Here is a 279,835-nt window from a genome sequence, read left to right on the forward strand (position 1 = left end):
CGGTGCATTGTCCATAGTAGACAGGGAGTCTGCTCTCCTTGGTATAGGTGAGGGGGGAAGGATCTGTGACTCAGCCCTTCCCACCCACAGATAGAGGAAGTAACAGTTTAGTATATAGTTGTAGCTTGCAGTTAGTATGTGTTAGCCGGCCTGTGCACAGCTCTGCAGAGAGCCAGGACTTAGTTACAGGACCAAGGAACCAAAGTTATCATTGGATTGTGACTTCTGTGGACTTATTGTTATTACGGTTGATGTGACCGCCGCCGGCTACTAACTTTGTGGATTACAATAAATTGCTGTTGTCTCCCGACCTCTTGCGTCCGTGTTGATTCAAAAGACCATCCGGAGGAAGACGTATACCTTTGCTCCGTGACAAAAACATTCCGAAAGTTGCCGTGTTCTTAAGGGGTTAATGGCTTATGGGGAGAATAGCCATGTTTCTAACTTTACCCCATGTTTCTACAACATGGTGTTGGTAAGTACCATAGTGAAAACAATGTAGCTCGCTGTGCTATGCTGTATCCATAACTCCTGTTTAATTCTATGGGGTCACATTAAAGGGGTTTTCCATAGGATAGGAAAATACTTGCAGATTACTTGGACCCCAACTGACCAGTAGAATGGACGACTTTCTGGGTAGAGAGGTGCACTGCACCATTTATTTCAATGGGAGCACCAGAGATAGTCAAAGATGAAAACTCCCATTCTCGTGATCAATGGGAGTCTAAGTGGTCAGAAGGATTTTGAACTAAGAGTTATCTCCTACCTTATTGATAGGAGGTCATTTGTTTTGTGGGGAAAACACCTTTAACGAAGTGGAATCGTTGTATTAGGCTGTCTTTGAAGATCCTGACTTGGTGGTGAGGAAAATGAGCCCCATCTTCCCATTAAAGGGTTTTCGAGGAGGTAAATATTGATCTCCTACCCACAGGATAAGTTATTAATATGGAACTTCCGTAAAACCCATTTAAGGTTTCCCCAGCTTTTACTATTTGGAGCTCAAATTTCAAATTTTTGGACAATCGTCCACATTCCAGTTGTCGGGTCCCTGCTTGAGTGAGTACCCCAAGAAAGAGATCATCAACCCCCGAAGATCTTATCTAGTACTTCCATAACAAGTCGGTAATATTCTCTTCTGATATACATGTGCAGAATTTGCATTCCATATATGGGCTCCCATATACCACCCTATACATCCAGACCTGTATATTACACAGGTGGACTGAAAAAGAAAACCAAAACCAATCCATGATTCAAGACAGAAAAAAATTCACCCAGAATAAGAACACGCTTGAATTAATTTATTGAGGCCGTCATTAAACCGAATCGTTAAATTGAGTGGCAGTATTGTGGTTTAATGAATAAGGAGCGAAGTATAAAAAGCTGGAATTTACAACATGCTTGGGTTATAATAGAATTATGCAATAACTCGTTTTTATCCAGAATTTACAACTTTGAGGAGTTAGAGCAATTTCCTATACTTATAATGTAATCCAAGTTGAAAATTCGATGCCAACAGTCGTGGAAATTTCCACTCGAGCCAGAACACACTTCCAAACTTGGGTTTGAAATGTGTGTTCTCAATTCTATCGGTACTTAAATATTTATGTGTGGGCTAAGGAAGCCAAAAGTATCCGGTTTCCCTAATTGATTTAATTTAGAATTAAAAAAAAAAAAGTTTCACAATATTGTTCTTGAACACAGTATATAAAGTATGAATGGACGGTGGAATATTTGAGAGTGGAATTGTCTCATGGGGTCTTCTATGAATCTTTACAGGGTGGGGTCCTTGCTTTGGTATCCGTGGGAAACTTGTAACGTATGTTCTCCTTCTACAGACCGTACATAGATTTCCTTGAAGGACTCCATATTCCAAAAACATCTTTAGGTTAATTGGCTTTCCAGTTTTCAGATTTTCTCATGAATCATACTTAAATTTCAACGCAATTAAAAGCTAAACATTTTTAGAATAGCGAGAATTAAAAAATTGGGCAAAATTTGAAAAATTTTCTCTAATCCTCTTAATTGGTTGCCAATAGGGTTGAGCGATCGTGTTCAGAAAAGATCGGATTCTGATCGGCGATCGAGAAAATTTCACGATTGCGATTGGAATTCCAAACACGATCTTTTTAGGTGTGATCGAGATCGGTAGTATTTCCCACAATGCTTTGCTTAGCCTTCACACAGAGTATACGCTTCACTCATTCTGAGTGGAGTGTATACTCAGTGTGAAGGCTCCGCTGCGGTTCCATAGGAATGAATGGAAGCAGCCGGCACACAGCCTTAACCCCGAGTGCCGGCTGCCTCCATTCATTCTAATGGGAGACTAAACTAACATCTCTAGTAGATACTTACCTGCAGAGATGGCTGGTCCAATGCCCGGTGTTCTCGTTCTTCTTCGCCTCACTGCCCCCACCTCCCAGGTTAGTGTTTAAAGAGCTAGGAAGGCGGGGCTTGTGGCTTAAGAGAGTGTGGGCGGGTACAGGGCGGGGAGACGAATCCAGGACGACTTCCAATGAAATGGCAGATTGATTACTGATAGGTAAATTGTTCTCCCCATACAAACAACTGACGCTTGCTTTTGCTGTGCGCCACTATAAGCGCCAATATGGCAGCTAGAAATGAGTGAGTAGTGTTCGATCGAATACTACGGTATTCGAAATACTCGTACTCGATGGAACACTACTAGTTGTTCGAAGTTTAAGGTTTGATGCAGAACCAGCGTTGATTGGCAGAATGCTATACATCAACGCTGGTTCTTCTCTTACCTTTCCGAAGTCTTTTCCGCGCTACGTCCCTGCGTCTTCTTCCGGGTGGAATTCACTCTGCCTAGGCATCCGGCCTAGGCAGAGCCGACTGCGCATGCGCCGGGCATGCACACGCATGCACGCGCAGTCGGCTCTGCCTAGGCAGAGTGAATTCCACCCGGAAGAGGACGCAGGGACCCTGCGCCGGGAGAAGACTTCAAACAGAATCCAGCCCGACCGTCACTCGTGGACTTGGTAAGTATGATTTTATTGAATGTTGCCTACCCCTGAAACGAGCATTTCCCCCCATAGACTATAATGGGGTTCGAAATCCATTCGAACAGTCGAACAGTGCTCATCTCTAATGGCAGCCACTAACTCTCCTAATCCACAATGCTCGTTGCACTTTGAGTCTATGTGAAAAAAGAACATTACAAATGTCTGTCAATGTTATTCTTGTTTGGCACTGTAAGCTGCTGTGACATCACAACTCTGCTTCTCTGAGGTAAGCCGCTGTGACATCACAACTCTGCTTCTCTGAGGTAAGTCACTGTGACATCATAACTCTGCTTTTCTGAGGTAAGCTGCTGTGACATCACAACTCTGCTTCTCTGAGGTAAGCTTATGTGACATCACAACTCTGCTTCTCTGAGGTAAGCTTATGTGACATCACAACTCTGCTTCTCTGAGGTAAGCTTATGTGACATCACAACTCTGCTTCTCTGAGGTAAGCCGCTGTGACATCACAACTCTGCTTCTCTGAGGTAAGTCACTATGACATCATAACTCTGCTTTTCTGAGGTAAGCTGCTGTGACATCACAACTCTGCTTCTCTGAGGTAAGCTTATGTGACATCACAACTCTGCTTCTCTGAGGTAAGCTTATGTGACATCACAACTCTGCTTCTCTGAGGTAAGTCACTGTGACATCACAACTCTGCTTTTCTGAGGTAAGCTGCTGTGACATCACAACTCTGCTTCTCTGAGGTAAGCCGCTGTGACATCACAACTCTGCTTCTCTGAGGTTAGCCGCTGTGACATCACAACTCTGCTTCTCTGAGGTAAGCCGCTGTGACATCACAACTCTGCTTCTCTGAGGTTAGCCGCTGTGACATCACAACTCTGCTTCTCTGAGGTAAGCCGCTGTGACATCACAACTCTGCTTCTCTGAGGTAAGCTTATGTGACATCACAACTCTGCTTCTCTGAGGTAAGCCGCTGTGACATCACAACTCTGCTTCTCTGAGGTAAGCCGCTGTGACATCACAACTCTGCTTCTCTGAGGTTAGCCGCTGTGACATCACAACTCTGCTTCTCTGAGGTAAGCCGCTGTGACATCACAACTCTGCTTCTCTGAGGTTAGCCGCTGTGACATCACAACTCTGCTTCTCTGAGGTAAGCCGCTGTGACATCACAACTCTGCTTCTCTGAGGTAAGCTTATGTGACATCACAACTCTGCTTCTCTGAGGTAAGCTTATGTGACATCACAACTCTGCTTCTCTGAGGTAAGCTTATGTGACATCACAACTCTGCTTCTCTGAGGTAAGCCGCTGTGACATCACAACTCTGCTTCTCTGAGGTAAGCTTATGTGACATCACAACTCTGCTTCTCTGAGGTAAGCCGCTGTGACATCACAACTCTGCTTCTCTGAGGTAAGCTTATGTGACATCACAACTCTGCTTCTCTGAGGTAAGCTTATGTGACATCACAACTCTGCTTGTCTGAGGTAAGCTGCTGTGACATCACAACTCTGCTTGTCTGAGGTAAGCTTATGTGACATCACAACTCTGCTTCTCTGAGGTAAGCTCATGTGACATCACAACTCTGCTTCTCTGAGGTAAGCCGCTGTGACATCACAACTCTGCTTCTCTGAGGTAAGCTTATGTGACATCACAACTCTGCTTCTCTGAGGTAAGCTCATGTGACATCACAACTCTGCTTCTCTGAGGTAAGCTCATGTGACATCACAACTCTGCTTCTCTGAGGTAAGCCGCTGTGACATCACAACTCTGCTTCTCTGAGGTAAGCTTATGTGACATCACAACTCTGCTTCTCTGAGGTAAGCTCATGTGACATCACAACTCTGCTTCTCTGAGGTAAGCTCATGTGACATCACAACTCTGCTTCTCTGAGGTAAGCTGCTGTGACATCACAACTCTGGTGATACTGAGACAAACACCACTGATCGACAATATAACATGACAAATGCCAATCGTCCTTTACATGGCTGCACGGGATGGGGGAGACGATTGATAACGTGATAGCTTGAACGGGATGATACGTTGCCGACATATTGTGATTTTTTTTCGCGCCACATAAAAGGGTATTGTTGGCACATTTACACAAGCCAGTTATCGAAAATGGAAAATTCCTCCATTTGTTTCCAATTGGCCCATGCAATAGGGTCATATGGTTCCATAAACTAATGCCCACCTATGGCAGAGCAACCTATAGTACTAAGCACCGGCACAGAACCAGGCCAATGCTAAATCCTCTCGTTCTTTTGGCTTATCTTCCACCATCACTCATTGGAGACCAATGTAGAAAACAAGTCATCACAAATCCAGTACCGTGCAAGGCTGGAGTATTGGAATAGGTCATTAGGCTGATTTCCTTTTCAACAATCTGCCTGATACATTGTAGTAGATGAGGGAATTTCACGAGCATTGAACAATACGCTATTCTTTGGCCAAACCATCGCTCTGACCCTAGCGAATAAACTGTAATAAAATACACACATATCAATATGTCTCAACAAAATGCCATAGAGGAGCATTTAGTAAACACGACACTGAAAGAATTTGGCTTTTTCTCTCCCTACAAAACATGTGCGCTCAAGATCTTCAATAAATCAGTTTTATTTCCAGTTATGTGTAATAACATAATTAAACAAAAAGCATGTCCATGAAATGAGAGTCAGATGTCTATAGCGAGGATTATATCCACACTATAGCCCCGAAGAGTCATGTGTAAGCATTTTATGTGTACAGTGCTGCCAGGGGGCGCCCTTTGGTCTAGGTAATTTTTTCAGTCCATCCAGCCAGGGGCCCCATTCTACTAGGACCACCTTATAGAGGACCAATACCCATATAACCACTCCAGTTCTTAGTATCTGTTAATAGGAGCCACTCCACTGATTCCAGCACAGTTTTTTCTCTAGCCCACACCATTCCTGAGCAATAAGTACTGTTAGTTTTGGAGCCTCATATGCTATTAAGCTCTACACTGTCAGGTGTCAGGCAGGAGCCAAGGGGTATGATTCAGAGCTCCAATCGGAGGTGGACAGTCTCAGAGGTCACAATCACACCCCTTGCCTGCTCCTTCCTGACCGTACAGAGTCTAAATGGCATATCGGGCACCAAAACTGCATTTATTGCTCAGGAATGATGGGGGCTAGAGAGAAAATTCCAACTGTCCACATCCCCTTTCATTATCCATAGTTATCACTAATTGCATCCTACTGTAACCTTAAAGGGATTGTCTCAAATGAACTGGGAAATCTAACGCTGTAGCGTCCACTGCAGGTGAAATGTAGTATTACATTCCAACCCACAAATGAATAACTAACCAGGTATTACACCGAGAACCTGGAACTACCAGAGATTCCCTTTGATAGCAGGTTTACAATTTGGATAAGTGGGGAGACCTTACCAAAGATTAGCCATATATTAGGTGGTACATGGCCCAACCCTACTCTCGACAAGCTGCTTTGTTGGATCCTAATCTCTACGAATGCTCCTGCAGGTCCAGTCTTCACCAATGTCACGAGGTACACATTTTCCATAAACGTAAAAAGAAACTTTACAATTTACCCAATGCCCTCAGTCTACAATCCATTGGAAGCAATTACATGCGGCAATTACATGACAAAAATGGCGGAACCTTGAGTTTACAACAAACCAATGGAGACATCCCAACTAATGTAACAATCTAACCAGTGCTCTGTTATCTAGTACGAAGTAAAACCATCTGAATCATTGGACAGGTGACTGTTCCCCACATATGTATATTCCAGGAGGCATTGGTGTCATCTCCTTCCTCCAGGGCCTATGCTCAAGTATAATGTTGGGGGGGGGGGGGAATGGAGGCTTTGCTATTGTCTGTTCTGGAATCTTCTCAATACACTGCATGTACTGGTGATGACTTAAAGACACATTTCAGCTGGAGAGGACAGAGAGGTGGCAGAAAAGATCCAAAACTACCAAACCCTAGCGAAAAATAGAGGACAGATGGGAGGGAAAATATCTGCAACATCAGACTACAGAGGGCTTGTTTGTAGTCTGGAGACACAAAGGTATGCAAGTACATAAAGGGAAGGAGACAAGACTATTGACAACGTTGATTTTTTTTTTTTTTTTTTATTATCCGAGATATGATGGAACAATACAAAAAAAATGGGGGCCCAAAAAGGAAAAAAATAAAAAAATTCAGTAGCATGACCATCAGTCCCATGGCAAGTCCAGCTCTACCACATGTATATACAGTATGAGTATTGTATTAAAACCACTATAAAAGACAACGTGCATACCAATCGAATGGATCAACAATGAACTCAACCTTGAACGGGTCCTCTGGCAGCAGAATGAACATCTTCAGGCTGATGGCTTACAAGGAATGTTGTAATCGTATTTCAGAAATCTTTGGAACGACTGTGTTATTCTAAGTGTCAATTAAGAAAACCGTGTTATTCCGATTTGATCCAACACATTATGAAACAGGCTTACAACAATGATTACAGAAATGGTCTTCAGAATGTTGTCTAGTGAATGTGCAGACGACCGCTTGCAAGATATTTTGGGTAAAACGATTACATTTTTTGGCTAATTTTCCTCTGGGGACACAAGGAGGTCAACCACAGTCGTATAAGGTAGGTACTTTGTGATATGTACCTGGTTTTATGTCATAGGGGGGTTTGTATAACAGGCATATTTCATAAATGTATATTCTGTATCCATTGACCATCAGCAGCTCTATAGGTTACAAAACTGATAAGGTTACACATATCTGCCCTGCTGAGGGCAAAAAGAAATGGGCAAAGAGGGGGTTGGGTAGCATATAGTCACCTTAAAGGGGTTTATCCAGTAATATAACTTGATTTGTACTCGTAGACAATAAAAAGTTAACTTTTAAAAAAAAAATAAAAAAATTATAATTTGCTAAATTTGAAAGAATTTTTTCTAACCACGTTAGTGGTGACATCTCTTGTCTTGATCAGTTGACAATGGATAAGACCATGAATGCAGGAACTTTCTATGGTCTGGGACTTGTCAAAAACCCAGTCATGATGTACTTATAGTGGACAGGTTATCAGACAGGGACACTACATAGATGAGAAAATAACCACAATAAGGACATCATGGCTGGTTATCAGGAGGACACTACATGTATGAGAAAATAACCTGGCCACAATAAGGACATCATGACTGGTTATCAGGAGGACACTACAGGTATGAGAAGATAACCTGACCACAATAAGGACATCATGGATGGTTATCAGGAGGACACTACAGGTATGAGAAGATAACCTGACCACAATAAGGACATCATGGATGGTTATCAGGGGGACACTACATGTATGAGAAGATAACCCAACCACAATAAGGACATCATGGCTGGTTATCAGGAGGACACTATGACACTACATTTATGAGAAGATAACCTGACCACAATAAAGACATCATGGCTGGTTATCAGGAGGACATTACATGTATGAGAAGATAGCCTGACCACAATAAGGACATTGTGGCTGTTTATCAGGAGGACACTACATGTATGAGAAGATAACCTGGACATAATAATATTGTGGCTGACAGACTGGAATATTCCTGCATTTATGGTCGTATCCACTAGAAACCTATTAAGATAAAAGCCTGTCACCACGAGTTAATCAATAGAAAACCTATTAGATGATGCAAAATTTGTAATTATATTTGCAAAAATGTTTAATTTTCAATTGGCTACAAATTTAAATACGGATATGTTCATGGGAAAATTCCTTTAAGAGGCCAAACATTCTCACCTGGGAATTCTGGGGGAAGAAATGCAAATTAGTTCTCCTCTAGCGCCACCTTTTGGAAGAAATTTCCCTATAAGTAGATGTCTGACTTACAAAGACGTCTTGGAAGAAGACATGCTACTAAGGAGAAGGAATAGAAGATTTATTTTTCTAATGATGTCAGTCTCACTGGGCATTATTCTGATAAATAGAATATGTAGTCGCTTTGTTCTCTGCATTATCTGAGGAAGTAAATTGTATCCATGAGATTCTAAGTATTACTGCCCAATATCACTGCTCCTACTCTGTACACTGATTTTTGGTATGAACTAAGCCAACTTATATCGGTGGTATAAGGTTAGACTACTAAGTCTAACAATGTGCCAGACTCCGTCACTGTGATAAAACTGTATAGTCTGAGTGTGCACTGTCTAAAACTTAGATGGCATTAGTAAATCTGTCTGACTGCATCAATGAAGCAGCATGGACAAGTTTGGTGTACAGGTCAGGCACCTTTTTCAGCACATATGTAAGACCTCCGACTTATTTACACATGCCTGTGGGTGGGGCAACAATTGGGAATAGAAAATGTACAGCCCATTTGTTAAGACAAAGCAATAATCAATGTTATATTGAGATGACTATATCGTTTATTCGCCCATGGTTTGCATAGGATAAGGCCCCACGGTGCGGAAACGCAGCTTATTTTATTGCAGATTTTGTTGCGGTTTTATGAGCCAAAGCCAGGAGTGTATTGAGCAGAGGGTAGAAGTATAAGAACTTCTTATATATTTCGCTTTCCTTTTGTAGTCATTCTTGGCTCCAAAAAATGCAGCAAAATCTGCAAAAAAAAAAAGCTGCATTTCCGCAACGTGTGGCCTTAGCCTTAAGCTGCATTTGCTTATTTGTTGGCTGACTGTTAGCACCTTTACATGTAGAGATTATTAGGAATGGATGCACCTAGGAGCCGCCTATTCTACACCATCATCCCATGTAAAAGCACCTTTACTCATAGAACAAAAGCTTAACGTCTAACTTAGGACTTTTTGGTAGCAGTTGCAACATTAATAAAACTTGCAATATACTTTATTATTCGCTTTATAAGACGCACCTAGATTTTAGAGGAGGAAAATAATATTTTGAACTATTTCCTGAATTTCCTCTTTAAAGAGGACCTTTCATGGTTTGGGGCACAGGCAGTTCTATATACTGCTGGAAAGCCGACAGTGCGCTGAATTCAGGCTTTCCTGATCTGTGCCCCAGGTAAAAAGCTATCGGTGCCGGTACTGTAGCTCTTCACAGTCAGAAGGACGTTTCTGACACGCTGTCAGGAACGTCCTTCTCCACAGCAGCGCCTATCACGCTGTACAGTGTGAGCGGGAAGGAACGCCCCCTCCCTCTGCATTCCCAGGACTAGGTAAGTGAAAAAATACTCTGAACAACCCCTCTAAGAATTATGGCTTTTAAGAGTGCATGACAATCATGAAAATCAAGTAGTATAAAACCACGAAAAAAGTTGTAAAGTAGTATAATAATAATTATGCCCAAGTTAAGAGGTGTATTTGTACATGTGTATCATTACCTTGAGAGATGGCTTCCATTGACTTATCATAAAGGATGACATGTTACACGTCTTGAATGACATCAGAGATGACTTACCGTGCTTACGTGTTTTACAAAGTTCATTACCTTTGATTTCATTGGACACCATGTAATACTTACTTTCCCCTGTGGGGGTGCTGCAGGAAAACTAAGAAACTTGTGTCACTAGGGGAACTGCAGGAGGAGATCCTGTGCTCAGATTATTTTTGGGAACAATTTTAATGTCAAAACCCTTTTAATGTAATAGCCCATGTTGATTATCAGCGCTCATCAAGTCCTCCAGTGTTGGACCCCAGAGTACAAGGGGGGCCCGGCTCTAACCCATTAATGGACCAGCAGAAGACAACCAAACTTCTAAAGTATTTCCTAGGGGTTAATGGAGGGCAACCTCAGATTAATTTTACCTGGTGGGTCCGAGTCCTCAGGGTTATACTGAAGTATAGTCTAACAGTATTCTATATATACAGGGTGTGCCATAAGTATGGATACTTACTAAACTCTCCCCTCTACAATCTATTCTGAATGCAGCGGCCAGGCTCATCTATCAGGCGCGACGCTACAGCGATTCCTCTGGTCTGTGCCAGTCACTACATTGGCTGCCTATTCATTATAGAATAAAATATAAAGTTATCACCCTCATCCACAAGGCTCTCCATAATGCCGCACCTCCCTACATTTCCTCCCTCATCTCTGTCTACCGCCCAACCCGTGTTCTCCGCTCACTCAATGACCTAACACTTACATCCTCTATTATCAGAACCTCCCACGCTCGTATACAAGACTTCTCCCGAGCTGCACCACTTCTCTGGAATGCTCTACCCCGGACAATCAGATTAACTCCCAATTTCTACAGTTTCAAACGCAAACTAAAGACGCATCTGTTCAGACAGGCCTATCACAATTTCTAATGTAAACCCTTCCGTACTATAATTAGAATCCCCAAAATGTAACCCTCCTCTGTCCCCGCTCCCACATTTCCCCACATGATATGATGCCATTTCAGGCTAACTCTATATGTCCAAGCTCCATCCACATGTTAAAGGACACGACTGGTGACGGCTCAAAGTTTTATGTTTGTGTAATGACAGTCACCTCTATTACAAAGTGTCTGACCTCTGTATAAGCAATGCCGCCCCTGCTACCTCTTGTGTCACCCCCTCTACCTCATAGATTGTAAGCTCTTGCGAGCAGGGCCTTCAGTCCCATTGTGTGAAATGACTTTTCTTGTAATGTATCTTTCTGTCTGTATTTGAACCCTACAAATTGTACAGCGCGGCGGAATATGTTGGTGCTATATAAATACAATTTATTATTATTATACACCCAGATAAAATGGTAGTGGTTGCTGATATCACCTTACCTTACCGTTTGTGGCATATTAGTACATGGGCGGGGGGAAACATTTGACTTCTTCTCATTGAAAAAAGTCAAGTTGAATCCAAAATGGCGGCTTTGCAGACGGTCACCATGGGCGTCACCCGGCCTCAAATGTTTCTCCCCTCCCGTGTACTAATATTCCACAAATGGTAAGGTGATATCAGCAACCACTTCCATTTTATATGGGTGTATATGGTCCACCTGACATAACCTTCCCTGCGCCCCCATCCAAAGGACAAGAAAACCTCTCAATATTACATTCTTGTTTATTTTCATACATTGTGGAAATCACCTTGAAAGATATATGACACGTTTCCTTGTTCGTGGCACGCTCCACAGATTGTGTGTTTTCAGGCATAGTAAATTTAGTATAAAGTTTGGATAATATGTTAGATATGGAACAAACATTATTACACTCAACTATAGCAAAGGTACAAACAGTCGTATTATAAACGAATGGTCATTTACAAAAAGAGGAACCCCCCTCCCCCATCTATCGGGCTAGAAAAATCGGTCACTTCTATAAATACAACATAATACACTGTGCTAAAACAATGACATTACAGGATGGGACCACCGACATCATAAACATGGCACAAAGTATACAGCACATCAACAATGGCCACATGTCTCCGAATCTAGATATGTAAAGAGAGCCGTGACAGAACGCTTAGATCTGGAAGACGTAGACAGAAGCTTGTCAGGAGCAGCTGCTGTCGAGAACTGATGGATAGTGTTTTTATTGTGACTACTAAAATACAATATTGCAAGCAGTCACAGGTCCCGAAACGCGTAGGGGAAGAAATATATACAAACATATAAAAAGACACAACCAGAAAGCTATTTCACAGGTGGCTAAGCATTATCAAATCACAATTTTTGTAAAAAAAAAACAAAACCAAAAAACAAAAATAAAAAATAAAATAAATTAAAAAATACACATAATGATCTATAAAAGGATTTCCTTTTCATCAAAACTGTTTCTAGCAGCGTAACGAATGAAAAGAAAAATATATCAAAAACTATCTGTGGCCCGTGAATAAAAAAACATTGTGCTGCTCAATTTTTTGTTTTTTTAATTTGGCTATTTTTTTTCTCAAAAGGGGAAAAAAAAAAAAAAAAAAAAGACAACCCTCACAAAAAAAACATCTAAAAAATTTTTATATTACAAGGTTAATATTACAATCATAACACAGACATTCCTGTTTTAGATGGAACTAATTTACTGGGTCCCTTTTCATCGCCGCATCTTCATTGCAATTTTTATTTTATTTTTTTTTAGTATAAACGTTCCCCTCCGCCGACTATTAAGAGTAGTGTTTAATGGCAATTGACCATAATACTGTTCTCAATTTTTTTTTTTTTTTTTTACTGCCAATTCTAGTTAAAAAAAAATAAAATAAAATAAAAATTAGCTAACAATCAAAAAATTTAAGACAAAAACTTCCTATCCCAAAAGGGGCAACCTATTTATTTACACCTAAATATCCTAAAAGGAAAAACTTGGCTGTGTTTAAATTAAAAACATAATTTCTCTCTATATTACAACGCAACGACGGAACTTCGGAGAAGCTAAAATAATAGGTTGCAAAAATTGGACTAAAGTCAACTACCCTAGTGGAGTATAAATTGAGCACTAAATCAGTAGTATTTCGTTCCGATATAATATTTGTTTCCTATAGCAGGTATTTACCACTTTTATCGACTTTTATAGAAAACCGAGCCATGCCCGTAGCTTGGATCCTTAAAAAACAGCACCGGATATTACCCCACAGGTCGCCCGCTTTAATGGCTAGAATGGATGGACACACCCAATGTAGGCTGTGTGAGAATTGGTTACACAATACTATGTGTAGAGGATGAGCTTTGGGTAGTGAAACCGGCAAAACTTTTTGATTTTGGGTCATCGGTATTATGGGTTCAGGAGATATGGATACGTTACGTACTGTATGTTGCCTCTGCGATGGTAAGTATGGTCAACCATAACCAAACCATGAGTGAAATGTAAAAAAGGTGCAGAAAAACACAACAAAAACAACCTGAGTTTAATACTATTGTACAAGTATGAAACCGACTATTTTTGTAGCGAGGGCGCCTCCCCTTTTCTTTCGTCTAACATACAATTTGTCCTCCCAATACTTTGATCATTACAAGAAAACACAGATTAACATGGATGTAAGGCAGCAAAACAACGCCGGATCGGTTTTGACCCGTGCTTGACAACGTCGTTCTTCTCCTGCAACTCCGGAATAAAGCAGCTGTTGGTAAAGGGGCGATTTTTCCAAGGTCTTTCATATCTGAACTGGCTCAAGTTCTCGCTCATCTAGTAAATTTATTAGCATTGAAAAGCTGTCTTTTACGGCTTCTATGTTGTCCAATGATGTTGGCTGAAGGATCCACCGTTTTCCTCGTGCGAGTGGTTCAAGTTCAAAATACTTTTTGATCTGAAAAAAAAAGGGAACAAAAATGATTAATCAAAAGTAAGAAAAATTCTCGAAGTAAAACAATCATCTGAGCCAGAATAACTCAGTGCGGATTGATGGATCACAGATCACCTAGTAGGACTCTTAGAGGACCTTTCACCATTTCCAAGTCCAACTCTTTGCATCACTGATTCCAGCACAATGGAATTTTTTTCTCAAGCCCGACCGTTCCTAAGCAAAAACTGCTGTTAGTACAGAGCTCGGATAGCATATCCGGCGCTAAAATGGTCAAGTGGTGTCAGGAAGGAGAAGACGAGGTGCGATTCTGAGCTCCGACATTGTTCACATCTGACTGGAGATTTGCTCCTGCCCGACACTGCCCACCTAACATTACATAACCCAAGTAGAATATCAGGCACCAAAGCTAAGTGCACTGATTGCTCAGGAATGGTGGGGGCTAGAGTAAAAATTCTAGATTAACAGATAGTAAGAACTGGAATTGGTAGAGGTGGTGAAAGGTCCTCTTTTAGTGCAACATGAGGGAACTCTTTAAATTTTTATTTTTTTTTTGCAGATTCTGAGCCCCATATAAGGCTCACAATGTACATTTTTCCTTATCAGTATGTCTATGGAGTGTGGGAGGAAATTCACGCAAAAACGGGGAGAACATACAAGCTCCTTGCAGGATTCGAATCCAGGACTCCAGCGCTGCAAGGCTGCAGTGCTAACCACTGATCCACTGTGTAGGCCCGCCTCTTCTATAAATCTTTAAAAACTGCTCAGTGATAACAAAACGAATATTTCCTTATCAAATGCCCACCACTCCAATCCTTCAGTCGCCCAAGCTCCCCACCAGTCTTTGTACTGCCTGTACACGTGTAATACTGAAGTATTACTTATTATTTTACACCATTTTGAGCTGTTTTTAACATTTTTAACTCATTATCTGCCAATTTTTTTTTCAATAATATGGGAACTGAAACCGTGAAAATGACCTCGTGTGCACAAGGCGATGGATGCACATGATCAGTTTAGGTTTCCTATCATGGAGCACGTGAATATCCTGTTTCTATTCCTCAATGACAGATGATGTTCGTAGGCGGGTTAAAGTACCCGATCCCCAATTGGGGATCATGGCAGTTAATGGGTTAAGAAGATTGCCCACGCTAAATAGGACGGCCAAAGCTATTACCAAATGGCTCAGTGGTTATTGGTCCTTCACAACCCCAATCCTTCATGAAGAAGTAGCACCCATATCTTTCTTTGGTCTCTTCTCAATAAATTAACACACATGTAGATTTGGGTAAAAAAAAAAAAAAAATCCTAAATAAAAATATATGAAAGCAAAAGGGGAATGGGAAAGATAAAGCGAAGCTGAAGTATAAAGTAAAGAATGAGGAAAAACAAGAGAAAGAAAAAGCGTGAGAGGAAAGAGAGAAGGACAGAGGAAAAATATACAGAAAATAAGTAAAAAGTAAATACAAATATAATCGCTCGAAGGATTGAAGTCATTTCCCGCAATGACTTGTAACAAGAGAATGCACCCAAGGCAACGCGGATGAACAACAGTGGACAACATGACAACTGACATCAATGTAACAGACAGAACACCGAGACCTGCGGAGGCCGAAGACTTTCGTGTGAATTTCAATTATTGTACATTTTTCCGCAGGAAAATGTCTCGCTTACATTCTTCCGTGTATACAACATGCCCTCGTGACATATAGAAGAAAATCTATTCTATGTTTTGAGGTCTACAGCCAATAATATGTCAAGCAGTTCGAAATTCTAAGTGTCAAAACACCTGAAATATCAAAAATCTGATTCCATGTGTTACAGGATATAATATCATTATATATATATATATATATATATATATATATATATATATATATATATATATATGAAATTTCCAAGGATACTTGGCATGTGGTAATGCTAAGCACCATTGTACAATGGCATGGTGGCTCAGTGGATAGCACTGCAGCCTTGAAGCGCTGGAGTCCTGGGTTCGAATCCTGCTATGGACAACATTTGCAAGGAGTTTGTATGTTTGCCCCCTGTTTGTGTGGGTATCCTATTAAATGAGTTAATGGAAGGCGTGCTGGATGCTTCGGCATTCCACCATAGGATGAATGGAACTGGAAAGTGGACAGTAATCTGAGAGGACCGCCTGAAATACCTCGTTGCTTTTCAGCATGTGAATGAACCCTAAGTGTGTAAGATATGTTATACCCTGCCTACCAATAAGTATTAGGACACCTGCGGTAGAAGAGAAAACACCATTTCTTCATACACAATAGTTGGTATTCCCCAGCAGACTCTTCCTTACAGATGGTATTGATCCACACAATACTCCCGGATGCCTGGTGACACTCCTGGTGTATGTGAGCCATCGGTTGGGTGCGGTTTCTCTGGCCAGCACTCGTCGCTCTCTATCTCCCAGTTTCGGGGGTCTGCCGACTCGGGGCACATTCAGACTATCACTGTTCACCTTCCACTTTGTAATCACATAGGCCACTGTCCATTTTGGGTAATTCAGTTCGCTTGCTATGTCCCTTAAGGATCGACCATTTCTGTGGTACCCCACAATGACCCCTTTCTCGAAATCGGACACCTCTGCACTTCGTGGCATCTTGCATGCGGCTAATGCCAACGCTGTTTCCTATTTAACAGCAGAAGGCGTGACGTACATCACGACCGCAGATATCTTCATTTGGATGGATGTCCACATACTTACTGGTAGACAGTGTATATTGCATGTGCATCTTTGTACATTTCTGCATGTGTCTCCCCTGATCTCCCTATCTGACACTCATATGGCTATATGAGCTGTGACTTGCGGGAAATCTAACTCATGCTATATGTGAATAACAAACGTATAGGAATACAGGAAAAAGAATGTGGGTAATACAACCCCTAAAACTACAGAAAAAAAAAAGCATAACAGAATGGACGCTGTGTAAAATGTCAAGAAAACAAGAATGCAATGATTGGGAAATATTTTTTTTCCCACCCCATAGCATCAGAAATGAACGTTTTTGAGTTGTGCAGTCCCTCTCCTATTAAATCCACAGGACATGGCGTTCGCAGTTTCCGTACATAATTTCACATTTTGATTTCTTAGTATGATACAGCTTTAAGATGCATTTGTGGATTGCACGGTGAACTGTGATTTCTGGAAATATTATTACGCCTTTGATATTATGTACTGTTGATCGTGGGACATTCAAAGTTTTTGCAATGCTATGTTGAAGAACATTTTCCTGCAAATTGGAATATGGGATAGAAATCCATGCAAACACGGGGAGAACATACAAACTCCTTGCAGATGGTTTTATGCCCTTGGCGGGATTTGAACACCAGGACTCCAGCGCTGCAAGGCTGCAGTGCTAACCACTGAGCCACTGTGTGGCCCTTCTATTGTGTAACTTTCACCAACTGACGAGTGTTCTATTCTCTGTTGTGTAACTTTCACCTCTAATATGTGTTCTAACATGTAACTTTCACCTTCTGATTAGAGTTGATTCGGATAGTATTCAAAACATAGTTTTGATTACATTGCTCCCATAGGAATGAATGGAAGCGGCCAGACATTCATTCCTATGGCGTGAGGTATTCGAAACTATAGCTTGGAATACTATTCGTTCATCTCTACTTCTGATATGTGTTCTTTATTCTACTGTGTAACTTTCACCTTCTGATATGTTTTCTATGTTCTATTGTGTAACTTTCACCTCTGATTTGTGTTCTATTGTGTAACTTTCACCTTCTGATATTTTTTCTATGTTCTATTGTGTAACTTTCACCTCTGATTTGTGTTCTATTGTGTAACTTTCACCTTCTGATGTGTTCTATTGTGAATAAAAGATAGTTATATGAAACTTCCAAGTCATTACTTTCTTGTTTTATTTACATTTTACACAGCGTCCTAATTTTTGGGCTCTAACTGCAGGCGCACACAGGTTTGATTGTAGGTGTAGACATGGAGCAGCAGCTTCATCAACCAGTACACACAGGTCTGCACAGAGGCTGTATATATTAGATGGTATATTTTGAATCCATACTGTACTATTGGTAAAGTCTAATGTCTGTGCATGGTCTGTTACAGCAAACAATGCTGCAAAGGAACCTTCTTGAGGACGTCCAATGTATCATTTTCTAGGATTTTAGCAAAATACGGCAACTTCTTCCTTGAGCCACGGCGGCGATTACCGCGCTCCTATCAGGCAGGAATGGGATGTCAGTAAATATAAACATTGCTAACATACCAACAAAGAACTGTTGCCTGAACAGAGTTTAGTTTGCACATTCTTTTGTGTAAGGGTATTTTCTTAAGGAATATTAGTTTTCCACACTCCTACCAAAATAGCCACAAGTATGTAAAAAAATATTCCCTTTCTTTCATGTGTAATCGAGATTTTATTGGCTGGGGTGTGTTGAAAAAGCAAAACAAGGCATTTATGTAGTTATCAACTTAAAGGAAAATCGGAATATAAAATAGGACTGTACGCAAGGCCTATGTAAGGCTACACTAGAAAAAATACACAAGACATTACTAATGGGCAGTATGCAGCAGCACGAACATGCAACCGAAATAATGACCTGTCAAGTAAACCTCGTGGGAAAAAAATCTCAGTTTCTAATATAGCAGCAACATACTCTGTACTCAGATTGTAAGCCCCTGTGTGTCTTGGGGGGGGGGGGGGAAACCACTTAAAAAATGGGGACACATTTTTTTTAATTTTTTCAGTTTTTTTCTAATCTGTTTTTATTTTCTGAAGTGCCAGTCTATTATTAGGCTAAGTGGTCAGAGTATATATATATATATATATATATATATATATATATATATATATATATATATATATTATTACATGGAAAATTAAATATAAAATCTACAATTAAAAAAAATAAACATTTCCACATAAAAACTTGGTTTAAAAAAATAGGTAAATAAATAAAATTCTGGCCATCAGCAGACAATTCTAGGAGGAGCTTAGTCAATACAGTCTAATACAGTTAGTATACTGCAAGCTCCCTCTAGTCATGGCTGTAGGTTCCCTGAATTGTATAATTTAAAGAGGTTGGCCAAGATTTAATGTTGCCCCCTATCTACAAGATAGGGGATAACATGCTGAACGGCAATGAGTACTGCAGATCATGATCATTCCCCTGTCTATGGTAGTGCTTGGCTATCATTCACATTGCCATAGAGAATGAATGATGCATGGGGTTGGCTTTAAAGGGGTTGTCCCACAAAGTAAAGGGATAAGGATCTTTGACCGCAGCCAGGCTGAATTTGGGCAGGACTGGTGACTAGGATTGAGCGATCGTGTTTGGAAAAGATCGGATTCTGATCAGCGATCGAGAAAATTTCGAACACAATCTTTTAAGGTGGGATTGAGATCGGTAATTATTTCCCACAATGCTTTGCTACTGGCCAAACATTGTGGGAAAAGCTAACAATGTTAGCCTTCACAGTGAGTATACGCTCCGCTCATTCTGAGTGTATACTCAGTGTGAAGGCTCCGCTGCGGTTCCATAGGAATGAATGGAAGCAGCAGACACACAGCCTTAACCCTCTGCGCGTCAGCTGCATCCATTCATTCTAATGGGAGACTAGCTAATATCTCTGGTAGCTACTTACCTGCAGAGTTGGCTGGACTGGTGCCCGGTGTTCTCGGTCTTATTCGCCTCTTTTCCCCTGCCTCCCAGTTAAGTGTTAAAGAGCTAGGAAGAAGGCGGGGCTTGCGGCTTAGGAGAGTGTGGGTGGGTACAGGGCGGGGAGACGTGACATCTCCCCTCCCAGTTCTCCCCGCCCACACTCTCCTAACCTGGGAGGCAGGGGGCAACGAGGCAAAGAAGAACAAGAATACCGGGCACCGGACCAGCCATCTCTGCAGGTAAGTGGACACCAAGGGGGACTAAGTAGCCAGAGGATTAAAAAAAAAAAAAATCACTACACGGTGTGGATTCTAACAATTAAAGCATTAGATTCCATGCTGTATAGTGAATAGGATTGTTTTTAAAATCCGATCTCCGATTAGTAAAAAAAATCCCATTGACTTGAATTTTGATCGGAATTGGGATCGAGATCGGGTTCAAATGAAAAATGATCGGAAATCGAATTTCAAAATTGATCCTGAAAAGTCAAGATCGGCTCAACCCTACTGGTGACGGTCGGCATTCCCATTTACTTCAATGGGAGCGCCAGAAATATACAAAGTACAGCACACGGCCATCTTTGGCACTCCCACTGAAGTGAATGAGAGCGCCAACCGTTACCAGTCCCACCCACATTCACCCAGGCTGGGGTCAGGATGAATGTGGAGCAGGTGAAAGGTTCTTCTCAGTTTACTTCATGGGATAACCCCTTTAAGGCTACGCGTTCTGAAAACTCAGCGTTTTTTTTGGCAGTATGGAAAAAATATTGTATTTTACAATCCTAGCAAAATAAATAAATAAGATTTTAGAAAAAAAATCAGTTTTTGAAAAACACAGAAGTTTAAATTTACCTTTAAAAATGTTACGTTTCTCCCATAGACTTGGAAAAGGCAGCGAAAAGTAATTGTCAGAATTTGGAAGGGATCGGTTGTCACCTTCCAGCTCTCCCGTACCGAACTTCCATGGTGAATTCTCAGTAACAAATCAGCAGAACTATGAATGCAGCTCTGCAGTACGAACAGGCTATAACTCTGGATCGGTATAGGATGAGTAATATAATGTATTGACCTAAACTTACTGATCCTATAGGAGGTATCATTCCGCCTGTCAGGACTCTAGAAGAGTTACGCACATGTGTCGACTTGACAGAATTGATGTTCAGAAGGAACAAGCAAAACTGGATGATGATCCCTATAGGAGCTGTAACGTCACCCAGTTCTCCCAGAAATAACTATTACTATAGATCAAATAAGAGAATTTCTAACCAACCAAGTCATAGGTTGAAATTTTACTAAAAATAAAAAAGTATTGATAATTATAAGAAAGACATCTGTATGGTCATAGAAAAAATCCCAGATGTGGCCGGGCAGATTTTCTCAATGTAGAATTTTTTTTCCATTTTGATATATATTTCTCAATAATTGTGAATCTTTAGGGCAGCAATAGTTTGGAATTATTGCACAATTAAAAATTCTAAATGAAACAATTGCTGTATGTACATCTATATAAAAGGGGGTCAGCGGTGGTCTCTCCGTTATCCTCCAGTCACTCCAGTGATGGATTCCTCCAGTGTTGGCACCAGTCATTGGCAAAATGGCACCATGGTTAGTGCTCATTCACATGACGGGATTGAACGACAAGGGGCTACTCACTGTATTAAAGGCCCCATAGATAGTTAATAGATCAAGTCACACGAAGAAAAAAAAATAAAACATGGCCAATTTCACTAATCCTTCAACAGACTCAAGTCTATGAGGGATCCAAGAAAATGGGTGTATGGTCACATTATCGTTATGACATTCTGTTGCTGTCATTCGATGATGGATGACAGCAACGGACATTAACGAACACAGATGGAGACCTTTGGGATGAATGCAAACAGACACCCAATGGTATTGGCTCTGCTCGATATGTTAAAAGGGTTTTCCCACCTTCCTGTTTCAGCAGTTTGCCTGCTGTCTCTTCTTCTCGCTTCCTGTATTCACCCCCTCTCCCCCCTCGCTGAATAGGACACTGAGGTCTGACAATACTTATGCAGATTAGATAATATGCACATGATTGTAAAGAACTTCAGTGTTATCTGTGCGTTTATATATAGAGAGAACAGACTGGGATTTATCAGCAATTAGCTGAACGATTGTCCTGTCGCCACTAAGTGATGTCACTTGTCCTATCTCACATGTCCGTGGTTATAGCAACAATATGTAAACAATGGGAGGAATAAGTTCGCATAACAGGCAAACAAAGCAACATTTCTAAAGCAATATATTTAGGAAAAGTCTTCAATTTACATAAGCTACCAGTATAGATAGGATCCTTGAGATGGGACAACTCCTTTAATGTCCATGCAATGGACATTAAATAATAGAAGCGTGAATCCACCCTAAGGACATATTAATAGTATTATAAGGTAGAATGTTGCCTACATATGCAGAGTATACTATCACATCCCACATGAACATATATCACCAGTGACCTATTGAAGACCAGCAGCTTCAGTATTTGTAGACTATCGAGTAATTTACATTATAACCTAGTATCGGACTATTTTGTCCCATGTTGTATTATTGAGTTCTATGGACCATCAGGTGCTGGACTAAAGGAATTGCACAATTGCTCAATTTCTGGTAATGTGAATAAACAGAAAAATTGAAAAATACAAAAAAAAAAAATTAAAATGCATAATAATATACAATCTTACTATATATGTAGGTATATCAACACGTTACATACAGTGCATTCATTCACCCACCCATACAGTAACCACAAGATAAATGACTAATAAACTATGGAGCATCCAGTATTATATATTGTCAGTTTGGCACGGAGGGTAATCTCTCGCACGTCTACATATCACGCCTTCAGTGGTTAGGATGACAGAGCGATTACTGCCGAGTTCATTGTAATATTTTTAGCATGAATAAGACGTGGACTTTTATTTCATTTCATTGCTCAATAAATCTAGGAAAATGACAGCTACACAATCATGTTAGCAAAACAAATGTAAGAGCAGGCACTTCACAAATAATTCTGTGGTGTTAAGCTGACAAATATGGCAGGATAAAGCTCTCTGAGCACTTGTGCAACGCTCCCCTCCTGTGAGTAACCAGAGCTTAGATACAGGAGTCTCTGTCCTTGTGAAGAGTTCAGATGCTGATGGCCAGCAAATTGCAAAAATATCGAAGAATTTGATGTAAAACACCAACATCATGACCCGTCCTGTACTAGTAAAGCTCTGGCCCATATCACAGTGCTGTATAAATAATAACTATCCATTGACATCACGTCCTGTCCCATACAGTAAAGTTCTGGCCCATATCACACTGCCGTATAGATAATAACTATCCATTGACATCACGACCTGTTCCATACAGTAAAGTTCTGGCCCTTATCACACTGCCTTATAGATAATAACTATTCATTGACATCACGACCTGTCCCATACAGTAAAGTTCTGGCTATATCACACTTCCGTATAGATAATAACTATCCATTGACATCATGACCTGTCCCATACAGTAAAGTTCTGGCCCATATCACAGCGCCGTATACATAATAACTATACATTGACATCACGGCCTGTCCCATACAGTAAAGTTTGGGCCCATATCACAGTGCCGTATACATAATAACTATACAATGACATCAGGCCTGAAGCCGCTGCAGAGGACAGGGAACACATTCAGTCCTCTCTTACCAACTGTTACTGTTCAGTCATGTCAACTGCATATGCCAATCTAAGGGTCCATTCACAAGGTGGAAAATGAAGAGGAACTCAATGCCGGCACCGACCTTGGACTACTCGTCATTTTCCAGCTGCCGGATCTCCGTGGCCGATGGGAGGCAGAATCTAGGTTGAATCTGTTGCTGATAAGGGAGTGGAATCTGCATCAAATCAGTATAAAATTCCTACATGTGACCACCCCCTAACTTTTTAAAAACTTATATCTTGACTCTTCAGCAACAGAAATTTTGGCGGGGAGCACCTTAGAAAAGGTCATTACTTGATGGGGCCAGTTTAGGGTGGAAAAACCACTTGACGGGTTCTCTTTAAAGGCAACACATGTTAAGCCTCTCCCTTTTGGCGATTTCTAGCCCCTTCAGATATTTTTTATTAAACTACGGAAGCTATAGAAAATCTTGTACTGATAAAGGCAAGTGTGAAATTTTTTCTTCAATCAAACTTGAATTTTTTTTTGCCAATTTTGGTTAAATTTGCCGTTTTGATTGTGATTTTTAAGTTAAAATCCATTACTTTATTCTTATATACAGTTGGATTATCTAACTATACACACACACAATATATATATATATATATATATATATATATATATATATATATATATATATAATGTGTATATATATATATATATATATATATATATATATATATATATATATATTTATTATAAACACAAACAGAACGTGGATAAGTAAAGTGTGTAATGAGAAGGCAAACAACGTAAAGAGCCACAAGGAAGGCAGATCAAAACAACCCAGAAGCTCTTGTTTTTTAGCTAGTCTGAATGCCACTTCAATCTTGGGAAAGGTTTCCGGCCAGGCAAAAGCTGAGGAGGGGGGCGAAAATAAAGAAAAAGCCAAAGAAAGACTTGAAACATAAGAATGTTCCTTAGGGAAGAATTAAACAGTCTACTATGACAGTTTGGGTGGTATTCAAGAAAAGCATTTGAAATAAGAGAACATGTCGTGTGTTTGTGAACAGTCTCCTAATTCAATATTTCAATGATAATAGCTATACACACATGTTTAATAGGAAAGACAAATTCTAGCCATAAACGGGTTAGCAATATCCTTACCACGCCACCATTTACCGCAACTGTTGCAAAAAAAAAAATTAAAGTTCTAAATTCCAAAAAATTGTCGTGTGATCATTACGTGATTGTGATGGATTACATAGGGAATTTTTGAACTAAAGCCAACCACAGATGTTAGAAATTCCCACTCTTCATTGCAAAAGAGCAATCGTAGAGGTCGATATAGAAGAAATATTTTCCGCAATATATATTGAAAATAAAGGAAATAATATTTTGACAGTAAAAAATTTCCAGATATAACAGTACGAGTAAAGACAAGCACGGAAATTTTAGAAATAAGTCTGCTAATTGTTTAGGCACAAAAAAAATAAAAAAAATTGATTCAGGTTTTCTCAAATTTTTAAAAACGTTTAAAAAAAATGAAAAACAAATTAAAAATGATTTTACCTGTTTCAGGGAAAAATGTTAATAAAAAATGTAAAACTAAAAATATTTGGGAAAAAAAAGCAAATTTTTGAATAATAAACCCGTTATGGTACAAAATTCTACAAATGTATCTAGAAACGAGAAGGAATGATAAAGGTAAAAGGAGTCCCGAAATCTCAGACAGAGCCTATTGTTCTGTCTGAAACATTGGCTTGTAAAAATATCAGTTACTTGGTCTGCTACCCAGGAGAAAAATGTTTAAGTGGTTTGTTTACAGACTGGATGCGATCACCATGAAATTGATTCTTTGAAAGCAGATTCTTGAGCAAGATGTGAACAAAAACGTGTTTCTTGAAAGTGTAAAGCGAGCAAAAAAAAAAAAAAAAATTAAATAGAAAATAGAAATGTAAATTTTTGCTTTGTTCTTGAAAAAGTTAGAAAAGCAGGACGATGTGAAAAATCCAATGTAATACAAAATTATCAAAAAAATTCCTAACTGTAACTTTAGTTAATAAAATGTGACCATTGAGTATAGACAGTCACAGAATGAGATCGTGAGAGATCCCAAGCTCTTCGCTTCATTGTTCAGCACAGAATACTGGTATTTTAGTTTACAGGGAATTTAAAAATACATTTTGATATTTTTTAAATTAAAATGTTTTAAAGAGATTTATATCTACATTAAGTTTTTTTTTAAAAATTACAAAAATTTTCTCCAAGAATTTATACATTGTTTTTTTAGCTTAACATAAAAGGATAAATTTACACATTTATTTCAATTCACCCCTTAAGGACGATAAATTAATTATTCTTCATTTTTTATTGTTTTTTTTTAAAATCTTTGTCACTTTAGCTATATGTGGGTTTATTCTTTTTTTCAATTTTTTTCTCATAGGATTTTTTTTTAAACAATGATATTTTTAGAACACAAATAATTTAATGATTAACTCATTAACCATATTACCTGTACATGAAACTTAGGGGAAGGTTAATGTATAAGTTAGTATTGTTTAAGTACTAAATTACAGAAAGTCATAAAGAATGCAAAATATACAACATCCAAAAATTACAGACAATTTACCTAGAAAATTTATCTATCTATCTATCTATCTATATATAAATATATATATATATATATATATATATATATAGCGCTTGTTTAATTGATATAATAAATGTTCATGGTTTTCAAACGCAATATTTAATTACAAATATATATATATATATATATATATTTAAATTATATATATATATATATATATATATATATATATATATATTCACTGTAAAATGAACTTTAAAAAAATTAATTAAAAGAAAATTGAAAAAAAAAATTCTATTTCTGTAGGCTTTTCCTTTTCCAGTAAATAGCGCATGTATTTACATGTGGTTTTTGCAGTGCAGTATAGAAGCAGCTTAATACTGGAACATGCGAATGTACCCTAAAGGCGGCAATTAAAATGGTTTTGCTACAAGAACATGACAAATTCATGACACCATGTCTATAGACCCATCAAAATTATTATACAGAGGTATGAACAGAGGCCAATTCCTAAGTGGCCTATAACGTATAATATACTGCTTCGTAAGTCTGCTGAATTACCAAATAAAACTAAGAAAACAATACGCACATTTTTGAAAAACTGAGGCATTGTTTAGTTTCCATAGGCTTAGAGGCAGATTTGTGTGAATTTTTTTTCATTGTTGAGATTTAAATTTTTTTATTGCTTTATTTGAATTCACATCTAGTGTAGGACAGAGGAATCGTAGGCCCAGCCAGAGAAAAAAAGTTTGTGTCTTTTAATTCAATTTATCATTTTACAGATGGGGCAGATCACCCATAAGGTGATAGTAAAAGTCCTTAGAAACAAGTGATGGGGGATTCCTATGCTAGGTGCACTCCTACATTCAGGTTTCCATTGAAAAAACACAATCCGCTTAAAAAGTGGCTATCTGTGGAAAACTGCAGACCCTATCGAGTATAATGGGTTCTTCTGGGTTTCTGCCTGAAAAATGTGGAGAGAAAAGTCCTGCTTGGACATTTCTCTCCACATTTTTCAAGCGGAATCAGGGATGGAATCCCCAAATGGAGACCGGTCACAGCCTTACAACAGTCATAATTCTAGGAGGTGCGTCTTATCACAAATACATAACAGTCAGGAACTAGCGTAGATTTGTGATCTATCTCACAGTTTTCTGTAAATTGGGCAAATTTAGTCTTCTCAGTCCCAGTCTACTTAGATTCCTACTCTACTCAGTGTCTAAAAAAGTGGGCAGAGGGATGAAAGTGGCCGAGATGCAAGACAGTGCGTCAAAATGTGCCAAGTCGTGTCACATTTTTGGCCACTTTCAAAGCCTTAGTCTATAAAGTTAGCTCCAAATGGGGTTGTCTTCAGGTCCTCTGTGCTGCTTGTACAATATTCAATCCTACCTTTTTACTTTTATATAATTTTGTAAGGGCGGGTTCACACCTGCGCCCGGTCTCTGCTTTGTGGGTTTCCGTCTTCTGCCCAAGAAACTGGACAGGAGATGGAAACCTGGCTGTCAGTGTCTTCTGGTCTCTGCGGCGAAATATCATTATTTTTTTTTATCCGGACACAAAGTCCTGAATGTCTGACTTTGTGTCTGGTTAAAAAAAAACAGTTTCTTGCGGAGAGGCAGAAGACACTCACAGGCGGACACTTTGCAAACCCGTTCAAGTGAAAATTGGCTGCCAGTTTCCATCCAATGTCCAGTTTCTCGGGCAGAAGACGTAAACTTGCAAAGTAGAGACCGGGCGCAGGTGTGAACCCACCCTATTATGTTTTTTACTTTTTCAGTTGGCTCTGTAATCGAGCGACAATCGACAACGCGTTTTCAGCCCTGATACCACTCACCGTTCCTCTAGGCTGGAAATTTACATTTGGTTTCTGATGTAGTTTGAGCATTTTGAACCAGAATTGGATCTATCAGAAGCCGTAGATCACTAAAAGAATATTTTTTTTTACTGCAGCCCCCCCAAAAATTGTAAATTTTTTTATGCGAAATTGTCATAACAGTTCGACCACGTGCAAATGACCAACTATTTTTTTTCCGCCGTCACGTTTGCCTTTTCAGGATTAGAGTCTCAAGATAAAAAAAAAAGCCTACAGTATTTAAGTAGTCCGAAAAGAGCAGACTCTCAGTTCTTTTAAAGTAGAAGATCAGCGCTGTTTTGTATGTGTATGTGTCCAGAGATTACACTAAGCTCCCTTAAGAAAATGAGCTGGCAATGAACAAACGTCTGAGCCTGACAATCGCCGGAGCTGTGTGTTCTTTCCTCGGGAAAACACAGGGAACTCTCTTTAAAGATCTTGCCCTTAATGTTTGTGTAGTAAATAATTACGGCTATCGATACTGTATTACCAGGAGGAGATACCCAGGACTCCGCTCAGCTGGAATCTAAGAACACATGAACTCCCTTCAGGAGCTCCATTATAAGTAAATGCCATTGTAAATCTGGTCATAGGATTATTCAGGAAATGCCTTTCATGATTAAAACCAAGGCTAAGCATGACATTATAATGACATTTAACCAAGTTTTCTCACCATTCCACCTTGGATCTACATTATCACCGTCTGGTAGTGAAAGCTGACTTTCACATCATTTCATTATCCCAGAGACACTCGAGACACATACTGCCGTCAATCAAACCCCGGAAAAAAAATTCAGATGGGGATGTGTTGGCGATCGCAACTTTTTTCTATTTATTATAGGAAACAATAGTGTTATCTGCAGTGGATGGGTTTTATAGGTCACAATGAGTGCGGAAAACCAATACAACTATAGGTGAACGCGAGGTGGTAAGTATGACGGAGGTAAATGGCTTCCACCGCCGTGTTATAGAGTGCTTTACAGTGATACACGATACCTTTATTATATATGTCCCTTCTGTAAAATTGGAGAAAAGCAACTTTGAAGTTTTATGCAAATGAGGCAGTTGGTGCACTGTGGGTGGGACTTCCGCTCCCAAAAGCACGCACCAAGTCCCCTACCATCTCCTGCCTGTCCACACCATGCACGTGAAAGTTGTTATGACATCAGCCGTCCTACTTGACTAGCAAGAGTAGTGCTCCCAGGAGTGAAGGTCCGCCCCCAGTGCACCAACTCCCTTAGTTGCATAAGACTTTAGAGTTGTTTTATTTCCAAAATATACCAAAGTGACAAAACAGAGGTATGAAGTTTATCAACACAAGGTGTTCTGTATTGAAGTGGTAGAGGTTGAATAAGCTTGGGGGTGGTGGTAGATCTGAAGCCACTTTCGGGTGCAGTGTGACATCATCAGACACACACCGGGCTGAGCTGAGCAGAAGTTACCAGCAGCAGATAGTGAAGCTCATGGATGGAAAACAACGACCCTAAACCCATTTTCTGCTCATTTGTATAGGGATAACAGGAGCAGTCCTGAATAAGAAATACATTATTGTAAACGGTGCTGACTGTAATTAGTTTATATCTTAATTTTGCACTGACAGACTCCCTTTCATAATATATCAACATACCCCCCTATTGCACTTTTGCCCACATTCTCACAGCACTGTGGGGATCAGCAGTCTTCTTTATGCTCCTCTGGGCATGCTCTAACCGAGTCAAATGACTAGATCCTGCTTACAGAGTCGATCATCTGACTCAGTGTCCTCAGAGAGAGAAAAGTCTTCGATTCCTGCGGTGCGTCGACTCTTACAAGAATGTAAGCGTTGACGCACTAACTTTCCTAACCTGAACGGTACATTGCCCAAAGTTTTTATTCACCACATAACCCCTTTCATAGGGTATCAGCAGTAGACCTTAGGTGAGGCAATGAAATTAAAAGCAACCCTAATGTGATTCTTTGGCTGCCAATGAGTATGCTTGCCCAGTCAGGAGTACAGGAACTGTAGTGTACCAGGACAACGATGAACCGGGATTTCATGGACCACCAATAAAAATGAGTCAGAGGGCGGACACTCCATCTAGTTAGAACGTGTACCCGGCCACCTACTAGCAAACGCGGGACAATAAAGTCAAAAAGGTCATTTGTGAACCAACTGTAAAGAAACAGACCTTGATGTCAAGTGACTGGTTCCTATTTGAGCAGTCTTCTTCTGGAGCATTCATGTGGGCCTATTCTTTCCTTGCTACAAATTTCCTCTCTTTATACACAATTATTCTTCTTAAGTATGCTGGTAGAGTTAATCCTTGGGGAAACAGAGGCAGTCAGCCATAAATGTGTTCGCTGGGCCAAACACAACAACAATACCAGCTCCTAATATATTCCAGGAATGTATGTTGCATAACCTAATACAATGCTAAGAATGAAATGTCTTCATTTAAATAAGGCATTGCAACGACTTGGTTAGGAAACTCGAGGTTTCAGTGATTATGTGACTACCGATGTAAGAAGGCAGCCAAAAAAATATCCGGGAAGACAAAAATGTTGACTCCTGGGACTTATTCTTGGTGGTTGTTGTCCCCGTCTAGGAGAATCAGGTCTTCTTTTTAGACTTTCTTCCGAGTTAAAAGTCCAGAAAAAACAACGCTCAACCTTGCGAAATCAACTAGGAATGGTATATTATAGTGGTGAGGGCTGCACGGAAACCTTCGACTGAAAGGTGAATTGCAATGATGGAACCAATATAAAATCCAGCATGCCCAAAAACCAGTTGAATAAGATAAAATATAACTTTTACTTCATATTAGTTAAAAAAGACAAAAAATTTTCATCTTACAACATGGATCCAGAGAAGACAAAAACAGATGGCCTACGCGTTTCGAGACCTAGTTCATGGTCTCTTAGTCATGGCATAAACTGCTGAATATATTTCAATGTGTTTAGAACCCTCCATTCACACAGAATATATTTGTAGAGGTGGTGAGACCTGGGCTACATGATGACTTCTGGTAAGATGGGTCACCACCGCAAGTAGATGCAACTACAGGTCACAGCACGGTCAAGATCTCAAGTCCAAACCATAGAGGTTCAACTAGATTGTCCAGTAACTAAGCCAGTACCATTATAGCTGATGCCGAGAGAAGCCACTCCGAAAACAATAAGCCAGCCCCTTAAGACTTGTTACCTGTTATGAGATGATAAAGAAGTGGAGGGGAAGCTCTTTTTTTGTGTTTGAAATAATACATATATTTTTTACATTACTTAAACCCCCATGGGGGACTTGAACTATAGGGGGTATGATCACCAGTACAATATACTGCCGTACTAATGTATGGTAGTATATTGAAAAAAACCTAAATGCTCTAGAGCCAAGGTGCAAAAGTTCAGTCTTTACCCCCGTGCCACTTCTCATGATCATCAACTGCGTTCCCTAAATACCTTTTAGCAGCATTTTTATTTTCCTTCCCTTCTCTATCTGGCCCAGACCACCATTAGGACTTTCACAGAAATATCTAAATACACAAGCTTCCCATCATTCCTATACCCGGTCAGTGCTACAGTCTCCCCCATAAAATCCTTCCATGACTATATCTTGTTGTAATACTGTTTCTTTTGACCTTAACAGGTAAATGTTAGGATTTCTGACCGTGGAAGGCTGTGTATTATAAATATTCTTCCCTGTCTCACTTCAGTGCACCAGAGGGCAGAGGAAATAAATTTACAATGCATACACGGCCAGTCATCATATGAAATCCGAAAAGGGATTAAATAAGTTTTATAACCTCCTGTGGGTCCCCCTTGCTCGTGGGCCCAATTGTTGTTGCAACCACTGAGACTCCTATAGTCAAGCCAGTGCTTAAGGGCCTCAAAGGCTCCTCGGCCTAGATGCTATTACACTTTCTGGCTTCCAGGCCTGTAACAGAAACAGATCTTGGCCCCCTGAATCTCCAGTGTGCACCGAACTCTGCAGGTACCTTCATCCCATTTGACAGAGGCATCTCAAAGGCTAATGCCCACAATCGAAGAGACCCCTGATAGTAGGCACTACCGTCAGGAGACTCGATGGCCATGGCACCAGCTTAATTCCTAAACAAGAGCCACGTTCAAAGTCCTGACATCTGCTGCATTATTACTCAGGATGTCTGGAAGGGGTTAAAAATAACTATACATTAATAACTAAATACTATTCATGTTCATCGGTCAAGGTGCCCCTAAATACAGTCATAAGAAAAAATTGGGGAATGAAAGATTGCACATGCAGAACAGGGGGTGTTTGACTGTTACCTACTCCCCTCTCCCTACAGAAATCACATGCATGCTTGGTTGAACCAACTAAACATTTCCATATTCGAAGAGGAATAGTAGTGGGCAGGTAGTGATGATGTATGGTTATCTTAAAGGGGTTGCCCATGAAAATGAGGGGGAACTAAGGTTCTGCTCATCTATCCCCAAGTGCTATGTCAAAGTTCTGATCCCTTTTTTCCTTCCATGCCAGACTCGAGTCTTACATGACCATGAGTGGCCTCGGAGGTCACTAGAATGGAACCAACCTCGAATCTAAGTGATGTCAATGGTCCTATTGCTGAAACCAATCGTGTGAGCCTTTCTGCTTCAGGCCTATTGAGTCCTGGGACAGGAGGATGAGAGACTGGGGCTGTACAAAAGAGTGTCGTGGAATAATCAAGTAGGACTTTTTGTTGATTGCCCCAGAGTTTCCTATAATTCCTATACAACCTCATTAAGCCTTGTGTTTATTTTTTCTCCTTTACTTTGATTACTTTGGAAGGTGTACACTTGTATGGCTTGACGTAACTAGAGATGAGTAAGTAGTATTCGATCGAGTAGGTAGTCGAGTGAATACTACGGTATTTGATCGAATACTACGATATTCAAAATACTCGTACTTGGTCGAATACCACGCGGTAAACTTAAAGGCGAATACCTACTCGATCGAATACTACTCGCTCATCTCTAGTCGTAACATATCTGAATCATTTTAATCATACAAAGTCTCAAAAGTTTAGAATTTTGGCTATTTATTTAGAATGAAAGAATTTGGAATGGTGCTAGACGGCACAAAACATTAAGATCCCGGTACGTCGTCCATCTAACCACCGCTTACAAGTCCTATCCTACACTTGATAATGTTGATACTTGGTTGACAGGACAGAGAGGCGACAAAGTGATCCTTAAAAGCCATTTTCAGTTTGTCATCAGAATGGCTTCTTATACTTTAGCCTTTCAGCACAATGCTGTGTTCTGCAAACTGCCTGTTGATGTTCCAGATGGCGTCCCACACCCAACAACTCAATGTAAACAAGTCTATTAAAAGGAAGTGAATGAGAGAAAATGTCAATCACTAGTGCAGATCATTTGTTCACTTGGGCTCTTAAAGACTCTGCTGTCGACATGTTGACTAATACAGATGTTAATGAGGTTGGGAAAGAAGCCTGATGACCAACTGTCTCCAACAATGGACATTCCACGATGTCCGCCATCACAGTGACAGTCGACCATAGAACTCATAGGTAATGAAGTAGCACCCCAGAAGAAAGGATTCAGTTTGGTGCCCTGCTCCAACCCCGTAATACGTAGAAATGTTCCCTTAATGTAAATTTTTTATTTTGGTCTAACCAGGACATGACAATACATTACATTCTTTTCTATTAAACCCCTTTAACAGAAAATATGTTGCAATATTGGAACTGTCTCACTTTGTCTCTTTGTTTAGATCAGGTCACACTAGCATTGGAGGCCTTCTTCTTAGGATCAGTAAGCTGGTGCAAAATACTCAAATCCTGATGGATTGGCCCATTGAAGTCAAGAGGGTCCATCAATGGTAGTATTAACGGTACAATGTAGCCAGACTCAAGTTTCTACAGCAATAATGGCTGACCACTGGAGGTTAGAGAAGCTGGGCCCATGGTGATTTCTTGGCTGGTTTCCATGTAACAAGGGGTTGTCTTAACGAGACAATCCTTTCAATTGGTAAAAGCTGTAAAATATTGGGTACCATGGATGGCTACTTAGATGTAGTAAAGTTCATACACTTGATACTTCATGTGTTCACAATATTGTGTTTGCTATATCGAGAGCGTTATAACTTTATGCAGCATTTTAGACATCAGTCCCAAGCTGGAATTGGAGGTTGTTAAAATGTTGAAAGCTGGATGCTAGCCGCCATTTTTGTCACACATAATTGGCTTAAAGGGGTTCAGCCTGGGATCCCTACAGATCATCTATTGTGAGTGATTCTTCTGCTTCACGATCCACATGACATCATGTTCATTGGTCGAATAAATAGGGATGAGCTGCGATACCAAGCACGGTCACAGTACAATATATGGCACTGTGTTCAGTTATGTCTCATCAAATATCTGTAAACAGATCATCACATGGAAATCGGCAGGTGTCCCGGTGTCAGATCTCGGCCGATCTTCACGTCAAGGATAGGGCATCAATTAATAAGCCTGGAGAACCCCCTTTCATAGAAAATAATATTTCAATATTGGAATTGTTCAACTATGTCTCTTTGTTTAGATTTATTCACACTAGCATTAGGAGTTTCCTTCTTGGGTTCTGTAAGGCGATCCAAAATTCTTGCCTCAAACTGCAAGAACCCTGATGGACCCCTGCTAAACTCAATAGTTCATCAGTGCCAGTGAAGAGCCATCAGAAAAGGTATCAGTCACATTGCCATGATTTTCTTAATAATCTGCCACCGTAGTAGTAGGAAAATGTATGTTTTTGTACCGTAGTACCGTATAGTACCTGAGGAAGAGGCAGAGAGCCTCGAAAGCTTGTAATCTGTCATTATTATTAGTTAGCCATTAAAAAAAGACCATAGTAGTAGTGTACACAGAGTGAAGGCTGGCAGGAGTGTGGACTCGATAGGACAAACCACCGACTCCGATTCCTTAATTTTCCCACAGTCCGACTCCATCTCCAACTGAAAATTGTCAGTCATACTCTCAGCTCGGAAAATTGGGAAGCGATCGCATACATTAGACAGTTGACCAGTCCCAATAAAATGGGGCCAGTGGGAAATATGGCCTGTTTTATCGAAAAAGTAATGTGTCTGAGGGTGTTTCTAGTGGAATGATCTTTAGAAATTCCTGTGTAATATGGGGTGTAGTCCACTGTAAAAATATCTTTCTATCCCCTCGGGACACATGTGAGGGGTTAAATAAATAAAATGACTGCGAGCTTTGTGTGCGGGGCCACACCTGTTTCAGGGGTGTATTGCTCCAGCGCTCAGATCCAGCATGTCATTGTGAACCGTGTGATCTCATCATGATAGAGCTTGAACTCCATGATTCACAGCGAAAAAAAAAAAAAAAAATCAATGATAAAAAAAGCGTGTATTCACTGCCGGAATTTTATTCTTCATAGTACATAAAATATTTTACTATTGAATCAGTAACAGAGGCTTAGTCATAAAACATGAATGGGGCTGGCAAGGATTAAATTCCACCCATCAACTACAAAACCACTTCAGCACTTTACACATAGTACTTTCCTTAAAACTCAACAGTTGCTCGTCCACATCTAATATCAAAGTGAAGAAGACGCAGCCGGCGGTAACCCCAGCAGGTACTCCGAATCTTCTACGTGCCGGAACCAAGACGGAAAATGCCAGGACCTCATCTACACTAGAGGCAAAGGCGCAGATTTATTAAGTCTAGCATTTCGTATAAAAGTGACCAATGGTGCAGGCCTCTTCATAAACCAGTTGCGTTGCCCACTCTATGGCGGTTACTAGTTGGTGTTGATTTCCATTATAACTCACAGCAGAAAATTGGAGTGAATTACAAGGAATAAATTGGGCTGAGGTGTCACTGCCCTGCTCACATTCACACAGTGTAGCGCACAATCGCGGTTGTAGGTCACGTTTGGCATAAGAAAGGGTCTTGCTCCAGATATGCACCAGAAAGCTGGCGTAGAGCGATTGGTAAATGTGTAATGTAACACAATGCAACACGATATAACACAATGCAACACTATATAACACTATGTAACACAATGTAACATTATATAAAAAAAATGTAACAACAGTATGTAACACAATATAATACAATCTAACGCTATGTAACACAATGTAACACTATGCAACACTATTGATAAATTCCCCCCATTGTATACAATCGTATAGAGTATATAATATTGCTTATAAATAATATAGTGTACATGGAAGGGTAACTTGATAGCTTTACCAGTGTCCTGAATGGGACATCTGGCTGTCACTCTAGGTTTGCAAGCAATACAGGAGCCAGGTATATGCACTGGATAAAGCCGTCATTCAAAAGTCTGTTTAATCTCCAGAGGTGACAAAGCTTCTTCACTGTAAGGACTGTGGAATAGCCTACCCAAGAGCACTGAATTTATGGAATAGCCTACCCCAGGAGATGGTTCTTTACTATAAGAACAGTGAATCTGTGGAATAGCCTACCAAGGAGCTGGTCACAGAGTCATCTTCAAATAAGGCTGCACGCCCACACTTTGCCACCGCTAACGAAAATTTGCCGGTCGAGCTACACTCAAGGACCTGAGATGACATCATCCCAGATCTTTGAGCCGTTCCCAGATTGGCTGGGCCGACTGTGTGGGCGAAGCTATCAGCTGGACTGCAAGCCGAACACGATGGCGTCTCGGCACACGTTCGGCTGTGCAGCGCACAGGCTGGCTTCGCTAATAGCCGTCCGACACACATGCATGACTGGATTGCACATGCTGACTTAGCTTGCGGCCACGCAAGCGTATGCTTGGCCATCGACTGCACATGCTGGCATACTGGATCGCCTATACTTTAGTGAGTTCACCAGGACCGGGTGCTGCTCAGCCTTGGCTGTGTTTGGTTGTGCAGTGAGGCATAGGCTGTGATGTAGCAGTGCCGACACATGATATAGGGGTAGGTTTGTTAAGGGGTTTAGTGGTGGTGTGGGAGGAGTTTGGGGGGGTGGTTGTTTGGGGGGCCTCCAAGGGAGGGGTAACCAGCGGGGGCCAGTGCCGCGGGGAGGTGCGGGAGCCTGCAAGTGGGCGGCTGCAGTTGCACCACAAGGGAAGGACGGGCATGGGCGCGGGCAGGCGTGCGGGAGAAAATGGGGCATGGGCGCGGGAGCACATCCCGGGGGAAAGGGGCATGATGCGCCCACGGAAGGGGGGGTAGAGCCCAGGTAGTGGGGGAAAGTAGTAAATAGGGAGGGGACCCCATGGCGTAAGGAGTGCGGCGGATCATAGCCACCATGAGTTCGCTACACAAACGCGGCTCAGCGCCGCAACCCACCCGCAGACGAAGTTGCGGGCGCGTGCTAATATATATATAATATATATATATATATATATATATATATATATATATATATATATATATATATATCGAACCCTCAGTCTCTAACCTCCATACAATCTTTGTTTGTACGTATTAATAACGATAAGTAATATATCTGAGAAGGATCAGCATTTATCGTCAACCTGGAATTTCCATCCCTCGGGGAATATTTCAACATTGAAAAACGTTGAGGACTGTGGGGCGGACTGCGCCTAAATAAGATGAGCAACAGATGCACACACAAGATGTAAGAAACCAGGGAAAGTTCTGCAGCGGATGAGAGAATAAGCACTTGCAGAATATGAATCAAACCTCATGGGAGTTCCATTTTGACAATAATATATGACAGCTGGGTGCAGCAAGTAAACTCTTCCACGTGTGAAAATAATTGTCATATCTAAGCTCAATTAAGCCATTGTGTTTCTAATCTACAGATAAATACAGACACATAAATGTATCACTCGGCACAACGCATTCCAAAAAAGCCAGCTGCTAAAAGTGCTGTTCAACAAGTTAAAGAGTGTCCAGACTACACGTAAAAGACCCCGAAAACCTGGCAAGTCTTCGATACAATTATATTAGATGATGGCATTCAATACTCCGGGTAGAAACGTTTAATCAATTCCACTGGTCATAGTAATAAAAGATAAAAGACGTAACAATTGTAGGATAGAAAACGACCCAGCAAAGCCCAAGAAGGCCTGATGGGTTCAAAAATAACATTCATATAAAAAAAAAACAACCAAGAAGATGGAACAGAGTCAAGGGGCTCTTCCAAATCTGAAGTGCACTGTGAGAAAGACAGGGAGGTGAGGCCCTATAGCAGGGACAGCTGCAGTCCATCACTCATTTTACCCTCGGAGGCCTGGAGAACTTTAACAGGCCTGCATATTAAATAAGGGTTTTGATAGCACATGGGGATCAGATACAACCCCATGAAGGTTCCAGCATCGGAAAATTACCTTTCAAAAGCCTTGTAATGAAACAATGAATTTTAGAGCTGCCAAAAAGAGGACAACGATAAAATATTGGTTTAGACACAATATTATTAATTTATGTTGAATAAGTAGTTTCCTACTACTAGATAGCACCTTGGGACCAGACTAGTAATATAGCTCAACTGTGCAACAATAGGAGATGTTGTTCACAGGTTTTTGGGTTGTCCTAATGGTAAATTACACTTTACTAACTTTCTTATGGTTAGTGCGAGAAGGCGACAGGTAGAGTGCTGGAGTGACGGTATATCTCCCCTAGGTGTCTGACATATGTGTAGGCCTCAGCTGAGGCGTGGGTCCTAGGCTGCATAAGAGGCTGCAGAACCTACACTTCAGGGCAGATCCTGAGAGCAAGAGGAGGCGCCTGGGTCTGTCCTGAAATACTGAGCATTTGGTGAGACCATACTGTGCTATTTGGTTTGCTTGTGTGGTTGACAGTAAGCCACACATATAGATAGCATCATACTGTTTAGTTAGTGCTCGGACGAGCAGGTTTTTGTTTGCCGTTTTTGCCTGAAATTAAGGCTGTATTTTATTTTGCTTATTTTGCACCTGAAGTTAATGTTTATTTATTTTGCATTTTTTTCTAAATAAACCCGTTTGCACCACATTTTGTGCCCCTGTCTCTGACTGGTTGGGTCCGCACCATTGCTGCTTCCCCACAGTAGGCATAATTTCACATGGCAATAAAGGCAAAAATGTTATCTATAGTCATATATAGCATATACAAGTAGATCTCTGGAAAAAGTAGAGCAAAACTGTGTTTTTCCAAAGCTGGTCAACGCACGCCATTCATCATGGGATAGATTGAGTCAAGAATGAAGGTCAGCCACATCTGTAGGGATGTGATAGAGATGGGTCCCAGCCTTTAGAGAAGGTGTTGTCGAGTCGATGAGGACTCTGTTAAGGAGGACCTTCCGATTATTTAATAGATGCCGCTCCATGCATGAACCCACTGGGGAATGAAATGTATGCACTTGAGAAAGGGCTGTGTGGCCCGAAACGCGTTGTGTATCAATAAAGGAGTACCTATTATCTTTATCGGGCGAGCGCTGTTTTCCTTCTTGGCCGAAACCTACCAGGGGGCTAGTCCATATTTTCTCCGCTCCACTGATTCTGGCACTGTTGGAATTTTTTCTCAAGCCCCCACCATTCCTGAACAATCATCCAGTTTGTTTCCCCACCCAATAGGCTAATTAGCTGTCAGGTGGGCGGTCCCAGTCTATTTGCACCAGCCCAGGACCTACCTATCTGACGGAAGAGAACCTGATTAGCATATTGGATGCTGAAAGTAATAGCAATGATTGTTCGGGAATGGTAAGGACTAGAGAAAAAATTCCAATTGGGCCAGAATCGGTGGTGCGCCATCTATTAAAGGATGCCAAGAGTTGGAATTGGTGGAGGTGGTCAACTTTAACAACAAACGTTTAGATGTAGCAGATAACGAAATCTGAAAGATAATCTTATCCGCTATTACAACAGACAAATATAGTACCATAGTCTAGAAGTATTCAAAGGAAAAATGCCATGCTACGCTACCTAGATTCCAATCTAAATGATGTCTTTTGAGTAGAGACCCTGGAACGGAGATTAACCTGCAGATTATTCTAACATCGATCACTAGTAGAAGGTATAATCCTTGCAGTCATGCAAAGGAAAACAAACACGACAAGGAAGAAAAGGTGCAAGTGTTTTCGTTCTTCATACTTAGCATGGAATCCGCATATTAAACACATGACATTTCGGGATGGGCGCAGGAGGCAAATGTCTTTGTGTAGCAGTCATCCCATTTACTGCTTGCTGGGGGCCAGCGCTGGTAGCTGAATTCCTCAGATTACATGACCACCTATGTAAAAGCTTGGTTCATACAATCCGTAGGATGGACCTCCTTGCATATCCATGGATCGTATGAAAGAATATTATGTCTAGCTCGGCACCTCCAGACATATTATGGTTAAACAGACCATTAAGCGCTGAACCCTTCACAGCCTTACAGCAGAACTGGAAAACATTTTCAGGTCAGGATTAAACTTGCCAAGATTATGATTTCCCTAATTACAAATGTCACTTTTTTTCTCAATGGACTGGGTCTAAAATAACAAACACTGAATACATTACCATCACATTGAGAAGAGTGGAAAAAAACTCGCTCAAGTTCAGAAAGATATTAAATCCTACGCAGAAGTGCGGGATTCTGGGAAGACTCTTTGGTTGTCGCCAGGACGAGTTAGGATAGATGGGGAGGGTTATGGAGGTGCCAAGTCATGGTACGATTTTAGGACCATAAATGGACTTGCATCTACCTGAAGTTTGAGGTATACATCGACTTAGGTAATTTGTTTTAATAGTCTCAGCCCAGGTTATTTTAGTTCTTCAGGACCATTTTTAGTTGGTATAACTTTTTGCGGTTGTTGGGTTATTATCATGGTATTTGCTGGTATTTCTTTTGAACTATTTTTAGTAGTCTTAAAGGGATCCTATCATTTAAACAAATTTTTTTTTTCTGGTTGACACGTAGGAATAGCCTTAAGAAAGGCTACTCTTCTCCTACCTTTAGATGTCTTCTCCGGGCCACCGTTCGGTTAAAATCCCGTTTTTCACCGGTATGCAAATGAGCTTTCTAGCAGCACTGGAGGCGGGCCCCAGCACTCAAATAGCACTGGGGGCGTCCCCAATGCTGCGAGAGAACTCTCCAGCGCCGCCTCCATCTTCATTAGGAACGGGGTCTTGACCCGTCTTCTTCCAGGGGTTGGCTTCAAACTTCTAGGCCTCGGGCAAAGCCAACAGTACATGCTGGCCGGCCACAAGAAAATGGTTGCTTACAATATTGTGTGCCCTCAGTGCTGCGAGAGAACTCATTTGCATACTGGCAAAAAACGGTGGCCCGGAGAAGATATCTAAAGGTAGGAGAAGAATAGCCTTTCTTAAGGCTATTCCTACATGTCAACCAGAAAAAAATGTGTTTAAATGATAGGATCCCTTTAATGGGTATATTTTTTTGCTGTTTTTGTGCTACTGTCATGATTTCTGCTGTTTTTGCTTGTAAATTATTTTTAGTAATCTTAGTTGGTATAACTTTTTTTTGCTGTTGTTGGACTACGGTCATGGTATTAGTTGATATTTCTATTTAACAAATTTTAAAAATCTTAATGACTAAGTTTTTTTCTGTTTTTGGGCTACTGTCATGATTTTTGCAGTTTTTTTCTTTTTAACCATTTTTACCAGTTTTATCTTTTTTTATTATTTTACCTTTAGGCCGTTGTTGAGCTTCTGTCATGATTGTCATCGTTATTGTTTGACCAATTTAATAGTCTTAATGGTTCAGTAGTCTTTTTGGTTCACCGCCATGATTTTTGTGATCAGATTTCTTGTTAAATAATTTTTATGAGCAATAATATTCACTTTTTTACTTTTCTTTTAACACATTTTTGGGCTTACACTAATTCTCAATTTTTTTTATTGTCATTATATACCAATAAAAAAAGTACCGTAGTTGTCCAGCGCAGTACCGGTGCTCAAAAACATTGCTTATTTGCATCCATTAAACATAATCTGAACATGTCTAAAGGTTACATCCTTTATACATTCCTTAGATGTTTCGAACTCAAATTCTTGTCACAGAATGACCCCATCACTTAAAACACATAAGAGATGTAACCTTTAGATATGTCCATTTTATGTTTTTAATGGACGCAAATGGATTAAATTTTAAAAATATTTCCTATTTTAGGGCAAATTGGTCAAATCCAAAGATGCTCTAAACCACAAAAAAAAATAAAAAATCTAGTAACTCAATACCTATTAAAGTACCGCATATACTCAAGTATAAGCCAACTCGAATATAAGCCGAGGCCCCAAATTTTACCACAAAAAAAACTGGGAAAACTTATTGACTCGAGTATAAGCCGAGGGGGGGAAATGCAGCAGCTACTGGAAAATTTCAAAAATTAAAATGGTTGGAATTTTTGGGTGCAGTAGGTGCTGGGGAAGGGGAGGCTGTGTTTTGGTTGTCTGTCTGCCCCTTCCCTGAGCTTGAGGACCGAGGTTTTTTTCCCCACTTGGAATTCAGTCTGGCTGACTATAGGGTATCTGCAGTGCTCCTATTAACCCCTTCTTGACGGAACAGGAGCACTGCAGAGCCCCTATATTCAGTAGACCAGGCACTGTCAGACACAGGGATACCTAATGTGTATGTGTGTCACAGTCATTTTCTACTTTTATATGTATTCTAGGGAAAGGAGGGATTTACAACTTTTATTTACTTTATTTTTTTATTATATTTTTTTAAAGCTTCTTTTTTCCCCCCAGTATTTTATGGGAGATTCTATACATTACTATTGCGGCTGGTCATAGACAACCTTGTATCAAAACTGTGCTGAAAAATTTGACTTATACTCGAGTATATACGGTAAATATGCAAAAAATATACATCTAATTATTCAATATCTGTGTAATATAATTATAAAATATTTATTTATCAGAGTCAGTAACTTTTTCCACGACTCTAACTCCACCTAAAACTGGCCCCTACACCGGCCCCACAAACCTGGCACAAACAGTATGGTGCTAGTTAGTTAAAAGCAGAAAACACAGCAAAGTTAGAATGCGGCACTGAGCCCACTGTATTCATAAGGGGAGCACTCCGACCCCCATCCAGTGGCCCCTTATCATTGCACAAAGAATAGTTCCATGTAGCGACTGCAGAGATCTCAGAAGCCATAAGGAAAAGTTATAGGAAGCCTATTGGAAAACCGCAGACCTTATGCAATGGTTAAACTGTATTTGTGGAAGCCAGAATACCCCTTTAAAAAAATTTTTAAAAAATAAATAAAAAAAATTGGCAAATATTATGAAAGGCAAAAAGAACTGCACAATGTTCTAAAGGAAAAAAAAAATCAGTAAAATGTGATTTGGGCAGCAAGAAAAAGAAATCCAATCATTTTTGTGGTCTGTTTTGGCTCCTAATATTAATATATTGCATTAAATAATAAAAAAAGAATATTAGGCTCCCAGATTATTATTTAATCCATACAAATTGGAAGACAATGGTGTAATTCATCTTAAAACCATGTAACTAAAATGAACATGAACCAATAAAGATGATCTGCTCAGCATCATGTCTCTGGAGCTGGAACCTTAATCCATGATTGATTTACCATCTTTACGCAGCATCCAACTGCTCACTGGAACACACAGCATGAAGACAACAATTAAAAACACAGTACAAACATATAAATCTCTCCACACAATCCCCATTCCCTAAGAATCCACGGAGGGAAAACTTTTACCTGCTGCTAAATGATATTTTTCGCTTTCTTACTGGACTGTCTGGTTACAAAACCCACTTTTAAGTCTGTTATTAGGAAATTCTAAATTATTAGAATGGAATGTTCTACAAAAGTATAGGTCTCACTCTGGAGGACCCGCCATAGCCATGCATTACATGGACAGGTCATTCATTTCAATGAAAACAGTGTAATACCTAAATTCTCCTGTGGAGGAGCTGTAGGGAATCTAAATACTTACTGCAAAATGACTCTTGGGGGTCCTAGCACCCCGTAATTGCTAGTGGATTCTGATTCCTTTATGAATGGCTGTGTACTAGAACTCAAAAACATACCTGGCTCAATTAATCCAACTTTCTTACACTGGTTATCTATCGATTTACAGTCCTATGAAAAAGTTTGGGCACCCCTATTAATCTTAATCATTTTTAGTTCTAAATATTTTGGTGTTTGCAGCAGCCATTTCAGTTTGATATATCTAATAACTGATGGACACAGTAATATTTCAGGATTGAAATGAGGTTTATTGTACTAACAGAAAATGCGCAATATGCATTAAACCAAAATTTGACTGAAGCAAAAATATGGGCACCTCAACAGAAAAGTGACATTAATATTTAGTACATCCTCCTTTTGCAAAGATAACAGCCTCTAGTCGCTTCCTGTAGCTTTTAATCAGTTCCTGGATCCTGGATGAAGGTATTTTGGACCATTTCTTTCTACAAAACAATTCAAGTTCAGTTAAGTTTGATGGTCGCCGAACATGGACAGCCCGCTCTCAAATGATCTGAAAACAAAGATTGTTCAACATAGTTGTTCAGGGGAAGGATACAAAACGTTGTCTCAGAGATTTAACCTGTCAGTTTCCACTGTGAGGAACATAGTAAGGAAATGGAAGACCACAGGGACAGTTCTTGTTAAGCCCAGAAGTGGCAGGCCAAGAAAAATATCAGAAAGGCAGAGAAGAAGAATGGTGAGAACAGTCAAGGACAATCCACAGACCACCTCCAAAGAGCTGCAGCATCATCTTGCTGCAGATGGTGTCACTGTGCATCGGTCAACTATACAGCGCACTTTGCACAAGGAGAAGCTGTATGGGAGAGTGATGAGAAAGAAGCCGCTTCTGCAAGCACGCCACAAATAGAGTTGCCTGAGGTATGCAAAAGCACATTTGGAGAAGCCAACTTCATTGTGGAAACAAAGATTGAGTTGTTTGGTTATAAAAAAAGGCGTTATGCATGGCGTCCAAAAAGAAACAGCATTCCAAGAAAAACACTTGCTACCCACTGTAAAATTTGGTGGAGGTTCCATCATGCTTTGGGGCTGTGTGGCCAATGCCGGCATCGGGAATCTTGTTAAAGTTGAGGGTCGCATGGATTCCACTCAGTATCAGCAGATTCTTGAGAATAATGTTCAAGAATCAGTGACGAAGTTGAAGTTACGCCGAGGATGGAGATTTCAGCAAGACAATGATCCAAAACACCGCTCCAAATCCTCAGGCATTCATGCAGAGGAACAATTACAATGTTCTGGAATGGCCATCCCAGTCCCCAGACCTGAATATCATTGAACATCTGTGGGACAATTTGAGAGCAGGCTGTCTATGCTCGGCGACCATCTAACTTAACTGAACTTGAATTGTTTGTCCAAAATACCTTTATCCAGGATCCAGGAACTGATTAAAAGCTACAGGAAGCGACTAGAGGCTGTTATCTTTGCAAAAGGAGGATCTACTAAATATTAATGTCACTTTTCTGTTGAGGTGCCCATACTTTTGCACCGGTCAAATTTTGGTTTAATGCATATTGCACATTTTCTGTTAGTACAATAAACCTCATTTCAATCCTGAAATATTACTGTGTCCATCAGTTATTAGATATATCAAACTGAAATGGCTGCTGCAAACACCAAAATATTTAGAACTAAAAATGATTAAGATTAATAGGGGTGCCCAAACTTTTTCATAGGACTGTATATATTTGACTCCAGCCAAAATTGGTTCTGACTCCAAGGTCCTGGGAATAACTCACTATAATAACACATTCTATTCTAAACTCTTTAAGGAGAGAGCCTTTGCAGGTGTATGGAGACTTACAAGGCATTTTCGCTCCACTAGGGAATATGCAAATCTGTTTTCCAGGATCTAATTAGGAAAACAATGCCTCTTTTTGCTGCCTCAAGGACACCCCCTTAAACATCAGGCATGGCTTTTTCAGATAGCCTAATACCATGATGTGGGATTATTGCCAAACTAGTATATCTATTCCAAAAGGAACAGACTCCCAGCTGTGGACAGCGCTGTTTCGATCTGGTTGGATCTCATCAGCACAGTGTAGGGAAACTAGTTTGGCTAGGTGAGAGACAGACTTACAATGTGATATAGTGTTCCACATATGACCTTGTATGATTGCTTTATAATTCAGATGCTGGTGAACACTCAAAAGAATGGGAGAACATGATAAAAGTCATACACCTTCTGACAACTACTCCCCCAAACATTCCTTCCCCTGCCCTGCCTATATGAATACTGGGGTGAGCCTAAATGTGTTTAAAATGGGGAAAGGGGAATGAGCTACTGCCAGGCCATCTCCAATAATGACACCAAAAACCAACAAGCCCAATCATTTTTTTCCCATTCCTACATCATCTATCTGGGTAGGGTTGAGACACATTGAAGGGTTAAATACACATCAGTCTACTAATCCCAACAAAATTAACTGGTTGACCTAAAGCAATATGAAAGGTATGGGCAAATATATTACCACAATTCCATTTGGCAAGGGATCCCTTATGGGCATCACCACTGACAACTATGACTATGTTCCCATCTAACCAGATCCATCAAAAATTGCCAGACAAAAAGTTACAGAAAGCCTGACATTTTTTACCTGGCATATTCCGTTAAAGAAAAATGGACACCCTACTGAACCCATAATAGTCAATGGGGTTCCTGGGTTCTGTTCATATCCATCATTGTTGGGATCAGTTTTTGTAATTTTTTCCTGGTCCTTCAACGGACCAGAACAACAGAAATGAAAATGAAGATGTGAGTATAGCGTAATATAGCATAACGGGAGCAACGTATCCCCCTAACACAGATCCATCCAAGTAACCTGAAATTATTTTTGACCATTAAAGTCATTTCACAGATTTCACAAATATTTTTGGCTGAAGACTGTAACGTGTTTTCTGGTGAGACTTGTAGTAAATACCGAGACACTCATGGCCATCTAGATTACCACCAAACTCATCCCATTGTGGCAAAACGGGTGCAAGAAATGCGCCATTGTGTGCCTGCAATGGGCCAAGTTGAGGCACGTTCCGGACATATTCCTGGTGCAACCACTGAATTAGTAAATCTGGGCCAAAGATTACTAGTAGAATTAAAAATTATCCTAGGACTTCCTTGGGTACGAAGGTTAGACCCTTGGTTAGTTAAGATGCCAATACATGACACTTCAAAAGTTTTATATTTTGACTGGGTTTAGGTCAAAAAGTTGCATGTTCACAAATTAAAGCCTTCAAGCGAAATCTTCTGCCGACCACGTAATTTATAAGAAATATTTTTTATATGTCAGCTGGAACGTTTTACCAGACAAGGAGCCATATTTCTTATTTATTTGTCTTGCAGAAAGCAGCAGCTTCCTTCGCTTTATATTTAGAGACTTTTACCTAGAAGGGAAATCTGTATGTACATTTCATGCAAGTTTCGAGTCCCCTTAGGGATCATGCTGAAGTCATTAGAAGTGTCTTCTTTGTGGCGGACATACAGGGCCTGCTCAAGTATTTAACTTAAAATGACCCGTGACATAACGTCAGCCATCGTTCTACATAAATCGAGCGCTAAGTGAACCCCCAGCATCGAGGTATCCACCAGCTACATCCACGTCGAAACTTCACGGACGCGAGCGCAGAAAATATCTATCTGGTTAATGGTCCTAAAAACGCTTTTTGGATGATTTAGAAGAAGGTTTTGTTGACAACAGAATGAAGCGATGCAGAATCGTACAGGTCGGATTTTTTTTGCTTTTTCCCACATGATAACAGTTCAGACCTTGCACAAAAACAACACAACAACAAACATACACACAACATTCAGAATCTGGCACGGGATGTTAAATCCAGCAATGAAGCAATCAAAGTGAAGTGACTGAAGCCCAGAACAGGGCTGGGAGAAGATAACTGGACAGGCTTTACAATCCAACAGCTGGAAAACTTGTTGATTCTCCTAGGGAAATTCATAATGTATTTGACTTATGTTTGTGTGAAGCTGCGGAGTTTCCTAAGGGGGTTGAGAAGTTAAAAGACTGCCAGGAACTTTATCTGTAAAATGATGCAGGTTTACCAGTTGTCCAATATATAACCAATCTAAAACACAAAATAATGGTCACGAGATAGAAAAATAAAATTTGTTTATTGGTAAAAATGTATCTGAAATAAAATGTTCTATCAAAAAAAAAAAAAAAAACCCCATTGAGAGAAACCAATGACCTGCCAACAGTTTAGGACCTGCCGAAAGTCAGACTAATGCATTAGACTGGTCATCGGGAATGAACTGAAAAACATCCAAACCACAAGATTTTTGGTTCTGACCAACTTTAGTGGATGATTGTCTGTATGGTATAGATTGCCGCAGGTTTATGTATAACCAACAGTAGACAGTCCAAAAACCGAACCAACAGTAGACAGTCCAAAAAAAAACAACCAACAGTAGACAGTCTGATAAACAAACCAACAGTAGACAGTCCGAAAACCCAGCCAACAGCAGACAATCCTAAAAAAAACCCAGCCAACAGCAGACAATCCTAAAAAAAACCCAACCAACAATAGACAGTCCTAAAACCCCCCCAAAACAACCAACAGTAGACAGTCCGATAAACAAACCAACAGTAGACAGTCCTAAAAAAACCAACCAACAGTAGACAGTCTGATAAACAAACCAACAGTAGACAGTCCTAAAAAAAACCAACCAACAGTAGACAGTCTGATAAACAAACCAACAGTAGACAGTCCTAAAAAAAAACAACCAACAGTAGACAGTCCTAAAAAAAACCCAACCAACAGTAGACAGTCCTAAAAAAAAAACAACCAACAGTAGACAGTCTGAAAAACCAACCAACAGTAGACAGTCCTAAAAAACCAACCAACAGTAGACAGTCCTAAAAAAAACCCAACCAACAGTAGACAGTCCGAAAAACCAGCCAACAGTAGACAGTCCTAAAAACCAACCAACAGTAGACAGTCTGATAAACAAACCAACAGTAGACAGTCCTAAAAAAAAAACAACCAACAGTAGACAGTCCTAAAAAAAACCCAACCAACAGTAGACAGTCCTAAAAAACCAACCAACAGTAGACAGTCCTAAAAAAAACCCAACCAACAGTAGACAGTCCGAAAAACCAGCCAACAGTAGACAGTCCAAAAAAACAACAGTAGACAGTCCGATAAACAAACCAACAGTAGACAGTCCTAAAAAAACCCAACCAACAGTAGACAGTCCGATAAACCAACCAAAAGTAGACAGTCCAAAATCTAATGTTTCAAATGGTTTCCCATGTACATAATCATATTTAAATTTGTAGAAAAAATGCAAAACTTGACAAAGAATCCAAAATTTGTCAATCCAAAAATTTATCAAATGACAAAAAAAATATAAAATTTGTTCGAAAGTTTAATTACACTTTAATTCCTGGCCACGTGATGCATAAGGTTACGGTTGTACTAAGCTGTTCTGTGTCAATTCGTCGCATTACATTGGATTTGTCACCACCAGAGCCAGTTAAGAGCTTACGAAGGAACACTCATCTTCACTAAAGTAAATCCATGTGGTTGCCGCAGGTGACTAATGCAAATAATATGGGTGAAATATCATCTCTTGAACTTCCCAAAAAATTGGAGTACTTTGCCAAACTATGTAATATTCTTAGAATCGGTGACTAATAAAGAAACTGTAGCAAGTGCATCATATCCGATAGTCCTCCAGGTCAACAGAATGGACCACCCAGAAAGTAGAAGGATTCAATAAAGATGCACATAAAAAGAAATAGTAAAAACGCAAAAACAAACAGAAGCAGAAGTAATAGAGATAGAACACTCTTATGGAAGCGGAGTGACCCCTTCATGCAACATCCAATACAAGTATGTGATAAGGCGTGAGGGTTTTATGGAAAGGGCTCAGCTGACCCCGATTGTAGCTGTTAATGAATAAACACAAATGGGCACAGGCACCATGGCCGCCAAAAGGTACCAAATTTACATTGTATTTGTAAAGTTTTAATATCGCTGTGATGATATGGATCCACAGAATATAGGTAACAAGTCATCTTCACCATATAGTGAATGCCGTAAGAAATTGTCGCATTTGCATTTTTTTCCCAATTCCACCACATTCTGATTTTTTTCCAGCTTGCCAGTACATTATACAGGATATTGAATGGCACCATCACCCATTACAAATTGTTTTTCAAACAATAAGCCATCATGTGAGCCTGTGAACTGAAATATGAAAAAATTATGGCTCTTGGAATATGGGGAGAAAAAAATGGAAATGAAAAAAAAAAAAATTTGCTCAGTCCTGAAGTTGAAGAGAACCTTACACCACCTCGACCAACTCCAACTTATTGTGTCCCTTCGATGGCACCATCCCACTGTTACTGGCACAGTTGGATTTTTTTTCTCTAGCCCCGACCGAATGGGCAATCATTGCTATTAGTTTTAGACTAATTATGCTCTCTACTTCCAGGTGGGCGGTCCTGGGCTGTAGCAGAAAGACAGGGACTGCCCACTTGACAGCAGAGGCCATAACTTTGCTGAAACTAACAGCAATGATTGCTCAGGAACGATGGGGTCTAGAGAAAAAATTCTAACTGTGTCAGACTCAATAGAGATGGCTTAGGCCAGACCCAATACCAATGTACAAACATATGATTCGACTGTACAGAGATCTTGTGATATATCTGCCATATATGGTTACATATAATCAGGTCAAATGCTGTTCCATCAGTATGACGGAATAGGCTTCATGCTGCTAAATGCGACTCAACTGACGAGATATGACACAATAATGTGACTAAGGCCTACGGCTGTATTCCCATGTGGTTATATCCCAAAATGACTGCCATGTTTCAACACAGCCTAAGGGCCCATTCACACGGAGTAAGCATGCTTGTATTTTGGCAAAATACACGTGTAAAAAATACACGTGTAAAAATAAGACTCCCATTGACTTCAATGACATTTTACACGTGTATTTTGCCAAAATACGCGCACATTTACTCCGTGTGGACTGGCCCTTAAGGTCTATGTAGTCAGTAAGCCAAACCACCGACTCATACCGATTTAATTCTTAGGAAAGTCGATATAACAAACTATGTATCTAATTCTTTATACAATATTAATAATTGTATAATTTAATCATCTTAATTTGAAGTTGGTAAAAAAGAATTTATCTAAAAAATAGATAATAAAATGGAATTTAAAAAAAAAAAAAAGGTAATAAATTCTTCAAATTGGATTAATAAAATAGGTCCCTTTCTGGTGACACACTCCCTTTAAGCCCCGTCCCTGCTAAATTCATCAGTGCTCCCAAATATCTTTTTTTTTTCCCCCTTTTCTTTGGCCAAAGAGTGATTCCCTGGGGGGGCATGCATACCTAAAGTAAAACCTATAGAGTACTCTGCGAATGTCTGTAAAGCTGTAATGTAGATTCAGGTAGGACAAAGACTTAAAGATGCTTTAATGGAACATCAATCACACGGACAGATCTGCTGTTTCATTTTGCACAGTAAGACCAGAGCACTTAAAAACACCTTCCAAAACCAAGAAAGACAAATCATACGGAGTCGTCTTGAATTAACGTTCCAGTATAAGAGCGTCGAGAGTCCATACATCAAACGCTAGTGGTCTCGAAGTGGAGAACATTTTGTTCCAAAAAACTACTTGGCGTCGGCGATCCCATATAAGACATAGAATATGAGATGCTTGTGTAACAGCCACTGAAGTCTTTAGTGGATTCGATATTGGAAAAAAAAGCTCCCGTTTGTAGGTGCTACTTACTGACAGCCTGACCACAGTAATAGGCAGGGCTCAGCAAAGGGGATGATTTATAAGGCTGGGTCGCCAAAAACTGGGGCGGCTCTAGGAAAGCAAGTAAATATTCCCACAAGTAAATCTTCAGGTTAGGGTTATCAGTTTTCCCATGACAAGATCCCACTCATAAGAAGCTACTGTATACCCATATAAATAAAGCTCTAGGATGACGCAGGGTCTTGAAAATTATTTTTTATTACCGTATATACTCGAGTATAAGCTGATTTTTTCAACAAGCCCCCCTCGGCTTATACTCGAGTCAAGCAAAAAGAAAAATTAGTTGTTTTTTTTTTTTTTTTTTTGGGGGGGGGTCTATGACCAGCTGCAATAGTAATGTATAGGAATCTCCCATAAAATAGTAAAAAAAAGGAAGCTTTGAGAAAATAAAATAAAAGTTGTAAATCCCTCCTTTCCCTAGAATACATATAAAAGTACAGAATTACTGTGACACACAAACACATTAGGTATCCCGGTGTCTGACAGTGCCCGGTCTACTGAATACAGGGGATCTGCAGTGCTCCTGTTCCGTCGGGAAGGGGTTAATAGGAGAACTGCAGATCCCCTATATACAGCCAGGCTGAATTCTAAGTGGGGGAAAAAACCCTCATTCCTCAAGCTCAGGGAAGGGGCAGACAGACAACCAAAACACCCCCTCCCCTTCCCCAGCACCTACTGCACCCAAAAACTCCGACCATTGTAATTTTTGAAATTTTCCAGTAGCTGCTGCTTTACCCCCCCCCCCACCCCTAGGCTTATACTCGAGTCAATAAGTTTTCCCAGTTTTTTGTGGTAAAATTAGGGGCCTCGGATTATATTCGGGTCGGCTTATACTCAAGTCTATAAAGTGGTTGTCCTGGTTGATACAAAGTTTCAAAATGGACTCGCAAAATAAAGTGATGCCTTACGGAATCTGCTTAGATGTTTACCCGTTTATGGGGGAGTACGCAATAGATTTGCGTGTATTTCCTGTGTTCACCATTACATATAACACAGGAAAGAAAACACAAAAAACTGGAGCCCAGAAAACCACTTAGGCCAAGTTCACATCTGGGTTGCAGACTCCACCATGGTGGAAATAAAAGTTCTCTCCGGCAGACAGCAGACCGCATTATAGTTCATGTGGTCTGCCGGTATCTCTGGGTAACTGCTGTTCTGGTAGTCGGGCTCTCCATTGTTCGAGTCCACCTGCAGTCCCGAACAACTGAGAGTCCACAGCAGATGTGAACCTAGCCTTAAAAATAAATAAATAAAATCAGTGTAACACCCCTTTTAAAGGGAATGTGTCGCCCAAAAATGGTTTATATTTGTTTATCAAAGTTTTATTTCAAACACATTTTTAAAGAATTTTTGGAGAGATTTCACATTTTTCCTATTTTATTATGTAGAAATAATAATAATAATAATAATAGTAATAATAAATAATCCTAAAAAATTAAGCAGTTCTGATTATCCACTAAGCAAAGAGAACAGTGACTATTTTAGGCTTAGTGGCAAGACCTGGAACTGCAACATTTTTATTATTTTTTTTTTTTATTTTATTTAGATAATAACATGTAAAATTAAAAATATCTGCACAAATTATTAATGACGACCTTTCATGTCCTCGGCACATGCGGTTTTGTATACCGCTAGAAAGCCAACAGTGCGCTGAATTCAGCGTACTGCTGGCTTTCCCGTTATGTGCCCCCCTCCTGACTGTATTGTCCATAGTTCTGTACTGTCAGAGGGGCATTCTTTACCACCCAGCCACGACACTGAGCTGGAAGAACGCCCTCCCAGTACTAGTCTATGTAGGTATGTACGAGTACTGTCAGGAGGGGATAGGGCACGTTCCTCACAGCTTAGTGTCATGGCTGGGTGGTAAGGAACCCAACGTCTGACAGTACAGAGCTATGGACAGTACTATCAGGAGGGGCATTCCTCACAGCTTAGTGTCATGGCCGGGTGGTAAGGAACCCAACGTCTGACAGTACAGAGCTATGGACAGTACTATCAGGAGGGGCGTTCCTCACAGCCCGGCTAGACTGTCATAAATGCCCTTCTGACAGTGAAGGGATATCGGTAACTGCACTGATATTTGCAGCCCTGGGGCACATAACGGGAAAGCCGCTGTCTGCTTTCTTTAGCAGTATATAAAATTGCATGTGCCGGAGGACATGAAAGGTAACATATTTAACATACAACCAAGATTTAAACAATACAACATGGTACGCAACGTTATATCCACCACTGTTGGTCACGGTCCTTCCTCTTAGATCTCAGTGGAGACTGTTATTTGCACGTATGGCAGAGTCACGGAGGAATGCTGATCATCGAGAAACACGCTGATCAGCACTCATTTGCATTGGCCTTATTACACAGGAGGAGGAACTCTCTCTGTTGCGATCGTTTCTATCCCATTCAGCTGCAATAATCATTATTAAGACTTCCCTACTACACAGATCAATGTGCTGCCAATAATCCAGATCTTTTACCCTACATAAAAGATGCAGTAAGCTGAGCCGCAAGCTTTAGCTTCTTAGTCAGCTGAACAATTGACTATGAGTGCTGCTAGTAGGGCTCATTGCCAATAATTCCCCTGAATAAAGGGTGTCTAATAACGTTATTTTCTCAACTCAATCGGCGATATTCTCCCAATCATTTGGGATTTCAGTGGAAGCATCTTCTCGGATTACAGAGTAATATGATGACAAAGATCTAAAGGCCATTTTATACGGTCCTGCCGATAATCCAGGAATTCCCTTTACATCGGCCTGTGTAATCAGGCCGGTCCAAACGAGTATTAGTCAACGTGTTTTCTTGTTGATCGGCACTTGAGGGCACGAGATCTTACAATGCAAGACAAACTTTAGGGACCTTCGCACAACCAGTTAAAGGGGCTCTATTAGAGATGAGCGAGTAGTATTCGATCGAGTAGGTATTCGATAGAATACTATGGTATTCGAAATATTCATACTCGATTGAATACTACTAGCTATTCGCAGTAAATATTTGATTCAAAACCAGCGTTGATTGGCCGAATGCTATACACTGGCCAATCAACACTGGTCAATGCATTCCTTTGACATAAAAAGTAAGCTCCCTTGTAACAGCAAGCTGCCAGCTCTCCCGACTAGCAAGGACGAGCCTGCTGCAGAACCAGCGCTGATTTGCCACAGGCTCGTCTTTGCTAGTCAGGAGAGCTGGCAGCTTGTGGTTACGAGGGACTTACTTTTTATCATCGCAACTGCAAGTGCTATGCAGTTAAAGCGCACAGACCCCATAGACCATAATGGGGTCCGTGCGGTTTAACTGCACAGCGCTCCTCCTAAACACTCTTCTTCTGCTATTTGTGGACTTGGTGACTCTCCTTTAGTCGAATAGTCGTTTCCCCTGAAACGAGCATTTTTTTTCCCATAGACTATAATGGGATTCGATATTCGATTGAGTAGTCGAATATTGAGGCTCTACTCGAAACGAATATCGAATCTCGAATATTTCACTGTTCGCTCATCTCTAGGCTCGATCATTGGGAAAAGTCATTTTTAACTAATCACATGCTTGCATAGGCTTTAGAAAGTCTATTCCACACCTACCTTTTGTATGTAGATTGCCTCAGTGTTTTCCGAATAAGTCTGTTTTTATTCATATGCTAATGAGCTTTCAGCCAGCACAGGAAGTTCCCAGCAGCCTCCTCTCTGCTATTATCTCCTATGTGTGTGTGCAAACAGGAAGCTGAGACATCAGCAGCAGCAGCCTGTGCTGTATACACCTATAGGAAACAATAGCAAAGAGGGTGCACGGTGCATTGTGCACACCAGTCTAACGCTGGGTTTACACCAGCGTTTGGGTCTCCGTTATCAGGTTTCCGTCTTCTGCAGGCAGAAGATGGAAACCTGTCAGACCGTGACCGGCAGTGATCGCCGGTGAGCATTTTATGCTCTCCGTGGCGAATCCGTTTTTTTTTTTTTAAACTGGACACAAAGTCCTGCACGTCCGACTCTGTGTCCGGTAAAAAAAAAAACAAACAAACAAAAAAAAACGGTTTCGCCGCGGAGAGCATAAAACACTCACCGGTGCTCACTGCCGGACACTTTTCAACCCCATTCAAATGAATGGGTTTGAAAAATGCCTGCAGGTTTCCGTCTCCTATCCAGTTTGATGCAGGAAACGGAAAACCGCAGATCGGAGACTAAGGCGCAGACGTGAATGAGCCCTAATTAGCATATGAATAAAAACGGACTTATTCAAAAACCGCTGAGGCAATTTACATACTAAAGCTACATGTGGAATAGCCTTTCTAAAGCCTATGCAAGGATGTGATTAGTTAAAAATGACTTTTCCCAATGATAGAGCCCCTTTAAAAGCAATAGAGTGGCGGACACAAATGGTGCCCCTTCCGTCCCCCCTGACTGTTCCATCAAGTTTGTTTACTTTTGTAATGGAAGAAAAGTAAAAACATGAGGAATAAAGGTTTCGTTATAGCTTTTAACATGACTGAAAGAATGCAGGACGACACCAGTTGGATCTCCATCTGCATTCTACGGTTAATGTCCTAGGACTGAGCCTATGAACCTACCCTTAAAGAGGAACTTTCTCCACCTCCAAGTCTCAAACTCCTTTAAGCTTCACTGATTCCAACTCAGTGGGAGATTTTCTCTAGTCTAGAATAATGGTTTCAGTTGTCAAGTAGGCGGTCCCGGGTTGAAACAGAAACACAAAGACCACCCATCTGACGGTAAGCAGTGTAATTGTGCAAAAAGTAGGAGAAGCGATTGCTCAGGAATGGTGGGGGCTAGAGAAAAAACATTCAACTGCCCTGGAATCAGTGGAGCAGATCCTATTGAAGGATGTAAAGAGTTGGAGATGGTGGAGATATGTGAAATGTCCTCGATAGTTCTTTAAATATGATCTAATGTTCCTATGTTACTATAGTGTGGGTCATAACTAACTCCACCATTCTTTATTGGGTTTACAGAGAAGTGAAAAAAAAAATAATCTGACCTTATTTTATATATTTACTAAACCTTCACTGCTTAGTGGACTTTCATATTCAGCCGTTTCCAAAAAGTTTTATGTATTGTAACTGAATGTTGAAAACGATACGATATAAAAAACAAAAAAAACTTTGCAAGTCTTCAGTAGGTGATACCTTTTTTAATGGCTAACTCATAATGATGACAGAATATGACGTTTCGAAGCTTTCCTCTGAGCTTCTTCTTCAGATATAACTAAAAAACACTTTCTAGAGGCTGCATATTTATGTACAACAGGACACATAGGGATAGGATTACAGGAGGGAGGGGGGAAGAGGCTTATTACTATATACTTATAACAACAAACAATCAATTGCCAGATCCCCCAGTTCTTATCTTAATGGCTGTCTTAATGATGTGTATAAAAAGACATAAACCCACGTGAGATGTTCATCCCATTGTCCAACGTCTGGAATAGGGTCATGGCCTTGTACTCATAAATCAGTCGCTGTTTCCTTGATTTAAAGTTCCCTTTTAAGATCAAGATTTTCATGTCATTGGTGATATTATGATCTTCCTGGCAAAAATGACTTGGCACGGGAAGATCAGTTCTCTGTTTGATTGTATGGCGATGTGAATTAATTCTCATTCGGAGTTTCTGACCAGTCTCTCCAACATACAGATTTTCAGTGGAACATTTGGTGCAAATGATCAAATACACCACATTAGGTGTGTTACAGGTGAACGTACCTGGGATTTGATATTCCCTGTTAGAGTTTGGTATCTCTATCTTGTCAGTGGTCAGTATGTGCGGGCAGGTTTTGCAATTGATTGTTTGTTGTTATAAGTATATAGTAATGAGCCTCTTCCCCCCTCCCTCCTGTAATTCTAGCCCTGTGTCCTGTTGTACATAAATATGCAGCCTCTAGAAAGTGTTTTTTAGTTATATCTGAAGAAGAAGCTCAGAGGAAAGCTTCGAAACGTCATATTCTGTCATCATTATGAGTTAGCCATTAAAAAAGGTATCACCTACTGAAGACTTGCAAAGTTTTTTTTGTTTTTTATATTTTATAACCACTGGCTAACACGGTACCAAAACAAACATTTTCCTTTTACGAAAACGATACGGGAATAATACTGAGTTCTAAAGGCTAGGGCTAGAAAAGAAGGCTACGGATGCTGCCAATATCATGATCCAACTTATACCCAGTAACCAAATCCACACTATGAGGGTATGTTCACACAAGAGTTTTTTGGAGTGGATTTTGACGCAGAATCCGCCTCAAAATCTGGCTCCAAAAACAGCTCCCACTAACTTCAATGGCTAGTAGTGGAAAAAAGAAGCGAACTGCCCTATCTTGCCGTGGATTCCGAAGCGGACTCATCTGCGGGGCGAGGCTCCCTCCCGATTAGGCCCATTCTTCGGGCCTAATGTGGAGCAGAATGCCACAACTGGATATCGGTACACTGCACCGCCATCTTGTCACGGCTAACCGCATGGAAGTGTTCGTGGAATGCAAATTACATAAAGTGTCTTAGGCCATCTTCAAAAACAGTCTGTATCAATATACTTGTTTTTAGGTGGATTGTTTTGGAAGGTATCATTACTGGTGCACAGACTGTAGCTGGAAGTATAATACATTGTCAAGTACAAAAAATATTTCCCCACCTTAAAATGTACAATTACCATCAGCTGTGTCATAAAACAATGTGAAATATCATCAATCTAGGAGCTGAGAATTTTTTTTTTTTTTTTTTTATTTACAAAATCCTCCTCCTGACTATGGAGTCTTGTAGCCCAAGGGAGAGGGAGTAAAGAATTGTCAGCTCATGTTACTAATGAGCAAAAATAGTAATAAGGGGTTTCCTGTATGTGTGGCCAAACTAAAATACAGAAACATATTTGCAATTTCATTGACAAGAAGTAATGTAAAAGATATAAAAATAAATACTATAACTGAGGATGACCAGTCAAAGGTTATCCGATCCTGTTATGGAAGGGTTTCCGACAAAATACAAAAAGTGCCCCAGAAAAATATAGAAAATGTTGTTCCAGAAAAAAAAGGGGGAATAAGGTAGGATATGTATTTATATGGCCCTCTGAAGTCAAATCGATCTAATAACCCTAAAAAGGCTCATTTTAAAGAGGACCTTTCATGGTTTGGGGCACAGGCAGTTCTATATACTGCTGGAAAGCCGACAGTGCGCTGAATTCAGGCTTTCCCGATCTGTGCCCCGGGTAAAAAGCTATTGGTCCCGATACCGTAGCTCTTCACAGTCAGAAGGACGTTCCTGACAGTCAGTCAGGTATGTCCTTCTTCAAAGCAGTGCCTACCAGGCTGTACTGTGTGAGCGGGGAGGAACGCCCCCTCCTTCTGCTCACAGTGCTCGTCCATAGACGACTGCTAATTTGCAGTTCACTCCCTCTTGCTAGGGAAGATTCGTCTATAAATACATTAGATAAGCAACACGTCTTCACAGTGAGAGGAAGGGGAAGAGTCCGGTTTCTTCACCATGAATGAAGAGGGGAGGGGTTGATTCTACTCACAACCTCCACACGTCTGCAAACTGCTCAAACTGAATGTTCTGTACATTTTACAGCTTAAAATGTAAAAAAAATCTACTTATGAGCATCTTCATACTTCGGGCTGTGTGTATGGTTATAGATGGAATATTATTCACTGACTACGCTCAGAGTGCTCTTTTCCCCTGTTAGGCCTGCAAGTATTTGCAGTCCAGTGTTCCTGAATCTCCTATATTATGCTCACTTAGACTTTTCTCAACTATTGTACAGTTAATCCTGGGAGAATTACATATGAATAAACTAGTATTAGTAGTAATGGATAGGGAAGGGGCACTGCTCCTTATTGTACATGCCTCATGCCACAGAGACAAATGTGAAATGTACTGAAGCAATAATGTGATTAAGAACAGCAGAAAAGCGGATAGGGCACTGTCTATGAAGGCTTATACAGTCATAGAACAGACTGCCTAGCAAAACCCTGCGTATATTTCAACTTTTCATGAAAACCCAAGTACCTTTTAAAGACTGGTAGACCAGTCTTACCCAGAGTGGGGTCTGGGAACACTGAGTTCTGGGAAAGAGGGTAGAGAAGTAACAATACATGTATATAGGCTACTTGCTATGGGTATATTTTTTTAAGAGATTTAATGCCAAAGTGGAAATGTCAATTCAGCACAAATTTTAAAATTCAGACTAAATGGGAAACAATTCTGAAACGAGATGTTTCAGAGAAGCCTCAGAAGCCGTTTAGCAAAATCTGTAATTTCTGTTTTAGCTTTTAGATACTGATATTAAGCAGATGCACTTTTTTTTTACAGGCTTGTCCAAGCAAAGTTCTGAACACAAAAAAGTTGGAGAACAAAAAATGTTTTACTATGAGTTTTTCCCAGAGTGTCTTGGGAATTGTAGTTCAAGAAGAAGGCAAGCATAAACAATAAAACAGAACACACTGAGGACACTGCAGACCAGCTACGTAGAGAGAGCCAAAGAGCCGAGCCAAGTCCGGGTGTAGCATCATCTCATTTGTCAATTACAGAAAACTTAATGAGTAAGGAATATTAGAAAACTGGAATTTCTAAAAGTGGCAGAATGAACAAAACCACAAATATCTAGTTTTTACCACTTTTTTTAAAAAAAAAAACAATAAAAACATTGCATCCATATAATTTTGCATTTCTTAACCATAAGAGTGACCACTATATTAGACATAATATGGAATATTAAGATGAAAACACAATCATATGTATAAATCATATAAAATAATGCTAAATTAATTTTGTAGTATTTTTTTTAAATTATTCGTAGAATATTTTCACCTTTTTTTTTTTTTTTTTTTTTTAAATTAACCTCTTTCCACACAGTCATGTACACTATACTCACTCTAGGTTCATACGCTTGGGGCCCAAAAAAATGGAAACCCAATCTGCTTAAAAAACAATTACACATGGAAATTCGCAGACCAAATAGACTTTAATGGTGTCCACTGGGTTTCTGCCCGGAAACCAAGCGCTGGTGTGAACCCAACCTTACAGTATTTTCAAGCTGATCATTAAACGACAATTAAAGGGGCTCTCTAGGGAGTCTGTGTAGACATACCTCCTCTGTTGTCCCCGGTATGGCACCCACCCAGGTCCCATGAGTCGTTCAGCCCTCTCCAATGTTCACAGGTAGTGTTGAGTGAATAGTATTCGTCGAATACCTCGCTCCCATAGGAATGCGTGTAAGCGGCCAAACACCAAGGGGTTAAGCGCAGTGAATATTTGCCGGCCGCTTACACGCATTCCTATGGGAGCGAGGTACTTGATGAATGCTATTCGCTCAACACTATTCACAAGTAGTTACTGTGCCAGTAAAGATTGTGAACTCCTGATGGGTTCCTACGGCCATTATGGGCCTCTACGTAAGGCCCCTAGGTTTGCCAAGTGTGATTGCATACATGCCCAGGAACTCAAAGGTAGTCTGTCAACAGTGCAGTCTATAATACAAGTAATAGTCAAGTAAAGCCCCATAGTTGGACTAAAAAAATTACCGTATTTTTCGGACTATAAGACGCACCTAGGTTTTAGAGGAGGAAAATAGGGGAAAAAAAATTTTGAAGCAAAAAATGGTAAAATATTTAATATATGGGAGTTGTAGTTTTGCAACAGCTACAAGGCCACATTGACAGGTGACCCTGCAGCTGTACGGGGATACATAGAGTATTTTTTTTTGCGGGGCCAGATGTACTTTTTAGTTATACCATTTTGGGGAATATCTATTGCTTAGATCACCTTGTATTGTAGAATATATATATTCTAGGGACAGGAGGTGATTTAGAACTTTTATTTAATTCATATTTTTATAGCTTTTTTTTTTTTTTTACTATTTTATTCCCCCCCGGGGGCTTGAACCTGCGGTCACTTGATTGCAAGTCCCATAGAAGGGGCCGCCAATACAGACTATAGACCCGGCATCCGCTGTACTAGAGAGGCGGATGCCGGCGAGGGATAGACGCCAGCACATGTGCCGGGGCCTGAGACATCGCTACGCTCCTCTGCCCTGCATGAAGCCAGTGGCGGGGGGACGGAGGAGTGGAATAGCATCGCCGCTGCTGGCTTCATGCAGGGCAGAGGAGCGCAGCGATGTCTCAGGCCCCGGCACCTGCATCTATCCCTTGCCGGCTTCCGCCTCTCTAGTACAGCGGATGCCAGGCGCCACATTCGGACTATAAGACGCACCCTTCTTTTCCCTCCAAATTTGGGGGAAAAAAAGTGCGTCTTATAGTCTGAAAAATACGGTATATAATTTTTATTTTTTTTTTAAATAAAACCATGTTTCACACAAAATTTTCTGAAAAAAATACATAAAATTGCTATAACCACATCCATACTGATCTGTATTATAACATTCACATGATGTTTTTATCCTGTATAGTAAAAGGATTAAAAAAAAAACAACCTAAACAGCATTTTTGATGAGGCCGACGCAATTTCTCCCGACATTTTATTTATACCTCATGTTGAACCCTGAAAAGCCTTTATTGAGAAAACAATAGCAAAATTGCTGTTTTTATTCATTATATTAGATGTCCCCAAAGGGTTACTATTAAAAAAAAAATAAAAATAAAAATCATCCTGCAAAAAAAAAAACAAAAAACAAACATTGATAGATAATTTGAATTTTTTTTTATGGGTTTATGAAACTATAAAAAACTAAAAGCAGAAATGGCTGAATTGATTTTTTTATTCCTCAAAAACAAGATATTACAGTATATGGCTATGTGTATCAGAACATTACAAAAAAAATTAAGGGTTTTGGTACGCCAAGATGGAAACATAGCCCAATTTAAGTCCAAAATAGTTGGGGTTCATATGGGGTTAACTATGAAATTAATATTTTTAGATTAAAATAAAGAATATAAAAAAACCACTGATATATTACAGTATGCTCACATGTTAACTACAAGGTTATGCCGCCAACAGCTTTAGAAAAATTTAAGGACCTTTATATATTGCAAGAGATGTACTGGGAAAAAAATGCAAAGACAGTTTTAGTTGCAAGAAAAAAAAAAAGTTCCAAAAATATTATAAAATTGGCAGACGGAAAGGTAAACCATAAATTTAAAGGGGATTGTCATGTTCTGATACGGACTACAAACCACACCTCTTTTTATCTCATGGGGACAACATGTGCAATACAACGACAGGCCATTGATCTCGATGCTGAGCATGCAATACTTCATTTCTCCTGCGGAGGAGCTGCAGGAAATCTAATCACTTGCGGTTACTAATCTGATTGCATCAAATCACTGGGGACAACTCGTGATAGGAGATAGACAACTGACGGCAGAAAGAGACCACATAGTCTGCCCTTATACCGTCCGCTACACGTGGATGTTTTTGTGTGGTGCGGCTGCTTGACGTTTTGTTGATAATGCTCTCCGGCGTCTATTATTCGCAGTAACTGATTCCTAAGCTCCAAATGTTTTTCACTCTTTTTGGTGCCATAAAATTGTAGCTGAATGATAATCTATTCTCTAAATGTAGAATACCCTCGCCTCCAATATGTGTCCCGCAAAAGTCCAAGTTTAATACATTTAATACCCAACTGTTCCTCAAATCAATATGGATGATTAACAGCTTTTGCTCGGTGAGGCTATTTTGCTGACTTGCATGGCAAGCTCCACACATTCTTCACCTTTAATATGTGTTATATTTCTTAGGCGTTCCCTTGCAGAGCTTTCAGGAAGCACTGGTCTATTGAGAGCTATCAAAGTTACAAGATCTGAAGAAAGTTATTTTTTAAACATTGATGGAACGGCACCAAACTTGCTTTTGGCCACAACATTTTTGGAGGCGGCTGCTATAGAAGAGAGAGATTTTACTTCCTAATTTGGTAGTTAACTCTTTTTAATGAGCTCCACTCCACAAACATGTCTGTATTGTTCCAATGCAGCTGGAGATAGTGGAACTAATTTGTTGCTAGATACCTGCTTTTTGATGTGAAACCATAAACCATGAGCGGCGTAGAGCGGACCCGACGCCAGGGGGAGTGTTATAATCAAGAACATGTTGCACATCTCATAATTCAGAATTTCATAACATTTACTTGGATGACATGGGGTCAGGATGGTCTATACCACTTGTTGCTCAACTTCAATGATGCTCAAAGACCCCCCCCCCCCCAAGAGATTCGGGAAGTCCAAAAACATTGGCAAGCCATGACCTGCTGGGGGAGCTGAGACATTCTGTTCTATGCTACACCAACCACATGGGTTGAATACCTATTTTATAGAGGGGTAGTCTATGACGAATGGAGAGTTTATTATAGAATGTGAGCAAGTCCAATTTTTGAAATATTGTTGAGTTTTGACAATACTGGGATACACAACAGGTGGAATATATTAACCCATCGACACCACTTTTCTGATATAAATGGTTGTAATTGCAGCACATTTTTTGGGCACGGCAGCAAAGATGGAAGGCTGACCAGGTCAGGGACACCTCACCCCCGATTCATTTATTATAATTTAATACGGTCGTGAATTATACCTATAATGGTATAGAATTCAATTCTGGCCTAGGCGACTTAATAAAGGGGTTGTGCTGTTACGTTCCCTCATCAAAAAGGGGACCAAAAGTCCTCACCTAAAACCTCTATGTGAATGGGGCACCGGTGTATTTGCATGACAGGTTCTCCATTCACTGGGTTGCCCCATAGCAGTGAAAACAGAACCAGTCACACAAGTGTACTGGTTCTCCATTCCCCCATTCTCCTGATCACTAGGGAACCCGATCGATCAATATTGATATATCTGTATTGCTTTTTTACCCAATAAACCAAGTTATTAGTATTGGTTGGACCAGCTTCTTTCTTTGTTGGGAGGATCTATCTGGTTATAGTGAAGAGCGCTCATCCTGGTAAATATTGTGTCTAAGAGCCTCGTGTTCTAGAAGTTTCCTTGCTATTGTCTACACTTGGAGTTCCAAGGATTCACTAGTGAATACAGCCTTCAGAGATGATTGATACATGCTGATTCGGTAGTTGTGACTTATCCTACTACCTACCTAAAGGAACAAAGGATCTTTGGGTCTCATCATGGATATTTAACAGGTTCCACATAGGATGCCCTCCATCGGTCTTCTTTTTCCCAAAAGCAGCTTATTGATCTGACACTTATACCCCATCTGTAGATAGGGGGTAAGTGTCCTTAATGGCACAACCCCTTTGGAGCTTCATATTAATTCAGGTGTGCCTCATGCCAGTTGGGTACTTTATTAAAACTGGCATAGTAAATTCCCCTATTAGGACAGTAAATCTATTAAAACTGAACTTAAGGTTCTTGAACTTATTGTCAAGTTCAGTGAGTCAAATAGGGGATGTTCTTACGGTTCAAGATCCTTCAGTGTCATGGATTTGATAAAAATTTGCTCTACCCAACACATAAAGACAGAAACCTATAAGTGATCAAACCTTTCCACCATCAAGAACACAAGTGATGGTATTTACTTATCTAAACAAACCTCAGGACAGTTGCCATGTCCATCAGCGTTGGTTGCAGAAGGCCCTTAATCTATCGGTGATGACAGCTGGAGGAAATCTCTCCTGTAGCTGTCAAGTCATCCATACAGGTCAACAAGGATTTCCCAGTGTCAACACGGTGACATTACCTAATGTTCAGTTCTCAATGGAAAGGTCAGATGATCCCACAGAGAAAAAGATTATAACTACGCTATAGCCAGGGATGTGAGGCTTCCAGAATGTGGTCATCTGTGTTACAAGCCCACGAGACTCCTCCGAAAATCCAGTATATAACAGACGCCAAGGCACCAACAAGAAGGTTTTAGGGCTTTATTTGGGATTAAACAATCACAAAAACAGCAATGTTTTTGTTGCCTTCCTAAACATTACTAGTTGGTCCTTACAATGTACATTAAAGTGGGTTTTCTAGTCCCCAAACTGACAACCAGACCCACAAAGATCATCTGTTGAAGTCGTCTCTGGGTGTTGGAAGCGGTTATTGGATGGGGACACGTACAGCAGTGCTCCTATACAAGTAAAAGCAGAAGAACTGCAGTTCCTTGTAACCACCACTAGGCAGTAGATTGGGCTACTTGGTCACTCGGCTAGTAGGCCCTTATTTAAATCAACACTAAAGAGGCCTATATCTTTGGAATGGCTGAACAGGTTTGAATAAATCAAACACTAAAATGCTGAGGGTGCCAGAATCTGTGAGATGAGATCTCTCTTTGGGTATTTCAGATCTGGTGACAGCTTCGCTAAGTTGCTTTGCAAGTGAAGGCTAGATATTTGATCTTAACAGGCAATACGTATAGTAATCTGTCAGCTTTACCATGGACCTTTCACCACCTCCACGTCTCAGCACCTGTAAGTAGGTTAAACTCTACTGATTCTGGCACAGTTGGAATTTTTTCTCTAATCCCCACCTTACCTGAGCAATCAATGCTGTTAGTTTTGGTGCCCAATAGGCTAGTTAGACTCTGTACTGACAGGTTGACTGTGTTTCAGAAACACACCCTTTACCTGCTCCTGCCTGACTTCCCTTCTGAAAATAGAGAGGTCAAGTAGAATATCAGAAACCAAAACTAACAGCAATGATTGCTCAGGAACGGGGGGTTAGAGAAAAAAGTCTAACTGTGCTGGAATTAGAGAAGCAGAACCTGTAAGAGGGAGTCAAAGAGCTGGACTTGGTGAATTGCTGAAAGATCCTCTAACTCATGGTAGTATTTTGTCGTAAGTTATACTAAATCTGATGGACATCTCCGCCCCATCATGATCTCTGCTCGATAACTTTAGTCCAAATTTTGGCAGTATACCAAAGATGTTTCCGCTTCTACGCCAGTTTTGCGGCATACATATAGATAATTGTGGGAAATTGTTGGTATAACCTAACAAAGATTTTGGTAAGACCAAAGAATTGGTCACGCTCCAAGTGTGCACCATCTTCAACACCTACAACATACAGTTTCCCGATGTTACGACCAGACAGCTATACATTATACAATATAATAGACAAAATACGACGCCCCCGAACCTGCATGATGGAGACGCCTTATTATTTCTAAAGCTGGTAAGTAGGTGGCTTCAAAATCATCATTTATCTGGAAATCCTTTAAGTAGACAATTTCTGTCATTACTATAAAGAGTCTTTTTGATGTTTGTGTCTTTTTTTTTTAACGAAGTTTATAACTCAGAACGTTAAGACAATCCTTGTACTTTGATGTTACAGTAAGGTGCGAATGCCGATAACATGGTCAGGTAACCAGTAGGATAAAGACCTAATATGGCATGGTAAGGATTCCTCTCTCACATTTACCAAGGTCCAACACCCAGACCCCACATAGACCAGCTGTTCTAGATACCCCCAGGAGAACATGTGTACACGTCATAGGATTGGCACAACAGCCCCATCCACTGCATAGTGGTGGTTCCGAGGAATTGCAGTGCTGCTCCTATTATATTGAATGGAAGCCATGCTACATGTGATCCCCATCCATTACCAGTTTCTGGTACCCAGAACAGCTGATCTGTGCGGGGTCTGGGTGTTGAACCCCAAATGATCACATTGATCAACTTTATTACATCACAGGGTATCTTCATTAATCAGAAATGTGGAATCGGGAGACCCCGACTCCTCTATTTTTCCACAGCCGGGCTCTAACTCCTTCATAATGGCCGACAGTCATGGTCAGATACAAGCAGTAAAGATCTGAACTATGAAAGTAAATATGTAACAACCTATACAGTGTTGGCAAAAAGTATTGGCACCCCTGCAATTCTGTCAGATGTGGTACACAGAAGGACACAGGACAGAGGTTGAGTCGACTTTAATCCATTTCAACTGGCTGCAAGTGTGATTTCGTTATTGCCACCACCTGTTAGGTGCCTCAGGTAAGTAACAGGTGCTGTTAATTACACAAATTAGAGAAGCATCACATGATTTTTCAAACAGTGCCAATACTTTTGTCCACCCCCTTTTTTATTTTTGGTGTGGAATTATATCCAATTTGGCTTTTTGACAATTCTTTTTGTGGTTTTCCATTGAAGACAAATTAAATGAAGATATTAATACCATAGAATTTGTGATTGCAATCATTTTCTGGAAGACAATGAGTATTATCTGACATAATTGCCAATACTTTTGGCCAACACTGTACATGGAATTAAATAACGCTATATAATAATATTAATAAATAATACATAATGATCCTATCACTACATAATGAATACCATAAATAACATAATGAACATATCAATTACTATAATTATTATTTCATAATTATTCATTTCGAAACGTCGGTATGCAAAAGAGGAAGCTATGGAATTTCCGTACAGGAATCCTGCCGCAAATTCACACTGCATGTCGCTGATCTGAGGTTGGTTTTGATGCGTTTTTTTTTTTTTTTTTTTTTTTTAAAAAGCTAAAGCAAGGTGCGGATAGTAAAAATAAGACAATGATATTGTGCATCAATTAACAGATTTTAAAAATCTGCCTGGAAACTCCATGTGTGAACCCAGCCTTACATTGAAATTCACCTACGTAGGCAGAAATAACCTACATTTCTGCATACAGTTGTGCCTACTGTGACGAAGTGGAAAAAAAATAAACAAAAGCTATTTTCTTTAGCTGTATGCTCCAAATGTGGTGTGAATAGAGCCTTATAGAAAACCTGTCAAGGCCGGACAGCTTCATTATGGCCTTCTAATGAGTGAGGACCTCCTACCACAGACATGGGTCACTCATGTCTCCAGACCTTTCGGGGTCACTAGTTTACATCTCTCCTGTAGTCTGTCAGCCCTTTGCCATGACAGATAAGAGTGTGTGAAATTATTTTATACCGGCTTTTATCAGGTCTCACTGATATGGGATTGAAGGAATCAAACATTGGCAAAGTTAGACACGAATACGTGTTACTATACAGATAAACGTCTTGAGCCAGGAGGCTTGCCCACCCCATCCTTGGTGCCTTCATATATCTAAGGTCCACATCGACGTTCGGGCCATTCCGTTCCCCTATCCGCATGAAATTTGTGAATCCTGCAAGCAACATTTTTCTCTCCACATTTTTCGTGCGGAAACCAAACGGACTCCTTTATAGTCTAGGTGACTGCTTTTTTATGCAGATAGGTTTCCATTTGGGGTGGACTCCCCAAACGGAAACCCGAACGTAGATGTAAACCGGGCCTAAGATGTCCTCAAGATGTTGAGAGATAAAGGCGACCACAGAGGCAAACAGAGAGCGGTACATTGAAGAATGGAGAAACTAAATAAATAACTCCAAGAAACTCACCGTGTACCAATCCCTGCAAAGGGACTACACCATGGCCACCTACCTGGAGAGAATACACCACCCCAAACACAGGCAGACCCTGAGCCGGTATAGACTGAGCACCCACAACCTAGAGATAGAGACGGGGCGATACAGGCAGACGTACAAGCCACGGGAGAAGAGACTGTGCCAGCACTGTGACCAGGGGGCCCTAGAAGACGAGACCCACTTCCTGCTACACTGCACCAAATACTCAGCAATGAGGGCCGTCTACTACCAAAGACTCTCTGCTCACATCCCAGACTTCATATCTGCAGACGAGAAGAGGAAACTCTACATCCTACTGGGAGAAGAAGAGGCCACTGTGGAGATCGCTGCCCAATACGTGTCCAGCTGTCACCAAATAAGAGGAAGATGAGACTCCACGGACTGTTATACCCCAAATAACCCACCCCCCCATATAGCGGTCACCAACTCAGAGGAAGATGAGACTCCACGGACTGTTATACCCCAAATCAACCCCACCCCACCCTCCATACCCACCACTCACCCCCCCAACCTCGACTCCCTCCCACACACTTTACTATCTACTATCTATTCGGACGTGCCAGTAAAGCTTGTTTGATTTGAGATCCAGTTATAGAGTAAGAGGTGGAAAGGCGTCCAACCGAGAACTCACAAGACATTAGTCTGTCTGATTTAAGGCCCACCATACTTTTGTTGAGTTCCCTCATACTGTGAGACATATTGAGCAGATACGTCCACTTTATAGAATGTATTCAGCTCTGCTACATTTGTATAGCAGGATGTCACAAAGTAGCGGGGAGACTATATAAATCCAGTCCTTTCGTATTACTAGGAACATATGATGTCTTGACCAACCAAGGAGAAGCTCAGTGGAAGCCAAGTGCTAGACAAGCTGGTCACTTGAGGTCCATCACACGTCTCCCCAAAGGACTTATTTTTAGGGCTGTCTGTCATTTAGTTTTTAATCTGGTGTTTCCTGCTGTCTGCACAGGGACTTATTCTTGTCTTAAACTCCGAGGGCTTGGAGACTGTGATGGTGGGTAAAAACCTGTGAACCAGAAGTAAATTCTTATAGGGGACATACAAAAAAGATTACGCTTCAGTCAGACTTAAGCCATTACTTTCTTCAAAAGAAGAAAAGGCAAAAGTTAAGAATAAGGCACCGCCAAAGACCTTCTGCCCATATGTGCATCTCCATGAAGTTTCCCGCTGAGTGCATATGAATGCTCTGCGATCTGGGAAAAAGATCCAAATAGGATTTCAAACATCCAAAAATTTTTCCTCAAACATTTAGGTATGTCACCATGCTGCTATTCATTCATTCAGTGACTTTTTTGTCTTAGTTTAAAGAGATACTAAACAATGGCTAGACTAGCTCTACGTGTATTTACATTCCAAAAGTAAGCTTCCCTCTCAACCCTCTTCTCCTCCCCTACCCCCCACAGTCTGTCATCTCTTCACTGCTAAATAAACCATACAGTCTAGGCCGGCATTCTTGGTGTAAACTTAAGCAAAATGGCTCCGTCGACGGCTCGCAGCAGAAAAGTAGCTTATTCTGCGCCTTCCCTGTTTGGATTTGGCCACGCTCGGCTTTGGTTTCTGTACACAAACAGCGTATGGGATCAATTTCTCTTATTGTTGTGGCCCAGAAGGAAAAAAATAAATAAAAAGTTTGGCCCTTGATGACATCTTAACTATTTCTTAGTGACCAAATCGGAAAGTCAGAGACGAGGGGACAGGACAGAGTTCTGATCGTGAGGGCTTTAAGCTATTTGTGAGCAATGAAAGCTACTAATGAAGTATCACGTTGCTCTATGACAGTGGGAAACGGCAAAGCTGCTGCTTACGGCTTCGACCCCGGGGGCAAAGCATTCAGACTGCGGAGGCTTCAGAGGAATGGCATGTGCGAGACGGGTGGAAGGCTGGATCTTCATACGCCAACATGCAGACGGGGGATTTTGACAGAAAATGTCAAACTATCATTTCCCTTTTGTCAGAGTAGGAATTTCTGTCAGAATCGGTGGTGCAAAACTTAACTATGTAGGGTTGGGAGCTCAGAAGCTGTAGGGTCGAGGTACAAGGACAGGGAGTCCTAAAGAACCTACATTGAGTCAAGTTACTTCAGTTTTGTCCATCGGCCACCGTTTTCCATCAACTTTCCAGAAGCAAGTATCTTTGTCGTGTTGTAGACAGGGTTTTCCACATGTGAAAATGTTGCAACGGAGGTTTGGGGTGGGTCCCAAGGGTCAGAGACCCAAGAACATGAAGAATTAACACCATTATTGATCTTGGGTTCTGACAATTGGGTTGGATGGATATCGGAATCTGACATGACCCTCCAGCGGTTCAGAAAAATCTAATGGAAAAAATAGAGATATTGTACATAGTTTTATCGTTCAATGTGTTGTTATCCTAAATTTTTCAGACTGAATGATTCACACACCAGTCCTGGGACCTTCATAACCTACAAGTCCAGAGGTCTAGACGAAGTCTGTGCCAACATGGGATAACTTTATTCACCCAAGTCCATTGGAATGTTATATAAACAGTACTGTGCAAAAGTTAAAGGCCGGTGTGGAAAAAAAAAAGTATGAATGCTTTCAGAAATAGAAATCTATATTCCATCCATATTTGGTGTGACCTTTGCCCTTTGGAGGAGGTGCCCTGAAAGTGATGATATGGCCCCAACAGAGTCCTGATCTCAATATCATCCAGTCTGTCTGGGATGACATAAAGAGAGAGAAGGATTGGAGCAAGTCTACATCCAGAGAGGGTCTTAATTCTTAAAGATGGCGGGCACAACCTGATCGATACTTTAGCCCCAGATACAGGAGGAATGCAACCTCTTATCCCTTATAGTAGAGCTGATCTGGGTCCTCTAGGACTCAGCAGTTTACGTAGTCCCTAGACTCTGGTAGTCATGTGACTACAGGGCTGGAAGGAGAGCTACATCATGGCGGCTCCCATAGCTGTGTGCACAGTGATCGGGAAGGCCGGGATAATTGGTTATAAACTGTCCCCACCTTTCATATTGGGGTTCAGTATTTTCTTTTTTTTTTAAGTTTCTCCTAGCAGTGCTTAGTTCTGTCCCGTATTCACCCTCTATTGCCAATATACACAGATATAGCACTTGCCAAAGGGGACAGGCAGGTCCCTTCAAATTGCTCTATCTCTGGTTTTATACCACCTAGAACAGTGCTCATGGTGTTGTTTGAAAGCTGAGTCTTGCAGCTCTAGCCATACCAGAGAGTCACATATAAAACCACATTCCTAACAACTTTTAACTAGTGATTTTTCAGCTTTCCAACACCTCCAGAAGCTCTTTCCAAGAAACCAGAGATACAGCCATTTCCTATATCTGTATATACCGGCAGTACAGAGTGAACAGGGGACAGCTCTCCCAAGGGCAAAGCTTAGTTATTGTGTTGCTAGGGATAACTTTAGAGCTTTAACACTTTAAGTTGTTAAATTCCACCTCTACCACTAGTTGGAGCTTAGTGCATACTAGGTATTCAATGGAATCAATAGTACGTCAGTATACAGTATGCTCCCTCTAGTGGTGACAACATTTTATAATATATCTATGTAGAAAACGGGGGAAAAAACAGAGCTACAGATTCATACAACATAGTGGACATTTAGAATGTAAAATGTTGTAAGAGGATTCTAAAGATAATCCAACCCCAGAAACTGTGACTAGCAGCCTTTCCCCCTGCATGTTACATACATTTAGAGACGTACATTACCCAGAACACTGAGCTTTAGGGGTGCGCGCATTCTTCCTTCATGACATCACGTAGATAATGAAGTAATGGTGCAGATATTATTGCCAAAAACACGAGTCATAATTCATCCGCATCTCAGTCCAGTTAATGATGGATTCTCGTTTACTAATAATTCTACCTCCCACACAATAAGGTTATATACATATATAAATGACTTGTCATGTTCCGACCAGTCGGCGAGGGTTGTGAATGGAAGATTTCTGTAGGTAAAGCTGAGTTTCTTAATGAATCTCAGGTGTAATCCCTTGGGCAGTTTCAGTGAGCACATTGTTACTGTGCTACATAACTTACATGGTCTCCCTCTGGAAAGAACTAACAGAGAATTCTGTGAATTCTAGTCTCCGCTGCTTGGCAATGAGGTGGTGGGAAAATAACACGAAGATACGAGGAATCAAGGACTAAGGACGCAACGTTTGGAATATAAAAGGAAAAGGTGTGCAGTAGGGACACTCCGACAGAAAACATATACATTACACTCGGGTGCTGCTTCACTCATATATATTAAAGGGATTAAGATTATTTTCTAGGTTTTTTTTTATTTTTTTTTTATATAGAACAGCGCCACTCTTACCCATGGCTATGTACGGTATTGCAGCTGAGAACTATTTTTAAAAAAACAAAACAAAAAAAAAAAACACATGGAGATCACTGCCCCAGAATGGGATGATGGTGGATTCATTGAGCAAGTTCAAAGAGGGCCTGAATACCGTTCTTGAACAGAAAAACATTAGCGGTTATGAGTTTTAGATTTTAGTTGATTTAGATTGATTGCCGGAGCTGGAAGGAAATTTTTCCCACGACACAGGGCAACTGGCAAAAAGTATGACATTTTTATTTTATTTTTTTGCCTCTCTCTGGATCAACTCTGTAGGGTTATAGCTTGGACCGGCTGAACGGATTTGGATGAACTAATTGATCCAGGGTTTTATTTGGATGGCTGAAGCAGGAATCGGGAAGGAAATTTTCCCCCTGACATGGGGCAACTGGCAAAAAGTATCTTTTTTTTTTTTTTCCTTTCACTGTAGGGTTGGAACGGCTGAATGGATTTGGATAAATAAAACACCAAACTGTAAGAGCTGCTGGGTCCTACAGGAAGCAACATTCCTCTGAACTTTAAGGATGTTATGATGCCCTAAAGGTTTATTATGACCTTATGGGGAAGGAAGGGAGGGTTATGTATGTAAAAAAAAAAAAACAACCAAAAAAAACCAACAAAATAATGGCAAAAAATTAAGCTAAAAAAGTTTTGGTTAGATCCTGTATAAAAAAAAAAAAAAAAAAAAAAAAAAAAAAAAATAAAATGCAAAAATAAAAATAGCAAAAATAAATCAGTGTCACTGAAAAAATATTTAAAAAATTATTTGCATAACCTGAACGAAAAAATTGTTATAACTCTCAAAACCAAATATATGGAAAAAAAAGAAAAAAAAAAAAAGAAAAGTGTGTCCTAAACAGAAGTGGGACAGAAGTGGTTAAAGGGGATGCCTGTTGTCTTACACATCATATACTGACGAGTAATTGCATAGGATATGATAAAACGCTTCATGACTTACCATACCCCACAATATTGGGCCTAGAACCACAGCATGCATAGCTTCCATCCTCTACAGTGCCGATGCAGTAACTTAACACTTTCAGCACCTGCACAGTATGGAGGGCAACCACTGCCATCTAGGGAGGCTATGGAGGCCTTGGGTTGTTTATCCATGGGCAGCTTCAGGGTGAGGACAAAAGGAAGCACTCAAGTGTTTCAGCATTTCTTAAGTCTTTGTATGGCAATTCTGAAATTTAAACTCCTGAACTGCTTCGGTTCCAGCCTGACAATTATTATTATTTATTTTTTTTATAGTAGTGAAAATTACAGGTGGCTATATATCCATTCTGGTCCTCAGCGGTGTCATGTGACCAACACTCTGATACTTCAACTGATACAGTGTATTATGTTACGGAATAAGTTTCTCTAGTCGTTACTTTGACAAACTTGATGCAAGCCTTAAAGGAATGAACAGAGAAACATACCTGCGTGTCCACACATAACATGATGAATCAACCAGAGAGTCTGATTACTGGTCACATGACCGAGCTAAGGACCAAAATATAGTGAAAACTATACCATCACTACTGCTTATATCACAAACCTTATAACGAGCCAGTATAGAACATCACTACTTTAAACTCAGTATCTGTCTTATCTTATCTTATGACATGAACCCAGGAGGCGTTATGTAGTGAGGACCCCACACTGTGTGTGCGCCAAAGAGGCGAAGTTGTGGTTAGCACTGACTCTTTCACTTAGGGAACAACTTTTCCGGAGAACAATCTGTACTTGTTGATCATCTTCAATCCTGGGAGCACTGCTCTTGACTTCACCCAGACCCCTACCATCTCCTGACTGCACCACCCCATGCAATGGGTGTTGACCATCCGTATTACACAAAAGCAGCAGAGCAGTGCTCTCAGGGCTGAAGGCCCGCCCCCAGTGCACCGACTGTATAATTGGAATTAGACTTTAAAATAGTTTTTATTTATTTTATTTTTTTTATTTTTTTAACTGTGTTCACAGACAAAAACATAATTTTTTGCTGTGGCCCGCTATGTGGGGCCTTAGTCTTAGTTGGATTCCCAGGACTTTTTCATCCGGTGATTTCTGACAGACACTACAACAGGTGCAGATGTGAACCCAACTTAAACAGTAAATGATTTTATTAAATAGTATAGTGGATTTTGGATATTTAAATAGGAAGGCTGCTCAGGACCTGCACAGCCGCAATGTCTCTGCTGTATTATACTTTGGTGTCCCAGCTCCAAAATCCGCAAGGATTTTGGGCGTTAAAGCCTCTGACACCTCGGCCAAAGCAGACCGAGGCCCCATTTTTTGAGGAGGATTGCTGGCTCCCAGAACGAGATCCAGGGCCGCAAATCTGTCGCTATGACAGCCAAGAGACTATTGAAGGCTTGTCAGGCATTCATTTGTATTACAGGCTACTCTGTGTCACATGGCCACCCACTTTCTATAATACCGCCCCCTCGGATCAAGAATGTGGTGCTGAACATGTAAGCGAATTTTCATGCCCTCCTTGGATTCCTCTTCATATTCTATCATGCAAATAGCCTTAATAGTAATGAAGAAAAGAGAAATGGAAATCCCATCAGTATTCGGTGTAACCTTTGCACTTTGCCTTCCACCAGTTCTACTCAGTACTTGTAGCCAGTTTCTTAAAGGGATTCTACCATTAAAAACCTTTTTTTTTGTGGATAAGACGTCGGAATAGCCTTTAGAAAGGCTATTCGTCTCTTACCTTTAGATGTGATCTCCGCTGTGCCGTTCCTTAGAAATACCGGTTTTTACCGGTATGTAAATTAGTTCTCTCGCAGTGATGGGGGTGGGCCCCAGCGCTGAAAATGTGATGAGGACGTACCCACTGCTGCTTGAGAACACGATCCTGCGATGCCTCTATCTTCGGCTGGATCCTCCCCTTCTTTCCTCGTCTTTCTTTGGCGGCGTCAACTCCGACGCCTGAGCAGTTGGCTCTGCCAGTGAGACACTAGTAGAGCCGACTGCGCCATAGTTCTGAGGCCGCAATTGCGCGCATGCGCAGTCGGCTTTACTAGTGTCTCACAGGTGTTGGAGGTGACGCCGCCGAAGAAAGACGAGGAAAGAAGGGGAGGATCCAGCAGAAGATAGAGGCGTCGCAGGATCCTGTTCTCGAGCAGCAGTGGGGATGACCTCATTGCATTTTCAGCGCTGGGGCCCGCCCCCATCGCTGCGAGAGAACTAATTTACATACCGGTAAAAAACAGAATTTCTAAGGAACGGTGCAGCGGCGATCACATCTAAAGGATAAGAGACGAATAGCCTTTCTCAAGGCTATTCCGACGTCTTATTCACAGAAAAAAGGTTTTTAATGGTAGAATCCCTTTAAGGAACCAAGCACAGATCTTCTGTGGATGTAGGCTTGCTCCAATCCGTCTGTCTCTTCATGTCATCCCAGACAGACTGGATGATGTCGAGTAGATGGAGGAGAACCATAATCCATAGAGCGATGTATTAATTGTAGTGGATATAGATGAACCAGCGCTTTGGATGATGTCGAGATCTGTGGGGGCCATATCATTACCTCAAGGACTCCTCCTCCACCAAATACTGATGTGCCTAAAACTTTTGTGATTCTTCACCTTTTAGAGACACCATGGGGGTGTACCTGTGTAATGTGTTACCGTATATCACTCTACTTCCTGAGCATTTATTTGTTACTTTTAAAGGTACATGCATTACCTATTCAGTTATCGTCTGCAATGTAGATTGCCACCTAGATAGTTCTTATTAAATCGCTGTTGAAACTTGCCGTGGTGCTCCAGGGACTTTTGACTTGAAGCCTACAGTAGTTTTGTCTGGTATGCTGCGTACATTTCAAGAGGTCAGAGCTGTGCGCCTTACTTGGGAAGAAGAAAAAAAAAAAAAGGAGCTCGCTGCATGTTCCAATTACAAACAGGAGCGAACTCGTCCTACCTTAACATGAAGTCTCACACTTACAAATAACTCCAAAGTATTCTCTTACACTGAGAGTGTCTGCTGATATTGTGTCTGCCGGTAAGGTAATAGCGCAGGCTGCCGTGTCCCGACAAGTCGTCTGTGCTTTTAATTAATACAAATCGTCAAGAAGTTCAAACGTCTGAGCGTTTCGCCAAGTACATCCAAAATCAAGTTATAACACAAGAAGACAAAGCCAACCAATTACCTCTAATTTTTGTCGCCAGTGTCCTCATTTACCTCCTTTTTTTTTTTCCAGAAAATATAATTTATACCGGAATCTTCCATTTTATAGAAGAGAACAAAAACTTACTAAAGGACTATTGTAATAGATTAAAAAAGGTGATCCATTAGGAGGGGTTTCCTAAAAACTTACAGGATCTGAACTAGTTGCCAGAGTTGGGAAATACTGAGACTTCAGAGGCTTAATCCCTCAGATGCCGTGGTCAATAGTGATTGTGGCATCTGTGTGATTAGGGAGTGAGATCGCCCCCCCCCCCACCCATTTCAATCTGTAATATTCCACGGGATATGATTGTGGGGTTCAGGGGATGGGCATGGCAGCCATGAGGCCAAGCAAGTGGGGATTAAGAGGTCCCAGGGTCAAAAACTCGAAGGGTCCATTCACACGGAGGAAATTGGTGCGTCAAATTCTAACTCGCGTCAGAATCCGCGTGAATTTAAAGCCTCTCATTGACTTCAATGGGTTCTGTTTTCTGCAAGGAACCCATTGAACTCAATGGGAAAAAAAGCCTCCCATTGAGTTCAATGGGTTCTGTGCGGAAAACGAAACCCATTGAAGTCAATGAGAGGCGCGGATTCTGATTAGAGTTATCGCGTCCGAATCAGTGTCAAATTACTCTGTGTGAATGCCCCCTTATGGAAGAGTAAAATATATTACATATAGTATATATTATAGTAAAATATATTTTATATTATAGTATATATATATATATATATATATATATATATATATATATATATATATATATTAGTAATATACTATAGTTATATTTATATAAAAATATGAAATTGATATATGGAATTGTACTAGCCTACTGGTCAAAGTTACCATGTTAATTTTAATGCAGAGTGAATACCATAAAAACAAAATATATTGTATAATGACAGAATTGTAGGTTTTTTCACAGAGACACCCAAAAATGTTAATAAAGGCTAACCAAAATCCCAAAATGGCGCCAACTGAAAGTACAACCCAACAACATCTGCAAGGAGTTTGTATGTTCTCCTCCCACACTGCAAAGACATACTGATAGGGGAGGTAGACTGTGAGTCCTATATGGGACTGTGACTGTCAATGTCTATAAAGCGCCACAGAATATATTAGCGCTATACAAGCATAATAATAATAATACAACACCTGTGCAACGAATAAGCCTTCACATGGCGCAACGGGGAAAAAAAATTTTTTTTTATCAATTTTGGAAGGTGGAAAATATGAAAAAAGTTGCCCCGAATTAATGCCCAAACTAATCTGTGTCCTTAAAGGGAGCCTGTTGGGCGATTTAGGACACTAAACCACCCCACAGACCTTACAGACCTGGGGTTGAGAGTCCCAAATTGTCCTGTTATAAAGCAATCTGTGGCCAAATGAAAACTAAAAAAAATACCAAGATTTACCTAGAGATGAGTCTAATCGGACTCCTCTCTGGTGCTCCCGGCGGCGTCTGTGTGATTCTTCTGTGAATCCGGAGATATACACTCAGGAATGACTGCCCATTTTTAACACGGCTGCGGATTGCTTTATAACAAGGTGATTTGGGGCACTAAAACCCCTGGTCTATAAGGCCCTGTGGGTGGTTTAGTGTCCAAAATTGCCCTGATTCTGTTTAAGAAGTTAAAGGGATTGGCCACTTTATATAACTTTTTCACAAATGGCCTTAGCCATACAGTAGCAAACACATTTAATACCACAAGGGCCTTGGGAATGGTGAGGATTGGAAAAATGGGGTGTTCTCTTACCCCCATAAAGAGCACAACTCTTGTCCATAGAATAGTCTGGTATATTCGGTTTATTCACCAATGGAGGTGTGATACCAGACATAGGCTATAACCATGATGGCGAACCTATGGCACGGGTGCCAGAGGTGGCACTCAGAGCTCTCTCTTTGGGCACCCATCTATGGAACAGATTATACTGTGTGGGGGCCACCGTGGAGCAAATTGTACTGCGTGGGGACCACTGTGCAGCAGATTATACTGTGTGGGGGCCACTGTGGAGCTGATTGTACTGTGTGGGGGCTACTGTGGAGCAGATTGTACTGTGTGTGGGGCCACTGTGAAGCAGATTATACTGTGTGGGGGCCACTGTGGAGCTGATTGTACTGTGTAGGGGCCACTGTGGAGCAGATTATACTGTGTGGGGACCACTGTGGAGCAGATTGGACTGTGTGGGGACGGACCACTGTGCAGCAGATTATACTGTGTGGGGGCCACTGTGCAGCAGATTATACTGTGTGGGGGCCACTGTGAAGCAGATTGGACTGTGTGGCGGCCACTGTGGAGCTGATTGTACTGTGTTGGGGCCACTGTGCAGCAGATTATACTGTGTGGGGACCACTGTGAAGCAGATTGGACTGTGTGAGGGTCACAGTGGAGCAGAAAGCTCTATAAAGCCCCATTCGTATCACCATATTTTGCAGTTCTGTAATTGTGTGCAATTGTGGATCCGCACAATATTAAGGATAAATTTCCATGTTGGCACTTGGTGCTAAATTAGTGGGTTTTTGGGTTGCAATTTGGGCACTTGGTCTCTAAAAGGTTCGCCATCACTGGGCTATAATGATAAGGGACGAGGTTTCTCAGGGAAAAAAATTGGAAATCCCCTATAAGTAAACCTATTGATATCAATCAAACAGGACCAGCATCATAAACCAATATTCGGTTATTTAGTCGTAGCTCAGTTCCACTCTCTTGTGTTCGTGCTCAGTGTAAGTTTGGGAGAGTCCACCATGAATAAGCCAAATGGATTTCTTGATAAAAATAAGTTATCAATAAATTACATTGAGGACACTGGGCCCAACCCAAAAGTGATATCATGGAAAGAGGCCACAATTTTAATTTCATGAAGGCAATGGCCAAACTAGCAGCAGTGACTGGGGCCCCTTCCTGGCTAAGCCCGATACAGATGTCCTGACTGTTACACCCTGTTGGCAGGTGTGAGATAGAGCTATATTTACACTTAGCAGCAATGTGATCACATATTAACCTCTGGGAGGCTGATGATGCAAGGAGGAAAGGCTGTAAGGGATTTCTTGTGGTGGCTAGGGTTTTGGAAGATACAATAAAATACCGATATAACTACAGTGTGTATGCTGTAAAAAAGAAAAAAAAAACAGAAAAATAATAATTGTAATTAAAAATAATCTAAAATACTGTCCAGATCTTGCTGGGAAAGCTGTGGCAAAACTTAAATATCCACCTCCTGCAGGAACAATGCAATAACACTATATATAAGGGGGTGTTCCAGTCCCAAACTGGTTTTTCATACTGAAGACCCATTCAAGGACTTACTTAAACGCTGGTAGGAAACAAAGTATCTGACTCCATCCAAGTTCTTTTCAGCAGAGCTCTGTGTGGTCCAGGTGTTCATCTTCGAAAGTGATGGCATATTGCTAGGCCATACCATTAAAGAGGTCATCTTGAAGCTTAGAAGTACATTCCCTGCACTGGTTAAGCTGTACTGCTAATATACACCCCTGCGACAAAGAACTTTTATTTTTAACCTTTGTGGAGGGCAGTTGGGGAGGCCAGAACTCTTGTAACTCTGCCTCCCTGTCTAACGCTCCAACTCTCAACCACATGACAGTCTCCACTATACTTTATGAATCTATGAAGGGTGTCAGAGATGTCAGCGAGAGTCAAAGAGACTGGTGGAGACAGAGGAACAAGCGGTCCGGCCTCCCCAGATGCCCTCCACAATGGTAATGAATGGCAGGGTGTGCAAGGCATTCATGGTTAAGCTTTATTACTCCTAGGAAAACCCCCTTAAGTTATTATCATGGGGGTCTGAACTCTAACACCACCATGCTCCTCCTTCTGGAACTGAAGTTAATATAGTGCTGACATAGCGCCGCAGCCCTTTCACTGCTCGTCCATACAGAGTAGTACTCCCCAGATGCCTGAATGGGACTGCAACAGATCCTTTCACTTGTATGACTTATTTTCAGTGTCAGTGAGGATCCCACAGACCAAACCAATATAAGGGACTGCATATCAGAGCTATATAGCATCACTTTATGCCATTAACATAACACTGATTTATAATAAAGCCCAACTTGGAATATTAGGAAACTGGTTGTCTCATCCTAAATCTCTCTGCTCATATTCTCTACAAGTACACAGTACATGTGGCTCGAAACAGAAAATCATCACAGCAGCACTGCGCATGCGCGGAGAATAGGATTAACCGAGACAACTCAGGGCAAGGTGAGATTAGGTATACTGCGCTTGGCCCCGAGAATCAGTGGAAGGCTGGTCACTGGAGCAACGGCAACGCCTAGGCGAATAAAATTATGAGATGCATCAAATGAGGCCTAGACGCTCAAGAAAAGAACAGATATACAAAATCTATAAAAATCACTGGTACAGCCACAAAAACTATTGTGGGCAATTTTGGGCCCCAGAGTACAAGAAGGACATAACTGCAGACAGAGTGCAGCAGGGGTAACCAAGATTATTAGGGGATTCGGGAGAATCGAAGGACAGTGACAGATTAACATATTTGGGGTTATTTGTTTAGAGAAAAGACGTTTACGAGGAGACCATATAACAATGTACAAATACATGAAGGGACAATACAAAGAACTTTCTAAGGATATTTTTACTCGTAGGCCAGTGACAGTGACATGAGGACATCCTCTACGTATGGAGGAGAGAAGGTTTCACCAGAAACATAGAAGGGGATTCTTCACAGTAAGAACAGCGAGGCTCTGGAAGTCTCTGCCCCAGGAAGTGGTGATGGTGGATTCATTGTGCAAGGGCCTACCGTGTTTCCCCGAAAATAAGGGATATAAGGCACCCCCCGAAAATAAGAAATGCCTAAAAAATTTTGCAGCCGACTGAACACTGTGCGATGTGCACGGTGTGCAAAGGAAATCCGGCTGCTGCCTCTGCTGTTGTGTCCACTGTCCCTGCTGCTGTAGGATGAGCTCTCCCAGCTCATCCCAGAGACAGAGGCAGCAGCCGCCATACAGAGGAGGCAGCAGCCAGCTTTCCTGTGCACACCGAGCACAGAGCATGGCATCCAGCTGGCTGCTGTCAGTGAATTGAGGATCGCTAAGCCCCGCCCACAAAAAGGCCCACTAAAACCCGCCCCCAAAGGCTCGCGAAGCCCCGCCCACCACTACCGGGTCGAACAGCAGCACCAGCGCTGCTATGAAGATGGGAAAGGTAAGTATGATACCTTTCCCCCCTCCCCTACACTACCTACAACTGGCAGTCATGCTGACGCTCCGCTAAGGAAGTGCCGGCATGACTGCTGGTTGTCATAAGACATCCCCCGAAAATAAGACAGGTCCTATATTTAGGACGACAATTTAATATAAGACATGGTCTTATTTTCGGGGAAAGACGGTAGATGTAAGTAACTTCTGGAACAGAAAAACATTACGGGTTATGGGTTTTAGATCTTGGTAAAGACAAGTTGATCCAGGGTTTCATACTGATTTTCCAGATTGGAGTCAGGAAGGAATTTTTGCCCCCGACATGGGACAATAAGAATAAGTCTTAAGTTTTTGTTTTTTTTTGTCTTCCTTTGGATCAACACTGTAGGGTTATAGGTTGGACCTGATGAACCTGCATCTTCATCCAACCTCATCCACTATGTAACTCCCTTGTTGCTCTAAAGAAAACATTTCCATAATGATAAAAATCAAGAGATCTCGGCAGCGGATATACAAGGGGAAAACACTGTTTAACTCAGGTGCCCCTAAGCTATCTCTCTGCAGTGCAGACAGACATCCTTTAAGGTACATTTCATTAGGAATAGGTAATCTATGTCCTAAATAAATAAGAGTCATCACAATTCTTGAGCACACCGAATCCCTATATTATAGCACTATGTTGCTGTAGTGTGCTGCCATATGGCTTATGCGAAATATAAAAGTATTCTTGTCTAAAAAGGCGCTTGGGTTAAAAATATCCATTTGTTACATTCAGTGGAAATTCCGCAGTTCCGTACAACAATGGTAAATGACCAATTCCGCCCTGCTTTACCTGTACGCTACTATTTATTTTCAGGCCATTACGGTTTTTTGGCACTGTAACCTAAAATAAAGCTCTGTAGAAGATGGTATACTTGAATGTGTTTGCACGTCACGATATCGCGATATCCAAGAATTCTGTCAAACAACAGACCGAGCTCTGCTACTTTTGTCAGTCAGTAAAGAGAGTACATTGAACTTAATGAACTTTTTAAGGAGCCTTGTGAAAAGCGTCAAAGCCCCTTTGATGCGGTTGTAGTGCTGCATTGTGTTTCGGCATTCATCGGGCCCATTTTATTATCTCTGCTGATGAGTCAGAGGTAGAAGTGAAAAATAATGCCGCTCTCGCAGTCTCACGCACCGCCGTACACTCTGTATTCACTTTAAAGGCAGAGTGCTTCTATGGGAAATGGCCCACTACAGATCAAACACAACCTTCACAGTGATGTTTATCCAGACAGAGAACAGGAACTGCAAGGGTGAGCGAAAGGGCAAAGTCCCGTTCTGCTTCAACACCATTATTCAAGGAAGAAGCACCTGCTAATGGTGCATTAAGATTAATTAGTCAGGTGACCTCCGAGGAAGACTGCCTTTATGGAGGCTTCTATTCGTCTGGTTAACCTGTTAACGATAGAGGCCCCAAATATTCTGTAATAACTCTTCGTAGGATGCTGAACAAAACAACGCGCAAGGTGGTCCTCAACATATGGAGCTTCAAATGACCCTGGATGCCCCCGGGCAATGAGGCAGGCTCTGGACTTCGGTTTGCCGATCTCCGAATACCCCAAGATAGTGACATCTTCATGGTACGAAACTACTGGGTCACCAATTTGTTGGAAGGTGTTCGTGAAGAGTGTTATTCAGAAACTGGAGACGACAAGATCATTGACCCTTCTCATGGCGAAGACCATCTGAAATAGTTACAGGACACAATTGATGACGTGCAAAGTCTGGTGGAGTCGTCTACGAAACCTCTGAGCACAGAAGACTGGGAGATCTTTGTCAACATATTAAAGAGCAGCAAAAAGGCAAAATTGTAGGCGTATCGCGTCACCGGTGTCCAGGAGCTCAAAACTAGAGATGAGTGAGTACTGTTCGGATCAGCCGATCCAAACAGCACGCTCGCATAGAAATGAATGGACGTAGCCGGCACGCGGGGGGTTAAGCGGCCGGCCGCCGCCAAAGCGGAAGTACCAGGTGCATCCATTCATTTCCATGGAGCGTGCTGTTCGGATCGGCTAGAAACTCCTTCTATTTTATACGTAAAAACTAAAAAAAAAAAAACGAACAAAACCCAAAAACTAAAAGAAAATTCCGTGTATATGATAAAATAAATAATTCTAAGGAATGGATCCAACTTTCCAAAAAGTCAACTCGCAACTCAGGAGGGGAAATTTCTCAGCTTTCAGAATATTAAAAAATAAAAAATAAATTTACTAACATGAAGTCGCTTAATTCTCTGCTACTTCAGTGACCAAAAAAGAATTTGGATAGATGGGACCCAATTTGGTAGAATAAATAAAATGGCATCTCTATCTGTATAAGGGTTCTCAAGTGGTGGACGGAAGAGGGCAGGAGAAGAACTAAGATACAGGATTGAAACACAAGGTCCTTATGTTGGTCACAGGTTGAGTTCTTTTTTTGCAGTGGCTGGAAGGGAAGACGTCTTCGGAGCAGTGAGTATATATAAAAGGTGAGGCTACTACGTGAGGTTACTTTTTTTTAGAGTTGCAGAATTAGAAGGTTAAAGGTAAGTGCACACAGGGTTTTTTGGTCCGGGACCAGACATCGCCTCAGGTTCCGGACCAAAATAAGGGTAGCTGTGACTGGTTGCCGATGCAGTGCACCAGTTGTGCACTCTGCTCCGGATTAGGCCCAAATGAATGGGCCTAGTCAGGAGGAGGGAGTGTCTTCAGGCGGATGTCACAAGGTGATTCTGCCTCAAAGAATGAGCATGTCCGTTCTTTTTTCCGGGAGCCGTTTGTTCCTGACCGGCTCCCATTGATTTTAATGAGAGCTTTCTTTTTGGTCAAGATTTTGAAGCAAATACGGCCTCAAAATCCTGACCAAAAAACCCTGTGTGAACTTACTCTTAAAGGCCATGATCAGAGAGGACTTTGATAAAGGTAAAGGAATTGCACCTGTAAGTGGAAACCCCCCCAATGATCGCCCACAACCATGCAGAGTGTGCCCTACATAACGTGCTTCTCATTGCACACAAGTTTTCAATTGTGTTTGTGATGAATGTAAAAACACATAGGGAGGAGGAATAGATCGAAACGTTATAAGATTCTAACACTTTTATTTACAACAGTAACATAGTAAAGCGCGCCAGATCTTGTATTGTGTTGCGCGGTAAAAGAAAATCTGGTGCACTTAAAGAATAAGATGTTTAGAATTAGTTTAGAATTGCCAAATTTTTCATTTTGATTTTGTGACTAAAATTTACATTCCCCAATACTTTGGCGTATTCTTAGTTTTAACTTCGACCCTTTTTTCGGATGCATTTTATGAACTAGAGTGTCACATTTCCGCATTAATATAGAATCTGTAGGTGATTTCGAGTCCCGAATAACCCCGACAGGTTGCCTTTAAGTAACAGATCCAATGAAAGTATAAACAATGTACTGTATATGTAAGTGCCAAACCAGGATTCCAGGATCTTAGATATTTCCTCCTAATCACCCCTATGGCTATACGAAGATAGTAAGCGTGCTGCACCCGCGTAGAAGAACATTCGGGTAGGATCTGCTCCTTAAATGTCAATTCTGTAATTGTTTAATGGGATCAAAAGTGTTATTGTAATGATTAACCCTAATCGTATCTGCCCACATACACAGATGTGTGTACCACAAAAACCACAGATATTATTATACGGGCTGTGACCTTTAGGGTTACCCACTAGAACAAACAATTAGGTAAAACCGCATTCAGACACCACATACAGGGGATCAAAATGACAGCTCCCTGCTACCACCGTGAAAGCTGATGCCTTTACATGAGCCATGGTAGATTACAGGATGACAGTCATCTGAAAGGGAACCTGTCAGGTCGATTTGGAACACTCAACAACCCACAGGTCCTTATGGACTGGGGGTTTAGTATCCCAAATAGCCCCGTTGTAAAGCCATAAACCTAAATCTTTATAGTTCCCTAGATATGAATCCGACGAGTGTCATCGGACCCATCTCTGGTGCTTCAGGCGCCTGCGCGATTCTTTAGTGAAGTGCGGGACATACACCCTGGCTTCACTGCGCATGCGCCCGAGGACTGTACTAGAGATGTACTGTTCTGGCTTTGAAGAAGTGCGCCAAGAGTAAAGCTACAAGGTGAATACAAAATTTTTTTACATTTAATGCAGACATAGGTGACTTTATAACAGGGTGATTAGGGACCTAAAAACCCCAATCAAAAGGAACTGTGGGTGGTTTAGAGGACAAAGTACAAAATGCTAAATCAGGTAAAGGTTATGGCCCTGGAGGTTATAGACAATCTAGTTGTTGTTCACCAAGGGGGCAATTACTTTTCAGGGTCTCTGAGCTACCATGCTACTAAAATGACCCCACTTCAAGAGAAGCTCACCATGTTAGACACAAATATACAAATGTATTGCAAATGTAATCCTTAAATACATCAACTAGCCCAGCCAACCCCCAAAACCCAAGCAGCTGATTGACAGCTTTCTCTACTCTCATGAGAGGCAAAAACCTTGAAACAGCATCTTGCAGATGGAGAAAACTTCCTTCTGGGGGAGTTAAACGGGCTTGGCTATTATTCCCATATTATACCCTGAAGTTTCTTTAAAAACCAGGTATGGATCTATAGGAAGCTACTTTCCAAAAGCTGGCGCTAGGGGCAAATTCCTCTTTTTCACCAAGGAGGACATATTTGCATATTCCTTACCCAGAATTCTTAGCAGGGCATGCATGGTCTAATAAGTCCCTGTATTAGTCTCTCCCTAATGAGAGATATTATCCCTTTTGATTCCTATTACCAAGCACAGGGAGAAATCTGTCAATCAGCAGTTGGGTTACCAATTACAATTTTGAAATGAAAAAAAATCAAAAAAAAAAAAAAAAAAAAAAAAAAAAAATCAATCAATATGTTTATATTTGTGAATAATTTTTATCACTATGGAAACCATGATTGACAGCCAAGAACAGCTGCATCCGGTCACTGTTGTATTACAATCCTGCAAGCTTCAGAGCTGAAATCCAACAGTTTCTCTTCTGGTCTAATAACTGCACAGAGCTTGCCCTGGCGATTGGTATTCTATAAAGGGCCAGCGGACATTGTATATAAATGGGAGGTAAAGAAAAGGTTTCCCACCACTTCATTTTCAGCCCAGCTCTTTGTGTCTGTTTCCAATAACAATCTATAGGATTAGAAGCGCAGCTCTGGAGTATATTACCTGCCACTATAAGGGATCAGCTGAGGTCATATAATGTTCAGCATTTACTAAGGTCACCCCTTTTTGTAGATTATACTTAGGTATAAATATTAAAGGGACACTCCACCCAAAACTAAAGTTTCCAGAGTATTCTATTCCGGTTTTCCATGTGCGAGTTTCCTTTTTTGTTCTTTAGGGTTTTCCAGCCCCAAATCGAGCTTATACCGATGACCTATCTACAGTATACAATCTGTCGGGGTCCGACAACAGGAACTTGCACAAGTCACAAATATGCATAGGTTATCGGTACGAAAACTCGGTTTGGGGCTGAACTGCTCAAGTCTAAAGGGAGCCTTGTGTAACCAGCAGGTCCTGTATCTTGAAATGCCATATACTGTACCATACAAGATTCCCGCACAAAGTGTTGGAGCTGTGCACAAATGCCTAACACAGTTACTGCTGATGGACAGACAGACTCCTGTCACATAGATAGGATGTAATACATGACCGCTCACCCCCCTGGCAGTGTAGGTGTGGTCTATGTAGGCATTTTGATATTTTTATTCTATTCTCTTTACATGATTATGGGGCAGCCATCTTGCCAGAGCTTCTCCTCTGCTCTGTTAACAGCATTTAGTGATACGCTTTACAGCATAGTCACAACCATAGGCTGCAATAGTCTGGAGCCGACACGATGAGGTCCATGGGAGTAGATAAGAGGTGACGTCATCTATTGTCAATAATAGTTTATGTAATAAGGGGTCATCATGGGTATTATCTATAGTGGTGTTATTTTCTAGAATAATCCTTTTTATTTTCTTCTAAATATAGAGTTCATTTTTTTCTTTAATTTTTGATGACACATTCCCTAAAAAATTAAAATAAAAAAAAATATATATTTTATTTTTCTTCTAAATATAGGAGTTAATTTTTTCTTTAATTTCTGATGACACATTTCCTAAAAAAATTTAAATAAAAAAAATTATTTTATTTTATTTTCCTTCTAAATAGAGTCAATTTTTTCTTTATTTTTTGATGACACATTCCCTAAAAAAAATAAAATATTTTTTATTTTTTTATTTTTAAAAAAAGGACAACGTCCCAAACACGACTGGCTGCAGTTGTCCCAAGACATTGCTAAAGAGACTGATGGGGAATCACAAACCTGATTATTATTATTTTTTTAATAGCTTTATGTTTTATTAATATATATATATATATATATATATATATATAGATATATATATATATATATATATATATATATATATATGGCTCAGTTCACACCTGAATCTATTTGGAGCCTCAGTAGCAGATTCTATTATATTTGCCAGCAAAGAAAAATGAGGCCGCATGTATTTCACGTGACGGATACAGGATTCCATTTCTGACTATAGGCTCCTATGATAGAGAAAAAAAACTGGAAATGACGACACAGTGTGAACACAGCACAAGCAGTTTTCAGATTCACATGTCTCAAACAGGAACAATGTTTTGTTTTGTTTTTTGTACCCTTCAGCAATGGATCCGAAGGCAGCAAACGTGCGCCCAGAAGTCCAGGGGGTCCACATTCAGGGTTTGCAATGATAGGTAAGAATGATACATGGATTCCCTCCAAGCAGCTGTTGCTCTTTTTTTCGCTCCATGTCTGACATTGTAAAATATTTCACAGTAACAAGTTCTGCGTTTTTCGTTTCCAGCTCCTTCAGTAACAGAAAACATTGCACAAACGTGCACGTCCCGGTTCAGACAACAATTTCAAATGCAATACATTTACATTTTTTTAAAGATAATTGATCTAACATGAGATAACATGTAAATCTTCTATGTCAAATCCAAAAACCTGACTCTACAAATATGCGGCGAGAAGAATCGCTGCAAAAATATATTTGGATGGATTGGACTCCCCCTTCTGGGGAAAAGGAGTAACGCAGGAGCAGTCCTGGGACAGGCAGAAGGTGCAGGAATTGGAATCAGGAAATGGGCACAGGATACAGTGTCAGGAAAGAGAGATAGAAGGAGATATAGCACCATACGCTGCAGACTGAGCAATGGATCGAAATTTGGGGCCCTGTAAATTTCTGGCCCCCTGAATAAGGCCCTCATGACGTAACTTGTTCCTGTTTGGGACACACTAAATCCAAATCCATTTGGGCTGTGTTCATACTCTATCATTTCCAGTTTTCTGTTTTGTCATAGGAACATATAATCAAAACTGGAGCGTTGGATCAGTCACATGACTGACTTCATATATCACCTGACTAGGCCTCATGCACACGACCAAGGGTGCAGGCAGAGTCTCTCCCGGTGTCCCATCCCGTTCCTGATAGAGCAGGTAATATTCTGCTCTGTGGTATCAGAATGGAGCGGAACCGAACCCCCCCATTGAAAACAATGGGGTATGAAGGGCACTTTCCGCTATGACATTAGTCCCCCTCTAACCGGTGGTTATCTTACTGATATAGCACCAAAATATTCTGCAGCGCTTTACAGACATTGGCGACACTATCCTAAGTAGGCCTGACATGTAGGCCTGGAATGTCTATATACTGTGGGAGAAAACCGGAGTACCCGGAGGAAACCCACACAGACACGGGAGAACATACAAACTCCTTGCAGATGTAGTCCTTGGTGTACGTCGGAGCACCTAAAGAAAACCAACACCTACACGGGAAGAACATACCAAGATACATGGGGAGAACATACAGACTCCACACACATGTTGTCCTTGGTCGCATTCACACCCAGGAGAAGAGGACGGTGTAATATTACAAGGATTCGGGGAGGCCGGAGTCTTGGGCAGGGAAACGGAACAATCATTTCCATGTGGATAAATGTAAAGTTATGTACTTGGGGCAGTGGACAGTAAAGTTCATTTCAGCAACCAGTGCCAGACGGCTTCTGCCAAAGCAAATAAAATCATAGGATGCATCAACGAGGGGCACAGTGGCTTGTGCATCAAAGAGGGGCACAGTGGCTTGTGCATCAAAGAGGGGCACAGTGGCTTGTGCATCAAAGAGGGGCACAGTGGCTCGCGCATCAAAGAGGGGCATAGTGGCCCGTGCATCAAAGAGTAGCATAGTGGCTTGTGCATCAAAGTGGAGCACAGTGGCTTGTGCATCAAAGTGGAGCACAGTGGCTTGTGCATCAAAGAGGGGCATAGTGACCCGTGCATCAAAGAGGAGCACAGTGACTTATGCATCAAAGAGGGGCATAGTGGTCTGTGCATCAGAGAAGGGCACAGTGGCTCGCGCATCAAAGAGGGGCATAGTGGCCCGTGCATCAAAGAGGAGCACAGTGACTTGTGCATCAAAGAGGGGCATAGTGGCCTGTGCATCAGAGAAGGGCACAGTGGCTCGCGCATCAAAGAGGGGCATAGTGGCTCGTGCATCAAAGAGTAGCATAGTGGCTCGTGCATCAAAGAGGGACGCAGTGGCTCGTGAATAGGAGCATCTATACAAATCTCTGATAAGGCCACATGTACAATACTGTGAACAACTTTGGGTACCTGTATATAGGAAGAATAGCGCTAAACTAGTGCGGGTGCAGAGGAGGGTGACCAAGGGGATTGATGTATTAGAGAGAGAAAAAAAAAAAAGGACAGGTTATCACACTTAGGGTTGACAGTTTGGAAAAACGGCTTAGGGACGACCCAATAATAATGTACAATATATGAGATCTCTTTATATCAAGACATGTCCTCTACACGTAAGAGGAATAAGGTTTTACCATAGACATAAGAAGGGATTCTTTACAGTAAGAGCGGCGAGTCTATGGAACTTACTGCCACAAGAGGTGGTGAAGGCTGAAAACACGTCCTTCTTGGAAGTAAAAATATCACAAGTTATGAGAAGCCGTCCTTTGGGATAGGATCCAGGACCTTTGTTCCAGGGATTTATTAGGATTGCCATATCTGAATTCAGAATGGATTTTTTCCCTCTAATTTGGGGCAATTGGAGTCCACCCTATAGACTTTTTTTGTCTTCTAAACCAACATGAAAGGTTTATAGGTTTCCCTTTATGATTTAGTATGTTTATTCAACATTATCTACTGTGTTACTAAGACCACCATGCTATAAGGCAGGGATAGGGAACATTTGGCTCTCCAGCTGCTGTGAAACTACAACTCCCATCATGCTCCATTCACTTCCATGGGAGTTTCAAGAACAGTAGAGCAAGTATGCATGCTGGGAGTTGTAGTTTTGCAACAGCTGGAGAGCCATACGTTCCCTACCCCTGCTATAAGGTAATCACTGAGCCATTGTACTGTCCATTATATTACATCAGGAGGAACCCGCTGAACAAAAGAGTTGAAGGACCGCCCAGGGAGGCACCGGGGAACAGAGAGTAGGATTTTTTTTCCACCACTCTAATCCTATATAAAAAACAACTTAGGTGTCCATTTTTGCCTGAACAATCCCTTTAACTAGTTCTAGGGCCCACTTTGGCCCATAGGTCCATGAGGGAATTCAATTGCTCCCCTGTGATTCAGTCCAAACCTGATTTTATAATTATATGATCCTACCATCCGAAATTAAAGTGAGTTTACCACTTTCCCCAACCATATTCAATTGCCACCACCCTGTCAATTTTGTAGAGTTGGGGGGGGGAAAAAAAACTTTTATGCAAATTAGCTAGTTCATGATGTAGTGCACTGGGGGCGGGCCTTCAGCTCTCTGGAGCACTGCTCTTGACACTCAGACTCTTATCACCTGCTATCAGCACTACGCCATGTAGTTAGACTTAATCCTTGCACTGTTATGATGTCACTTATCGCATTGGAGCCACAAACGAAGTGTTCCCAGGGCTGAAGCCCCGCCCCAGTGTACAAACTACCTCATTTGCATAAGAATCCAATGTTATCTTTCTCCAAATCTTAAAAAAAGGGGACATCCATAACAAAGACATGTTATTTATCACTGTAATGTGCTCTGTAACATGGCGGTGGCAGCTGAATATAGTTGGGGAGGTGGTAGACTCCATTTAAGGATGGGCAGCCCTCATGAAGCATACAACCAGGCTCGTAGTATTCGATATGAGGAACTGTATGTAAATCATCCCAAATATGACAAACTCATTGGATGAATAGCAAGAAAGAATCTCCATACATGCCAAAATGTTCAGAATCTGATTTCAAATCTAAGCCGCGACGGATCCCAAGTATAGGACGATGATAGGATGATGAACTGATAAAGACGAGGAAATTCAAATAAAATACAATTTTCAGAAACCGTACAAAACAATACAATGCAGGCGAGGTTCACATCTGTCTCTGAGGTTTTGTTAAGAGACTCTGGAGCAGATTCAGTCAAAACTCACGGACAAAATAACACAGCGTGCTGTACAAATTTATCTGGCAACATGGCGACCACCGTAACAGAATCCCGATCAACTCCATTATAGCCAACTGGGGCTCTCATGTGCCATTGTTTTTACGCATTTGGCACTGCCTTCAATTTTTCTGTTCCAATAATGATGGAGACATGAATTTAGCCTTTAGAGGGTTTTTTAATGAATCATATTAGTAAACACAAATTTAGAGTTTTATAGATTTTCTCTACCCAGGATAGTGGTGATGTCTTTGTCTTGATCGGTAGCCAATGGATACGACCATGAATGTAGGAACTTTCTATGGGACTTGTCAGAAACCAAACCGTGATGCCCTTATCGTAGACAGGTTATCAGACGGGGACACTATGACGCTAGGTTCACACCTGCGTTCATGTCTCCGTTCTATGGTTTCCGTCTTCACGGGTCCGGCCGTGAGCGGCGGTGAGCGTTTTAGGCTCTCCGCCGCGAAACCGGATTTTTTAATCCGGACACAGAGTACTGCATGTCCGACTCTGTGTCCGGATTATAAAACCCGGTTTCGCAGCGGAGAGCGCAAAACGCTCACCGCCGCGCACGGCCGGACAGCTTTCTCACCCATTCAAATGAATGGGTGAGAAAGTCCCCTGCAGGCTTCCGTCTCCTGCATCGTTTTATGCAGGAAACGGAAACCTGCAATAAGGACAGATGAACGCAGATGTGAACGAGCCCTAAGTATGAGAAGAACCCAGCCATGATGTCCTTATTGTGGACAGGTTATCAGACACTACATGTAAGAGAAGATAACCCGGACATGTCAACTCCAGGATTCGCCCATCACGTCAGTGCAGTCAACCTTTAAGAGAACCTTTCATGTCCTCATGGATGTGCGGTATTATATACCATTAGAAAGCAGACAGTGTGATGAATTCAGCGCACAGTTGGCTTTCCCATATGTGCCCCGGACAGTGCAAGTCTATGGAACTCAGTGCACTGTTGGCTTTCTAGCGGTATATAATACCGCACATCCATGAGGACATGAAACGTCCTCCTTAATGAGGAAGATATTTACTATTAATTTAAGGTATAATTTTTTTTTTAATTAGGCTACGGGGATTTGAATCCAGGAAATAAAGTATGGGCATGAGTGGTGGAAATGGTAGAATAGAGGGTTCAATATGGTTAATTCATTTGCCATTGCGTAATACCATGATTGTCCAGCAGTGGCCACTGTAGGAAAATCATGCAGTCACCTACCCCTTCTCTAGGTAATGGCAGCTGATCATTGAGATTTCAGCTCTTGTAAGAAAAAAAAGTGTTGCTTTGTTTTTATATAATTAAGACTGAACTAGTTGGAAGACTTTATATACTCCATATACAGGAACGTGAGCTTTCCTTTTATCCAAGTAACCTGGAACTAAACTAATAATAATGTATAGTAATTGTTTCTGCGTTAGGTCCGTGGAGTTGATTGGTCAATTATTTCAAAATATTTTTTAAAAAGTGTGTAATATAGAAATGTAGTACAGTTACCTCTCCTTTAAAAAAATAAAATAAAAATTGTATAATATAATAACAATAATAATAATTAAAAATAATTTTTATTTTGAAGCCAAAGTCTGTAAATGTTTTCTGACTCCACCCATAATTCATCCCAACTACGACTTTGCAGCCCTACTAGTCAGCTCTATAGAGGTAGGAATTTCATACATGGTGTACAGTATGTATGTTGTAAAGTACTCTATACACATTAAACTGATCCAATTATTTGGATCAATCGACAACTTAATTTTCATGGTATAATTTTATGTCAATTGGGGCGGAGAGGAAAAATAATCATGTTCAATATTATGGCCTACTATATAGGTTAAGGGCCCGTTCACACAGGCACAGAGGGGGCAGATTATGGCGCATAATCCACGTCATAATCCACCCCCTCACAATGGTGGTCTATGGAGACCGCTAGCGTACTTCTTTCCGCTAGCGGCAACATGCGAAAAAAGAAGCGAGCTGCCCTTTATTCAGACGGATTCCGCGGCTCGTTGAGCCAAAGTGTCCGCCTGGCGGCAGAAACCTCTGGAGTCGGCCCGTTCATTTGAGCTGATCCCGAAGGGAGAAGCCGCGACCGAGACAGTTGTGGCAGGCAGGTTTTGACCTGAGAGTGACACGGCTCCCCGCGTCACTCTACGTGCCAAAATCCATCGCCCCCTGTGTGTACTTAGCCTAATGGTCTGGTTGGGAATATCTACCAAGAAGGTGCAAAACTTTCTTTATGTTTTATATAACTCACAATCCCAGTGTCCCTTTCTAGTATCAAAAAATTCCCAAAATTTCTAAGAACAACATCCTCAAATGGTATCGGACGCTGAAGACGTTGCTGGCCTTTCTTCCACCTTCCTTCCAGCCTACCACCTTTGAGATCCCTATTTATTACTTGATCTTAATCTGGATCGGCTTCAACTATGTGACAGTAAAGAAATCAAAACTCAAAAATAGCAGCGCGAGCGTATTCATTGCATGACAGTGTAATTCCTTGTGCCCCGAGGCAATGTCTAGCACTCGGCTCACACGCTGTTTACTTATACCTGCGCCTACATTATACTAAACGCCTAAGTACCGCTCCGACGTCTGCAGAAAAAGACAAATCTATTCACACCCAATGATTCCATTTAGACTTGCTATCAAACCCTGGTTTTCTTCCCTTTTGTTACACAGCGGGATTGAACAAGACCTCATCCTTCACCCTTTATAATAACTGCCCCACATTTCACATTGACAGAAAAAGGAGCTGGTCAGGAAGTACATTCACAGCCGCCTTTTCACTGAATTACCAATTTGCACTACAAAATCATTTTTTTCCCCCCTTCACGGAAGGTCCGCTTTAGGTTCAAGGGAATTTTAATAACAAAAAAACCAGTGGAGAATGCTTGTGTGTTAAAACGAAAAACCAGCGGCACCATTAGTAAGGTAGGGTGACCTGAACAAGAGACCACTTGTCCTGCTAGAGACCCTAATAAATGAGTCTTTCCTGGAGAAGGAAAGACCTAGAATGAAAGCCATTCATGTATTTAGAAGACTTCGCCTTGGATTTATTAGTGAGCAAATTGGGATTCACAGTCGTTCAGATTTTTTTTTTTTTTTTGCACAAAAAGGGCAAAAAAGAAAAAATTCACAGATGTATCTACAGATTTCACTGATGGACGGCTTGTAAAATAAAAATAAAAAGCCATATATTATATACAAAAATATTCTACTTTTTTGTGGAGATTTAATCTCTATACGATACGTAGTGTTTTAAAAGGGGGGTCCGAAACATAATTAAAAAAAAAAAAAAAAAAAAGTCACGATGAATTTAATGAAGGCAAAGAAAGAGACCACAACATTGACCCAAGTTTCACATTGGTGGAATGTCAGGAGTCGGATTTCCCCAATGATGGGATACCTATGGCCAATTTTAAAGTTGGGTCATGAATGGAGATGAGCGAACAGTGAAATATTCGAGATTCGATATTCGTTTTGAGTAGAGCCTCAATATTCGACTACTCGATCGAATATCGAATCCCATTATAGTCTTGCTCGTTTCAGGGGAAACCACTATTCGACCTAAGGAGAGTCACCAAGTCCACGAATAGCAGGAGGAGAGTGCTTAGGAGGAGCGCTGTGCAGTTAAAGCGCACAGACCCCATTATAGTCTATGGGGTCCGTGCACTTTAACTGCACAGCGCTTGCAGTTGCATTGATAAAAAGTAAGCTCCCTCGTAACAGCAAGCTGCCAGCTCACCCGACTAGCAAAGACGAGCCTGCGGCAAATCAACACTGGTTCTGCAGCAGGCTCGTGCTTGCTAGTCAGGAGAGCTGGCAGCTTGCTGTTACGAGGGAACTTACTTTTTCTCATAGGAATGAATTGACCAGTGTTGATTGGTCAGTGTACAGCATTCGGCCAATCAACGCTGGTTCTGCCGGAGGCTCGTCTGTGAGGAGGTGGAGTCAAAAATCAGACCACAATGGAGACTGCTGTGGTCAACGCTGGTCAATTCATTCCTATGAGAAAAAGTCAGCTCCCTCGTAACAGCAAGCTGCCTGCTCCTAGCAAGGACAAGCCTGCTGCAGAACCAGCGTTGATTAGCCAATTGATTGATTCAGCCAATCAACGCTGGTTCTGAATCGAATATTTACTGTGAATAGCTAGTAGTATTCGATCAAGTATGAATATTTTGAATACCGTAGTCATGAATACTAAAATTTCAAGAAAAAAAAAAATTCCCTTTAGTGGTGGCAGACAGGAGAAACTCTATGGTTCAGCTCTTACGTCACCTGTTTGGAGTCCAGCATCAGAGAAAAAACAAAGTTCCAAAAATTTACCATGTTCCATATCGATTGGTTCCGGGACGTATTGTAACCGAAAAATGTCACAAAAAATATAAAAAATTAAGGATAAAGGAAAAATCACCAAATTACTAATATAGATATAGCAAATCTTTACACATAAAAGTCGGTAATAGCTTATCAAAGCCAGAAATCATTTTATGGTGGTCACGAGCCCTCTCGGGGGTCCTGAAAACATATACAGTGCACCCAAAAAATAGCACAGCTCTGCTCTCGCCTGGTGTCCAAGCAGCAGCTGGTCTTGGGACAGGTAAAGAGAAGTAGAGAACGTAGTATTGCAGTATACAGTAGAGAGGCGCTAGCAGGCAGCCAGCCGGCGCATATACCATAGTCCTTTTAGGATGTCGAGCCGAGACATCCCCCTGCCCTGGCCCACTCCATCCACATTCTTCCAATGTGACAAAAAGGTTGCAGAACGGAGGTTGTGGCGCACTTTTGGAGCAAATGTGCACCCCAATATCATCCTGGCATAGAGGGATGGATTGTGTCATCTGTAACAACTCACAATACTACACATAATAAGCAAATGAACCTATTGTGTAATGTCTCTACTTTCCTGAAAATGTCCCCATGGTGTGAACTCAACCCAGATGTGTAAATTTAATTGTATTATCAACCAGAAAATAATAAATTATTGGCTTACGCAGGAATTCTGGTTAATGTAAAAGAAAAAAAATAAATAAATCAGTGATTCCTAGGAAATATGGCCATACGTTACGATAAAATTCTGACTCACTGGGTCTCATGTATAGGTTAAGTGAATAGTGAAGAACACCGATGACAAATTGGTAATGGCTAATGTGATTCACAGACAAGATGTTCTGAAAAGCCATTATGGACAAGGGGGGGTGGGGGGAACCTTAAAGCCGATCACATCGCCAGTAGACATTCCATGCTCTTGGGTCATAGGACTCAATTAACATCAAGGCCCTGACACTGAGTAAAGCTTCGGCTTTCATCTATTTCAGATGAGCCCTTCAAAGCATCATTAAAAGATTTACTTTGCAGCAATTAACAACGATCAGAGTCAATTAGCCTTACGTATACTGCCCATCATGTCACATGACACAGGCTTTATAGGGACGCTGTGCGGCAGGGAACATTGTGCAATGTGCTTTCTATAGCAACTTACTGACACTAAACGGAAACTCTTAAAATCTGGGATTAAAGACTTTTCTTTATCTCAGTAGTGTACGTATATAAACCGCCAGCTCGAAGAGTGGCAGACACGCGCAAAAATATCTCCATCAACCCCTCAATCCATCCATTCGTGTCTCTCTCTCCCCATCCATCTCTCTACTTCTCTCCATCCATCCACCTCTCTCCCCATCCATTCATCTTTCTACATCTCTCCCCATCCATTCATCTTCTCTACTTCTCTCTCCATCAATCCAGACATCTCTCTACCTCTCTCCATCCATCTACCTATCACTACATCCATCCATCTCTCTAACTCTCCATCCATCTCTCTCTTTCCATCCATCTACCTTTCTCACCATCCATTCATCTCTCTACCTCTCTCCCCATCCATTCATCTTCTCTACTTCTCTCTCCATCAATCCAGCCATCTCTCTACCTCTCTCCATCCATCTATCTCTACATCCATCCATCCATCTCTCTAACTCTCCCCATCTCTCTCTTTCCATCCATCTACCATTCTCCCCATCCATTCATCTCTACCTCTCTCTCCATCAGTCCATCCATCTCTCTACCTCTATCCATCCACCTCTCTCTCCATCTATCTCTCTACCTCTATCTATCCATCCATCTCTCTCCATCCATCTCTCTATCTCTATCTATCCATCCCTCTACCTATCTTCCCATCCATCCCTCTACCTACCTCTCCATCCATCCTCTACCTATCTCCTCATCCATCTACCTCTCTCCCCATCCATCGCTCTACCGCTCTCCTTCCCTCCCTCTCTCTCCCCATCTCTACCTCTCTCCATTCATCAGTCTTTACCTCTCTCTCCATTCATCCTTCTCTCCATCCATCTCTCAACCTCTCTCCATCTCTCTCCCCACCCATCCATCCATCCATCCATCTCTCTACCTCTCTCTCCATCCATCCATCTCTCTACCACTCGCTCCATCCATCTTTCTACAGTGAATTAATTGCACTGTGGCTTTCTAGCGATATATCAAACCGAATGTGCAGGAGTACATGAGAGGTCCTCCTCAAAGGGAGTCTGTCACCAGAACCCAGCATATTTAAATATGATTATATTCATGGAAAAAATCTTTTAAGTTAGACAGGTTTGGCTACTTGTTCCTGACCCCTACATGGCCTTCTGACTTCAACCAGTGGAGAATAGGTCAGGAGTCCTTCTCACTTTAGAGACGGCTTATGACAGAATGCCCTATTACTGTGGCCCTTTTTCATACTTAATTATTGTCCGCAGATTTCAAAAAGAACAAAACAAAATCTATTCATAAACTAAGTTAGTTAGACAAGATCAAGACGGGCCTTTTCTCTAGATGTAAAAATAAAATAAAAACAAAAATAAAAAAGCAACAGAAAGTAAGAGCAAATCATAAAACATCTTATTATATAACAAATAAACCAATCCATGTAAGAACAGGAAAACCCTTTAACTGCACCATGAATAAAAATGGAAAGCCCCAAAGGCCCTCAAGCAGAAAGCTTTGGTTTATACACAACCATGGAGGGTACTCCGTCATTGCTCTATAATTTACCAACTTGACTTCAGAAAGAACAGGGTTTTTGTTGTTTTGGGTTTTTTTTTCACATCCTAGAAAACAGTTTTTTGCCTCTTTTTATGGTTTTATGAAATGTTAATTTATCATTATTTCATCACTTAAGTAATTAATGTCAGAGACCGAACAGAATCCTGACAAGTCACCCCAAGGAGATGTCCGATGTGATGTATAATTTACAAAGCATGCTACTTAACTGAACAAGAGTAGTGGAAATTAAACACCACTGCACGTATATACAATCTTTGCCTCAAAGACCTTGTACATGTACTCAGTAGTAAGGAGACACACCGTATCTACACCTGGATGGAATAGAACAGTATTCACACACAACCATAATAATATTTACAGAAGTCCCACGCTCAGAATTCAAAAATTTGCATAAAAAATTAATAAATTCCAAACCATATTGTCATGCGACAAAGACGATTAGGAAAGCGAGATATGCTGAAATGAATTGTGGCCGCTGTTGATCTGGAAATGAGCTGCAAGCTGGCGCATGTGCAGGACTAAAATGGTTACTTGGCCAACAAAAGGGCAAACATACCGTGCATGGTTTTTGTGTGATATTTGGTGTGGCCCATGTTAATCAAAAGGGCTTAACAGAGACTGAACAGGACACTTTGTTCATCCAGATACTCCCAATGGACACAAGGGTAACTCCTAGAAACTGTTTCCCTTTAGGCCTTTTTCACAGTAACCTGTAATATTTTTCCCTGTTTTCACAGATCCCTCAATACATTCCCATATATTTCCCCATCCAGCAGGAATATGGCTGTTTTGAGTTCATATGGTGAATTTTACAGCAAAAACCTCAGTGGAGATCTTCCTATCATCAGCAGACAGAACATTCTTCTCCCATTCTCTTCGCTGGGAGGTTCAGATAGAATCTGCTCAAAGATTGGACTGCAAAAATCTATTCAGAAAAAAATAAAATAAAAAAATCAGCTAATGGTAATATAAGCATCTGTCCCCCATTAAAATGAACCGGAGGCGGGTTATTTGCCATGGATTTCCTACTCAAAAATTCCCTTGTGTGAATTTACCCTGACTGTGCTCTCTGCTACCTAAAGGGTATAGTTGGGAGGTATTTTTTTCAGGCAGATTCTGTTTCAAAAATACTCCTGAAAAAAAAACCCACTTTAAAACCCTATATGGCCCATGGTGTGGTTCAGTGTGCTAACTGGGCTTTTCCCATTCATTTCTATCAGCCCACGCACATGACCGTGTATCACACGGATCAGCTTCCGGGCTGCAAAACTCAGGACAGGTCCGATTCCTGTTTGTTTTGTGGCTCCTATTCTTTGAATAAATGGGGTCGCTAGCACACAGTTGCGTGCAACTGGCCTTAGGTTAGTTCCACATTTGCACCGGGCTCAATGACGGACCAGGTCTGCTAAAACATTGGTTACCTGCGATCCCCATAGAATATAATAGGATCCACTTGGTGCCTGTTTGCTTTCCATTTTATTACTGAAATAGGCAGTTGCCAATTTTCGTCGGAATCTGAGACACAGACACAGCCTATGTAGGTGCCAACAAGTCAGTGCAGCAAACACAGGTAGTCTTCTGTATAGGACATAGGCAGGTCTTATGGTTGCTACCTGAACCTGAAGGGCCAAAGTTAATAGAACACTCTAAGGCTTAGTTTAGGAAGGGGGGGGGGGGGGGGGGGGGGGGAGAAGGGCGGATTTTGGCACCGAGAGTGTCGCCGGGTGCAGCGTCACTCTTGGGCCAAAACCCGCCTGCCACGACTGTCGCTGCTTCCGACAGACACGGCTTTTCCCTCCGGCGTAGGCTCAAATGAATGGGCCCACTCCAGAGGTTGCTGCCACCAGGCGGACACTTTGGCTCAACGAGCGGCGGAATACGCCTGAAGAAAGGGCAGCTCGCTTCTTTTTTCCGCTAGTGGCAACATGAAAAAAAGAACGCTAGCGGTCTCCATAGACCACCATTGTGAGGGGGCAGATTATGGCGTGGATTTCGTGCCATAATCCGCCCCCTCTGTTCCCGTGTGAAAAGGCCCTAAAGAGCAAAAGCGAGGCCTAAGACAAAGAATCAACACGTTACGTAACAGCAATCCGTATGGGTTACTGCAGAGGAGCGGGGTTTGGGACAATTTCATACTTTTGACAATAGCAAATTAAAATGGAGTTAATAAATTCCGTCAAAACACAGGTTTCAGTTTCATTTGACCTACCAGAAGCCGCCGCCTGTCATCATCCCCAGGCCAAGAAAAGATAACATTTATTCAGTAACACATATGTGCTCAAATACATCTCGAACCTAAACTGAGAATGACCTCTGTAATACCTCCGGCATGAATCACTTTCTGGGAACTCATAGTATTTGGATGTGGAAGTGTTGGACTAAACCATGACACAGATTTATTTTCTACGGAGCCTGCACCAATTTCTAGTAAAGGGTCTAATTGCCAGAAAATAAGGCTGTAAAAAAATGAGTTACGCAAAAAAAAAAAAAAACTATATATATCTAAATCTATCTATCTATCGTTTTATAGTTCTCACAATACACGGCTCACCTTGAAGGCAACAGCATCAATATCAGTATCACTATGGTTGTTATCTGTAAAGGTGTTATTTTCTATTGTAATCCCGTCTATGACGTGAATAAGGTGACCTCTGTATAAAGTGTACAGACATCCGGACTGAGTTACTACACGGTTATAGTCCTGAAAATGGGCGGAAAACTTAGAGTACGGTCTCATGGAAATTCATGCCGTATATACTTGAGTATAAGCCGAATTTTTCAGCACAGTTTTTGTGCTGCAGTGCTCCTGTTCCGTTGGGAAGGGGTTAATAGGAGCACTGCAGATCCCCCTATATTCAGCCAGACTGAATTCCAAGTGGGGGGAAAAAAACACAGTCTTCAAGCTCAGGGAAGGGGCAGACAAGACAACCAAAACACCCCCTCCTCTTCCCCAGCAACTACTGCATCCAAAAACTCCGTCCATTTTAATTTTTGAAATTTTCCAGTAGCTGCTGCATTATACTCGGCTTATACTCGAGTCAATAAGTTTTCCCAGTTTTTGTGGTAAAATTAGGGACCTCGGCTTATATTCGGGTCGGCTTATACTCGAGTATATACGGTATATTACAACTGGCAAGTGGCTTATTGCCCACAGTAAAAATTACAGGATTAAGAACTTAAAAAAAAAAAAAAAAAAAAAAAAGATATGGACTTGAAAAATGATTTAAAAACATCAAAATTTCTTAAAAAACATGTTTAACTGGTTTAGAAAAAGGTAATTTTCTGGTGAAACATTCCCTTTAAAAAGAGTTTTTCAGGACTATAACTCTAAATTCTATTTCCTTCTCATAAGGAAGTGACATTATATACATTGGTCACATGACCACGTTGCAACCCAATTCCGTTCAAATGAATGGGGATGTGTTGAAATACCAAGGACAACCACTATACTATGAACGGGGCTGTGCTTGGTAAGTAGTGAAGAGGTCACGGCAATCATAGTCCTGGATAATCTCTTTAAGGGATTAGAAAACGTGGCTTACTACTTCCACAAACAGCACCACGGCACAAAACCAATGCCCTGCTTCAGCATTCCATCTGCAAAGGAATCCGTTTCTATCCAAAGATGTCTTTCTTATTTTGCATTGCACCTCCATTTTCATGGAATCAGGAATCTGTCTGAAAATCAATTCCTCTTCATTTTCCGCCATGTAAACATACCTTAAGATCACCAGGCTGGCTATGTACACAGGACTTGCACTATCCAGCACACATGACTACAGGTTCTGATGTCATTTGGTATACAATTCCATGCACTAACTCAGCTCCACTATACAGTACAAGCAGCAGTTATGTAACTATATATTATATAGCCTATATATTATACTCTCACGAAAGGCCCAAAGGGACCGCAGTGCAATAAATACAACCACATACGTGAGAGGTTATATGTATGTATTACCACCTACATTCTCAATTACCATTTCCAGCATGACACACTGGTAGGACTGGGATTGATGTTGCCCTCTGTCACTTGGAAATACGTCCGGGCTTAGCTCGGCGATTTATTGTTCTTCTCGGAAGACAAGAAACAGGTTTTGGCCCCGGCTCGGCACACTTGTTTCTAATTTGTACACGTTGGTCCAGGAATCTTTTAAGGAACGTACCTTTTGGATAGTCACATGTTCTATACACGAGTTGTCAGCGGGCACAAATTTACTTTTCTATCCCTGAGTGCACTATTATGAAAAATGTAACCCAGAGAGAAGAGCTACGCGTGTCTTTTTCAATCTGATATTACGGAGGATGCCTTGTCTGGATGGAAAAAGCAATCGGAAAGCTGTTCCAGTCACCGGACGCAAAGGAAAAATATCTGGCATTTCGTATGGTAAATTTGTCATTTTGGTAAGAATCTGAAAATCTCTTCTGAAGGCAACAAAGTCGTCATAATAGGCCCAATTGTGCTACAACTGGAAGAAAATCTGTATTTAATGGGGAAAAATATGTGCAGGTTCAGGAAGGCTTAGGGTAATAGTCTTCCTCCTTTACATAGGTCAATCCACCTTCAGTTCACTTTAACATGCTATCTAATGTCGTAGGAAGGTGTCTTATGCTGGGTATAGATAAATGATTACAAAAATGTCCCATATTGTTGACACCAATGTGTATCGCAATTGGATCCTTCTGGCCTGGATCTGTAAATGGTGATCCAAAGGTGAACACTGCAATGGGGCACAGAACGTACAATGGGGGAGACAGGAGAACATGCAATGGGGAGACAAGAGAACATGCAATGGGGAGACAAGAGAACATGCAATGGGGAGACAAGAGAACATGCAATGGGGAGACAAGAGAACATGCAATGGGGAGACAAGAGAACATGCAATGGGGAGACAAGAGAACATGCAATGGGGAGACAAGAGAACATGCAATGGGGAGACAAGAGAACATGCAATGGGGAGACAAGAGAACATGCAATGGGGAGACAAGAGAACATGCAATGGGGAGACAAGAGAACATGTAATGGGGAGACAAGAGAACATGCAATGGGGAGACAAGTGAACATGTAATGGGGAGACAAGAGAACATGTAATGGGGAGACAGGAGAACATGCAATGGGGAGACAAGAGAACATGCAATGGGGAGACAAGAGAACATGCAATGGGGAGACAAGAGAACATGCAATGGGGAGACAAGAGAACATGCAATGGGGAGACAAGAGAACATGCAATGGGGAGACAAGAGAACATGCAATGGGGAGACAAGAGAACATGCAATGGGGAGACAAGAGAACATGCAATGGGGAGACAAGTGAACATGTAATGGGGAGACAAGAGAACATGTAATGGGGAGACAGGAGAACATGCAATGGGGAGAGACATGAGAACGTGCAATGGGGGATCGGAGAATTGAGCTCTACAGCCTTCGATGCATACCGTATGTATGAAGACGCCAAATAATTTTGCACTTGGTACACAAGCCAGATTTACCCATCAGTACATTTTTGGTATCCTCGACACCCACATGGGTCGATTGTTTGTACGGGAAACTAATTTACCTATCAGGAGTAACCCTCACCCTTGACTGGATATGAACCTGGGACAACAATAACCATGCTGCCCCTTCCTGTAACTTCCATCAGTCTCCGTATGAAATTGGAAATATACAGAAAGCCGCCCGTACAGTTTGTCTAGCAATGACTCCATACAGAACAGCCTACCTGTGCATATAAATTATGAGCTAGAGTTGAAGCATGTGAACAAGGATCAGATGGCTGTAACATGATTCAATATGAGAGCTGTACCTTTTAGGGTAAAAACTGGATGAATTTGTAATGGCATTGGGAGAGGTGTTTCTTTTGGTCATCTAAATGTACCCTTGGATATTGCATAGTGGGCCGCTGGAAAAGTAACAGATCGGTAAAGCCCTTTTAGTGCAGATGTAAATTAGGATCTATTAGTCAAGGGGGTGGGAAGATTGCAGTTTCTCTATGTGCTGTAGGTCATGCAACATTACCGCCAACACTGGTCAAAGTGCACAACCACGTGATGGTGGAAGACAGTTGGGTTATTAAATGGACAGCCTATTTTTTTTTTTTTTCAACAACGTGGACTATGTAAGGCTTCAAGTATCCTGTGATGGCGCTGCAGAGCAACCAGGCTGGACAACCGGCATCCACAGTAAAAGGAATGCCCCTGACGAGCTAGTCATAGGTGGACAACCCCTTTAATTGTCGATACTGTAGACGCAGAAGAAAACATTTTTTTACTTTAAAGTAAAGCTAAGCGATCCGAGTCAATTGTCACCTCTGATTTTCATCCGGCAAAGTCAAGTCAACGTGAAATAGATTCATCCACGGAGAAAAGGCTCTGCCCATGTTTACACTGTGAATTAAATTAGTAGAAAAGCTAAAGAACCAATTAACAATACAGATCAGACAGTCGACTGCAGCAGAACATGTCAGCACACATATGGCAGACAGATAAATTATGGACGTCAAGATTATTTTTGGCAAAGACCGAGCCAAGTGTTTAAGCCAATTTAGCAATCTGTCATTAATAATATAAACATTAAAATATGAAGAATGAAACTTTAATCATCCATTAGATTCTACTCCATTGATATGTCTAGACCTGGTAAGTGAGCAGGCATGGAAGGGCGGCTGCAAGTGGTCCTCGTGTGCCCCAATTGTCTAGCATCTATTTACCCCTGTTATGGATATGTCTCTCGCATGTATTGCCTTAGGCACTAGGAAGCAGCTGCTGATTCAAAAGAGACAAGACGGATATGTACATATAAAAAAAAACCATCATTGACACAAACAGTTAACGCGATGTGGAAAAACCCTTTAATGTTCCACCGGACCAGACACTGTTAATGAATTGTGACAGGTTCACTTATCAGTGCAAGACTGAAATATAAATGAGGTTGGCCGAGACTTCAAATGAAGTCTAGAAATCCTACCTGTGGCACTTGGCCGCTACGCTGGTTTCAGCACTTGCCATAGGGGAAGGAGAGGTATTATTAAACACTTCCTATCTTCGCATTTGGGTCTAGCGCAACAACACCCAAGACTGGGGCTGTAGGTTTTGTTTAAGCTGGTTGGAACTGGGGTTTCGAGAGACTGTAGACTGAGACAAGATTAAAAAAAGACAGTAAAAGTTGCTAAGCTCCATCGTTGAGACAAATGGGAACGTCTTTGAACAGTGACGTAGTAGAAGATACGCTTCAAAAATTTTCAAGGTGTCCAAGTAATGGAAAGAAATGACAATGGAATAAATATTCGATCCATGATACGTGCTAATTTTTGAAGATGTGTCTGTCCCACTAGACCGATTCTTCTTGTCCTTTTCATTGTATGTTAACCAACCCTTAAAAGATCTTTCACTGGTTATCGAATAGCAAACCTACAACTACGAGCTTAATGCCCTAGGGAACACTCCAACTGTTTTGTGTTATCAAGTAGAGTACCCAAGCTCCAGATGACCAGCTGGCAGAGAAATTTCCTTCATGTGAGGGAATATGGACAATAGTAGCTATCTGACATACTCTGGAGAACAAATAGTTGACTTACAACAAAAAGTTGGCCGTCTGCTACAGTCTACAGTGAATATGTGCAGGAGAAATTACCCATATTACTCACTTATTTTGCGTTATATACAGTGGGGAAAAAAGTATTTAGTCAGCCAGCAATTGTGCAAGTTCTTCCACTTAAAAAGATGAGGTCGGTCTGTAAGTGACATCGTAGGTGACCTCAACCATAAGAGACAAAATGAGAAAACAAATCCAGAAAAATCACATTGTCTGGTTTGGAAAGAATTTATTTGCAAATTATGGTGGGAAATAAGTATTTGGTCACCTACAAACAAGCAAGATTTCTGGTTCTCACAGACCTGTAACTTCTTCTTTAAAGAGGACCTTTCATGGTTTGGGGCACAGGCAGTTCTATATACTGCTGGAAAGCCGACAGTGCGCTGAATTCAGCGCACTGTCGGCTTTCAAGAGGTATATAACACCACGTGCCCAAATCCATGAAAGGTCTTCTTTAAGAGGCTCCTCTGTCCTCCACTCATTACCTGTAGTAATGGCTCCTGTGTATAAAAGACCCCTGTCCACAACCTCAGTCACACTCCAAACTCAACTATGGTGAAGACCAAAGAGCTGTCGAAGAAATCTGAATCTGCAATAGGTAAGCAGCATGGTATAAAGAAATTAACTGTGGGAGCAATAATTAGAAAATGGAAGACATACAAGACCACCGATAATTTCCCTCAATCTGGGGCTCCACGCAAGATCTCACCCCGTGGGGTCAAAACGATCACTTACAGAAGACTTACTTGATCACTTACTTGAAGACTTACAGAAAACGTTTGACCTCTGTCACTGCCAACAAAGGAGATAGAACAAAGTATTGAGATGAAATTTGGTTATTGACCAAATACTTATTTTCCACCATAATTTGCAAATCAATTCTTTCCAAATCAGACAATGTGATTTTCTGGATTTTTCTCATTTTGTCTCTCATAGTTGAGGTCTACCTATGATGTCAATTACAGGACGACCTCATCTTTGTAAGTGGGAGAACTTGCCGACTAAATACTTTTCTTTCCCCCTCTGTACATCCTTGACCAGTCACTTGATATAATTCCACTTAGTGAACAAGAGAATAGGTTTGGTGACAATTTTTTATCAGAGAAGACAACCTTAGAGAGGTGGAGATGTAGAGTTTAGCAGAAACTTGGGTGCATCTTTGGATCTACAGGTTTATATTGGGGAGGGGGGTTATATTTAAGTATCAAACAAGACGTGTGGAGCAAGGGTATCAGGCAGAGCATGGGGGAAAGAAATTGAAGCATACATAACTCTAATTTATATGTAATACAGTCTGTTTAATATATAGGTCAAATATACAAAAATAATGAAAAACAGCCACGGGCACACTCATAAATAGTAATTGACATGAGTTCTATTGACGAAGCATAAACATTCACAGACATTGGCTGGACGTGCCAATATCTGCCTCCATGTATGAGCGCTAAGACACATATCAAAGCTGAGCTCCACCTAATAATTTGGCAACCATCTTCGTTACGGCTGGCAGAACATTAGTCCAACGCGGTAAATTGTTCTAGTATAAGAACAGCATTATAGGTGATAGAAAACACGTGTCTTAATGAATGCCGCCATCATTTGCTCTATTAAATGTGATATGTCTCAGTACTAATACGGGTTTAAAGCATCAGAATAATTGCTTTCGTGCTCGATATCCCATATGGGCCATAAGTCAGTGCATTTTTTTGATGTGTTTTCAAAGTTAAAAGACGTATTCAGGTCATTTCCAATACAATAATAAAAAAAAAGTCTCAACATCAGGTGGAAGGGACACACTTCTGAGAATGGCTGATGCATACACCCCCAAATATTCTCAGTTCTAGGTGGCCTCATCAATGTTGACCTATTGTACTAGTCAGGACAGCGGCTGGACCTTGCCAGGAGGCCCCGATTTGCTCATGTCCTGAGAGGCTCCAAAAACTTTGGTCATTCTTACAATTTTTTATTTACAGCAAAATTAGTGGGAATGGGGTGAGTGTTGTGGTTGTGAGTGGTCGCTTCCCTACTAAAGGCACTGTTAGGTGTCCCATTTGGGTTTGCTAGTGGACAGTGGATGAGGGTTGTGGTTGCTAGTACGTGGGCCACTACAGAAGTCACTCTTAGGCCAGGAACAGTTGGGGCATCACCCGGGGGTGAACCTGGCCTATTCGCCGCCCGAGGCGGACGACAGAAAGCCGAGCGGAGTGAAGGGTGTGTGGCGAAGCGAAGGTGGCGTGGCTTAGCGGTGTTCACAGGCAGGGAGAGGACCTGCTCTCTGCCTGAGCGTGAGGGGAGGCCGCTGGAGCAGCGCTGCTCCAGTGGCCTCCCCAATCCCCCGCTCGGTGCTAAGCCAGTCCACGACAGGACGGCTTAGGTAAGCAAAAATGCCGCCATCCCTGGGGCCCTGGCATAGCGCCGCCTGAAGCGGTCGCTTCAGGTCGCCTCATGGGAGGTGCGGCGCTGGCATCACCTCAACGGAGCTTCATGGCAGATACAACGGAGCACCGTGCCGTTGGCTACCAAGTTCTGCTGCGGCATTCACCGTCATTTACGTCCTGTAGTGTTGAAACGGATTTTCGACCCATTAGCAATCGACCTATCAATCACAATAGATGGATTGTTGGCCATATCATAAAAGGAAAAAATATATATATCAACAGGCTATAATTCTTTCTCTCAAGATGTATGGGAATTGGGGTGAATTCTCCGCAGACAGTTCTTAGGATTCCATGTCCCATTTTAAATTTTTACTTAAACCATTTGATTCTTTCTTTTCAAAAACCAATATGACTTAAGATGAACATTGACAGGCATATAAATAATTCCCAATCATTATATGTAATCCATCATGTTCCGGCACCCTGGGTTCCTGGCTTCTAGGAATCGGTCCAATTCCGGGCTGAATACCATTTATTCTTCCAGATCATATTGTACCCGTCATTCAGGAGCAAAAACTGGTTAAGATGATGGAACTGGACTCGGGAAAGGCAGAAAAAGCCAAGGATGATATCTGCACAACCCATATTTATTTCATTATACAAATGAAAAAGTTACAGATTCCATGGCTTTATAAATCATCAGGCGGAATACGATAAAACGTTACGGACTGCTTTTCTTTACACAGCTGCTTACAAGTTGAATACCTGGTTTCAGAAATTTGTAAATAAATTAATTAATTAAAAATTAAATAAAATAAAAAAATCTGCCTGTTGTGATTCAATCTACTCTCTATACTCGAACACAGTCTGATTTCTGATTTATGCCCTTTACGCCTGGTTCACATCTGCGCCCCAGTCTCCGCTTTCAGATTTCCGTCTTCTGTCGACAGGAGACGGAAACTCGGCAGACAGTGTCCGCCCGTGAGCGTTTTGTGGTCTCTGGGTCCAGTTAAAAAAATGGTTTAGCCACGGAGACCACAAAACGCTCACAGGCGGACACTTTGCAAACCCATTCAAATGAATGGGTTTGAAAAGTGACTGCCGGTTTCCGCTTCCTGTCCAGTTTCTTGGGCAGAAGACGGAGACCTGGGCGCAGATGTGAACCCGCTCTTCAATGGCCTGTGTCTGTGCTTTTGTCCTTATCTACAGCCAGAGTGATCTGCTCTTCCAGAAGTTTTGGATGCTGCCCCCCCTCTTTATACTCTATTCAGCTAAGTACAACCCCTCCCTCCCCCGACTGCTTTTTATAGGGCAAAGAAGGGATAGAGGGGACAACACAGAGGTGTGATACAGCCAGGGATCAAATCTATATTAGAAGTAGTAGAACAGCCAGTGAGTGGAAGAATTTACACACGCTCTGTAGCAAAATCACAATGGGAATTTTTTTAATGAAGACCATTAACTAAGTTGCTTAACTTTGCATTTAGGAACCAAATGAGCAATAAAAAAAAAATAACATGTTTAAAAGGGTTCCCCGGGGAGCCCACCACCACTTACAGTCAGTATTTAGTCAGTCACCAATAGTGCAAGTTCCACCACTTAAAAAGATGAGAGGCGTCTGTAATTTACATCATAGGTAGACCTCAACTATGAGAGACAAAATGAGAAAACAAATCCAGAAAATCACATTGTCTGATTTTGTAAGAATTTATTTGCAAATTATGGTGGAAAATAAGTATTTGGTCACCTACAAACAATCAAGATTTCTGGCTCTCACAGACCTGTAACTTCTTCTTTAAGAGTCTCCTCTTTCCTCCACTCATTACCTGTAGTAATGGCACCTGTTTAAACTTGTTATCACTATAAAAAGACACCTGTGCACACCCTCAAACAGTGGTGAAGACCAAAGAGCTGTCAAAGGACACCAGAAACAAAATTGTAGCCCTGCACCAGGCTGGGAAGACTGAATCTGCAATAGGTAAGCAGCTTGGATTGAAGAAATGAACTGTGTGAGCAATAATTAGAAAACGGAAGACATACAAGACCACTGATAATCTCCCTCGCTCTGGGGCTCCACGCAAAATCTCACCCCGTGGGGTCAAAATGATCACAAGAACAGTGAGCAAAAATCCCAGAACAACGCGGGGGGACCTAGTGAATGAACTGCAGAGAGCTGGGACCAATGTAACAAAGCCTACCATCAGTAACACACTACGCCGCCAGGGACTCAGATCCTGCAGTGCCAGACGTGTCCCACTGCTTAAGCCAGTACATGTCAGGGCCCGTCTGAAGTTTGCTAGAGAGCATTTGGATGATCCAGAAGAGTATTGGGAGAATGTCCTATGGTCTGATGAAACCAAACTGGAACTGTTTGGTAGAAACACAACTTTACGTGTTTGGAGGAAAAAGAATACTGAGTTGCATCCATCAAACACCATACCTACTGTAAAGCATGGGGGTGGAAACATCATGCTTTGGGGCTGTTTCTCTGCAAAGGGGCCAGGACGACTGATCCGGGTACATGAAAGAATGAATGGGGCCATGTATCGTGAGATTTGGAGTGCAAACCTCCTTCCATCAGCAAGGGCATTGAAGAGGAAACGTGGCTGGGTCTTTCAACATGACAATGATCCAAAGCACACTGCCAGGGCAACGAAGGAGTGGCTTTGTAAGAAGCATTTCAAGGTCCTGGAGTGGCCTAGCCAGTCTCCAGATCTCAACCCTATAGAAAACCTTTGGAGGGAGTTGAAAGTCCGTGTTGCCAAGCGACAGCCCCAAAACATCACTGCTCTAGAGGAGATCTGCATGGAGGAATGGGCCAACATACCAACAACAATGTGTGCCAACCTTGTGAAGACTTACAGAAAACGTTTGACCTCTGTCATTGCCAACAAAGGATACATAAAGTATTGAGATTAAATTTTGTTACTGACCAAATACTTATTTTCCACCATAATTTGCAAATAAATTCTTACAAAATCAGACAATGTGATTTTCTGGATTTGTTGACAGCTCTTTGGTCTTCACCATAGTGGAGTTTGGAGTCTGACTGTTTGAGGGTGTGCACAGGTGTCTTTTTATAGTGATAACAAGTTTAAACAGGTGCCATTACTACAGGTAATGAGTGGAGGAAAGAGGAGACTCTTAAAGAAGAAGTTACAGGTCTGTGAGAGCCAGAAATCTTGATTGCTTGTAGGTGACCAAATACTTATTTTCCACCATAATTTGCAAATAAATTCTTACAAAATCAGACAATGTGATTTTCTGGATTTGTTTTCTCATTTTGTCTCTCATAGTTGAGGTCTACCTATGATGTAAATTACAGATGCCTCATCTTTTTAAGTGGTGGAACTTGCACTATTGGTGACTGACTAAATACTTTTTTGCCCCACTGTATTTCCTCTGGGATCTTGATGAACCCAGGGGTACCAGGCTGGTTCAATCTCCATGTTTCACGATTGGCACTGGTATCTGGCCCCTGAATGAGTCCACCTCCTCAAACGTCTGCTATGTTCACGGTTAGTTACCTGTATAATGTTGACTAGCTTAATATATCATTATAGTAAAGCCAAGACCCACAGTACAAGCAAGCAGCAATGAACAGGGGAAAGGAGGGAGGAGATGGATCAACTTGGGAGCCATTTGTTGGGTCCATTTGTGTGAGCCAAGGGCAGAAACAGTCTGGAACCTTTGGATTAGCCACATACAAAACCCAGAAGAAGTGATGATAGACCTTTTAGAGAAGTGTTGGACTGAGGTTACTTGGGCCCACCAGATAAACAGATTTTGGCAGCCCGCCCTCGAAAACCCCATGACAAAACAAGCAAACAAAAAAAAAAAAAGTGTACCCTTCAAATCTAGTAGTCTAGAACCTGGGCCAACTGGAGCATCCCTTGGTACCCCAAAGGGTCACTCCGACATTGCCCTAGAAAACCACCAAGGAGTCAAAACTGCCTTAATTGATCTGACAAATTCTTGATGGACCCCCAAGTTTGCTCTGCCACCTACATCTGTTTTGGGGGGGCAGCTGACAGCACATAGCTGGAAGCCCCCATAGCACAGGTAAATTACCTATATAATCAGAAGAGGAGTGGATTCCAATTACCTGATCTTGACGTCGGAACCCCTTGGGGCCATCATCAAGACCATCACCAGATCAATTAAGATAATCTTAACTCCTTGGATAACTCCTCTAAAACATGTCCATATCCTTGAAGTTCTTCCCCTTTTGACTTCCTTACATTGAATTAAAGTAATTCATTCCTTTAATCGCAACATTATTCCCATCATTCCAACCCGATATCATCTGTCACCATCAAAGTGAGTGGTTTGTGGTTAGAAGCAAGGTGTGTTAAATTCCTTTTAAGATCACACAATGTATTTGAAAGCTGAATGAATGCAAAGCACGAAATAAATGTGAATTTGTTTTGGTGGCCGCATTCACATACCTTAGTTATACGTCAAAGGAGTAGCGTAGGCAGCAGCGAGTCTTTCTCTAAGCAGCCGGGGTGTTATTTTAACATTTAGTAGAGTATGGATGAAATAAAGCAGGAGCGTTGGGTTTATTCTCCCTTTATTATTACATAACTGCGGTTACCGGCACAAAAAAACCCGTAAAATCAACAAGGACAGCCTACCTCCAACAATCGAGACCTGTCTAACCTATTGTCCGATGGAAACCCCTTTCACTCGCAAGTCAACACGTTTTCAGATGGAATCAGACAGCTTAGGGAACAGGTCGGGTTCTATCAGTCATCTACGAGACTAGTTTAAACAACCGGCTAAATCTCTGAATAGTTAAATCGAGGGAAAAAATAAATCTTTTATTGTAATCCAATTCAAACAGTCTGGATGCTATGATCGGCGAGTACAAAGGATATCACATGAAGAATTCCCAATATTGTTTCAAAAATGATCTTTACCATGTACAAACACATGATAAATGACTAATCGGTACAGAATTTCCTTCATAATTGGAATTTAAAAAAATAAAAAAATTCACTTTGACACCCACCACTGAAAATTTAGTGTGCCATGTGTATGTATTGGACGTCTGGGACATTTCCTTCTTGAACAACATATGAGTAAACAAGGGCTTCGTTGCTACAAGGACATGACACCAAGCTGGTAAAGGGGTTGGAATACAAGGGTCTATTCATATTGGGCTTCTTACATCTGCAGATCAAGTAAGGCTGGGCTCACATGTGCCCTCGGTGAACACTCGGGGATTCCATTCCCAATTGCGCTTGAAAGATTTTTAGGGCAAAAATCGGGGAGAAACCTGGTGGGCCCCATTATAGTCTATGAGGTCCACGGGTTTCCGCAGGTTACTGGTTATCAAGTGGATTGGGTTTCAGTTTTTCATGTCCCCTAAGAAGAGAAACCCAAGCACAGGTATGATTCCTGATTCCACTTGAAAGATTTTTAGGGCGAAAACCGAGGAGAAACCCGGTGGACCCCAATATAGTCTAAGGGGTCGACGTGTTTCCGCAGGTAACTGATTATTAAGTGGATTGGGTTTCATTATTTTTCATGTCCCCAAGCGGACCTGAAGAACACAAACCCAAGCACAGGTATGATTCCTGATTCCACTTGAAAGATTTTTAGGGCGAAAACCGAGGAGAAACCCGGTGGACCCCAATATAGTCTAAGGGGTCGACGTGTTTCCGCAGGTAACTGATTATTAAGTGGATTGGGTTTCATTATTTTTCATGTCCCCAAGCGGACCTGAAGAACACAAACCCAAGCACAGGTATGATTTCTGATAACACTTGAAAGATTTTTAAGGTGAAAACAGGGGGGGAGAAAACCGGTGGACCCCAATATAGTCTATGGGGTCCACGGGTTACCAAGTGGATTGGGTTTCTATTTTTGATGTCCCCAAGTGAACCCAAAGGACACAAACCCAAGCACAGGTATGATTCCCGATTCCGCTTGAAAGATTTTTAGGGCGAAAACTGGGGAGAAACCCGGTAGACCCCAATATAGTCTAAGGGGTCGACGGGTTCGGTTATTAAGTGGATTGGGTTTCATTATTTTTCATGTCCCCAAGCGGACCTGAAGAACACAAACCCAAGCACAGGTATGATTTCTGATTCCACTTGAAAGATTTTTAAGGCGAAAAGCGGGGAGAAACCCGGTGGACCCCAATATAGTCTATGGGGTCCAAGGGTTACCAAGTGGATTGTGTTTCTATTTTTGATGTCCCCAAGCGGACCCAAAGAACACAAACCCAAGCACAGGTATGATTCATGATTCCGCTTGAAAGATTTTTAGGGCGAAAACCGGGGAGAAACCTGGTGGCCCCATTATAATCTATGGGGTACATGGATTTCTGCAGATAACCGCTTATCAAGTGGATTAGGTTTCCATTTTTCATGTCCTCAAGCAGACCCAAAGAACCGAAACCTAAGCACAGGTATGAACCTAGAGTAACTGATCCAAAAAGTGGATGGTCAACCATTGACGTAGAGATGCATATAAGGCTACATTCAAGAATTTGAAGCTGAATTTTTCTGTTTAACCAAATTCTGCCCCAGAATCTGCACCGGCCAGAAGCTATTTTTCTGCCTCTCATCCACTTCAATTGGAGTTTTGAGGTGGAATCCACCTGAAGATCGATCAAGACGCTTATTTTGCTGCTGGCTAGTTTGCCTCCCATTGAAAACATTATTTAAGTACAGCATTGTAGACCACTGGTTGGCCTAAAACTCTCGGCAACCCGAAACAAGCTGCAGGTGGTGACACGGACCACATTACCTGGACCACACAAAGCCATCTGAGATACCAACAATCTAAAGAGATCAGAATCAAAAGCAGAGAATTCGGGTGTTTTCTAGGTTCCTCCGTATGCCATCTCTTACTAAAGCAATGTATGAGTTAATAGGAGGCACACTCATGTAGATTTTTATTTCAGCCTGCAGATACATTATCCTATTGATACCAAATTATTTCCAAAATCATTTTATTTTGGAAGACTTGGCTAAACAACAAACAGCTAATTTTAAGAGATCTCTGAAATTAGTCAGGGTTGTTCATGGGCGTCAAATCCACATCAGCTATCCAGAATGTTCCTGTAGGGTACTGGAAGCGTTACACCTAAATGCATAGTAAGGAAACCAAGTCTCTCAACTAGGGGTGTAGAAAGTAACCATGGGGCCCCGATGGAAAAATTTGAAATGGGACCCCACACTACCATGACTGCATTAATCTCCTAACACATTGAAATTGCAACCCCCCCCCCAAAAAAAAAAAAAAAAAAAAAAAGTCACTTTTTATTGTAGATTTTGAATTTACGGCTCAAATTAATATTACTGGCACATAAATCTGGTGCCTTATGCACATTTTAGCCTTCATTTTTTTTGGAAGCTGGATAACCCCTTTATTTCTAAGTACAGCCACTGCAGAGCTAAATCCTCTCTGTTCCTTGTGCACCCTTTGTGTGGCTTTATTTTACTTGCTGCCCCTTGTGTCCGTGTCATCTATATGGAATGAATCTGTGGACAAACTACATTTCCCAGGATTCATCTACCTGCTCTCACTCTCTGTGTACCCCTCCCCCTCCACTGTCCCCAGCAATGAAATCACAGGTTATAAATCACTTACACATCCGAGGTCACATGCTGCTGGGCGCCGAGACCTCTAGGAATCCGGGCGAAGATAATCCGTATGGCGTGGTTGACATAAGAAAGTTTGAAAAATAGAGATGCAGACCTGCACTTTCCAATAATCCAGTTTTACTATGCTCAAAGCGCAATATTTTCCCAAAACGCGTTGTGTTTTGAGAATAATACAGTTCAATTATTGGAAAGCTCTATTTTTCGAACTTTCTTACTTCAACCACTCCAATCGAAATATCAAGGAAAGACGTCTACATCTTCATGCTGGATACGCTGCTGGCTTTGGCTCCAAAAAATTCATCAAAAAAGGTTTCATCCCCAAAATATAAAACTTAATAGAAGAAAACCACATGTGACACAAGCCTAGAACAGACAACTAAATAACAAGGAAATGATTACGGTATTTTGCTATTTCGCTAGAAGTCATATAAATTTAAGAACTTCCATGTTATATTGCTATTATTTTATGGTTATTATGACTACTATTACTCATATTATGTTGTTTTTTTTGTTGGTGTCCATTTCATTCTCCCTTTTAATAAATAACGGTAGATGTTTTATTGGGCAGCCTATGACGGCATTATGATCTATTATTTTGTATTACAAGAAAGAATTTCCTAATTGAAGCACCATGTGCGGGGAAGGGAGTGCAGACGTCTTACTGGCACGTTGGATGTGTTTTTTTGATGTTTCTTCATTAATGAACAGGAAATGTCACTCGTAGGAGGTCACTACGCTCAGAAGACAAAGAAAACACCGCGTAATAACACCAGTCGATACACTAACATTATCCTCATTTTAACAGTTTGAAAACAAGGCCTGTAATAACTAGCCCTAGGGAGAAATTCGGGGCACCCCATGAGGACTGTGCTATGGGCTATATGGGAAAATGTAACATTCTTCTACTTCTAAGTATGTATATTAAAGGGATCCTATCACTCAGACATGATTTTTTTCTAAGTACCACGTCGGAATAGCCTTAAGAAAGGCTATTCGTCTCCTACCTTTTGTCGCCTTCTCTGCGCCGCCATTCGCCCACAGCCCCGGTTTTTGTTGGTATGCTAATGAGCTCTCTCGCAGCACTGGGGGTGGGCCCTAGCGCTCAGACAGCACTGGGGGTGTCCCCAATGCTGCGAGAGAACTCTCTCCAGCGCCACCTCCTCTTCTTCAGCAGTGTCATCTTCAGCCTCTTCTTCCGGTGGTGTCTTGTTACTTCTAAGGCCTCGGGCCGAGCAGACTGGGCATGCCCACAGTCCACGAGAAAATGGCCGCTTGCACAGTATTGGAAGCGGACATTTTCTCGTGGCCTGTGGGCATGCGCAGTTTGCTCTGCCCATGGCCCAAGGCCTTAGAAGTAACAAGCCACCGCTGGAAGAAGAGGCTGAAAATGACGCTGCTGAAGAAGAGGAGGCGGCGCTGGAGAGAGTTCTCTCGCAGCATTGGGGACGCCCCCAGGGCTGTCTGAGCGCTGAGATCCGCCCCCAGTGCTACGAGAGAGCTCATTAGCATACCGACAAGAACAGGGATTGTAGGCGAACGGCGGCGCGGAGAAGACGACGAAAGTTAGGAGATGAATAGCCTTTCTTAAGGCTATTCCGATGTGGTACTTAGAAAAAAATCATGTTTGAGTGATAGGATTCCTTTAAAGGGCTGGTCCATTGGGCAAGATTTTTTTTTATGGCCATAGTCACCATTTTTGGGTATAAATCAGGATTTCTACTATTTTTGAAAGCAAGAATCGTATCGTTTGCTACACTCTTCTAACTGATGGAAATCCAATACAACCCCGTTTAAGCCATGGTTCTTTTGAGATGAGATTGAAAAGGCATCTGGCAAAACGTTCATGGCTTCTCTTTGAATGGCAGCCATAATACCAGTGAGAGTGTGAGGACTAGGGCAACATGGGGACTCACATCCAACCTCCATGCTTTGCCTATGTCGGAGTGTTTTTTACAGACTCATTACTTTTATGTGTAGGCTAATGTGTCGCAATTTTTCTGCACATTGGCCCAACCATAGCAACAACTTCATCATCGTTCCATTGAATGTTTATGAGGCCAATGGAAAGAGCTGAGCTCTATATCGTGTTTGTCAATCCCATGAGTAGTAGGTGCGCTCAACCATGTCTCCATTCAAGAGCTTTCTAACTGTGGTCGTGGAAACGGGCTTGGGACCCACCTTTTGTTAATTGGTAGGGGTCCCAACAGTTAGGTGCTGAAGATCAGACGCCTATTCTGTAAATAGGGTAGAGGATAAATATCTGATTGGTGGGGGTCTAACTGCTGAGACCCCATTAATACTAAGAACACAGCCATGCTGAATGAAGACATGTCAATTGGTGGTTGATGCTGCCTTTCACTTCAATGGGAGCTCCAGAAATAGCCGAGACTACCACCGATCAGCTATTTATCCTCTACACTATTTACAGAATAGGCGTCTGATCTTCAGAACCTAAGTATTGGGACCCCTACCAATTAACAAAAGGTGGGTCCAAAGCCTCTTGCACGACCACAGTTAGAAAGAGCTTGAATGGAGACATGGTTGAGCGCATCTACTACTCATGGGGTTGACAAACACAATATGGAGCTCAGCTTTTTCCGTTGGCTTCATATAAACATTGAATGGAATGATGATGAAGTTGTTGCAATGGTTGAGCCAATGTGCAGAAAAATTGCGACACATTGGCCTACACATAAAAGTAATGAGACCGTGAAAAACACTCCGACATGGGCAAAGCGTGTAGGTGGGATGTGAGTCCTCATGTTGCCCTAGTCCTCACACTCTCACTGGTACTATGGCTGCCATTCAAAGAGAAGCCATGAACGTTTTGCCAGATGCCCTTTCAATCACATCTTAAAAGCAGAACTAGCCAAGTGCTGTACTTCAGCTATCCCTGGCGCTTTCATTGAAGTCAATGGCAGTGTAGATTTATCCATCCACCAAGTGGCACGCTACATTCTAGCCTGCCTGTGGTCAGTCAGAATTCACAGCTGCGGGAGAACTCCTATTCTCAGAATCGGTAGAAGTCTCAGTCATTTATGGTAGAGTGTACCCTAAATCCCCACCATTCTGAAATTTATAAGTCATCAAAACTTAAGACCCAGAACATTTAATGGTACGCTTAGTCACATGGAGTTTTTTGAAGGCAGATTTTGGAGGTGGAAGACATTTTTTTGGATTCTGCCTCAAAATCCGCCTACAAAAACTCTATGTGAACATGCCCTAAATGTAGCAGAGCCAAGAAGTCAATTATCATTCTTTGCATAGTATATCATAATAACTCATGTACAAAAGGACTCCTTGCTGGAGGTAGAGTATTGCCCACCATCTCCCAACACCGGAAAGTCGTTTTCTGATGGGTTTGGAGGAAGGCCAACGATGGGTGTTGGAAGAATTTTGACATCCTTTTTCATGTATAAGATACACAATTCCAACTCCCAGCTTTCATTCATTATCTATATATTTACATATGAGGATGTTGATGGAACATAAGAGGCCATGCTGAATACGAGGCTCTACAAACCGTCACAGCTTGGGGTTTCGCGTGCATGGATATTTCAGCACCTCCGATAACTTGTACTAATCCTATAAATATTGTCTGGGATTTTTTGCATAAACAAGAAAATGTTATTAATTTAAGCAGCGTTATTCCAGAAAAGCCCTCAGGAACCGGGCGCTGATTGGCCGTTACGAGGCGACATAAGTAAATAAAGGAACATGGTAACAATTACATAGAATAAGCATCTCCCTCACGCTCAACTTCACCTGGGACTGTTTAGAGACAATCCACAAGTATAGTCTGTTTTTGATGCTCCTGGCTACATCTTGTAATACCTCCAATGACGATATAATCCGGGGCCGACGCTACGGCCTCTGTGAAAAGAGGACAACAGTTCTACAAACATCTGAATGCACGCAACACTAGGATTTCCAGAGCTTGCAACTTAATGGCACCCAAGTCTCTGGCCCATGGTGACCCGAGGTGATGTAAATCAGACAAACTAATGGAGGCTAACAAGTCTTTCACCCGGATTCTCTATTCCTCAATGCCCTAGCCCCTGTCCTACCCTGTCTAGCCAACAAAATGGTCACTAAAACATTGTCTGAGAGCTCATTAGATCGCAGGTTACTCAAGTGGAACGGCCAGCGGTTCTTGAAGGAACTATACTACAAAACACAAGCCATGACAAATGAATGAGGCGGAAGAGAGAAAAGGTTTGGAGAGTCGGGTCACTAAGATCAACGATCAAAGGAGAAAGGAGAGTAGAAGGAAAATCGATGCAAAGAGAATTACTATGAATTATTAGATACAGTGATCATCATAAAACCCGTCACCATGAAAACGTAGTCCAACATACCGCCATCATGTTATAGAGCAGGAGGGGAAATGCACATGGATATATAGTTTTGTTGGAGAGATTAAGTATAACTTGTAAGTCTTTGATTGCTCCTTCTATGCTTAGGAGTCCAGTGGGCGGTCTCATTCAAGGATTGTAGCCTTGCTTGTATGAAGATGAGCGAGAACACCCACTGGACTCCTAAACATAGAATGAGCAAATTACATTGAATCTTTCCCACAAAACTATACATCAAGAAGCTCAGATCTTCCTGTTCTATAATATATTAGGATATTGGGCTCCCTTTACAGAGGACCTTTCACCACTTCATTGCATCATTCAATAGGAGCTACTCCACTAATTTCGACGAAGTTGGAATTTTTTCTCTAGCCCTCACCATTACTGAGCAGTCAGCGCTATTAGTTTTGACACAATTATGCTCTCTACCATCAAATGGGCGGTCCTGGGATGCAGAAGAACAGACAGGGACCACCCACCTGACATTAGAGAGCCTAACTGTGCTGAAACTAACAGCAATGATTGCTCAGGAATGGTGGGGGCTAGAGAAAAAATTCCAAATGTGTTGGAGTCAGAGAGGCAACATCCATTGAAGGATTTAAAGAGTTGGGATTTGTGGAAGGTGGTGAAAGGTCCTCTTTCAATCTAAAACACAATAGGTTTCAGCAAGGAATGGACTCTGTGTAATACTGCCAAAAAATTGCCAGATGGGTTGGTTTTTGTGTGATGGAAATCCAATTTGTCAACACAAACATTTCAGGTATTAAAATAAAGTTGACCCCTTTACGTCCACGTGGTGTCTAATCACAAATACAAGAAGGGACAGCACAAAGAACGTTCTAATGATCTTTTTACACTTAGGCCGGAGAGAATGACAAGGGGACATCCTCTACGCCTAGAGGAGAACATTTCACCAGCAACCTAGACATTGGGTAATTGGAATCAGCCTCATGGGGTTTGTTGCTCTACTCTGGATCAACACTGTAGGGTTATAGGTTGTCTTCATCCAATCTCATCTATGTTATCTTCTTGCAACCTCATCTATGTTACGATGTGTTTGTGTCAGCTATGCCGATTTGCCAAATAGGCAGTTTATGGCATTTACCCACCAAATATGGAAGAAGTCTGATGAACAAATCTCCAAATATAAGAAACCACCAATCCAAATAGCGGGGTACTCAGATCTCATCTATCACCGAACACTCCTTAGAAGGACTCAAAATATATCAACCCTGGCTTTGGTGTATTATATGGTAGCAATAAGTAGTGTTGGGTCTCGGGTGGCAGGGACTGAAGAAAGAGTGAAGCCTTATCTCCCTCATCTTTGGCCCCCATATACATGACTGTAGTTACTTCCGTATACAGTCCACAAATACTGATCTGTAATCAGCAATGTCCGAACCCTTTCATGTATACGGCCCCATCCGCACGTCCATAGTTTTTACACATCAGTGTCTGCGGTGTAGAAACCATCCACAAAATATGAAGCAAGTCCTACTCCCGTCCATATCTGCGACATAGACAAGTCCTTTGGCAGATCCATAAGCTACATTCAGATCTGCGTCCTATCTGTTCTGTTCTTCTGGACCAGAAGAGTGATGGAGTAACACATCCCAAGGAACCCCAATGACTAGAATGGAATCTATCAGATGACCATTTTTTTCTGGAAATCGCCATACAAAACTAGCCCAGCTTGCAGTATTTTTTTTTTGACCAGCGATGGAGACTCTGCGCAGATGTGAACCTGTACTTAGAAGGCATAGCTTCTCAGGACTACAAAACAAACATGCTTTAGATGTCCACCAGGCATGTGCTCTGCATGTGTGGAGGTGAACGTAGACAGAATGTGTGACCGGCAATTCAGCCCATAATTTAGGGTCCGGGGACGCTCTAATCCCAGTACTCATTGTGCAGAATGACGTGTTATTTATTCCCTAGAAGACCACACAGACTGGTTTTAGGAAGATATAATAGACAGAGACTGCCCTCGACATTACCTTCATTTGCGACTAGCTTGTACGCTCCAGTTGACATTTACACTGCTCTACAAAGCTAACCTTTCCAAGACCCAAGAAGGGAAAAAAAATGAAAATAAATCGATCTAGCTTTTTAAAGGGATGAATAGAAAAAGAGTATCAAAGATAGAAAAAAAGTTCACTCCGAGTGCTTCCTTTTGCGGCGTTATTTACTGTATTTATGATGTAACTTCATCATGGACGTATAGCTGCCGGAAAGAGCAGACGTGGAAAATTTTGGGAAAAAAACAAAACAAAACAGTATTGTGGTCACGTAATGCAAGTCTGTACACTGATTCAATTCACTGCAAGTAAAACTAGTACATGATCTTAAAGGGTTTATCTGGTCACAAGAAAACAAGTTGCTCCTATCCATAACTTGCTGATCGGTGGGGGTCCAATCTTTGAGATGTCTACCAATCACGAGAACTGGGGTGATCAGAATTTGTGCTGCGGCTCCATTCGTTTCAATGGGAACCGACTGCAATAGTCAAGCCCCATAATGCGGGGATCGTTGGAATGGAACGGGATGTCAGCACATATTTGTGATCAGCTGCTCCATTCAAACTCAGGCGCAAACTACTACAGTTCTCATAATCGCCATGGGTCAAAGTTGTTGGACCCCCATGATCAGTAAGTTACAGTCTATACATTCTTTATTTCTTTCCTTGGTTTGCAGCAACAATAACCACAATGGAGACTGCTGTGGTCCGATCTTAGACTCCGCCTCCTCACAGACGAGCCTCCGGCAGAACCAGCGTTGATTGGCTGAATGCTGTACACTGGCCAATCAACGCTGGTCAATTCATTCCTATGAGAAAAAGTAAGCTCCCTCCTAACAGCAAGCCGCCAGCTCTCCTGGCTAGCAAGGACGAGCCTGCTGCAGAACCAGCGCTATACAGCGTATAGCATTCAGCCAATCAACGCTGGTTCTGAATCGAATCTTTGCTGCGAATAGCTAGTAGTATTCGATCGAGTACGAGTATTTTGAATACCTACTCGATCAAATACTACTCGCTCATCTCTAGTTGTCATCGTATGAGCTCAAGATATTGACTATTTAAGAACATTCATGTTATATGGGTAGATGTGTGACACCTTGTAACTAGAGCACCGTCACTGCATCCAATACCTGTTACTTTAGCAAGTACGGACTCTTACGCCAAGAAACTACAGAAAAGACAAACATTGTAAGGTCTAGTTATTGTGTCTTAGGGAGATATGTTATCACTCAGATAGCAGTTTTATAACATATTACATTACAAAAAAAAATGCAATTGGTAACTGAAAGGAAACCTCAATCTTTAGGCAGAAATAGGATTTCACTTGATACAACTTAACACACAAAAGGGAGTTGTCCCACTATTCATACAATAGGAATGTATGCTACCCTATATACTGCATGATACAATTAGAAGACTGAACGCCGCTGCCAAAACGTAGTTTACAATGCTTGAAAGACTCCTCTGATTTATAGCGAGGATTTATTGGGTGACAGTGTGCAAGGGAAAACTAGATTTCTCTGTCTGTAGACTGATGTGTATTATTAGCTGGATACAAGTACATGACCTGTTTACATTGTATACGGCATATATGGGACTGTCTGCAAGTAATGTATAGAACCGTGTATCCTCATCCCACACTACATGGCTCCATAGCAAGTTCTCCAGAGGTGCACCAGTGAATTTTAGGGTAACGTTGCTACACTGGCATTGCGCCGACACAATTCTGTGAAATAGACAGTGGTTTGGAGAGAGTAGGAAAGTCTTCTCTTATGGGATGCCCAGGTTTATCCTTATCCTTGCGCAGGTAAGTACAACCGTAAGTCATTGTTTTATTTGTCGCTTTTTTTTCTGTTGGAGGGCAGCAAAACCCCGAAAAACATCAGGGGGCACTCACATCAGAGTTGTTTAATCCGTCCATCGTAGGGCAAGAAGAACAGATTAAGCAATATAATGGGTTCATCTAACGACAGACAACAACAGATTGGGAGCCCATTGACTATAATGGGGTCTGTCAGGTATCCCATTGACTATAATGGGGTCTGTCGTGTATCCAGGGACCTCAGTGACTATAACAGGACCTGTCAAGTATCCCACGGACCTTACTGACTATAACGGGGTCTGTCATGTCCCCTCGGCCCTCAATGACTATAATGGGGCCCGTCAAGTATCCCTGGGACCTTGTAGATTATAATGGGGTCTGTTAGGAATCCCAGGGACCCCACTGACTATTATAGGGACTGTCAGGTATCCCAAGGACCTCAGACCTAAATGGGGTCTGTCGTGTATCCCAGGGACCCCATCGACTATAACGGGGTCTGTTGGGTATCCAATTGTCAAATTTTTTGTCCATGATTTCAGACAGATTCTCCATTAGATGGACTTTGATGTAGATGTAAACCTAACCTCATGTGGAACATGACTAAAATGAGGGGCAATATATGAAATCTTCACCGGTGATACTTTCCAATGCCACTTTTTTCCTACTTACCAATTTTCCAAACCTTTACCAAGAAAGACTGTAGTTGGTGTGACCTACCTCTTGTACTGAACGTGCCGCCGGCTTGTCTTGGTGATTTGCCAGTATTAAAAAAGGTAAAGTGCATAGCTGTGGATGCTGCAGGGCGGAATGGAGCTCATTCCTGGCAGTTTCTAAGTCTTCTTCAGATGAGGCACTATCAAGGACAAATACTACCCCTTGAGATCCCTGGTAATAGCGACTCCAGTATTTTCGGATATTGGTCGCACCTGTATGAAAAAAGAAATAAAAGAAGATAAAAATCTTAATAACAAAAGCTAACTAAACTGTTGGCTATAACCAGGTTGTCCTGGAAAAACCAGCTCTTTAATGGGGGTGACAAGAACTGGACCCATGTGGATAATCTGATCACTATAGCGCCCCCATATGGTTGTGAAATAGTCCATTTATTGGGGTTCTAAAATAGCTGTAAAAAGGGGATATCTGATGGCATGAAATAAAAGTATAACCCGTGCCCATCCAATCGCTCGGCATCCTGGGGCAATGACATCTTTCATAATCGCTGGGTAGAGAGGTCATGGGCACATCTAGGGCACCATCAAGGCCAGTAACTACAGTAGCCAAGTGAATGTGACATTTGAGGCAGAACTGGAGAGGAGCAGAATGGGTGCAGACACGCTATTTTTGTAAACCATCACCTACTGTTACCTAGGTTTTTGACATTAAACCCCCCCCCCCCCCCCATAACCGTAAAGCGGCAAAAATTTGATATCTTCATCCTATTTCCATGGTGACATCCGGGAATGAACACTCTGTGACAAAACCCAATGATCTGGGTACATTATTTTTTTTTTTGGCAATGACGGTATATACACTACCGGTCGAAAATTTCGGAACTCCCGGGGCAACACGGTGGCTCAATGGCTGCCAGTGTCACTACCTGTAGTCAGCAAGAGGAGTAGGTCACTCCATCTAGATGGTGCTCAACCATTGTGGGCACACTCAAAGTGGATGGAATACGGTCTATCTATAAGTCAATAGTCAGTTGTAGTTAAGGTCCCCTGATGAATGGTGCATAACTGTACCAGGAAACGCGTAGGGATACTTAGGGCTATCCGAGGGTTAGTTTGGGACTGCCCTTGTTAGGGCGGGAGTCTTACGGGTGTGAGGTTGTATCGGCAGGTTAAGACCAGGGATAAGCTATCCTCCTGTGGTACACCCTGCACCAGATGAATGTCTCCCACCCTTCAAGTTTGGTAAGACCGTTCTTGTTTACCTTTTATCTATACTACTTGTTTTGTGCTGGGCAAAATTGTTTGTCTTTTGCTAGGCATAGTGGAAGTATAATACATTGGTACTAGACAGCTTATGTATGCCCTGGATAAGGGCTTGGTGCTGTTCACGGTATACCTATATAGGATATTGTGATCTTTTTTATATTTATTTCATGTCTATAGCATGATTTTAAGGTATATCCATTAAATGTTATGTTTTAGTTGTATCAGTGCTTGTTCTTTGTTGAAATTTCTGTTACAAAGAAACGCGATCAAAATACTTTTGAATACGCGTAGATCCATTTGCTTTATATGTGGCTCAATAGTTGGCACTGCAGCCTTGCAGTGCTGGAGTCCTGGGTTCGAATCCTTCCAGGAACAACATCTGCAAGGAGTTTGTATGTTCTCCCCATGTTTGTGCAGATTTCCTCCCATACTACAAAGACATACTGATAGGGGAAAAAATGTACATTGTGATCCCTATATGGGGCTCAATCTACTTTATAAAAAAAAAAGTTCCTGTGAGAACCGATATGTGGTGTGCTGCTTTAAAAAAATAAAATCAAATAAAATAAAATTTCCGAACTCCCCAATTTTTCTAATTTTTTACCTTAAAGGGATCCTATCACTCAGACATGATTTTTTTCTAGGTACCACGTCGGAATAGTCTTAAGAAAGGTTATTTGTCTCCTACCTTTCGTCATCTTGTCTTCGCCACCGTTCGCCTACAATCCCGGTTCTTGTTGGTATGCTAATGAGCTCTCTCACAGCACTGGGGGCGGGCCCCAGCACTCAGACAGCACTGGGGGCATCCCCAAGGCTGCGAGAGAATTCTCTCTCGCAGCGTCGTCTTCGTCCTCTTCTTCCAGGCCTTGGCTTGTAACTTCTAAGGCCTTGGGCAGAGCAGACTGTGCATGCCCACAGGCCACGAGAAAATGGCCGCTTCCAATACTGTGCAAGCGGCCATTTTCTCGTGGAGTGTGGGCATGCGCAGTCTGCTCTGCCCAAGGCCCGAGGCCTTAGAAGTTATAAGCCATGGCCGGAAGAAGAGGCTGAAAAACACGCTGCTTAAGAATAGGACGCGGCGCTGGAGAGAGTTCTCTCGCAGCATTGGGGGCGCCCCCAGTGCTGCGAGAGTGCTCATTAGCATACCGACAAGAACCGGGATTGTGGGCAAACGGCGGCACGGAGAAGACGACGAAAGATAGGAGCCGAATAGCCTTTCTTAAGGCTATTCCGACGTGGTACTTAGAAAAAAATCATGTCTGAGTGATAGGATCCCTTTAACACAGATCTACAGCAAATAACATGAAGTGTACAAAAGTTAAAAATACAAAAATAATATAAATTTTTAACCTCAAAAAGGAATAGTCAGAAATTCGGATTTTTTAAAATTTTTGTTAAAGGGGTACTCCCAGCTCCATCTCATGATCACCAGGTTGGCATTTGTGGAAACAGCCAAGGCTGCTCTATACGGTTTTTGGAATACCCACAGAGGTAGCACAGCGACCCATGACATTTCTGTAACCTCGGGAGCCACACTGTCTTTGTGAATTCCTCTCTATAGCGATTACAGAAGCAGCAAAGTACGGCGCGATGGTCAGCCTCCATAACTCCTAACTATCTCACGTTGCGATGGGACCGCCCAACCATCACCTGACCTTGAAATGAGGAATCGGAATAACCCTTTCACCTACCATTCTCTCCTTTGGGTTCTTGCAAATTGAGTTTCTAAACATGCCCACCCTTTCTACAGACGTCATGAACGACTAATACATGTCCTTGGACGTAGCCAAGGGAACCAGAATTACAACACCCATTTCTGATTCCAATAATTAAAAAACAAAGCACAAAAGAAAAAAAGTTCAGGTTACATTAGTGACGTCTTTTTAGTTTATGAGTAAGCAGCTTCATATATAAAAATGTAAGAATTCCTTGAAGTTGCGGCGATAAGTATACAAAGCACCTTACTCATCATGTAACACACGCTACCACTGTACGAGAACAATATCCTCAGTGTGTGGCGTGACGCCATTATTTGGAGAATGTCCAAACAATAAAATGAAGTCAACAGGTGATTCACAATACATCGGGGGGCCAAGAACTGAAACTGAGTATTAACATTACTATCTACTTGGACCCTGGCCAAACTGATGGCTGTAAAATCATTATTTGGTGCAGGAACACTCCTCTACTCTGGATTGTAGGTTCTCCGGAGAGAGGCAGAAATAATCAGTATTTACTTTGCCTGCGCTAGTTTTAGGAATTGCATACAGTATAATGATAGTTAGCCGACATTTCCCACATGGGTCTTGATAACCCCTACCTTGATGGAGATCGCATTCAATTTATGGAAAAGGACAAGTCTTATGGAGTCAGCTCCTTGCTCAAAAAGTTGAAAAGTTTGCGCAAAAATGCTCAAAAAAATTGCTACTTTTTTCATGGTATGTTCAATCAAGTGGAATATAAGTATGATACCGCAAAGGGACTACAGAAGAAGTTCTCCCATTTGGGTCACCCTTTCACTAAGGTCACACTAGGGTCCGGGTCTGTGTAGTTCAGGTCTGTATGGGGACCCACTGCAGCTTTTGAAAGTTCCTCAGTTCTAGAAATCTTCGTTCCTAGCACTTAGGTCTTTGGTACCCAATTCTGGCCTAATTCTGCAGGATAACGTTCCCTTCTACCCCTACTAAAAAAATTTCAGCAGAGCCAAGGAACAAGGCAGGTGTTTACTTGGGCTCCAAATTCCGTAGATCTCAATCTGATTGAACATCTCTGGGATGTGCTTGAAAAGCAAGATACCTTGAAGATACCTTGTCACCAGGTCTGGAAATGCAGACACTCCGATTCCTAGGAACCAACCCAAGACAGTGGAAGGGAGTTTGGCGCAGCAACCTCTGGTGCCCAGGGGTTAAAACCCCTTTATGGCAAAGGTTCCAAGTTGTAGAAAAGCCTATAGGCCTCAGCTTGAGGGTTCTGCTGCTACTTTCTTGCATCTTCAGAGGACTTCAAGGTTTGCTAAGACAACAAGGTAAGGACCTACACAAGGTCCACCTAAGGCTGCTCTTACACGACCGTAATGTAAGTCCACAAATGGTTTTCAATTGCGGACACATTATACTCAATGCATCCTCTTACACCACCGGATACTTTATCCGTGGTGTGCCGGGCCGCAACCATGGTCCACAATTTATAGAGCATGTCCGTAATGCCCGTGAATTACGGCACTGCACGGACTCGCCCATAGAACTCTATGGGCGAGTGCGGGAGGACACGGAAATCTGCGGAGTGTATGTTGCCGATCACACCTAGTGTTACTGATCGGCAACATGCGGATCGTAGAATCATTACGGTCGTGTAAGACCGGGTTAAGGCAGATGGTTTCAGTATTATGGCTGTATACGGTTTTATTTATATTTATTTAGTTCTGATTTTTTTTTTTTTATTTTTTTTTTTTGACAGTATATAACACGGAATGAATATTATACATAATTTTGGCCGATCTATACTATTATGTATCCATAAATACTCCTTATTCCCAAATGGGGAACCTCTTTGCTAAAATTAATCACTGGTTTCCTGTTAATGCGTAAATATAAAAATAAATAGTATTGCAGAATATGTCAGCGTGATTAATATGTGCTCGGAGCCCGGCCTTGTAACCAAATCTGTTTATGTCTCATAATATAACTTAAAGGTTGCTATTTACACATGCACATACATCTGAATTAATGGATGTTTATAGAAGGCTTCTCTTAAATAATGACATCACAGGCTTGGGGGTCTCCCTCTGTTAACCCCTATATTGTCAGAACAGGAACTGCCATTCACTTCTCTAATTTGGTACCATCACTCCAAATTTTGGGCATCAAGAATTTCTAGATATTAAAATAAATGCATGATAATAATGGGTTCAATCTATCATCCGCAAGTTATTAGAAAGCCAGCCTAGTTGGAACGCTTTACGGAACAGGAAGTTCCGACACTAAAGACTATAGAAAAGATGGATGTTAACAGAGTTCTCCAAGACTCCGTAGCCTAGGATTAGGATAGGTCATCAATATTAGATTGGTTGGGGCCCAACAACTGGTACCCCCACTGAATACCACTGGGTTGAACACAGTTGTGCCACCACTGGAATGGACGTTTCGGCACTTAAATTCATTTCAATGACAGCACTGGAGATAGCTGAAGTACAGCACTTGTGTATCTCCGACACTCCCAAGTGAATAGGAGCAGAGAAGGATCCTGTTCACCAGGGGCACGTCTACATTCAGCCTGGCTGCATTCACAACGGGGGGGGGGGGTAGACACATCCATGATTCTCAGATTGCTGGGGGTTTCAACTTCATAGCATAAGCCTTATAATGGTGCCAGGACCATGTGCTAGGACCTTCACTGTTCCTCAGAAAGAGGGAGCCATAGAGATAGTTAAAGGGAGTCTGTCAGCAGTTGTGACCCTTCAAAACTGCTGTCAGAACTATGCACAGGACTTGGAGAGCAATATGGTCAAGTTGGATGCATGACCACCGTATCCAAATTTTAATCTCTCAGCACCGTGGTTGCAAGTGCCCAAGAATTCAGTGTCTAAGATACTGAACGCTCCCTGAACCCACTGCTGACCAAATGTGTAGGTGTGCGATACGGCCACTGCCCATCCACTGGATTAATGGCATCATGGAATCCCAGTAAGTGTCCCTTCATTTCTAGCCTTCTCTATTTTTGGATAAAACATGAAAAAAATAACAGTTTTTGGTGCAAAACCAATACTTGGGCAAAAAAATTACTACTATTTCATGCCTTGGACACCAGAAAATTGGCATACAGGTTGGGTTGCAGAGTTGGCAGGACTCTTCTAATTTACTACAAGCCGACTCCAACTCTGACAGCCATAGTCAGTCAGAAACAGAAAGTTCCTCCAATCAGGCAGGTTTCCATCTTCTGCCCCAGCAAAACTGGACAGGGGATGGAAACCCGGCAGTCAGTTTTCAAACCCATCCACTAGAATGGGTTTGCAAAGTGACCGCCCGTGAGCATCTTCTGCCTCTCCGCGGCGAAACCGTTTTTTTAAGCCAGAAGCAAAGTCGGACATGTATGTTATATCAGATAGATAAGATGCATACGTTGCCAGTATGGATATCAGATAGTTATTTTATAACTATAGCACAAATACACTCACCGGCCACTTTATTAGGTACACCATGCTAGTAACTGGTTGGACCCCCTTTTGCCTTCAGAACTGCCTCAATTCTTCGTGGCATAGATTCAACAAGGTGCTGGAAGCATTCCTCAGAGATTTTGGTCCATATTGACATGATGGCATCACACAGTTGCCGCAGATTTGTCGGCTGCACATCCATGATGCGAATCTCCCGTTCCACCACATCCCAAAGATGCTCCTCTATTGGATTGAGATCTGGTGACTGTGGAGGCCATTGGAGTACAGTGAACTCATTGTCATGTTCAAGAAACCAGTCTGAGATGATTCCAGCTTTATGACATGGCATTGCATTATCTTGCTGAAAGTAGCCATCAGATGTTGGGTACATTGTGGTCATAAAGGGATGGACATGGTCAGCAACAATACTCAGGTAGGCTTTGGCGTTGCAACGATGCTCAATTGGTACCAAGGGGCCCAAAGAGTGCCAAGAAAATATTCCCCACACCATGACACCACCACCACCAGCACCAGCCTGAACCGTTGATACAAGGCAGGATGGATCCATGCTTTCATGTTGTTGACGCCAAATTCTGACCCTACCATCCGAATGTCGCAGCAGAAATCGAGACTCATCAGACCAGGCAACGTTTTTCCAATCTTCAATTGCCCAATTTCGATGAGCTTGTGCAAATTGTAGCCTCAGTTTCCTGTTCTTAGCTGAAAGGAGTGGCACCCGGTGTGGTCTTCTGCTGCTGTAGCCCATCTGCCTCAAAGTTCGACGTACTGTGCGTTCAGAGATGCTCTTCTGGCTACCTTGGTTGTAACGGTTGGCTATTTGAGTCACTGTTGCCCTTCTATCAGCTCGAACCAGTCTGGCCATTCTCCTCTGACCTCTGGCATCAACAACGCATTTCCGCCCACAGAACTGCCGCTCACTGGATGTTTTTTCCTTTTTCGGACCATTCTCTGTAAACCCTAGAGATGGTTGTGCGTGAAAATCCCAGTAGATCAGCAGTTTCTGAAATACTCAGACCAGCCCTTCTGGCACCAACAACCATGCCACGTTCAAAGGCACTCAAATCACCTTTCTTCCCCATACTGATGCTCGGTTTGAACTGCAGGAGATTGTCTTGACCATGTCTACATGCCTAAATGCACTGAGTTGCCGCCATGTGATTGGCTGATTAGAAATTAAGTGTTAACGAGCAGTTGGACAGGTGTACCTAATAAAGTGGCCGGTGAGTATGTATTTGACGAATTCTTGAATGCCGCGATACCCTCAATAGTCATAAAAGAGATTCATTTTACCCTCCGATCCACGGAGCAGTTACGTGGATTTCGTTGCTCTCGAACGTGCAATTGGAACGATCTACGATTCAATATTTTTTTTTTTACGTATTATGTATTATAAAACTGAAGAAGTGAATGTCTTCTATGTATCTTCTATGTATCATCTCATGCTCAGGTTATATGTGATTTATAACCATGAATATGTAAAACGTTGCAAACAGTTCCCGTATAAATCACCTATTAGGGCTAACGCCACGTACACCCGAACCTTTTCACCTTCTCCAAAATGGCCAAAACTTATCTCATGACAAACAGCAGATGCTCAGAAGACTCGTACATCCTCAGCCGATCATGGAGTCAGCAGGATGTCCATCCTGGCATAAGTATATCACATGTGTTCAATATTCATCTTTTTCTTAAACTTTGCCCAAGAGGGAGATTAATATAAAAAAAAAAAAAATGAATAGCAGAGGAACACTGTAGTGTGATGCACACCATGCAAACATCTAACAGGAGCGAAGAGACGTGTAGAAAACCCATAGTAAAGTCATACCTCCCAACTTTTGAAGAACCGAAAGTGGGACAAAATGTGCAGCGCGCTACGCGCGCCGCGGCAAATTTAGCCCCACCCACTTTTGTGTTGACTCCGCCCACTCGTTAATTTTTCATGTGCCCGCAAACAGTATAATCCTCCTACAGTCACCCGTAAATTATATGTCCCCCCTCTATCTCTCCCCCAGTTTCATATACACCCTTCATCTGACCCGTTTCATGTCCCCCTTCCATCTCTGCCCCCAGTTTCATGTCCCCTCCATCTCTGCCCCCAGTTTCATGTCCCTCCATCTCTGCCCCCAGATTCATGTCCCCCCATCTCTGCCCCCAGATTCACGTCCCCCATCTCTGCCCCCAGATTCACGTCCCCCATCTCTGCCCCCAGATTCACGTCCCCCAGATTCACGTCCCCCATCTCTGCCCCCAGATTCACGTCCCCCCTCTCTGCCCCCAGATTCATGTCCTCTCCATCTCTGCCCCCAGATTCATGTCCCCCCTCCATCTCTGCCCCCAGATTCATGTCCCCCCTCAGATTCATGTCCCCCCATCTCTGCCTCCAGATTCATGTCCCCCATCTCTGCCCCCAGATTCATGTCCCCCATCTCTGCCCCCAGATTCATGTCCCCCATCTCTGCCCCCAGATTCATGTCCCCTCTATCTTTGCCCCAGATTCATGTCCCTCCATCTCTGCCCCAGATTCATGTCCCCCATCTCTTCCCCCAGATTCATGTCCCCCATCTCTGCCCCCAGATTCATGTCCCCCATCTCTGCCCCCAGATTCATGTCCCCCATCTCTGCCCCCAGATTCATGTCCTCTCCATCTCTGCCCCCAGATTCATGTCCTCTCCATCTCTGCCCCCAGATTCATGTCCTCTCCATCTCTGCCCCCAGATTCATGTCCCCTCCATGTTTGCCCCCAGATTCATGTCCCTCCATCTCTGCCCCCAGATTCATGTCCCCCCATCTCTGCCCCCAGTGTCATGCCATCCTCTCCATCTCTGCCCCCAGTGTCATGCCGTCCTCTCCTTCATCTGCCCCCAAATTCACGTTCCACCTCCACATTAAACTTACCTTCTCCTCCGCTCCCTCGCCGCTCTCTGCGCGCCTCTCTCGCTGACACATGCGGCTGAAGGAAGGAGCTGACACAGGTCAGCTCCTCGCTTCGCCGTTGCGTGTCTCTCTCGCTGACACATATGCGTCTGAAGCGAGGAGCTGACCTGTGTCAGCTCCTCGCTTCGCCGCTGCCGCCGGCTACTGGCTTGTAGATGCGATGTATCACATCGATGTGTCACATCGCATCTACAAGCCAGGAGACGGCGGCAGCGGCGAAGCGAGGAGCTGACACAGGTCAGCTCCTCGCTTCAGCCGCATATGTGTCAGCGAGAGAGACACGCAGCGGCGAAGCGAGGAGCTGACCTGTGTCACCTCCTTCCTTCAGCCGCATGTGTGTTCAACTCAGTCCAGAGGACGCAGATCTGAGTTGAAATCGGGACATACCTCCCTCCAACCGGGACCGTGGGACATGTCACCCAAATCGTGACTGTCCCGCGGAAATCGGGACAGTTGGGAGGTATGGTAAAGTTCTCTACATTAACTCATAAGAGGGATTCGCTGGTTTGGGAAAACAGTCTGAAACAGCGCTACATCTATTCATGGTGGTGTCTGGTATTGGAGCTGGATGACATTGAATCAGAGGTGCAATGCCATATACAACCTGAGGGCAACCATGTTTTTAAAGTCCTAATCAACCCCTTTAAAAATGTTTAATATTTCAGAATAAATAAATAGCACCATTATTTTTTATGATATACAGTATAAATAATGATGATTAATATTTTAATAAATTTGCCTACTGTCTGTCTTCCCTGCTAGAGAAAAGAGCATCTCGCCATAAACGTTGATTCTATTTGCCTAAGAAGTGGCCCTGGGACTACAAAGGCCCTCAGCCTCCTGAGCAGGTAGAGTCTGCTGTGGCCCTTTCTGTGCAGCGCCTTCAGGTGATCAGCCCAGTCTAGGTTATTGAGGATCACGCCCAGATACTTATAGGTCCTGACTATCTCAATGCCTGACCGTTGGTTCTCCACCGGGGTCAGGGCACTTCTCCGTTTACTAAAGTCCACCACCATCTCCTTGGTCTTCCCAGCATTAATCCTGAGCTGGTTCTGAACTGAACTGTACCTTGTGGTGCCCCCGTACTACGGATCACAGTGTCAGACACACAGTCCTGGGCTCTCACATACCGAGGGCGGTCAGTCAGGTAGTTTAGGATCCAGTTGGACAGGTGATGGTCCACTCCACCAAGGTTCAGCTTCTCCCTCAGTAGACCTGGCTGAATGGTGTTGAACGCACTGGAGAAATCAAAGAACATTATTCTCACAGTGTTCCCGGGTTTCTCCAGGTGAGAGAGACCTCTGTGAAAAAGGTGGATGATGGCGTCATCTACCTCAATGCCCAGCCGATAGGCAAACTGGAGGGGGTCCAGAGCGGAGCTCACTAGGGGACGTAGGTTTGTCAGGACCAGTCTCTCTAGGACCTTCATCAGGTGGGATATCAGTGCTACAGGTCGGTAGTCATTGTAGCCCATCGGGTTGGGTTTCTTTGCGACAGGTACCACACAAGATGTTTTCCACAGTTATGATACCACTCCCAGCTTTAGACTCATATTGTACATGTGCGTAATAACATCGGACAGCTGGTCTCCGCACATTTTAAGAACTCTTGCGCTTATCCCATCAGGTCCTCCGGCCTTGTCTGCTTTAATCCTCTTGATTTCCCTACACACTTGAGACTCCTTAAGGATCAGATAACCAGGCGGCAATTGACTGCAAGACGGTGGGGGTTGGGTCTTGGTGTGTGAGGGGGGGGGGGGGGTTGACTGACATACTCGTAAAGGGAGAGTTGGGTTGGAGTCGAATGTATTGAAGAATAGATTAAGCTCTTTAAGCAACTTCCTGTCACCTGATGATCCACCTGCTACGGCATTTCGTCAGCTGGAAGCCATATATTGAGGGTGTTGCTGGCGTTGATAATCCGTTTGCTCCAGTGTTTTGGCAACTGTCAAGCTGGCCTGCCGCTGAACTCATTCCTCGCGCTGCGATTGTTCCGGCATCTCAGCAACTCGATGGGACGCCATATAATGAGCGTGCTGTTGGCGCCGAAGATCCCCCTCAGCTCCGCTTGAAGAGAACTTTGTGACTTCTGGCTACCTTCATAGCTCTTGTTGTTTTAGAATTTTGAAGCAAATTATATTTTCTTTTTCCCGGCATGTTTAAATTAGTAAACTGCCAATTTGGATTAAAGGTGTTTTCCCATCCAGTGTGTCAGCACTGCCTGGAGCAGATCAGATAATATGCAAATGCACGTACAGAATGGACTGAGGGTTAACTGAGTGTTTACACTGATCGATAACAGACCTGGCTTTATCAGAACCTGAGATAAGCTGCTGCAAGAGCAGTGTAATATAGTATGTGAATATAAATTCATAACAGTCTTGAAGCCATGTGTGTTAATTGAGGTTACAAACTATCTATGTGCCAAATTTCATCCAAATCCGTTCAGCCATTTTTGCGTCATTGAGGAACAAACACACAAACATCCAAACACAAACTTTCACATTTATAATATTAGTAGGGTTAGGATGTCAATGTCTGTTTTCCATCAGTTTTCTGTTCCCGTCTCTCTAATTTTCAATATCTAGGTCATCAGTTTCTTCATGTCCAAAATAGGACTGGTGTGCCATCAATGGTCAGAGCCTTAAAAAAAAAAAAAAAAAAACCCGGCTAGTCCTATTCCTTCTAGCTACTTTGACATTATATTATTTAAGATATGGCAGTAATTTTTATTTTTTTTTCCCAGTCCAGAGTTCAGAGCGTTCTTTATCCTTGTGATAGAAACACCATATGATGCGAGCAGTGTCTTGAAATATGCCAAACAAACTGTAAGGTACATCTATAACAAATCCGCACATAAAATACACAGCCATCTCCGTTCCCACATTTGTCACCATTTATTCCACCGTTGGGGTAGAAGTTGTTTTGGAATATGACTTAAGCGTAGACATTGCACCCACTCTCGGCACAACGCCCTTCCATCCCGGCACTCTCATACACGAGATTTACAGACCCCCGAATACACAAAGAATTAGAAATCCCAATATCACCGTGTCATGCAGATGGTCCATGTTACCGCACAATTACACAAAAGGTCACATAAAAACAACATAAATACTCAAAGTCAAAAAAGGAAGCCATAAATCACACAACGTATTCAGCCCCGGCTGCTTATATTGTTATATACTGTTACCAATGATAAATACAGCTGTCAAAGTGTATTCTTAATACTGTTAAGCTTGGAGAGACCATGAAGGATTTTTTTTCCCCCAATGGATATTTTTTTTAAACTCCGAAACCTCAGTGGACAATATATAGAACTACATTAATTCATTGGATAAATTACATCTCCTCACATAGACAACTCATGATTTACACCACTACAATGTAAAAAGGGTAGAATAATGGGCGCCATTGTTTTTGGCTAAAGTATCCAGAGCTATCATAGGCTATACATACTGATCAGACGATGGCTGGATGTTACGAGAATGACCATTGACCTAAAACAATTTACTATACAAGTATCTGATCGATGCGAGTCCCACCGCCAATCTCTAGAACAATGGTTGGATGACCACCACTGGGTAACCCCATCCATGTTGAGAATGGAGAGTTGGTCAAGCATGTCCATGGCACTCTCCATCACTTCTACAGCCCTAAACAAGTAATATACATTACATTTATATTGGCCAAATTCAGCAATTTTGACAAGTTTCGACCAACCACGTAATAGTCAACGCTTACAATACTGTGCAAGCGGCCATTTTCTCGTGGCCTGTGGGCATGCACAGTTTGCTCTGCCCAAGGCCTAGAAGTTACAAGCCACCACTGGAAGAAGAGGCTGAAGATGATGCTGCTGAAGAAGAGGAGGCGGCGCTGGAGAGATTTTTCTTGCAGCATTGGGGACGCCCCCAGTGCTGCGAGAGAGCTAATTTGCATGCCGATAAGAACCGGGATTTTAGGCGAACGGCGGCACGGAGAAAACAACGAAAGGTAGAAGACTAATAGCCTTTATTAAGGCTCTTCCGACGTGATACCTAGAAAAAAAATGTGTCTGACTGATAGGATCCCTTTAAGGGTATGATCACACAACGGAATTTGCAGATCATTTGGTGGCAGATTTAGCTCCCGGAATTTGACTCCCATTGTTTTCATTGGGAGGCAGCGATCGCAGCAGGATGTGGAAAAAAGAAGCATCCTACTAGATCTTGCCGCAGATTCCCATTCTGCAATGGAGAGCCAAGACAAGAATGCTGATAGACATTGGCATCCGGTTGTAGCCAACCACAGGAGAAAAGGCCGGCGGAATAGGAATTCCTCTTCATTTTCCACTGTGTGATGATACCCTTACTCCTCTACTCATTTCATTCAATTTCACCTGAGTAATAGCACCCATCCCTGTATCCAGCCTCATACACAGAAGTCTATAGGGAGGGGAGGATGCTGCCCAATAGAAATTGATTTATTGCTTTTTTTTTGTACAGTGGAAGAGCATTATCTTACTAGATATAGCAGTGTCAAAAGAGCCATCTCATTTACAGTGTAGCAAAACGTGTCTTTCCCAGAAGCCCTTTCCCTTTCCATAGACTTCTTTGTACAATGTAACTTCTAGTAATAAGTGGGGAAGGATTCATTTTTCTTTAATAAGATATATTGCAAAGTTTCTTATATTTCTATGTATTATTCAATTATGCAAAGTCATTTTATAATTGAAGATTTGTTTTTTTTCTAAGTTCATACCTGCACTTGGGTATAAGGTTCCTTGGGTCCACGTGGGGGCCCGAAAAACAGAAACCCAATCCGCTTAAAAAGCAGTTGCCCATAGAAACCATAGACTTTTGAATTTTAGAAAAACAGATGTCATGTGGTCAGATATTTACCTTCTATCCTATAAACCAGCGGTTCTCAAACTGTGGGTCGCGACCCCGGTGGGGGTCGAATGACCAAAACACAAGGGTCGCCACATACCTCCCAACCGTCCCGGTCGATGGGAGGTATGTCCCGGTTTCAACTGATCGGCGCCTGGAGGACGCCGATGAGTTGAAAACACAGGCGATTAAAGCAGGAGCTGACACAGCCAGCTCCTGCTTTAACGCTGTGCTGTGGCTTCTGTATGTGTAGCCGCGATGTGATGACGTCACTTTGCGGCTACAACTATATGAGTGAACGAGACTGAGTGGGCGGCAGGGGAGCGTGGAGCATTGGAAGGTGAGTGTAAGTGTTTTTTGTTTTAAACATTAAGATGGAACATAATGAAAGGGCAGATGAAGGGGGGGACGGCATGACATTGGGGGCAGAGATGGAGGGACATGAAACTGTGGGCAGATGAAGGGGGGACGGCATGACACTGGGGGCAGAGATGGAGGGACATGAAACTGGGGGAAGAGATGGGGGGACATGAAACTGTGGGCAGATGAAGGGGGGACGGCATGACACTGGGGGCAGAGATGGAGGGACATGAAACTGGGGGAAGAGATGGGGGGACATGAAACTGTGGGCAGATGAAGGGGGGTACAGCTTGACACTGGAGGAAGAGATGGGGGGACATGAAACTGGGGAAGAGATGGGGGGACATGAAACTGGGGGCAGAGATGGAGGGGGGGCATGAAACTGGGGGCAGAGATAGGGGGACATAAAACTGGGGGCAGAGATAGGGGGACATAAAACTGGGGGCAGAGATGGTGGGGGGACATGAAACTGGGGGAAGAGATGGGGGACCTGAAACTGGGGGCAGAGATGGGGGACATGAAACTGGGGCAGAGATGGAGGGGGGGACATGAAACTGGGGGCAGATGAAGGGGTTATATGAAACTGGAGGAGTGATGGCGGGGGGACATATAATGTACGGGTGACTGTAGGAGGATTATACTGTGTGGGAGAACATGAAAAATGAATGAGAATGGACGGAGTCAACATAAAAGTGGGCGGAGCTAAATTCACCTATTCGCATATTTTGTCCCTCTTGCTAATATTCAAAAGTTGGGAGGTATGCCTAAAGCCATCAGAAAATACATATTTCTGATGGCTTTAGCCACTGAGAAGCCACGCTACTGTCTGCAGCAGCACTATTCAGCTGGAACGCACGCCGTTATGGAGACATGTTCCAAACTGAATGGGGTCACCGCAACATGAGGAACTGTATTGTGGGGTCATGGCATTAGAAAGGTTGAGAACCACTGCTATAGACAGAGGATAATATTCTCCCTGGTATAACTTATTAAAGGGATCCTAGCATACAAACCCTTTTTTTTTTTAGTAACACGTCGGAATAGCCTTAACAAAGGCTATTCTTCTCCTACCTGCATCGATGTTCCGTAGGAATCCCGGTTCTTGTCAGTATGCAAATGAGTTCTCTTGCAGCGGGCCCCAGCGCTCAAACAGCACTGATGGCGTCCTCAATGCTGCGAGAGAACTCTCATCAATGCCATCCCCATCTTCTTCAGCAGCGTCCTCTTCATCCTCTTCTTCCGTCGCAAGTTTCCGAATTGTACGCCTTGGGCCTTGGGCAGAGCAGATTGTGCATGCCCACAGGCTATGAGAAAATGGCCAATTATAATACTGTGCAAGTGGCCATTTTCTCGTGGCCTGTGGGCTTGCCCAGTCTGCTCTGCCCAAGGCCCGAGGCCTAGAAGTCGGAAATCTGCGCCGGAAGAAGAGGAAACTGCTGAAGAAGATTGAGGAGGCGCTGGAGAGAGTTCTGTCGCAGCATTGGGGACGCCCCAGTGCTGTGAGAGAACTAATTTGCATACCGACAAGAATCGAGATTCCTACGGAACGGCGGTGCAGACAAGACAATGAAAGGTAGGAGAAGAATAGCCTTTCTTAAGGCTATTCCAATAGGTTACTCAGAAAAAAAGGGTTTGTATGATAGGATCCCTTTAAGATCCTTTACATGAGGCGATAACCAGCCAAACAAGCACTCATAGGAACTTATACTCCCGAACCCCCTGAAAACAGCCAAAAAAAGTAGCGGATACCGCGACTTCAGATGATCAATTTTTTACCTGGGTCAAAAAAAATCATTGTCTTCAGCAGTTCCTCTCCCCATGTGGGCAGGATACGTGCTGCGACAATGTGTGAACTGTAGGCAGACTTAATAATAACGTGCCCCCATACACTGTGCATCAGGTTATCCAAAAGGACCTTCGCTGATAAACTTCCCATGTAGAAAGACCTTTGCGCCTGGTATAATGACCCTTAGATATGGACGGGTTTGCAGCATTGACTCTTATAAGTTCTGCTTCGTTCTATTACTCCACTTACTACATCCTTTAACACTTTACCAACAATAGGGCTTCTCGAAAGTTATCAGACTTGTTGGGCCCACTGCTAAGTCTGACTGAGACCTTGGTATCTCATAAGGAAGATCAGTCTGTCAAAGAAGAATCAACACTTTCGTAGAAAGGCACCAAAAGATAAAGTCTTCCCAAAAAATATTTTATACATACACATTAGGTATCCCTGTGTCTGACAGTGCCCGGTCTACTGAATATAGGGGATCTGCAGTGCTCCTGTTCCGTCAGGAAGGGGTTAATAGGAGCACTGCAGATCCCCTATATTCAGTCAGACTGAATTTCAAGTGGGGGAAAAAATCCCAATCCTCAAGCTCAGGGAAGGGGCAGACAGACAACCAAAACACCCCCTCCCCTTCCCCAGCATCTACTGCACCCAAAAACTCCAACCATTTTAATTTTTGAAATTTTCCAGTAGCTGCTGCATTTCCCCCCTCGGCTTATACTTGAGTCAATAAATTTTCCCAGTTTTTTGTTGTAAAATTAGGGGCCTCGGCTTATATTCGGGTCGGCTTATATTCGAGTATATAAGGTAATCACTTTCCAGCTCTGTTCTGTAGACCAGTTGGACCTTAAAGAGGCTTCCCATGAACATAACCATATTTATATTTGTAGAAAAATTAAAGTTAAACATTTTGACAAAAATAATAGAATTTAAGATAAGATGAGAGATAAGATATTCCTTTAATAGTCCCAGCACGAGGAAATTCAGTGTGTTACAGCAGCATGGATAATACAGTAATATATTACAAGAAAGAACACATGCAAGCTCATAGCAGATAGAAAATATACTAGGAGTCATAGCAACTGGGAAGAAAAGAAGACTTCAGGATCATTTAGTTCTCTGTGCGGAGTGATCTTCACTTGGCCTGATGTTGATTATACAGCCTGGCCGCGGTTGGGAGGAAGGATCTCAGATAGCTCCTTCTCACACTTGGGATGAAGCAGTCGGTCACAGACAGTACTGCCCAGTGCTATCGCGGTTTCTCTAACACTCTCACTATAAGGACATCATGCCTGGGTTTCTGACGAGACTCAGATCACAGAAAGTTCCTGCACTTATGGTCGTATCCACAATTTTTTCCACTGGGAATAGTAAGGATACCCCCATACATTTAAGACTAATACGATTGCTGGTCCACCCTGCCAGGTAAAGGGGGCTTTTATATTGTATGTAAGACCAGTTTAAAAGAACTTCCCATTTCTATTTTTGAAAAATTTTGGTAACAACCCCCATAACTCCCATGACACCTCCTACAGCGGTGGTCAGAAAACTTCTTTTTTAATGTGTCAACTGAAAAAAAAGAAAGATATTCCTTCAAGGAGAAAATATGGAGACAGTGGGGAAAAAATGGATAGAAGGGAAAACTCAGATATTGGATGGTGTGGGGTTTTTTTTTTTTTTTGGTTTTCAAGAGAAACTTCTGCAGATTATAAATCACATTTTCGAAGCCACAATGTGTGGTCAGTTTGTAAGATTCTGCCAGACTGCCATATCCTACAAATTCATTTACAAAAAAAACAAACCACATTTTATTTGTCAGCTCCCACAGTCTGTTTTCTATTTATTTCTCCTTTCATAAAAAAAAAACAAAAAAAAAAAAAACTTTTCTTGTGTATTTCCTGCTGCAGTTACACATTATTAAAAAAAATAAAATAAAAAACCTTGTGTCATCAAGATACTTAGCTCGAGAAAGAAGAGGTTAATCCCAGATAATAAACAGGACGACGTGTCAGATCTCCTTTGCTGCTGCTTCTTTTTTGCAAAAAGTGCTAAAAACAACTAAAAAATAAAAAATTCACTTCATCTAATTTTTTTTTTTTTAATGTAGATTGTGAGTCCCACATAGGGCTCACAATGTACATTTTTCCCTATCAGTATGTCTTTGGAATATGGGATGGAAATCCATGCAAACACGGGGAGAACATACAAACTCCTTGCAGATGGTTTTCTGCCCTTGGCGGGATTTGAACACCAGGACTCCAGCGCGGCAAGGCTACAGTGCTAACCACTGAGCCACCGTGTGGCTTCATCTAATTTTGTTGGTTGTCTAGGCAAAGATGTCCACCACAAGCTGGGTTAGCAGAGGAAGAGTGCCTGCTGTCGTTTGTATTTTGCTAATATTAATAAATCCAAAAATATACAATATATACTCGAGTATAAGCCGACCCGAATATAAGCCGAGGCCCCTAATTTTTCCACCAAAAAACTGGGAAAACTTATTGACTTGAGTATAAGCAGGGGGGGGGATGTAGCAGCTACTGGAAAATTTCAAAAATTATAATGATTGGAGTTTTTGGGTGCAGTAGTTGCTGGGGAAGGGGAGGGGGTGTTTTGGTTGTCTGTCTGCCCCTTCCCTGAGCTTAAGGACTGTTTTTTCTCCCCCCACTTGGAATTCAGTCTGGCTGAATATAGGGGATCTGCAGTGCTCTTATTAACCCCTTCCCGACGGAACAGGAGCACTGCAGATCCCCTATATTCAGTAGACCGGGCACTGTCAGACAGGGATACCTAATGTGTATGTGTGTCACAGTCATTTTCTACTTTTATATGTATTCTAGGGAAAGGAGGGATTTACAACTTTTATTTTATTTTTTTAAAGCTTCTTTTTTTTCACTATTTTATGGGAGATTCTATACATTACTATTGCGGCTGGTCATAGACAAAAAAATTTTTTTTTTTTTTTTTTGCTTGACTCGAGTATAAGCCGAGGGGGGCTTTTTCAGCACAAAAATTGTGCTGAAGAACTCGGCTTATACTTGGGTATAAACGGGTAATAAAAAATAAAATCATAAAATATCTTGCATACTATACACGAGCGTGTATCCTGTAGACGTCTGTGCAAAAAAAGTAATGGATGTCTTCAATCAAGGATGTATAGAGGAGGCCACAACAATGAATGGGTGATGTGCTATCCGTAACAAAAACAAAGCACCCTGATAAATAATACGCTTGGGTGCATGGGGCCTAAATGTCCCTACCGATTCCCCTAAAACATGGTCAGAATATTGTCAACATCAAGCCTAGATCCTCAAGATTTCTGCAGAGGTTGAACACGTACCTTCTCTAGTGAAGTATGACAGTTCAAAGGGAGACAAAAGCCAAAAAGGGTTCCATGAAAAAGTAAAAAATGCCAATTATCTTCCATCAACAAAGCCAATTTCAGGATAACCTCCCTGACACGGGAGAAGCTCAGTGCTCAGTCGAGACACTTCATGCTCATTAAACCACCACTGATCTAGTGACAAATTGCCTAAAAGTATGTGAAGGCCCTCTTCATCTTGTGAAAGCTCATCAAAAAAAAAAAGGGATCCTGCAGAGGAAACGGGCAAGAGGCAGCAATTTTTTACAGATGGGTGGACTAATACTGGCAGCGAAGCCCAAATCCTAGGTTGGAAATCAGAGAAATTTAAGGAGGACAAATCTTGGGTTTTTTGGCTTTGCGTTTGTCACGATGCATCTAGATCAGGAATGCACAACCTTTTGTGGTCCAAGGGTCACATTGTCAGACTGTAGCCCCCCCAAGGGCCACACTAAAATCTAAAGGCCTATTCCCAGCGGAGACATTTGTGTCTGATAGATGGGATCCTCAGCAGAAGGGCCACCAGGTACTGGGACAACTGGGATGTCTTACCCCCCCGCTGTTAGAACCAACAGGTTGAACTTCTTTTATTTGGCATTCTCCTCCTTTCTTGTTAATAAAAGAAACGGCTGCAAATTTTTGCAACACCCATGTGCTAATTTTGTGCTAATTTTCCACCTTGACAATTTTGTCCACAATTCTCGTCACAATCAAAGACTGACATGACGCTCTGCAACTCCTTCACTAATCTAAGTGAATAGAGTTTTGCTATTTAATGCCACAAAAAAAAATTCAGATCTTTCTTTTTGCAACTAAAATTTGCATTTGCAGCATCTATGGGGTTGCTTTGCGAACCTATTCACTTATACAAGGGAAGGAGTCATAGAGTGAACCATTGACAGTAGGAAACAATTGTATCACAATTGTGCCCCCTTGGTACGTACATGTTTTGTTGTGGAGTGCTGCTCCTCTTGACTATGACATACATGTGAGCAGCCACTAGAGGGTGCCCACTGGTTTCTCACACGACAACATGTATGGTCAGTGCATGGAGTCAGATGTCTGTCACCTCATTCGCCCATACACCTGCAATATTCGATCCTGGCCGAGCGGTGAGAAAGCTGCAGCCAGACTTGCCATTGTGGGAAAGTCAAATGGCCCCAGACTCATTAGGCCACGAGACAAACCTATTGACATCAACAAGCTTCGTGGAAATGTATCTATTGAACATGGGCTACTTAAAAGGAGTTGCCCGGAAGGAGCTCTTGCCCCTGTACGGTGGTTTGGCACCAAGACAACAGCTTGGCCTCCATAGATGCGTTGCTTCCCGATCCATGCTGTGTGCAGTATGGGCATCAGAAGTGGCCACGAGCAGCTGAATCATGTGGGCCCAATGGCAGCTCTTTGTCATTTGTAGGAGTCGAATGCAGCTGTCCTTGGACAAGGGTCTTTCTGAACTGAAAGTATGCCGTGTTCCAATTGTTGGGGGTCGTACATATTGGCATCATGGGCCTTTGATACCAGTATCGCGGTCTCTGCACTTAGTACATATGGCACCTGTTCTTGTTCTGGCGTGGCGTGTGTCTATCACCAGTGGGAATTCATTTTTTCCAGCAGAGTAAAAATTCATCTCTTAGAATTTTAGAGAAATATTTTTAGCCAAGGAAATCGCCATTTATACAGGGAAACAAATAATAGAAAACAAGGAAAAAACAGGGAAACAAGGGGCATTTCTAGGAGCAAATTGTAAAGCAGAAACCACCTTAAGGCCCCCATGTAGTGAACGACAGCAAAAAAAAAAAAAAACGCTGCAGAAACGGATCATGTTTTTTCTGCTGTGTTTGTCCATAGAGTTTTCCTCCACAGACTTTCTGCCCCTATTATATCTGTACAGAAAAAGTCCACGTTTCCATAAGTATAAATGACATGCTGCGATTTACACAAAAAAAAGCGCAACATCTGCACTGCAGATTTTTTTTTTCCTGCTATGTGTGGAAGGGATTAGCCAGATTCCCATCCACTTTGCAGGTACTGTAAAATGCAGGGTTTTTTGCAGCAGTGTTTCCGCCATAGCATGTTGCATTTTCTCAACATGGGGCTTCAGCCTAAAATGCAGTGTCACCCATTCTAATAAGCTTAGGTTCACGTGAAAGTTAACAAGCCCATGGGCGAGATGAATGCACGGCAGCCAGGTATAGGATAAGTGATACTGGACTGTGGCACAGACCGTTCAACATAGTGTAGCTGCCTCCGGCTACCAACCGAGCATTCACCCCACCGAGGTCAACGTCTTTGCTAAGTAGCTCCTACCTACACTTGCCGCTAGAGTTTGAATGGCAAGTGAATAAGTGCGGTTCTCGAAATGTAAACAGTACCGAAGTTGCCCTGTTTTGGCACAGCTGATCTGCAGGGGTCTGGGTGCCGTACCCCCACAGGTTCAATATTGATGACCTCTCCTCAGGATAGGCCATCAATTGTAGAAACCAGATAACCCCTTTAATACATTTGATCCTCTTACAAAGTGTTCAAGGATTATTGTGACCTCTGGTGTGTGGGTGCCATGGGTTGGGGCCTCAAGAGAGTGGCATGGAGGGGTCGTGTGTGAACCCCAGGCCATAGGTTGTGCACTCCAGTCTCGATAAACTCTTGCTATAGTTGTATTGTAAGCAAAATAGATTAAATTTCTTTATAATATAAAGCAAAATTTCACTGAAAATTTGACAGGGTGGAGAAACGGCGACCATAATGTCCGAAAGCTCGCAAAAGAACATGACGTGTAGGTTTGTAGGCCAAGATCTGGAGGAGAAGAAGAAGTGAATAATGTCCATGGTCCTGCTCGCACCGCCCTATAGAGCAGAGCTAAAGACTTATCATGGACCTCACGACGAGTGCGGCCACATTTTACCTCAGAAAATGGCTCTAAAGACAAGTATTCAGTCAGGCCTCCATGCCTGGCTGAGATCAAAGAGTAACCCAATCCGGAGGGCTCAGCACAGCCATTGGTGACATTGCCAGACAGTTACAAATTATTTTGGGATACTTCATCATGTCATCCTTCATTACGTGTCTGCTGTGCACACGATGGGACAGTTTACCTCACAAATATTTCAGCCATGTCAGCGCGATGGGCTTAATAGTTCTACCCTCACCATGTGTCAAGACACGTGTCCGGGCGACCTCCTATATGATAAAAGTAGAAGGACTGCTATGTAGAGAGAACCATATTTAATCCAACTTTTTGAGAAAATTCTTCCCCAAAAACAACAGGATTAACCCCTTAGAACCCCTCTGTGGAAAAGAAAGAAAGAAAATGGCTGCTTGCCTAAGAGCACCCCCTCCTTCCTCACACACAGAAAGGATATTTTTATTATACCGTGGCTATTTTTTTTTTTTATTACAGTCTATAACTGGTATTTAAAATGGTATAATGGAAACTAGGCCTTATAGAAAGTTATTAATCCAAACGGGAGGTGTTAGGGGTTAAACAGTAAGGGCACAGAGGGGGAGGATTATGGCGCGGAATCCATGTCATAATCCGCACCCTCACAATGGTTGTCTATGGAGACCGCTCGTGATCTTTTTTACGCTAGAGGTAACATGCAAAAAAAAAAGCGAGCTGCCCTTTCGTCAGGCGGATTGTGCGGCTTGTAGAGCCACGGCGTCCACCTCGCGGCAGCACCCTCCGGAGTCGGCCCAATCATTTAAAGAGGACCTTTCACCATTTTTCCCACAGGCAGTTCTATATACTGCCGGAAAGCTGACAGTGCGCTGAGTTCAGCACACTGTCGGCTTTCCCGATCTGGGCCCAGTGTGAAGAGCTTACGGTCCGGTACCGTAGCTCTTCTATGGTCAGAAGAGCGTCTCTGACACTCAGTCAGAGACGTCCTTCTTCACAGCACAGCCAATCGCGCTGTACAGTGTGAGAGCCGGGAGGAACTCCCCCCTCCCTATGCTCGCAGTACTCGTCCATAGACGAGCATTATCAGGGAGGGAGGGGGCGTTCCTCCCGGCTCTCACAGTACAGCGCGATAGGCTGTGCTGTGAAGAAGGACGTCTCTGACTAACAGTCAGAAACGCCCTTCTGCCCATAGAAGAGCTACGGTACCGGACCGTAAGCTCTTCACACCGGGCACAGATCGGGAAAGCCGACAGTGTGCTGAACTCAGCGCACTGTCAGCTTTCCGGCAGTATATAGAACTGCCTGTGGGAAAAATGGTGAAAGGTCCTCATTAAGCATACTGCGGAGGGGAAAGCCGCGACAGTCGTGGCAGGTGGATTTTGGCCTGAGAGTGACGCGGCTCCCCGCGTCACTCTCGGTACCAAAATCCGTCCTTCCGCTCCCCGTGTGAACGGGGCCTAGGGGTCCATTCACACTGAGTTTTTTTGGCAAGGAAAAAAAATCTGCTTAAGGAATTAGGAAATGTTTTTTTTTTCCCCTCCACACAGTGTATGGACCTTGAAAAACCGCTAGCAGTTTTTCCACATGTTTTTGCCAATTCCTCGTGGACTGCGTTGGTTTTTGCAGGCAGAATCCGCCTGAAGGAAGCTTTTTTTTCGGGGGGAAAAAAAAAAAAGCTAGCAGAACCCATAGAACTCTATGGGGAGGCTTTTTTTCCCCAAGTGGATTCTGACGCAGATTCAGCGTCAATATCCTCGCCAAAAAACTGTGTGTGAATGGACCCTATGGCCCCCATTCACAAGAAAGAATCTGCTGTAGATTCCTCCCCAAAATCAGCAGCAGACTTCGCCCTGAGTCTGCGTCCCATTGTTTTCAGATCGGAAAGGACACTGTCAACACAAAAAACATAAAAAAAATTAAAAGGAATGCATTACCAATTTTTGAATTCTATCCACAGAATATGTCATCAGTATCTGATCTCCCGGTATACGATACTCAGAGCCCACACAGATCAGCGGGTTGACAGAAGTGCCACTACTGGATGGGGAGCGGATTGCAGCACCAGTCCTACTCAAGTAATAGGAGCAGCGCAGCAGCCCTATCCAATGTACAGGGGTGGTTCCAGGGACTTACAGTGCCCCAAATAATAGGAGCTGTTCTGCATGCTCACGCCATTCCCTATTAGCTTTCAGGACCGATAGGTTGCTGCAACATCTGATCTGTTTGTCCGAGAGTCAGAGTCATCAATATGAATAACCCGTTTGGAGACAGAAAACTTCTTTAACTCCTTTTTGTCTATGGTGTAAATGAGATTACTGCTGCAAAGAAAACCCGTAGAGAATTGTCAGTCTGCTATTAGGTTTAGTGGCCACAGTGAAAATTGCAGAACACAGATTTGACTGAAAAGACTCAGGAAACACTCCAAATCAGCAGGTAGAATAAAACAATGGGAATACTGGGGGGAAAAAAAGTAAAGATGGCAGCGCAGCGGCCACATTGATTTCTATGGAATCGTGTAGCCATTTTTTGCACTTCTTCTAATGATATACTTGTTTTATTGCCATTCGCACTGAAGCCTCCCAGGAGTCTGACAAGTTTACACCGGCCCCAGGTCCTTTTAACACCATTTCCTGTGGTGCAGCCGCGTATCCAGCACAATGGTCTGGGCTGGTGTTAATAATTCCCTTATGGTTTCGTTGATCTCTCAGCACGTGATGTGATAACTTCCACTCTCAGCGAGACCAATAGTCACATAGTGAGAAGTGATATGTGCCCCTCAGACCCCCCATGCTACTATTACTAGTGGTGAGAACCAAAGCATCAAGTCACAGCCCCCACAAGTAACAAGGATACGCATGTATATGGGATGGAAGACCCCACAGAAAACGCCTGCACTCCTACAGGCATAAATACAAAGTAACAATCCTAGATGGTGAGGGTCTTAAATATCTTTGATTTCAAGTAAATGCAAAAATTTTAAACAAATTTTTTCAGACGCGAGACTGTAGTGACCGGCCTGTTTTAGGCCTTAAAGGGGTTGCAGTACCTTTGCCTCACTTCACATTAAACCTGAGCGCAGCCCGGCTGAATGTAGACGGGACTGATGGTGGTTGGTGGCTCCATTTGGCTTTCTCCGGTGCTCCCATTTACGTCAGCACTGACCACAACCAGTCCAGCCCACATTCAGCCGGATTTTACTTCATGGGACAACCCCTTCTCACCTCATATCTGTCCGCCCAACAGTTGTCCACAGCTTCACTCCCAATCTTAAAACAGGGCTAAGGTGCAAGGTGAGGGGACAGGAAAAAAAGACCAAATTTGCAAACATAGAAACCCCTTTGAACCCCAGTTTGCCCCAACAAAACTCATCAGCAAATGCTTCAAGACTGCCCATTATTGGTAAGACTGACCATACATTCTGTAGATCTGTTTGGCTAAACGCCTATTTCACATGAAGTTCCCATATACATGCACACTCGGCTGAGTGGTGCATGTGTACTGAAATGGGATAGGGGACAAAGCCATTGTCAGGCACCCTAATTGGGAACAAAAAAGGACCGGGCAGCTGATATCCAACTTTGTAATATTAATCTTCCACAACATATGCCTACGATGGAGGATCAGGAGGCCCACCATATACATTACATGGTTGGCCAGTCCGGACGAAATTGGCCAACAAACATCTAATGTGTATGGGCAACTTAAGCCACTGTATGTCTCTCTGGGCTGTTTACCCCACCAAGAATGAAAAGATCAGGCATGTTGGAATCTGTCTGATCCTTCTTCTTCCAACATCCCTTTCACCTTAAATTGGCAAATTTGGTCAAAATTATCGTAACATGTTTTTACATGGAGTGTGACTATTGGCTGCCAATACAATGGTGATTTACTCAATACCACAGCGACGTACAAGCAAGGACACAGCAGAGATTGACATTACCTCCAAGCTCTTTCACGTTGAGAATGGCACTCTGGAATGGAACGGCTTTTATACTAAAACCTACAATAGAAGAAGAAGAAGACAAGGAAGAGCAGGTCAGTCAAATGTCAGACAACCACCATGGGTTAAAGACAGAAAAGTACCCCCAAAGTCTACCTCTGGGCCCCCAACAAACAGCTTAAAGGGGTTATCAAGTTGTTTTTTGTTTTTTTTTAAATTGGGCCAATTAACAGGATGCATTAATACAAAACACTTCCCAATACGTATCCTGTTTAAATTCAGAACCATTCATCTGATTTATTTTATCCGGTCATTGACCTCAGATGTGATAGTTTACAAGCTCACTACCCCTCCCTGTGAGCAGTTCAGCCAGCAAACAAATCATCACGCGACCTCAGATTTGGTAGTGATTAGAGATGAGCGAGTACTGTTCGGATCAGCCGATCCGAACAGCACGCTCCATAGAAATGAATGGATGCATCTGGTACTTCCGCTTTGACGGCGGCCGGCCGCTTAACCCCCCCGCGTGCCGGCTACGTCCATTCATTTCTATGCGAGTGTGCTGTTCGGATCGGCTGATCCGAACAGTACTCGCTCATCTCTAGTAGTGATGTATTACCTGTAATTTCATTGCAGGGGAGAGTAGAGAAGGGAGGCGTACACAGAGAGTGAGAGCAGGCAGAGGAATCCTGGGAAATGTAGTTTGTCCACAGATTCACTGCTTGTAAATAACAGTGATACAAGGAGCAGCAAGTAAAATAAAGCCAAGCAAAGGTTACACAAGGGGACAGTGAGGATTTAGCAATGGTGTGGATGTATTTGCAGATAATTTTTGGAAGCTGGATGACCCCTTTAAAGGGGTAATCGCACCTCAGCAATCTAGGGTAAGTAATAAGTTGTGGAATGGGGAGGGTCTTACCATTTGGGCCACTGATCATGGCAACTTGGGTGTTTTGTGGTTGGATAGGTGCAACGCCCATCCATTCATTGCAATGGGACCACCGGAGATAGCCAATAGCTGTACTTCAGCTTTCCCCAGAGATTCCATTGCAATGAATGGAGTAGGGTCTACCTGTCCAACCACTGCTCCATTCAAAATAGGGAGCAACAACTCCTTTCTCATAATATATCCAAGAAGTCGGACCTCCGTGATCGGCAAATGGTCAGTGAAAGTCTCATATATTAGCGGAAGAGGGAAAATAATTAAGTCCATGTCAAAAAAAGACCTTGTATTACCTGTGGTAGGCACAATATTGTCTTGGCTCTCGCTGCACAGTTGTGTTAAAAGACTTGTCTTCCCAGATCCTGTGAGTCCTATACATACAATGTCATATTCAGGCCGAGGAGGTGGAGGACCCTTACAGCAGAGGGCTCGAAAACACTGCAAAACAATCAGAAAAGAGCGTGAGCTATAACAGCGGCTTCATAGGTAGCACACGTGTGTCATGTCGCACCGAAAACTGCCCCGAGCATTCAGAAATATAAGCAGAGGTATACAGGAACAATGTTAAAGGGCAACTAACTCCATTTACGAAATTTTACAAAATTGACAACATACTGTAGAACTACAAAAGGTCAATGACTTTAACGGGTCGAGAAATACAATCGACAGAGAGAGAGAAGACATCCACGGCCATGAAAATACAGTTAAAGGGAGTTTATTAGATCCAAAATTCTCCACATGTAGGGGCCTTTCATAGGAGCAGAATCATAACTTTGGGGTCACAAACTTATACAGAGTTAGTGATCTTTTTATGGATATGCAACTCAGTCTGCAAGTGCACAGGAGGCGGGGCCTGATTTGCCCACAGACTAGTGCTAGTGCTCCAGCTAGGTCCTACTTCCACTCTAGATATACTACGATGCTCTAAACGGCCCACGATAAAATTTTACTCCAACATAATTTTTATAAAGTTGTTCTGGCGCCTCCTGGTGGTCCTTAGAGTCTTCTCTCATTCACACGGAGGAAAATGGTGAGGAATTTGGTGCAGAATTTCAGCGCTGAAAAAAAAAAAAAGCATCCCATTGACTTCAATGTGTTCCTTTCAGCGTTGAAATTCCACACCATTTTCGTCCGTGTGAATGGACCCCAATACTGTACGACATATAGCACACAGAGACCCTGCCCCAAGAGAAACCATAGAGTCACCTCCTACTTGACTAGTAGACCCTAATCTGCAACACCACTAACAGGGCTTATATCTTTGGAATGGCTGAACGGATTTGAGTAAGTGAAACATCAAAATTCTCAGGCTCCGATCAGATGATGTTAGAGATGAGCGAGTACTGTTCGAAACGGCTGTGTCGAATAGAACACACCAATAGGAATGAATGGACGCATCCGGCACGCAGGGAGTTCAGCGGCTGGCCGCCGGCAAAGTCTGCATGCCGGCCGCTTCCATTCATTCCTATGGGTGCGTGCTGTTCGAAACGTCCGTTTCGAATAGTACGCGCTCATCTCTAGATGAGGTATATCACTTTTCAGACCTGGTGATAGGTGTGAGAGGAAAACAAACAAACAGCTGGGGCGCCATAACAAGCATGTAACGGCAAGAAGTAGACATAGGAAATACATTTTAATGATTCCAATTGAAAAATTCTAATGTTTTAGGTGATCTAAGAGAGACTTCTTATTTTACTAGGGGATACACAAGTTTGGTTTCATAGTAATAGGGCATCATAAATAGGTACCCATTGGTCCCAGAACTTTGCACCATTATGGCCACCTCTGCTACAAATGTAACGTCTGCGACCCGCCAGCCCTGAGGAATGTGTCCGAGCCCTCGGGGTCATTAGGATTTGTTCTGCTGATGTAGGTTTTCTGCCCTGAATGAGGCGCTGCAGGAGCACTTTAATGCGTAACACACATGTTGAAAGTGTAGGGCTGTTCCTTACATTCATCTACTACCGAGAGACAAGTGGGAACTGTATAATACACACAACAAGCTGAAGTTCATTGGATCAGGCTGGCGTCCTTTTATTGGTTTTCGGGGATGCATAATCCATTTGTGATCACAGTCAGCTTGACGCAAGGAGGTAAAATGTTTGATAGGAACGGAGCGAGGAAGAAACAGTCAGCCCTGCCAGCTAATTTTATAGCTCTCATGAACCTCTGTGTTATGCAGCATCACACCTGGAATGTGACGGAAAATATTAAATGTTCCTCTACTCTAAATCCAGTAAGACACGTGAACGTGCAAAGCCAAGGTGGAAGAAAATTTACGGGAAGATCGGAGAGAGTACCTTTGAAGACCTTGGAGCAAGCTGCTAAATTTTATTCATCTCAGGGGAGTCCAAAAATGTCTGATATCTGATAAGTCTGCTTGGTCTTCACTGAAGGTATCTTAAAGAAGACCTGCTGCTAGGTCTGAGGAGCTCAATGACCTGCATTATCTGATTGGTGCTGTCAACCTAAGCATTTTGAAGTTTTGTATATTCAAAACTGTTCAGCCATTCCAAAGATATAAGCCCTGTTAGCGTCGACTTAAATTAGGGTATATAAGTGGATGGTGGGATTTCACTGGAGACGGGGTCTCTATGCAGTGTTACTGCCCGCTTGGCTAGTAGAACCTAATCTGCATTAACACTTAAAGGGCTTATAACTTTGGAATGGCTGAACCGATTTGGTTTACTTCCATCTTATACATGAATTTTTATGGGTATATATGAAACAAAACAGAAAGACAAAAATGTTATCTTCCCCTATCTCTAATATCAGAAGGACAGTGGCCACATAGAATAAAATATAAACTTATCCCCCTCATCCACAAGGCTCTCCATAATGCTGCACCTCCCTACATTTCCTCCCTCATCTCTGCCTACCGCCCAACCCGTGCTCTCCGTTCACTCAATGACCTAACACTTACATCCTCTATCATCAGAACCTCCCACACTCGTATACAAGACTTCTCCCAAGCTGCACCACTTCTCTGGAATGCTCTACCCCGGACAATCAGATTAACTCCCAATTTCTGCAGCTTCAAGCGCATACTAAAGACACATCTTTTCAGACAGGCCTATCCCAATTCCTAATGTAAATCCTTCCGTACTATAATTAGAATCCCCACAATCCAACCCTCCTCTGTCCCCGCTCCCACATTTCCCCACATGATATGATGTCATCTCAGGATAACTTTATCTGTCCAAGCTCCATCCACATGTTAAAGGACACAACTGGTGACGGCTCATACAGTTTTATGTTTGTGTAATGACAGTCACCTCTATTACAGAATTATCTGACCCCTGTATAAGCAATGCCGCCCCTGCTACCTCTTGTGTCACCCCCCTCTACCTCATAGATTGTAAGCTCTTGTGAGCAGGGCCCTCAGTCCCATTGTGTGAAATGACTATTTCTTTGTAATGTATCTGTCTGTATTTGAACCCTACAAATTGTACAGCGCTGCGGAATATGTTGGCGCTATAGAAATAAAATTTATTATTATTATTAACAGTAAAATTTATACATTTCTAAAAGTGACATATAACCAAGGAGATTATTTTTGTCAGGCAGTATAAAATACCATAAAACCAAAAAAACGTAAGTCCTATTGTGTGATCTAATCTTTCCAAAGTCCTATGTCTAGAAAAAATCTGTTCAAGGATTTCTACCAAAGATACACCTTATGCTAGGTTCACATTGGCGTTCGCTCCATGTCCTTCGGGTTCACATGGAGACCCGAAAGACGGAGAGTATGGAGCCCTGGAGCCTATAGATTTACAGAAATTTGCTCTGACGATTTTAGGTGGAATCTGCTGCGAAGTCCCCAACACAAATGTGAACGCAAGCCAAAAAAAAAAAAAAACCCTCTGCGTTGGTAATCCGTTCAGGGGGAGTCCGCATGGGACCCCCCCCCCCCAAACGGAATATCAAACGCACTGGCAAGCAATGTGCAGTGAAAGCACACAGATCCCCATAGACTATAATGGGGTCCGTGTGCTTGCCGCGAGATCTCTGCACAGAACATGCAGACAGGAAAGTAGTTCACAATCTACTTTCCCGTCCGCATGACTCGTGCGGAGATCTGGCGGCAAGCACATGGACCCCATTATAGTCATGGGGATCTGTGTGCTTTCACTGCTCACCGCTTGCAAATGCGTTCGATAGTCTGTTCGGGTTCCATGCGGACTCGAACGGATTACCGAACGCAGATGTGAACCAAGGGTAAGTTAACTTGCTAGGTTAGATCCATACAGGGCGGAAGTATAGATTTGGGTAGGTAAACTCTGCATTAGATTCTAGTACCAGTCAGATGAAGTTTTACAAAGCTCATCCGCATCCATAGGGGAGAGGAGTACAAATTACACCGTAATAATTTCAGCTAAAATTAAAAAAAAACAAAAACACACTACAAATAAATATACAGTCTAGATTATTACCGACCACCCCTAGTATTTTTTTTTTTTTTTTTTTATTAATCCATGGACGAAAAAACATTTTTTATTTTTTTTCTAAGAACATTATAGCGACCAGATCATAAGGGCATTTACATCAGAAAACAATTATAGAGCGGGTTTAATGTATTCTCTCTTTTCACGGTGCTAAAACCTGACTAGACTGTTCTCACACTTGTTGCTATCTAGGTTTTAAAATATGCACGGCAGACAAGTCTGTAAACGAGAACATGATCAAAGTTGTCGGGGTCAGACTTGGAAAAACAATGGTGCTAGTGCCTGTCAAAAGGTGATTCCCACTGCACAGAAAGGTTCAAATTACTCAACGTAGCATGAAAAAAAAAAAAAAAAAATTCTAGAAAAAAAAAAAGAAAGAATTGACTCCGACGTCGAATAAACTTTTGGGTTCAGCTAAGGGGCGGAAATTTTTGCAAAAAAAAATTTTTGGGACGTCTTATGATTTTTTTTCTTTACAGCAGAAATCTATGCACATAAATCTTCATGTCAATGACAGGAAGGGGCTGGGGTAGACTATTAACATAAATCTGACAAACGCTAATTTGATGGGTGGCTGTATCTGTCTGCTGCCAGGCCCGTCTAGACAGCCTATTGAGAAATGCTGAAACACAACTGTTTGTCCCCTGTAACACCATCTGGAAACAGCAATAAGAGCCTACCCAGCGCCATTCACAAATGGGATCAAAGCACATGCTAATTCCTTCATGAAGTCCTACACACAGAAAATTCAATCTCGGCTCGCCCAGCAATTTTCTGTAGACCTTAACGAAGAAATGGCCGACTTTGTAAGCACTTAGCAAAGCGTGAACTAAAAGATTGGAGAGGAAGGGGGGCGCCATGGTCGTTGTTAATGGATAGAATTGGCCATACCTGCTATAGAGCCCATAGGAACCTGCTTGTCTCTAGAGTTTTAACCCATTCAATACCCAAAAAATTAACCAACCCCATTGGCATTCAGAGCACTTCATAGTTAAGTATATTTCTCTTGCTCGCTCTTCCATTAAACTCCACTCCAGCATTACATCAAAGCATTGGGGGCCCCCTATTGAACGGCTTTACGTACGGCAAACAGAAAAGTCTCGTCGAGAAGCGGGGGCTTTCTCAAACGCCCTTAATTCTAAATTTTAAAAAAAATTCTGAAGAAATGAATGGCATGCCATTTTTATTCGGAAGGGTGCAACATTTCAGTATTATAAGGCAGGACATGATGTAAATTACAGTGACAAGACACCCCAAGTAGAAATATACCCAAGTAGAAAGAAAAAAATAAATAAAATGTAAATTTAGCTATAAGATACAACATGATAGAAGCCCCAACAAGAGACCTTCATTGTAAATGGAACATGAAATAGTATAAGAAAAAATAAAAATTAAAAATATTATAGGATAAAAAAAACGGCAATGTAAATGTACTGGGATAAAAAGGAAAAAAAATAGGACAAAAGATGATGTTAAACTCGTGTAAAAAGATTAATAATAATAATAATAATATCATAGGTCAGAACATGATGTAATCTTCAATGGCAAACCTGGTACAAAGAACAAATGTACAAAGTAAGAAGAAAAAATTAAATATAGGATAAAATACACCCGCTTAATAAAATGTAGCTGGAGCAAAAATAGATAGATGATAGATAGATAGATAGATAGATAGATACTGCATTGACACCCGCATTATAAACATACCTGGTAAAAAGAAAAATATATAAATATTAAAACAAACATGATCTGTAAAATTTCCATTTTGCCATGGTGAAATGTCACATTGAAGTGAACGAGAAAAAAAAAAATACAGATTATACAGAGAAAACGTCCATTATAAATGCTGATAAACTGCAATACCATACATAACCTGAGGACACATGTGGCGCTGTTTCTAGAAAAAGTATATTCGTTTTCTAATCCAGGGCAACTCTTCTAAATGGGTAACTTCATGGAGATAAGGCATATTACTAGAATATTCTATCACTTAGTGACTAGTTGGGGCGCAAATGGTGCAAGTTCACACGACTGTGGGAATAAGAGGGCAATGGTGTTAAAGTGGTTGGTCCGGGATTTAAAAAATTCCATGTAGTCAGGAAGGAAGGGCCAAAAAATCCCACTTTTCTTTTTAGTTTCTGCACCGTTCACTACAGATCAGCTGCTTCGGTGACATCTTGTCAATGGGACCACTGTATACTACTAAGGGCACTCAGTGGTCCCAGTGACAAGTCACTACGGCAGGTGCTGTGTATACAGCCCTCCCCTCCTGACCGCAGAGAATTCTTATAATCCCAGACACCCCCTTTAAGTACTGTTACCTCTTCCTATCTACCTGCACAGTGGTGCCCCCAATCACCTGAATGTCATCAGTTCCATTCACAGCAGAGAAGTAGGAGAACACCCTAAGCAGGACTTGTCCACTGTCCTAATATAATGCTCCTGGTCAAAGGGGCGTGTTCCTGCACAGTCATTGGACAATATCAGACGGTGCAAGCACACATGGTCAGCTAGTAATGCCCATGGGTCAATTTATTACTACATTTCCAGGAGGAGCAGCAGAGGTACACCTAAAATATATTACTAAAATAGATTAGCCAGGAGATGTAGTTCTTTCACCAATTCAGTATTGATTCCATTTCTTGTCCCGCCATTGCTAGTATGTGTGCACGTAATATCACTGTACCTAAAACAGCAATTCCCAAGCGGGGTGGTGACTGCACTCAGAAGCACCTTGGAAACCTGACATGGGTGCTGTGACACTTTGTTTTGAAGATGGTCACCTATGTTTATCCAACTCAATGCAGATGATAAGTTGAATGGTGAAGCAGGAAGCCTTAAGCTTTCTGCTCCACCATTTAGGCAGCTGCTGGTGATGTCTGTGCTTCTGTGCAGGCCGTCTGCATTGAGCTGGAGGAGGGCAGCAGAGAGCTCTGTGGGAACGGGACGGTATACTTTACTTATATGGCACCACTACTGTTTGGGGGACACTGGAAAACAGAATAACATGTCCGTGCAACAATGATGAGCATTAAAACTTGTCTGGGGGCCATCAGGGAGCATTATACTGTTGGATAAAACGAAGGATGAATGTTGGGTCGTGATCCTATATAGGGGCCCACTAAGGGAGCACAGTGCCGGTAAAAGGTAGGTTTTAGGCCTAATCCTACATTCATACGACAAAGGTGTAAAAAAAACGTGACCATTTTTCACAGTCATTTAACACCCTAGGGACGCCTGTTTTTACGGATCCCTTGTATATTGTGGTGTAAGACAATGGACAAAAATACAGCATGACCTATATTTTGACATATCGTAAAATACTGGTCATGTGAATAGCCCCCATTCACTGACAGTGAACTATGAAGGCCCATAAAAATACAGCCGGCACATGGCGGATTTTCGCCATTGTGTGACTATAGGGTCTGACAACTGCTTTCCCGAAATCTGTCAAAAGGCCGTTTGGAGACCACATTGATTTCAGTGCGTCTATTCACATGTCTGTTTTACTGAGTGACCGTTTTTCTCAGCCATCAAAAAACTGACATGCCCTATCTTCACTGTCATGTGAATAAGGTCCAAAGCTTTTTTTTTTTTTTTTTTTTTAATGGACAGCAAAACAGTAGCATTGAATTCAATATAGGTGAACATGGGCTATTCACATGACCATTACTTTGATCGTCAACATATAGGTCATATCTTATTTTTGTCCGTTTTCATGGATCCCTCCATACACTCCGTGAAAACTGGTGCCCCTTGGGTGCAAATTGGCATCAAAAAATTGGGCATTTTGCACCGCGGTCATGTGGTATATCAGTATGTATAGGATGGTGTAGCGTTGAAGGTGCATTCACATGGTACGATTTTGTAGAGGTTTTCTAAGTTTACCATTTTAACACACTTCACCTGTAAATTCAAAAATTGTGCAAAAATTCACCAAGCTGAATTTTTTTTTTGATAAAAATTATGTTTTTTCCCAGGGGTGCCCAGAGTCTGTCCAGTCTATCACGCTTACCCTGGGATCTGCCATACACAGGCCCATTCTACTCCTGTTTTAGTCTGGATTTTTTTTTTTTTTTTTGCCACCAGGGTATGACGGTCACTTTCGAGAAGTGGAGGGGGTCTGCAATTTCCAGTTGCTCATTTACAATCAAGTGGAATGCCGAGGATTTTCCTCCTTTTACTGGGAAATTACCGCAGACACAACTCGGCACATAGTCTTATCATTGTAACCCAAAACAAATGAGCGATTTGTTTCACAAAGAGAGGCCTTGCCAGCAGCAGATGAGTAAATGGCTCTCGGAAGAAAGCGGCCGGCTATTGAGACCCCGTTATGCCATCCATATTAACGAATGACTGCCCCCCTGCCCCCAATGGTAATGTAACTTACAGGGGGAGATAAAAAAAGAAAAAAATCCTCATAATGAGCCGAGTCCCAGTGTCAGACAGTTCAAAGGGAAATCCATCTTGGTCATCTGTAAAGCAGCGTGCAGGCTGCACACTACAAGAAGCCATGTCATTTCCCAGGCTGAATTATGACTTGAGAGGAGACCCGAACCGACAGGGAAACCTGCCCCGAGACAGGGCACCGTCCCCTGTAATATAATAGGGCTCCATTCACAAGACAAGAATCATCTCTCCAGCTGTTGCGAGACTACAAGTCCCAGCATTCACTGACCGATAAGGAGCCATAACACCGCAGTACCGTGCATTGTATATTGTGATGGGTATATACCCTGTATACCAGAGCCTGGGTATTATAGGTGGCGGCCATTATAAAATAGTGCTGAAGATACATAGAAAGAAACCTATATACTGCAACATAATACAATATGGCAGACTACATATAGGTTCAATACTACATGGGGGAGGATCAAGGCTAGGTGCACATCTGCGACGGGCGCTCAATCGTTCCAAGTCCGCCAGGGGACCCGGACAACGGAGAGCCGGAACGCTTAAAACAGTAGACACCAGCACGCTCCACTGACTATAATAGGGTCCTCAGCGGACCCAAATAACAGAGAGCTGGAACGCCAAAACAGCGGATACACACGGACACCAACGCACTCCACTGACTAGAATAGGGTACGACATTTTCAAACGGACGGAGTCTCCACGGATGTGAACTTGGCCTTATTAATGCAAAATGGTCGTTGTAGAACCCAATCACAATGCAGCTTTCATTTTTAGGAGCAGAATATAAAATGAAAGTTGCACTGAGATTGGTTCCTATGGGCAACGAAGACAGTTTTATGAATAGGAGTTACCGACCGGCCTAGTGAGGCGGCTACTGAATCCACGTGGAGAATATAAGTTACCGACCGGCCTAGTGAGGTGGCCACTGAATCCACGTGGAGAATATAAGTTACCGACCGGCCTAGTGAGGCGGCCACTGAATCCACGTGGAGAATATAAGTTACCGACCAGCCTAGTGAGGTGGCCACTGAATCCAGGTGGAGAATATGAGTTACCGACCGGCCTAGTGAGGCGGCCACTGAATCCAGGTGGAGAATATGAGTTACCAACCGGCCTAGTGAGGTGGCTACTGAATCCAAGTGGAGAATATGAGTAACCAACCGGCCTAGTGAGGTGGCTACTGAATCCAGGTGGAGAATATGAGTTACCAACCGGCCTAGTGAGGCGGCCACTGAATCCAGGTGGAGAATATGAGTAACCAACCGGCCTAGTGAGGTGGCCACTGAATCCAGGTGGTGAATATGACGTTCCGACTGGCCTAGTGAGGCGGCCACTGGAGCAATGTGGTGAATATGAGTAACCAACCGGCCTAGTGAGGCGGCCACTGAATCCAGGTGGTGAATATGACGTTCCGACTGGCCTAGTGAGGTGGCCACTGAATCCAGGTGAAGAATATGAGTTACCAACCGGCCTAGTGAGGCGGCCACTGGAGCAATGTGGTGAATATGAGTTACCGATCGGCCTAGTGAGGTGGCCACTGAATCCAGGTGGAGAATATGAGTAACCAACCGACCTAGTGAGGCGGCCACTGAATCCAGGTGGAGAATATGAGTTACCAACCGGCCTAGTGAGGCGGCCACTGAATCCAGGTGGAGAATATGAGTAACCAACCGGCCTAGTGAGGCGGCCACTTAATCCAGGTGGAGAATATGAGTTACTGACCAGCCTAGTGAGGTGGCCACTTAATCCAGGAGGAGAATATGAGTAACCAACCGGCCTAGTGAGGTGGCCACTGAATCCAGGTGGAGAATATGAGTTACTGACCAGCCTAGTGAGGTGGCCACTTAATCCAGGAGGAGAATATGAGTTACCAACCGGCCTAGTGAGGTGGCCACTGAATCCAGGTGGAGAATATGAGTAACCAACCGGCCTAGTGAGGGGGCCACTGAATCCAGGTGGAGAATATGAGTTACCAACCGGCCTAGTGAGGCGGCCACTGAATCCAGGTGGAGAATATGAGTAACCAACCGGCCTAGTGAGGCGGCCACTCAATCCAGGTGGAGAATATGAGTTACCAACGGCCTAGTGAGGCGGCCACTTAATCCAGGTGAAGAATATGAGTAACCAACCGGCCTAGTGAGGCGGCCACTTAATCCAGGTGAAGAATATGAGTAACCAACCGGCCTAGTGAGGTGGCCACTGAATCCAGGTGGAGAATATGAGTTACTGACCAGCCTAGTGAGGTGGCCACTTAATCCAGGAGGAGAATATGAGTTACCAACCGGCCTAGTGAGGCGGCCACTGAATCCAAGTGGAGAATATGAGTTACCAACCGGCCTAGTGAGGCGGCCACTGAATCCAGGTAGAGTTGTGTGCATGCAGCCTAAAGCAGAGTTCACACACTCCTTTTATTTTTTACCACAATTTTTTTGTGATCCATATTGGGTCACTTGGCTTCTATGGAGATGTTTAATTTTACATGTTTTACCTGTAAAAGCCACACGGCCAATCTCTGCATCACAATCCTCTGGCCAAAACAAGAGTCTTTTTTTTTTTTGGCTGTTTTTGAACATCGTGTGTGCCGAGTGTGAACTTAGTCCTAACATAATAGGGCAGATTTATGAAGACTAGCATTTTCAATCCCAGTCTTGCCCCCCCAGCAATGTGTTCCCCTCCTCATAAATCAAACGCACCCTCGGCCAGGCCATGCGCCTGCACTGAAATCTACGAATGTTTACAGCTGGTGTAGATTTCAAGGATCGTTGCCACTAGTGAATTGGCGTAAATGATGATAAATCTGGCAGGACTGATGCCCCTCATGATGCCTAAAAGTAAAAAAAAATAACGCAAATTTAGGTGCAAAAATTTGCAACTTTTTAAAATTTTGTATGCCAGTTTTAAAATTCTTCTAGTTTTGTGGGTTGGTAAATATCAATAAATGATCATTTCACAGTTTGGACGGTAGGGGATTAAATTTCATCAATGGTGGTCTGGGTAGGAGGAGGGGGGAGGCAAAGATTACTTCTGGTGACCAAGTCAGCAATAGATAGGACTAGTGGAATAGTCCGTAATGTTGGATGTCCAATGGTTTATGAATACCATTCTGGGTTTTCCAGGGGGGGCACTTACCTCCTGGGGTTCCTGCACTGCACATGGTACCCTGAGACCAGAAGTGGAAGTATCATACACCTGTCTCCCATCAGTTCTCAAGTTTGATATGGGTGGACAGGAGAGTTGTCAGAAATTGAGCAAAGTTGGACTAAGGTCGCCATAGGTGTGTAAGCGGGCTCCAGTTTCGCTTACCAGCGCCAAGTCACTTCCAGCCTAATTCGGATCAGCCCTATAGCTTAGGAACAAAATAAAATACAATAACAATGTAAACTTCATAATATACTTCCCCAAAGTGCAGGGGCAGTGGGGGGGAATTTCCGTAGATAGAAGTTTCTCATTCTTCGGATACTTGTTCACGAAGCAAAGTCACTGCACTATAAAAAGGGCTGAATAATTTAAAATACCCCCCTTTGGCGCAAGTTTTATTTAAGGATAATGTCAAACAGCGTGATACTGCGATTATACAAGTGAGAAAACACAGCAAGCTGGCGGGAGTCGAACTGCCAGACCAAGTGTCTTATTGTTGAGCTGCACTGCCATCTAGTGGCTAAAACACAGAAAGCACATTGGATTCTTTTTACATCACAAGCTTATGGCCCCTTCACACGGCGTAAGCGCGCCGCTCATTTAGACCCTTACACGCGAGCGCTTCAAAACATATCCCATTCACTTCAATGGGAGCGCGCGTAAAGCCGGCTTCACGCACGCGCCCATTGAAGTGAATGGGATGTGTTTTGAAGCTCTCACGTGTACGGGTCTAAATGAGCAGCGCGCTTACGCCGTGTGAAGGGGCCCTTAGGGTATAAAAAATAAAAAACTTGAGTCTTCAGTAGTTGATTCCTTTTTTAATGGCTAACTTATAAAGAGGATGACAGATTACAAGCTTTCGAAGCTCTGGGCTTCTTCTTCGTCAGGTAAATTTCCTCAGGTTTTTTATATTTTCTACCCACTGCCTAACACGGTAAAAAAAAAAAAAAAAAAAAAAAATTCCTTATGCTTAGGGTATGTCCACATAAAAGAATTTGGCACCGAATTTGAGGAAGATTTCACTTCAAAATCAGTTTCAAATTCGGCCAGAAACTAACCTCTATTGATTTCAATCCGAGACAGATGCGTCATGCTCGATCCTCGGATGGATTCCGCCGTCCAGCTGGTGTGCAATTTGACGGAAAATTTGGTCAAAGTGGACAAACATTTAGCTTTGAATTCCCAAAGCTGAATTTATCAGCTAGGAAACATAGTGGAAAGTTCACACGTTGAATTTACCAAGCAGAAAATTTCTGCTTCAGGAATATGAAGCAGATTCCGCTTGATATAAACCAACAAGGATTTTGACGCTTTAGTTGAAGCAGAATTTAAAGACGACTGCCGCTTTATTTTGCCCAAATTGGGCAGGCACAAATTACAAATTTTGCGCTGATGGAAATGGTATATTTTCTACCTCCCATACACTTCAATGGGATTTCTCAGGCGGAATCTGCCTACAGAACAAGCAACTGTCGCCCTATGAAATTAATGGGAGGCGGATTTCAGGAGGAATTTGAGGCAGATTTTGCATCAAATTTCTTATGTGCGATTTTGGCTAATCCCATCCAAACATTGAAGAAAAAAAAACACCTGTAGCACAAATGCTGCCATTTCAAATCCACTTGCGTTCATGAACATCACAGCATGTCGATTATACCTACAGAAACGCTGGTGTTTTCCATATTAATATTAGGGCTAGTTCACATGGAGTCACATGAATTCGGCGTTGTGAACACTACGCCCGGCTAGCTGTGACGGGATGCTGGTGCAGTGCGACAACATCCCGTCACCGCATCCGGATTAGGCCCAAATGAATGGGGCTAATCAGGAGGGAGCCTCGCGCCGCGGGAAGAAGGGGAATGTCGCTTCTTTTTTCCGTTACTAGCCAGCGGAAAAAAGAAGTGAGCGGCTCCCATTGAAGTCAATGAAAGCCATTTTTGGCAGTGGATTTTGGAGGTGGATGCTTGGGGTGTTTGAGGGTTGGAAGTGACTTGACCTCTCAGAGGCCACAGTCGTATATGATTATAGCATCTGAAAGGGTAAATGATAGAGCTGGATTCTCTTCAGACCCCATAGTATAATAGGTGGAGGCCTAGGGGAGGTGATCAAAATAATAAATACATTCATACTCACCTTTCGTTACCTTTTTTGGGGCTTCCTTGTGGCATCCATGTGCCACCAGTGGTCACATGAGCACACTAAGCATGACATGATAACATTTGATGACCCGGTCACATGATATCACAGGAGAGCACCAAGGCAGGGGAAAGAGAGTGCCAGACACCACAAGGAGGTCCAAAATAGGTAACGGAAGGAGAGTATGTTTTTTTTTTGTTTGTTTTTTTATACACCTTCCCCTCGCCCTTTTATAGACCCCAAAGTATAATAATTTCACTTTTCAATTTAACATAACTTCACCTGTGTGTGCCTTAGAGAGCTAGGAATTAGACAGATGGGTTCCTAGGAGTCCTGACAGTGTTCTACACTATGTTTTATAGATAGGTTCCTAGGAGCCCTGACAGTGTTCTACACTATGTTTTATAGATAGGTTCCTAGGGGCCCTGACAGTGTTATACACTATGTTTTATAGATAGGTTCCTAGGAGCCCTGACAGTGTTCTACACTTTGTTTTCTAGATAGGTTTCTAGGAGTCCTGACAGTGTTATACACTATGTTTTATAGATAGGTTCTTGGTACTGAACCACCCGAGACAAAACAAATCTTGAGCGGTTCACCCATCTCTAGTAAATATTAGACAGACTCAAACTCTGTAGGTGGAAATTTTAAAGTGGTCACAACCTTTATTAATACAATAGAATTTTCTACAAAAATAACTGAATATAGAATATCCAGGCTCATCTATTACCATGTTGATATGTCTACTCAAGGTGGGTTAGGATTACATATTGGAGAGGTGTAGTTAGCTTCTACTTTGACCATGGGGCACTCAAAATTGCGGAGGCTCCAGCCACCAGTCCTTCACAGCTAACACTCCCATAGCAGTGGCAGCGCCACCTACTGGATCCATTCTAGACTCAACAACAGAAGGAACAATCATCTTGTAGCACATGAAAGCAAGTGAAGGCAGCAGCACCCTAGATTCCACAACAGTGAACCAAAATTTATTATGAAGACTGACGTGATCACATGAGTCGAGTGTCAAACTATAACCAGACTGCAAAGTACAAATACGAAGAAAGGCATCCATCAGGTTACATAGACGTCTATGGACTTTCCATTAGACTTCTATACAATAGGGCTAGGTCATGGTCACAGTTCCATGATATAAAGGGACAGATCTACCACTGAAGTTTTTGGAGAAGATCTTGATCTTGGACATATGAATAAAATCAACTTCCCCATAAACAGATAAAACACTGAAAAAATAGTTTGAATATAAAGCTAAATTATCAGCTGTGTATTCACCTGACTTCTGCACAACACAACTGATGGACCCAACCCCATTTATAAGGCAAGAAATCCCACTTATTACATAGATAGATAGATAGATAGATAGATAGATAGATAGATAGATAGTACAGACCAAAAGTTTGGGCACACCTTCTCATTCAAAGAGTTTTCTGTATTTTCATGACTATGACAATTGTAGATTCACACTGAAGGTATCAAAACTATGAATTACCACATGTGGAATTATATACTTAACAAAAAAGTGTGACACAACTGAAAATCTGTCATATTCTAGGTTCTTCAAAGTAGCCACTTTTTGCTTTGATTCCTGCTTTGCACACTCTTGGCATTCTCTTCATGAGCTTCAAGAAGTAGTCACCGGAAATGGTTTTCACTTCATAGGTGTGCCCTGTCAGGTTTAATAAGTAGGATTTCTTGCCTTATAAATGGGGTTGGGACCACCAGTTGTGTTGTGCAGAAGTCAGGTGGATACACAGCTGATAGTCCTACTGAATAGACTGTTAGAATTTATATTATGGCAAGAAAAAAACAGCTAAGTAAAGAAAAACGAGTGGCCATCATTACTTTAAGAAATGAAGGTCAGTCAGTCCAAAAAATTTGGGAAAACTTTGAAAGTCTCCCCAAGTGCAGTTGCAAAAACCATCAAGCGCTACAAAGAAACTGGCTCACATGAGAGGCGCCTCAGGAAAGGAAGACCAAGAGTCACCTCTGCTGCGGAGGATAAGTTCATCTGAGTCACCAGCCTCAGAAATCGCAGGTTCACAGCAGCTCAGATTAGAGAGCAGGTCAATGTCACACAGAGTTCTAGCAGCAGACACATCTCTACAACATAAGAGGAGACTTTGTGCAGCCACAGGCCTTCATGGTAAACTAGCTGCTAGAAAACCACGGCTAAGGACAGGCAACAAGCAGAAGAGACTTGTTTTGGCTAAAGAACACAAGGAATGGACATTAGACCAGTGGAAATCTGTGCTTTGGTCTGAGGAGTCCAAATTTGAGATCTTTGGTTCCAACCACCGTGTCTTTGTGCGACGCAGAAATGGTGAATGGATGGATCTACATGCCTGGTTCCCACCGTGAAGCATGGAGGAGGAGGTGTGATGGTGCCAAGCTGTGACACTGTTGGGGATTTATACTGAACCAGCATGGCTACCACAGCATCTTGCAGCTGCATGCTATTCCATCCGGTTTGCGTTTAGTTGGACCATCATTTATTTTTCAACACGACAATGACCCACAAACACACCTCCAGGCTGTGTAAGGGCTATTTGACCAAGAAGGACAAGAAGGAGAGTGATGGGGTGCTACGCCAGATGACCTGGCCTCCACAGTCACCATACCTGAACCCAATCCAGATGGTTTGGGGTGAGCTGGACCGCAAAGTGAAGGCAAAAGGGCCAACAAGTGCTAAGCATCTCTGGGAACTCCTTCAAGACTGTTGGAAGACCATTTCCGGTGACTACCTCTTGAAGATCATCAAGAGAATGCCAAGAGTGTGCAAAGCAGGAATCAAAGCAAAGGGCGGCTACTTTGAAGAACCTAGAATATAAGACAGATTTTCAGTTGTCACACTTTTTTGTTAAGTATATAATTCCACATGTGATAATTCATAGTTTTGATGCCTTCAGTGGGAATCTACAATTGTCATAGTCATGAAAATACAGAAAATTCTTTGAATGAGAAGGTGTGTCCAAACTTTTGGTCTGTACTGTACCTCAGATTTGTCTTTTAACCCCTTCCCGACATGCGCCGTAATAGTACGGCGCGTGTCGGGTCTGTAACTATGGCGACCGCCCGGGAGCCGGGCGGTCGTCATAGCCGCCGGGTGTCTACTGCTTTAAGCAGTAGACAACCGGCTCTAATGCCTCCGATCGGTCCCCGGACTGATCGGAGGCATTAACCCCTCCGGCGCTGCTGTCAAAGGCGCCGGAGGCGCCATCTTCCCGGCAGCGCATGGGCGCCGCCATTTTGGCAGGGATCGCCGGCTCCTGGAGCATGCTCCAGGGCCGACCCCCCGTTGCCATGACAGCCAGGAGCCTTGTTAAGGGCTCCCAGCCGGTCTGCAAATTCTCTCTTTTGCAGGCTGGTGTATACAGCCTGCAAAAGAGATGATGATTTTTTGCAATGCATTGCAATGCATTAGCATTGTAATGCATTGCATTAGTGATCAGACCCCCTGGGGTTCAACACCCCTAGGGCGTCTAATAAATGCAAAAAAAAAAAAAAAAAAAAAGTAAAAAAAAATATAAAAAAATATAAAAAGTATTAAAAGTTCAAATCACCCCCCTTTCCCTAGAACAAATATAAAAGTAGTTAAAAACTGTGAAACATATACATGTTAGGTATCCCCGCGTCCGAAATCGCCCGCTCTACAAATCTATAAAAATATTTTTCCTGTTCGCTAAACGCCGTAGCAGGAAAAATAGTCAAAAGTGCCAAACCGCCGTTTTTTCACTGTTTTAATTCTGATAAAAATTTGAATAAAAAGTGATCAAAGCAATAACATTTCCCGAAAATGGTAGAACTACAAAGTACACCCGACCCCGCAAAAAAAGACGCCCTATGCATCCCCGTACACCTATGTATAAAAAAGTTACGGCCGTCGGAATATGGCGACTTTTAGAAAAAAAAAATTTTAACACCGTTTTGGAATTTTTTTTAGGGGTCAAAATGTAAATAAAACCATATAAATTTGGTATCCCTGGAACCATACCGAAACACAGAATACAGGGGACATGTCATTTTGGCTGCACAGTGAACGCCGTAAAACCAAAGCCCGTAAGAAAGTCGCAGAAATGCATTTTTTCTTCAAATCCACCCCATTCTGAATTTTTTTCCTGCTTCCCAGTACATTATATAGAATAATTAATGGTGGCATCATGAAGAAAAAATTGTCCCGCAAAAATTAAGACCTCATATGACTCTGGGAGCGGAGAAATAAAAAAGTTATGGGGTTTAGAAGGAGGGGAGTCAAAAACGAAAAACGAAAATCAAAAAATGCCATCGGCGGGAAGGGGTTAATAAGACATTCACATTCTGTTTTTTACCGGAAAGTTTCTCACAGCCATCAAAAAACTGACACTCTCTATATTTGTGGATTTTCACAACACGCGGATCCATTAGAAATAGATTTGTGGCTTGGGTCAAAAAAGACTTCAATGAAAGTCATGGCCGTAAGTGTCGGCTCTCATGAAATTTTTCCAGAAAGTGAAGTATTCCTCCCAGAATATTATTCCAATTACACCTATTGAGTTATACACAGATTTATTTCCTTTGTGTGTATTGGAACAACAGAAAAAAAAAAAACAGTGGAAAAGGCCAAATAAAATACAGAAAACTCTGAAAACTTTGAATGAGGTTTGTCCAAACTTTTGGTCTGTACTACATATATATATTTTCTTAACAATTCTGCCAGTGCTGAAGTGCTGATTTAATAAAAAACAATAAAAATGCATATAAAAATGAAAAATATGATGGAGATGTTCCACGCTATATCTAGAAGTAATCTCAATGGCAGGAGTCTTCTGTATACAATCCATAAACAGAACAGATAAGTATTAGTATTATTGCTTGTTATTAGGAAATGTAATGATTATATACCGCCAACAGAGGGCAGGCTTGTCTGTCCATTCAAATAACACTGACTAGGACACAGGTTAGAACTGACAACATCTGTAACTTACTGGGATGAATGTAGACATCTAGCTGCTTTATCTCGGGGTGGTGAGAACACACACTTAATAAGGCCATACAAGTGACCTCTGACTGAAGCAGTTTCTCTGCAGATTTATCAAGACGTTGTAATATAAAGGTAAATCCCAGATATCACAGAACACGCATCTCTCTCCAGGCCTTTAACTCATCCAATGTATACATGATAAGCATATAGCCCAAACATTTGCAACAGTACATAATAAACGTGCACCATAACTATAATGTGAATATGGTCCGTTTTTAGTTGACTGAAGTCACCGGTCATATATAGCAGCCTTTTACTACCCGTGTGTCCCTACCTGTTGAATAACTACAACTCTAAGTACCGTATATACTAGAGTATAAGCCAAATTTTTCAGCACAGTTTTTGCGCTGAAAAAGCCCCTCTTGGCTTATACTCCACTCAAGCCCGCCCAAAAAAATAACATTTTTTTTGGGGGGAGGGGGGTCTATGACCAGCCGCAATAGTAACGTATAGAATCTCCCATAAAATAGTGGAAAAAAAAAAAGCTTTACAAAAAATATAATCCTATTAATATTATAAATGTGAAAGTTTGTGAGTTTGTGGGTTTGTGGGTTTGTGTGTTTGGATGTTTGCATGTTCGGATGTTTGTTCCTCAATCACGCAAAACCCGCTCCACCGATTTGGCTGAAATTTTCCACAAACATAGTTAATACACCCGATTAAACAATAGGCTACTTTTCGTCACAATAGCGCACATACGTTTGTGCCAGGACCCCCACAAAACCCAAACTCACACCACCATCTCTGCAATCTCACACACTTTGGACCATAGCAAGCCACAAAATTCATATTGCCCTCTACAGCCTCGCCCCTAACCCCACACAATCACATATACATATACTTTACCACTTTGCCCCTCACCTTAACGATTCTCTAGGAGGCGCTCTTTAACGCTCCGGAGCAGCCATGTTTGCCGACCCCCAGCACTCTGACAATCCGCGACACCACCCACCCATGTCAATACCCCTAGGCGGTCTAATAAATGCAAAAAAAAAAGTTTAAAAAAAGTAAAAAAAATATTAAAAAAATAAATAAAAAGGATAAAAAATTCAAATCACCCCCCTTTCCCTAGAACACATATAAAAGTAGTTAAAAACTGTGAAACACATACAAGTTAGGTATCCCCACGTCCGAAATCGCCCGCTCTACAAAGCTATACAAATATTTTTCCTGTTCGCTAAACGCCGTAGCGGGAAAAATGGTCAAAAGTGCCAAACCGCCATTTTTTCACTGTTTTGATTCTGATAAAAATTTGAATAAAGAGTGATCAAATCAATAACATTTCCCGAAAATGGTAGAACTACAAAGTAGACCCGGTCCCGCAAAAAAAGACGCCCTATACATCCCTGTACACGCACGTATGAAAAACACAGTTTTTTAACACAGTTTTGGATTTTTTTTAAGGGGTCAAAATGTAAATAAAACCATATAAATTTGATATCCCCAGCATCGTAACGAAACACAGAATACAGGGGACATGTCATTTTGGTTGCACAGTGAACGCCGTAAAACCAAAGCCCGTAAGAAAGTCGCAGAAATGCATTTTTTCTTCAAATCCACCCCATTCTGAATTTTTTCCCTGCTTCCCAGTACATTATATAGAATAATTAATGGTGGCATCATGAAGAAAAATTTGTCCCAGGAAAAATTTAGACCTCATATGGCTCTGGGAGCGGAGAAATAAAAAAGTTATGGGGTTTAGAAGGAGGGGATTCAAAAACGAAACTCAAAAAATGCCATCGGCGGGAAAGGGTTAACTTCAAATACCTCTGTCCCAAAGTCACTATGTAAAGTTTCTCACAACACCGTATATATAGCAGCTCAAATACAAAGTAACTTCTACACAAAAGTCTCACGTATTCTCTGAATTACAGCAAAAACAAGATACAAAGTTACATTTCATATCCCATACCTTATACACACTACGAAAACCTTACCCACGCCTGTATATACCCACTGCTACAATCACCGCAGACGAAGTCGCGGGTGCCAGCTAGTAAAAGAAATAAAGTAAATAACAGTTCTAAATCCCTCCTTTCCCTAGAATACATATAAAAGTAGAAAATGACTGTGACACACATACACATTAGGTATCTCTGTGTCTGACAGTGCCCAGTCTACTGAATATAGGGGATCTGCAGTACTCCTGGTCTGTAGGGAAGGGGTTAATAATAATAAATTTTATTTCTATAGCGCCAACATATTCCGCAGCGCTGTACAATTTGTAGGGTGCAAATACAGACAGAAAGATACATTACAAAGAAAGTCATTTCACACAATGGGACTGAGGGCCCTGCTCGCAAGAGCTTACAATCTATGAGGTAGAGGGGGTGACACAAGAGGTAGCAGGGGCGGCATTGCTTATACAGAGGTCAGACAATTTTGTAATAGAGGTGACTGTCACTACACAAACATAAAACTGTATGAGCCGTCACTAGTGGTGTCCTTTAACATGTGGATGGAGCTTGGACAGATAAAGTTATCCTGAGATGACATCATATCATGTGGGGAAATGTGGGAGCGGGGACAGAGGAGGGTTAAATTTTGGGGATTCTAATTGTAGTACGGAAGGGTTTACATTAGTAATTGTAGTAGGCCTGTCTGAAAAGATGTGTCTTTAGTTAGCGTTTGAAGCTGTAGAAATTGGGAGTTAATCTGATAGTCCGGGGTAGAGCATTCTAGAGAAGTGGTGCAGCTCGGGAGAAGTCTTGTATACGAGCGTGGGAGGTTCTGATAATAGAGGATGTAAGTGTTAGGTCATTGAGTGAGCGGAGAACACGGGTTGGGCGGTAGACAGAGATGAGGGAGGAAATGTAGGGAGGTGCAGCATTATGGAGAGACTTGTGGATGAGGGTGATAACTTTATATTTTATTAATAGGAGCACTGCAGATACCCTATATTCAGCCAGGCTGAATTCCAAGTGGGGAAAAAAAAAAAAAAAAAAACAGTCCTCAAGCTCAGGGAAGGGGCAGACAGACAACCAAAAACCCCTCCCCTTTCCCAGCACTTACTGCACCCAAAAACTCTGACCATTTTAATTTTTGAAATTTTCCAGTAGCTGCTGCATTTCTCCCCTCGGCTTATACTCGAGTCAATACGTTTTCCCATTTTTTTGTGGTAAAATTAGGGACCTCGGCTTATTTTCAGGTCGGCTTATACTGAAGTATATACGGTACTTCATTACAATCCTTTTAATAGGCCAGAGAATAAAAATCTTTGTATTTTAGGCTGGGGCCCCCTGCTGCAAAATTGCAGTATTTTGAGCGTGGCTGAAACACCACGGCAAAAAACGCTGCCTTTTACATTACCTCTGAAGTGGAAGGGGGTCTGGCTAATCCCAAACTTGCTACGTAGTGCCTTAACTTACAGGGGTTTTCCTGAGAGCATAACCATACTTAAATTTGTAAACAGCCAGGGGCACTACATGTACAAGAAGATAACCCGGCCACAATAAGGAAATTGTTGCCAGACCACCGATCAAAACAGACAGTCACCACTAAGATGGTTAGAAAAAAAAAAATTTGCAAAAATTTTTATATTTTGAATTTGCAAAAATGATAAAATTTTTAAGGGTCTACACATTTAAATATGGAAAAAGCCCTTTAAGGACATGAGCTTGAAGCCGGAACTTTTTATCTGAAATATCAGTGGCGGTAAACATTAGCTCAGAAAACAGGTAAATCCATCTCCTAGGGCCATAAATAAATTTTGTATGATCTAAGTGCTTGTGTTTAAGGAGGTTCATTTAAAAAAAAAAAAAAAAAACAAACACCCACAAATAAATTAAATTAAAAAATCTGGATTTGTCCAGCACCAGAATACGTAATAGGACACGGTGGATATAACCGTAGCGCTCAAGTATGAAGGTCATCAATACAGGAACATATAATATGTCAGATATCAGCATTGCCATAACTTATCCCAGGAGTAAGTGCCAACACAATGGGCACCAACTAGTGTTTTTGCCTCTCTTGTGCCCCTTTAAAATGGGTTGTCCAAGTAAAGAAAAAAAAAAAAAAAATGTATATACATGTTCACCTATCCCGGTGGCCCCCCACCCCACTGTCTTGCCCAGCAGCAACTTGACAGTATTCCACGCTGTATGTGATTGGCCTCCGAGACCCAAGGAAAGGAACTGCTCCGTCATAGATAGTGGCCTGAGGAAAGGGTACAGTATGTCACTCACATATGCTGAGTGTCCTCAGCAGCCACGTGTGGTGACGACTTCCATCAGAAAGAGATCCCAGAGGCAGCTGGACCAGACAAAATTTTATTTTTTGTTTTTTTTCACCTTCCTGGACTACCCCTTCAAGGAAAGTGATGCTAAGATCACACTAATGTACGAGTTTCCGTCGTTCGGGTCCACATATGGATGTGAAAGACAGAGGGCTTGTCAGGTTACACTTCAGTTCGAGTTTCTGTTCAGGGGGTCCGTCTGTTTCGGTATAAAAACAGCAAAAACCCGATGGACACTCAGAAGACTATAGTCTATAGGGTCCACAGATTTTAGCAGTCCGGCTCTTGATTGTTCGGGTACACCGGTGGATGCGAACAACGGAGAGCCCAGCGCAGTTGTGAACCTAGCCTTACTCACATCATATTTTCAATGGACCTAACATCGATGAAAAACGACCACATCAGTCCATTGAAGGGGCTTATTCACATGACAGTAAATGTCTATGGGTCTTTTCACCAGACTCTATAGAAGTCCATCAAAAGTGACCAAGAGCATGTCAGTTTATTTGACGGATGTGAAAAACAAAAAAAACAAAGACAATGTGAATAGACCTGTAGGCATGCTAGACGGTATAAAGGGGAGGCCCAACAATGGCGCTGAGCTGTGTGCCCATTCACTCTGACAGTGCAGGGGTATCGGTATCCGAAATGAATAGCACAATGTCTCTGTAACTAGGTCACATACCTGTGAAGCTGACAGTGTGCTGAAATCACCATTTTGGGCCGATTTTGAGATGGATTCTGCCGTCAGGAATTTTCAATGGGAGGCAGAGATTGCAGCAGGATGCGGGAAAAAGAAGCATCCTGCTTGATCTTGCCGTGGATTCCACGGCTTATTCAGCCACGGAGTCCAAGGGCTCGAGACTCCCTGCTGGGCCTAATCAGCAGCGGGAAGCCGCAATGGAACGCAAATATACTGCATCAGCATCCCGTCACTGGTAGACCACTGCAAAAATGTAGGTGGCGTAAAATGGACATACCCTAACAATTTGGGAGGCTGTAGCTATCTTTACTGAGGTACATTAGATATAGCAGTAGTACTGACACAGTGGAAGAACGGCTGCTGTTCAGATGGCGCATAAAATTGAGGAGGGTGAAAGTTCACCGTACGTAACAAAGTGCCGGGAAAGAGCCACAGGAGGATAAAGTACATTTCTGTATATAAAACTCATGTTCAGCAATCCCAAATATTTCCTATGTTATTAGAATGGAAAGCCGATCTGCTGCCTCGTTCTCCTCCATGCACAATCTGGGCTACGGTTTTCAGCTACATTTTTGGTCGGAATATCCAGTTCTGTAGCTATCTTAAGGGTTAGCTCACACGCATATTCCGTCGCGGTTGCCGTAACGGGATGCCGGTGCATCAAATGAATGAGCCTAGACCACAGCGTGCTGCCACGAGGCAGGCGCCACAGCTGACTCAGCCGTGGATTCCGCCTGAAGAAAGGGATAGCAGTCTACATAGACCACCATTGTGAGGGAGCAGATTATGACGTGGATTCCGCGCCATAATCTGCCCCCCTCTTGCCGCACGTGAACGAGCCCTAAAGGTAATGTCTATTTTAGCCACAATAACATACTCAAAATTATGACCTAGTTTACCAGGAATTACAATATCCAGGTCTTCACTATCGCATCAGGCACCTAAGGCTTAGTTCACACGTGAGCGGAAAGGCGGATTTTGGCACAGAGAGTGACTCTCAGGCCAAAAACCGCCTGCCATGACTGTCATGGCTTCCGACAGTCGCGGCTTCTCCCTCCGGAGTAGGCTCAAATGAATGGGCTGACTTCGGAGGTTGCTGCCGCGAGCCGCAGAATCAGCCTGAAGAAGGGCAGCTCACGCCGCTAGCGTACAAAAGAATGCTAGCGGTCTCCATAGACCACCTTTGTGAGGGGGCGGATTATGATGTGGATGCCACGCCATAATCCGCCCCCTCTGTGCCCGTGTGAACGGGCCTTAACACCCACACGGATCAGCAGTATAAAAGAGACTGCAGCATTTGGGTGAGTGCTGCAGAATCTTCAATGAATTCCAAGAACTCCGCCATACTTGCTTGGCATTGCACCTCAGCCCCGTACAGTTGAATGGGACTGAGCTACATGGAGGGCACAAGATGTCTGACATGATGTCATGGGACTGTGAAATGGAAGCGGAGTGTATCCAACAGCTGATCTGTGGGAGTTTTTTCAGCTAAAAAAAAAAAAAAAAAAAGTGACAAGATCTATCTTAAGGCGGATTCCACCTTGAAAAACCCATTGAAGTCAACTGGAAGAGGAAAAAATGTGACGCGATTTTTTGATGCAGTTTTTAAAAAAAAAAAAAAAAAACGCAACAGAACACTAGTATTTTTCTAAGGTGAAGTTTCCAGGTTCATATCTTAAATTTTCCATACAATAGATTAAGGTCCACCAAACACACTGACTACGTCATGTCTATGGGGAAGTCTCAATTAAAGGATGTCCTAGAGTTGGAAAAAGATTCAACAGTGGGCCACAAAACTGAGAAGGGGCCCGAAAGTTAAGAAGAGAGATTGTGGGAGCCTAGACCCTCAGGAAGGAGACCAATGATATTACTATTATTCCTTGGTGCTTTCCTGAGGTAAAATCTTTTGGAGGGAAATGAAGCAGTTTCTTCATCACTGAGTAAATTCTATTGCTTAGTGACAAAGTTTTGATTGGCTAAGAATTATCCAATGAGATATGGGTTACACAGAAGATTGTCCCTCTAGCCCAGTGATTGGTTGCTTGGGCCTTAAGAAAACTGGTCAATGACCCAGCAACAGTTATTTTATTGGTTAGGGAGGGGAATAATTCTTTAAATATCAGCACAGCACTAGGATCCTAGTCAGACTCCAGCGCTGAAGATCAAGAGCCGCCCGCCTGCCATTTGTTACATGTATTTGATATGCCACAGCTTTATTGGTAGGGGGTAAGGGGGGCAAATCACCCCAGTGCTAATGATATCAGCGCCCTTAATTTTGGCACTTATCTCCCCACTTTCAGAAAGGCGATCCTTACATCCTAGCATCATCACTGAGCTGTGAGGAACACCCCCACCCCCCAACTGTATTGTTCCATAGCCTTGCACTGCCAGAGGGGGACTTCCTTATTACCTAGCAATAACCCGCCCCTCTGTCGGTCAAGGGATATTAGTGCCGAAACTACCGTGATTAAATTCAGCCGTATAGAATACCAACAGTGCCAGAGGACGTGAAAGGCCCTCTTTAAGGGAGGGGGACTGACAAACCTATATAAATATATAAATGCCCCATACAAGAAAAATGGAGAAAAGCTGTTCCATGTAAAATACCCTCAAAAGACATGGGAGCGCTCTCTTCTCTGCGAGGACTGTGAATCTGTGGAATAGCCTACCCAGGATCTGGTCACATCAGTCACAGCCGACAGCTTCAAAAAAGGACCAGATGCCTTTCTAGAGAAAAATAGCTATGGGTTCGTTTACACTTGCGCTCGGTGTCTGATGTGTGCATTCCGCCGGGTTTCTGTCCTCAGCCTTGGCGGAACTGGACAGGGGATGGAAAACCGACGATCAGCTTTAAAATCTATTCACTTATACGGGTTTGTAAAGGTGATCACCAGTGTCCGCCTGCTGCCTGTCTGCAGGGAAACAAGTTTTTTTTTTTAGCCGGACACAAAGTCTTGTCTCCGCCGATTTATTTATTATGAATATGAATATTAAGTTTATGGGCATTTGCCAGTATCTGGGCTTAGAAGAAATTCTATTTCCTGCTATATAACGATTTCCAAAGAGAAAATGCCCATAGGGTAGGAAATATTGTAGCCTTGTACTTCTCGGCCCTTCTCGTCAATACGTCAAGTATATTAATACACACATCCACATTTTATGGCCTTCACATTGATGAAGAATATAGATGTCCCTAGACCATATCCATGTAAACAGCACCATACACCCACAGAAGAGGCGTTCCTTCATCTCAGCGCACAGTCTCAGGCTTTATGAAGATCTGTATCCTGTCCCAGAATTGTATGTTTGACTACACGTACTACCATTGAATTTTAGGCTGGGAGGTACCCACTTCTCATATCCTGCAATTCTCACCAAGCTACTAAGCATTCTTCAAGTAATGTGGCACAACAAAATACCAACACGTGCTTACGTCAAGACTGAAACACTAAAAAAACAAGTTATATAAAAGGTTTTCTATTGCAATTCTGCATGAGAAAAAAAATTCCTTATAAATTAAATGATTGCGAAGACAAGAACAATTTAAAACGGAGGTCTAAATACTAAAGGTCCTAATTAGGCCGGCCGCCGGCAAAGTCAGCGTCACAGGTGCTTCCATTCATTTCTATGGGTGCGTGCTGTTCGGATCGGCTGATATGAACAGTGTTCACTCATCTCTAGTCCTAATATACATTAGGGAAACGTAGGCCAGATCTGCAAATATCGGAGAGACTGGTTAATGTGGGGCCATCCCAACTGTCTGCCAACAGATGATAGGGGAATAAAGGATCAGGCATGTTGAGTTTCAACGTTCCAAGTCCTTTCTCAGGGAAGATTGCAACATCAATGTCGGCGTGAAACTGGCCTTAATCCACCGCCATAAATGGTCCTCAACAACTATGGGGAAACCTCTCCAAAAGACCACCTCTTTAAGAAGACTTTTCCAGAATACAATTTTTGTGATCAATTTTCAGTTTTCCTTATGGAACACCTTCTTTGAGAAGACCATTCCTCTCGAAGACCAGTTTTTAATGTCATTTTGGGTGGTCGCCTCAAAGAGCACTGTCCATCAAAAACAAGAACACATAGTTGCGAACGTGAGATACCTTGTCCTCCGAAGAACCCGTAACCCAAGGCAAGACGAACTGATGCGGAAATGGTCTATGCAAAAAGGTCAAGGTCCCCTGAACAAAGCCTGTATTTTGAGGGACATTTGGAAAGAGGCCTTCAGCTGACAACATGTCAGCTAAAACATGTAGAACTGCTCGGACACCAAAGTTCTTGGATTTTCTCATTTTCAGCGGCTGGTTTCCCTAGGTGATAGGTTTTTGTCTGTACTAGTGTTAAGTATATGAGGTCTCCCGAGTTCATAGAACAACAAACAGTGAGATAAAAGGAAATAAAGCTGTCAAAATAAGACCGAACCAGTAAAATGGAAGGAGGTACCAGAGAAAACAAACAATGCTGTTCTGTAGTCTCCTGGGAGCCGAATATGTGAACCAGAAAAAGCAAGGGGCATTCACTTCCATTGTTGTTGGGTCATTATTTTTATTCTCTGTATCTCTACACCATAAAGTCAATGATGAACGCAGGTGTAAATCTATAAACTGATATAGAAGTGATGAACGTAGCCAAAAAAAAATACAAAAAAACTGCAGTACTTTTCAACAGTGCAAAATAGTAGAATAAAACAGGTCTCTAGTAGAGATGAGCGAACAGTAAAATGTTCGAGATTCGATATTAGTTTCGAGAAGCCCCTCAATATTCTTTGAAAAGGTACCTGAGTTTTCATGAAACGTTGAAATATGTCCTATCAGGTTTTTCTGCTGCTAATAATCACATTATGGCTGCAGCATATTTTACACTGGTTTCTGAGGCTGTGGGCATGTACAGTAAGAAGGAGGCTGCCCTCCTCCCCCATCCATAGCTGATACTGTTCTACCATTCCGCCAGGGGTAACTACACCATTGCAAACGGATAGATGAGAAAGGCCCAGGTGATCATAATATAGGAGATCCAGAAACACTGAACACCAGCATAGATGCAAACTTAGCCTAACATTGTAAATTGTGAGATTTGCAGGATTCTCAGTCTTTCACACAGCAACAGTTTGCCTCTGTGCGGCTGTGATGAGAATCAAAGGACCATCCTCTACACTGACTGAGATAAGCAAGAGAGAATGGAAAGTATCTATGGACAGAATTCCTTAGTAACAGAAGGGTGAACATCAAATTAGCTGAAAGGAAGACAACTGGTGACAGAAACTTTAGAGAGATTTTTCAGGTAGAAAGCACACATTTTTAATTAAAGTGTAACTAAAATTTTGGACAACTTTTGATTTCCTGGCAGTATTTGTGTCATTAATAAATTTTGTAATATGCTTTATTATCAAACTAGCCTCTGCCCACGACTTCGTCTACGTGTTGGCTTTATCAGCATGCTGCCAAGAGCAGTTTAATATAGTATATGAACATAAATTTATAACAGTCATAAAACCATGTCATTTACCGGGATAAAAAGTAGCCTATGTGTTAATCGAGGTTACAAACTATGTGCCAAATTTCATCCAAATCCGTTCAGCCATTTTTGTGTGATTGAGTAACAAACACACAAACTTTCACATAGGATTAGTAGGAAGGATAGGATTATGGATCCTTTCTGGATTCTTTGCTTTAGCAGCTGCACAGATTGCCTATAATGGCTGTCCATTGGGACTTTTTACTCTGCCGTTTTTTGGCAGTTTCTGCAAATGACTTCAACGTAGATGTAAACAATACACACAATCTATATTTTTACATTTTTAAAAATAAATGGACTAGCCATTTGGGAACAAAGGCCCATGCATTGGAAGCAGTATAACTAGAAGGCCCTTCACTATATGACCTATTAGAAAATATGGATATCATGGAGTAGGTTCTCCTGCTTAGGACCCGATTTCCATATTGAGGGTTAGTACAGAAATTTATCACTACCCAAAATTTTTGTTCCGCCATTTGCAAAGCCAGGCCCACCGCAATCATTTGGTTTCATTATAAGAAAAAAAAAAAGTTTTTGTACAATTTAATGGCAAATAAAACCCCAAAAGGTCAACTGTATTACATCTATGCTTGGTAAAGGGCCCCATAATAACCACTCTGACTCCTTCCCAGTCTGTATGGCAAGCTTTCTCCAACCTACGGATAGTACTGCGGTACAAAGAACGGGAGCGAGGGCGTAAGGGACGGCGAACGGAGCCTCGTGTTATACTTTAACAGAGTTTATGATTCATATGTACTTTCTTTATGCTGCATTAAACTTTCACAACAATTCCCACAAGGCATATGGCACGGCCCCGCTTGTTTTGTACTGAACATAAACCGAACAGGTTTAGATCTACAAATTGCGATCTATTAATTTTTTACTTCTATTTCTTTCCATGCATTCTCTTGCTCTGACACGGAGCCAAGACAGGACACACCTGCATAAAAGAGGGGAAATGCACAACACAATATTATCAAAAACACACGGGTGGGGGTGGGGGTGACAACACTCGAACAGTATACCGGCCTGAGAAATGAGGCCCAACGTCACAAAAGGAGGATAAATGCCAATTGTAAAGGGGCCGTTTCCCCATAAAATAATTCCTAGAGTTACTACAGATGATTTTCTTCTAGTCAAGGGGTTTGGGAAAGAAAAAAAAAACAAAAAAAAGTAAAAAAAAACACAAAAAGTGAGTATTTTGAAGGTTACGTTTAGAGTTTACAATATCATTTATTTTTACAAATGATATGCAACATTGAGCCGTTACAGTACTTAATGGACGTTCACATATCCGTCTGGGTGTACGCTGTACTGGTCCATCAGAGGATCAGAACAACGGACGCATGGACTATTAAAATAGCAGGCAGATATAAAAAACGACTCAACTCTACTGAGTATGACTATAATGAGGATATATTATATTATATTGTGTTATTAGACGAGTCTAGTTATGTTTTAACCCTGTCAGCCTTAAAAAGCGGTGACCCACAGAAACCCTCGGACCTCATAGACTATAAGGGTATGTAGTTGGAAATTGGATTCCGCGTGTGATCATACCGCACAGCTAGCCACGACGGAATGCCGATGCAGTGCACCGGCATCCCGTCGCAGCATTCCTCTCCGGATTAGGCCCAAATGAATGGGTCTAAACAGGAGTGTGTCTCGAGCCGCAAACGCCATGGCTGACTCAGCTGTGGAATCCGCAGCAAGATAGGGCATCTCACTTCATTTTTCCGCTAGCTAGCAGAAAAAAAAAAAAAGAAGTGAGCGGCTCCCTATGAAGTCAATGGGAGACGTTATGGCAGGCGGATTCCGCGTCAAAATCTGCTGCCAAAAAACTCTGTGTGAACTAGCCCTAACTGGGTCCGCCGATTTTATACTGAAATTGGCAAAGAAAAAAGTCTTGCTTGCTTCTCTGCGTCGATTTAAGTGGAATCCAGGACGGAGATGAGTAAACAGTAGCGTGAACCTAGCGTAATGTGTATGGTGACTGCAATCTACAACTCATTTCCAGGTGCTAATTCAATTGTGGTCAATCTAATAAGCAAATCAGTATGTACGAGGCAGACATTTCAACTCCGGAGGTCAGGCTAAAGGCTCAGATATCATCACATATGACATCACAGATGGGAACATCACAGGAAGTGAGTGGAGCTGAGAATTCTTTGATAATGGATGACGCAGATGATTTTCGAGGTCAGATTCTTAGGGAGCCTTCACACGGAGTAAACGCGTGTGTATTTTTGCAAAATACACGTTTAAAATAAGACTCCCATTGACTTCAGTGATATTTTTTACACGTGTAAAAATACACCTGTAAAATTGTCATTGAAGTCAATGGGAGTCTTATTTTTACACGTGTATTTTGCAAAAATACACACGCGTTTACTCCATATGAAGGCTCCCTTACGAGTCACATCTAGCATGTGTCATCTGTGCTGCGCTCTCAGCCAGACACAAGGACAGGTGTGTAGGCTATTCCTTTTTATTTGACATTGTTTACCTGCAGACGTCTTTTTTATTACATCTTTTGATTGTTAAAGGGATTCTACCATTAAAAATCTTTTTTTCTGTGGCTAACACATCGGAATAGCCTTTAGAAAGGCTATTCGTCTCTTACCTTTAGATGGGATCTCCACCGCGCCGTTCCTTAGTAATACCGGTTTTTACCGGTACGTAAATTAGTTCTCTGGCAGCAATGGGGGCGGACCCCAACGCTAAAAATGCGATGAGGGCGTCCCCACCGCTGCCCGAGAACAGGATCCTGTGCCGCCTCTGTCTTCTGCTGGATCCTCCCTTTCCTTCTTCGTCTTTCTTCTGACGCCTGCGCAGTTGGCTCTGCCACTGAGACACTAGTAGAGCTGACTGCGCATGCGCGCAATTGCGGCCTAGGAGCTATGGCCGTGCATGCGCAGTTGGCTCTACTAGTGTCAGAGCCGACAGAGGTGAAGCCGCCGAAGAAAGAAGGGGAGGATCCAGCAGAAGATAGAGGCGGCGCAGGATCCTGTTCTCAGGCAGCAGTGGGGACGCCCTCATCGCATTTTCAGCGCTGGGGCCCACCCCCATCGCTGCCAAAGAACTAATTTACATACCGCTAAAAAACGGTATTACTAAGGAATGGCGCGGCGGAGATCCCATCTAAAGGTAGGAGACGAATAGCCTTTCTAAAGGCTATTCCGACGTGTTAGCCACAGAAAAAAGATTTTTAATGGTAGAATCCCTTTAAGCACTGTACTTTTTCGTGTACATTAAACCTAAAATTTAATAAGATTGTCTTTGGCTCCGAAGAGAATAAATATCTCTGAGGCCGGGTTCACATCTGGCCCCCGGCCTCTGTTATGCAGGTTTCCTGCCCGAAACTGGACAGGAGACGGAAACCTGCAGTCATGTTTTAAACCCATTCATTTGAATGGGTTTGGAAAGTGTCCGGCCGTGAGCATTTTGTTACACTGCAGCCGCTACAAGATGGCTAATTCTCTGCTAATCTACTAGGATAGGCCATTAATAATATAACGATGGGCAACCCCTTTAGTTTCTGCAAACTCTGCAAAATTTTAACACAACAAAATAACCATCTACTACATATGGGGATTACCCAAGTCTTCCACATCGCAGATGTCAATGGAAAGAAGGGTTGATCACATTGGACTTACTTTTGCGGAGGCTGAAACCCTCTTTCCGGTCTGGCCTCACATGACCAAATCCATTGTACACAATGGAGTGGCAGCCCGAGTCTGTGGGGATTCGGTGACGTCACAGACGTGGCGAGACTAAAGAAACAGGCCGCCACAAAAATAATAAATGGAGCTCCGGAGGACTAGGTTGTACATTACTAATAAAGTTTAACCAGTGCAGATAATGTTCTTGTAACCTTTATTAGTCCCCAGATAACCTGTTTAAAAGGGGTTTTCAGGGACTTGTTAACTTGATTCATGACCCATTCTTAGGATACATCATCAAATGAAGATCAGCGCAGGGACCCGACACCTTTTCCCCTACAGATCAGCTGTTTAAAGTGGCAGATGCTCCCTGGGCGCTTCTTCCACTTCACAAGCCATGTGATGTCATGTTCAGTGGTCACGTGGCCTGATCGCAGCACAGTCACATTCAAGGGAATGGCGGTGATCTGCAACACCAAGCAGTCACTATGCAAACATGCAATGCTGTGCTTGGTAAGCAGTGACGAGGCCACAGCGCTCACCCGAACGATCAGGGCCCTCGCTGATATATGGATATATTATCAATTATTAGAGATTCGCAGTAAAGATTCGATTCAGAACCAGCATTGATTGGCCGAATGCTATACAGTGTACAGAATTCAGCCAACCAACGCTGGTTCTGCCGGAGGCTCGTCTGTGATGAGGAGGAGTCTAAGATCGGACCACAATGAAGTCCACAAAATTAAAGCAGTCTACAGTGTTGTCCGATCTTAGACTCCGCCTCGTCAAAAACGAGCCTCCTGCAGAACCAGCACTGATTGGCCGAATGCTGTACACTGTATAGGATTCAGCCAATCAACGCTGGTTCTGCAGGAGGGATGCTGCAATACTATTCACATTAGCGCTTGCCTCCCGTCCGGAAGGAGGACCCCTCCAAATGGAATATCATCGCAACTGCAAGCGCTGTGCAGTTAAAGCACACGGACCCATATACTGTAATGATGGCCTAAGGTATATCCTGGGTAAACCCCTTTAACAAGCCAGGTACTTTTGTTCTCAGGGGTGATAAACCAACACCAGATAAGTCTAGCAGTGGCTTCTTTCCTGTCTTTCTACAGAAAATACATGCACACTTGGCTGAATGGAGCATACATGTGTATAGTGGGGTTGAGGGGAATAGCTGTCAGTCAAAGAAGCTAACCGTTAGGAGACTTGGTAGGGCTGGGCGATTATGATCTACATCGAAATCACAATTAAGGGAAACCTTTTAGGGCGATTTAGGACACTATTAACCTATAGGTCTTCATGGACTGGGGGATTATTGCCCCAAATAGCCCTGGTATAAGGTATATGCGACCACATTAAAAAAAAAAAAAAAAAAAATAACACTTTATACTTGCCTAGAGAGGAGTCTGATAAGACTTATCAGACTCCTCTCTGGTGCTCCCGATGCCTGTACAGAGAAGCTTGAAACATACACCCGGGCTTCACTGCACATGTGCCCGAGCTCTGGCGCATGCGCACTCAAGTCATGCTGTACTCCACTGAACAACTACACATACATGTGCAATGCAGCCCATAGGGGAGCGTAAAGCCTTTTAATTTTTAATGTGGCCTCAAATTTTGTTAGGTGATTTAGCATCAATAGAAATCGAGGTGACATTCTGCAGCACAAAAATATGTAGGGCCATGCCAATCCATAGGTCTCAAATGATTCCATGGACATACATGCTAACATCTGACCACTGAGGAAAACTCACAAAAGCCATATATTGAATAGAACAACTATAATAAGTCCGGCAGCAGCAATCCTGCTTACTGATGGTTTCCACATAGGGTAGCAATGTTTTGGCTATGCTCCAGTGTGAAAATAAAGTAATGGAGACACAGTGAAAAAGGATTTTACATTTGCCGGCAATATGGCTTATGAAAAATTAAACTTAAATTTAAGGATGTCAGCTTTAAAATGCTCAAAAAAATCCCACAGATTTCCAGTTTGACATAAAAGATTGCCAGTAGTTGTCGAAAGCAAAGTAAACATACCCAGTACCCTCCTGTTGAAGTTTTGTGATGAGGATCCACCAAATCCTGAGCCCCTCTTCCGTAACTTAAAGACTACCTTTCACGACCCTCCACCATCTCAAGCTCTGTTCCACCAATTCCAGAACAGTTGGAATCTCTCTAGCCCCCACCGTTTCTGAGCGATCAGTGATGTTAGAGAGTCTAGTTATCACATTCGACACCAAAACTAAGAGGGTGGTAGGAGCAGCAAGTGAGCGTGAGCTCCAAGCAGAGGTGAGCAGAGCCAGGGCTCAGAATCACACCCCCTTACTTATCACCGCCAAAGACACCAAAACTACCTCCACAGATTGCTCAGTAACGGCGTGGGAAAGAGAAAAAAATTCCAACTGCGCTGGAATCAGTGAATAAGGCTCCTATTAAGGATCCAGAAATCTCAAGTTGGTGGAACTGGTGAAAGGTCTTCTTTATGATGGCCCAAGGTTTTGCAGAGTAACCTAAACCCAGTGTGCTTGGCAAATCTGAGACGCTGCCCCTGGTGACGAAGGCGGTCCTACTACACCAGGGTGTGAGCTAGAAGAGGGCCGTGGGAATTGGTGGAGCATCAGTGCAGAACTTCTAAAGGAAGACTCAAGGTACATTTTGAAGGTAGGAGGTTACTTAAGTTTGAAGGGGAGAAACAAAACTAAGGGCCAAATATTTAACCATGTGATGACTAATGACTTTATATTGACTAGCGATTTTTTTTTTTTTTTTTTTGAGCATTATCACCATCCTTAATGTGCATAACAACCACCCACGAATGAAACACAGCAGTCTGACAAAAAGGAACAACCACAGCCACTAGATACAAGAGCGTGCATGCTTGCTCGATGGGTGGTGGTGGGAAATACGATGGTGCATGACCACGGACACAAGCGGGCTGCAGCCTTACCGTGTACATGGCAATTCTACAAACTGCATAAGAGATCTGGAGGCATTCTGACACTGTCTAAAATCAAAAGACAAGATAGGGTCATCCTGATCCCCGAGAAACAGAAAATATCTAAGGTTCACTCTCAGACATAACAGGCTGAGCTATACAGAAGACATGTCTGCAGAAACCACATTAAGATTACCATTTTTGTATTATATTTCATATACTGTATATTATTAGACTGCATTAAGAATCTAAATTCCAAGAAGCGAGGAAGACAACGTAGCAAAGAATTTTCTTTGGGTGCCTAAGATTTTCTTTTTTCATGGAGATAGATCACAATTACTTGCTTACAGGCCACAATAGAATTGGAAAAGTTGCACTGGCTACCTGCAAAGATTTGACCAAATTCTGTCCAACCCTACATATACTGAAATATTTTTAATCGTTCCAAATTAATTACTGTGTAACTATGTCTAGCAATGAAGCTGCATATGATCATTTTCTCATTTGTAATCGATCACATTCGTAAGGGATCCCATCATTAAAACACATTTTTTTCTCAATCACACGTAAGAATAGCGTTAAGAAAGGCAATTCGTCTCCTACCTTTAGATGTCTTCTCCGTGCCGCCGTTCAGTAGAAATCCTGGTTTTCATCAGTATGCAAATGAGTTCTCTCACAGCACTGGGGGCGGGTCCCAGCACTCAAACAGCACTAGAAGTTTGACTGCCTGCGTTGGAAGAACACGCGTGAAGAAGACATTCCTTAAGAAGATGGAGGCGGCGCAGGAGAGTTCTCTCGCCGCATTGGGGACGCCCCCAGTGCTGTTTGACTGCAGGGGGCCCGCCCCCAGTGCTGCGAGAGAACTCATTTGCATACCGACGAAAACCGAGGTTTCTACGGAACGGCGGCGCACAGAAGACATCTAAAGGTAGGAGAATAGCCTTTCTTAAAGGAGTTGTCCCATCACAAGGATCCCATCTATACTGCTTGTTAATGTGAATGTAAGACTTTTCCTAAATACATTGCTTCAGCAAAACTGCTTTGTTTGTCCACTATCTCACTTTATTCTTTTTTTTTTTTCACACATCCCTTGACTTATCTGGTCATAAGTCAAGTGATGTATCTGCCTGCTCTGAGGTGGGAGGGAGGAGGGGCTAAGTGCACGGGAGCGAGCCTGGAGGGGGGTAGTTTACACTTGGGGGGGGGGGGGCCACCAATACAGATCCGGCATCTGCTGTAATAGAGAGGCAGATGCCGGGGAGTGTAGACGCCAGCACAGGTGAAGCCAGCAGTGTCAGGAGCGATGCTGCTATTCCGGAGGGGGGGGGGGGGGGGTCGGAGAAGCGGAATAGCAGCATTGGTCCTGCCGCTGCTGGCTTCACCTGTGCCGGCGTCTACACTCCCCGGCATCCGCCTCTCTATTACAGCAGATGCCGGGTCTGTATTACACTGTGAAGGCTGTACGTCCGATGCCTAGTGCATCGGCAGCACAAACGCAGGGTCAGCGGTTTGAATTGATTTTTTTTTTTTCAACATTTTTTTAAAGAAAATTTTTGTTGATGTTTTTAATCTATTTAAATAAAAAAAATCTTAAAACTTAAAAAATCCTAAAAAGACATCTGAACAACCACACACTAAACTTTCGTGAAACATTAGAAGATTAGAGTTGGTCAGAAGATACCACGATATGTATCCTACACAATGAACGCAACAGAAACCTAGAAATAATATATGACATTACGTGGCCAATCTATACGAGCAGAGCACAAATAAATTCATTGCCTTGACCTTATTTAAGAGACAGTACCTAAAAATAAAAAATCTAACAATACCTCTCCTGATATTCTCACCTCCATTTTGGAACTATTCAACCGTTCTATGGTCAGTGTTGACCTCTACAATATTCATGTATATCTTGGATCTACTGCCACATGCTATACTAGCAAAACTACACGTACAATGCCACCTAGAGGACTCTAGTATTGAGGACAGAACATCAAATACGAAGATAAAGGTCAAATACGAAGATGAAGGTGGACACGTCATAAAGGAACAGCTGCCGACCACCAGGGAATCATAAATCGCAAGTTACGTGGAGTCACAGCTTGTGCTTTTGCTTGAAACCTTATACACGCTGGAGTCTTGTTTACATCACTAGACCATGTTCTGGGCTTCATACATAAAATATGACCCTCCAGATTTCCACTCGGAGACATCTTGACATTTTCTTAAAGGGTAGGCTACAAGTAGGAAGCAAGACTTCAAGGCAATGAAATCTACCAACACTTTGGAAAATCCTACTCAACTTTAGCTTCAGCTCACGTAGACCTCAAGAGACCTACACTCTAGTTAGAGAACCGACAAAACATCTCAAAGGGTTCAGTGCTGTAGATCCTCAATCTTGGAACCAAAAGTGGTGGAGGGTCCAAGGTCACACCAATGCTTGGCATATTTGTGTTCGATTTCTGCTGGATTCTCCTATTAAAGGTGGAAGAGAAATTGCCATAATTGTAGAATAGATGTGGTTCCCACGTGTAGGTCAACTGTGCTAAGAACAGGCTCTCCAGACCCCAACCTTACAAGGTGTGATGGACACCATCTGCCATGTCCAAGTAGGGAATGACTTCGAGAGGTGGCAATCCGGCAGCAACATCACGAGACAAGATGAGGGTTGGGGATCCTCAATTCTCGACACAAGTTCAGGCCCCAGAAGTGTATAAAGACGAGCGTATAGGAATATGAAAGGTAAGGCCATCTTCTTCTTCTCTATGGCCCAGCCTATCATGAATGTTATCTTAGTAGTGAGGGAGAAGGGGACACCAGAACGCGGGGACACTTATCTCAGCGAGAAACAAAAGGATCAGATTATGTTTTGTAGGAGAGTTTGGTGCAGTGTTTGGTGTCTCTCGAAAGAGAACACTGATGTCTATGTGAAAATCCAGGACAGAGGACGGGCAGATTAGGTAACACCTGCATGCATATGGCCGAACACCGGCGGAGACACATCACTGTATTGTTCAGTCTCTGGAAAAGCTGAATGTTATCTGTAAACACGGCGCGCTGACAATACGCTTTTGTTCATTACCACATCTTAAGTTTACTCTGGGAATGCACGGCTAAGGTGTCGGACAGGTTTGATTTATCCCCTGCAGAATAACAGAAGTATCTAGATATACAGTACTGTGCAAAAGTTTCAGGCAGGTGTGGGAAAATGGCTGCAAACTAATAGAAGTGTTACTAGTAGAAATGAGCGAACAGTAAAATGTTCGAGGTTCGATATTCGTTTCGAGTAGCCCCTCAATATTCGACTACTCGAATCGAATATCGAACCCTATTATACTCTATGGGGGGAAAATGCTTGTTTCAGGGGTAGGCAACGTTCGATCAAATTACACTTACCAAGTCCACGAGTGAGGGTCGGGCTGGATCCTCCGAGAAGTCTTCTCCGAGCAGCGTCCCCGCGGCATCTTCCAGCTCTGAATTCACTCTGCCAGGCATCGGGCCTGGACAGAGCCGACTGCACAATCCCGCACTACAAACGGACATGCACAGTCGGCTCTGCCCAGGCCTGATGCCTGGCAGAGTGAATGAAGAGCCGGAAGACACCGCGGGGACACTGCACGGAGAAGACTTCTAAAGGTAGGAGAAGAACCAGCGTTGATTGGCGGACTGTATAGCATTCGGCTAATCAATGCTGGTTCTGCATTGAACGGCGAGTGGTATTCGATCGAGTACGAGTATTTCGAATACCGTAGTATTCGATCGAATACCTACTCGATCGAATACTACTCGCTCGTCTCTAGTTACTAGTAAATTTTTAGCAACAAAAAGATGTAAATAAAGAAAAGAGAAATGTAAAACCCATCAATATTCGGTGTGACCTGTGACCTTTGCCTTCCATCGGTTCTTCTCGGTACTTGCAGACAGTTTTTGGTAGAACTCGGCAGGGAGGTTGTTCCCGTCGCCATCTTGGAGCACAGATCTGTGGATGTTGCTTGCTCCAATCCTTCTGTCTCTTCAGGTCACCCCAGACAGACTGGATGATGTTGCGATCAGGGCTATATCTGCGTGGGACCAGATCATCACTTCCAGGGAAAGGTCACATCCAATGTTGATGCGGTTGTCATTGCCAAGGCTGTGGACTCAAAGTCATGGCAAGTTTTGGATGGAATTGGAGTCAAGAGATGTAGACAGTAAGAAGGTGTAAGTAAGTAATACCTCGAACCAAGAGAAAGTTAAGGAAGGACATAACTCTAGCTCATGAATCTAATATCAAGGGACGTTATGACCTAGTGTGAACAGAGCCTTAGTATCATCAACCCTGATGTTATGGTCAGGCAATGAACAGGAGGAGTAACATCAACCTGGTCAAAAATCACAAGGGAGCCATGAGGGTCTGAAAGGCGCATCCTATAATGGATACCATGAGCGCACACAGGACCCCAATGACATAGAATGGAATCCATCATTGTTCAGCTTTGTAAGATGTTCATTTCCATATCTCAAATCTGGTGGAATTTGTCCTTCGCTACAAATGTGAACAAGGCCTAGCTCAATGTTCAGTCTCTCCACACTCTTCAGCAATCCCTTTAATTGTAAAAATCAACATTTCAGCACTTAGAAGGGGTCGGCATTACACAAGATACTTCAAGACACTACATGTTCAGAATAAGGAGCCACACAGATAGCAGGATCATCCCTTGATTTACGACTTCAAGGTGTGTACAGGGTCAAACAATCACATGCCAAACTCTGACACGTGAGTAAATATTTAATCACATGACCTTGCTTACGATCATAAAAGCCTGGAGCACATGAGCCAGATATAAGGACAAGGCCTCGGTCAATGGAAAATAAAAAAAATCCCATAGATAATTATAAGTTGAAAGTTTTAAAGAAGATAAAAGATGAGAAAAACAGACCAAAAAAAACAAAAAACTGTGAAAGTTGAGGTCATGGCAGAGCCCACGTATGTTAATGATGGGAGTAGGCCAAACATTAGGATCTCTGCTCTGGACACAATGGTATCTTTAGAGGACATGTAGGGTACAAGAAAAGCCCTCAGATTAGAAGATATACTGGTCATGAGGGATCCTATTGCTGGAAGCCATTGTGATCAATGAGAATAGTCGGTAATGGCGGCCATCCTGGTTGTCACCCATCAGTTTGTGGGAGCACAATAAAGTTCTTCTAGGGGGTAAAGGATATATAAAATAGCAATAAAAGATAAAGGAATCACAATCCCCCCTAAAAATAAAAAATTCAAAAAAACATTGAAAAATTTGTATTCTGCCATTTAAAAGGATTCTACTATTAAAATCAAATTATTTGTCCCTAACACTTAGGAATAGCCTTAAGAAAGGCTATTCTTCTCCTACCTATAGATGGCTTCTCCGCACCACCGTTCGGTAGAAATCCCAGTTTTCGTCGGTATGCAAATGAGTTCTCTTACAGCACTGGGGGCGGTCCCCAGCGCTCAAACAGCACTGGGGGCGTCCCCAATGCTGCAAAAGAACTCTTCAGCACCACCTCCATCTTCCTCAGGAACGGGTATTCTTCGCGTCTTCTTCCGGGGCATGGCTTCAAACTTCTAGGCTTCGAGCAAAGCTGACTGGGCATGCCTGCCGGCCACAAGAAAATGGCTGCTTACACAGTATTGTAAGCAGCCATTTTCTTGTGGCCGGCAGGCACGCGCAGTCGGCTGCCCGAGGCCTAGAAGTTTGAAGCTACCGCCGGATGAAGACCCATTCCTGAAGAAGATGGATTAAGGCTATTCCTACGTGGTAGGGACAAAAAAAAATTGATTTTAATGGTAGAATCCCTTTAAGAGACCAAATCATTGTGGGTGCCCCACTGGGGTGTAACAATATCTGATGAGGGCCATCTTTCCTAAAAATAGATCTCCTTTGTAAGTATTAACATTCTATTAGGGGCCATCTAAACGCAGGGAATCTTAATGTTCTCCTTTTCTCTCCTGGAGACATCTGTTTGTTTATTCTGTATTATCACGAGGTTCGGATTGGATAAAATTCATGTTTTTTCTATCCCAGGGAGTATATTTTTGTTTTTATTTTTATTATAAGTTTGGCATGGCCACTGGAATGTTATATAAGAAAGTTGTCTTAGGAACGGTCCACAATACAGAGTACAGCAGGTTGTATAATTTGTGCTTTTTTATTATCTTTTCGTATGCCACACTACACAAAAATAACAGAAGAAAAAAAAAACAAAAAAATTTAAAAAAAAAAAAATGACCAAAGGGACTCAAGCATCAGTTGAATGGGACCAGTGGGGAATTGTAACGAGGAGAGTATCCCTTCATTTCTTTAGCGATCGTACAACCCCCAGGGAATTTATCAATCCCTCTATTACGTGGCACACATTTGGCAAAAGGCCCACTCCACCAACCACAACCCCCGTTCTGCGCCTTGCTCGCCACATTGGGCAGGTCGGGTTGGGTAAACCTCTAACACTTTCTTGCACAAGTTATAATGGAAATCTACACCAGCTCCTAGCCGAGGTACATCTCCATTGGGGCGCCAGGGCCGGAACCTCTTCATAGATTAGCCATGCCCTCTGCCCGTCAGAGCATTTAAGCCTGGCATGCTATACACCAGTCTTGATAAATCTGCCCCAATGTCTCTGAAGACTTAGTTTAGAACTTCAGGGCGTAGCTCTGAACAGAAGCAAAACCACTCTCGATACCTTGGAGCAGATGTCATTTAGCAAAGTGCTCGAAGTCGAGGAGTTCACGGTTAGACGCCATCCACTTAGCAGTAATGTATTAAATCGGCTTAACAAAATGAAAAATTGTTTACCAGGCAATGCCCCAATTATGTAGAAAGCAAAATGGAATTACTACCCTATAAAAATCTGTAAGCGCCACTCATTGATACAAGTGTGGCCACGAGCACCAGGACTAGTGAAAGTGCGATGCATGCTAATGTACCATAAAACCACCAGGCTACAAACTTACAAAAACAGAGTACCGTATATACTCGAGTATAAGCCGACCCAAATATAAGCCGAGGCCCCTAATTTTACCACAAAAAAACTGGGAAAACTTATTGACTCAAGTATAAGTCGAGGGGGGGAAATGCAGCAGCTACTGGAAAATTTCAAAAATTAAAATGGTCGGAGTTTTTGGGTGCAGTAGTTGCTGGGTGCTGGGGAAGGGGAGGGGGGGTGTTGGTTGTCTGTCTGCCCCTTCCCTGAGCTTGAGAACTGGGGTTTTTTTTCCCCCACTTGGAATTCAACCTGGCCAGCCAATTTTTTTTTTTTTTTGCTGACTCGAGCATAAGCCGAGGGGGGCTTTTCCTGCACAAAAACTGTGCTGAAAAATTTGGCTTATACTCAAGTATATATGGTACTTCAACGAGCTTGGCTGTTTTTGTGAACCCGACCAATGCTGGAAGCCTAAATTTGCATCATGTTAGATCAGACAAGGTGTGAGGGGGTAATTTCCTAGAGGTGGGACCTGTATCTATCACACATTCATGGTATATCCTCTAGAAACCTCTTTAAGTTTAAATTCACACAGAGTATTTTGGTCAGGATTGGGAGCCGCTCAGGTGTTTTTTCCAAGAGCCAGCTTGTGCCCTAAGGGTAAGTTCAGACGGGGGTTTTTGGACCAGAACCTGAAGCAGAGGCCACCTCAGGTTCTGGTCCAAAAGACGGGTAGCTGCAACTGAATGCCAGTGCACTGCACCGGCATCCAGTCGCGCACTCCTCCCTGGATTAGGCCCAATGAATGGGCCTAGTCTGGAGTGTCTTCAGGTCGAATCGCGAGACGAAACGGCCTGAAGATGGAGCATCTTGTTTCTTTTTCCGGGAGCTAGCACAAGCCGGCTCCCGAAAAAAAAACACCTGAACGGCTCCCATTGATTTAAATGGGAGCCGTCTTTTTGGTCAGGATTTTGAGGAGAATACGGCCTCAAAATCCTGACTAAGAAACCCTGTGTGAACTTTCCCTGTGGCTGAGGCCCCACCTTGCAGAAACACAGCTCTTTTTTGTTGCAAATTTTGCTGGTGTTTTTTGAGCCAAAGCCAGGAGTGGATTGAGCAGAAGGTAGAAGTATAAGAACTTCCTAGATATCCCCCGTTTGTTCTGTAGCCACTGTTGTCTTCGGCTAAAAAAAAAAAAAACACTGCAAAATTGCAACAAAAGAAGCCGCGTTTCTGCAACGTGTGGCCTTAGCCTATGTTGCAGAGAAGTTGTGGTTTGTGTTCCACAACAAGGAGTCTCAGCCTGCAAGGGTTTTCTGAAAAAAAAAAAACATAGGACGGGAGATTTCTTCCATCATGTTTTTTCACTTTTGTGACGGAATGCAGGACTTTTTTTTTACATTACAAAAGTAAACTTGACGGAAGAAAGTGTCCGCCATGTTTTTTGCATTATAGTCAATGGGAACGGACTCCGTCTGCATCCGTCACTTTAGCATCATTAATATGTCCTCCTCTGATGGATAAGAGTAACGGACTGTAATAATGGTAGCCTTGCCGGATTTTGCCGATACAGCTGCACATGAATGACTCATAAAGTATTATAGTATATACAAAATGATATGGAGGGATCTATCTTTAGTATCCTATAGATATTTTCTATGTGAACATTTCACGTTTTACTTCCAGTGGTTGAAAATCTGTCGTGAGGGGCCACACGGTGGCTCAGGGCTTGCAGCGCTGGAGTCCTGGTGTTCAAATCCCGCCAAGGGCAAAAAAACATCTGCAAGGAGTTTGTATGTTCTCCTCGTGTTTGCATGGATTTCCATCCCATATTCCAAAAAAGACATACTGATAGAGAGAAATGTACATTGTGATCTCCGTGTGGCGCTCACAATCTACATGTAAAAAAAATAAAAATCTGTCGTGGTCACATGATGATGACACAGGAGGACGTCACAGTTATTACATACTGTGCTCCTGTGTGATCACATAACCAAGGCAGATTTTCAACCACTGGATGTAAACCACAAAGTCTCCCATTCAATGACTACCAGCAGGGAGCGAAAATCTCACCCAAACTGAAACAAAAAGAACAGAAGAAAATTGCTTAACCTATCATTATATATTGCATAAGCCATATTGTGCGAATCTTTAAAGTCATAACATAATACAGGTAGTTCCCAGCTAAGCAGACATGTGAACAAGCACATGTATGACCAAACCTGAAGACATACAATAGGAGGAAAGTAAAACAAAGAAGACAAACGTTACATAAACAGCCTGAAATACTGCCATATAACAGTGCAAAGTTCCACTGCTAGAACTGGACGGATGAATAACAGCGCTATGCCACCCGTAATACCCACAGCGACGTCAAACGACGAGGAACTTGTGTTCCCAAGAGACGTAAACCCTGATCAATAACGGGCAAGGCGCATAACATTAAGTGCCCTATATACACCAGCGATGACCCAAACGCTGAAGACTCTGAAGCCTCTAAATATTGCAAGGAACTTGACCTTATTATATAAAATACCGCATAAAGCAGAAAAAGAAAAACAATGGAAACAATTGCAGATCAGTATATTGATGGCTTTAGTACTAGACACCAGAGGGGTGCTGAGTCCAGAGTAAGACACCATGGACGGTACATGGATGACATCCGAGGGTCGCCCGTGCCGCCACAGACCAGTGGACTGGACTGTACTGGACCTGCCCAGAGTTTTGCACTGGGTTCACAGACCCATGACACTACACGGGCATGTGTATGGAGCCAGAAAAAATAATGGGATGGTGGGCTACCTGTAAACAACACGGCGAGCACATAGTCGTGTACATTCAGCCTTATTCTGCCACTGTGTGTATCATAGTCTGCGCGGCCATTACTGGGTCACACCTATGTCGCACTACTATCTATAGCACACCCACTACTATGTAGATAGTCTGCAGTATAGACAATGAACCACCATGGACTCCTTAAAAAGCTGATAAGTGGTAAGGGTCAGATCCCACCATCTGATACTAATGGCCCATCATAAATACTCTTACAAGATCAACTTCTTCTCAGAAGCCATCTTGGAAATTAGCTCTCTGCATAGGGTCCAGCTTCCCACAACCTTCCAGCTCCTTGATTTGGGTCCCCCTCCATAACATTATAAGGGTACACATCCACATGTATGCTTGTAGACAATTATTAGTTACGCTAGGTTCACACCTAGCCCTCACCGCCGCGAAACTGGATTTTTTTATCCGGACACAGAGTACTGCATGTCCGACTCTGTGTCCGGATTAAAAAACCCGGTTTTGCGGCGGAGAGCGCAAAACGCTCACTGCCGCTCACGGCCGGACATCTTTCTCACCCATTCAAATGAATGGGTGAGAGACTCCTGCAGGTTTCCGTCTCCTGCTCTGTTTTATGCAGGAAACGGAAACCTGCACAATGGAGAGGGCAACGCAGATGTGAACGAGCCCTTAAACATAGAAATAATCATATGCAGAGTTTTACAGAGTTTCTCTAACCACCTGCATTGGATTTTCCATCACTTAGACCCCTGAAAATCGGCATCGAGTAGAGTCGACTGCACATGCGCGCAATTGCGGCGTTGAAACTATGGCCGCGGGCATGCGCAGTCGGCTCTACTAGTGTCTCACTGGCAGAGCCAGTCAGAGGTGACGCCAAAGAAAGAAGATAGAGGCATTGCTGGAGCCTGTTTACAAGCAGCAGTGGGAACGCCCCCATCGCATTTCCAGTGTTGGGGCCCACCCCCATTGCTGCGAGAGAACTAATTTGCATACCAGTAATAAACTGTATTTCTAAGGAACAGCGCGGCGGAGATCACATCTAAAGGTAAGAGATGAATATCCTTTCTAAAGGCTATTCCGACGTCTTATCCACAAAAAAAGGGGTTTTAATGGTAGAATCCCTTTAAGGCGTATTTGCCCCCCCCCCCCTCCCCCGCACCACCCCAAATTCCATGGCAGATTCCTCCTCTCACTATTTAAAGGGGGGCAGAGATCGGAGCAGGACACTGAAAAAAATAAGCGTCGTGCTCAATCTTGTCCGAGGCCTACCTAAAATTCTTCTTCATTTCCTACCATGTGAACTCAGGTGACATATACGTGACCAAGTGTCCAGGCTAAGAGGCGGCCGATTTTACAGCAGCACGCACTCGTATAACATTCACTCCCCGATAGCCCCTGTACAACATGACAGAGGACGACAATCGGAGGACATATTATAGGGAGACAGCAAAACCAGAATCCAAGATTTATGATCCTGAACTCCCCGAACCACATTACAAACTTTGACAAACTAGTTCCACCGACTTTCTTGCAGGCTAAAATGAACCTTAGAAGGGGAGGATTGATCAGGAGTGAAAATTATCAGTCACTTTTCCGGGAGTCTGATTGATTTCTGATGGATCTGCCTCATCTTCTGACCTGAGGTTCCTCTATTTTCTAGGCAACATCTTCCTACAAGAATGAGATTGGGACCATTCTTATTTTAAAGGGGTTGTCTAGGAGAAACTGTTTTTGGCAAGGAGGCTGAGGACACATTCACCTGACCCCGATGCTCTGGTGTCGCTCACCGCAGTCCAGTGGAAGTTTTCGGCGCACGTGACCACTGAGTCCGATCATAGGCCTCAAGGAAAGGAACCAGGATGTCACTCACATATCACCTGTGACTTCCCGTGTCCATTCCATTGGTCGCTGATTGGCTTCAGTGGTCACATGCGGCGAGGACTTCCACCATTACAAGACCCAGGAGCCTGGGACAAGTACTAGAAATATAGGGCAGTCTTGCAGCGCTGGAGTCCTGGGTTCGAATCCAGCCAAGGTCAACATCTGCAAGGAGTTTGTATGTTCACCCTGTGTTTGCGTGACTTTCCGGGTACTCCGGTTTCCTCCCAAACTCCAAAGCCCTACTAATAAGAAATGTAGATTGTGAGCCCTATATAGGATAGCGACTAGCAATGTCTGGAAAGTGCTGCAGAATAGGATGGTGGTATACAAGCAAGCAAAAATCTGAGAGCATAACACAATATAAGCAGCCATTACATCATAGACAACCATTCACTACCGATGGTGCAAAGATAAGACACACGTGCAACCTCTTAAAGGGGTACTCCGTCTGTTGATCAATATTACAGCACTTCTCCTGCACTAGTTGGTTCCTTAAGCCCAAACCTGGGGCATCAGCTCAATGTAAACAAATGGAGCTGTCCCCATATCCGTCACCAATGGGTCCCATATTGCACGGTGTGAGCCCATACAGAAATAGGGTGACCTACACCATGAAGAATCTAAAAAATAAGTCTATACCTGAAGCAGGGCCAGCAGAGGACCAGAAAACCAGACACGCTCTATGACAAGAACGGAGCCCGAGGGACTTGTTCAAAGCTACAATCCTTGTGTCTATGACTACAGTGGGGGTCAGCCAAGTGACCATGCAAGGGGGGATAGCTGTCAATCCTGGAAGTGTGCCTGTGTATGTCATAGCCATAAGCACATCTGTAAAGAAGAACGCTCCATTCACCAACAGCGATCTGGAAAACGGTGAAACATCAACACACAAGGTATAATAGAGAGTTACACAACCTGAGATCTAGCACTGGCAGAAGCCATCACCACTCAGCAGCCTGACCAGCAGGAGGCGCTCTCATCACTGGGCACCATAACAGGCGGCTCATTCAATTAGACATTTGGCACACTACAAGTCAAGGCAAGTCATTAAAGGAAGCTAAAGGCCATAAAGCTTGAGTGAGGCCACTTGTGACACGGGCAATGCCCCCTGGCCACCTATGACACAGGCAATGCCCCCCGGCCACCTATGACATGGGCAATGTCCCGGTCACCTATGACACGGGCAATACCCCTCGGCCACTTGTGACACACGTAATGACCCCCAGCCACTTGTGACACTGGCAATGCCTTCGGCCACCTATGACACGGCCAATGCCCCCCGGCCACCTGTGACATGGGCAATGCCCCCTCAGCCACCTGTGACATGGGCAATGCCCCCTCAGCCAAGTGTGACACGGGCAATGCCCCCGGCCACCTGTGACACGGGCAATGCCCCCCGGCCACCTGTGACATGAGCAATGCCCCCCGGCCACTTGTGACACGGGCAATGCCCCCCGGCCACCTGTGACACGGGCAATGCCCCCCGGCCACCTGTGACACGGGCAATGCCCCCCGGCCACCTGTGACACGGGCAATGCCCCCTGGCCACCTGTGACACGGGCAATGCCCCCCGGCCACCTGTGACATGGGCAATGCCCCCCGGCCACCTGTGACACGGGCAATGCCCCCCGGCCACCTGTGACCCAGGCTGGGCCCTCATTAGGCAGGCATTAGTGGGGCCATTGAGCGGTCAATGAGGCAGGATGCAGGGCAGCTCACTGGAGCATAGCTTATGGGCAGCCAGGGACCTATGTGCAGGCATCTGAGAGCAGGGCAATGGCCTGCACTACTACAGCACGGCGGAGGGGGGGCGGCACATACCATGTAATCCATGGACTCATGCAGTGGTGGCGGGCAGGCTGTGGATGGAGGAGGGCTGCTCTCCGCTGGGGCTCCGGCCACAGTAATGAAGCCCGGGGAAGTTGCTGCTGCTGCCGCTGGAGCTGTCCGCTCTCTGCTCTTCCTTCTCCTCCCACCTCCCTCCTGTGTACGCCTGGCAGCCAGCACACAGCATGGAGGAAGTGGGCAGCGCAGACCACGCCCACCACCACTACAAGCCAACACAAACCACACCCCCAGCAGCACGCCCAGCACCAAAACAAACCTGCACAGACCACGCCCCATCACATAATCCTGCACAGGCCACGCCCATCTCCATTGCAAGCCCGTATGAGCCACGCCCATCGCCCATCCCATTCACATAACACGCCCCGCTTTACGACTGTAGCCTTCTCCCCCCCCCAGAAAACAGTCGTCACCCGTCACATGACTGCTCACGTGGCCTGCTTGTTGTATATGTTTAACCCCTTGCTGATCGGTGGCTGTTTATAAGAAGGATTCCCAGCCTCGCCCACTCCGACCGCACTGTTAACCCTTTCACTTCCAGGCTATTCAGTCTCATTTCTTAAAGGGGGTTTCCATTATTTTTTTTCTTGTACAAAGTCATATAGATTAGGACTAAGTTGCTATGACGCTGCGTCTACCCACCCATCCTTGTCATGGGAAGAGGAATATTTTTGATGACACAATTTTGGTTTACATATAATTTGTTAAAAATAAATTTGGGGGAGAATGAAAAAAAAAACGGCGAAAATTGTTTTCACGGCGTAATGGGCAACAGTTTTCTGGTGTAGATGGGTAATAAGTTGGCGAATATTTGGCGTAAGGCGACCAAAGACGCGACACATCCCCCATTATGTGTCTCACCGGCTGATTTCGGCAAATATAGGCGAAGATCAGGCCGAGGCGAGGACGGTTCTCCGCGCGGCATCGGTAGTAGAGATCTTTGGGGATCCCCAGGTGTCAGACCCCCGAAGATCTAATATTGATGGCCTATCCTAAAGACAGGCCATCACTCCTAGAAACCGGGGCACCCCTTTAATAAATCTGTCCCCAATAAATTAATTCTGTGGATCAGGACAATTACTGTAATACCAAATTTATGTTTTACTGCTTTTGGGTTTCCGTCATACATATTTCTGGGGGGATTTTTTACATTTTTTTAAATTGTTTTTCACATTTTTTTGTAACTTTTTTAACTGCACTATTTAAAAATGTGAATTTTTTTAAGCCCTATAGAGAAGCCTGTGGGGAAAAAAAAAAACAACCGGAAACACCGAGCCTAGAACATGCTGCATGTTGCAAAAATCTGTGTTGGTTTTGGTTTTTCCCCTGTTACGACCCTTTAAGTCGCTCTGCAGCAGGTAACATAATCCACCCATTCGCAAGTGGGAACCCGTGTAGAACCTGCTAAAAGGGGCTGACCCGCTCCCGTGACCTACACCTTAAATAGACAAGCTGAGTTATGTCAGAAAATCTGACTTATCAGGAATAACCAAAAGGACCCTATGAAGATAACGAAACATTGCCCTGGGGGAGAAACTACAGAGCACTTGGGCTTTTCAGCAATGCTGACTGCTATACCTGCCACCTCATATCTGCAAGCTGCTGGTGTCTTCTCCTCCATAAACTAGACATAGCCGTGGACTAATGCAACCAAAGGTGACAATTCACACTGTTCAGTCATAGCATTATTAAAAACTCCTAATATTGTGCAGGTCTAGATCCTGCTACCCAAGCAGCTGAAAATATCAAGACTTGGACTCCACAAGGCTAGAGATGGCTAACATCATTTGTTTCTGGTCAAACAAGTTTGATACAAACTACACTTTAAATTAGCTTAAAACATAGTGTAGAACACTGTCAGGACTCCTAGGAACCTATCTATAAAACATAGTGTATAACACTGTCAGGGCTCCTAGGAACCTATCTATAAAACATAGTGTATAACACTGTCAGGACTCCTAGGAACCTATCTATAAAACATAGTGTATGACACTGTCAGGGCTCCTAGGAACCTATCTATAAAACATAGTGTATAACACTGTCAGGACTCCTAGGAACCTATCTATAAAACATAGTGTATAACACTGTCAGGACTCCTAGGAACCTATCTATAAAACATAGTGTATAACACTGTCAGGGCTCCTAGGAACCTATCTATAAAACATAGTGTATAACACTGTCAGGACTCCTAGGAACCTATCTATAAAACATAGTGTATAACACTGTCAGGACTCCTAGGAACCTATCTATAAAACATAGTGTAGAACACTGTCAGGACTCCTAGGAACCTATCTATAAAACATAGTGTATAACACTGTCAGGGCTCCTAGGAACCTATCTATAAAACATAGTGTATAACACTGTCAGGGCTCCTAGGAACCCATCCATAAAACATAGAGTAGAACACTGTCAGGGCTCCTAGGAATCTATCCATAAAACATAGTGTAGAACACTGTCAGGACTTAAAGGAAGAAAGTGCGCCAAATTTGCCTCTCAATATCGTTCAGATTGATAAATCCTCTCCTATTATCCTGACGAAAGAGGCCACTGTCATTAGGATGCAATACTGGCATGAAGGGGTGTACTTAGTCTGTACAAGGTTTAAGTAGGTTGCATGCATCACAGTAACATCTGCATCAATGCCAACATCCAAGGTTTCACAGCAGAGCATAACATGACTTTCACTGATAACAGCACAGTTGGAATTTTCACTCTAATCCCCAACTTTCCAGAATGTTAAGTGCAGTTAGTTTTGGTCCCTGATGTGCTATTTAAGCTCTATGTCAGGTGGGAGGTGTCAGGCAGGAGGACGTGATTCACAGCTCCAATCAGAGGCAGCCAGTGTCAGAGCTCAGACTCACATGCCTTGCCTGCCTGACACCACCCCCCATAAAAGTGCAGAGATAAAATTTCATATCAGACGCCAAAACTAACTGCAATGATTGCTCAGGAACGGTGGGAGCTAGAGAAAGAAATTCAAACAGTGCCAAAATCAGTGGAGCAGCAGTTATTAAATTATGCAAATAACTGGACTAGGGAGAAGAGGTAAAAGGTCCTCCTTAACTTTTTCAGAAATTTGTGCTACAGAAGGTTCTCTGTGGAATTGGACCAGATGGGCTAGAAGATGGACCCAAACATTTTATTGGGGGTCAGAGACTTCAATGTTCTGTATATAAAAGACAGAAAAATCAGAAATGGCAAAGCATTGTTTTTTTGTGGTTCTTCAGAGATATTGAATAGGTGCTGTTGGGTTCTTGAACAGTTTTCAGTTGAGTGTTGGGACAGGGATGAAAATCCTGGTCTGATGCCCAAAGCGGGATTTTCAATATGGCCTAATCATAATTCATTCTCTTTTATCAACAGGGAAGTGTCGATTGTTCTCAATGGTGTCTAAAATTCTATTCATGTGTGACAGACGCCATTCTCAGGCCAATGAACAATTCTTTGTAGTGCAGGGCAGAGTTAGGATGAGGGGTAGGCAAGGGTGGATGTTTGGCTATGGTACCTCCTTGTAACACCCGTCCTAGATTCAATGGGACCAGATTTGGGATGCTTTCCCACTGTCACAGATAGCAGATACTACATCCCAGCTTTAACTCTTTCTGCATCCTCCACATACAGATTCAATAGAGTTGATAAAGCTGAGAATCTTCAGCCCCCTGCTTTGCCATACAGCCCCCTGCTTTGCCATACAGCCTGAAAAGACCTCAGAGTATAATAATTGTTCATGGGTGTCCTCAGTGGGCATAATACTGTGTGTAGGGGGCACTATGGGACATACGGTAATACTGTGTGCAGGGGCCACTATGGGGCATAATACTGTGTGCAGGGGCCACTATGGGGCATAATACTGTGTGCAGGGGCCACTATAGGGCATAATACTGTGTGCAGGGGCCACTATGGGGCATAATACTGTGTGCAGGGGCCACTAGGGTCATAATAGAGTGCGCAGGAATGTGTGGGGTCTGTCGTTTGTTGGGGTCTTCGGGGGGGGGGCCCATATCAAAAGTTCGCCACGGGGCCCCGCCATTCCTAGTTATGCCACTGGTCACGGACACATTTTTTAGTATAAGACATATTTAATAAAGTTAGGATTGTTCTTGTATCTGGCAATGATGTCATTTATATCAAACAGAATATGTGTTATTAGAACAGAATCCTTTAGAGGTCGCCGCTATCTTTCACATACAACCTGTCCTGTAAATTGGCCCCATTACATTAAATAACCAAGTTTAATAACATGAAATATATTTTCCAACTCCTTGAAAGCAGAAATTTCCTGTTTTATAAATGTTATCTCCCCCAAACACTTGCAGATACAAAGAGAATGAGGGTTCTTGCTCATAATATGAAACAGGAAGGTTTCCTGAGACATGGAAAAGGCAGGGGAGAAAAATAGGAGAACTCGGCCGTGCGCCTGACTCCTCCATAGTGCAACGCTATGTATATGTAATATCCCCGCCAGCTACTAACCTTCTAATCAGAGTTCCGACTGATGGTGTCACAAGGATGAAGGACCACATATGCAGCTTCATGGTCGCTAAATTATTAGGGGTGGTTTATACATAGGAATTTGGAGATAACTTTGAGGGTCCATTCACATGGAGGAAAATGGTGAGGAATTTGGTGTGGAATTTCAGCGCTGAAAAACAAAGCCTGCCATTGACTTCAATGGGTTCCTTTTTCTGCTAGTGGAAAAAAAGCTAGCAGAACCAATTGAAGTCAATGGGAGGTTTTTTTCCAGCGCTGAAATTCCACACCAAATTCCTCACCATTTTCCTCCATGTGAATGGACCCTGAGGAAGATTCTGCCCCAAATCAGCTCCAAATTCCGCCTCTCATCCACTTCAATGGCAGAGGAAGAGTTTTCCTGCTAGCTGATTTTTTCACATGGAGGAATTTGACGCTGAATTTGCCAGGCAAAAATTTCTGCTTCAGGAATCTGAAGCAGATTTTGGAAGCTGATTCTCAAAATCTGCTTCAATATCTGACTCCCATTCTTTCCAATGGGAGTTTCAATTTGGAGTGGATTTTGATAAAGAATCTGAAATCAAATTCCTCCTTGTGAAGCATCCTGCTCATTCTACAGGCGGATTCTGCTTGATACTCCCATTGGAAATAATGGGAGGCAGATTTTGGAGCAGATTTTTAGAATCAAAATTAGGCCGTGTTCAGATGGGGTTGTTTGGTCAGGATTTTGACGCAGAATCCGCGTCAATGGGAGCTGAATGGGAGGCGGATTCCGCGGACATCCACCTCATGAACTTGCCCTCCCGACTAGGCCCATTCATTTGGAATAGAATGCCGTGACTGGTTGCCAGTGCACTGTATGCACTGCACCGACATCCAGTTGCGGATAGCCATTTTTGTGGACCGGAATCTAAGACGCCCTCGGCGTCAAATTGCAGTCCAAAAAACCTTGTGTGAACCCAGTCTAAGCTTCCAAAATCTGCTTCAAATTCCTGAAGCAGACATAGGCTGTCTGAGAAATTCAGCGTCAGATTCCTCCATGTAAACTGCCCCTTATTTACCGAGGTGGTGTATCTTGGTAGACATGGGAAAATGCAACAAAACTAACACATAAAAGGTGCAATTGCTTATTCTTTCTGTCTGGTCATGAACTGAAAAATAACATATAAATGGGTCTTTGTAGATGATGATGCCCTTCAGTCCTTGCTTTTTGGCTGCTTTTTTAGCATAGATGACTGAGGGTAATTCTGGATGGGGTTCATAGCTGCAATTCAAACTATGAGCCACAGGTCAGGTTGGACTGAGCAAAGGATAACCATCACTTCGCCTCAGCTCCAGCCTTGTGGTTTTCCTAACAACGTCTCTATTACATGGAAAAAGTTAATAATAATAATAGCTAAAATCACATTCTCAGACCCGACTCTTGCCTTATCATTGGTTCTGGCCTCTATAGTCCCTGCCGTTCTGCTCTTTAGATTGGATGCTATGTATAATCAATAGTCAAACAACAGCCCATGAGGAAATGAATATATGGAGCACTGCAATACCTGAGCTTTTTCTTCACCTCCATATTGCTTTTCTTAGCTGATCTACATGTTACATATTTGCTCTCTCATTATTCTGCTCCTGCTCCTGTATTTTTATTTATTAGTGTTTGCACCTGCTAAACTTCCTCCTGCCTATTCCTGTGTGTCTGTAGCTATATAAGTCTGTGTCTTTAGAGTGAGCAATGTGTTGTCTTCTGACCCATTCGTTCAGTCTGATGTTCTATGCTAGTCTCTGTCATGTTTTGGTTTCTTAGTCGTGTGTCCAATCCTAGTTCTGTTTGCGTGCACGCTACTCAGAGTCTTTTCCTTATTGTTATATTTGTCCTGACTTGCCTGTTCCTATCTCTGTCTTGCCTCTGGGCTTTCTGCTATAGACCTTTAATGCCTCTCTGTCCCCTGGACTTTTTGCAATATACGGGTGCATTCAGACTACGTAACGCCGGGCGTGTATGAGAGCCGTACACGCCGGCATTACGGCAGACTGCCGAACACTTCCCATTCACTTCAATGGGAGCGCTCGTAAACGCCGCTGTTACGAGCGCTCCCATTGAAGTGAATGGGAAGTGTTCGGCAGTCTGCCGTAATGCCGGCGTGTACGGCTCTCATACATGCCCGGCGTTACGTAGTCTGAATGCACCCTACCTCTGCAGTCCTGCCCTAGTGTTTTACCCAGGTTCTGTTTTTAGCCTGTTTATGTCCATCCTGGTTTTTGGGTTCACGATTTTTCCTGTTTCTGTGGTGTCCAGCACCAAACTTCTGACCTGCCTGTTTAGCTGCTACCAAACTGGGCCCACTTCAAGAAGAAGCAGCCTGGTGGACTCTTTGGGGGCATTCACTCACGTAACTTTGGAGGCGTACCTCGTGGCAGAATCAACGCTAATAACAAGACTCCCATTGACTTCAATAGGGTCCGTTTTCTGCGCAGAACATATTGAAGTCAATGGGAGTCTTTTTATCAGCGCTGACTCTGACACGAGTTATCATGGCAGAATCAGCGCCACTTTACTCCGTGTCAATGCCCCCTTTGTTGCAAAGACCAGATCCTCGAATGGGAGTTTAAGGGTGAAAACTGGGGAGTTTGTTGGCCCCAAACCAGACCGGATTGGTAGCGCAATGGGTCCATGATCTGCTGTCTGCCCCAAGGGCTGATTCTTAGTATCTAGATCAGCTGGCACTTATTTACAGTGGCAGAGAGCGCCATATCCCATGTAGTGGCCTGACAGTGCTATTACAGCTCAGCTCCTAGTGAAATATCTGTGGCATTTCCTGATGAGTGTTTTTATCTGCATGTACAGTACTTCTACTTGTCTGTGGTTATTGGTAACCTTTATCCTGTAGACAACTTATAGAGGTTTGGCTCGGATTATACTTTGACCTTATATAGTTGAAGCACCCAGCAATTTACCCTGCATGATCTCTTTTTATGGTTTTAATGAAGTCGCCCAATAGACAGTATGCGCCTTGTAGACTCTAGTCACCTGTGATAAAACCAGCACGTTGTATAGGAAATGCTGATGGCAGCAAGCATATGGCAGGTATGGATAATGCAGGTGGTGTACTTGTACTGTGTAAGAATATTATGGATATACTAAAAAAAAGTGCATTGTGTTACATAGCAATAGATTGTGTTGCATAGTGTTACCGTGTTACCGTACATTGTGTTACATAGTGTTACATTGTGTTACATAGCGATAGATTGTGTTACAATGTGTTACATTGTGTTACATTGTATTATATATATTGTGTTATGTGAACGGGTGATCCCGGGGACTTATATTTGCTACAATCTATCCTGTCTCCTGAATCTTCAGGACCTGATTTTGACACCAAATCTTGCGATCGTCACCTTAACCTGTTCCAATATTTGAGATATATTGTGTTTCTGTCGAGAGTCGGCAGCGAAAGAGAAGGGCTTCAGCACCCTCAATATATGTCACACGAGGGTGCAGGGGGAGAAAGAGGGAGAAGAACATGGGGTGCTAGGTATACAAGGTATAAATACACACGGCCAAGTTTCGAAACAAGCTCAAAAGTTCAATTCTAAACATTTGGAAAACACAGGATGGACCTAAGTAAATTTAAGTTTCCAAAAAATCCGTCCAAGGCTGATTCACCACGTTGCGGTAAAGCTGCTTTTTTCGTTGCATATTTTACTGTAGTTTCGGTACGAAAAATTAATTTGAGGTTGTGAAACTGCTTTAGGCTAAGGCCCCACATAGGTATTATTGACATGCTGCAATTTTCAAAACCACGACGGTCCAAACATTTTAAGGGTAAGTTCATGCAGGGTTTTTTGGTCCGGAACCTGAGGCGGAGGACGCCTCAGGTTCTGGACCAAAATACAGGTAGCAGCAAAATACAGGTAGCTGCAACGGGCGCATTTTGGCCCCATTGTGACTCTCAGAACCAAAATCCACCAATCCACTCCCCGTGTGAACGGGGCCTTAAGGCAATGATCACATGGAGATTCAGGAGACAGGATGGATTGTAGCATACATAAGTCCCCGGGATCACCCGTTTACATGCACTTTTAGGGTAAGTTCACACAGGGTTTCTTGGTCTGGAACCTGAGGCAGAGGCCGCCTCAGGTTCCGCACCAAAATACGGGTAGCTGCGACTGGATGCCGATGCAGTGTACCGGCATCCAGTCGTGCACTCCACTCCAGATTAGGCCCAAATGAATGGACCTAGTCGGGAGGGAGTGTCTTCAGGCGGATACAGGGGTGAACCTACCTTTTTTGCCACCCAAGGTGGACGACAGAAAACGGCGTTAGCAGGCAGGGAGAGGACCTGCTCTCTGCCTGAGCGTGAGGGGAGGCCGCTGGAGAAGCGCTGCGTCCACAGGGCCTCTCCAATCCACCGCTTGCTTCCCGTGTCGGGCTGCCGAGACGGTGACGCTAAGCCAGTCCAGGACAGCTTGTCTTGGACTGGCTTAGGTAAGCAAAAATGCCCCCCCCCCTTCCCCGGGGCCCTGGCATAGCGCCGCCTCATGGGAGGTGCGGTGCTGGGCGGATATCACAAGGTGAATCTGTCTGAAAGAATGAGCATCTCGCTTCTTTGTTCCGGGAGCCGGAACAAACTACTCCCGGAAAAAAGAACTGACCGGCTCCCATTGATTTCAAACCCGGTGTGAACAGGTTTAACAGGTTTTACATCTCCCTTTCCTTCTCTGACCACCATGAAGACTTGTTCATAACATGTCTGTGTCAACAAGCTTCATATCATTCCCATCCTGTCAGTTCTCCCCATATAGTAATCATTCCCCCAAAGTTGTAGAAGATGTCAGCGTCACTCTGTAATAGGTGGGATGCTGAAGTAGGGTGTCGCCATATAGAAAATGCAGCGCCACATTTCCACTAGCACACTCATCTGACGAAGGTCTATGACCAAAACATCACGTCTTCTGCCATTCAGTAAATAAAGAAGGCTGATGGGCATCTGATCTGGGTATGTGACGTTTATCACTACCATTCCCCCAAAGTGCCACAGCTTCTCCTACAGAATCCCTCCTTGACTATACTCTATGCTGCTGAAGAACTGCTATTTTTGCCATTAAATAGTTAATTTTCTCCTTTCTGACAGTGGAAGGCTGTGTATAATAAATAATAAATAATACATTTATAATGCTAGCCTTCAAAGGAAGTTGGAAAGGAGATCTAAGAAGTTAGTTTATTGAGGGTGACTTGTGGGGGCCCTGGCTAGTGGGCCTGAACACAGCTGCAGCCACTGCAACCCTTAAAGAGATGCAAGATCTGCCATTTAATGATATTAGGTGGTGCTTTAGGAAATGAATAAAAAATGAATAATTCACCTTCACTTACATTCAGAAGTTTCCGTCAAGTTCTCCGGGATTATTAAATATGATCGGAGTGATATTACTAAATACTGGATTATTATAGAATTATTACAAGCATAAGATTCAGATTACAGCAGGGCACTTGGCCTCTTTATAACCCTCATAAACCTCCTTCATGGTAATACGGTAATGGAAGTTCTGCTATTTGCAGTCTCCCTGTTGTGTAATCCATGCCCTAGAGCGATCATACAAGTGCGATATCCTCAGTAATCTCGTAACCTCATAACTATTTGTGTACTGATAGGATCATTACAACATGTACAATCCAGTGCAGATGAATTACGGTATTATAGGTTATGATAGTTCCCATCTATCCTGCTCTGCCTTTAGAGCTGTAAGGTGGTCGTTCTGTTCAATGCAGCGTATTCATGAGGTGGTGAAATGTAGGGGCATAACTAAAGACGTACAAGCATTAGTGCAAAAGCTTAGCCAAGCCCCCTTTATCCAGCGGTGTCCCACCTGTGCGTCTCTACATTTGTCTTCAGACCAACCTGAGGATCTGTTGGTAACAGGACTGTGCCCGAATGCTTCCCATTATTCCTATGCCTCCACCATTTCTGCCAGTCCTCCCTCACTATATTCTGCTGACCAACTGCTATTTTTGCCTTTCTGACAGTGGAAGGCGGTGTATCATAAATCTTCTGACTCCAATTCATCAGAAAGAAGGGGTTATACATCTGGGATGCACAGAATGTCAGCACTCTGAAGAAATCAGGAGATCAAAAATATATCCAGCCCTAGTGGGATGAGGGTGATCTGTGAACCCCCTTGGTTTGTGGACCCGGCCACTGTGACCACTGAGACCTCCATGGTAATGCCAGGGGTCTAATGGTGTGTTATGTCTTATTGACTCTGCGATGTCATGTAGCGTACTTGTTTCTCCATTTAGGTGGATTTGGGTAAAGTGGAATCTTTGTGATGTCTGACACCTTTGTGACCTTTGTACAGAGGTGGAGTTCAGTCGAGCCCTGTGGTTTTACGTGGAATCTATCTAATCTATCTATCTGTCAAATCTATCTATCTATCTATCTATCTATCTATCTATCTATCTATCTATCTCCTATCTAATCTATCTATCTATCTATCTATCTATCTATCTATCTATCTATCTGTCTATCTAATTTATCTATCTGTCTAATCTATCTATCTATCTATCTATCTATCTATCTATCTTCTATCTATCTATCTCCTATCTATCTATCTATCTATCTATCTATCTATCTATCAATCATCTATCTACTATCTATCTATCTATCTATCTATCTATCTATCTATCATCTCCTATCTATCTCATCTATCTATCTATCTCATCTATCTATCTATCTATCTATCTATCTATCTATCTATCTATCTCATATCTATCTATCTATCTTCTATCTATCTCCTATCTATCTATCTATCTATCTATCTATCTATCTCCTATCAATCTCATCTATCTATCTATCTATCTATCTATCTATCTATCTATCTATCTATCAATCAATCATCTATCTACTATCTATCTATCTATCTATCATCTCCTATCTATCTCATCTATCTATCTATCTATCTATCTATCTATCTATCTCATCTATCTATCTATCTATCTATCTATCTATCAATCATCTATTTATCTATCTATCTATCATCTATCTATCTATCTATCTATCTATCTCCTATCTATCGTATCTATCTATCTATCTATCTATCTATCTATCTATCTATCTATCTCATATCTATCTATCTATCTATCTATCTATCTATCTATCTATCTATCTTCTATCTCATTCCTGAAAGACAGACACAATGTATACTTTTGCAGATGAAATATCTGCGCTCTACCTTCTACATGTTACTGTTCTCTTACATCAGACCCACATAGTAATTATTCTATTTCCATGATTGCCGTTGTGTGAGCTGTTTCTATTTTTACAAATGTTCTCATAGAGATGGCGATCCGTGGCGGCGCCATTGTTAATTGCGTGGGAAATGTTTTTCTCAGACACATTTTTTAAGTGTATAAGGAATGTGAGCCAAAATAAACAAGAAGTGAGCTTATTTCCTGCAAATAAACATGGTGAAATGACAAAACTTTTTAAAGGGGCTTCCCCATTTCAGGCATGTCTAGTATAACCACAGTTATGATATCTGAGGCTTCATCTCCTGGAGGATGGGGATCAATCCCTTGACTGTTCTTTGGATGTTCACACTGCCATTGTTCTGCCTGTTGTTCTCATTCGGAATCAGAACAATGGACTGAAAAGCTAACGAATGAAGGATGTAGACGGAGGGCCCTCCATGCAGCACTTTACCCTCTGTTAAAATGAACACAAAGGAAGAAAGTTTCCATCTTGTCTTTGACATTATGATGCAAATGGAGGTGCTTCAACAGTATCTTTCATTCTTTCAGCTTTTCCGTCAGTTCTTCTGATCCCATGACAGATCAGAACAACGGACAGGACAGGACTGCAGCTTTGTGAACTTAGCCTTACAGACAAGGCACCAAGAAGCAGCAACCTATAGGAGGAAACCAAATAAAGGAATGGACACTCTCTGAAGTCTACAGTAGTAACAGAAACATCTGAGCATCAGTGGTGCATCATAGGCTTGGGACCGTTCCTCATGTTTCCCCTTCCCCTCTGCCATCTTGCTCTGCTGTGTCAGCACCATCTTCCTGTGCTGGCATTGACAGATGGGTGTTACCAGTGTCCTTGTCGAGGAAAAGTGAGAGAAGGTGAGTATAAGTCTTTATTATGTTTCTTCCCCTTCCCTAGACCCCAGAGTATAATGTTATCTTCTCTTGTTGAACTAAACAGGCAGATGAATCGAAATATTTTCAAAACAAATCTCGTGAAGTTTACCTATCTCTACTCCCTGAGAACGAAGGGAATGGGCGGTAAATTTTGGTAAAATTTGAGAGGACCACATACAGATTGGACTGAAATAGGCAGGTTGCTCTTGTTTAGGATGATGTAATGATCTACTGAAGGGAATCTATATTCATTAAGGAGAATCCAAGAAACCAGAATATTCCATAAAATCTCAAAATTTATATCAACTCGTCATCATTAAAAGGCGATGCTTGGCCCAGAGAAAGACTTTTTGAAGACAAGACAACCATGTGTTTAAAGCAAACGTCTTATAGGTGGAAGGTCGGCCCAAGATTGTATACTTAGTAAGGCAATCGGTGCGCTGCTATTTGTTAGGACGACTGGGGCCTCCGCTGTGCTGCGCGGAGGCGCCCGACCCAATCCCTGTTTCTGGCACTGGGGTAGGCTGGAGGCCTCCGCTTGAGTGTGCGGAGTATCAGCACTTCCGAGTGTCAGTGGCACGCCAGAGGCTATTTAGGCCTCATTCTGGCTCTGGCCCGCCACTGGTTATTCGTTTTCCCCGCGGTATCAGCTCCCTAGCGATGAGCCTCTCCTGCTTCCCTGTCACCTGTTTCCTGTCCCTGCTCTTGGATTCCTGGATTGTTGACCCGGCTTGCTTTACCTCTCCCCTGTGATCCTGATTTGGCACCTTCCTGACCTCTTGTATATGACCTTTGGCTTCCACTTGACCTTCTTTTTGGATCCTGATTTGGCTACTTCGTTGACCTCCTGTGCATGACCCGGCTTCCCTGACTTCGCTTCTGCCTCTGCCTTCTGCTACCACGTGACCTGCAGTTATCTAACCAGCTTGCTTGATCACGGATTTGCTCCTCGAGTATCTGCATTTATTCCCCGGATTACCCTCCTGCTCATCTACTACTTCACTCCTTCCTGCCCTCTTGGACTTCACTCCAAGGTTTGTGTCTGGGTCCTCTTCCTTGGGGTCTGCTGGGTGTGTGTCTGGGCAGTTGCGGGTCCGGGGCTCGGACTATTACCAAGTCCAACTCCACCATCAGGAGCTCTGGCGAAGAACTCCGGGGCCTGGTTCCACTCCGGTTAGGAGAGCGTAGCACACCCAGGACTGTTTTTGCCTCAGCGCTTGGGGATTCTATTAGCCCAGGACTTACTGAGTTATCTGTTGCATCAGGTTCCTAACACTATCCTTATACAATGAAATTTCTTTGAAACGACCACTCAAAATTGGATGAAAAATTGGTCCTCGAGGGAGGTGGTCTTCTCGAAGAATCATTAGCTATTTGCTAGTGTAGTAGCAGATTCCCTTTAGATCCCATACATTTTCCTCACAGATGGGCAACGTGCCACACAGGATGTTGTTAGTTATTTTCCGCAACTTTCAAGCGTTCTAATTTTATCCTTTAAGGGCAAGAACGTTGGAGGTCGGAGGCTGAGGTCACATGCTAGGTCTCCTCGAACACGCATCTGTGTCACCATACTACGGGTGAAATAAGTAGTGAACACGTCACGATTTTCTACGTATATCTATTTCTAAAGGTTCTATTGACATGAAATTGTCACCAAATGTCGGTCACAACCCATCTAATGCACTCAGGCCGTAGAAATATTGTCTTGCTCTACACAGTCATCCAGATCATGTACAGTAGCTTCACATTGATCTGCAGACATATGGGTAAGAACTTGAGGAACCTGCGGAACTGGTCAGTATAGAGGTAACACATAGACATATCACTCTGTCACATGAGACAAGTACACCAAAAAAAAAAAAAATCCAGTCTCGACTGACCAGGAAAATGTATTTCTCTTAAGTATATAGCGCCATCACATTCTGCAGCGCTGTACAGATATTGTCAACATTGTCCCATATAAGGCTCTCAATCTAAATTCCCTATCAGTATATATATACTGACTGTGCAAGAATACAACAGCAAAAAAACAAATAACAATATAATGCTATGAATATAATCCAAGCAAGCAGTATATACTGACTATGGAGGAATATTTAAAGCAAAGAACCTGTAATGTGAGCAAATAGTGCAGGGATAAAACAGCAGGAAACATATAACAATGGAGTGCTAAGAGGAGCAATGCAATGCATATAATGCAAATGTGCAGTATACACTGACTATGTAAGGATACTTAAAGCAAACAGTGTGTCTGTAATGCAAGCAAATAGTGCAAGGATAAAATAGCAAAAGCCAAAAAGCAACATAATGCTCAAACGCAATAAGTAGGTTGGATCATTGCTATTAGTTGGAAGCATCCATTCATTTCTATGGGATCGTGCTATTCGAAACGGCTGTTTCGAATAGTGTTCGCTCATCTCTAGTCATGAATATAAAATAAATAGTATTTCGAGCCAAAGTCAGGAGTGGATTTAACACTAGGGAGATATCTAAGAACTTCTTTTTCCTATTCCTTTTCAAGCCACTCCTGACTTTGGTTGAAAAAAAACCACAGCAAAATTTGCAACAAAATGCGGGTCCTTACCCTTATAGAGGACCCCACCTCTAGCAAGCCCAGCTACATAATTTAATAGCCACTGATTCAATGATTCCGGCACAATTAAAGTTTTTTCTCTAGCCCCCACCATTCCAGCACAATCAATGCTGTTAGTTTTGGTGCCTGATGTACTATTCAGTCTCTGTAGTGTCAGGAGGGCAGTGTCAGGAAGGAATAGACAAGGGGTCTGATTCTGAGCTCTGAATCACACCCCCTGCCTGACACCGCCCTTCTGACATTACAGAGCTTAAATAGTACCTTAGGCACCAAAACTACCCTCACGTGTTACTCAGGAATGGTGGGGAATAAAGAGAAAAATCCAACTGCCCTGGAATCAGTTGAGCATCACCTATTACTAGATGCTAATCTTGGACTCCACTCCAAGCTCCTCTGAGTTCTGTTGTCCCGGCCTTTTCCAATACGATATATTGCCAGACATATGACAATCGGCTGATCACCAACAGGTCCAGATGGAACAACCCTTCAAGGCAAGCAGAACTAGGAATCTCTGGAACGGCTATTATTATACTGAGTCCCGGGGCACCTTCAGTTGTGAGGAGTCCTCTCCTCTCCTGAGCCTGGTGATGGTGGTCGGAAGGACCCTGATGGTAAGCGCCAGAACTATGACCACAATTGCAGTTGAACCAAATGATGAAACTTTACTGAGATAACAGCCATAGGTGCAGCTTTCTGGATGGGGGATGTAGTACAACCGGAGTTCCACTTCAGCAATACTATACTCTGCCTCGCCCAGTAGATATATGGGGGCTGATATGAGTAGTCCCCATTGGTACCCTGTATAGGTGTCCAGGCTATAAGGGTCTGATAACCTCAACGTTTCTTCTAACTTGCCACTTTCTTCCATTTCCGAGGGCTGACAGCAAGTTCTTCCCTATCTCAGCAATGGTGATGTTGGGCTGAGGCTCTGATAAGCTAGATATCAATGGCGCCCCGGAGTGTTCTCTCCTTACCCCAGCCAACAGCTGGTTGGATTGTTCCATGCTCCCCTACACAGGAGGAGTGTACCATCCACAGTTTAATGGTCCTAAAATAAACATATAGAGAAGATGCAAGCATATATACAACACAGAAGCACAGGCACAATATATAAAACAGTGCAAAATAATATAAGCAGTGTCCACTGGGATGCTGCAATAGGTTTTGGTGCTAAACTTCATTCAAGACTCTCTGGCAGGGGCGTAACTACCGTGGTAGCTGCAGTATCGGCTACCACAGGTCCTGGAACATTAGGGGACCTGACGAACCCCACAAACGTTGCTATCATTATACTCTATAATGATTGGAGGGCCAGGGGAGGTGAGGGAACATAAAAAATACAGTTACTTACCTCTCCTTCGATCCAGGCAAGCTTCAGGCCTGTTTAGTGACGTTGCAGACGTTGCACAGGCCAGGCCAGTGTCCTTATGCGTCGCAGGCCCGGTTCACGTGACGTTTGGTCCATCATTGGACATGGCAGGGAGCGTGCTGGAGTGAAGGAGAGGAAAGTAACAGTGTTTTTTATCTTTATATCCTCCCCTGGGTATCTGATCATTATACTCTAAAAAGACTCCAGAGTATAATTGCTTATGGGTGGACCACAATGGGACATAATACTGTGTACAGGGGCCACTATGGCACATAATAATGTGTGCAGGGGCCACTATGGCACATAACACTGTGTGCACGGGCCACTATGGCACATAATACTGTGCGCAGGGGCCACTATGGGACATAATACTGTGTGCACGGGCCACTATGGCACATAATACTGTGTGCCGGGGCCACTATGGGACATAATACTGTGTGCTGGGGCTACTGTGGCGCATAATAGTGTGTGTAGGGGCCACTATGGGTTTGTGTGCAGTTTTGCGGTTCGTGCGTGCGGGGGAAGGAGGGGGGTCGAGGGGAAGGGGGACATCATGTCAAATGTTCGCCTCGGAGCCCAGCCATTCCTAGTTATATCACTGCTGCCTAGTTTACATAGGAACTAATCAAAGGTTTCATTACAAATCTCATTTGCATCAGTTGATATGACATTTGCAATTTTATTACTAAATTTGGTGTGAATTTGGCTCTAAAACCTGCCAGCAATGATCCTGGAGTCAATCTACTCTCATTATGTCATAGCACAAGGTTAAGCTTCATTCTCTTTTTCTGTATTATGTGTCCTCTGCAGACTGTGGGAGCCGTCCACGATCTGTTCATGGTCCACAGCTATTGTGACAGCTGCGGGAAGCCGGGCTCCGTGTGCCCTGCGCGGATAGGAAGCCATCGCTGCGCAGGATAATGCTGGAAAGTTCAGCCTGGTCTAATTGTTCTTTATACATTCATTAGCAGTCTTTATGAAAGGAGATTATTCCGGTCATGTACGACAATGCTCCCACGCCAATAGTTGTCCTGCTCTAGGTCCCTGCAGATTTATATTCTCATTTTCACTATGTTTTATTGATAGCTAAAAAAAAAATAATAAAAATAACTTCAATTTTTTTGAATGTCAAAATCTGGATTAAAAAAAGGTCCATTAAAGGGGTAATCCAGAAAAAAAACAGGGAGGATGGAAAAAAATAATTTTCTTTCCTGGACAACTCCTTTAAAGACTGAAACATTGAACTGGCTCATTAAAGGTCCACTTGTACATGGTCACAAAGCCTACCTTGTGCAATGTCATCTTTACCAGCTTCTTAAATGTAAGGCCACTCTGTAGACACCAGGCCCTGAAGACATGACCCCATAGAATACCACTTACCATATATAGCCCGAGAAACCACATAACTTTAGGGAAGGGACAACACAATCTTTAGGAAAGTAAACAGTCCCGGGGTCATGAAAGACTGTAGACAAATAAAGACAAGCCGGAGGTCAAGACCTAAATATGGAAGGAACAGGCCCGGAAACTGGAAACACAGCTACATGTATCTGAAAATAGATTATGGACAGAAGTTAAAGGGGTCGTCCATTTTCAGACCAATATTGAGAGGCAAATGTTATTGTTTGTATAATAAAAAGTTGTACAAGTATCCAATATACTTTCTGTAGCAATTTCTTACAGTTTTATACATCTCTGCTTGTTGTCATTCATTCTGCTTACTCATAGCGGATAAAAATCTGTCCAGGGTCATGTGATGTACAGTCCAGAGTCATGTGATATACAGTCCAGGATCATATGATGTACAGTAGAGGGTCATGTGATGTACAGTCCAGGGTCATGTGATATACAGTCCAGGATCATATGATGTACAGTAGAGGGTCATGTGATGTACAGTCCAGGGTCATGTGATATACAGTCCAGGATCATATGATGTACAGTAGAGGGTCATGTGATGTACAGTCCAGGGTCATGTGATATACAGTCCAGGATCATATGATGTACAGTAGAGGGTCATGTGATATACAGTCCAGGATCATATGATGTACAGTAGAGGGTCATGTGATGTACAGTCCAGGGTCATGTGATGTACAGTCCAGGGTCATATGATGTACAGTCCAGGGTCATGTGATGTACAGTCCAGGGTCATGTGATGTACAGTCCAGGGTCATGTGATGTACAGTCCAGGGTCATGTGATGTACAGTCCAGGATCATGTGATGTACAGTCCAGGGTCATGTGATGCACAGTCCAGGGTCATGTGATATACAGTCCAGGATCATATGATGTACAGTCCAGGATCATATGATGTACAGTCCTTGGTCATGTGATGTACAGTCCAGGATCATGTGATATACAGTCCAGGGTCATGTGATATACAGTCCAGGATCATATGATGTACAGTCCAGGGTCATGTGATGTACAGTCCAGGGTCATGTGATGTACAGTCCAGGGTCATGTGATGTACAGTCCATGGTCATGTCATGTGCTAGACACACAGTGCCATAATAGTACAGCACTATCATGCCAATCACTGGAGCTGTGCCTTTGGCATGACTTCCGGATCTTTGGCGTTTTTTACATAGCCAGGACCCGGGACTAGCTGCCAGAGTCGGAAAATACTCCAACAGTGGCTTAATCCCTCAGTTTTTGTGATCAATAGCGATGATGGCATCTTGGAGGTTAAAGGGCACATTTGCCCATTTTTCAGGCCCTTGAATCTCTTGCGAAAAGATCAAAGTATTCTAGTCCATTGCACTGGGGATCAAAAAATCTCAGGTTGTAGTCCTCTGCAAGAAAAAAAATGTTAAAGTTTAAAAGAAAGTATAAAATATAAAAAAAATAAATAAAAAGATTTAAAAAATAAAGTACGTATCTAAAAAAAATAGTGTTATACCCTGTATAATGAAAACGTAAACAATATATATCACAATGCACAACTGATTGTGTTTTGGTGCCCTTACGTCCCCAAAAAATAGCAATAAAAAGTGATTAAAAAGTAAGTTGTACATCCAGGATCATATGATGTACAGTAGAGGGTCATGTGATGTACAGTCCAGAGTCATGTGATATACAGTCCAGGATCATATGATGTACAGTCCAGGGTCATGTGATGTACAGTCCAGAGTCATGTGATATACAGTCCAGGGTCATGTGATGTACAGTCCAGGGTCATGTGATGTACAGTCTAGGGTCATGTGATGTACAGTCCAGGGTCATATGATGTACAGTCCAGGGTCATGTGATGTACAGTCTAGGGTCATGTGATGTACAGTCCAGGGTCATATGATGTACAGTCCAGGGTCATGTGATGTACAGTCCAGGGTCATGTGATGTACAGTCCAGGATCATATGATATACAGTCCAGGATCATATGATGTACAGTCCTTGGTCATGTGATGTACAGTCCAGGATCATGTGATATACAGTCCAGGGTCATGTGATGTACAGTCCAGGATCATATGATGTACAGTCCAGGGTCATGTGATGTACAGTCCAGGGTCATGTGATGTACAGTCCAGGATCATATGATGTACAGTCCAGGATCATATGATGTACAGTCCTTGGTCATGTGATGTACAGTCCAGGATCATGTGATATACAGTTCAGGGTCATGTGATGTACAGTCCAGGATCATATGATGTACAGTCCAGGGTCATGTGATGTACAGTCCAGGGTCATGTGATGTACAGTCCAGGGTCATGTGATGTACAGTCCATGGTCATGTCATGTGCTAGACACACAGTGCCATAATAGTACAGCACTATCATACCAATCACTGGAGCTGTGCCTTTGGCATGACTTCCGGATCTTTGGCGTTTTTTACATAGCCAGGACCCGGGACTAGCTGCCAGAGTCGGAAAATACTCCAACAGTGGCTTAATCCCTCAGTTTTTGTGATCAATAGCGATGATGGCATCTTGGAGGTTAAAGGGCACATTTGCCCATTTTTCAGGCCCTTGAATCTCTTGCGAAAAGATCAAAGTATTATAGTCCATTGCACTGGGGATCAAAAAATCTCAGGTTGTAGTCCTCTGCAAGAAAAAAAAATGTTAAAGTTTAAAAGAAAGTATAAAATATAAAAAAAATAAATAAAAAGATTTAACCCTATAGAGACACAGCTCAAAAGTGACTTGAGGACCAGGCCTCTTTTTTCAAAACTGACATGTGTCACTTTAAATGGCAATAACTTTGAGACGCTTTAACTTACACAAGTGATTCTGAGATTGTTTTTTCGTAACACATTGTACTTCATGTCAGTAGTAAATTTTTGTCAATATGTTTTGTCTTTCATTATGAAAAAATAGGAAATTTGGTGAAAATTTTGAAAAAAATGCAGTTTTCAAACTTTGAAATTGCAAGCCTTTCAAATAGAAATCCATACTACCCAAATTTTTTCATAAATATAATTAACCATGTCTCTGATTTATGTAGCAATCAAATTTTAATCACCCTTTCATTTTTTTCAGATATTATAAGGCTTACAAGTCAAGCAGTAATTTTCCAAATTTTCAAGAAAATTTCCAAAACACATTTTTCAAGGGACCAGTTCAGTTCTGAAGGGTACTTGAAAGGCCTCTCTAATAAAACCCCCCGAAAATCACTCCATTCTAAAAACTGCACTCTTGAAAGAATCCAAAACAGCAGTTAGAAAGTTTCTTAACCCTTTCAGCATTTCACAACAATTACAACAAAATGGAGGTCAAATTTACATTTTTCAATTTCTGTCACTAATATATTCATTTAGCCCTAGAATTTACACATTTACTAAGGGTTAAAGGAGAAACTGCACCCCACATTTTGTTACACAATTTCTCCCGAACACGATAATACCCCATATGTGCTGGTACCCTAATGTACGGGCACACGATCGCTCTCAGAACGGATGGAGCGCTAATTGGATTTTGTAGGCCAGATTTTGCTACAATACTTTTCAGGCGCCATGTCCCGTTTGCAAAGCCCCCAAGGTGCCAAAACAGTGGAAACCCCCAAAATGTCACCCCATTTTGGAAACTAGACCCCTCAAGGAATTTATCAAGGGGTATAGTGAGCGCTTGGACCCTACAGGTGTTTCACAGATTTTTTTACCATTGAGATGTGAAAATGAAAAATTACTTTTTTTTATAATAAAATGTCACTGTAGCCCCAAATTTTTCATCTTCACAAGGGGTTAAAGGAAAAATTGCACCCCACATTTTGTTACAAAATTTCTCCTGAACACGACAATACCCAATATGTGCTGGTACCCTAACGTACGGGCACACGGTCGCTCTCAGAGCGGATGGAGCGCTAATTGGATTTCGTAGGCCAGATTTTGGAACAATACTTTTCAGGCACCATGTCCCGTTTGCAGAGCCCCCAAGGTGCCAAAACAGTGGAAACCCCCAAATGTGACCCCATTTTGGAAACTATACCCCTCAAAGAATTTATTAAGGGGTATAGTGAGCACTTTGACCCTACAGGAGTGTAACAGAATTGGCCCAACAAAAGGAAAAGTGACATTTTTTGCTATAAAATGTTGCTTTAACCCCAAATTTTGCATTTCCACAAGGGGTTAAAAGAGAAAATGCACCCCAAAAATTGTCAAGCATTTTCTCCCAACTACAGAAATGCCCCTTATGTGGATGTAAAGTGATGTATGGGCACACTGTAAGGTCCAGAGCTGAAGGATCGCTATTGGGATTTTAGAGGGCAAATTTAGCTGAAATCTGTTTCAGGCACCATGTTGCATTTGGAGAGCCCCTGAAGTGCTAGAACAGTGGAACCCCCCTCCCCAAATGACCCCATTTTGAAAACTAGACCCCTCAAGGAATTTATCAAGGGGTTTAGTGAGCACTTGGACCCTACAGGTGTTTCACAGATTTTTTTTTACCATTGAGATGTGAAAATGAAAAATTACTTTTTTCCAATAAATCGTCCATTTAGCGCCATATTTTTAATTTTTACAAGTAGTTAGAGAATTAAAAGCCCCCCAGTTTGTCACACAATGTCTCCTGAACACGGCAATACCCCATATGTGGCCATAATCTGCTGTATGGGAACATGGCGGGGCTCAGAATGGAAAGAGGGCTATTTGGCTTTTGAGGGCAGTTTTCTGGTGCCATGTCGCATTTGCAGAGCCCCTAAAGTACCAATACAATGGAAACCCCTCAAAAGTGACCCCATTTTAGAAACTACACCTGTCAAGGAATGAATAAAGGGGTATTATCATTTTGAGCCTAAAAATGCTTCCCAAAAATTAATGTACAAAATGAAAATTTTAATTTTTAAAGAAATCTGCCATTTCGGTGCCCAATACGTTGCACCCACTTCGTGTTGTCAGAGACCTGCACTCCTAAAACTATTAAGTGGGCCATCCTGAGGGGCAAAAAATTATATATGTAGGTATAAACTGCTGCTTGGGCACATAGCAGGGCTCAGAAGGGAAGGAGCACTGCGCTTTTTAGCTTTTGGGGTACAGATTTAGAGGGACTTTCTGGGTGCCATGATGTTTTTGCAGAGCCCTGGAGGTGCCAGTGAACTGGAATTCCCCAAGAAGTGACCCCATTCTGTAAGGGCAATTTTAGGGTCTCTGCAAAAGTGTCATGGCATCCAAAAAAAAACAAACAAACCGTCTAAGTCTGTGCTACAAAAACCCAATAACCCTTCTTCCCTTCTGTGTCTGGCTGTGCCCTAATATCAATTTATACCCACATATGACATTACGTGCATTATCCGGGGTACACCAGTATCATACATGTGTCATATATGTGGCATAAAATGCAGGTTGGGCACACAGCAGGGCGCAGAAGGGAAGGAGCGCGATGCGGCTTTTGGAGCGCAGATTCAGATGTTTGGTATCTGGACGCCATGTCATGTTTGTAGAGCCTGTAGGGTACCAGAAAAGTGGATTCCCCAAAGGTGTGACCCCAGTTTGAAAACTGCACCCCTCAAAGAATTTATCAGGGGGTGTAGTGAGTATTAGTATCCCAGACGTGACTGCACAGCGGATGGCGAAGAGTGAATATATAAGCTGTGCGGAGGACATTGCAAACACCGAATTTCCTACTAGGTCCCAGTAGCTCCTATAATTGGGGGAGTCACTCTGGGGGTCACTTTGGGGGTCACTTCTGGTATATTTTCCCTCGTAAGCTCTAAATCTGGGGTGTCCCCTGATATTCGCTCGCACAGCTTATATATTCCCTTCCTGACGCCGCCAGTTGTATTGTAATGATTTGGCGATTTTTGCGGGTTTTTATTCTTGCATTACTAGATGCTATATTTTCTTTACTTTTCTGGTGACGCAGCCATATAAGGGCTTGTTGTTTGCGGGATGAGATGTATTTTGTAATGACACCATTTTTGGGTGCCTACAACTTACTGAATACATTTTATTAACTCTTTTTTTGCTGGATTTAAATAAAAAAAATCAATTCCGGTATTGCGTTTTACCTTGTAAATTTTTCGCCATGCAGCGTACAGTATAAGTAACATATTATCTTTATTCTGTGGGTCGGTACGGTTACGGCGATACCTCATTTATATTATTTTTTTATGCGTAACTAATTCTGCAGAACAAAAACACATTTGGAGACATAAATCAATGTTTTTTGCATCGCCATCTTCTGAGAGGCGTAACATTTTTATTTTTTGGTTGACAGTGTTGGTTGGGGGCTTATTTTTTGCGGGACAATGTGTGCTTTTTATTGGTACTGTTGTGAGGTGCATTTGACTTTTTGATCACTTTTTATAGCACATTCTGTAAGGTGAGATGGCGAAAAATCACTACTTCCGGCGGGTTTTTTCCGGTTTTTTTTTCCGTCATTCACCGTGTACATTAAATATTGTTTCAGTTTTATTGTACAGATTGTTACGGACACGGCGATACCAAATATGTATTGTTTTTATTAATTTTTAGTTTTTTTTTTTATAATTCATTTTCTATAGAAAAAAAGGGTTTTTGGGGCTTGATAACTTTATTAATTGTTTCAAAACACTTTTTTTTTTTTTCCACTTTTTTTTTTTTTAACTTTTTCATGTGTTTTTCATGAGTGAAGCTTGCATCACTGATCCTGTTTACAGAGTGAGTCACAGGCTTCAGTAAGAGCCTGCACGTTATCGCTCTGTAAACAGGAAGTGAGGCTCGGCTCCTGCAGACGGACGGGACAACTTATCTTCAGGAGATCCCGCACAGGATAAGAAAGGTAAGTGGGACTCAGGACTGCCAGGGGTGACTAATTAGACCCCTGGCTACATGGTAGGGATACCAGCACCCCCCCGATCTCGCAGCGGGGGGTGCCGGGGATCCCTACAAGATCGGGCAACCCGTTGTTTGCCGTGATCATGTTTGATCACGGCAATCAACGGGTTAAAACTAGAGATGAGCGAACACTAAAATGTTCGAGGTTCGAAATTCGATTCGAACAGCCACTCAATGTTCGTGTGTTCGAACGGGTTTCGAACCCCATTATAGTCTATGGGGAACATATACTCGTTAAGGGGGAAACCCAAATCCGTGTCTGGAGGGTCACCAAGTCCACTATGACACCCCAGGAAATGATGCCAACACCTCTGGAATGACACTGGGACAGCAGGGGAAGCATGTCTGGGGGCATCTAACACACCAAAGACCCTCTATTACCCCAACATCACAGCCTAACAACTACACACTTTACACATTCAAAAAAACCTCTATCAAAGTGGGAAAATACCTGGAAACCTTCTTTACTCCCCAAATGGATGGACACAAACCCCAATTTAAGCTCAACAAACAGTAACAACCACCCCTTTAAATCACGTTCCCCATGACAACCACAAATGGAATAGGCAATGGGAATTCCAAAAGCCCTCACCCTTAACTGTCATTTTGAGTGTGTGTGTGTGTGTGTGTGTGTGTGTGTGTGTGTGTGTGATGTGGTAAGACCTTCCAAAATTCACTTTTCTAGCCCTTAACATGAGCCCTTCCAAACAAAGTTACATGACCTTAAGCTGAGCTACCAGCAGAGATTGAGGCCCTTGGCATGAGTAGAGCCTTGCACCAGCAGTGTTTTTGGCACTTAGGGTGAGTTGAGCCTTGTACCAGCGTGTGTCCCTTAACATCAGGCGGGCCCTAAGTTCTGCGCTTTGCACAAAAGTTCCACATTAACTAGGCTGAATGGTACAAAGATTAGTAGGCCCGAGAACCAGGAACAGGTCTTGCAATGGCTGTCGGATAACGCTTAAAGCACATTGTCCACCAGCCAGTCAGCCTCTACCTCCTCTTACCCAACAGTCTTGTCCTCCTTCCACCCAAAATTCCCAATCTTCCCAGAACAATAACCCCAACTGTCCCTGCTCCCCAGAGCTGTTCTCCCTTCCTTTGACTGTACCGCAACCTGCCCCTCCATTTCGCGATTCCACGGACCTAACAGACGAGTATCTGTGTCCAGATGCTCAAACACTAGAGTCTCCTCCATTCCATCTCCGGTCGATTTGGTGGCGGATGACCAGCAACCCACCCTCATCGACGACGATGAGACGCAGTTGCTGTCAGGGCAGCCAGTTGACATGCGCATTGTGCAGGAGGAGGAGGCGAGACAGGAGTTGGAAGAGGAGGTGGTGGACGACGAGGACACCGACCCCACCTGGACAAGGCAGATGTCAAGCTGGGAAAGTAGTGTGGATGTTGAGGCAGGTGCAGCACCAAAAAGGGTAGCTAGAGGCAGAGACATGTCCAGAGGCAGAGGTCAGCTGCTTTGCCGAAGCCAGGCCAGACCCGGAATGTCCGAAGATGTTCCCTTTTGTACCCAGCCCAGAAAAACTCCCCCATCGAGGGCACGTTTCTTGAAGGTGTAGAGTTTTTTCAAGGAATGCGCCGAGGACAGATATAGTGTCGTCTACACAATTTGCCTCTCGAAATCGAGTAGGGGCCCTGAGAAGAGCAACCTGTCCACCACTTCAATGCACCGTCATTTGGAATCCAAGCAATGGAATCAGTGGCAGGCAGCAACGGCAGGACAAACGTCGCCCGCCGTTCATGCCACTGCCTCTGCTCACAGTGCTGGCGATGCACTCCAGAGGACGAGCCAGGACATCACTTCATCTGCCTCCGCCACTTTGTTGACTTCTCCCTCATCCTCCCCTGTTTCTGTCTTATCTCCTTCTCCTGCACCATCAAAGGCACCATCAGGCGCTTCTTTACAACAACCCACCATCTCTCAGACATTGGAGCGCCGGCAGAAATACACCGCTAACCACCCACCCACGCAAGCCTAGAACGCCAACATCGCTAAACTGCTGGCCCAGGAGAGGTTGGCGTTCCGGCTTGTTGAAACTCCCGCCTTCCCGGACCTGATGGCAACTGTGGCACCTCACTATGCCGTCCCTAGCCGTCTCAACTTCTCCCGGTGTGGCGTCCCCGCCTTGCACCAGCACGTGTCACTCAACATCAGGTGGGCCCTTAGTTCCGCGCTTTGCTGCAAGGTCCACTTGACCACCGACACTTGGACAAGCGCCTGTGGTCAGGGATGCTGCAGTGCTTATCTTTAATGACAGGCAGGGTGAATGTGGTGGAGTCTGTTCCCCAGGTGCAAACTGGGGTGGCCTATCTCCTCTCCCAGGCCAAAATTCATGGCAGGAGTAGACTGAAACCCTACGACGCTGCAACCTCCACCACAGCTACTAGCGGCAAACGCTAAAACACTGGTGTGGGGAGACGTCAGCAGGCGGTGCTGAAGCTCATCAGCTTGGGGGACAGACAGCACAGTGCCTCCGAGGTCAGGGATGCCATCCTGGCTGAGATGGCATTTTTTTTTCCCTGCTACACCTGGGGCCTGGCATTTTTACGCCTGTGATAATGGCTGGAACCTGGTAGCGGCTCTGGAGCTTGCCAGCCTCCAACACGTTCCATGTTTGGCCCACGTCTAACCTAGTGGTGCAAAGTTTTTTAAAAACATACCCAAATGTACCGAAGCTACTGTTGAAAATGCGGCGCTTGTGCGCCCACTTTTGCAAGTGCACAGGAGTCGCTGCTAGCCTAAAAACACTCTAGCAAGGCCTACATCTGTCCAAACACAGGCTGTTGTCCGTCATTCACACACGCTGAAACCCTACAATACCATATCTTGAGCAGGGTGTGTGAGCTGCACAGACCTTTGATGGAGTTCCATCTACAAAACCCAAGGGTTCCTCAAAGTCAGCAACCAAAGTTTCTGCACCATGAGTTTCCAGGGGTGGCAGAGTTATGGCTAGGGGAAGAGGCATGGATAGGGATGATGTCTAGGGGCAAAAGCAGTGTGGATGTGGAGGCAAGCTAAGCAGGAAAAACTGGGGGTACAAGCTAAGGCATGGACTGGGGTGATGTCTAGGGGCAAAAGCAGTGTGGATGTGGAGGCAAGCTAAGCAGGAAAAACTGGGGGTACAAGCTAAGGCATGGACTGGGGTGATGTCTAGGGGCAAAAGCAGTGTGGATGTGGAGGCAAGCTAAGCAGGAAAAACTGGGGATACAAGCTAAGGCATGGACTGGGGTGATGTCTAGGGGCAAAAGCAGTGTGGATGTGGAGGCAAGCTAAGCAGGAAAAACTGGGGGTACAAGCTAAGGCATGGACTGGGGTGATGTCTAGGGGCAAAAGCAGTGTGGATGTGGAGGCAAGCTAAGCAGGAAAAACTGGGGGTACAAGCTAAGGCATGGACTGGGGTGATGTCTAGGGGCAAAAGCAGTGTGGATGTGGAGGCAAGCTAAGCAGGAAAAACTGGGGATACAAGCTAAGGCATGGACTGGGGTGATGTCTAGGGGCAAAAGCAGTGTGGATGTGGAGGCAAGCTAAGCAGGAAAAACTGGGGGTACAAGCTAAGGCATGGACTGGGGTGATGTCTAGGGGCAAAAGCAGTGTGGATGTGGAGGCAAGCTAAGCAGGAAAAACTGGGGGTACAAGCTAAGGCATGGACTGGGGTGATGTCTAGGGGCAAAAGCAGTGTGGATGTGGAGGCAAGCTAAGCAGGAAAAACTGGGGGTACAAGCTAAGGCATGGACTGGGGTGATGTCTAGGGGCAAAAGCAGTGTGGATGTGGAGGCAAGCAAAGCAGGGAAAATGGTGGCTAGAGGCAAAGGGATGTCCATAGGCAGCAAGGGCAAAGATGCAAAACTCTCCCGTTTCAAGAATTTTCCTGACTTGTTTCCCCACAAAACATTCCTGGGAGGAGGGCTGAAACACCACCCTCCTCCTCCTCCGCTGTTAGATTTACCCCAGCTACGAGCTGAAAACGCTGCAACACTGGTGTGGGGAGACGTCAGCAGGCTGGGCTGAAGCTCATCAGCTTGGGAGACGGACAGCACACTGCCTCTGAGGTCAGGGATGCCATCCTGGATGAGATGGCAATTTGTTTATCCCCGCTGCCCCTGGGGCCAGGTTTTTTAGCTTGTTGGAGGGCTCTGGAGCTTGCCAGCCTCCAACACGTTCCATGCCTGGCCCACATGTTCAATGTAGTGGTGCAATGATTTTTAAAAACATACCCCAAATTAGCTGAGCTAAGGGTGAAAGTGCGGCACTTGGACACCCACTTTCCCAAGTCTACAGTACCTGGAGCTAGCCGCAATACACTCCAGCAAGGCCTACATCTGCCTGAAGCACCTACTGTTGTGCGAGGTCACCACACGCTCTAACCCTAGATACCGTATGTTCAGCAGGGTGTGTGAGCAGCAGAGACCTTTGATGGAGTACCAGCTACAAAACCCAAGGGTTCCTCAGAGTCAGCTCCCTCACTTTCTGCACCATGAGTTTCCATGGGTGGCAGACTTATGGCTAGAGGCACAGGCATGGATAGGGGTGATGTGTAGGGGCAAAAGCAGTGTGGATGTGGAGGCAAGCTAAGCAGCAAAAACTGGGGGTACAAGCAGCCGGTGACATCATCACTGACAAGCACAGCTGTCTGTCAGCTGACAGGCTGACTTTCACCAAAATGAACAGACAATGGATAGACTCATCATATACATGTCAGTTACATGACAAATTTAGTGCAATTTGCAAGTCCAAGATGGTTTGGAGATCTGCGGAGAGGAATCTCACCACCTCTTGCGGGTGCCATCATTTGGAAGGCAAGCCCTGGGCTCAGTGGGTGAGAGCAAGCGCAGGATAATCGTCGTTTGGCCTGGCGGCCACTGCCTCTTCCACTGTTGACAGGGCTGGCGCTGCAGTCCAGACCAGGAGCCAGGACACCTCCACATCTGCCTCTGACACTTTGGGGAGTTCACCCTTATCCTCACCTTTTCCTGCCATTTCTCCTTTTGCCCGCGCCATCATGCGCCTCTTCCCAGCAACTCCCCATCTCCCAAGCCTTTCATTTCATTCTAAAGTACAGCGCAACCCACCCACATGCCCAAGGCTTCAACGGCCTCATCTCAAGAAATCTGGCCCAGGAGATGTTGGAATCCCGGCTGGGGGACACTCTGCCCTTTTTGGGCAGAGTGTCTACTGCGCCACCGCACTGTGCCGTCCACACCAGCACTTTCCCCCAAACATGAGGCGGTCCCTAAATTCAGCGCTTAGCCCTAAAGTTCCATGTGACCAGTTACGAATGGACAAGTGCATGCGGACAGGGACGCTACCTTTCAATTTGGGCACAGTGGTTGAATGTAGTTGAGGCGTGGACCGGGTCGCAAAATGTGGTGGCCTGACTTGTCTCCCCACACAACATTCCTGGGAGGAGGGCTGAAACACCACCCTCCTCCGCTGTTAAATTGACCCCAGCTACGAGCTGGAAACGCTGCAACACTGGTGTGGGGAGACGTCAGCGGGCCGTGCTGAAGCTCATCAGCTTGGGGGCCAGACAGCACACTGCCTACAAAGTGAGTCATGCCATCCTCGATGAGACGGCAATGTGGTTTTTGCCACTGCACCTGGGCCCAGGCATGTTGTCATGTGTGATAATGGCCGTAACCTGGGATTGGCTCTGTAGCTTGGCAGCCTGCAACATATTCCATGCCTGGGCCACGTTTTTAACTCATTGCTGCTAATCTTTTGAAAAAGGTACCCCAATGTTCCTGAGCTACTGGTGAAAGTGTGGCGCTTGTGCGGATAGTTTTTAAAGTGTATAGTTGCCGCTGCTAGCCTCTATGCACTCCTACAACGCCTGTACCTGCTGGAACAACGGCTGTTGTGCGACGTCTCCACACTGCTGGCACTAAACATATCATGTGTTGAGCAGAGTGTGTGAGCAGCACAGACCTTTGATGTAGTTCCAACTCCAAAACCCTCGGGTTCGTCAAAGTCAACTCCCTCAGTTGCTCAACCATGAGTGGCCATGGGTGGCAGACTTATGTGAAATCCCATCCCATCCATTGCACTGGACACGAAACATTAGCATGCGCTCAGCACAACTTCGGATATGGCAGATGCGTTAAGCAGGGTGCAGGGTACAACACAGACCAGGCCCGAGCACCAGGAACAGGTGTTAGAAATACTGCAGCATCTGCCATTTCCTTCCAATTTTGGGGTTTTGGACCCGCCACCGACTTGTCTGGACCTAAGTGGGGATCATGAGACACAGTTGCCATCAAGGCAAGCTGTGGTCATGTGCGGTTTGCAGTAAGGGGGCAGTGCGCAATTGGAAGAGGAGTTGGTGGATGATGAGGCCACCGACCCCACATGGACAGGGGTGATGTCTAGGGGCTAAAGCAGTGTAGATGTAGAGGGAAGCTAAATCAACAAAAAACCTGGGTAGAAGCAAAGGCATAAACTGGGGTGATGTTTAGGGGTGAAAGCAGAGTAGATGTGGAGGGAAGCTAAGCAGCAAAAACAGTGGGTAGAAGCAAAGGCATGCAAAACTCTACCCTGTTGGAAGACTTATTCCTAGGTCTGGAACACGTTAATGGCCCCCCTGGACAAATTACTGCCACTCAGGGGCCTAGTGTCACCAGGAGGGACAAGTATAGGCGCATGTTGTGGGAATACCTGGCCGACACCAGCTCTGTCCTCTCCGATCCCTCTGTGCTCTACAGCCTAAACTTATTTTCTCATCTTTTTTTCTGAACTGCACATCTCTTGCCTGCTTCCTTTGGGATCTTAGAAATGGTGGTCCACTTCCACAGATGGTAACTTCAATAGACAGTGTAACGGGAGTAGCTGAGGGATCGCTGTCTTAACCACTTTTTGGCACAAAATTAACTTCCAAAGCCAAATATGGTGCAAGTATATGATGCAAGGACACCTACACACCTATCTCTGACACATTGGGGAGTTCACCCTCATGCGCCCTTTTGGCCTGCACCATCATGCGCCTCTTCCCAGCCACTCCACATTTCCCAAGCTTTTCATTGCAGGCAGAAGTACAATACAACCCACCCCCATGCCCAAGCCTGTAACAGCCTCATCGATAAACTGCTGGCCCTGGAGATGTTGGTGTTTGTTTATGCTTCTGGAGACCCAGGCCTTCCGTCAGCAGATGGCAGCTGGGGCACCTCCCTATGCTGGGCCTAGCCGTTACTACTTCTCTTGGTGTGCTGTCTCTGCCTTGCGCCTGCATGTGTCCCATAACATCAGTCGGGCCCAGAGCTCTGCGCTTTGCTGCAAGGTCCACTTGACCACCGACACATGGACAAGCGCCTGTGGTCAGGGATGCTGCAGTGCTTATCTTTAATGACAGGCAGGGTGAATGTGGTGGAGTCTGTTCCCCGGGTGCAAACTGGGGTGGCCTATCTCCTCTCCCAGGCCAAAATTCATGGCAGGAGTAGACTGAAACCCTACGAAGCTGCAACCTCCACCCCAGCTACTAGCGGAAAACACTGTAACACTGGCATGGGGAGATGTCAGTAGGCCGTGCTGAAACTGATCAGCTTGGGGGACAGACAGCACAGTGCCTCCGAGGTCAGGGATGCCATCCTGGCTGAGATGGCATTTTTTTTTCCCTGCTACACCTGGGGCCTGGCATTTTTGCGCCTGTGATAATGGCTGGAACCTGGTAGCAGATCTGGAGCTTGCCAGACTCAAACACGGTCCACGCATGGCCCACGTTTTCCAACTTGTTGGTGCCATGTTTCTTTGAAACCTACACCATTGTGCCTGATATACAGGTCAAAGTGGGGCCATTTTCGTAAGTGAGAACTAGCCTCTTCTAGGCAGAAAACATTCAGAGCACACTCCTCTCATCTTCGCACCGTTGGCTGGCGGAGGAAGACGAGGGGGTTGGAGTGGCATCTGATGTCCCTATCCCACACGAGGCTAGAGGGTGCACTTCAGTGCATCCCATTGCTTCACCACAAATGGTGTGAAGGGGAGTGGAAAATGGAGGAAATGGAGAGTGACCCTTACAGTTGGGGCCAGCAAAGGCATGCCAAGTAACACACTGGCACACATGGCTGACTTCATCTTGGGTTGCTTTTCAACACATATTTCACATCATGAAGAACAAATAATACTGGATTTTTTCAAGCCTCGAACCCCGGTCTAGGTCTAATGTCTGTTCCTTTCTTATATTAGGGGAGAGGGAAAAAAAATTACTTCAGTGATACGTTTAGCGTACATAGACTGACTATTAATGTGTATCCCACTTAGTGTTGTTAGGGTTACACACCGTCACAACCTGGCTAAAGCTTCTATAGCTGTTAATAAAGTCAACATAACTTTACGGTATCCAAAAAGACAGCTGGTACCGACAGAGAGCAAGACAAATGTCACCCAAAGCTGTGAGCTCTGAACACCCACAGTGACTTTGGCGTCATCATCATTATAAGGGAGCGGGTGGTAATAAATAACTTGGCAGTGCCTAAAACCCAAAAAGCTTATACAACTATATTTACATTAAGATACACAAATGAAACTTTTCAGTAGCATGTCATGAGACAAGCTGATAAGATCTTCCTTTGTGCAGTGCTATTTGAAAGTTAAACGCTGCCTTTATTTTAATTCTGGAGAAGGTGCAGACATTAGATTTAGAACATGTTGTCTTCATTGTCCAAATCCTCTATATAGGTAACGTGTTTTTCGGGCCGAGCTGTCTGGGAACGAGCTGGTGCAGCACTGACAACCTGGGTGAATATGGCAAGAGCCTGAGATGTAGGGTGAATGAATCCCCAAATTATTTGTGGAATTCCCAGTGAGACAATGGCACTGTATACCAGTATTAAAAATTGTGGGTGCACATAACCCCCATATATTCTTTGAATTCCCAGTGAGACAATGGAACTGTATAGCAGTATTAAAAATTGTGGGTGCACGTAACCCCCATATATTCTTTGAATTCCCAGTCAGACAATGGCACTGTATAGCAGTAGCAAAAATTGTGGGTGCACGTCACCCCAATATATTCTTTGAATTCCCAGTCAGACAATGGCACTGTATACCAGTAGTAAAAATTGTGGGTGCACATAACCCCCATATATTCTTTGAATTCCCAGTCAGACAATGGCACTGTATACCAGTATTAAAAATTGTGGGTGCACATAACCCCCATATATTCTTTGAATTCCCAGTCAGACAATGGCACTATATACCAGTATTAAAAATTGTGGGTGCACATAACCCCAATATATTCTTTGAATTCCCAGTGAGACAATGGCACTGTATACCAGTATTAAAAATTGTGGGTGCACATAACCCCCATATATTCTTTGAATTCCCAGTGAGACAATGGAACTGTATAGCAGTAGCAAAAATTGTGGGTGCACGTCACCCCAATATATTCTTTGAATTCCCAGTCAGACAATGGCACTGTATACCAGTAGTAAAAATTGTGGGTGCACATAACCCCCATATATTCTTTGAATTCCCAGTCAGACAATGGCACTGTATACCAGTATTAAAAATTGTGGGTGCACATAACCCCCATATATTCTTTGAATTCCCAGTGAGACAATGGAACTGTATAGCAGTAGCAAAAATTGTGGGTGCACGTAACCCCCATATATTCTTTGAATTCCCAGTCAGACAATGGCACTATATACCAGTATTAAAAATTGTGGGTGCACATAACCCCCATATATTCTTTGAATTCCCAGTCAGACAATGGCACTGTATACCAGTAGTAAAAATTGTGGGTGCACATAACCCCAATATATTCTTTGAATTCCCAGTCAGACAATGGCACTGTATACCAGTATTAAAAATTGTGGGTGCACATAACCCCCATATATTCTTTGAATTCCCAGTCAGACAATGGCACTGTATAGCAGTAGCAAAAATTGTGGGTGCACGTCACCCCAATATATTCTTTGAATTCCCAGTCAGACAATGGCACTGTATACCAGTATTAAAAATTGTGGGTGCACATAACCCCCATATATTCTTTGAATTCCCAGTCAGACAATGGCACTATATACCAGTATTAAAAATTGTGGGTGCACATAACCCCCATATATTCTTTGAATTCCCAGTCAGACAATGGCACTGTATACCAGTATTAAAAATTGTGGGTGCACATAACCCCCATATATTCTTTGAATTCCCAGTGAGACAATGGAACTGTATAGCAGTAGCAAAAATTGTGGGTGCACGTAACCCCCATATATTCTTTGAATTCCCAGTCAGACAATGGCACTATATACCAGTAGTAAAAATTGTGGGTGCACATAACCCCAATATATTCTTTGAATTCCCAGTGAGACAATGGCACTGTATACCAGTAGTAAAAATTGTGGGTGCACATAACCCCAATATATTCTTTGAATTCCCAGTCAGACAATGGCACTGTATACCAGTATTAAAAATTGTGGGTGCACATAACCCCCATATATTCTTTGAATTCCCAGTGAGACAATGGCACTGTATAGCAGTAGCAAAAATTGTGGGTGCACGTCACCCCAATATATTCTTTGAATTCCCAGTCAGACAATGGCACTGTATACCAGTAGTAAAAATTGTGGGTGCACATAACCCCCATATATTCTTTGAATTCCCAGTCAGACAATGGCACTGTATACCAGTATTAAAAATTGTGGGTGCACATAACCCCCATATATTCTTTGAATTCCCAGTGAGACAATGGAACTGTATAGCAGTAGCAAAAATTGTGGGTGCACATAACCCCCATATATTCTTTGAATTCCCAGTCAGACAATGGCACTATATACCAGTAGCAAAAATTGTGGGTGTATATAGCCCCAATTCTATTGCTAGGGGACTTGCAGGGTATTTCTGAGGTGAAGGTGGGGGGGCACACCGTTGGAACGGGGATTTGGGGTGTATATATGGGGTATACGGGAATACACTGTCAGTGTGTTCCATTCAGGATCCTGGGAAAGCTGGGTTGCGGCGATTGAGCCCGTCAGTGCCACGTTACACTGACAAGCTTCTCCCTGGAATTTAGCTCTTATAAGAGCTGTTGGTTGTCTTCTCCTTCCTATCCTAGTCTGTCCCTGCCTACCCAGAATCTAACCCCTAGCTAACTGGACGGAAACCTCCGTCCTTGGTGAATTGCAAGCTCAGAATGACGCGAACCTGGGCGTCGCTGTTCTTTTAAATTAGAGGTCACATGTTTTCGGCAGCCAATGGGTTTTGCCTACTTTTTTCAACGTCACCGGTGTCGTAGTTCCTGTCCCACCTACCCTGCGCTGTTATTGGAGCAAAAAAGGCGCCAGGGAAGGTGGGAGGGGAATCGAGTAATGGCGCACTTTACCACGCGGTGTTCGATTCGATTCGAACATGCCGAACAGCTTAATATCCGATCGAACATGAGTTCGATAGAACACTGTTCGCTCATCTCTAGTTAAAACCCAAAATCAGCACTCATGTCTGATGGAGGGGGATGGAGCAGGATGTTAGGTGTCAGATACAACTAACACCTGCTCCAAGAACACCCGCACTGCACTGCGGGGATTGTTTACATCCATGTGGTACTATTACCACATCGGTCGTGAAGCACTAGACATCCATGTGGTAATAGTACCACATGGGTCGGGAAGGGGTTAAAAAATAAAGTACGTATCTAAAAAAATAGTGTTATACCCTGTATAATGAAAACGTAAACAATATATATCACAATGCACAACTGATTGTGTTTTGATGCCCTTACGTCCCCAAAAAATAGCAATAAAAAGTGATTAAAAAGTAAGTTGTACATCCCAACAATTGGAACCAATACAAGCTACAACCTGTCCCATAAAAAAGGAGTTCTGACAGCTCCATCAATGAAACAGTAAAAAATAGAGATGAGCGGGTAGTGAAATATTCGATATTCGATTCGAGTAGACCCTCAATATTCGACTATTCAATCGAATATCGAACCCCATTATAGTCTATGGGGGGAAAATGCTTCGTTTCAGGGAAACCAAAATTTGACTAAGGAGAGTCACCAAGTCCACTATGGCACCCCAGGAAATGATGCCAACACCTCTGGAATGCAACTGGGACAGCAGGGGAAGCATGCCTGGGGGCATCTAACACACCCAAATCCCAGGATTACCCCAATATCACAGCCTAACAACTACACATTCCATACTCAATATGGAAAGTGGAAAAATACTTGAATGGGGGACTGTTCAGGGACTCTGTCCCCCATTCTGCTTAAAATATGCAGAAATGGGCAGAAACCCCATTATAGTTTATGACGTCCACAGCTTCCCATGGGTTATCACTTTTTAAATGGATGGGGTTTCCTTTTTTTCGGTTCCCCAGTGTTAGTGTGAACCTAGAGTAACACACTGTGTAATGGAAGATTCTCATTTTGGACTAGAATGTTCCTCTAGCGTGATACATTACTGAACATGCCCGGTCAGCAGACCGTAGACTTGGCCCCTATGGGTGGTACGACATGTCCTTGTCTCCCAGGAGAGATAAGATATCAGATACAATGTGGGGTGTGCTGGACGTCCATGGGAAACACTGAGATTTTCCACAACATAAATCAAAATCATGGTTCCTTGCTTTAATCTCGATGAAGATCTGCTGCTATAGGACTTTGTTATTCCGGCTTCTGCACTGGGGTCAGCTCTGCGCTCATTGTCATTGTTATTGTCTCATGATGATCATTACCTTTAATGGGATCAGAAGAGAAAACAACAGAGGTAGAGGAGGAGGAGGAGGATGTGTTACTCATAGAAGTACAGAACAGTTCCTTATCCAAAGTTTTAGGCACCAGCCTTAAAGGGGTTTTCCTGGCCCCAGATAGAACTTTCGGTACCCGGAATTATGCTAGAAAAACTGATCTCTGCGGGGTCTGGGTATCGGACCCTGACAGATCATATACTTATGACATATTGTATGGATATGTCAGCAAGAATTCCAAAATCCAATGTCCAAAGAGATAAAGATTACCCAAATTATATTATCAAATTCCAATAAAGATAATCAATTTCATAAATCAAAAACTAAGACTTAACTTTTAATGATATAGATAAAAAATCCCAGAAACCCCCCCCCACAAATCTATCTATCTATCTATCTATCTATCTATCTATCTATCTATCTATCTATCTATCTCCTATCTATCTATTTCCTATCTATCTATCTATCTAATGTCTATCTATCTATCTATCTATCTATCTATCTATCTATCTACCTATCTATCTCCTATCTATCTATCTATCTATCTATCTATCTATCTATCTATCTATCTACCTATCTATCTCCTATCTATCTATCTATCTATCTATCTATCTAATATCTATCTATCTCCTATCTATCTATCTATCTATCTATCTATCTATCTATCTCCTATCTATCTATCTATCTATCTATCTATCTATCTATCTATCTATCATCTATCTATCTAATGTCTATCTATCTATCTAATTATCTATCTATCTATCTATCTATCTATCTATCTATCTCATATCTATCTATCTACCTATCTATCTATCTCCTTTCTATCTATCTATCTCCTATCTATCTATCTATCTATCTATCTATCTATCTATCTATCTCCTATCTATCTATCTATCTATCTATCTATCTATCTATCTATCTATCTATCTCCTATCTATCTATCTATCTATCTATCTATCTATCTATCTATCTCCTATCTATCTATCTATCTATCTCCTATCTATCTATCTATCTATCTATCTATCTATCTCCCTCCTTTTGGCTTCGGATACACCTCATAGTGTGTCCTTGCTCTTATATGTATGTGATATATCTCTTGGTGACGGAGATAAGTGTCGGTTTCTTAGTTTCTGTCTCTAGGCTCAGGCACTAGTTATGGGGGAAACGTTATTTATTTCCTTCTCAAACTCTAATAACCTTTTTGTGTCATTTTTCAGAGATTACGGAGATCTCCCCAGTGACTTCTAACCACAATTTCCCATGTACATGGAGCCGAGAATGTCAATTAATTAGGAGAAAATCCTCCGATATTTATCATTGTTTACAAATGCAGAAATAAAACTTCTTCCATATCTACACCCGGCTGTGCTATATGTATATGTATGTCCAGCTGTGGGATGTCGGCAGGGACTTGGACCCCTGATACTGTGACTATGTACTGTATATATAAAGCCGGCAGATATGTATACTAACTCAGCTGTATCTAGAGACGGGCGAACCTCCCAAGATTTGCTTCGATTTGGGCAGCTGGGGTCCCTGATTCATTTCAGGTTTCGAATCGATGATGTCATGTGCCAGGGTCATCCCTGAGGCCTGTGATTGGGCTCAGTGGTGACATCACAGTGATAATGCTGCTGCTATCTCTGCCTTACAATATTCATATATTGTTATGGTGTTCATAACCGTATAAATAGTGTTATTTTTGGATAGTGCGGACTCACACAGGAATGTCTGGTATACTTCTTTACTATATATCTATTTTTAGAAATTCTAAAGGTTTTTTTTACATTTATAATTGGCTTATTTGGGATACTTTTTAAAAAACTCTCTCTTTTTTTTTTTTTTTAAATTGTCCCCCAATGGGCCTTGACCCCGGGATCTCTTGATCTCCAGTACTATGTACTGCAAGATTTCTGTATTGCAGTACATTGTACCTAGAATCCCTGTGCAGCATCCCAGAGTGAGCTGCTATATGTTTTATGTTTGCCACTTGTACCCGGGGGTTGTCTTGTTTGCCCTGTCTTCCGTTTTCAATGTCAAATGTTAAAATGTGCTATTTATTGTACAGTTGCTCTTTTCTGCAGTTTGAATATCTCTTGTCCAATACAGACCACTGGGCGGGGTTAGAAGAGTTATAGTTCCCTGGGTCACAAGTGAGTCCAGTCTAGTGCAGTCCTGAGCAAGTTCAAGCTCAGTGTAGCTGTTGCAGCATTTCTCCATACATGTGCCCTGCCGTGCAGAGGCAGAACTCAGATAGGAATCCAGCAGACACCAGTCCAGCGTCTAGTAGGGAGTCTTCTTGTTCCAGGTTCGTTCTAGAGACAGTCCCTGAGATAGGGAGTTATTTGGTGTGTCTGAGTATCCCAGTTTATCCGAGATAGCCCCTAACATAGGGAGAAAGTCTGTTTCATCTCTGAGAGACATCTGCTCTTCTGTGCCAGTAGGGGCAACAGAGGTGTCCGACAGAAGAATTTCAATCGAGCCTAGTTTTCAGGTACTCAGGTCTCTGTCAGGATGTTTCGCCCCATTTTTCCCCTATCGGCTGAGGTAGGGAGTGGTACGAGTGGTGGAGAAGGTGAAATGTATTTACTGCAGAGTCTGTGTCAACCCTGGTCAACACCTCCTAAGATTAAGGCTTTGGGGAATTTAAACTACATCTATACCCATCTGCAACCCGCTGGTGAATCTGTTGCAGCTGTTCAATAAAAGAGTTCTTTGGTTTACCCTGCAACAAAGGACTCCGGAGTCGTGCCTGCATCACCATCAAGGGCCCTTCTGAACACCACCTTAATGGCTCAGCCTGGAGAGGTCCTCTCTCCCAACTAGAATTCCCCTGGGGGAAACAAGACACTATCTACACCATCTGGTAGTGCTGCAGGACCCCCCTTGGCTGCGTGCAGCCCTGGAGAGGCATTAGGGTGAGAGTGGAGCGCCCTGGCCTAGGAGGTGGCCCAGCCAGTGTCACCTTTACTCTTGCTTCCTGGTCTTCTCTACTGGGTTGTATGCTGCACATGTATGCAATAGGAAAAGATAGAAGCAGTTAACTGGTCTCTTATTATAAAAAGCAAGTTGCGGACGGGAGGCTGCATAAATGTAATGTGGTGCACATGGTAAGGCTATGCAAAGAAACAAAATCCCAGTATTCACTTCATTCATGCAGCATTCTTTTATGCCTCAGTACCCGCGGCTGCTATGGGGCCTGCAACCTTAGAGGGCTCGGGGTGTCCCTGCTGTTTTTTTTTTATTTTTTAAATAGGCTGTTACCTGTTGGAGTAACACCACTCACAGCCACCTCTGTTTGCCCTTCTGCTCTGCAGGGTACCCTGTGCGTCCCATAGAGACGTGATATGAAATGCATAGGGAACCGCCTGGAGGGCAGAAGGGGAATAGGAGGCGGGCGTAAGCAGGAGTGGTGACTAGTAAGTAAAGCCACCAGCCCACGGCAAGAGTATTTGTTGGGTAAGACACGCCTGGCAGTTCCGTTTATGCCGAATATGTCCGAACTGAAACAGAGTATAATGATGCCGTCTTGGGGCCTTTTAGTGATATCACAGATGTCACATGGGTCAGGCCGGCGCCATGATGCATAATAACAAATCCAATCCAAGCAAAATGTGTTTTGGCCAAATTACAGCTAACATTTGAGAAATAAAAAATTGAGGAATAAATAAATAAAAAAATAACATAGATCCGCTCTCATCTGGTGACCATCCCAGATAGAAGTAGAGGACATGTAGTACTGCACTATACTGTAGAGAGGCGCTAGTCGTCAGCAGTCAGGGCATGTACCTCACTACAACAAGGGGTTCACAAGTGACATGACTATGATAATATGATGTAACCTCCAGCCAAGTATTGTATGTGGAGTTTGGTTCCAAGTTACAACAGTCCAGAATAATCCATTCTGTTCTTAAAATATTGTATAATATTGGTGCCATTTTGGGGTACATATAATGTTTTGATAAGTTTTTATGATTTTTTTTTTTTTTTGGGGGGGGTCCATAAACCTCCCCCACCCAAGCAATTCTATCATTATTTTTCACATTTTGTTCCTACAGCGGTCACTCTAACATCTTTGTCCGGCGGGTCGTTACGATTGCGGCGATATCGTATTTATATTGTTTTTATAAATTTTTTCCACTTTTACTAATAAAACATCACTTTTCGAAAATGAGAGATTTTCTGACGCCTATAAGTTTTTTACTGTTTTGTTGGGGCTCTTTATTTATGGGTCAAGTTGTAGTTTTTATTGGAACCAATTTTTGGTAGATATGGCTTTTTGATAACATTTTATTACTATTTTTGGTGGGTGTGAGGTCACCAAAATACACTAATTTCAGCATTCTGGTATATACATATTTTTTTTTACAGTTTTAACCATATGGGATAAATAACGCCAGTGACGTAACTACCGGGGTAGCAGCTGCCACAGGGCCCGGCACATTAGGGGCTCGGCGACAGCCACTACCGCTGCGTTTTTTTTTTCTTTTTTTAATAGGCTGTTACCGTCTGAAGTTACTCCAGCCGGTAGCAGGCCCTATTTACTTACCGATCCTGGCAGGGGCCGGGATCGGTAAGTGACGCCGCGTGCCCCATAAGCACTATTATACCTATTATCCTTTCGGACCCCCGAGTATAACGATCGGAGGTCCAGGAGAGGTAACGGAACATAAAAAACTGTGTTACTTACCTCTCCGCGCATGCTTGGGGTCTACTTGCGTGACGTCACATGACCGGGCCTGCGTCCTTATGTATCACGAGCAGGCCCCCACTCACATGACGTCCCGGCCGTCATTGGTTTTTTATTTTTTATCCCCCCAGGGTGTCCAATTATTTTTCTCTGGGGTCTGTCGAGGAAAAAATGCGCATGTACATGCATTTTTCATCGCGTTTTTCAGTTTTGTGCTGCGCAAATTCATATGAGTTTTCTGTTGAGTTTTTCATTGCGTTTTTGCTCGTGTTTCTCATGTGCAATAAAGGTAATTGAAAGACTATGTTGAAAATCCAAAGGAATTATGGTCCTCTGTAGAGATGAGCGAATAGTATTCAAAACTAGAGTTTCGAATACCTTGCTCTCATAGGAATGCATGGGAGCGGCCATACAGCAAAGGGTTAGTTAGCTTCAGGCCTACTTGTGTGACATCACGTCGCGATGCATGAGGACACAAGCCCCGGCTCAAGCTACGTCTCTTCCATCAGTGAAGTGGCCGATATCAGTGGGGAGTGCGCCGGAGCCCAGGAGAGGTAAGTAACAGTGATTTTTATGTTTGTCTCCTCCCCGGGGTCTCTGATTATTATACTCTGGGGTCTGAAAAGTTTGCCACGAGGCCCCGGCATACCCCGCCACTGTAGGACACATCACTGTTAGGAGGCGCAAGGTAATATGTTGCATCTTAGAGTATATAGAGTATAACGGGTTCCATCAGGTGTCTGTGGGGTTTCCACCAAAACTAACAGAAAAAAAAACTCCTGCTGATTTTAGATAGAATCTGCAGCAGAGTCTCTCTATTCATGATTTGGATATTACACCAGTTCCTACAACTCCCAGCATATAATGGAGGATTTTTCATTACATGTGACTGGTATTACACGGCATACTCACAAAGTGCTGGTTATATAAGCAACTCAGTGTGGGAGCCCCATAGTTATGTGACCCAAACTGAGAACATACCACCCCCTACTGGTAATCCTGGGAAGTTTCTCTTAACACCTCTGTGTATTTTTTTGAATTGGAATATTTTGGCGTGTTCAGAATCACTAAAATGTAAAGACTAGTGAAAATGCTAGTGATATAGTATCAGATAGATAGATAGATAGATAGATAGATAGATAGATAGGAGATAGATAGATAGATAGGAGATAGATAGATAGATAGATAGATAATAGATAGATAGATAATAAATAGATAGATAGATAGATAGATAGATAGATAGATAGATAGATAGATAGATAGGTATTAGATAGATAGGTAGATAGATAGATGGATAGATAGATAGGAGATAGATAGATAGATAGATAGATAGATAGAGTTATGAGATAGATAGTAGATAGATAGAGAGATAAATAGATAACAGATAGATGGATAGATAGATATTAGATAGATAGATAGATAGATAGATAGATAGATAGATAGATAGAAGATAGATAGGAGATAGATAGATAGGAGATAGATAGATAGATAGATAGATAGATAGATAGGAGATAGATAGATAGATAGATAGATAGATAGATAGATAGATAGATAGATAGATAGAGTTATGAGATAGATAGGAGATAGATAGATAGATAGATAATAGATAGATAGATAGGAGATAGATAGATAGAGATAGAGTTATGAGATAGATAGATAGATAGATAGATAGATAGATAGATAGAGAGATAGATAACAGATAGATAGATGGATAGATATTAGATAGATAGATAGATAGATAGGAGATAGATAGATAGATAGATAGATAGATAGATAGATAGATAGATAGATAGAGTTATGAGATAGATAGATAGATAGATAGATAGATAGATAGATAGATAGATAGATGATATTATTATTATTATTTATTTATATAGCACCATTAATTCCATGGTGCTTTACATTTGGGGGTTACATACAATACAGAATATACAGGTAGATATAATACTAACAATGTCTGACTGGCACAGTGGGGTAGAGGGCCCTGCCCGCGAGGGCTTACAATCTATGAGGGAGGGGGGTAGAGACAGAAGGAGAGGGGGAGACTGTACAGATGACGGTGCGGTGATAGTGTTATTGGAGGTTGTAGGCCTTCCTGAATAGGGGAGTCTTCAGGGCCTTTTTGAAGCCTGTGATTGTGCGGGTCAGTCTTATGTGTCGTGGTAAGGAGTTCCAGAGTATGGGGGATGCACGGGAGAAATCTTGGAGGCGGTTGTGTGAGGAGTGGATGAAAGCAGAGCGGAGTAGGAGGTCATTGGAGGATCTGAGGTTACGTGTGGGCAGGTAGCGGGAGATGAGGTCAGAGATATATAGAGGGGACAGGTTGTGGGTGGCTTTGTATGTTAGCGTTAGTAGCTTGAACTCAATTTGCTGGGCTATTGGTAGCCAGTGGAGGGACTGGCAGAGGGGAGCGGCCGATGAGGATCGGGGGGTGAGGTGGATTAAGCAAGCAGCGCAGTTTAAGGTGGACTGGAGGGGGGCGAGGGTGTTAGCTGGGAGTCCATGGAGAAGGGTGTTGCAGTAGTCTAGGCGGGAGATTATGAGGGCCTGGACGAGCATCTTGGTAGTTTCCTGGGTGAGGAAGGGGCGAATTCGGTGGATGTTCTTGAGCTGGAGGCGGCAGGAGGTGTTGAGGGCTTGAATATGTGGCTTGAAGGATAGTTCAGAGTCCAGGGTTACCCCAAGGCATCGGGCCTGTGGGACAGGGGTAATTGTGGTTCCATTAACTTTGATAGATGGGTCAGGTGGAGGGGCCATACAGGATGGGCTGAAGATGATGAACTCCGTTTTCTCCATGTTGAGTTTGAGATAGATAGATAGATAGATAGATAGATAGATAGATAGATAGGAGATAGATAGATAGATAGATGATAGATAGATAGATAGATAACAGATAGATAGATAGATAGATAGATAGATAGATAGATGGATAGATAGATAGGAGATAGATAGATAGATAGATAAGAAAGAAAAAAAGAAAGAAAGAAAGAAAGAAAGAAAGAAAGAAAGAAAGAAAGAAAGAAAGAAAGAAAGAAAGAAAGAAAGAAAGGGTGTAGATATGGAAGAAGTTTTATTTCTGCATTTATAAACAATGATGAATATCAGAGGATTTTCTCCTAATTAATTGACATTCTCGGCTCCATGTAGATGGGAAATTGTGGTTAGAAGTCACTGGGGAGATCTCCGTAATCTCTGAAAAATGGCACAAAAAGGTTATTAAAGTTTGAGAAGGAAATAAATAACGTTTCCCCCATAACTTGTGCTTGAGCCTAGAGACAGAAACTAAGACACCGACACTTATCTCCGTCACCAAGAGATATATCAGATACATATAAGGACAAGGACACACTATCAGGCTTCTTCTGATATACTGAATGATGCCACCAGCCCCGGGAGACCACTAAGGGCCGAGGTTGTGCTTTAGCCTTTGTCTAATTGCTTAGTGGTCACCCAGAACCAGTGACATCATTCAGGAGGCCGGAATAAGTCAGAAAAGGAAGGGAACCTGCACCAAACATCATAACAGAGCCCAGGAGAGGTAAGTAAGGATCTGTTCACATCAGGCGTTTTTACATTCATTTATTGTATGCAAAAAACCCAGATGTGGGGCCACACGGTGGCTCAGTGGTTAGCACTGTAGCCTTGCAGTGCTGGAGTCCTGGTGTTCAAATCCCACCAAGGGCAAAAAAATCATCTGCAAGGAGTTTGTATGTTCTCCACGTGTTTACATGGATTTCCATCCCATATTCCAAAAAAGATATACTAATAGGGAAAATGTACATTGTGAGCTCTATGTTGGCTCACAATCTACAGTACATAAAAAAAAACAGATGCAAATGTTGTTTGCATAGATATTAATGATAAAAAATAAACAAACCAAATCTGATTCTGTCTGTTTTTTGAATGGACACAAAAGTATGGTATGGCCGTGGCCTAAGGGCCAGTTCACACGGAGTTAACGGGCACGCATTCTGGCACGTATACACTTGCCAGACTGTGAGCGCTCAAAACAGAACCCATTCATTTCAATGTGTCGTTACGGGCGTATAACGGCGTATAACGTTATACGCCCGTAACGACACATTGAAATGAATGGGTTCTGTTTTGAGTGCTGACATTCTGACATGTGTATACGTGCCAGAATGCGTGCCCGTTAACTCCGTGTGAACTGATTGCTTTTCTTCTGGGGCATACACAGATTCTCAATATATTTATATAGACACATCTCCCCTATACAGCTCTATAGCTCCCATTTTTCTTCTTTATTATGCACTAGCAGTTAGCCGCGACTTCGTCTGCGGTCTGGCGGTGGCGCCGAGCCGCTTATATTTCTTGTCCCCCTATCTGTGCCCCCAGTATCTTGTCCCCCCCATCTGTGCCTCCAGCTTCATGTCCCCTCCGTCTCTGCTCCCAGTTTGTTCTCCTCTCATCTCTGCCCCCAGCTTCATGTCCCCCCTTCTCTGCCCCCAGTCCACTTCATCTGGCCCCAGTTTCTTCCCCCCCAGTCTCATGTCCCCCCCTCTCCGGCCCCCAGTTTCTTCCCCCCCCATCTCTGCCCTCCAGTCTCATGTCCCCCCCTCTTCGGCCCCATTATCTTGTCCCCCCCATCTCTGCCCCCAGTATCTTGTCCCCCCCATCTCTGCCCCCAGTATCTTGTCCCCCCCATCTCTGCCCCCAGCTTCATGTCTCCCCTTCTCTGCCCCCAGTTCACTTCATCTGCCCCCAGTTTCTTTCACCCCCATCTCTGCCCCCAGTTTCTTTCACCCCCATCTCTGCTCCCCAGTCTCATTTCCCCCATCTCTGCCCCCAGCTTCATGTCCCCCCCACACACACACATCGGCCCCCTGTGTAGTACGACTCACCTTTGTCTTTGTCCTGCGCTGCTGTGTGTGCTGGCTGAGTGCACACACTTCTCGTGCTGCTGCCTGTGGCATATATGTAGCAGAGCAGGCCCGGCGACATAGCAACCTGACACTAGAGCTTGCTGTGCTTCATATAGGACACAGACAGCAGCACGAGAAGTGTGTGCACTCAGCCAGCACAGGCAGCAGCGGAGGACAAAGACAAAGGTGAGTCGTACTACACAGGGGGCCGATGTGGGGGGGGGGGGGAACTGAAGCTGGGGAGCTGGGGAGACCGACCGGGGGACACTCCCTCCCCCCCGGACACCCCCTCCCCCCGCTGAACTGACCTGTATATGTTGAGTGGGGTGCAGCAGCCTCCTCCTTAGCCTCCGTGATGTGTGTAGGCAGCCTGGTATAGCTGCGGCTTCAGGACTCTGTGGGCGGCTGCCATGTTGTTCAGTGTGTCCCTGCTGAATCGGCACGCCCACATTCAGCCCCCAACCTATGGTGCCGCAGCCCTGGCTCTATAGCCCGCCCACAGCCTGCCATGCACCAATAGGAGGAGCGTGGACAGACCAGCGCTGGCAGAATGCCAGCTTCTATAGCCGAGCCTGGAGGGATTTTTGAAGGGTGACGGTGGCGATTTGGGGTGAGTGACCCACATTTAAAGTAGCCTATTGCACCTTCCTGGGAAATATGTAGGTGTGTGTGAAATTTCACCAAAATCCGTTCAGCTGTTTGGCTGTGATTGAGGAACAAACATCCAAACACACAAACCCACAAACTCACAATGATAAAGCTGGTTCCCCGCAGTCACCACTAGGGGCAGCTCAGTGCTTAGGAATTTACAGTAACTACTATTGAGCCCAATACCAGCTGTAAATATCTCTTTGTGCGGAGTTCCTCCTCATGTACCATTTTCAGGAGTTCAGCAAAGAGGAGGAAACACTTTGCAGTCGCAAAAACTAAGCAAACTTATTTTTTCCCCCATTTGCACTGTCCTTACCACTAGACATTAGTGAATTGGTTTATAAGGAGTGGGGTTCAATACAAATTGTCCAAACATCTCAGGTTCGTTTTGGGGTTCACCACTCATGAATCATTATTATAGTTTGGGGTCTCTTCAGGCCCCAGAGTATAACAAGTAGAGGACCCGGGGAGCTCATAGTCACCCTCACCTTTCCAGGGCTACCTATCCTTGTGCCTTTTGTCTCCTTCTAGTGTCCTGGGGAACATCAGTGGCCCTGGGGGACCAATGAGCTCCAGTCATGTGGGGCATTCTGAGATCATGATGCTTGCATTCAAGTGACATGATGTCGGAATGCCCCATGTGACCACTTAGGCCCAATCACAGGTCCTGCTGACATCACCCAAGAGGCCGGTAGGGGACCAAAGACACTCTGAAGAAGCCTGGATGCTGTGAGAGAGCCCAGGATAGGTGAGGGAAGGACACCACATCTCCCCTGCACTTCCCATGGGCCTCCGTTATTATTCTCTGCTGTCTGAAGTTCAATAGCAGCACTTCCAATTGGACCCATCAAGTTTGTTCGGAAACCTAACTGGTGGGCGAACCTTACAAATATTACTGAACCAAATCTCATGAGGTTTGTCCAGCTCTGCTTGCCAGAGTAGGCTGGGCAAGGAATGGGGCATGGCCTGGCCTTTGGGGACCAAGAGAGTTACCATTAGTCTAGAAAATTGGTATAAATAACAACTCCCAGTTTCTGGAGATTTAAGATTCAGCCGCATGGACCACCCAAGATGAGCCAACAGTAGGGTTGAGCGATTGGGATTGGAAAAGATCAAATCCCGATCGGTGATCGAGTAAATTTCACGTTCGTAATCGGGTTCCGATCCCGCCTAAAAAGATTGGGATGGGAATTCCAATCCTGATCGCTCAATTCACTTACCTGTACAGAGTCGCTGCCGCTCCCTGGAGCTCCGGGCCGTTGTTTTCTGTCCTCTCCTCTCTTCCACATGATGGCAAAACGCCGTGCATGCCCCCGCCTCCCTAGGCTAGTGTTACTGCTGGGAGTAAGTGGGGCTTGTAGTGGCTTAGGAGAGTGTGGGCAGGTACAGGGAGGGGAGATGTGAGTGATGCACTCATATCTCCCCGCTCTGTACCCCCTCACACTCTCCTAAGCCACAACAAGCCCCGCCTTCTCCCAGCATCAGTAATACTCGCCTAGGGAAGCCGGGGAGCCTGGAGCTCCGGGGAGCGGAGTACACACCGAGAGGGAAGACGGCAGAGGTTCTGTGCAGGTTAGTTGGGGGGCACTAAGTAGTCGGCAGATTTTTTAATCACTGCTCAGCGTGGAGTCCAAAAATTGAAGCCTTCAATTTTTGGACTCCACACTGTGTAGTGAACAGGATCGTTTTTAAAATCCAATTTTCGATTATTAAAAAATCCCATTGATTTGCATTAGGATCGGAATTGGGATCAGGATCGGGTTTGGATGAAAAATGAACGGAAATCGGATTTTAAAAACGATCCTGAAATCTCAAGATTAGCTCAACCCTAACCAACAGGGATGTACAATGATGATTAAATCTCATATACTACATGCCAGTCGTAATAAATCTGCCCTAATGACTTCACTGATGACCTACTGTATATTTTCAGCTATGTGAAATGTTGACTCCCGCCAATGTAGCTGCACTTCCTTTTATTCTCCACTAGGTGGCAACAAATACGCACAAAAGATATAAATCCTAACCCCGAAATAGGGTTCACAAGTGAACCAGAAATAATACCGCCAAACAGTATGTATGTAGGTGAGATGTGAGGGCAGGTATATTACTGTACTGCCCATTATCAGATCTGGCCGATCTCCAAACCACAAAGATATCTCTGATAGTTTATGAAAAGAAAAAACTTTCTGGTGTTTTATGTCCTTTGTCAACTCCTGTACTGTAATGTAATTATATGTATAAGAGAAAACCTGATAGTCATAGGATATAGTGTCCCGATTTTCTATTATACTCCAGAGCTGCATTCACACTTCTGCTGGTTTCTTACTACAATCAACTTATCAACACAAAGAGAGATAGTTATAGTTTTCTACATAACGCGCAGAATGTGATGTAAAGACTATACATAAGAAATGACAAGTCACCGGGAAAAGCTCGGTTCAGATTCATCCATAAATCACTGCTTTATCTTTACCAATTAACTTATGGGACATTTTTGACCTGTTGTCAATTTAGTCATACGTTTCCATAAGGACTGGCACAGTGCGGTCATAAAGGTGATTGTCCAGTATATACTTACTGGAATGGACGGAAAATGTATGCGTCGTCCAGGATTGGGACTAGCTGCTGCTGCAACCCGCTGCAAAATCAAGTGTATGGCCCGTCCTTTATGGGGTCCTTTCCCATGGGGTAAATACTAGGTGGTAGCAGGCATATTACTGTAAGTACTACGAGGTCCAGTAACTGAAGTGACCCACATCCACATCTCCACAGACGGTGCAGTTGTGATAACTGTACTGATGGAAGAGGGCGTTGCTTTTTGCATTATTTCTGTGCCATGACAATATAGCATTAGGCCTGAACTATGTTCCTTATACCTAAGTGCCAACATTATTATGTCTTACTCTTCCACATGACATTTGTGTGTTATACCTGTGCTATGATATCTTTAATGGAGCCACCTCTGCGATGACTAGTATCTCGCCTCAGGTGGCATGTCACAGTGTCTCTGATGGGACAGCTCAGAGATAGCACTGAGTATGAAATAGAACATTTATTCCTGGGACCGCGGAATATTATGAGCAGAGGCCCAAGAGAGGAGAGGAAACATAACAAACAGTGCTACCTACCTCTCCCGGGCTCCAGAGCAGGTCCCCATTGTCTTCTGGCCTCCTAAATGATGTCAGAGTCATAGCCTTCAGTGGTGTCTGACATGATTTAGGACGCCCTGTAACAGCACCCAGGTGAGTAACACTGATATGTTTACTCAACTCTCCTGTGCCTTTGCTAATCTTCTAACAATATTGGGGGAAGTGGGGGGGCATTTCAATTTTCCCCCACAGCAGAAAGTTTAGAATCAGCAGTATCCCTGTACTGTGACATCACTGTGTGTATTATCTCTGTACTGTGACATCACTGTGTGTATTATCCCTGTACTGTGACATCACTGTGTGTATTATCCCTGTACTGTGACATCACTGTGTGTATTATCCCTGTACTGTGACATCACTGTGTGTATTATCTCTGTACTGTGACATCACTGTGTGTATTATCCCTGTACTGTGACATCACTGTGTGTATTATCCTGTACTGTGACATCACTGTGTGTATTATCTCTGTACTGTGACATCACTGTGTGTATTATCCCTGTACTGTGACATCACTGTGTGTATTATCTCTGTACTGTGACATCACTGTGTGTATTATCCCTGTACTGTGACATCACTGTGTATCATCCTGTACTGTGACATCACTGTGTGTATTATCTCTGTACTGTGACATCACTGTGTGTATTATCCCTGTACTGTGACATCACTGTGTGTATTATCCCTGTACTGTGACATCACTGTGTGTATTATCCCTGTACTGTGACATCACTGTGTGTATTATCCTGTACTGTGACATCACTGTGTGTATTATCCCTGTACTGTGACATCACTGTGTGTATTATCCTTGTACTGTGACATCACTGTGTGTATTATCCCTGTACTGTGACATCACTGTGTGTATTATCCCTGTACTGTGACATCACTGTGTGTATTATCTCTGTACTGTGACATCACTGTGTGTATTATCCCTGTACTGTGACATCACTGTGTGTATTATCCCTGTACTGTGACATCACTGTGTGTATTATCCTGTACTGTGACATCACTGTGTGTATTATCCCTGTACTGTGACATCACTGTGTGTATTATCCTGTACTGTGACATCACTGTGTGTATTATCCTGTACTGTGACATCACTGTGTGTATTATCCCTGTACTGTGACATCACTGTGTGTATTATCCCTGTACTGTGACATCACTGTGTGTATTATCCCTGTACTGTGACATCACTGTGTGTATTATCCCTGTACTGTGACATCACTGTGTGTATTATCCTGTACTGTGACATCACTGTGTGTATTATCTCTGTACTGTGACATCACTGTGTGTATTATCCCTGTACTGTGACATCACTGTGTGTATTATCCCTGTACTGTGACATCACTGTGTGTATTATCCCTGTACTGTGACATCACTGTGTGTATTATCCCTATACTGTGACATCGCTGTGTGTATTATCTCTGTACTGTGACATCACTGTGTGTATTATCCCTGTACTGTGACATCACTGTGTGTATTATCCCTGTACTGTGACATCACTGTGTGTATTATCCCTGTACTGTGACATCGCTGTGTGTGTTATCTCTGTACTGTGACATCACTGTGTGTATTATCCTGTACTGTGACATCACTGTGTGTATTATCCCTGTACTGTGACATCACTGTGTGTATTATCCCTATACTGTGACATCACTGTGTGTATTATCCCTGTACTGTGACATCACTGTGTGTATTATCCCTGTACTGTGACATCACTGTGTGTATTATCCCTGTACTGTGACATCACTGTGTGTATTATCCCTGTACTGTGACATCACTGTGTATATTATCTCTGTACTGTGACATCACTGTGTATATTATCCCTGTACTGTGACATCACTGTGTGTATTATCTCAGTACTGTGACATCACTGTGTGTATTATCCCTGTACTGTGACATCACTGTGTGTATTATCCCTGTACTGTGACATCACTGTGTGTATTATCCTGTACTGTGACATCACTGTGTATATTATCCCTGTACTGTGACATCACTGTGTGTATTATCTCAGTACTGTGACATCACTGTGTGTATTATCCTGTACTGTGACATCACTGTGTGTATTATCCCTATACTGTGACATCACTGTGTGTATTATCCTTTTTCATTATGGAATAAAATTATGTTAGGTTTTGATTGCACTGAATCTATTCCTTAATATGATCATGGTAGAGCGAGGCCTCCTTACATATTTTGCTATGGGGTACAGGGTTACCTATTATACTACAATTATGTTTTACAGAATATAAGCTTGTTAAAAGGCTAAAACCCCTTATAAAACATGAGCCATACATAAGTGACATAAGGGGACATAAGTGACTATATAACTGGTTGCCTTGGCTATTTATAGTTCTATCATTCTGTGCTATCTTTCAGCCTTGCATAGGTAATTACCTCCGGGGGTATCACCCGAACAAGCACATTGTAAAAGTATCCAGCCTGCAAGTACCCACTGACGTCAGCGTGCCGGCGACCAGGAGCGCCAGCCAGTGCTGATATCGGAGTTCCTATAATTAGAGGCAGGTCTGGGAAAGAAGCCGTAATGTGTCAGGGCATAGCAGTGACGAGGTTAATAAGCTGCCATTATCCATTAGCTGAAGGTGAAGGCTCATCTAAGCTGCTGAATAGGTCGCCTATATAGCAATCCCCTAATACAATGGTAACATCTCCTGGTATGTAAGAGAGCAATGCAATAACCAGAGTGGTTGCTGGACCAAACAGTAAATTGTTGCCGCTGTACTGCATGTAGGAATTTTTTTTTCACCCCAGACTATAATAGGCAGTGAAAAAAATAAAAATTAACTTTCATACTCACCTTCCCTTACCTCTTTTGGGAATCCAGTGCTCTCCTGGTGACATCTGACGCTCTTCTGTCATGTCATTGGCCGGGTTCACCTCTGACATGGGCATTATTATTATTATTATTTATTTATATAGCACCATTAATTCCATGGTGCTTTATAGAGATGAGCGAACACTAAAATGTTCGAGGTTCGAAATTCGATTCGAACAGCCGCTCACTGTTCGAGTGTTCGAATGGGTTTCGAACCCCATTATAGTCTATGGGGAACATAAACTCGTTAAGGGGGAAACCCAAATTCGTGTCTGGAGGGTCACCAAGTCCACTATGACACCCCAGGAAATGATACCAACACCCTGGAATGACACTGGGACAGCAGGGGAAGCATGTCTGGGGGCATAAAAGTCACTTTATTTCATGGAAATCCCTGTCAGTTTGCGATTTTCGCAAGCTAACTTTTCCCCATAGAAATGCATTGGCCAGTGCTGATTGGCCAGAGTACGGAACTCGACCAATCAGCGCTGGCTCTGCTGGAGGAGGCGGAGTCTAAGATAGCTCCACACCAGTCTCCATTCAGGTCCGACCTTAGACTCCGCCTCCTCCGGCAGAGCCAGCGCTGATTGGCCGAAGGCTGGCCAATGCATTCCTATGCGAATGCAGACTTAGCAGTGCTGAGTCAGTTTTGCTCAACTACACATCTGATGCACACTCGGCACTGCTACATCAGATGTAGCAATCTGATGTAGCAGAGCCGAGGGTGCACTAGAACCCCTGTGCAAACTCAGTTCACGCTAATAGAATGCATTGGCCAGCGCTGATTGGCCAATGCATTCTATTAGCCCGATGAAGTAGAGCTGAATGTGTGTGCTAAGCACACACATTCAGCACTGCTTCATCAAGCCAATACAATGCATTAGCCAGTGCTGATTGGCCAGAGTACGGAATTCGGCCAATCAGCGCTGGCCAATGCATTCTATTAGCCCGATGAAGTAGAGCTGAATGTGTGTGCTAAGCACACACATTCAGCACTGCTTCATCAAGCCAATACAATGCATTAGCCAGTGCTGATTGGCCAGAGTACGGAATTCGGCCAATCAGCGCTGGCTCTGCCGGAGGAGGCGGAGTCTAAGGTCGGACCTGAATGGAGACTGGTGTGGAGCGATCTTAGACTCCGCCTCCTCCAGCAGAGCCAGCGCTGATTGGTCGAGTTCCGTACTCTGGCCAATCAGCGCTGGCCAATGCATTCTATTAGCCCGATGAAGTAGAGCTGAATGTGTGTGCTTAGCACACACATTCAGCTCTACTTCATCAGGCTAATAGAATACATTGGCCAATCAGCGCTGGCCAATGCATTCTATTAGCTTGATGAAGCAGAGTGTGCACAAGGGTTCAAGCGCACCCTCGGCTCTGATGTAGCAGAGCTGAGGGTGCACAAGGGTTCAAGTGCACCCTCGGCTCTCCTACATCAGAGCCGAGGGTGCGCTTGAACCCTTGTGCAGCCTCGGCTCTGCTACATCAGAGCCGAGGGTGCGCTTGAACCCTTGTGCACACTCTGCTTCATCAAGCTAATAGAATGCATTGGCCAGCACTGATTGGCCAGAGTACGGAATTCGGCCAATCAGCGCTGGCCAATGCATCCCTATGGGAAAAAGTTTATCTCACAAAAATCACAATTACACACCCGATAGAGCCCCAAAAAGTTATTTTTAATAACATTCCCCCCTATATAAAGGTTATCCCTAGCTATCCCTGCCTGTACAGCTATCCCTGTCTCATAGTCACAAAGTTCACATTCTCATATGACCCGGATTTGAAATCCACTATTCGTCTAAAATGGAGGTCACCTGATTTCGGCAGCCAATGACTTTTTCCAATTTTTTTCAATGCCCCCAGTGTCGTAGTTCCTGTCCCACCTCCCCTGCGCTGTTATTGGTGCAAAAAAGGCGCCAGGGAAGGTGGGAGGGGAATCGAATTTTGGCGCACTTTACCACGTGGTGTTCGATTCGATTCGAACATGGCGAACACCCTGATATCCGATCGAACATGTGTTCGATAGAACACTGTTCGCTCATCTCTAGTGCTTTACATTTGGGGGTTACATACAATACACAGAATATACAGATAGATATAATACTAACAATGACTGACTGGCACAGTGGGGTAGAGGGCCCTGCCCGCGAGGGCTTACAATCTATGGGCATGTACAATTCGTCCCACAAAAATTAAGCCCTTAAGTTCACACAGGGCCTCAAAATCCTGACCAAAAAGACGGCTCCCATTGAAATCAACCGTTTGTTCCGGCTGCTGGAAAAAAGAAGCGAGATGCTCATTCCTTCAGGTGGATTCACCTCGCGACATCCACCTGAAGACACTTCCTCCTCCCGACTAGGCCCATTCATTTGGGCCTAATCCGGAGCGCACTGCATCAGCATCCAGTCACAGCTACCCATATTTTGGTCTGGGACCTGAGGCGGCCTCCACCTCGGGCTCCGGACCCAAAAAACCCCATGTGAACTTACCCTTATATGGCTTTTCGAGGGCAGGAAGTCAAAAATGAAAATGCCTGCGGTGGGCTAGGTTTAAAAAAGTTTGACTAATAGATCCACATTGAGCTGGTTGGATACTGTTTACATTAAGTCTGCTACAATACATCATACATAGGTTGCCATGTTATAAAAAACCATATACTGGGTTAGGCAGGGAGGTACGGATGATTTGAACGGGGCGCCACAAAAGGTGGGGATAACCTTGGTGGATAAAGAGTGGGGGTATCTGCTCGTCAGGAGCCGCCATTTCAGTAGCAATGGATGCTGAGACGTTGGTAAGGAAGCGATCCACAACCTGTCCCCTCCATATATTTCTGAACTAATCTCCCGCTACCTGCCCACACGTAACCTCCGATCCTCCAATGACCTCCTACTCCGCTCTGCTCTCATCCGCTCCTCACACAACCGTCTCCAAGATTTCTCCCGTGCATCCCCCATACTCTGGAACTCCTTACCAAGACACATAAGACTGACCCCCACAATCACAGGCTTCAAGAAGGCCCTGAGGACTCCCCTATTCAGGAAGGCCTACAACCCCCAATAACACTATCACCGCACCCCCATCTGTACAGTCTCCCCCTCTCCTTCTGTCTCTACCCCCCTTCCCTCATAGATTGTAAGCCCTCGCGGGCAGGGCCCTCTACCCCACTGTGCCAGTCGGTCACTGTTAGTATTTTATCTACCTGTATATTTTGTGTATTGTATGTAAACCCCAAATGTAAAGCACCATGGAATTAATATAATAATGTACAGAACCATGGAATTAATATAATACTGTACAGCAGCATGGAATTAATATAATAATGTCCAGCCCCATGGAATTAATATAATACTGTACAGCAGCATGGAATTAATATAATAATGTACAGCACTGTGGAATTAATGGTGCTATATAAATTGTTGGGGAAGAGTATGTTGCAGGGCTCCAAATTAAATAATTAATTAACAGGCCTAGATGGACTGCAGCCATCTTCTTTAGGCCTGGAGAACTGATTAAGACACAAGATGGTGGTGTATCAAAAGAGTTCTGATTTATTGTTACAGAGAGTAGCATTTATACAGACAAAAGCAGGTTGGACTTGACATGATTGGTTATAACATAAGCTGTGGCACATGACTATTGGATAAGGTCTGCATCTCATTATTACACTCCAACCTGGGATGACCTTTAAAGAAGAATCTAAAATATTTATGTGTAAACCTCTTACACTAATTCTAGATGTATATCACAGCAAGAGAGATAATGATCACATGCTGGTCCGACGGTCAACAGGTTATTCTACACACACCCTCAAAGATGAGACCCTTACAACAAACAGATAAGGAGTTATAACCCAACCATCAACATTCCACACGCCTTATCCCCTAAAGGGGTCTCTTAGACTCTAAACAGACATCCTTATGAAGCTTATATAAGAAAAAGGTTACAAGATGGCTGACAAAAATACAAGATGGAAGATGTGATCCTAACATAAATAAATAATAATAATAATGACTTTCATTGATGTCTTTTTTGATCCAAGCCACAAATCTATTTCTAATGGATCCGCATGTTGTGAAAATCGACAAATATAGAGAGTGTCAGTTTTTGATGGCTGTGAGAAACTTTCCGGTAAAAAACGGAATGCAAATGTCTTATTAAAAGACAAATCTGATGTGTATGTCCAAGATCCATAGCAGAAACGTGACGCTGACACTTGGATCACTGCCCTGGATGTGCCAACAGATCTGCAAAATGTAGGTAAAAATCGTTCACTATGATAGGACACTGTAAAACTCTTGTAGAAAATAGGTCCGCACTTCTAGGAGAGCCCTTAAAATTTAACTTTTAATATGACCTCTTAAAATCGGGGATACAAAGTAACAAAAATAATATAAAAAAGTGAAGGTGAAAACCACGCAAAAGTGATTAAAAATCCATCAGTCTGACGCTTTTCTGGGTACTACTACCCCTTAGTCATAGCCTAGCGTGTTTTTCACCTTCTCTTTTTTGTATTATTTTTGTTACTTTGTATCCCCGATTTTAAGATGTCATATTAAAAGTTACATTTTAAGGGCTCTCCTAGGAGTGCGGACCTATATTCTACAAGAGTTTCTCATTGGATTTTGTACTCCATGAGTCCGGAGGAGTTTGGTCGTGCACCCTGAAAACCCATGGAGATTTTGGTGAGCTACAGTCTTTCTTTTTCAGATAGGACACTGTGTCTGTCACTATGACAGGGCACTGTGGCTGGCACTATGATGGGGCACTGTGGCTGGTACTATGATGGGGCACTCTGGCTGGTACTATGATGGGGCACTGTGGCTGGTACTATGATGGGGCACTCTGACTGGTACTATGATGGGGCACTGTGGCTGGTACTATGATGGGGCACTGTGGCTGGTATGATGGGGCACTGTGGCTGGTACTATGATGGGGCTCTGTGGCTGGTACTATGATGGGGCACTGTGGCTGGTACTATGATGGGGCTCTGTGGCTGGTACTATGATGGTACACTGTGTCTGTCACTATGACGGGGCACTGTGGCTGGCACTATGATGGGTCACTCTGGCTGGTACTATGATGGGTCACTCTGGCTGGTACTATGATGGGTCACTGTGGCTGGTACTATGATGGGGCACTCTGGCTGGTATTATGATGGGGCACTGTGGCTGGTACTATGATGGGGCACTGTGGCTGGTATGATGGGGCACTGTGGTTGGTACTATGATGGGGCTCTGTGTCTGTCACTATGACGGGGCACTGTGGCTGGCACTATGACGGGGCTCTGTGGCTGGTACTATGATGGGTCACTCTGGCTGGTACTATGATGGGGCACTGTGGCTGGTATTATGATGGGGCACTCTGGCTGGCACTATGATGGGGCACTCTGGCTGGCACTATGATGGGGCAATCTGGCTGGCACTATGATGGGGCACTGTGGCTGGCACTATGATGGGGCACTCTGGCTGGCACTATGATGAGGCACTGTGGCTGGTACTATGATCAGGCTCTGTGGCTGGTACTATGGTGGGGCACTGTGGCTGGTACTATGCTGGGGCACTGTGGCTGGCACTATGATGAGGCTCTGTGGCTGGTACTATGATGGGGCACTGTGGCTGGTACTAATGATGGGACACTGTGGCTGGTACTATGATGGAGCACTGTGGCTGGTACTAATGATGGGGCACTGTGGCTGGTACTAATGATGGGGCACTGTGGCTGGTACTATGATGGGGCACTGTGGCTGGTACTAATGATGGGGCACTGTGGCTGGTACTATGATGGGGCACTGTGGCTGGTACTAATGATGGGGCACTGTGGCTGGTACTATGATGGGGCACTGTGGCTGGTACTATGATGGGGCACTGTGGCTGGTACTATGATGGGGCTCTGTGGCTGGCACTATGATGGGGCACTGTGGCTGGTACTAATGATGGGGCACTGTGGCTGGTACTATGATGGAGCACTGTGGCTGGTACTAATGATGGGGCACTGTGGCTGGTACTAATGATGGGGCACTGTGGCTGGTACTATGATGGGGCACTGTGGCTGGTACTAATGATGGGGCACTGTGGCTGGTACTATGATGGGGCACTGTGGCTGGTACTAATGATGGGGCACTGTGGCTGGTACTATGATGGAGCACTGTGGCTGGTACTAATGATGGGGCACTGTGGCTGGTACTAATGATGGGGCACTGTGGCTGGTACTATGATGGGGCACTGTGGCTGGTACTAATGATGGGGCACTGTGGCTGGTACTATGATGGGGCACTGTGGCTGGTACTATGATGGTGTAATTGTGGCTGGCTCTATGATGGGGCACTGTGGCTGGTACTATGATGGGGCACTGTGGCTGGTACTATGATGGGGCACTCTGGCTGGTACTAATGATGGTGTCATTGTGGCTGGCTCTATGATGGGGCACTGTGGCTGGTACTATGATGGTGTCATTGTGGCTGGCTCTATGATGGGGCACTGTGGCTGGTACTATGATGGTGTCACTGTGGCTGGCTTTATGATGGGGCACTGTGGCTGGTACTATGATGGGGCACTGTGGCTGGTACTATGATGGTGTCATTGTGGCTGGCTCTATGATGGGGCACTGTGGCTGGTACTATGATGGTGTCACTGTGGCTGGCTTTATGATGGGGCACTGTGGCTGGTACTATGATGGGGCACTGTGGCTGGTACTATGATGGTGTCACTGTGGCTGGCTTTATGATGGGGCACTGTGGCTGGTACTATGATGGGGCACTGTGGCTGGTACTATGATGGGGCACTGTGGCTGGTATGATGGAGCACTGTGGCTGGTACTATGATGGGGCTCTGTGGCTGGTACTATGATGGGGCACTGTGGCTGGTACTATGATGAGGCTCTGTGGCTGGTACTATGGTGGGGCTCTGTGGCTGGTACTGTGATGGGTCACTCTGGCTGGTACTATGATGGGGCACTCTGGCTGGTACTATGATGGGGCACTGTGGCTGGTACTATGATGGGGCACTGTGGCTGGTATGATGGGGCACTGTGGCTGGTACTATGATGGGGCTCTGTGGCTGGTACTATGATGGGGCACTGTGGCTGGTACTATGATGGAGCACTGTGTCTGTCACTATGACGGGGCACTGTGGCTGGCACTATGACGGGGCTCTGTGGCTGGTACTATGATGGGTCACTCTGGCTGGTACTATGATGGGGCACTGTGGCTGGTACTATGATGGGGCACTCTGGCTGGCACTATGTTGGGGCACTCTGGCTGGCACTATGATGAGGCACTCTAGCTGGCACTATGATGGGGCACTCTGGCTGGCACTATGATGGGGCACTCTGGCTGGCACTATGATGAGGCACTGTGGCTGGTACTATGATCAGGCTCTGTGGCTGGTACTATGATGGGGCACTGTGGCTGGTACTATGATGGGGCACTGTGGCTGGCACTATGATGAGGCTCTGTGGCTGGTACTATGAAGGGGCACTGTGGCTGGCACTATGATGGGGCACTGTGGCTGGTACTAATGATGGGGCACTGTGGCTGGTATTATGATGGAGCACTGTGGCTGGTACTAATGATGGGGCACTGTGGCTGGTACTAATGATGGGGCACTGTGGCTGGTACTATGATGGGGCACTGTGGCTGGTACTAATGATGGGGCACTGTGGCTGGTACTATGATGGGGCACTGTGGCTGGTACTATGATGGTGTCATTGTGGCTGGCTCTATGATGGGGCACTGTGGCTGGTACTATGATGGTGTCACTGTGGCTGGCTTTATGATGGGGCACTGTGGCTGGTACTATGATGGGGCACTCTGGCTGGTACTAATGATGGGGCACTGTGGCTGGTACTATGATGGTTCACTGTGGCTGGTACTATGATGGGGCACTGTGGCTGGTATGATGGGGCACTGTGGCTGGTACTATGATGGTGTCATTGTGGCTGGCTCTATGATGGGGCACTGTGGCTGGTACTATGATGGTGTCACTGTGGCTGGCTTTATGATGGGGCACTGTGGCTGGTACTATGATGGGGCACTCTGGCTGGTACTAATGATGGGGCACTGTGGCTGGTACTATGATGGTTCACTGTGGCTGGTACTATGATGGGGCACTGTGGCTGGTATGATGGGGCACTGTGGCTGGTACTATGATGGGGCTCTGTGGCTGGTACTATGATGGGGCACTGTGGCTGGTACTATGATGGGGCTCTGTGGCTGGTACTATGATGGGACACTGTGTCTGTCACTATGACGGGACACTGTGGCTGGCACTATGGTGGGGCTCTGTGGCTGGTACTATGATGGGTCACTCTGGCTGGTACTATGATGGGGCACTGTGGCTGGTACTATGATGGGGCACTGTGGCTGGTATGATGGGGCACTGTGGCTGGTACTATGATGGGGCTCTGTGGCTGGTACTATGATGGGGCACTGTGGCTGGTACTATGATGGGGCACTGTGTCTGTCACTATGATGGGGCACTGTGGCTGGCACTATGATGGGGCTCTGTGGCTGGTACTATGATGGGTCACTCTGGCTGGTACTATGATGGGGCACTGTGGCTGGTACTATGATGGGGCACTCTGGCTGGCACTATGTTGGGGCACTCTGGCTGGCACTATGATGGGGCACTCTGGCTGGCACTATGATGGGGCACTCTGGCTGGCACTATGATGGGGCACTCTGGCTGGCACTATGATGAGGCACTGTGGCTGGTACTATGATCAGGCTCTGTGGCTGGCACTATGATGGGGCACTGTGGCTGGCACTATGATGGGGCACTGTGGCTGGCACTATGATGGGGCATTGTGGCTGGCACTATGATGGGGCACTGTGGCAGGTACTATGATGGAGTCACTGTGGCTGGCACTATGATGGGGGCACTGTGGCTGGCACTATGATGGGGCACTGTGGCTGGTACTATGATGGAGTCACTGTGGCTGGCACTATGATGGGGGCACTGTGGCTGGCACTATGATGGGGCACTGTGGCTGGTACTATGATCGGGCTCTGTGGCTGGTACTATGGTGGGGCACTGTGGCTGGCACTATGGTGGGGCACTGTGGCTGGTACTATGATGGGGCACTGTGGCTGGTACTATGATGGGGCACTGTGGCTGGCTCTATGACGGGGCTCTGTGGCTGGCACTATGATGGGTCACTGTGGCTGGTACTATGATGGGGCACTGTGGCTGGCTCTATGATGGGGCACTGTGGCTGGTACTATGATGGGTCACTGTGGCTGGTACTATGATGGGGCACTGTGGCTGGCTCTATGATGGGGCACTGTGATGGGGCACTGTGGCTGGTACTATGATGGGTCAATGTGGCTGGTACTATGATGGGTCACTGTGGCTGGTACTATGATGGGTCACTGTGGCTGGCACTATGATGGGTCACTGTGGCTGGCACTATGATGGGGCACTGTGGCTGGCTCTATGATGGGTCACTGTGGCTGATACTATGATGGGTCACTGTGGCTGGTACTATGATGGGTCACTGTGGCTGGTACTATGATGGGGCACTGTGGCTGGTACTATGATGGGGCACTGTGGCTGGTACTATGATGGGGCACTGTGGCTGGTACTATGATGGGTCACTGTGGCTGGCTCTATGATGGGGCACTGTGGCTGGTACTATGATGGGGCACTGTGGCTGGTACTATGATGGGGCACTGTGGCTGGCACTATGATGGGGCACTGTGGCTGGTACTATGATGGGGCACTGTGATGGGGCACTGTGGCTGGTACTATGATGGGGCACTGTGACTGATACTATGATGGGGCACTGTGGCTAGTACTATGATGGGGCATTGTGGCTGGTACTATGATGGGGCACTGTGGCTGATACTATGATGGGGCACTGTGGCTGATACTATGATGGGGCACTGTGGCTGGTACTATGGTGGGGCACTGTGGCTGGCACTATGATGGGGCACTGTGGCTGGCACTATGATGGGGCACTGTGGCTGGCACTATATGGGTCACTGTGGCTGGTACTATGATGGGGCACTGTGGCTGGTACTATGATGGGTCACTGTGGCTGTCACTATATGGGTCACTGTGGCTGGTACTATGAGGGGGCACTGTGGCTGGTACTATGATGGGGCACTGTGGCTGGTATTATGATGGGGCACTGTGGCTGGTACTATGGTGGGGCACTGTGGCTGGCACTATGATGGGGCACTGTGGCTGGCACTATGATGGGGCACTGTGGCTGGTACTATGATGGGTCACTGTGGCTGGTACTATGATGGGGCACTGTGGCTGGCTCTATGATGGGGCACTGTGATGGGGCACTGTGGCTGGTACTATGATGGGTCAATGTGGCTGGTACTATGATGGGTCACTGTGGCTGGTACTATGATGGGTCACTGTGGCTGGCACTATGATGGGTCACTGTGGCTGGCACTATGATGGGGCACTGTGGCTGGCTCTATGATGGGTCACTGTGGCTGGTACTATGATGGGTCACTGTGGCTGGTACTATGATGGGTCACTGTGGCTGGTACTATGATGGGGCACTGTGGCTGGTACTATGATGGGGCACTGTGGCTGGTACTATGATGGGGCACTGTGGCTGGTACTATGATGGGTCACTGTGGCTGGCTCTATGATGGGGCACTGTGGCTGGTACTATGATGGGGCACTGTGGCTGGTACTATGATGGGGCACTGTGGCTGGCACTATGATGGGGCACTGTGGCTGGTACTATGATGGGGCACTGTGATGGGGCACTGTGGCTGGTACTATGATGGGGCACTGGCTGATACTATGATGGGGCACTGTGGCTAGTACTATGATGGGGCATTGTGGCTGGTACTACGATGGGGCACTGTGGCTGATACTATGATGGGGCACTGTGGCTGATACTATGATGGGGCACTGTGGCTGGTACTATGGTGGGGCACTGTGGCTGGCACTATGATGGGGCACTGTGGCTGGCACTATGATGGGGCACTGTGGCTGGCACTATATGGGTCACTGTGGCTGGTACTATGATGGGGCACTGTGGCTGGTACTATGATGGGTCACTGTTGCTGTCACTATATGGGTCACTGTGGCTGGTACTATGAGGGGGCACTGTGGCTGGTACTATGATGGGGCACTGTGGCTGGTATTATGATGGGGCACTGTGGCTGGTACTATGGTGGGGCACTGTGGCTGGCACTATGATGGGGCACTGTGGCTGGCACTATGATGGGGCACTGTGGCTGATACTATGATGGGGCACTGTGTCTGGCACTATGATCGGGCTCTGACATGGCTGGTACTATGATGGGGCACTGTGGCTGGTACTATGATGGTGTCATTGTGGCTGGCTCTATGATGGGGCACTGTGGCTGGTACTATGATGGTGTCACTGTGGCTGGCTTTATGATGGGGCACTGTGGCTGGTACTATGATGGGGCACTCTGGCTGGTACTAATGATGGGGCACTGTGGCTGGTACTATGATGGTTCACTGTGGCTGGTACTATGATGGGGCACTGTGGCTAGTATGATGGGGCACTGTGGCTGGTACTATGATGGGGCTCTGTGGCTGGTACTATGATGGGGCACTGTGGCTGGTACTATGATGGGGCTCTGTGGCTGGTACTATGATGGGACACTGTGTCTGTCACTATGACGGGACACTGTGGCTGGCACTATGGTGGGGCTCTGTGGCTGGTACTATGATGGGTCACTCTGGCTGGTACTATGATGGGTCACTCTGGCTGGTACTATGATGGGGCACTGTGGCTGGTACTATGATGGGGCACTGTGGCTGGTATGATGGGGCACTGTGGCTGGTACTATGATGGGGCTCTGTGGCTGGTACTATGATGGGGCACTGTGGCTGGTACTATGATGGGGCACTGTGTCTGTCACTATGATGGGGCACTGTGGCTGGCACTATGATGGGGCTCTGTGGCTGGTACTATGATGGGTCACTCTGGCTGGTACTATGATGGGGCACTGTGGCTGGTACTATGATGGGGCACTCTGGCTGGCACTATGTTGGGGCACTCTGGCTGGCACTATGATGGGGCACTCTGGCTGGCACTATGATGGGGCACTCTGGCTGGCACTATGATGAGGCACTGTGGCTGGTACTATGATCAGGCTCTGTGGCTGGCACTATGATGGGGCACTGTGGCTGGCACTATGATGGGGCACTGTGGCTGGCACTATGATGGGGCATTGTGGCTGGCACTATGATGGGGCACTGTGGCAGGTACTATGATGGAGTCACTGTGGCTGGCACTATGATGGGGGCACTGTGGCTGGCACTATGATGGGGCACTGTGGCTGGTACTATGATGGAGTCACTGTGGCTGGCACTATGATGGGGGCACTGTGGCTGGCACTATGATGGGGCACTGTGGCTGGTACTATGATCGGGCTCTGTGGCTGGTACTATGGTGGGGCACTGTGGCTGGCACTATGGTGGGGCACTGTGGCTGGTACTATGATGGGGCACTGTGGCTGGTACTATGATGGGGCACTGTGGCTGGCTCTATGACGGGGCTCTGTGGCTGGCACTATGATGGGTCACTGTGGCTGGTACTATGATGGGGCACTGTGGCTGGCTCTATGATGGGGCACTGTGGCTGGTACTATGATGGGTCACTGTGGCTGGTACTATGATGGGGCACTGTGGCTGGCTCTATGATGGGGCACTGTGATGGGGCACTGTGGCTAGTACTATGATGGGTCAATGTGGTTGGTACTATGATGGGTCACTGTGGCTGGTACTATGATGGGTCACTGTGGCTGGCACTATGATGGGTCACTGTGGATGGCACTATGATGGGGCACTGTGGCTGGCTCTATGATGGGTCACTGTGGCTGGTACTATGATGGGTCACTGTGGCTGGTACTATGATGGGTCACTGTGGCTGGTACTATGATGGGGCACTGTGGCTGGTACTATGATGGGGCACTGTGGCTGGTACTATGATGGGGCACTGTGGCTGGTACTATGATGGGTCACTGTGGCTGGCTCTATGATGGGGCACTGTGGCTGGTACTATGATGGGGCACTGTGGCTGGTACTATGATGGGGCACTGTGGCTGGCACTATGATGGGGCGCTGTGGCTGGTACTATGATGGGGCACTGTGATGGGGCACTGTGGCTGGTACTATGATGGGGCACTGTGGCTGATACTATGATGGGGCACTGTGGCTAGTACTATGATGGGGCATTGTGGCTGGTACTATGATGGGGCACTGTGGCTGATACTATGATGGGGCACTGTGGCTGATACTATGATGGGGCACTGTGGCTGGTACTATGGTGGGGCACTGTGGCTGGCACTATGATGGGGCACTGTGGCTGGCACTATGATGGGGCACTGTGGCTGGCACTATATGGGTCACTGTGGCTGGTACTATGATGGGGCACTGTGGCTGGTACTATGATGGGTCACTGTGGCTGTCACTATATGGGTCACTGTGGCTGGTACTATGAGGGGGCACTGTGGCTGGTACTATGATGGGGCACTGTGGCTGGTATTATGATGGGGCACTGTGGCTGGTACTATGGTGGGGCACTGTGGCTGGCACTATGATGGGGCACTGTGGCTGGCACTATGATGGGGCACTGTGGCTGGTACTATGATGGGTCACTGTGGCTGGTACTATGATGGGGCACTGTGGCTGGCTCTATGATGGGGCACTGTGATGGGGCACTGTGGCTGGTACTATGATGGGTCAATGTGGCTGGTACTATGATGGGTCACTGTGGCTGGTACTATGATGGGTCACTGTGGCTGGCACTATGATGGGTCACTGTGGCTGGCACTATGATGGGGCACTGTGGCTGGCTCTATGATGGGTCACTGTGGCTGGTACTATGATGGGTCACTGTGGCTGGTACTATGATGGGTCACTGTGGCTGGTACTATGATGGGGCACTGTGGCTGGTACTATGATGGGGCACTGTGGCTGGTACTATGATGGGGCACTGTGGCTGGTACTATGATGGGTCACTGTGGCTGGCTCTATGATGGGGCACTGTGGCTGGTACTATGATGGGGCACTGTGGCTGGTACTATGATGGGGCACGGTGGCTGGCACTATGATGGGGCACTGTGGCTGGTACTATGATGGGGCACTGTGATGGGGCACTGTGGCTGGCTCTATGATGGGGCACTGTGGCTGGTACTATGATGGGGCACTGTGGCTGGTACTATGATGGGGCACTGTGGCTGGCACTATGATGGGGCACTGTGGCTGGTACTATGATGGGGCACTGTGATGGGGCACTGTGGCTAGTACTATGATGGGGCATTGTGGCTGGTACTACGATGGGGCACTGTGGCTGATACTATGATGGGGCACTGTGGCTGATACTATGATAGGGCACTGTGGCTGGTACTATGGTGGGGCACTGTGGCTGGCACTATGATGGGGCACTGTGGCTGGCACTATGATGGGGCACTGTGGCTGGCACTATATGGGTCACTGTGGCTGGTACTATGATGGGGCACTGTGGCTGGTACTATGATGGGTCACTGTGGCTGTCACTATATGGGTCACTGTGGCTGGTACTATGAGGGGGCACTGTGGCTGGTACTATGATGGGGCACTGTGGCTGGTATTATGATGGGGCACTGTGGCTGGTACTATGGTGGGGCACTGTGGCTGGCACTATGATGGGGCACTGTGGCTGGCACTATGATGGGGCACTGTGGCTGATACTATGATGGGGCACTGTGGCTGGCACTATGATCGGGCTCTGACATGGCTGGTACTATGATGGGGCACTTTGGCTGGTACTATGGTGGGGCACTGTGGCTGGCACTATGATGGGGCACTGTGGCTGGTACTATGATGGGGCACTATGGCTGGTACTATGATGGGGCACTGTGACTGGCACTATGATGGGGCACTGTGGCTGGCACTATGATGGGGCACTGTGGCTGGCACTATGATGGGGCTCTGTGGCTGGCTCTATGACGGGGCTCTGTGGCTGGTACTATGATGGGTCACTGTGGCTGGTACTATGATGGGGCACTGTGGCTGGTACTATGATGGGTCACTGTGGCTGGCTCTATGATGGGGCTCTGTGGCTGGCACTATGATGGGTCACTGTGGCTGGCACTATGATGGGCACTGTGGCTGGTACTATGACGGGTCACTGCGGCTGGCTCTATGACGGGGCTCTGTGGCTGGTACTATGATGGGGCACTGTGGCTGGCACTATGATGGGGCACTGTGACTGGTACTATGATCGGGCACTGTGGCTGTCACTATATGGGTCACTGTGGCTGGTACTATGATGGGGCACTGTGGCTGGTGCTATGATGGGGCACTGTGACTGGTACTATGATGGGGCACTGTGGCTGGCACTATGATCGGGCTCTGTGGCTGGTACTATGATGGAGCACTGTGGCTGGTACTATGATGGGCCACTTTGGCTGGTACTATGATGGGGCACTGTGGCTGGCACTATGATGGGGCACTGTGGCTGGTACTATGATGGGGCATTGTGACTGGTACTATGATGGGGCACTGTGGCTGGCACTATGATGGGGCACTGTGGCTGGTACTATGATGGGGCACTGTGGCTGGTACTATGATGGGGCACTGTGACTGGTACTATGATCGGGCACTGTGGCTGGCACTATGATGGGGCACTCTGGCTGGCACTATGATGGGGCACTGTGGCTGGCACTATATGGGTCACTGTGGCGGGTACTATGAGGGGGCACTGTGGCTGGTACTATGATGGGGCACTGTGGCTGGTACTATGATGGGGCACTGTGGCTGGTACTATGGTGGGGCACTGTGGCTGGCACTATGATGGGGCACTGTGGCTGGAACTATGATGGGGCACTGTGGCTGATACTATGATGGGGCACTGTGTCTGGCACTATGATCGGGCTCTGACATGGCTCGTACTATGATGGGGCACTGTGGCTGGTACTATGGTGGGGCACTGTGGCTGGTACTATGATGGGGCACTGTGGCTGGTACTATGATGGGGCACTGTGACTGGCACTATGATGGGGCACTGTGGCTGGCACTATGATGGGGCACTCTGGCTGGCACTATGATGAGGCACTGTGGCTGGTACTATGATCAGGCTCTGTGGCTGGCACTATGATGGGGCACTGTGGCTGGCACTATGATGGGGCACTGTGGCTGGCACTATGATGGGGCATTGTGGCTGGCACTATGATGGGGCACTGTGGCAGGTACTATGATGGAGTCACTGTGGCTGGCACTATGATGGGGGCACTGTGGCTGGCACTATGATGGGGCACTGTGGCTGGTACTATGATGGAGTCACTGTGGCTGGCACTATGATGGGGGCACTGTGGCTGGCACTATGATGGGGCACTGTGGCTGGTACTATGATCGGGCTCTGTGGCTGGTACTATGGTGGGGCACTGTGGCTGGCACTATGGTGGGGCACTGTGGCTGGTACTATGATGGGGCACTGTGGCTGGTACTATGATGGGGCACTGTGGCTGGCTCTATGACGGGGCTCTGTGGCTGGCACTATGATGGGTCACTGTGGCTGGTACTATGATGGGGCACTGTGGCTGGCTCTATGATGGGGCACTGTGGCTGGTACTATGATGGGTCACTGTGGCTGGTACTATGATGGGGCACTGTGGCTGGCTCTATGATGGGGCACTGTGATGGGGCACTGTGGCTAGTACTATGATGGGTCAATGTGGTTGGTACTATGATGGGTCACTGTGGCTGGTACTATGATGGGTCACTGTGGCTGGCACTATGATGGGTCACTGTGGATGGCACTATGATGGGGCACTGTGGCTGGCTCTATGATGGGTCACTGTGGCTGGTACTATGATGGGTCACTGTGGCTGGTACTATGATGGGTCACTGTGGCTGGTACTATGATGGGGCACTGTGGCTGGTACTATGATGGGGCACTGTGGCTGGTACTATGATGGGGCACTGTGGCTGGTACTATGATGGGTCACTGTGGCTGGCTCTATGATGGGGCACTGTGGCTGGTACTATGATGGGGCACTGTGGCTGGTACTATGATGGGGCACTGTGGCTGGCACTATAATGGGGCGCTGTGGCTGGTACTATGATGGGGCACTGTGATGGGGCACTGTGGCTGGTACTATGATGGGGCACTGTGGCTGATACTATGATGGGGCACTGTGGCTAGTACTATGATGGGGCATTGTGGCTGGTACTATGATGGGGCACTGTGGCTGATACTATGATGGGGCACTGTGGCTGATACTATGATGGGGCACTGTGGCTGGTACTATGGTGGGGCACTGTGGCTGGCACTATGATGGGGCACTGTGGCTGGCACTATGATGGGGCACTGTGGCTGGCACTATATGGGTCACTGTGGCTGGTACTATGATGGGGCACTGTGGCTGGTACTATGATGGGTCACTGTGGCTGTCACTATATGGGTCACTGTGGCTGGTACTATGAGGGGGCACTGTGGCTGGTACTATGATGGGGCACTGTGGCTGGTATTATGATGGGGCACTGTGGCTGGTACTATGGTGGGGCACTGTGGCTGGCACTATGATGGGGCACTGTGGCTGGCACTATGATGGGGCACTGTGGCTGGTACTATGATGGGTCACTGTGGCTGGTACTATGATGGGGCACTGTGGCTGGCTCTATGATGGGGCACTGTGATGGGGCACTGTGGCTGGTACTATGATGGGTCAATGTGGCTGGTACTATGATGGGTCACTGTGGCTGGTACTATGATGGGTCACTGTGGCTGGCACTATGATGGGTCACTGTGGCTGGCACTATGATGGGGCACTGTGGCTGGCTCTATGATGGGTCACTGTGGCTGGTACTATGATGGGTCACTGTGGCTGGTACTATGATGGGTCACTGTGGCTGGTACTATGATGGGGCACTGTGGCTGGTACTATGATGGGGCACTGTGGCTGGTACTATGATGGGGCACTGTGGCTGGTACTATGATGGGTCACTGTGGCTGGCTCTATGATGGGGCACTGTGGCTGGTACTATGATGGGGCACTGTGGCTGGTACTATGATGGGGCACTGTGGCTGGCACTATGATGGGGCACTGTGGCTGGTACTATGATGGGGCACTGTGATGGGGCACTGTGGCTGGCTCTATGATGGGGCACTGTGGCTGGTACTATGATGGGGCACTGTGGCTGGTACTATGATGGGGCACTGTGGCTGGTACTATGATGGGTCACTGTGGCTGGCTCTATGATGGGGCACTGTGGCTGGTACTATGATGGGGCACTGTGGCTGGTACTATGATGGGGCACTGTGGCTGGCACTATGATGGGGCACTGTGGCTGGTACTATGATGGGGCACTGTGATGGGGCACTGTGGCTGGCTCTATGATGGGGCACTGTGGCTGGTACTATGATGGGGCACTGTGGCTGGCACTATGATGGGGCACTGTGGCTGGTACTATGATGGGGCACTGTGATGGGGCACTGTGGCTAGTACTATGATGGGGCATTGTGGCTGGTACTACGATGGGGCACTGTGGCTGATACTATGATGGGGCACTGTGGCTGATACTATGATGGGGCACTGTGGCTGGTACTATGGTGGGGCACTGTGGCTGGCACTATGATGGGGCACTGTGGCTGGCACTATGATGGGGCACTGTGGCTGGCACTATATGGGTCACTGTGGCTGGTACTATGATGGGGCACTGTGGCTGGTACTATGATGGGTCACTGTGGCTGTCACTATATGGGTCACTGTGGCTGGTACTATGAGGGGGCACTGTGGCTGGTACTATGATGGGGCACTGTGGCTGGTATTATGATGGGGCACTGTGGCTGGTACTATGGTGGGGCACTGTGGCTGGCACTATGATGGGGCACTGTGGCTGGCACTATGATGGGGCACTGTGGCTGATACTATGATGGGGCACTGTGGCTGGCACTATGATCGGGCTCTGACATGGCTGGTACTATGATGGGGCACTTTGGCTGGTACTATGGTGGGGCACTGTGGCTGGCACTATGATCGGGCTCTGACATGGCTGGTACTATGATGGGGCACTATGGCTGGTACTATGATGGGGCACTGTGACTGGCACTATGATGGGGCACTGTGGCTGGCACTATGATGGGGCACTGTGGCTGGCACTATGATGGGGCTCTGTGGCTGGCTCTATGACGGGGCTCTGTGGCTGGTACTATGATGGGTCACTGTGGCTGGTACTATGATGGGGCACTGTGGCTGGTACTATGATGGGTCACTGTGGCTGGCTCTATGATGGGGCTCTGTGGCTGGCACTATGATGGGTCACTGTGGCTGGCACTATGATGGGCACTGTGGCTGGTACTATGACGGGTCACTGCGGCTGGCTCTATGACGGGGCTCTGTGGCTGGTACTATGATGGGGCACTGTGGCTGGCACTATGATGGGGCACTGTGACTGGTACTATGATCGGGCACTGTGGCTGTCACTATATGGGTCACTGTGGCTGGTACTATGATGGGGCACTGTGGCTGGTGCTATGATGGGGCACTGTGACTGGTACTATGATGGGGCACTGTGGCTGGCACTATGATCGGGCTCTGTGGCTGGTACTATGATGGAGCACTGTGGCTGGTACTATGATGGGCCACTTTGGCTGGTACTATGATGGGGCACTGTGGCTGGCACTATGATGGGGCACTGTGGCTGGTACTATGATGGGGCATTGTGACTGGTACTATGATGGGGCACTGTGGCTGGCACTATGATGGGGCACTGTGGCTGGTACTATGATGGGGCACTGTGGCTGGTACTATGATGGGGCACTGTGACTGGTACTATGATCGGGCACTGTGGCTGGTACTATGATGGGGCATTGTGACTGGTACTATGATGGGGCACTGTGGCTGGCACTATGATGGGGCACTCTGGCTGGCACTATGATGGGGCACTGTGGCTGGCACTATATGGGTCACTGTGGCGGGTACTATGAGGGGGCACTGTGGCTGGTACTATGATGGGGCACTGTGGCTGGTACTATGATGGGGCACTGTGGCTGGTACTATGGTGGGGCACTGTGGCTGGCACTATGATGGGGCACTGTGGCTGGAACTATGATGGGGCACTGTGGCTGATACTATGATGGGGCACTGTGTCTGGCACTATGATCGGGCTCTGACATGGCTCGTACTATGATGGGGCACTGTGGCTGGTACTATGGTGGGGCACTGTGGCTGGTACTATGATGGGGCACTGTGGCTGGTACTATGATGGGGCACTGTGACTGGCACTATGATGGGGCACTGTGGCTGGCACTATGATGGGGCACTGTGGCTGGCACTATATGGGTCACTGTGGCTGGCACTATGATGGGGCACTCTGGCTGGCACTATGATGGGGCACTGTGGCTGATACTATGATGGGGCACTGTGTCTGGCACTATGATCGGGCTCTGACATGGCTGGTACTATGATGGGGCACTGTGGCTGGTACTATGGTGGGGCACTGTGGCTGGCACTATGACGGGGCTCTGTGGCTGGTACTATGATGGGTCACTGTGGCTGGCTCTATGACGGGGCTCTGTGGCTGGTACTATGATGGGTCACTGTGGCTGGTACTATGATGGGGCACTGTGGCTGGTACTATGATGGGGCACTGTGGCTGGTACTATGATGGGGCACTGTGGCTGGTACTATGATGGGGCTCTGTGACTGGTACTATGATGGGGGCACTGTGGCTGGTACTATGATGGGGCACTGTGACTGGTACTATGATGGGGGCACTGTGGCTGGTACTATGATGGGGCACTGTGGCTGGTACTATGATGGGGCACTGTGGCTGGTACTATGATGGGGCACTGTGCCTGGTACTATGATGATGGGGTACTGTGGCTGGCACTATGATGGGGCACTGTGGCTGGCACTATGATGGGGCACTGTGGCTGGTACTATGATGGGGCACTGTGGCTGGTACTATGATGGGGCACTGTGGCTGGCACTATGATGGGGCACTGTGGCTGGCACTATGATGGGGCACTGTGACTGGCACTATGATGGGGCACTGTGACTGGCACTATGATGGGGCACTGTGGCTGGTACTATGATGGGGCACTGTGACTGGCACTATGATGGGGCACTGTGGCTGGCACTATGATGGGGCACTGTGGCTGGTACTATGATGGGGCACTGTGGCTGGTACTATGATGGGGCACTGTGGCTGGTACTATGATGGGGCACTGTGGCTGGTACTATGATGGGGCACTGTGGCTGGTACTATGATGGGGCACTGTGACTGGCACTATGATGGGGCACTGTGGCTGGTACTGTGATGGGGCACTGTGGCTGGCACTATGATGGGGCACTGTGGCTGGCACTATATGGGTCACTGTGGCTGGCACTATGATGGGGCACTCTGGCTGGCACTATGATGGGGCACTGTGGCTGATACTATGATGGGGCACTGTGTCTGGCACTATGATCGGGCTCTGACATGGCTGGTACTATGATGGGGCACTGTGGCTGGTACTATGGTGGGGCACTGTGGCTGGCACTATGACGGGGCTCTGTGGCTGGTACTATGATGGGTCACTGTGGCTGGCTCTATGACGGGGCTCTGTGGCTGGTACTATGATGGGTCACTGTGGCTGGTACTATGATGGGGCACTGTGGCTGGTACTATGATGGGGCACTGTGGCTGGTACTATGATGGGGCACTGTGGCTGGTACTATGATGGGGCACTGTGGCTGGTACTATGATGGGGCTCTGTGACTGGTACTATGATGGGGGCACTGTGGCTGGTACTATGATGGGGCACTGTGACTGGTACTATGATGGGGGCACTGTGGCTGGTACTATGATGGGGCACTGTGGCTGGTACTATGATGGGGCACTGTGGCTGGTACTATGATGGGGCACTGTGCCTGGTACTATGATGATGGGGTACTGTGGCTGGCACTATGATGGGGCACTGTGGCTGGCACTATGATGGGGCACTGTGGCTGGTACTATGATGGGGCACTGTGGCTGGTACTATGATGGGGCACTGTGGCTGGCACTATGATGGGGCACTGTGGCTGGCACTATGATGGGGCACTGTGACTGGCACTATGATGGGGCACTGTGACTGGCACTATGATGGGGCACTGTGGCTGGTACTATGATGGGGCACTGTGACTGGCACTATGATGGGGCACTGTGGCTGGCACTATGATGGGGCACTGTGGCTGGTACTATGATGGGGCACTGTGGCTGGTACTATGATGGGGCACTGTGGTTGGTACTATGATGGAGCACTGTGGCTTGTACTATGATGGGGCACTGTG

At 43.8% G+C, this 279,835-nt stretch overlaps 1 protein-coding gene across 2 annotated transcripts; it reads right to left on the reverse strand.

The window, feature by feature from the left end:
• Positions 1–12,753: 12,753 nt before the first annotated feature.
• On the reverse strand, positions 12,754–204,059 carry ARL15 (ARF like GTPase 15). 2 transcript variants are annotated; one of them, XM_075269521.1, is made up of 6 exons: positions 203,868–204,059; positions 190,431–190,487; positions 154,482–154,626; positions 153,246–153,305; positions 126,706–126,914; positions 12,754–14,165 (listed from the first exon to the last, which is right to left on the reverse strand). In XM_075269521.1, exons 1-6 carry the CDS (start codon positions 203,877–203,879, stop codon positions 14,013–14,015), a joined length of 636 nt encoding a protein of 211 aa, XP_075125622.1. In that variant the 5' UTR covers positions 203,880–204,059; the 3' UTR covers positions 12,754–14,012. The 2 variants fall into 2 exon arrangements, with proteins under 2 accessions (XP_075125622.1, XP_075125626.1); XM_075269525.1 differs by lacking the exon at positions 190,431–190,487 and having other exon boundaries at positions 203,868–204,058.
• Positions 204,060–279,835: the final 75,776 nt, after the last annotated feature.

The sequence above is a fragment of the Leptodactylus fuscus genome, chromosome 1, assembly GCF_031893055.1.
Source record: "Leptodactylus fuscus isolate aLepFus1 chromosome 1, aLepFus1.hap2, whole genome shotgun sequence".
Lineage (NCBI taxonomy): Eukaryota > Metazoa > Chordata > Amphibia > Anura > Leptodactylidae > Leptodactylus > Leptodactylus fuscus.

What these genes read in the sequence shown, in the direction of transcription:
- ARL15 (XM_075269521.1), bottom strand. An exon ending in CAACGTGAAAGAGCTTGGAG is followed by an intron (nt 126,915 to 153,245) that starts GTAATGTCAATC and finishes TTTTTCATACAG; the next exon opens with GTGCGACCAATATCCGAAAA. An exon ending in CGGCACGTTCAGTACAAGAG is followed by an intron (nt 14,166 to 126,705) that starts GTAGGTCACACC and finishes TTTTTTTTTCAG; the next exon opens with ATCAAAAAGTATTTTGAACT.